The following is a 268,024-nucleotide window of genomic DNA, read 5'->3' as shown; positions in this document are numbered from 1 at the left end:
CCACGTGCCGCGGGGCAGCTAAACCCGTGCGGGACAACTGAGCCCACGCGCCGCAATGAAGACAGGACGCAGCCAAAAATAAAATATTTTTTTAAAAACCACATTCCCACCAGCTTTCAGTGAGGTTTTGCCTGGATGTCCCCACTCGCCCGGGTGAGACCTGCGTCCAGATCAGCTTGCTGTCCGTGACCCAGATTCCCAGAGAGATGAGAAGACGGGCAGCGGGAGCGAGCCACCCAGAGCGCGCAGGGGGCCGGGCTGCTGCCAGGAGGGGCTGGAAGCTCAATCCGACGGCCGCACCGACAGGCGGCTTTCAGCAGTTTGGGGTTCCATTTGTGTTGAATAAGTGATTCCTCCACCTGGTTAAATATGACTTCCTCGTGTGTCCTTTCAAGTTGCTTTTTACAACTACAAGGAAGTGGGAAATTACGGTCTCCTCCGCCCGGCCCACATCTGCATCCGCGTCTCCTACACGCAGAAAAGCAAACCGCGTGCCTGCTTCCCCTGCGCCTGCAGTTACTCTACGTCTTGGAGCTACTTCTGTACCTGTACAGAAAGCTCCTTTATCTTCTCTGTAATAAGCTTTAGAACACGTTTAGATTTATTGAAAAAGTATGAAGAGAAAGTTCTCACAGGCCGGCCAGCAGCCCTCACCCTGCACTGTCCGCTGCACCGTGAGGAGGGACATCTGTCGCTCTCCGGGGCCAATGTTGATATATTTCCGTCACCTGCTGCCCACACGCTTCAGATCGTCCTGCCTTTGACCGGTGCCCCTCCCTCAGCCGCCTTCAGCTCCTCGGGGGACCCTCACAGCCCGTCCCTGACGACGGTCGGGGGTCGGGGGGGCAGCGGCAGAGAGCGTCTCCACTGACCTGGCCGAGGGTGGAGTCGGGCAGGGCAGTAGGAGCGGCCCTTCCACCTCCCAGCAAGGGAGCAGGCGAGCGGCTGCCCTGCTCCGTCTTCCTCCAGCTCTGTCCGGGCTCAGCGCCGGCAGGGGCTTCGGCGGGCACGGCGTGGCCATAGGTCCCCGGGCGAGAGAGGGACACAGGCCAAGCCCCAGGGAAATCGGGCTCCGCTGCCCACAAAAGGTGCGAAGGATGCCGGGCCCTCCGAGAGCCAGCCGTCCACCCCGCTCCGTGCCCGCGGGTCGGGGGCTGCCCACCTGGCGTCTGGGGCCGGTGCCGAGTCCCCCTGACAGGCCAGGCCACAGCCGTCCACGCAGCCAGCGCACGGGGCCTCCCATCTCTCAACTCGGCACGCAAAACCCACTCCAGGGGCCAGCGCCCTCCAGCCCGGCGTGGGCCCGGGCTCAGCACGCGAGCCAGGCGATGACAAAGCCCTGGAGGCGGGAGGCCCGACAACACGGTCTGGTCCACGGCAGCGGTCGGTGGGCCTGGGGGAGAGGGGACGCCGAGCAGAGGGCGCGAATGGGGGCAGGGCCAGGCGTTCCGGGCTCAGGGGCCGATGAGGGAGACAGACAGAGACACAGAGAAAGAGAAAGAGGAGCCCCAAGTGACTCCCAGGGTCCCAGGTCGGCAAGGGGAGGGGCCGGGTGATCCCTGTGGTGACGGACTAGACGCGGGGACCGCAGCGGGAGCGCACGTTTAGCTGAACGTGGCTCCGGAAGGTGGCATGTAGACGCAACCTGCATATGTGCGCGCACACAGGTTACTACACGTGCGGGTTACTACACGCACGTACTTCTTTCAGCACTGGCGCTGGGGACACACGGGTTTGCCTGGCGTGGCTCATCCACGGGACTGTCCAGGGAGGAGGCTGTTGGCCAAAGGCTCCAACAGGCCGGAGCTCGGGTGGCAGGGGCCTCGTGCCCGCAGCACGTGGCTGGTAACCGGAGCCTCCAGAGTCAGCAGGACGGGCATCAGAGCAGGGAGAGAGCAGCGCGGGACCAGCCCCTGGGGAGCCTGCACCGAAGGGCTGGGCGAGGGAGCTGAGGGCCCAGGAGACCCGGGGACACCAGGCCTCTGGAGCCCCGGCAGAGGCTGGTCCCCTCAGTCCCTCGCCGCCTTGGCAGTGGGCTGGGGCAGCCTCCCCTCAAAGGTGGAGGATCCCTCCTGAGGCCCTCGTGCTGCTGCTGAGAGCCACTGAGGGCAGGACAGCAAAGCCCCCCGGCCTTGAGGGGGGCCCGGAATGAACAGACGAGAAGGTACCAGACGGCGGGTGGTGGAGACTGCACAGCGGGGAGTGGGGCGAGGGCAGAGGCTGCTTTGCAGAGGCTTCAGTAAGGAGGCATCTCTCAGGAAGAGGCACGGGCGAGACCTGCAGGAAGTAGAGGGTTGGGGGAGCTCTGGGGCTGGCGGGCCACGAAGAGCGTGAGCAAAGGCCCTGAGGCAGGAGCAGGCCTGGGGTGAGGGGGGGCGGGGCGGGCTGGGCCCACAGGCTGGGATACGAGCTGGGACTTGCCCCCCGAGCACAGCAGAAGCCCCTGACGCTGAGGCAGGTGGCACCATCCCTCCACATGTGGGGAAGGTCGCCCTGGGCCTAGTTTAGGGAACCGCAGGAAGGCAGGGTGGGCACAGAGGACAGCTGGGAGGTGTGTCAGGGTCCTGGGCAGCCGCCCAAACCACCACTAAGCAGGGTTTGAAAACTCAGGAGTTTGTCCGCTCAGTTCTGGGGGCCAGAAGCCCGAGGCCCGGCTGCCACAGGGCTGGGGCTCTGAGGGCAGATGTGCTGCTGCCCGTCCGCTCCTGGCGCTGCCGGCGTCCTGGGCGCTGCTGTGTCCTCGGCTCGTGGCCGCACGGCTTCCGGCTCTGCCACCACCTGCCCATGTGTTTCCCCGCTTCTCACCTCCTCTCCAAGGACCCTGTCACTGGGTTCGGGCCCCACCCGGACAATCCAGGATGGGCTCATCTCCGGCCTCAGCTTTGATTCCATCTGCAGTAACCTCTTTCCAAATAAGCTCATGTTCTCAGGTTCTGGGTGGACGTGAATTTGCGGGGACACCACTTTCCCTGATACAGGGCCTTGGAAGGAAACCCCAGCTGCTGTGCAGGAGCAGGCCTGAGCTCCGAGGAGCACGTGGCTATAGGCTGAGGGCAGTGGGAGCGTCAGACCCTCTTCGTGCGTTCCCAGCCGGCTAGGCTCCTCCCCGCACTATTTAAGAAGCAGCATCCCTCCCCCTCCCTCCCTCTCCCCCTCCCTCCCCCTCCCCCTCCCTCCCCCTCCCTCCCCCTCCCTCCCTCTCCCCCTCCCTCCCCCTCCCTCCCTCTCCCCCTCCCTCCCCCTCCCTCCCTCTCCCCCTCCCTCCCCCTCCCTCCCTCTCCCCCTCCCTCCCCCTCCCTCCCTCTCCCCCTCCCTCCCCCTCCCTCCCCCTCCCCCTCCCTCCCCCTCCCTCCCCCTCCCTCTCCCTCCCTCCCTCTCCCCCTCCCTCCCCCTCCCTCCCTCTCCCCCTCCCTCCCCCTCCCTCCCTCTCCCCCTCCCTCCCCCTCCCTCCCCCTCCCTCCCTCTCCCCCTCCCTCCCCCCGCCCCCGCCCCCTCCCTCTGCCTACCCCTCCCCCACACACGGACAGAGCACAGACCTGACAGCGCCTCCAACACCTCACCAGCCTGCTTAACTTTCCTCGCTCTTTAATGTGTGTTTAATAGGGATGCACGGTGAAGGGCTGTGTCTTGCTGAGTCTAGAAACCTCTTCCTATAAGTCGGGAACCAACTGCACGTGACAAAGCAGCCTGTCACCGTGTGCGTGGCGGCCCTTCCCCTTCTTCGCGCTCTCTGAGATCGTGGTACCGCTGATTCAGTGATGCACAGTAACTTGGCTTCTTCTCAGTTTCACAACCTGCTGACCCCTGCGAGCAGCTGTCCCCTGTGCAGCCGGGGCCGGAAGAGCAGCGGCCACACAGCACAGACGGGGCAGGCGGGTCTGACCTGCCGACCCTTCACCAGCGCGCCTGGAGCAGAGCCCCCAACCCGTCATCCCCGCGTTTCCTTCTCTCCTTTTAAGCAGAGACTCACACACCATGCCATTCACCCCTTTAAAGTGGCTTTTGGTACACTCATAGCACCGTACAAACATCAACCACTATCCAATTCCAGAACATTCCCACCTCCTCAAAATAAACCAACCACCTACTCACTACCAGTCGCCCCCTTCCCCTCCCCCAGCCCCTGGCAGCCACCGCTTTGCTTCCCACCTCTCTGGATTTGCTGGTTCTGGACATTTCCTATAAATGGAATCGTACAGCTCGTGGCCTTGTCTTCCTGTTTCTTTCCACTTACAGTGTGTTTTCCAGGCTCTTCCACGCTGCAACATGCCTCACAACTGCATAGCTTTTCAGGGCCGAATAATACTCCATTGTGTGGGTACACCACATTTGTGTGTCCCTTCTTCACGGGTCAACAACTGCATAGTTTTTCAGGGCCGAACAATACTCCATTGTGTGGACACCACATCTGTGTGTCCCTTCTTCACGGGTCAGTGGCTCTTTGGGCAGCTTCCATTTGGGGCCATTATGAGTAATGCGGCAACGGACACTCACGCACAAGTTTGTCTGCGGACATAGGTTTTCAGCTTTGGTTCTTTTTAAATTGGGAATAGCTACGTCACCTCCAAGTAGGGCAGCCGGAATTCACTGAGTTGGGTCTGTACATCCTTAGATCAGCTCCCAGAGCACAGCGGCCGGACGACAAGCCTGGAAAGGGTGCGGGAACATGCACTGCCGGCCTCTTTCCTGCCAACACCCCTTTCTGGCACCTGCACCCCAATTTTCCTCCGGAAAGCCGCCCCTCCCCGACTTGGCCCACGTGGTAAGGGTGGGGCTGACAGGCCCTCAGCCCAAGACCCAGGCCAGCCAATCAGAACTCACGTCTGCTTGGCCCAGTGATGGGCTCAGAGAAGAGCACAAGACCCAGGTGAGACAATCCAGGACCTTCCCTGAAACGTTAGGAAGGGCCTCCTCGGGACTTCCCTGGCGGTCCAGTGGTCAAGGCTCCGAGCTGCCAGCACAGGGTGTACAGGTTTGAGCCCTGTTTGGGGAGCTAAGATCCTGCGTGCCGCATGGCATGGCCCAGAAAAAGGGAGGCCTCCTCTTCTGGGCAGGGTGGGGGAGCACGCAAGGTCAGCCAAAGGGACGAAGCAGAGTCTGGGCTCAGAGACCCTGGAACCAGCCATGCCTGAAACTAACCTCTAATTTTCCCTCTTAAGCTGGGTTTCTTGAAGGCGCCTGAAATTGTTCCTCCTGCACAGAGACCAATGGGGCCAAGGGGGCCAGAGGCTCGTCCTGGATGGAAGACAACAGGGTACGAGACAGCCTGAGCGCCGGAAAGCATGTCCCACAGACAATCCCAGCAGTTAGAGCATCTTCTCTTCAAATACCAAGAGGTGAATACAAGTATTCTGAACCAGAACTGATTTCTCTTGTAACGCCCTCTCCGGAGGCCGTGGCATGGGGACCCGCCTCCCTTTCAGGCAGGTGCCCCAGAGAGGGAGGGGTGGGGTGCTCCCCGGGGGCACGGGCTGGGCAGAGGGTCCGGCTCCAGGACCAAGAGCTGCACCTGGCAGCTGAGTGGGGCGGGGCCCAGGGGGGCCAGCGACACCCCACCCCGGCCCCCATGGCCACTCGGCCCGCACAACCCCCAGCGCACGTGGTCCCCGCCCTGACGACCTCTCACCTCTGGCTACGACCCCCTCTCCCTCCATCTGGGCGTCTGCTCTGGGCTGAACTGTGTTCCTCCAAAATCTGGGTGTTGCGGTCCTCAAGATGTGACTGTACTTGGAGATGGGGTCTTAAAGGTGATTAAGGTGAAATGAGTCCATAGGGTGAGCCCCGATCCAGCGTGACTGGTGTCCTTATAGGAGGAGGAGATCAGGGCACAGACACGCACAGGGACGGCCACGTGAGGACATGGGAGGACACGGCCATCTACACGCCCAGGAGAGAGGCCTCGGGGGGACCAGCCCTGCGACACCTCCATCTCGGACTTCCCGCCTCCAGGACACAGGACCATAAGTGTCCGGGTGCTTGTTACGGCAGCCCTAGCAGACTCACACGGCATCTAGATACCAGCAAAAACATCCCAAATGTGGCAGGACTAAGCACCTCTCAGCCATCCTGACTACCTCCCACGGCTGCGGCTGTCCGGGCTCGGCCGGGCAGCGCTCCTCAAGGCCTCCCTGCAGCCGCCCCCAGACCATCCGAAGCTTCTTCACCCACAAGCTGGCCCCTGAGCTGGGAAGACGCAAACCGCCGGCTAGAGCCCTGGGGCTTCTGTGCATCCTCTCTCTCTCCCCCTCTCTCCGCCCCCACTGAGATGGCAAGTGTCTTGCACTGAGTGCCGGGGGGTCCAGGGGAGCCCGTGGCCTTTGCTAAGGCAGGCTCAGAAGTGAGCCTGCAGGCCCATCTGTCGATGGAGGTGGACACAAAGGCCAGGGGTGTAGCCCCCGCTGGGGAGCGTAGCCAAGAGTTCAAGGACAAGCTTTTTGTTGTTGTTGTTTTTGGCCACGTTGGGTCTTTGTTGCTGCGCACAGGCTTTCTCTAGTTGTGGCAAGCAGGGGCTTCTCCTGTTGCGGAGCACAGGCTCTAGGCACGCAGGCTTCAGTAGTTGCAGCATGCGGGCTCAGTAGTTGCAGCACGCAGGCGCTAGAGCACGCGGGCTTCAGTAATTGCGGCACATAGGCTCAGTAGTTGCGGCACACGGGCTCTAGAGCGCAGGCTCAGTAGTTGCGGCGCACATGCTTAGTTGCTCCGCGGCATGTGGGATCTTCCCAGACCAGGGCTGGAACCCGTGTCCCCTGCATTGGCAGGCGGATTCTCAACCACTGTGACACCAGGGAAGTCCCAAGGACAAGTTTTAAAACCACCTCCCCCTGTTGGCACTCCAGCCCCATGGCTGAATCTCCAACACACAGAGACTGCCCCGGGGCCTTTGCACGGGCTGGCCCCCTGGCTGACTGCTCTTCCCTCAGGCCTTTGCGAAGCTGACATCTCATCCTCCTGACCCCGCCCGTAAGACGCACAGGAGTTTCCCGTGGCTGCCCTTAACTGTGACCACAAACCTAGTGGTGCGAAGTGAGGCACCTTTGTTCTCCCCCAGTTCTGGAGTCTGGAGGTCTAGAGACAGTTTTGCTGGGCTGAAAGCAAGGTGTGAGCAGGGCTGGCTCCTTCTGGGGCTCCCGGGGAGGCTCTGCTCCTTGCCTCGTCCAGCTGCTAGAAGCACCTGCATCCCTCGGCGCCTGGCTGCATCGCTCCGACCTCTGCTTTCATCACCACGTGGCCTCCTCCCCTGACTCTGAGCCTCCCCCTCCTCCCTCTTTCAAGGGCCCTTGTGAGGACACTGCGACCACCCCCATCTCAACATCTCTAACTTAATCACATCTGCAAGGCTCCCCTTACCACATAAGGGGACACATCGTGGATTCCAGGGATGGGGCCTGGAACCTCTGGGAGCCACTGTTCCACTTTGCACCCGATTCATCTATGCCCACCATGCCAGGTGTCAGCCCCACGAGGGCAGGGATTCAGGCATGTGGCCAGTGCCCCATCGCTCTGCTGGACTGAAGGCCTGGGGCCTGGTCTAAGGGCACCACATCCCCTTGGGGCCCCATCTTGGAGCAGGGACCTCCTTGAGCAAGCTGACCTTTCCCATCCAACACACACATGCACCCTGCTCTTCCCACTGACCTTGAGTTACACAAGTAAACCAGGAATAGCTGCTCCTGGTAAGAATGTAAAACTGTGCTGAGACCCTGAAGGCCTTGGTCCCTTCACATCCTGGTATCTACCTGTTCGTCCTCATCTGGTCCCCTGAGCAGACCAAGCTCAGAAGAGATGACACGTGTGTTTGTACACGGTACACATGGTAAATGTAACTATGTAGTTGTTTTGTGGGGTTTTTCTGCTCTCTGCTTTTTTTCTTGTAATTTTTTTTTCACTCAACAATAGGTCTGAGTAGCGTCATTGGCACACCTGGATCTAGTTCACCCTTTCTCACTCAATGCAGTGTTCCATCTTTGGGGTACGTCCCAGCGCGGTCATCCCAGGGCAGCCACCAGCTTACACAGCAGCTGCGGGTCTTAGAAAAGTGCCCATTTCTGCAGTGGGACATGACCCCACTGCAGCAAACACAGGCCGGCAAACGGGCGCCGCGGGACTCTGCCCGTCACCCTCGTCCTTGAACACAGCCAGCACCAGAGCACACAGTTAGGCAGTTTCTGGGTTTTTTTTTTTTTGGTTAACTATTACATCTCGCATCAGCCGTCTTGTACAAAGATGGGCGTGTTTTTCCAGGGCAGACACCAAGAATGCTGGGCCGTAGAAAGTGTACATTTCAAATTTTAATAGCTGCTCCCTGATGGCCTCCCAGCGAGGCTGCACCAGTGGCACCCCCTCCAGCAGCACCAAAGTCCCCACTTCCCTCCGCGGTGAGTGATGACAGATGACTTTCTCAACGTCGCCCATCTGATGGGTGAAAAGTGGCCTCTCGTCAGCGCTTGTATTTGGGCCACATTCAAATGCCAGCATTCAGGGGCAGGCTCGAGGAGAAAACAGCAGCCGTGGTGCCACACGGCCCCCGCCACGAAGTGACACGTCCCCCGACACCAAGCATCCTCGGTTCCCGCACCGTCCACCAGGCACCGTCTGGACCTACCTAGCGAGAACCGGGTCTGTCTGTCCGCAGCTTCTGATGCTTGTGGCCCTGCCACTGCCACCGCCATGGCTCTTCACTGCCTTCAGGGCCTCCTACAGCTCCTCAGCCAGCGTCCCCTCTCAGGTGCAGGAAGAACTGTTACACCATGGGGTCGACTGCTGCGGTATCTCTTCCGAGCCCCTTGCGCCAGCCCTGGCTGCCACCCACCCTCCTTCACTCTGACGTCAGCATCTCAAAGTTCCTTTAGAAAACGCCTTCCTTCCCATCGTCAGCGCAGCTGGTCCCGCTCGTCCCCCAGCCACATGCTTGGTTAGGGATGGGCACACGGCCCACAGCGTCCAATGAGAGATGGCCGTGGGACTGCGGCCTGAGAGTCGGTCGGCCGGGTTTGCTAATCTGGAAGAATGTCGGGGGCGGCTGCCCACTCTGTCTTTGCTGCCATTTGGAGAGATCTCGCCTGAGGATGAAGCCAACTCAGAGATGGAGAGAGAAACCGTATTCTGATCATGTCCTGGTGCAACTTGATCCAGCCTTGCCTGACGTCAGCCTGCTCTGAAATGGCCTAGTTTAATGAGCCCATAAATTTCCTTTCCCTGACCAGAGCCAGTCTGAGCTAGGCTTTTGCCAGTAGCACTTGAGCAAAGTTGGGGGATGTGCCTGTGAACGGCCATCGTATGCAGGGTCTTCACTGCAAGTGATCTCAGCGGGTCAATATAACGGTCTTCTGAGCAGGCTTGGAGAGTAACAGCAGGGAAGGATGCGCAAGACCCCAGCCACGGGAGGACAGTGGAGAGGAGGCTCTGCCCGAAAACCCAGCCCTCAAACCCACAGCGACCACAGACCCACGGCCCTCGCTGACTCCCAGCTGCGCCCAGACGCCACCAGAGTCAGGGCCGCCGCCCGCGCCCCTCCTAGTCTCTCACCCCACCCCCTCCCGCAGTCCCTCCCGAGCTCCCACCCCCAGCCCCGCTGCAGCCCGGCTCCTCTCACGCCCCCAGCCCCTCCCTGCTCCCACCCCTACCCCGACCCCTCCCACTCTCCCTCCTCAACCGCCATCCGACCCCACCTCCCTTCTACCACGGTGCAAAGGCTCCCCCAGGCGTCCGCCGGGCGCGCTGCGGCTGCCGCTCCGGGTCCCCAGCCCTGACCGTGAAACAGTGCTCGGCGCGCGGGGTCCAAGTACGAGCGGTCGGGCGGGAGGCGAGGTCCGTTCCCCGGGGGCCGGCACAGAGCCCCGGACTGTGCCCCCGTCTGCATGCCTCCGCCGCCCCGGGGCCGTCTGGGGACACTCTGGAAGTGTCTTCCTTCGGGCCACCGCAGCCAAGGTCCCCGTGTGGACTCGCCGGGCGGGGCGTGGGTGAGCTCTGAGCATCCTCCAGGGGGCGCGGGACTCTGGCGGGAGCGGGGCGCGGGCCCTTTAAGGCGGAGGGAGGGAGCGGCGGCGGCGTTCATTAACATATATTAGCATGCCCCGCCCCGCCGCTGGGAGGCGGCGCAGGGCTCGGTCGGGCAGGCAGCCTGGCGCGGGCTCGGGGCGCGCGGGCGCGGGGCGCACGGGCGCGGGGACTGCCACCGCCGCGCCGTCCGCCCTGTGAGCGCGATGCGGCGGCGCCGCGCCACCCGGGGGCCCGGCCCGCCACCTCCCTGGGCCCGGGTCCCGCCGCTGCCGCTGCTTCTGCTCGCGCTGGCCGCCCGTGGGGGCTGCGCTGCACCCGCGCCCCGAGCCGAGGACCTCAGCCTGGGAGTGGTGAGTGCGCGGCCGGGATGCAGGGCTCCCGCGGGCCGGGGAGACCCCATCGGGGCGCCTCGGTGCCTGCGGGAACTCGGACGCCCTGCACCCATTTCCTGGGCAGGAAGGCTGAGGCTGGGTCACAGTCTGAGTGTCTTACGCGCGCGCACCCGGGTCTGGGAAAGAGGCGGCGGGTCCCTCCCGGGCTCCGTGCGCTCAGAGCCCGCCGCAGTCGCCGGAGCCCGCGGAGGTTGGGGGCTCACTGGCCCCAGCCCCGTTACCGGCTCCGTGTAGCCCCAAAGGGGCCCCTGAGGCGGGTGGGACAGCAGTCGCAGCCGCCCAGAGCAGGGCGGTCCCGAGTGCGTTCCCCGTGGGAGTGGCGGGGGGGAGGGGTGCGCGCCCACAACCGAGAAAAAGACAGGGCTGCTGAGTGTGGGCGCCCCGGAAAGTCGGTGGTTTCGAGTTTGCTCCGTTGAGGATGTTGAAGACGTTGGGGAGCAAGGGAGCCGGCCTCCCAGCCCCCCGCTGGGCATGGATCTTGGCCCAAGTCCCTGTCTCCTTCCACCCCCAGGGTGGCCAGCCCTGCCTTGCCACCCTTGTCCCTGTCCTGAGCCTGCTGGAGTCCCCCTCCCATTCCCAGGCTCGGATGTAGCCGTCCCGCCTTCTCCTGCGCCCCTCCCTCAGTATCAGCTGTCCCACTGGCTTGGAAACCATACTGGGGGACTGCGCAGTGTCTTCTTCCCACACCCCTCCCCCTTTCAGCCCGCCAGGCTTGGAGCCTCCTCTTCGGGACCTGGAAGATTTAGATCAGACTTTATGGGTCTCGCCACCCCCGGGCCCCGGGAGGCCAGGCGAGGGCGAGAGCAGGGCGGTGGATGAAGCAGATTCCTTCTGAGGCTTCCGCCCCTGCAGTTGCCCTCACTTGCACAGATGAAGGGACAGGGCCGGGGACCTTGCTCCCTGCCTCTGCCCCCGGCCCACGGCAGTCTCCTAAAGGGGTGCCGATAAGGCTCCTCTCCCAGGCCAGTGGCATTCTCGAGCTCCGGGTGGCTTTCAGGCCAGTGCAGGCGTTTGGGCGGCATCCGCAGCCCCGTGGTTGGCAGGACTCGGCCACCCCCGCCCAGCTGCCGCAACCCCTGCAGCCGCCTGCGGGGGAACGACCACGGTCCTGCTGTCTGCATCCAGACGCCAGAGGGTCCCCAGCGCCGCTTCCTCCCAGCCAAACTGCTCTGAAATCGGGGTGCCTTTGCCCACCTCCTCCGGGCCCTGGGGTGTCTGAGGGCATCAAGTCTCTAGGTCTGGGCTGGGTGGTAGTAGAACCAGGCTCCCACCTTCCAGCTGTGAGGGGCCCCACGGGAGGGTTCCTGGGGGTCGGGCCCGCACGCTCAGGGCGTGGAGCTCCTGGCCCAGCCAAGTGCGTGTGTCTCGCCCAGGGCTGTTCTGAAGTTTCTCGCCGCCCACCCAGAGGAAGCGGGTCAGGTGCACACTCCGGCTCCTGGCTTGCACCGCCATGCCTCCGCCTCTCCCTGCTCCCCTGGGTTCCCCGGCAACGGGGCACTGGGCAGGGGACGTGGCTCCCCAGCCTGGAGCCCCAGAGACAGCAGGGCCCTGGTATACGACCCGGCGCATAAAGAGCAGAGGATGCTGCCCTTGCCCAGAGAGACCCCCGCCCCCCCCAGGGAAGGCCAGGACCCCTCCAGCCTGAGTGAGAGAAACCTTCCTGCCTCCTGCCCCCGACTTGCGGGCCGAGGGCGGTCTCTGGTGGCCTTCGGGGGAATGACACCTCAGCGCATCAGACCCGGAGGTGCCGGAAGGCTGGGAGTACAGCAGGGATTTGCGGGGAGGAGGGAGGACTCCCCTCCACCCAGCTCTGCACGCTGCCCCCAGGGGCCCACTGACTGGATATTCAGATCTAGGGCTGCCAGTGAGGAGAAGGGCCCCTTTGTAAGTGTGACCCAGCTTCTGCCAGACAGAGCCGTGCCCAGCGGGTCTCTTGTGCGCTGGCTGTCCCCGGGAGGGGGCTCCCCAGCCCAGCCCGCCCGAGCCTCAGAGGAGAACAAAGCACCGGATTGAGGCCTGACGCGCCGGTCCAACGGTGGGCTTTCAGGCCTCGGCGAGCGGGACAAAAGAGCCCCGTGCCCTCCTGGGGTTGTCGACTGAGCCGCAAGTCCTTCTGGGCCCGTTTTCATTATTTTATTTCTGAGTAGGTAGTACCCACAGCAGAATATTCAGACCATGCAGAAGGGTCTGCAGGGGCCGTTGTCTCCCTCATTTCCTGAGGATCCTTCCAGAGGTTGTCTGGGCATGTAAAAGGGCATGGGGACCTCGGTCCCTTATTTCTACGGATGACAACCTGCTGCCCACTGCCGCGCGCCCTGCGGTTTTCACTTCCCAGTCTATCCTGGAGAACGGTCCATGTTGGAACGTCTCGGTCCTCCTGGTTCTTTCTTTCCACCCGTCGCATTTCACTGCACGGATGTCACGTCCATTAGCCAGACCCCCGCACGGACGGGCAGGCTGTTCCTAATAGTTCGCCATAGCCAGGAGCTGCCAGGACGCCCGCTTACTGCGACGTGAGTATGTGAGGGACCCATGCTGGGGGAGCCCAGGTGACAGGTATGCACGTAACGTATCGTATGTTGGCAGATTCGCCACCGTCCTCTAAAGTTTGTTCTCAGGTTTCTATCCCAGCAACAAAGTCTGTGAGCTCTTGTGCCTTGTACCACGCGTGCTGGCAGGTCTTTTGATGTCTGACACCCAGACGGTGACAGTGGCTTGTGGCTGAGAGTATGTGAGGGTGGCCGGGAGTAGCGGCCCAGGGGGCTGGGCAGGGGCTGGAGCTCCTGTGAGCACGTATCCCCCTCCAGGGGGTAGGGAGGGGGGTGGCGGGGGTGACCATCACCGTGGCCTCAGCCAGTCGCCTCTGGGTCCCCAGCAAGCGTCTGGCACCTCGGTGCACTCAGGACCCGTATCAGACCTGGCTTGGGGCCGGGAACACCCTCTCGGCTGCAGTCAGGGAACCCAACCGAGGGGACCAGGGATGGTGTCACTGAGCCGCCCAGAGGGGAGCCTCGCCTCCAGGTTCCCCTCCCAGAGCTTAGGACCCAACTGGGCCCCTTCCTGACCCTGGAGGCACGTTGTCAACAAGTGAGTCGTTTCCCAGACACTCATGGCCTAGGGCGTCTGGATGACTGAGAAGTCTTTGTGGTGCTTTCGGGGGCCTGTGGCGTGGGCGGGACCGCCCTGGCCGCCTGTGGTCTGAGCCCCGGGACTGTGGAAGCTGACTAAACAGGCTGGCGAGCAGCCTGGCAGCTGAGGAAATGTCGTTGCTCTTTCAAGGGGCTCCGGGGCCAGCCTCTGCTCACAGCCTGCGATCTGAGCGTTGGGCCTCAGTCTCCTCGTCTGTAAAGTGGGGCCATGAGAGCGGGGCAGTGGGGACGTTCCCTGGGTGATGCCCCTGAATCTCTCACCACAGCGTCTGCAGGCAGTATGCTGCCTTCGTGTTCTGAGGAGGGGGTGTGGGAACAGGGACAAGGGCTTGAGGGCTCACCAGGGTCCTCCCTGATGCAGTGCCTTCCTGGGGGTTTCCGAGGGTGCTTTGCGTGCATGTGGTTTTTGCCTCTCGGTTAATGGTGGCTCGGAGCTTCCAGTGAGATGCTCTGGGTGCAGGGCCTCTGCTGAGCACGGGAGGGGTGACGGGTGCATCTGTCACACGCTAGCCGACAGCCTGCTGTGTCCCTCCCAGGCACTGTCCAGCTCTCAGGAGGGATGGATAGTGGCCTGGGCAGGATGCGGGACCCGCCTGCCCACTCCTCCATCCTCTCTTCCCTCTGTACCCCAGTCCTACCAGTTCCTTTCTGCTCCCTGAACTTCCAAGGCTGGTTCCTGCCCCAGGGCCTTTGCACAAGCTGTTCCCACTGCCATGAATTCTCACCTCGGCTCATCATCTGGCCAGCTCCTTCTCATCTTTCAGGTGCCACCCCCCCGAGCACCCATTTAAGGAGCCCCTCCACCCTGTCTCACTTCCCCTCATAGCACAGCGGTCCTGGGAATAGGCCCTGAAGCCAGATAGCCTGGGTTCCCCTCCCAGCTCTGCACTGTCTGGCTGTGTGACCGTGGGCAAGTGTCCTGACCTCTCTGCACCTGTTTCCTCATCTGTAAAATGGTCATAATAATAGCGCCCACCTGTAAGATCATTTCAGTAGTTCTCTGTTGAGCGCCTACTCTGTGCCAAGCGGGAACTGAACCCCACAGACCCCTGTTCTCACAGCTTTCCCCTGTGGGTGCTGTGAGTAATTGAGCAGCGCTCAATAATCGTTGGCCATTAGGATCACTAATCATTTATCACCTGTGACACTTACCACGTGTTTATCTTTGGCTTTCTGTGCAAGACTGTCCCTCCTGCGTAGACAGCAGGACGGTGTCTCCCCAGACCTTCCCTGTCCCCCCGGCACCTGACACAGGGATCCCTCGGTGAGGGTGTCGGATGGACGGGTGGACCGTCAGAGGAGGTTCTGGGAGCATCCCCCTGGGGAAGATGCTGGGGCAAGGGGTCATCCCAACCGCCAGCAGCCCCTGGAGGAAGACGCACCCTGCCGGGGGGCCACCAACCCCTTTAGCTCTGGGTCTTTAGCGCCCGGACGGCCAAGCGGGTCAGACACAGACTTGAGCCAGAGCTGCGCCCTGGGACCGTGAGCCATTTCCGCAGCTGCACGTGGAGGTGATGGTGACACCGCCCCGTGGGTGCTGAGCAGTGAGTGGGTGAAGGTGCAGAGCCGGCGGCACGCAGTGGGTGCCGAAGGGCCTGTTACTGTTTGGGGGTGGGGGTGGGCGCTCTAAACCACCGCCCGCCCGCCTCCGCTCCCCCAGCGCCGTGACGCTGTCTGCACTGCCCTGGGCCTCCGTTTCCTCAACTGTGCCGTGGGGCTAATGACACCGCTCTCCATACCCGCTCCAGACGAGCCTGGCGGAATCCAGTTAGAGACGGAGGGCAAAGGGGGCGCCGACAGTTCAGCCGCCGTCCCCACTGTCCCGGCCAGACACGGGCCCCTCACGGGGCATCGGCGAGCCGACAGGCGTCCCGGGGTCCCGGTGGCTTCGCTCCGGTCCTGCTCCCACGGCCAGCGCGTGCGGCGAGCCCTCATTTCCCCCCCTGTAAGTGGGGACAGCAGTGGCCAGGCCTGGGGCTGTGGGAGGGACCTGCGGGGGCACTGCACACAGTAAGCACTTCTTGTTTACCGGCACCGGCGCCGTACAGCACGTCGCAGCGCGGCCTTCCCTCGCCCACTGGTCCACCCGTCTGTGGAAGGTTGGTTTGCTGCGCCCCCTGGGAGCCAGCACCGAGGCCGCAGGTGCCTGCACTTGACGGCTGACCTGCTGGGCCGAGGGCCGCTCAAGACGTGAACGCGGGGCCGCTCCGTGGCGGCGATGGCCCACTGGCCTGTGACTGCGGAGGTCAGGAGGGAGTTCTGTGGTGTGTGCGTTAAACATCGTTAAACATCGTTAACGCTGTGAACGAATGCACGTTGTGTCAACCAGCGATAAACGACATAGAGAAAAACAAGACCAGGCGGGGGCTGGGCAGGGCGAATGGGAAAGCCACGGGAGGGATGGTAGGTGACTGCATTTGCGGGAGGGGCCGGCGCCCCACTTCCTGCCAGTGCCTTGGGCAGGACACCCACCTCTCTGGGCCTCGGTTTCCCCATCTGCAGTAATGGCTCAGCTCACGGGGGTCCTTGCGGGGAGGAGGGTGAAAGCATGTCCTTGGCTGTTAGCGATTCTCCAAGGCGGGGCAGCCCCTGCGGGTTTGGGGCTCCCCTCGCTCCCACCCCTCCCCCCTCCCCTCAGCCTTCTGGAAAGTTCACCCTCTGCCCACACAGCCTCGTTGCCCTGGAGACACGGTAGCCGTGGTGACAGTGAAGGGAGGACCAGTGGCTGAGCACAGGAGGGGGCTGGCCCAGGCGACCCACAGGCTCTGCAGGGTATTGGGGGGCAAGGGGCAGGGCCCCCACCCCAGGGGCCGTCCTCATGCGGGCACCACTGCGGTGGGTGCAGGGATCGGGGCTGCGCGGGCTCCAGGGGCAGCCGAGGCAGGGCTTTTGTCAGCCTTCGCCCCATGCAAGGACCCGGCCCTGAGGACGGGCTCTCAGCCTGGTTCCTCTGTGACGTTCCAGCGTGTACGTACTACCAGGAAAAAAGTGAAACCCCGGCCCTTCGGGAGTTTGCTTGTCTCCCCTGAAGAGGGGAACGAGCTGGCAGGGCGAGAGGGAGAGAGAAATAGAGAGAGAAAGGGGCTGTCCAAGACGCCCCCTCCCTCACAGGGCTCTAGGGTGACTGTTCCTTCCCAGCAGGGATGGGGGCTTCTTGTCGGGGACACTTGTGTTTCCACTGAAGGCAGAACAGGATGGCTCAGGCTGGGCTAGGGTCCCCGTGGGTTCTTCAGGCCCCCCGATCCACGCATCACCTGAGGGCCGGTGGCTGCCAGGGGCTCGTCCTGTTGTCAGACACCTCCTGAGGATTTCCCCCAGCGAGCCGTCCAGGAATCGACACAGAAGCCCACCGCCACTGGTGGGGCCACGGGGAGGAGGTGGGCCCGGGGTGTGAAGAGAAGGGACGGGCTTTGCGATGGGGGAGGGAGCTGCGCTGGGGGCAGGTGGGATGTCTGAGCCCAAGCCTGCGGGGAAAGGGGGAGGGAGCCCCTGCCTCCCGCCAGCCCCTCAGATCTGGTCCCTTCTTGTGCTCCTTCGTGCAGCAGGGGCTGCAGGCTGCAGTGCTCAGGGCCCGGGCAGGCGCCAGCAGCTGCCGGCCGCGGTCGGAGCAGAGCTTGTCCCAGGCTGGCGCAGGCCCTCAGCTCTGCCCTTGTTCTGACCTGTAGCTGAAACCTCCTGCTTTTCAATGTTAGCAGACGTTTCCAAACCACCTGAGGTGCTCTTGAGGCCTGAAGCCCAAAGATGCGCTTGGCCTTCGGGCCAGGCTGCCCAGCACCAGCGGGCGCAGCTCCTCTGTGAGCCCCAAGGAGCCCCGCGAGGGCTCAGAGCGGGGCTCTGCTACGATCAGACGCCCAGCTGTTATCCCAGCCTAGAAGGGGACAGCCGGGAGACGGGTGGTCCCCCCAGGCTGTCTCAGCCCCTGCCCACCCAAAGCAACTGGCCTGGGTGGGGAAAGGCGCTTGCCTGGGTGGACCATTACCTGGTAAGGAGAGTGGGGACAGCATCGTCACCCAGCATCATGTACGGTCTGAGGACACCCCGGAGGGATTCCTCGTGGTGCTGGGCGCCTCCAGGCTCTGTAGCTCAGTCCTGCAGTCTTAACAAAGAGCTGCAGAGTGTGTGTGTTTTCTGACTTTCCGAAAGAAAACGGCAGCATCAAAACCTTAAAGCACATGTAAAACTTTCCCCCAAGATGCGTAGCCACAAGCACACATTTTTTAAATAATTTTTGTTGGAGTATAGTTGACTTACAATGTCGCGTTAGTTTCTGTTAGTACAGCAAAGTGGATACAAATACACAGCTGTAACCGGGAATGCTCTCAGACACTGATTAGCCGGGGGACTCAGTAAATCCTGTTGGCGGCTGACGGGGTGCATTTAAATGTGTTTGAAGTGATGTGAAGGGTGGTCCTCCCGAAAGAAGGGTGCTCGGGGTGGCAGAGGCCTCAACAGCACAGAGGGCAGAGCCGGGTCGGGGTGAGCCTGCCCGGCCCTCGTGCTCCCCTCGTCTGGGCACAGGATGTCACCCGTGTGTCCACCGGGAGCGCCCCTTGGTTGCTGTGCACTGTGCTGCCTGGGTCGAGGGGGGTCTCCCGGTCCCCCAGTTCTGTGCATTCTGGGGGTTCCTTCAGGAGTTGGGGAGGAGGTAACGGAACAGAGAGAACCCCAGCAAGGACTCAGTGTTTCCTGGAAAGGAGGGAATCCAGCTAGTCTGCTGCAGGTGTATGCAAATTATATGCAAATCATTGAGGACCCTCCTGGTCAGTTACATTCCCTGGGAATTCCAGGAGGATAGACCCCCTCCCACTGAGCACCCTCTGGGCCCCCTGTGGGGTCAGATCCCTGGGCCGGGGAGTCCTCAGGCAGGGGCTGCAAACTTGCAAGCTTCTGGGGGCCCTGCAGGTAGCATAAATGAATCGAAGATTTTTTACATGTCCACCAAAAAAAAAAAATAGACCTGCAAGTCGGTGCATTTCTTGAAGCCTGGTCTGGGAGGGGATGGAGCTCAGAGAACCTCCCAAACCCTGCCTTCCGCCCACCTGTGGGTCCTCTGAAGCTGGCTGATGAGCCCACCCCTGGCATTGCGTCCATATGGCCGAATGCTTTTTTTTTTAATCCTTTAGGACATTTATTTATTTATTTATTTTGGCTGCGTTGGGTCTTTGTTGCTGCACGCGGGCTTCCTCTAGTTGTAGCGAGGGGGGCTACTCTTCGCTGCAGTGCGCGGGCCTCTCACTGCAGTGGCCTCTCACTGCAGTGGCCTCTCTTGTTGCAGAGCACGGACGGGCTCTAGGTGTGCGGGCTTCAGTAGTTGTGGCACGTGGGCTCAGTAGTTGTGGCTCACAGGCTCTAGAGCGCAGGCTCAGTAGTTGTGGCGCACGGGCTTAGTTGCTCTGCGGCATGTGGGATCTTCCCGGACCGGGGCTCGAACCCGTGTCCCCTGCATCGGCAGGCGGATTCTCAACCACTGCCCCCAGGGAAGCCCGGCTGAGTGCTTTTTATGGGATTGTCACATGGCTTGGGAAGTGGGCATGAGCGCCGTGTGGCAGCTGAAGAAACAGAAGCCCCCCAGGAGGTCCCCACGGATGGCATCAGTGCCTCCCTGTCCCCTGGCCCCCCACAGATGGTAAAGGGGTTCTATGTGTGTCCGTGGTATAAAGGGTTGCCCCCCATTCCTGCTCAGAGGACCCCCACTGGGGCACTTTGCATCAGAGCTGTCCGCTGACAACACACACCTTATATGGAGGGTACCTGTGTCAGGGCTGATGTGAGCATTTCCACGTTCTAACTCTTTATATCCTCACATCCATAGGCGAGGAAACAGCCCAGAGGGGGTGTGACTTGCCTCAGTTGCACAGTGAGGAGGGGGCTGGGTGGGATTTGCACCCAGGCAGCCTCGCTCCTGAGTCTGGGCTCTTAACTACTGTGCACATGCAGCTCATAACCAGATTCCTAAAACCAGATTCTGAGCCCATTGCCCTTCTCAGCACGGGTTTCAGACCTTGGGTCCTAAACTGCTGCCTCACAAGCCAGCTCCGGGCCTGAATTGGGCGCTCACGATGTTAAATAACCTTTTAAAAATCTCACTTCCGGAAGTGTCCCCTGGGCATTTTGCTGCCTCAGGAGGAGTGAGGTGGGGCAGGCTGCCATGAGCAGTCGCACAGGTTGTGCACTGCTCAAACCCACCCATCTAAGGGGCATCAAGTTTATTAAGACACTTAGGCAAGGAAGGAGCATGAGACGCCCTGTGGGCTACTGGGCAGGGGCTGGAGTGTTGATCAGGGCTAGGAGAGGCCTGCCCCTCCCCGCAGTGATGGCCCCAGGCAGGTGGCTCTTCTGTGGGGCTGAGCTCCCCCTCCACCCCTCACTGTACTCTCTGCCCGCAGGAGTGGCTGAGCAGGTTCGGCTACCTGCCCCCAGCAGACCCCGACACAGGGCAGCTGCAGACGCCAGAGGAGCTGTCCAAGGCCATCGTGGCCATGCAGCAGTTCGGAGGCCTGGAGGCCACTGGCGTCCTGGGTCAGTTCTCAGGGTGCAGTGGGAGATGGGTGAGCTGAGCCCAGTTCCTCCTAACTGCCCCCTCCAGCCTGCCCTGCTCTCCTGGGATGGAGGGAGGATTCCCGCCGCATGGGATCCCTCCGTCATCCCCTCCCCGTCCCCGGCCGTGGGCACAGCAGGGGGTGAGTGTGTACCAGCCGCACCCAGACCCCCTTTCCACACTTTCAGTGGGGTCTCAAACTCCATGCCACGGGCCAGGCAGGCCAGCTGTCGGAGTGGGGTCTGGCCACCCATGCCCCAGTTGAGTCGCCCCATTGGGGTGCTAGGCCTGTGCTGTTGAAACTGCCCGCTTTCCAAGAGAAACCAGAAATCTGGGGGGGTTATGTGAGCACCCCACTTTTTACATTTTGGCCACAAATTCCAATTTTGTAAAGACTTTTCGAAGGGCCAGCTGATCAAAACATGTCTGTCCCCGGGCCTCTCGGGAGTAGACACGTGTGTCACACACAGACCCGGTCGGGTGTGTGTCCCGTGAGATGCAGGGAATGTTGGCCGACGGTCCGAGTTGGGACCGTGCCCCCTCCGACTGCTCAGATCCCTGCCGTACGTCAGTGAATGCTTTGAAAGCCCCCACTCCTGGCCTGTGGACGCACCCCTGGCAGGGGGGCCCGACATAGCTGGAGGCCTGGACCTTGTCCCCCCAGACCTGGTGCAGAGCGAGGGGCCGGGACTGGAGCTTGGGGCCAGCTCTCGGGGAGCTGCTGGGAATCCCCGGTTGGGGGTGCGCGTGCGCTGGGCCTGGCTCCTGACCCCCGCCCGCCCGCCCGCCCTGCAGATGAGGCCACCCTGGCACTGATGAGAACCCCGCGCTGTTCCCTCCCTGACCTCCCAGCCGCAGCCCCGGCTCGAAGGACGCGCCAGGCTCCGGCCCCGACCAAGTGGAGGAAGAGGAACCTGTCATGGAGGTGGGCAGGCGGGGCTCCACCGGGCCTGGCCTTTCCGGGGGTCTGGGCGTCGGCCAAAATGAGCACACACAGACCGGGGCTTAAGAGACAGGAATTTATCCTCTCGGTTCTGGAGGCCAGAAACCCGAGGTCCAGGGGCCACAGGTCCCTTGGAGGCTGTGAGGGAGAATCCGGCCCCGCCCCTGTCTGGGTGCCGCCAGCAGCCCTGGGCCCGTGGCTCTGATCCTTGCTTCCGTCTTCACGTGTCCTCCTTCTGCGTCTGTGTCCCCTTCTGTCTGTTGTGAGGACACTCACTGGTTTTAGGGGCCACCCTATTCCAGGATGAGCTCATCTCCATCCCCGCCCCAGTTATGTCTGCAAACCCCATTTCCAAATAAGGGCCCCGGTGCCCCCCACCGACCCGGGGCAAGCTGTTCCAGGGAGCGCACTCCAGCCTGGGGTGGGGGCACTGGGCCTGTCCCTGTGACCGACCCAGCTCTGACCCCGCCTGCCCCAGGGTCCGCACGTTCCCGCGGGACTCGCCCCTGGGCCGCGACACGGTGCGCGCGCTCATGCACTACGCGCTCAAAGTCTGGAGCGACCTCACGCCCCTGAACTTCCACGAGGTGGCCGGCAGTGCTGCCGACATCCAGATCGACTTCTCCACAGCTGACCACAACGACCGCTACCCCTTCGACGGCCCCGGCGGCGCGGTGGCCCACGCCTTCCTCCCGGGCGACCACCACACCGCAGGGGACACCCACTTTGACGATGACGAGGCCTGGACGTTCCGCTCCTCAGGTGCATCCGGGTTGGGGTGGCCCCGGGGACGCCGCATGACCCCCAGCCCCTGACAGAGCCCACGATGGTGTAGGGAGCCACACCAGCCCCCCAGGAAGAGGAAACCGCCACGCGTCCCCTGCCTAAAGCCGTGGGCACCTGTCCAGCTCAGGACAGCTCTGCCTCCAGCCGTCTCTGCACGGGCAACCCACCTGGCGGGCCCGGGCTGGGCTCGCAGGCCTGGGACGTGACTCCGTGAGCCAGGCTTATCCTCCCCCTGGTCCAGCTCCCAAGCGGGAGTGCAAGCTTGGAAGGCCTCCGAGGCCTCGGCACGCCATCACTTCTAAGTCCCATTGGCCAAAGGAGTCACGGGCCCCTAGCTGCAAGGCGGGACGAGGGGCAGAGCCGCGGGGCACAGGCTGCAGGTGCGGGCGGGGGAGACGGGGGCCTCGTGGCGTGAGTCTATATCCCAGGCTGGGGAGCCCATCCCAGCTGGAGGAGCCAGAAGTGGCCCCGTAGAACCTGTGGGTTTTATGCCTCGATGGGAGCCCAGGCCCGTCCTGTGGGGCCTGGAGCATCTATTCAGTGCTGTGGGGTTGAGGGAGCTTACAGTGACCCCTGTAACTTGGGATCCTGACGGCCAGCAAGGCCTGAAATATTTACCACGTGGCCCGTACAGAATAGTTTGCCAACTTTACTGTGAGGGGCACGTGGGAGGTGAGGGGGACCAAGAGACCCCCGGGGCCCGAGAGGCCCCTGTGAACTCCACAGGGCCTCCTAGGGAGCAGACAAGCCCTGAGTGACTCCATAGGACCCGTCTGTCAGGACCGGGGCCTCCTCTGTAACCAGCTTGGCGGACTCATCTCACCTCACCCCACGGGTCCCATCCCCGTGGCCCAGCAGGAGCTGGTGGTGCCTCCCTGGGCTCACTGGCTCCTGTGTCCCCAGATGCCCACGGCATGGACCTGTTCGCAGTGGCTGTCCACGAGTTTGGCCACGCCATCGGGCTGAGCCACGTGGCGGCCACACGCTCCATCATGCAGCCGTACTACCAGGGCCCGGTGGGTGACCCGCTGCGCTACGGGCTCCCCTATGAGGACAGGGTACGCGTCTGGCAGCTGTACGGTGAGTCCCCCCCAGAGCCATCACGGGTCGCCCGGGGATGGGGACAGCGATGCCGGGGACCCCAGAGCACAGAGCCCCACGACAGAAATGCCAGGGACCCCAGAGCACAGAGCCCCACGGCAGAAATGCCGGGGACCCCCGAGCACAGAGCCCCACGGCAGAAATGCCGGGGACCCCCGAGCACAGAGCCCCACGGCAGAAATGCCGGGGACCCCCGAGCACAGAGCCCCACGGCAGAAATGCCGGGGACCCCAGAGCACAGAGCCCCACGGCAGAAATGCCGGGGACCCCAGAGCACAGAGCCCCACGGCAGAAATGCCGGGGACCCCAGAGCACAGAGCCCCACGGCAGAAATGCCGGAGACCACAGAGCACAGAGCCCCACGGCAGAAATGCTGGAGACCACAGAGCACAGAGCCCCATGGCAGAAATGCCGGGGACCCCAGAGCACAGAGCCCCACGAGAGGGCTGGTTCTGTCTTGTCTGCTGCGCGCTCGGCACCTGGGGCCGCCTGGTACACGCTGGCTGCCCCGCGGTGTGTGTGGAATGAATAAGCAGGTGAGTTGTGTCGCCAGGGGTCCCTAGGACCTGGGGCCCCCGCTGCCTTCTCCACGGAGCTCATCTCAGAGCCCCGGGCAAGATCCCACGTCCAATCCCCAGACGGTTTCAGGTTGTGACAGCTGACGTTGATGGTGACCCAGGGCCCATGCAAAGCACCTACATGTATTAAGTCATCCAGTCTTTACAACCTGTGAAGTAGGTACCACATCCCCACTGAGAGACGGGAGCGCTGAGCCAGGACTGACCCAGGGCCAGCTCCGGGCCCCCTTCCGCTGGGGACACATCAGGCAAGGTGGCAGAAGGAGGTCTGTCCTGGGAGCTGCGAGAGCAAGGTGGGGGTGATGAACCTCCCCCAGTCACCCCCCTTCTCCATGCTGGTCTCCCTAACCCCACGCCAGCCTGCCCCTACCCACAGTGGCCAGAGCAGTCCTCTTAAAGCCTGGGACCGGGTGCCTCACCTCGGAGGCCAGCCTCCCCTCATTCCGCATCGCAGCCTCTCCCCGCCGCCTGGACCGCCCCACCCCCGCGTCGCTGTTGCCCCAGCGCTTCCCACCTTCTGACATCTGTGCACGTCCTTTGTTGAAGCACAGTTTACGATTTTTACCCTTTGAAAGCATTTGGTACATTCACAATGTTGTTCAACCGCCGTTTCTCTCCACTTCCAGAACGTTCTCATCCCGCCCCCCTTTCCCCCGCCATCCCACCTCACCCATTAGCAGTCACGTCCCATCCACTCCCCAGCCCCCGGCAAACACTCGTCCCTTTTCTGTGTCTCTGGACTTGCCTCTTCTGGACGTTTCACATAAATGGAATCGTACAATGTGTGGCCTTTTGTGTCCGGCTGCTTTCACGCAGCGTGTGTTTTCCAGGGTCCTCCCCGGCGTAGCGTGCGTCAGTAATTCATTCCTTTTGACAGCCGATCATTTTATTTATCCATTCTTCCGCTGGTGGACATTTGGGTTGTTTCCACCTTTTGGCCATTATGAATAACGCTGCTGTGCACATCCATGTACAGCTTTTTGTCTGAACACCGGTTTTCTGTTATTTGGGGTCTGTGCCCAGGAGTGGAGTTGGGGGGCGGGGGTTGTAAACCCGCCCTTAAGTCAGTGGGGCACCTGCGCCTTCCGCTCACACATCCCGAGGCTCCGGCTCCAGGGACGGAGTCTCCCCTGCCCTGCTCACCGCCGCAGCCCGGCACTCGGCCCGGTCAAGACGCGGTGCCACCCACCCGATGGCCCCGGCTCCGTCCTGGCGGCTCCAGGAAGGGTGGTGGGGTCTGCAGGGCCCAATGCAGCCTCCTTGTCTCCACAGGCGTGCGGGAGTCCGTGTCCCCAACGGCACAGCCAGACGCCCCAGAGCCCGAGGAGCCGCCCCTCCTGCCGGAGCCCCCCGATGATCGCGCTAGCACCCCGTAAGCCGTGGGCCCCTTGTCTCCACTCTGCGGCCAGCACGGCCCCCAGCAGCGGCTCCGTGTCCTGAGCTCGTGGGGCTTCTGGGCCAGCTGAGCCCTGAGTGACAGTTAGTTTCTTTTCTTATGGACAGACAATGGAGGGGACCCCCTGCTCACCCCAGCCCAGACCGTGCAGAGGCCTTGACTTTCAAATGTGATTTCCTCTCACCCTTCATCCCAGTCAGTCGTCGACGGCTGCGTAACAAGCAGCCCTGCCTCGTGGCATGAAACCCCCACTATATCGTGAGGTTCGTGGGTTCTGTGGGTCAGGAACTTGGACAGGGCACGGTCGGGGGTCGAGGGTCGGCTCCACGGTGTTGGGAACACCTGCTGGGGGCTGGGATCGTCTGGGGGCATCTTGCCTCAGGTCTGGTGCCTGGGCTGGGCTGACTCGAAGGCTGGGCTCAGCTGGGCGCTATCTGTGTCCCGTGCCGGAGGCTGGATTCCTGGAGTAGCTGTCCCAAGGGAGCATCCGGAGGGCTGGCAGTGCTGGAGGCCGCGCGGCAGCTGTCCGCCTTTTAAGGCCCAGCTTGGATTCGTCTAGCCCCGTGGTGAAAGCAGTCAGAGCCTGCCTACTCTCACCCCCCCATCCCCCAGTGGAACAAGTGCCACAGAATCTGCAGGGAGGCGTCCCCGTCCACCCCCCCACCTTTGCCCTCACAGCCTGGCATGCCTCCGTGCCACCTTCACGCTCACACAAAACACTAAACACAAAAATACAAACAGAAATCTATGTATTTAGGCTTCCGTGGTTTGGTTTGTTTCGAGGTTTGGTTTTCCAGACGTGGGATGTTTTCATGCTTTTCTCACTCCGCTGTATGTGGTGAATTGCCACTGAGGTCACAGATGTTGCTGTAACTTGTGTTACTGTTGGTCTTCATTGCACTTACTTATTGAATAAGTAACACCTGCCAGCAGTGCGCGATTCCAGGGGCACAAAAAGCAACTCACAGCGAAGTCAGTCCTCGCCGGTGACCTACCAGCCCCTCCCTGGAGCAGACATTTGTGCGTGTGCGTGTCCTTCCAGAGAGATTCCACACGTGTGTAGAAAGCCCAGCGTGTAGATGTACATGCGTGAGCCCAGTGGGATGTCTCCTGTGCTGCTCCGTGCCTCAGCTCTGGCCCCAGGGCCCGTGGAGGCCTCTGTGTCTGTGAAGATGCCTGGCTCTCGGGGCTGAGCTGCACTGCGGTATGCGTGTGCCCTGCCCTGTTTCTAAGTCCTGGATCGGCGGGCATTTAAGCTCCTGACCTTTTGTCGTCACACATGACGTTGCTGTGAGTACTGTCCGTGGACAGGGCTCCAGACTCAGAATCGGGGTCCCAGCACGCACGCTCCGCGCTTCTGTAGAAAGTGCCCAGCTGGCTTCCCGACGCTTCGCTGGCAGCGTGGAGAGCGCCTGCTCGTCCAGTGCGCTCGCTCAGCGATCCGTCTCACATCCTGCACGGCGAGCGTGGGGCTGTTTCACCTGCTTTTCTCTCTTGACTAAACTGCTATGGTCGCTGGGCCTGCAGGCGGTGATGCGGGCGTGCAGGGTCCTTCGGGGATGCTTGTCCCCATGGCCTTGCCCAGCCCAGCTCCCCGGGGCAGCTCCCAGCCCGGCCCTCTCTCTGCCCCCAGGCCCGGGAAGGATGTGCCCCACAGATGCAGCGGCCACTTCGACGCGGTAGCCCAGATCCGAGGCGAGGCCTTCTTCTTCAAAGGTAACCCCCTCGGGTCCAGCGGCCGGCGGACACAGGAGCAGAGCCCACCCTGGGCCCCAGGCCGGCCACCTGCAGCCCCACCCCCTGTGTTCCCCTAGGCAAGTACTTCTGGCGGCTGACCCGGGACCGGCACCTGGTGTCGCTGCAGCCGGCACAGGTGCACCGCTTCTGGCGGGGCCTGCCGCTGCGCCTGGACAGCGTGGATGCCGTGTACGAGCGCACCAGTGACCACAAGATCGTCTTCTTCAAAGGTGGGTGCCCCCCCATCTGGGTGCCTGCCGGGCATCGCTGACCGGGGGCCGCAGCCCGCGCTCCCCAGGACCCCCAAGGCTCGCGTCCACGCAGGAGGCCAGTCCTGTGCTTTGCTCTGTGGGTCCAGAGCTCAGAGCAGAGAGGCTCACGTTCACGTGTGCACTCAACCAGTTTGTAGTTATTGAGCACCTGCTGTGTGCTCTGCACTGTGGCAGGCCTTGCAGGCACACAGTGGGCAAGACACGAAAATCCCTGCCCTCATTCTGGGCCGGGGGACACACGATAAGCACCTGCAGGTAATGAGGGAGTTAACTTCAGGTGGACCTGCGGGACCAGCATACCAGGCCGAGGGAGCTGCCAGTGCAAAGGTCCTGAGGCAGGAACAAGCTTGCTGATTGAAAGAACCTGGAAGAGGGTGATGAGGCTGGATCAGAGTGAAGGGCGACGAGGCGGGGGTGGGAAGTGCAGGTCCTCGCCAGGGGCCGCGGGAAGGAGCTGGATTTAGCCTAAGAGCAGGGGGAGACTGCTCTCCCATCTCAGTCCAGGGTGACAGGTCCACTGGAGGAGGGGTGTCATTTCACCCTCAACAGCCCTGCTCCCGGGCGGAGCTGGGGTGGTGGTTCCTGCCCTTGGGGAGCGTGCTGTCTCTTTGGGGAAAAGGCAAGGTGCCCCGCCTGCAGCAGGAGACTGAGCCCTGCCAGTTCTGTGGGCGCCTCGGGGGCTGTGAGCCTTCCTCAGTCTCACGCACTGCTGTATGTACGTGCAGCTGTGTTTTGGGGGTGCAGGGTCTGTAGCTCCCCAGAGTGAAGCCACCCTGCTGCCCTGACCCAGGCTCTCCAACCTGGCCTCCCTTGTGTGGTGCCTGGGCTCAACCCCTCCACACTCACCCTGACGCGCCCCCTGACAGTGGAATCACCGTCTCCCAGGCTGGATGTCAAGGGCCGGCCACAGTCATGGTGGGGGGGCCTGTCTGGCATCTTCTAAGTAACTTGGATTGTTTCTTAACATTTAAAAATCGGGAGGTCCCCACGAGAAACCACAGCTCCAGACTTGAAATGTGAGACAGTGTGGGCACTTGGGGCCTCTGCGCTCGCCTGGCAGCGTCCGCTGGAGCAGGTCGGGCTGCCCTGTCGACGTCACCCCACGTGTGCCCACTCATGGCCCTTCTCGTTGTGATCGACGGGGCCCTGTCTGCAGCTGTGCCGTCGTTTCCTTCAGTTGTTGCCAGTCTCTGACAGATGATCTTTTAGAAAGTATTGTTAATTGTGCTAAAACACACACACACACACACACACACACACACACTGTAAAAGTTACCGTCTTAACCATTTATAAGTGTAGAGTTCAGGGGCATTAAGTACTTTCACGCTGTGTGCACCCGTCACCACCGTCCATCTCTAAAGCTTTTTCATCTTGTAAAGTTGAAACTGTCCCCATGAAACACTAACTCCCCATCCCCCCCCAGCCCCCGGCACCCACCAGCCTGCTCTCTGTCTCCATGGACTTGCCTGCCCTGGGGACCTCATATCGCGGAAGCACACAGGACTTGTCCTTTTGCGACTGGCTTATTTCACTGAGCATCACGTCCTCAGGGTCATCCCCGGTGCGGCAGGGGTCAGAATTGCCTTCCTTTTTCAAGGCTGAGTCGTGTTCCATTGCGTGGATGGGGCACATTTTACCATCTGTCGGTGGACACTTGGCTTGCTTCCACGTCTTAGCCGTTGTGAATAAGGCTGCCGTGGACATGGGTGTACGGATAGCTCTTTGAGAACTTGCTTTCAGTTCCTTTGTGTATATACCCAGGGGTGGGGTTACTGGGTCCTGGACTATTTTTTTCTCCCACAGCAGCCGCTCCCAGTTTACATTCCCACCAGCGGTGCCCGATTCCCCCCATCCTCACCTACGCTTGCTGTTTTCGGGGGGCAGGTTTGATCGTGCCCGTCCTACTGGGTGTGAGACGGTGTCTCGTTAGGGTTTCGACATGCATTTCCCTGATGATCAGTGATGTTGAGCATCTTCTCGTGTGCTTACTGACCACTTGAATATCTTCCTTGGAGAAATGTCTATTCCAGTCCTTTGTCCAGCCAAAGATCTTTTTAATGTTTTGCTTCTTCTTCATTTGTATCTTCTGTTTTCATTTGTTTCTTTTTTCATTTGTTGTTTTGTTTGTTTCTTTGGCCGCGCCTTGCAGCTTGCAGGGTGAAAGCACAGAGTCCTAACCGCTGGACCGCCAGGGAATTCCCTCATTTGTTTGCGAAATAACAGGGTCGAGTTGTTGCTAAACCGGGCGGGAGTGGGCGACATGACAACACACACCCAAATTTGATCCCCACCCTCCTGCGGCGGAGCAGCTGAGGATGTGTTTCCAGAGCACAGAGTCAAGGACACCCAACAAGGGTCTTAATCACACCATTTCCAAAAGCTTTACGTGCGGATTTGAGGTTCTTGGTGATTCCTTCTGTGTAATCTGACAAGGCTGCACACACGCAGGTCCGGTGGGCCTTCACCCAGCGCCCTTCCTGCTTTGCCCGTGAACGTGCTCAGCCCGCCTCACAGCAGAAGTGGACAAGGCCGCGCTGAGCGAAGTGGCTTCTCGGGGTGGGAGCGGGTAGTCTTGCCCCCTGGCTGTGACGCGGCCGCCTCATCTGGCCCCGCCTCCCCAGGCTGCTGGCACGTGTGGGACCCCTGCCGGGAGCACAGCAGGCGCTCGGTGAACCCTCCTGGGACTTACGCCATGGGCACTGCGCATCGGGGTGCCCGTCTGTGGGAGGAGCAAGGGCTGGGGCCCTCGCCCGGCGGGCTGGGCGAACCCCGGCCCACGGCTCTTTCTCTCGCCCCCAGGAGACAGATACTGGGTGTTTAAGGACAATAACGTGGAGGAAGGACACCCGCGGCCCATCTCGGACTTCGGCCTCCCGCCGGGCGGCGTCGATGCTGCCTTCTCCTGGGCCCACAATGACAAGACTTATTTCTTTAAGGACCAGCTGTACTGGCGCTACGATGAGCACACACGGCGCATGGACCCTGGCCACCCCGCCCAGAGCCCCCCGTGGAGGGGCATCCCCAGCACGCTCGACGATGCCATGCGCTGGTCCGATGGTGAGCCGGACGCGGGGGGAAGGGCGACTCCGGGGCAGCCTCAGCCCCCACACCTGGGGAGCTGGGATCCAGCGGCAGATGCGTGCGTCTGCTCCGCCCCCCCCCCCCCCGGCTGCAGACACCACCGGCCCCCAGAGGGGCCCCTGGGTCGCCCCTTCTGGCTCTTGTTCACCTCTCGGGGTCCTTTCCTCACCCCCGTCACCCCTCCAGCCATAGCAGCCTTGCCTCCTGCTCTCACACACACACCTCAGGGCCTTTGCACCTGCCGTGCGTCCCCCCCCAACACTTTCCCCACCGGCTTCAGGCCTCCGCCCAAACGTCATTGCAGCGCCTCCTGGCTGCAGTGAGAAGTACAGCACCCTCCCACAGGGGCAGCTCCACCCGTACGGGAAGTTTCATTTGTTCTATTTGCAAAGCCATGTCCCCAGTACCTAGAACAGCCTGGCACATAGTAGGCCCTCACTAAATAAATAGTAGGGAAAAAGCAGAGGTCATCTCATCCATCCCCCTGCCTCCAGGCGGCTCCTTGAGCTTTCCCAGGCCTGGAATGCTCTGAGTGCCCACAGATGGGCTCCCCGTAGGCTGAGACCAAGACTCTGACTCTCACCTGAGACATTCTACGTCCGTCCTTCCTACTGGCCCCGCAGCTCTCTGTATCCCGTCCTCCTGCCGTCTACACCGAATCCCGCGTGCTGCAGCGGCCGGAGCTCAGCTGCCTGCCCTCTTCTCCCCCAGGTGCCGCCTACTTCTTCCGCGGCAAGGAGTACTGGAAGGTGCTGGATGGCGAGCTGGAGGTGGCGCCCGGGTACCCGCAGCCCACGGCCCGGGACTGGCTGGTCTGCAGAGACCCGCCCGCTGACCCCGAGGGCGCAGACGGAGAGGCAGGGGCCCACGCCCGGCCGGGGCAGCGCGACCACAGCCGCTCAGAGGACGCCTACGAGGTCTGTTCCTGCACCTCCATCGCCGCCGCAGCACCGCGGGCCGCGGGCCCACTGCTGGCCGCGCTGCTGAGCCTCCTGTGGACAGCGGCCCGGGCCCTGGCGCTGTGACATTCGGCGCTGGCCTGCGACAGGACAGAAGGGGCTGCGGTCCAGAGCCACAAAGTGCAAGGACTGATGCCCGCCCCTCCAGCGCCTGAGCCAAGCGCCCCTGCAGAGCGGACCCCGCCTTGCAGATGGGGACGGCGCCGCCAGCCCCCCAGGCCGAGGCCGCCGGGTGCAGCCCCCCCGACTCGGCAGAGGCCAGCAGAGGGCGCTGCTCCCCGGGCGCGGATGCTGGGGGAGCTCCCGCCTGGCCTGACTGCCCTCTGCCAGCTGGGGAGATTGCGTCACGGCCCGGCCGGGCTGGGGCCGGAAGCCGTCCTTTCAGCGAGCGAGTGACTGAATCCCACGGAGACTGACCGAGGAGCCAGGGGTAGGCTGGGCTGGGGGCGTTACATCGGGTCCGCAGACCCTGGCAAGAGCCGCCCGGAGGCCCACGGGCACCCCCTCCCCGTCCCCTGCCGCAGAGCCGCCCCTGGTGCTTCCGCCCGCCCGTGGGGCTTCCTCTCCTGGTCCCAGTGGGCCTGCCGGCTGCCTTGAGCAGGGCAGCCGCCTCCACGGGCGAGCCCCCAAGCTGGGGCCGTGGTGGGCTTCCCTTGTGACACGTTTCAGACAAACACGATCTCTTCCTGCTTTGTAACGGCTCAGGCTCGGCTCCCTGACGCGCTCAGGCGGTCCGAGCGTGGGCGTCCTCCGGGGCCTGTGCAGCCCTGGCCCCGGACCACCTGCACTCTGGGGTGGGGGGCCTCCAGGGAGGCCTGTGCAGTGGTCACCAACACCTTCCTGCCCAGCGCTTACTTGACGACTCCATGACCCCTGGGTCATTACACCCATTTCACAGATGGACAAACTGAGGCCCAGCTCAGGTAAACGAGCCTCCTGCCCACAGGCAGGGGTCGGGCCGGGTCAGGTGTCAGGACCTGGGGTTCTGGCATGTTCGCCCAACCCTCCCTGATGGAGGTACTGCTCCCTGATGGAGTACGTGCAGGTACTGCTCTCAGTGCGGGACGTGCAGAACAAGACAAGGTTTTGGGTGGGGCACCTGGGACGCTGTCTGCCACCCCGAATGCCCCTGAGGGCCTCCCAACAGGAAGTGCAGGGAGGTGGCTCCGTCCCATTGCTCCTTCTGCTTCTGGCTCCAAGGCCAGGATGGCAGCCACCGCTCTCCCACCCGGAGGGGCAAAGAGTGGGAGCTGTACCCCCTTCACCCGGGAGGGCGACCTTTCCCAGAAGCCCTGGCTGCCTGCCCGCTCTCACTGGCAGGGAGCTATTCATCAGTGCTTCTCCTGGGGGTGCGTGGACATGGGGGTGGGACGGTCCTTGCCCATCCCTGTCGCAGCCATAGGTAGCCCCAAAGGTAGGGTCACCTGGGTTGAGAACCTCTGGTCTAGAGGAATCAGCACCCCTCCCTGGGGCTGGAGCAGGTGAACACCTGCAGCAAAAATGGTGTCGGTTAGAAAGAGGAGAGTAGGTGATGTGAGCATCAGGCCATAAGGGGGTGCGAAGAGCCCCTGCAGGGGCCGCCTTAGAGCCGGGGTTCTCCAGGCGGGGTGCCCAGCCAGCAGCATCGACATCACCCAGAGCCGGTAGAAATGCAGATTCTTGGGCCTGGCCCTGCCTGCTGATCAGAAGGCTGGGGGTGGGGCCGGCCATGTGTTACCCTCCCCCCCTTTCTGCGAGTGTGATACACGGGGAAGTTTGTGAACAGCTGCTTTCCAGGGGGCTCCGGAAAGGCCGCCTGAGCCGGGGAATGAGCTGAAACAGCGAGGAGGAGCTGGTTGTGCAGCGATCTGAGGGAAGAGGCCGGCCGGGGGCGCGGGGGGGCCGGGGCAGGGCAGGCGCACACGTCCTGGGGTGCAATGGGCCTGCCCAGCAGAAGCCCCTGCATCCTGGAGGTTTTCCAGGAGGAGAGCGGGAAGCGCGAGGCCAGCCCACGTGGGGCGTGGGAGGCTGCTGGAAGGCACTGGCACTCGTTCCCTGCATCGTGGGAGTTACCACCACCCCCGCTCTAGGGTGAGGCCCAAACATTCGCATATTCAGGAGAGAGCTCAGGCTCCCGCAGCTGCACACCTCCACCCCTGCCTGATGCCCAGGTAGCAGAGGCAGGCTCAGGGCCCATCCTGGGATGCGTGGATGCCATGGCCAGGCAGGCAGTCTCCAGGCCAGGCCACGTCCCACATCCGTGTGTCCACCATCTGGTCCCTGGGCCCAGGAAGGGTCTCCGCCCGTCTTACCACACCAGATGGACTAAAGGTGCCTCCTGGGGGAACAGGCTACCTCTGCTCATCAAGGACGCCCCCCCCCGGGGTCCCACTTCATTCTCCAGCAGCCTGCGGGGGGGTGGGGGGGCAATCCTAGGCCCTCGTGTATTTGGGGAAACAGCTCAGATAGGGTCCCCAGGTCCCCTGGGCACACAGCTCGTGGGTCAGAGCCGGCAGTGGACCGGGTCTACAAGAACCCAGGCTCTCTCATGGTGGGTGGTGGTCTTACTCTCGTGTTAAAGCCAAAGACCATTTTATCAAACGTTCCCGCTAATTCTGTCTCACATGAAGTAAACAGTAGACACAGAAGTGGCGCCTCTCTGTGTTCAGTCCTAAAGGACAAATTAGCAGTAAAAGTAGTGGCAGCAAGAGCTGCTCCCACCAGGGGCTACGAACCAGGGGTCTGGGCACTGAACAAACCCATGGAAACACTCGGCTTGAGCCCATCTTTTTATAAATACACGTGCTTTCACATTCTGAAATAGTCTCATATATACAGAGAAGATGCAGGTCGAGTACAAGACTTTTTTTTTTTCCTTACCTAAATTATTTGGGAGCACACTGATGACCCCGGACACTTTTCTATATATTTCCTGCAAACTAGGACTTTCTCTCAAGTCTCTGTAAAATCAAGAACTAATAGGACACATCAGACCCCACTTGGTTTCTGCATTTGTCCCAGCAACATCGTTTATTGACAGGACCCAACCCAGCATCACACTCAGCTGTCCTGAGGTTTTATGCTCCCGGAGCCTTGGATGTCCCTTGACCTCCATGACCTTGGGCCTCGTGAAGGTCACAGGCTGGCTGTCCTGTAGACTGTCCCTCAATGCCAGCGGCCTCAAGTGTCCCCATGCTTCCATTCCGGTTCTGCATCTCTGGTAGTAATGTCGCAGAATGATGTTATGCTCACATACAATTTTCAGTTTTAGGTGAGTATTTAAACACCTGGAGCTTTCATGTAAAATTTTGGGTTTTCAGTCAAAAGTCTCTATTTTCACCCCAAGCTGTGCTGGCTCTACTTGGAGAAGCTGTGGTGAGCCTGCAGCCATGGTGACAGACCCAGAGAGATCCCTCAGGAGGTCAGAGGGTTCACACCACACCGGTGAGGGCACAGACCCCAGGCGAGGTCAGCCATGGAGGCCCAGGTGCTGGCTGACCTCAGCATGACTGGGCCTTGCAGGGGAACACTCATGCCTGTGTGCATGGGTGTCAAGTATACAAAACGCATCTCCACAGGGGACCCCTGGACCAGAAGGGCTCTGTTCTAGCTCCCATTTTACAGGTGGGAAAACTGAGGCTCTGGTCTTGGCTCAGGCTGTCATAACAAAAGCCACAGTGCGGGCTTGAACAGCAGTTATTTATTTCTCACAGTCCTGGAGGCTGGACGTCCAAGACCACGGTGACAGCAGTTTGGGTTCCTGGTGAGAGCCTGCTCCGGGCTTGCAGACAGCACCTTCTGGCCGTGTGTTCACATGGCAGAGAGGGCAAGTCTGGTCTCTTCTTCTTATAGGGACACTAAGCCCACCATGAGGGCCCCGTCCTCGTGACCTCCTCTCAGCTTATCACCTCCCAAGGTCTCATTTCCAAGTACCATCACGTCGGGGCTTAGAGCTTCAACATACGACCTTCGGGGGGACACAGACATTCAGCCCGTAACACGCAGGGAGAGGGGCCCCCAGCACCGCAGCTGCCCCTCGCATGGGACCGAGGCCAGACCCAGATTCCAGCCACACCTCATCCCCTCCTGCCACCTTTCCAAGGAGCAAATTATGGGAGGTTAGGAGGCTCTGGGTGACTCACCCTAAAGAATAATCATGATGGTACAGTTACTGGTACTGTTCTGCACTTCACAGACACGAGGGAGGGAATGTGCTTAGTTTCATTTTCCAGAAGAGAAAACTGCGGCTCGGAGAGGAGCAGTGACTTGCTGAAGCTCGGGCACTTGCTGGGCAGGGGAGCTGGGAGTGAACCCGTGACGGTCCTGCTCTGGGGGTCCTCCTCACAGGCTGCCGTGGCCCTCCCTGGGTGGGGAGGGGGTGTGATTATGGGACAGCAGCGCGGGTGCTCCTCGTTGGAATCCCAAGGACGGTGAGCGGGTTTTCCTCCAGGGCTCTGGGGCCAGGCCAGCGCTGGGCCGGTGTCCCTCGCGACTGTGTGCCCGTGGGCCTCCCACCCCAGCTGGGCATTGGGCCCCTGCTGGCTCTGCAGCCCCTGCCCTCTCTGAGTGGACAAAGGGTGACAGGACCCCAGTGCGTCCAGAGAAACGAGAGGAAACCAGAGCAGACGGACCCCAGCACAGCTGCCTGCTCCCCTGCCTCCCCGGGCCCTGGGCAGCTCGAGGCTGCGGCAAGCATTCCCACCTGCCCTCCCCCGTTTCTGGGTTCTCACCCGGGCTGTCGTGGGCTGGCAGCCAGGTGGTGACCAGGGCCGCGTCTTCCTCACCCGCATGGCGGTGACGCTGGCTGTCTCTGGACCTGGGCCTGGGCTTCCTTACCCGGCGGCGGCCAGTGCCAAGGGCAGGAGTCCCAGGACGCTGAGCGGAAGCCACAGGTCACTTCTGCTGGCCTCATGCCCGCCGGCCCCCAGGGAACGGGACAGACCCCACCTCTCAGTGGGTGCCAAGTGTCAGGCCACAGTCTGAGAAACCACGTGAGATCCAAGGATTTTGCTCCTCTTGGGAAACTCAGCTGGCCACGCTGCTCCCGTTCGCATGGGAGAACCGAGGGCCTGAGCCCCCCAGACCTGCTCCTCCGCAGGCGGACAGCAGGCCACCGCGTGGCTCAGGCAGAGACCTCAGCACCCTGCTGTCACCTCCCGCCCGGCTCATCAGCCCCTCTGACCCCCAGGCAAGCCACCATCCGCTCTGCCTCTTAACTGTCCTCGGCATCCGCACTGGCCACTCTCCCATCTGTTCTCCACACAGCAACCACAGGACCCGTGAAAAGCTTCATCAGACCAGATCCCTCTGGTCTCCAAACCCTCCCCTGGATCCCCTGGCCTTGGGAGTGAGTGTGAGGGCACAAAGCCAGTCCTTACCACGGCCTAGATCTGGCCCCTCGTCCCTGTCCTCCATCTCCCCTCCCGCCTTCGCTCCAGCCACCCTGACCCAGCCCCTCCCAGACCACAGCTCCTGCCTCAGGGCCTTTGCACACGCAGGTGCCTCCAGTGTCACCTTTGCAGTAGCGCCTCTCTGACCACCTCCCTGGAACCGCAAACGGCCCTCCTTCCCCATAAACGCACCCGCACCCCTTCCCTCCCTTATTCTCCATGGTACCCACTACCATCTGACCCGCTCTATAGTCAGTTTAGATACTCAGCTTGTATTTTGTCGGCTGTCTTTCCTCTCCACTGGAGTGTAAAGATTTGGCCTATTTTGTTCAATGCTGTGGTTCTGGCTTACTAAATGTTTGCTGAGTGAACAAACGAATGACAGAAATGCCGCGGGTGGACCCAGGCCCCATGCTGGCGGCTGGGCCAGGCCTTCTTCTCCCTGAGCCATCTCAGGACTCCCCTCTTCCTCCTGGCCCAGGAAGCGGCCTTTGGGAGGGCGGCCGCTCAATTTGGGTGAAAACCAGGACTGTCCGGGATGGACCTGGATGACTGGCCCCTCGTTCTAGGCCAGACCAGGAGTGCAGCGCCTGACTCGGGGGTAGACTCCCTGGGACCGAAACAAGCCCCAGTCCCAGAGCCTCTCAGTCACGACTCCCTCCTGGGGCCCGTGGTGTTTGAACCTCTCTCCGCCCAGTGTTGGTTTCAGAGGCGAGAGGTAAGCCTCTTGCGGTCAGCTATCGGGAGGCCCAGGGCTGGTGCAGCAGAGGCCGCCTGGCCGACTGCGGAGAGCACCACGAGGACCTCGAATCAGCACCAGGTGAAGACGCTAGAAGCAGCGTGACGCAGAGCAGACTCAGCAGACAGACGCCGCTCCGCAGCCTCAGGTCTCCCGGCCCTTTGTTTAGTGATAACACATGAGACATGAGTGAGTGATTCCTAAACAATGCGGCCACTCCCTGCCCGGCAGAGCCCTTGTCACAGAGACACAGGGCACAGGACGCAAAGTGCTGACCGAGCCCACAGAGGACACGGGCGGGCCCCCGAGACAGACGGCACTGCGGCACTTACTGTCAGACCCATTTCGCAGTCGCGCCCAGGACCCAACGGGTAAATGTAAGTCGGACGCTCTGCAGGGGCGGGAGTCCAGGTGGGTGCAGGCTGTGGGGAACGTGAGTAAATAGCAAGGAAAATGGGTGGTGACCGCGCGCCGTGAGCGAGGGGCGAGAGTTCTGGCAAGGACGGAGCCCCCAGGGGTCTGCGCGGAACAGCCTGGGCTGAGAGCTGTCTGGGGACCGTCAGAGGGTCATGGAATGTGGAGCTCCCAGGGCCCACCCTCATCACAGTCACCGCCCAGGGAGGTGGCCACCGGCCAGGGTTGCATCACCCCAGCGAGGCCCCAGGTAGCCCCGGGCCACAGCAGCGTGGACCCTGATGCAATCCTCTGCCTGGACTCGTGTGGCCTCGCTGGCCTGCCGGCCTGGACTCTGCCCTTCCGGGGGCCCTGGCCCCCAGCGCAGCCTCCAGCTGCCCCCTGCTCCCAGGTTCCATCTAGAAGCACTTGGAGTTATTGCCTTGCGGTGCCAAGCAAGTCACTAGCGGCCTCCGAGGCTTCCTTTCCCACCTCCCAAGCGGCCCGGGGGCTGGGGAGCCAGGTGCGCGCCTGTCGGGAGCGTGGGTCCCCCAGCCAGACGCCCGTTCACGCCTGCTCTTCTCCTTGACGGTGTGACTCTGACTAATTACTCAGCTGCTTCGTATGTGAATCGGGGATAAGCGCACCTGCCCGGTGGGCCGGATTAAACGAACAGCCACACCCGGAGGAGAGGAACCGGCCGGGGCACAGGTGCAATGCCAGAGCCTGCTAGTGTTATGACCGAATTTCACTGAGCCCTCGATGAACAGTTTTTCACGTGAAGTCAGGATGTGTCTTAAAACTGATGAAGGGTCAAAGTACAGCACAGGGACTTCCCTGGCGGTGCAGTGGTTAAGACTCTGCACTTCCACTGCAGGGGCACGGGTTCGATCCCTGGTCAGGGAACTAAGAGCCCAGGTGCCGCGCGGCGCAGCCCAAAAAAACAAAGGTACAACCCACAACATTGTGTTCTTTCTAGCAGCTCGTAAAGGAATGGGGGTCTTACTATCAGTGGCATTTAGATTTGACTGAACACAGAAGTACTACTAAGCCGGAGAGACAGGGGGTCACAGACTCCACGGAGGGGAAGCGGAGGAAGAGATCTGTGAACCAGGAGTGGGGTTAACAGTGCCTGGGCTCGGGGACCCCAGGAAGGTCCCAGGCTGCACCATGGGCCCCGTAGCCCCTGGACACCTGGCCCCTTTCCTGGGGTCTCAGGGACTCCAAGATGCCAGCAGATGTCATGAGCTCTCATTCCAGAGGCAGAAGAGAGAAGTCAGTGCCGCCATCAGTAAGAGGAGGGTTGTAAGTGGGGATCACAGCGGCCGGGGTGAAGGTGGGCCTGGGGTGCTTTAGACCAGGCGGTCCCGGAGGGCCTCTTGGAGTAGGCGACATTTGAGTGAGACCTCCGTGATGGGAGGGCATGGGGGCGGTGTTCCAGGCAGAGGGAGCAGCCAAAGGCCTCAGGCAGGAGCCAACTTGAGAGGCGGGGGAGACAGAAAGAGGCCAAAGGTCAGGGTAGCTGACCCAGGTCACCCGGCTCCAGTAGGTGGATTTGAAGCCAGGGCCCAGGCACGTCCAGCTGTGCTTACCACGTTATCGTTTATAACGAAGGACAAAGAGGAGGAGAGGGGGCAGCTCTGGGCGTGGGCATTTGGCAGGCAGGCGGCGGCAGGTGGCCGGGAGGGGCAGAGGGTGGCCGGCAGAGGCGCATCTCACATTCAGTCCCGTGCACCTCTGACCGTCCCCGAGGAAGGCAACGCTCAGAGCCAGGTGTCCCAAGGCCAGGTGGCCCTCCAGGCGGAAACAGGCAGCCGGGCATTGGGGGAGGAGCTGGGCGGAAATTCAAGGGTCTGTTTCTTTCTGAGCCCAGGCCCCTCCCTGTAGGATGAGATGCCCAACTGTAGGGGCGCTGGCCACACCGCAGCTCACACCTCAGGTTATTTCGCCTCCCTACTGAAACTGTTGTATTGTTTCTGACAATGTAGATTTTTTTTTTTTTTTGCGGTACGCGGGCCTCCCACTGCCGTTGCCTCTCCCGTTGCAGAGCACAGGCTCCGGACGCGCAGGCTCAGCGGCCATGGCTCACGGGCCCAGCCGCTCCGCGGCATGTGGGATCTTCCCGGACCGGGGCACGAACCCGTGTCCCCTGCATCGACAGGCGGACTCTCAACCACTGCGCCACCAGGGAAGCCCTCTGACAATGTAGATTTGACGTTCTTTTTCACTTATCCATACTTTATTTCAGCTCATACCTTTCTCAACAACTGTATGCTAAAATACACATGACACAAAATTTATCATTAGTGACACTGAGTACACTGCCGGTGCCCCACCCTGCCCTGCACCCAGCCCCCGACCATTTTTATCCACCAGAGGGAATCTCCGTGCCCCCCAGCGGTCACCCCCAGCCCCTCACCAGCCCTCAGCCAACACGAATCTCCTTTAAGTCTGCATTTGCTTATTCCGGGAAGCTCATCTGGGAGGAAACCATACAATCGTCGTCACTTTGCGGCTGGCTGCTTGAATGTAACACGTTTTCAAGGTTCGTTCGTGTCGTAGCGTGAATCGGAGCTCCATTCCTCTTTACGGCTGAATCATGTTCTCTTGTACGGCCGGCCCACATTGGTTTATTCATCCATCCGTGGACGGACATCAGGGTTGGCAACTGTGAATAACGCTGCTATGAACGTGGGCGTGTGTGTTCGCTGAGCCCCGGTTTTAGTCCTCCGGGGAGTAGACACGGAAGGCTAACACAGGCTTTACTGGGGAACCCGAGTGGGCTTCTGAGAGCACTGCAGGGTGCAGATGCTCTGTCACCCAGCCTGGGTCAGGTCTGGAAGAGTAAAACTCCCCATCCTTTCCCACTCCCCTCCACCCAGCTGTTAGGGGAACCACTGACCGAAACCACCGCCCCACCCCCGCCCTGGCCAGACCCAATAGTAACCCCTTGCGTGAGTTACCTTACAACGGGAGGTCCTGGTAAGGAACGTGGAACTCACAAGCTACCACCAACCGGAAGAATTCGGGAAAGGCCCAAAGGAGAGAGGAAACGCCAGTCCGTATGTCCTACCAACCTCCCAGAATCCTTCTCGCTGGAATCCATCCAGGCTGAGCGATGTGTGCGTCACCAGCAAGGACCCTGAGTCAGAGTGATTGGCCAGAGACGACCCGGAAACTAACCCCATCCCCATAAAACCCGAGACTGCGAGCCACGTGGCAGAGCCGTTCTCCTGGGGTCCCTCACCCTGCTGCTCTCCGCCCAGGCGCCCCTTCCCAGCAAAGTCTCCTGCTTCGTCAGCCCGTGTGTCTCCTTGGACAATTCATGTTCGCGTGTTAGACAAGAGCCCACTCTCGGGCCCTGGAAGGGGTCCCCCTTCCTGCAACACAACCGCGACCCGGAAGCTGTGCCCGGGGAAGGGGTGCTGACTGGGTCTGAGCTCTAGGCTGGATCTCAGGAGTTCCAATCCACCAGCTTCCCAGACAGTCCGCTGCTCAAGAGCATAAATGCCTGTGACGGCTTTGCCCGGGGCGTGTGCAAATGTCCTGCACCCTCCATCTCCTGCAGAGGCTCTGCCGTGTCCCTGAGGGCATCTGGATTTGAGACCCGGGGCCTGTCTTGGTCTGGGGAGGGGAAAGGGGTTCCTGCAGAAGACCATCAGGTAGGTCCTGGAGGCTGAGTACCACCTGTTCCAGGTGAGTCCAGGGATGCTCAGGTGTGGACTCTGCAGTGTGGCTGGGCTGGACTGTTTCCTTGGGGTCACCAGCTGTGGCGGCTAGGGGTTGAGGAGTGGGAGAGTCGCCAGGAGCACAGAGCCAAGCAGATACCTGCGGGGACCCTGAGCTAATTACCTACAAAAGCCACGGAGTAGGCAAATTGATTTGGAGCCTATACCAAAGTTTATCATTTATCAAGAAGGGGAACTAGCAGGAGATAAGAGAGTGCCCTTCTGAGAGGGTTTGGGGAACCTGGTTTAGGTATTTGGTACACATGCCTGTTTGATTTCTTGCGGTCCTAAAACCCCCATCAGTCTGTGGACAGTTTGCACCCCCATCAGTCTGCGGACAAAGAATGTCGCCTGCCTTTTCAGTAAACAAGGATGTTGCGGCCACAAAGCCAACAGCCGCTGCAGCTGCACCTATGGTGCACCCTGAGGGGAATTCAGGATGCAGAAAAACAAGATACTGGCCCTAGACTGTTAAGATGCACATCAAAAAAAAAGAGAGAGAGAGAGAGAGAGCACGCTTGCGAGAAGGCGAGAAGGAAGAAAAAAGAGGCACATCAAAGGAATGCTAAACAGGAGATGTGATTTCCAACTCCTAACCCAAAGCACACACGAAGGGGCCATTGAACAGCTGTGGGCTCTCGCCCTGGGCAAGCGGAAGAATGGGGAGGGGGTAGGACTGACTTCCGCCCCTACCCCAAGCTAGAGATGCCTGGTGGCCCAGGCCCCTCAGCTTTGCTCTCCTACCTGGGCAGCGCAGAGCAGAGGTGCCTGAGGTCTCGGGAAGCGTTGCCTGCACGCATATGCATTCAGTAGGCGCTCACCCCCGCGTTCATTCACCGCAGAACTATTTGTGGAGCACCTACTCCGTTCCACGTTCTGTTCCAGGCACAGGGGATGGCAGAGAACTTGAGCCCCAGGGGCAGCCCCTCCTCCACCCTGGGCTGACCTGCTGGGATATGAGCAGCCACTTCACAAAAGAGGCTGGAAGAGTGCAATTTGAGGCAGCAAAGAGATGCTCTCTGAACTGGACACTGTCCAGTAGTGAGTGCTGTCCCGGGCTGGTGTTAGCAGGGAGGACCCATGGGTCAGGGGACTCTGGTGGGTGTGTAGCCCTCTGCAACCCCTCTGGAGCATAAATGGGCATATGATTTTGTGAAGTGGAAGCTCTGCATACTTTGTTACTCTGCAATTCCACCCCTAGGTATGTCCCCCAGAGAAACTCTGGCAGGGGACAGTAGGAGACATGAATGAAAGTGTTTGTAGCAGCCTGTTCCTAACAGCAAAGATCTGGAAACAACCTACGTGTCCATCATCAGAACGGATCATGGTTCTGGGACAGATCTTACAGGGCAGTGTAAGGCGGCCGTGAGGAGAATGGGCTGCTGCTGAACAACACAGAACGGATCTCAGTGACAAAATGTTTAGTGAGAACAGCAAGGTGCAAAGGACTACAAATGCTATTGTTAAAGATAAATCATGATTCAGAGCTATAAAAATGAAGAGGTGTTAAAGATTTTGCTCAAGGAGGGACCCAGGCAGATGTTAGAAACTTCAAAAGAAAATAAAGAGGGGCTTCCCTGGAGTCCAGTGGTTAAGACACCTCGAGCTTCCACTGCAGGGGGCACGGGTTCCGTCTGCCCCTGGTGGCGGGGTGGGGGGGCGGGGAGCTAAGATCCCGCAGGTCCAAAGTTGCGGCCAAAAAGAAAAGAAAGAAAAGAAAGAGATACCTTTATAGATAAGGAGTATTGAAGTGCATATGTAAATGGAGGAAAATCTGTATTTTTCCCCCTGGGGTGGAGGGAAGATAACTGAACCTCTGTGGATAAGAAAGAATTCCCATGTCTGTCAGTTACCTGCCATTTACAATGAGTTGTAAAACAGCTCGGAGACAACGGAAGCCCAAGTCCCCGTAGCCCTGAAGCACCTGAAGCAACACGGTGTGTGGCTGACCCTTGGAATATTCTTCCATTCCTTTGCTTTCAGCCTGCCTGTGTCCTTAAACCTAAAGAGAGCAGCACACAGCGGGCAGCACACAGTTGGCTCTGGGTTTTTAATGGACTCAGCCATTCAGTGACTTTCAGTTAGTTTAATGCATTTGCATTTATCCATTTACATAATTACTGATAGGGAAGGATTTGCTCTTGGCATTTTGTTTATGGCTTTCAGTTCATCTTGTGACCTCTTTTCCTTTACTGGGTTTGTTGATTTTTAAAATATTGATATGCTTTGATTCCTTTCTCTTTCTCTTTTGTGTAACTCTATAGGTAATTTTGTGTGTGTGGTTACTTTGAGACTTACATAAAATATCATAGTTATAAAAGCCAATTTTAAGCTGATAACAACTTATGTTCAGTTGCATACAAGAGCCCTGTAGTTACCTCCCCCCTACACATATTTCTTTTTAATTGAAGTATAGTTGATTTACAATATTATATTAGTTTCAGGTGAACAACATAGTGATTCAATATCTTTATAGATTATACTCTGTTTAAAGTTATAAAATATTGAGTATATTCCCTGTGCTGTACAGTATATCCACGTAGTGTCTTTATTTCATTTGGCGTAGTTTGTGCTTCTCAATCCCCCATCCCAACCTTGCCCCTCCCTGCTTCCCTCTCCTCACTGGTAGCCATTAGTCTGTTCTCTGTAACTGTGTTCCTGTTTTGTTATACTCACCGGTTGGTTTTATCTTTTCGATTCCACATATAAATGATAACATACAGTATTTGTCTTTATCTATTTCACTAAGTATAATACCTTCCAGGTCCATCCATGTGTTGCAAAGAGCAAAATTTCATTCTTTTTTATGGCTGAGTAATATTGCATTTTATATGTGTATATTACATGTTCTTTATCCATTTATTTTAGATCAGCATTTAGGTGGCTTCTGTATCTTGGCTACTGTAGATAATGCTGCTATGAACATTGGGGTGCATGTATCTTTTCAAATTTATGTTTACGTTTTCTTTGGGTATACATCTGGGAGTGGAATTGCTGGATCATACAGTAGTTTTATTTTTAGTTGTTTAAGGAACCACCATAACGTTTTCAGTAGTGGCTGCACTAATTTGCATTCCCACCACACACACACACTTTATGGTATCGTCACAATTTATATCTATTCATACTGTGTACTTTTTAACACATTTATTAGTTATAGTTTAACACTTTTGTCTTGCAACTTTTAAACTAGAATTAAAAGTGATTTACCGCCACCATTACAGTGATATTCTGTATTTGTCTATATATTTACCTTCACCAACAGTTTTCTTATGCTATTGTGTTGTGTTTTTTGTACACTAAGATGTCAGTTTTATAAAGCTTAAAAACAAACAAAACACAATGTCTACATATATGAATATACAAATACATACATACACATATTATATATATATGCTAAGATTGTTTTGCAAAAGCAAGGGAAGGATGTGACCTCATAGGTGAATCTTATGGACATACCTCTTCCTGAATGAAGCCAGACACAGAGACTGAGCTCTGCATGATCCTTTTTTTTTTTTTTTCCGGCCACACCATGCGGCACCCAGGATCTTAATTCCCCGACCATGGATTGAACCCGCGCCCCCTGCAGTGGAAGCTCAGGGTCTCAACCACTGGACCGCCAGGGAAGTCCCTGTATGATCCATTTTTATAATGTTCAAGAACAGGCAACACCAATCTATGGAGAAAGAGGCCAGGGTAGTGGTTCTATTGTCAGGGGTGAAGAAGAGTGCCTGAGAGCTTTCTGGGGCTGCGCAAGAGCTGCATCTCGAGCTGAGCAGTGATTACTCAAGTGCAGACATTTGTAAGATGAATCCACATCCTTAGGGTTAGTCCACTAACTGCGTGTAAGTTACACCTCAATTAAAAGTTAAAGCAAAGGAATAGCAAACACGCAACTCAGGCACCGGCAACCTCTGACTGAGGGGTCGAGTGGACAGGATGGGAAGGAACACGGACAGAAATGGAAATTATCAGGAATGTCGCCCCTCTTTGGCACGGTTTTCAAGGTTGTTCATTCTCTGGTTATGCCTTCCATGTGTGCTACAGATATTATTTTGTATGTATTGAATGGTAACAAAGATTTTCAAAGTAAACATATAGGGATGTCCAATAACAATAACTACTTTTTTATATCTCTTATGCAGTATTTCTTTCCATTTGTCGTGAAAAAATTCAAGCTTAGAAAAGAAAATAGTTCAATGGGCAGCACATACACAGTACCTAAATTTAATTATTGTTAGCATTTTGCCATATTGCTTCACTTATTTTGGGTCTTGCTGAAGTAATTTTAGAGTAAAGTAGACCTCCTTGTTTCATTCCTACTGCATTTTGTAAGAAGTAGACTTGCTTTTTCTGGATCAATTAAGGTGTTACATTTCTTGGAAAACATAATTTGGTTAATCAGGAGCCTTCATTGTCTTAATGCAAAAAAGTTCCAAGTGCAGTGATTTCCAAGGAGCTAAGTTTTGACGTTTGTTCGATAAATGTTTCCAGAGTATCTGGTAAGAGCAAGATACTGTGTATTAGGTGCTGTGAAAGAAATCCAGTTGAGAAAACCATAACCCGAAAAGATACGTGCACCTCAATGTTCACTGCAGCACTATTTACAATAGCCAAGACATGGAAGCAACCTAAATGTCCATCGACAGATGAATGGATAAAGAAGATGTGCTACGTATATACAATGGAATATTACTCAGCCATACAAAAGAATGAAATAATGCCATTTGCAGCAACATGGATGGACCTAGAGATTATCATACTAAGTGAAATAAGTCAGACAAGGAAAAACAAATATCAAGTGATACTACCCATATGTGGAATCTAATTTTAAAAAAAAGAGAAAAGGAAAAAATGAACTTAGTTAAAAAACAGAAACGGAGTTACAGATCTCAAAAACAAACTTACGGTTACCAAAGGGGAAACATGGTTGGGGAGGGATGAATCAGAAGCCTGGGATGAACAGACACACACTACTATACATAAGATAGATAACCAACAAGGACCTACTGTAGAGCACAGAGAACTCTACTCAATATTCTGTGGTGACCTATGAGAAAAGAATCTAAAAAAGAATGAATATGTGTACATGTATAACTGAATCACTTTGCTGTACACCTGACACTAACACAACATTGTCAATCAACTAGACTCCAATAAAATAAAATTTTACAAAAGAAAGAAAGATAGAAATCCAGTGGCATGAGACTTGGTCCTTGCTTTCACAATTTGGAAAGTAAAATAAAATATTTACACATATACCCCCCTCAATTTTTTAAAATAAAGTAACATAATGACATATTACTCCTAAGTACCTTGTATGAGAATACAGATATTTTAATACGTCAATTATACGTCAGTTAAAAAGAAAAGGATCATTTTCCTGCATGACAGCGACAGCACTGTCACACTCCCCAAATGAACAATAATGCCCTGATGTCATCTCCTACGTGACCATATTCAAAGTTGCCCCTTGTCTCCCCAAATACCTTTACAGTGGATTTGTCCAATCAGTCCTGGTCCAGAGCCACGGTTGCGTTTGTGAATCTCTTTAATCTACAGCAGACCCCTATGTTCCCCATGCCCTTAACCTGATGAGCAACGGGCATTAATTGGCCCAAGACAGGTACTTTATTTTTTTTGTTTAATTTTTATTTTATATTGGACTATAGTTGATTTACAAAGTTGTGTGAGTTTCAGGTGTAACTTATGTGGTTACTACAGAATGCTGAGTACCGTTCCCTGTGCTATTCAGCATGTCCTTGTTGGTTATCCATTTTATGTATAGTAGTGTGTATATGTCAATCCCAAACTCCTAATTCACCCCCACTTTTCCCCTTTGGTAACCACAAGATTTTTTTTCTTGAAGTCTGTGAGTCTGTTTCTGTTTTGTAAATAAGTTCATTTGTGTCATTTTTTAGATTCCACATATGTGATGTCATATATAAGTTCATTTGTGTCATTTTTTAGATTCCACATATGTGATGTCATACGATATTTGTCCCAGACAGGTACTTTAGACAAGGCAGACCAGGGTGAAGTGATGGAGACGGAGTGAGGGGGCGTGGCTTTGCTTTAAGTGGTCAGGGACGCTCTGGGAGGAGGGGCCACCTGGGCTGACCCAAGAGCCAGCCGCGCAAAGTTCTAGGGTGAGAGTGTGCCCAGCAGGGGCAAGGCACAGGCTCAGCATGTTTGAGGTGCCGCGTGGAGGCCAGAGTGGGTGGGCAGGCGAGCCGGAGGAAGGGCTGGAGGCGCAGTCAGAGGAGCCGGGGAAGCAGGTCACGAGGAGCAAGCGAGCCAGTGGACGAAGGCTGCCACAGACGTGCCAGCTAGATGACCGCCCGTGTCTGTGAATCACCTGCTGGGCATGTGCGACGTGCTGGGCACTGCACTGAGCGTTTGGTGCGGTCCACCCACCCGATCCCCACGACAGCCCCGTGAGTTCCTGACTATCACTCAGGACCCGCCAGGCTCTGCAGCAGTAACAAACTGCTCCGAAAAGCTCCGCCACTCGAAACCCTGCAGGTTTATGTCTTGCTCCTGCTATGTGGTGATCCATCCCAGTGTTGGTGACGGGCTCCAGAATGAATGTGGGACCGTCTGGCATTGCCATACCAGGGGGAAGCTCAGGAGGGGCCGTTAGGAGCTCCATTCCGGAAGCTTCTACTGACAGCTCATCCGTCAGAACTGACCGCACGGCTGTAACCACAAGAAGGACAGGAAGTTTCTTCCCACCGGGCGCCCAGAAGCTGGGAACCCGGAAATATCCTAGTAGCATTGTGGCCCCATTTTACAGATGAGAAAACTAGTTTAAAAAAGATAAAAGTAAGTTGCCCAAGGCCTCACACCTGGTTACTGGCAAGGCAGGGAGAGCTGGCCTGGACTTGGGCTTTGATGGCAGAGGCATCGGCACAAGGATGCCGATGGGCGTGGTGGCTGTGGCCGTTCCTCCTGCCCCATGACACAGGGCACAAGCGTTTTGCCCGTCTGCCTCCGAAGGCTGGAATCTGCCTCCGGACACTTGCTTCCTAGCCCGGAGGTGCCCCAAGTCCCCAGCGGGCTGTGCAGCTGGTGGTGAGGGCTGGGACCGGGACCCCGGGCCTCCAATTCCCCCCCGAGAGGCATGTCCTGCACACGCTCGGGGCCCCACACCCAGACCAGGCTCTGGGCCCTGGAGGCTGCGTCGCCCGGGGGCCTCTGGCTTTTCCTGGGTTTGGCCCAGCAGAGGCCCTTAGTCCCCAATCCTCCACAGCGGTGAGTTCTATGACCACCTCCGACCCGGGCCCTCCACCCAGCTCCAGTAGCCCCTGCGGGCCTGGCGAAGCCCCAGGTCCCCACCGCCCTGTGACTCCCTTCATTACCGTCCAGTGAGACCCTGTGGAGTGGAATTCTGTCTCCCGTCAGGATATTGACTGATAATGGTCACTTCACCAGGGAGGTCTGGGAGGTTAGGCAGGGACCACTCACACAACAACTTTGACTGAGGGCTGCCTGAGGGCCAGGTACCATCTGAGGTTCTGGAAAATCCCTTCCGTCATGGAGTTCCCGTTCCACTGAGAGACAGACAAGAAACGCCATTAAACGAGGTCTGTTAGAAGGTGCTGGGTTTCCTAGACGGAACAAAAACAGGGAAGGGGCGCGAGTGTGCGGGAAGGGTCATAACTCTAAATAGGGAGGTCGGGACCTGGGGTGGGGGGCAGGCTGGGCGACACGGGTCCCTCCCCGCAGAGCAAACAGCAAGTGCAAAGGCCCTGGGGCAGGGCGATGGGTGCCCTGTGTGTTCAGGGGGAGCACGTGCAAAGGCCCTGGGGCAGGGCGATGGGTGCCCTGTGTGTTCAGGGGGAGCACGGAGGCCAGAAGCGGGAGGCAAGCGTGTCCAGCCTGGAGCGTGAGGACCTGGGCGTCCTTGGAGAGGAGCTGCAGGATCTGGCTTGGACTTTCCAGAGCTGTGAGCCTGCACAGGTGAGAAGAGACTGGTGGACCCCGGCTAGAGGCCGGGGATGCGGCCCAGGAGGGGGATTCTGGCAGAGGCCAGCACCTCCCACCTGGATTAGGTGCTGTACTGGGCTGCATGGTGTCCCCACAATTCATGTCCACCGGGGACCTCAGAATGTGACCTTGGACTTCCCTGGTGGCACAGTGGTTGAGGGTCCACCTGCCAGTGCAAGGGGTGCGGGTTCGATCCCTGGTCCCAGAGGATCCCGCTTGCGGCGGAGCAGCTGGGCCCGTGCGCCAGGGCTGCCGGGCCTGCACTCTGGAGCCCGTGGGCTGCAGCTGGTGAGCCGCCTGCCGCAACTGCTGAGGCCTGTGTGCCTGGAGCCCGAGCTCCGTGGTGGGAGGGGCCCCGCGGTGGGGGGCATGAGCGCCCAGAGGGGATGGGCCCCACCCCCACCCCCGCCCCCGCTCACCGCGGCTGCAGAGCGCCCCCGTGCAGCCAAAAATAAATAAATAAATTAAATAAGTTAGGGCTTCCCTGGTGGCGCAGTGGTTGAGAGTCCGCCTGACGATGCAGGGGACACGGGTTCGTGCCCCGGTCCGGGAAGATCCCACGTGCCGCGGAGCGCCTGGGCCCGTGAGCCATGGCCGCTGAGCCTGCGCGTCCGGAGCCTGTGCTCCGCAACGGGAGAGGCCACAACAGTGAGAGGCCCGCGTACTGCAAAAAAAAAAAAAAAAAAAAGGTCCACTAACTGATGGATTAAAAAAATGTGGTCTAGGGACTTCCCTGGTGGTGCAGTGGTTAAGAATCCGCCTGCCAATGCAAGGGACATGGGTTCAACCCCTGGTCCAGGAAGATCCCACATGCCGCGGAGCAGCTAAGCCTGTGCGCCACAACTAGTGAGCCTGTGCACTAGAGCCCGCGAGCCACAACTACTGAGCCCACGTGCCACAACTACTGAAGCCCGCATGCCTAGAGCCCGTGCTCCACAACAAGAGAAGCCACCGCAATGAGAAGCCTACACACCACAACGAAGAGTAGCCCCCGCTCGCTGCAACTAGAGAAAGCCTGCGCCCAGCAAGGAAGACCCAACACAGACAAAAATCAATCAACAAATATATATTTTTTAATAAATAAATAAAAGTTTTAAAATGTGGTCTATCTGAGCAATGGAGTATCATTCAGCAAGAAGAAGAAATGAAGTACCAATACATGTTACAGCATAGATGAACCTTGAAAACAACATGCTGAGTGAAAGAAGCCAGACACAAACCAGAAAGTAAATAAATAAAGAAGAAATAAAAGAAGAAAAAAAAGAAATAGAAATAAGTCAGACACAAGAGGCCACACATCGTATGATTCCACTCATACAAAATGTTCAGAACGGGCAAATCCAGAGAGACAGACTAGTGGTCACCCGGGGCTGGGGGAGAGGGAGCCTGTCCGTGGGTGTGGGATTTCTTGCTGGGGTGCTGAAAATGTTCTGAGATGCGATGGTGATGATCGCACAGCTCAGCATGCTAAAAATCCGCTGGAGTGTACGCTTTAACATCCTGAATGTTATGGTGTGTGAATTATAATGTAAATTTTTTTTTAAATGAAGACAAATGCAATAGACATTAAAAAAAAAAAGAAAAATGGAGTACTGCCTGACCCGCTTGCCTCCGGGTGCAGAGATTGGAAAAGCAGCCTGGGGTGGGTAGGCATCGAAGGCGCCACCGCTGTGTGCTGCCCGCAAGACAGGCCGACCTGAGTGGATGCTGGTCCACAGCCGGGCTCCAGGACCTGCCAGGGTGTGGCTCTGGGCCAGCCAGGCCCCTCCTTCCTCACCTGTAGAATGGGGAAGGGAATGGTGCCCACCTGGGGCCGAGGGTGAGGAGGCAGTGGGTGGGTTTCCGAGGAGCCCTAAGAGCAGGGCCTGGACGGGGCGCTGTGTTACCCGTCCATCCACAGAGCCCTCGGAGCGCCTGTCCCCAAGCCAGAGCCCCTCGAGATATTTTTTTCTGAGGTGCGATTCACAAAACACAAAATTACCCACCTTAAGGTGAACAATTTAGGGGTGTTTAGCATGTCGACAATGCTGTGCAACCACCACCTCTGATGCAAAACATTGCATCACCCTGAAATACACCCCACCCCCATTAGCAGCCCCTCCCTCTCCCCCCCTCCTCCAGGCCCTGGCAACCGTATCTGTGGCTTCATGTCTTCCAGGTGTTTCATATAGATGGACCACTTGCGATATGGGACCTTAGACTTTCCCTCACTTGAGGCTGCTGGGAGATGAGAAAATAAAAATATGTCTCCACATGGTTATGTGAATTGTCCTTTTCAAAAAAATTCTAAACAAACCCCAGAGGCACTGCTTGGATGAATCTTAGTTCGTGGTGCGCTGTCACCATCAGCTGGACTTATTTATAACATAAAAATGCGTGAGTTCACCAACCCACGCAAGAACTAGAGTATCAGTGATAACTCCCACCCGCCTCTGTGCCCCACACCTTCTCGTCCCTCCCAGGGACCACTGAGTTTTGTGCTGACACCTCACCTTTGTTGGATGGTAGTTGTAACACAAATGAACAATCACCCAGATGTTCATCCCACACGCATCACAATGTCACGTTGCGTTTTAACTGTTTTCAGCTTTGTTGAAAGGGTGTCATGTTATAGGTCATCTTCTGGGACTCATTTTTTCCCACTGCATATTATGTCGGTAAAAAGCATCTTTGTTGTTGCAGGAAGTTGGCATCTGTTCTTTTTTTTCCACTACGGGGCAATATTCCATTGCAGAAACAGATTATAGCAGAGGTTTGGGGAGGGGAGGGTTCAGTATTTTTCCTTTTATAGAGACTACTGCTGTTATAAAAATGAACAAAATGGGGTCATTTGTAGAGACATGGATGGATCTAGAGACTGTCATACAGAGTGAAGTTAAGTCAGAAAGAGAAAAACAAATATCGTATATTAACGCATATATGTGGAACCTAGAAAAATGGTACAGATGAACCGGTTTGCAGGGCAGAAATACAGACACAGATGTAGAGAACAAACGCATGGACACCAAGCAGGGAAAGGGACAGGGGGTGGGGGAGTGGTGTGATGAATTGGGAGATGGGGATTGACATATATACACTAATATGTATAAAATGGATAACTAATAAGAACCTGCTGTATAAAAAAATTAAATTTAAAAATTAAAAAAATTCAAAAAAAAAGGCTACTGCTGTAAACATCATAGGTTGTCCTCTGTGAGCGTGTGTGTGTGTGTGTCTGTGTGTGTGTGTGTGTGTGTCTGTGTGTCCAGGGCACAGGCCTGGAGGGGGCTCAGCAGGGACAGAAACAAGAACAGGCTCCCACAGCAGAGAGGAGAGGAGGGTCTCCGGGGATGGATGGGAAGGTGGATGCCTGGGCTCGCCCAGCCCCTGTGCCCCGTTCATTTGCTCATTCATTCATTCTTTCAACAATAGCGAACTGGGGACTTTCCTGGTGGCGCAGTGGTTAAGACTCTGCGCTCCCAATGCAGGGGGCTGGCGTTCCATCCCTGGTCGGGGAACTAGATCCCACATGCCACAACTAAGAGTTCTCAGGCCACAACTAAGGAGCCCTCGAGCCACAACTAAGACCCAGCACAACCAAATAAATAAATAACAGTAACGAATTGAAGGTTTCCTAAGTCCCTTTTAGGCTAGTAACAAATTCAAGCTCCCTGTTTTGGAGCTTCCACAGAGGTGGAGGGAACTAGAAAATAAATTCACAAGGAGAGTTCCCATAAGGATAAGTGAGAAAGGACATGAAGTGGGGCTGAGGAGTTCTTAATTTTTTTAATCTTAAGCACGTTGGAGAGGGTGAATGGTAAATTTCTGCTGGAGGTGAGAGAAATAAGGTTGTAAGTGTGTCTCCCATCCCCCTTCCCAGACCCCTGACTGTGCTCCTTGGCCCACAGTCCCCTTTGTTAGAGTGCCAGAGGGGCCCGGCTTCTTTGGATGGAACGGCAGTCGGGGAAAGCCTCTGGAGGAGATGGCTGGCTGGAGCCAGCCTTTTGACCAGCTGGTCAGTGCAAAGGCCCTGCAGCTGGGGTAGGTCGAGTGGGGCTGGATGAGGGAGGTGAAGACGGAAGAAGACAGCAATGCCCCGAGCACTGCGCCCACCAGGAGGCCCCAGGCCCCAGGCAGTGGCTTAGACCAGGGCGTGGCCAGGCCTGGAACTGGCAGAGGAGGACAGCAGGTTGTGGGGGGGGTGGAGCATGCACGTCATCGGAAGACACACCTGGCTGCCCCTTGAGACGGGGACTAGAGGGAGGGCAGGACGCCGCGGGATTCTGGAGTTGCGGCCCAGGCGCTTAGAGGAAACCCCAAGTCCTGAGCCTTGCTCCAGGCCTGGCAGGGGCTTCTGCACACCTGACAGGGCTCCTAACTCTCCGTCGTCCATCAGCAGGGTGGCAGTGGTCTGTGTCAGGCTGAGTCACACACCCGGCAGGATGCAAAGGCCTCGGGGCACTCTGCTTTGACTTCTGCAAGAAGCAGCAGCTGCAGGCTCTGAGCCAACTTGATTCTCACTCAGGAGCTGCCGACTTCAAGGGCTGGAGCCCTCTGGGGCTGGGAAAATGCGGGCTAAAGCTCGGCGCCCTGGACCCAGCAGTCACTCACTCCTTCTCCCTCCAGGCCTTCGAGGAGGCTATTGGCACCCGATGTGCCTCCTAGGACCAGAGCCGCCAGCCCCCCGCACGGCCCCCCATGCCGTGGGCACCCTGGGAAGCCCCTCCCCCTCAGCAGTCCCTGCCCCTCCCCCTCCCCTCAGCCCCTGCCAGCCGCCAATCCTCTTTCGGTCTCTGGATTCGCCCGTCTGGATGCTTCATGTAAATGTCTTTGTACAAGATGTGGCCTTTTGCGTCGGGCTTCTTCCACTCGCAGGACGCGTCCTAGGTTCATCCACACTGCAGACTGTGTCAGTGCTTCTTTTTATTTTATTTTATTTTGGCCGTGCCCCGCGGCTTCAGGGATCTTAGTTCCCCGACCAAGGATCAACCCTGTACCCCCTACAGTGGGAGCGCAGAGTCCTAACGGCTGGACCGCCAGGGAATTCCCAGTGTCTCTTTTTAAAATTAACTTTGGGACTTCCCTGGTGGCGCAGTGGTTAAGAACCTGCCTGCCAATGCAGGGGACACAGGTTCGAGCCCTGGTTCGGGAAGACCCCACATGCCACGGAGCAACTAAGCCTGTGAGCCACAACTACTGAGCCTGCGCTCTAGAGCCCACGAGCCACAACTACTGAGCCTGCACTCTAGAGCCTGCGAGCCACAACTACTGAGCCTGCACTCTAGAGCCTGCGAGCCACAACTACTGAGCCCGCGTGCCACAACTACTGAACCCGCACACCTAGAGCCTGTGCTCTGCAACAAGAGAAGCCACCGAAATGAGAAGCCCATGCACCGCAACAAAGAATAGACCCCCACTCGCCGCAACTAGAGAAAGCCCATGAGCAGCAATGAAGATCCAATGCAGCCAAAAATAAAAAATAAATTTATTAAAAAATTAAAAAATAAAATTAACTTTACTGAGGTATTATTCACACACAGTTAAATACTCACATTTCAAGGGTTTTGACAACTGTATAAAGCCATGTATCCACCAGACCCCAATCACCATAGGACACTCGTCCCCTCCAAAGCCCTGCCTGTCCTTTCCCGATCCATCCCCCCAGCCCAGGCAACCAACAAGCGATCCGTCTCTGACGGGTGAATCCCACACAGGATGAATCCCTACAGCAGAGGTCTTCTGGGTCTGGCTTCTCTCGCCTTACGTACAGGGCGTCAAGGTTCGCCGCGCTGCTGCGTGGACAAGATGCTTATTCTCTCCACTCCAGAGGGAGGATATCCCCATTTGTTTCTGCTTTCCCCTGTGATGGACATTTGTTTCCAGCTCTGGGCTACTCTGAATAAAGCTGTAATGAATATTTCCCATCAGGCACCCTGAGTAAACAGCTAGGAGTGGGATTGCTGGGTTGTAAGTTTCTGTTCAGCCATCCTTGCCTGGGGGACACAGGTACAGACCTTCCCTCTGGGCTTGAGGCTGGAAGGGGCTGGCTGCGAGGCCAAGGTGGGTGGCGCCCTGAGGTTACCCGGGACTGAAACCAGCCCGGAGCCCCCTTAGAACCCTGGCTGTCACCATCCCACCCTTCTGGGAGCCAGGAAGCAAATTCCCATCCTGCCCCAAAGTCTGAAGTCCTTGAGATGAGCCTAGGCCCCGAGCAGCTTTGCCTAAAGTCCCCTAGCGGAGGATAAAGATCTTTTCGGGACGAGACCACCAGCTCCCCCTTCAGCAGTGCTCCTCGATGGCTGGAGTTAGCTTGGGACGGGACTGGGAGGTGCTGGTGTTCTAGGGAACTCTCCTTGAGGAAGCTGGCTGTCTCCATTGTTCTAGTTAATCCTCCTTATTATTCCAGGTGAGATGACCTAGGCACAGAGAAGCCAGGTGGCTACCCAGGCTTCCCCGCTGTGCCTAGAGGGGACCCACCCAGACACTCACCCACTCTGCCGTCCAGCCCATGGTTGGGGAGGAGTGTCCTCCCAACACACACACCAGTGGTGCTTCAGTGGCATTTGAGGAGTGGATTCACCTCTGGGCATCGTGGACTGGGGTGATAGAGACAGGAACTCCTAGGTTTTGCTGGTATCCACTACCACTGTTTGGAAGAATGATCCAGAACTTGTAAGTAATGACTTCAGCATGCTCTTCCGTGGTCCAGTTGGAGCATCATTGAAGGACTACTTAATACTTCAAGGCCAGGGTCACCAAACTCATTCTGTAAAGGGCCGCATGGCACATATGGCTTTGCCGGTCGCACGGCCACCTTTGCAGCTACTTAGCTTTCCAGGTGCAGCTTGGAAGCAGCCAGAGACACTAAATAAGCAAGTGGGCGTGGCTGGGTTGCAATAAACTTTATTTACCGAAGTAGGCAGTTCATCTCTAGAATATATAAAGAACTGCAACTCAAACAATCCAATTAGAAACCGGCCAAAGGACGCAGCAGACGTTTCTCCAAAGAAGTTAAACAAATGGACCAGTAAGCAAATAAGATGCTCCGCATCACTAATCATTAAGGAAATGCAAACCAAAGCCACAGTGAGAAACCACAACCACTAGGACGGCTATTTTTGTAAAGCAGAAAATAACAAGTGCTGGTGAAGATGTGGAGAAACTGGGATCGCTGACGGGAATGTCAAATGGTGCAGCTTCTGTGGAAAACAGTAAGGTGGCTCCTCAAAAGATTAAAAATAGAATTACTAGCAGTTCCACTTCAGGATGTATATCCAAAAGAATTGAAGACAGGATCTGGAAGAGGTACTTGTACACTCACGTTCATAGCCGCGTTATCCACAATAGCTAAAATGTGGAAGCAACCCAAGTGTCCTTCAGTGGATGAATGGCTAAACGAAATGTGGCGTATACGTACAATGGAATATTATTCAGCCTTAAAAAGGAAGGAAATTCTGACGCGTGCTACAACACGGATGAAACTTTGGGACATTATATGCTAAGGGAACTGAGGCAGACATTAAAAGACCAATACTGTAGGATTCCACTTTTATGAGGTACCTAGAGCTGTCAGATCCATAGAGACAGAAAGTGGGAGGGTGGGTGCCGGGGTGGAGGGAAGAGGGAGTAGGGTGTTAGAGTTTTTGCAGGGGGATGGCATTAGTGTTTAATGGGGGCAGAGTTTCAGTTTGGGAAAATGGAAAATTTCTGGAGATGATGGTGGTGATAGTTGCACAGCAATACGAATGTATCGTACACCCTGAGGTGTACACTTAAAAATGGTTAAGATGGTAATTTTTAAGGTATGTGTATTCTACAAATATTAAAAAAATAAAAAGAAAGAAAACACTGGGACTTCCCTGGTGGTTTGGTGGTTAAGACTCTGCACTTCCACTGCAGGGGGCACAGGTTCAACTGCTGCTTGGGGAACTAAGATCCCATGTGACGCAGGGCACGGCCAAAAAAAACAAACAAACGAAAAACAACAAAAAAGGAAAAAACCAAGAGGAGGGCTGGATTTGCCCCCTTAGACCATAAGTTTGCTGATCCTTGATGCAGGGGTTCTTCACCCGTGTTTACCTTTCTGTTGACAATTGATTCAAAGCTCTGAGTCTGTGACATTATCTCCATGTTAACTTGTAGGTTTTTGTCAAACAGAAGACAGATGATTTCTCTGAGATAGAAAAGATAATCAAAGGTTAATGTTTTGCCCTGGGAAACAATAACCAGTTTTGAATCGGACTGACCAATCTTACTCTAACATTCTTCTTTTCAAATCCCTATAAATAAACAATCCCTCAAATTCTACCCAGGAACCATCTTTACTGTCTGGCTGGTTCCCTCGTTACTGAGTTAGCTAAACCTCTAGCCCACTTTTTGCTCCATATTCATATGAGAGTTTATTTGTTTTTTAATTTTTCGGCCACACCATGTGGCATGTGGGATCTAAGTTCCCTGACCAGAGATCGAACCCACACCCCCTAGATTGGAAGCACAGAGTCTTAACCACTGGACTGCCAGGCAAGTCCCTGAGAGTTAGTTTTTAACTTCTTGAAAATTACACTGGTGAAGCCTCAATGACACAGGAATGCAGCCCCCTGTCTGTTTTAAGGCACACAAACCACCCCCGACTCCCAGCACCTGTGACAGACATTACTAATCCATCACAGAATTCTCAGAACTCTTAAGTTTAAGACTCTAGGTAGCTGCCACCAGTCCCTTTGAAACGACACCCATTCACCATTCCTTTCATAGAAGGTAGCAGCAGTGCTGGAGGCCTGTCTGGGTGGGCAGGTGGCACCTCCATGGAGGGTGGTGTGTTTTGGCTTGTTGAGTAAGCAAGTCAGGGGTGGTTTTCTTCACCCAACATCCTTTCCACAGGTTTCTTGACTGATTGCTGGGCACTGGGCTGAGCACCAGAGGTCAGAGCTGAACAGGATTTTGTCCTTTCCTCGGGAGGTTTGGAGACCCAGGAGGACAAGGTGCAAGTGCTTGCCGTGGAGAGGTATCACTTCTTAGTTGTATGACCTTGGGCAAGTCACTTCTCTGGGCATCAGTTTCTTCCCCCATTAAATGGGAGTAACCATAGGAATCTACCTCCCAGGGTTGATGTGGGCATAAGAGTTACTTCCTGTAAAGAGAGTTGCCTGCACATAGCAAGGGCAGTCGATTCTCACTGTTCATGGTACTGTGAATGAAGAATGTTTGCTGCCATATCAGTAAACAAAGGATGTTGCAGCCATCCAGCCATCACATTACAGCTGCCCCAACGGTGCATTCTGGGAAGACTCAGGATGAGAAGCAGAGGACACTGGCCCCGGATAGCTGAGGTGCATATCAGAGGAATGATTTCAATGAGCCCAGACTTTGCATCTTCCCATACATAGCGAAGCGCTAAATTCCTTAACTTGTGATGTCTGGTTTTCCTTATTTAACAGTAATCTTTCAATGTTCCGACTACCTGGTCTTAGTTTCAAAAACTCCTATAGATCCTGGCTCCCCGCCCCTTGCCCATTTGGGACAGTCTCTCAGAGTTTCTGAGATGCTGTGTCCCAGCCTTAAGTCCTTAGTTTTGTCCATCGAATAAAGCATAACTCTGAACTTTTAGGTTGTGCATTTTTTTCAGTCGACAGTACTCATGCTCTATAACGTTGCCACAAGCACAGGATTAGCGGATTCTGAACCTGCTCTGGGAAAAATACATTTAGGTTCCTGCCACCCTCTGGTCACAACACTTTTGTCAACCGTTCAATACATCACTGTGTGTTTATGTGTGTTTCTGTTTAAAAGACATCTTATTTCATATATGCTGTTGATTCATTACCATTGTTTACTTTTGAACAGCGAAATCGCCAACAAAAAGCACAAAGATCCGAAGAATGTTGTGGGGCTCCAAGGACAAAGGACGGCCCTGCTTGAAAAGGTGTCAGCCTCACAGCCCCTACAGGACTCTTACTCACCCGCCCCACCCTGTTGCCATGGTTACAAAATTCCTGAGCCCACCTGGGCGACACTCATCTGAGCAACAGGGACCTGTCCCAAATAAGCAAAGGCATCTGCCCTGTCCCACTGCCACCCTACAGAAGGAAGGTGTATGTGCCTCGGCCAATCAGTAAACGAGATTTTCACCTCAGACCATTCCTTTGTTTCCTGGCTATAAAAACTGATCAATAGCACATGCTCAGGCTCGACTCTCCCAGACTGCTAGGACGTTGGCCCGCTGTTCTGGCAGCGACCCTTCCCTCCAATAAATTCTACCTTCTTTACGTTCTGCCCTGTGTCTGGAAATTCTTTTCCGGCCCGCGTTCGGACCGCGACAGATGTGGCCCTAAATGGCCCACAGGACCCTCGTTTGCGGTACGAGAGCTGCTGATGCGAGGCAGTGGCCTCCCTCACCCTCAGCTGGGAAAGGGGGCCTGGGGCAACAAACACTTTGCCCACAGAAGCATTTGAGTACTGATTTGGGGGTTACGTGAAACACTTAGCGAATAGGCAAATTCGCGGATATGGAATCTGAGTCACAAGGATGGAGTTGGCACAGACCATGGTGGGCGTGTCACACAGAGGAGGGTGGCAGCCTGAGCAACTGAGCTGGGCCCAAGGCCAGGGGAATCGAGCATACCTCGCCTCCCTTCCCTTCCACTGTCGAGGGCCCAGAAACCTTTTCCAAACGCACATCCCGTCTCATCTGCCCCCTTCCTAACTTCTGCCCTGTCACTTCCCAAGTTTAGGGCGAATATCTCCTTCCCAGGGTGTGCTGGGATCCTGGAGGCATGTCTCCGGGGGATCCCACTGTCTGCCCTGCCCGTTCTCTGCACTTTCCTGGGTTGAAAATTTACAACTGTCTGTGCAATCATTGCCCGTCTTGTCCCCCGACCCCAACCACTAGACAGGAAGGTCTTGAAGGAGGGGATTCTGTGTTTTTCTTCTGTGGCAACTCTGGGTGTTGAGAAAACAGTCATTGGATGAAGTGAGGGGATGGATGAGGACCTGAGGGCAGGCTACAACTGACCACATGGCACTGCAAGACCTTGTCTTTGGAAAACAAAGTTGTGGCCCAGGAGACCCATTGTCCCTTCCAGCTTTGATGGTCTCTGGCCCCAGTCCGGGGTGTGGAGTGCCTGGGAGCCTGTCCCTCAGAAGTGTGTTCCCACAGGCTGGTGCAACCTTCCAGGGCTATTACTGAAGACTGGGAGTGGCAGGGAGGGTTGTTTAGAATTCTGCATTTGCAAAAGCAATAATGGGAGGTTATGGGAGCAATTCACACTCAAGGTGTAAAGTGAAAAGGACCGGCTCTTCCCAAAGCAACCACTGTTAACAGTTTCTCCTGTGAGAGAATCCGGGCTCTTTCTCTTGCTGGCTGTGTGACTTTTTGGACGCGCAGGCCCAGCGGGCATGGCTCACGGGCCCAGCCACTCCGCGGCACGTGGGATCTTCCCGGACCGGGGCACAAACCCATGTCCCCTGCATCGGCAGGCAGACTCTCAACCACTGCGCCACCAGGGAAGCCCTGGCTGTGTGACTTTTTTACCTAACTTCTCTGGGCCTCAATTTTCTCATCTGTAAAATAGGGATATAATAGCAAGTACTTCATGGGATCATTGTGAGGAATAAATTAAAATATGGAAAGACTACTGCCTGGTACATGGTAAGCAATGGGTTAGCTGTTATAGTTACCCAATGTACTATATATGCATACATAGTATAGTATTAGGGACCCTATATCTGTATATACATACATAAAACTATATACACATGTAGGTATGGTATACACACATCTCTCTCCAGTGACTTTCTTTATTTTTTAATTAATTAATTAATTTATTTATTTTTGGCTGCACTGGATCTTCGTTGCTGTGCGCGGCCTTTCTCTAGTTGCGGCGAGTGGGGGCTACTCTTCGTTGCGGTGCGCAGGTTTCTCATTGTGGTGGCTTCTCTTGTTGCGGAGTATGGGCTCTAGGCGCGTGGGCTTCAGTAGTTGTGGCTCGTGGGCTCTAGAGTGCAGGCTCAGTACTTGTGGTGCATGGGCTTAGTTGCTCTGACGCATATGGGATCTTCCGGGACCAGGGTTTGAATCCGTGTTCCCTGCATTGGCAGGCGGATTCTCAACCACTGCACCACCAGGGAAGTCCCTTGGAGCACTTTTTATCTGAGCATCTCTGCCTCTAAGAATCTGCTGTGTATTATTCCATAGAAAGGATGCACCAGGATTTACCTAACCTTAGGACTTGTGGGCTATTTCTTAGGTTTGGTGCAGTTTGGGGGACAGTTTGTAACTATCGAGCGCAATTTTAAATGCATAACCTGCAACGCAGTCGTTCCCTTTCTAGGAACTTATTCTATCCAATCTCCAGCCCTGGGGTACACAGGCCACGTCCCAGGTATTAATGGCGGCTATGGCACATGTGCGCCCCCCAGATGCGCAGACAAGGGATGTAGTGTAAGGCTGCAGCAGAACTGGTTGGAGGCCGACCGTTGGCTCATGCCCAGGCTTGCAGCTCCCCTGTCATTCCCAAGGAGGCGGGCCTGCTACTGACCCCGCCCCAACCATCTGGTCCCGCCCCAACAGGCCCCGCCCCACCGCCAGCGCCACCACCCACTGAGCGCGGCCGCCCGGCAGGCCCCGCCCCGCCCCAGCCAGGCTAGCCCCCAGGCTCCGCCCCGCCCGGCACTCTGTGCGCTTGCGCCGGCGTCTCAGGCTCCCGGGCCCGGCGGCCGCGGCTCTTTTGTCTCCGGGCCGGAGCCCGAGCTGGATCCTGAGCTAGGGTCGGAGCCCAGGTCAAGAGTGGGTTGGAGTCGGATCGCGTCCTTAGCCCGGGCTACCCGATGGGGCGCGCCCCCTGCCCACCGCCCCCGGCCCGTGCCGTCGCCTGAGCCCCGGCCTGCCTGGCCCGGCCCGCGCCATGGAGTCCGGCCGCGGCGGCCTGGAGACCGTGGGCAAGTTCGAGTTCTCGCGCAAGGACCTGATTGGGCATGGCGCCTTCGCCGTGGTCTTCAAGGGGCGCCACCGCGAGGTGAGGGGCCGGCCGGCCCGGACAGAGCGCCGGCGAGGGCGGCCCCCCCGCCCCGGGGTCCCTCTCCCCATCCCCCGCTCCAGGGACCCCCCCCGTCATCCCCACCGCCGGCCACCCCCATCCCCACCTCCACACCCCAGAGGCCCCCTCATCCTGCCGGGAACCCCACATGAACACAGCCGGGCGCCCCTCGTCTCACCCCACAGCCCCGGGACCCCACGTCCCCCTCACATGCACTCCTGACCCCCTCATCTCCAGGGACCTGCTGGGCGCTTGGCCTGGGCAAGGCCTTCAAGGCGTTCCCGGGTTCCCCGCCCCTGAGGGACACCCGCGCTTGGTTTTCAGAAACACGACCTGGAGGTCGCTGTCAAGTGCATTAACAAGAAGAACCTGGCCAAGTCGCAGACTCTCCTGGGGAAGGAGATCAAGATCCTCAAGGTGAGCTGGCCTCAGCAGCAGGGGGAGCGGGTGATGGGCGAGGGCGCTCCGCTCACAGGAAACCTGGCTTTCTGTCCTAGGAATTGAAACATGAAAACATCGTGGCGTTGTATGACTTCCAGGTAAGGCTGCCGGCGCCGTCTTGGTGGGGACGGGCTGTGCTCCCCTCCGCCCCCGCCCCCACCGGCCCCAGTACAGCCTCAGGCCCCGCTGACTTAAGTCCCAGTCCAGCCAAGTGCTGGAGACCCTGGCCAGGAGTGGACTCTTCCAGGCTAGCGTCTCGTACTGGGGGAAGGAGCTGGGCACCCCCATGTGTGGATGGGCGTCGGAGGCCTGCTGGGACCTTGGAGACCCCACCCTCAGCCCAGTTCTTGGGCCTGGGTTTCTTCTGGGCGTGTTGGGAGAGCTCCCACCTTCCCCCGCCACCTGAGTGCCAGGGGCGCCAGCACAGCTCCACCGAGGGAGGTCTGGCTACAGCGTGGCCCTCGGGGGTGTCTGGCCCAGCGGCCGCGACGGTGAGTCCTGTCCCCAGCGCAGGCTCAGGGCAGCCCTGCCGGCCTGGACCACCTGTCTGGGCCAGCGGATTGTTTGTTGACATTACCCCAGCGGCCTGGCATTGGCCACTGTCTCCCTGTGTCAGACTGGGGGAGGGGCGGGGCTAAGGGAGATTCCTTCTTGCCGGCAGCTGGGGCCAGCCACCCGGGCAGGAGGGAGGCGGGTGCCCGGCTGATGAGGCCATCTCAGGCCTAGCTGGCCCAGAAGACCGCGGCCTGTTTCCCCCAGTGACCCCGGGCCCCCAGGCCTGGCGGTGGGGGGGGCCCGGCCTCGGCCCAGGTCTGGGACCCTGGAGACCCAGTTTGGGGACCAGGAACCTGAGGCAGCAGATCTGAGGGCCAAAGTGCTGACTAATGGTTTTGAAACCTGTTTACTGAGGCCACGGGACCAGCCCCTGGCTGAGGGGAAGTTCCCAGCCTGGCTGTCTGTGTTTTGGTGGCCTCCTCCCTCCTTCCCTGTCCTCTCCCTCCCGCTTCAGAGCGGGGCTGCGGCCTTGGGGGCTGTGGCATGACATGAGGTGACTTGGGGAGGGCCCAGGTCCAATGTGACAGCGACAGGAAGTGCCTGGAAGCTGTGTTCTGGGGCCAAGAGGGCGGCCCCCTTCCCCCTCCTCCTCTCCCACCCTTCCCTGTCCCCTGCCCCCGCCTCTGCGCGCCCTCCTTCCCATCCTGGCTGGGCCACACACCTGGTTGTGGGCAGTGCCACTTCCTCCAGGGCTTGCAGTGCTGTGGCTTCCCTTGTGCAGAGGAAGTGCTTAAGGCCAGCCAGCCTCTCCCTTGCAGGCCCCCCCCGCGGGGGGCCCTGTGCTCTCAGCCTTTGGGGTGTGGGGTGGCTCCCCAAGTCCTTACACACTTGTCTGAGACACACATGGGACCCAGGAAATCATGGCTTTTAAAAACAGTTAATGATTTGGCTTAAAAAAAAAAAATGAAGAAACAGTACAAAAGGGACGTGGAAAAAGGTGACCCTACCATCCCTGGCCCAATGAGCCCCATCTCCCCCAGAAGGTCTCTCTGGGGACAGTGACACATCCTCACGTACCTCTTTGCTGCCACACCATCTACAGTTCTGCTGTGGCATTTTTCACTTAAGTGTGTGTCTTTGAGAAGGTCTGTGTCACTCCACATTAACTCAGTCCATATGTGAGAAGTGACACCCCTCTCCTCCCAAGAAAATTATCCCCCATTCTTTCTGCAAGGTTCAGAGTCCAGACTCTGAAGCGAGGTGACCTAGTTCCAGTCCTGGCTCTGCCACTTAAACGAGCTGTGTGTCCTGGAACAAGTGTCTTAATCCGTCTGTGCGTCCATGTCTTTCTCTGTAAAACAGAGAGTCTGGAGTTGTTTGGTTGAAACTGGGCCTAGTAAGCACTGTGTGTGCTGGCGTCGCTACGACTGTGACTGTGGTGTTACTTGCAGCTGTGTGGTGTTCCGTGGCCCTATATTCCACAGTTGACCTCACCTGTCCCCCACTGGTGGGACATGGGGTTATTCTGGGATTCTGACATGTCAGCAGTGTGGCGGCAACTCTCCTGGGTTCACCTTTGCCATGACTGTGTGTCCACAGGGTGGATTCCTAGAAATAAGAGGATGTGTATTTTAGTTTGGAACAGTTGCCAGATCGTGGTCCATAGAGGATGGACCGTGCGCACAGCAGTGCTGCTGGCAGGAGCGCCTGTCTCCCCACATCCTTGCCAGGAGGTCGGTTATCAGACTTCCATCTTGGCCTGCCTGAGAGGTGGAAAATGACATCTCTTATGGTTCTGTTGTTCACTTTGGGGGGAGGCTCAGCATCGCTCTGTGTGCACGTGAACACCAGGAATGCCTCCTACCCAGGGATGTGCTCCTGTGGGTCTTGTGATTACCGAGGTTGGACGGCACTGTGGTTAACAGCATGGGCCCTGCGCCCTCCTGCCTTTCTGAGCCCAACTCACCCATTTACTTACCTGTGTGACCTTGGGCAGGTTACTCAGCCTCCTGGTGCCTCAGTGTTACCCAGAAAATGGGAGATGATAACAGTACATCTATGTCGTACGGTGGTTGTGATGACAGCTTGAGTCTATGTATGTTAAGTGTTTAGATCTGTACTTGTTAGTAAGTGCTATATAAATATTGGTTGGTGGGAACTCTTTATATATTAAGGAAAGCCCTTCCATGATAGGTTGCAAATATTCCTCCTCAGGTTGCTTCTTGTCTGTTGAGGTGGTTTTGTTTTGTGGCCATACGGAACAGTGACCGTTGTCAGGCTGCTGTGCATGCGTGGGGGAGGCCTCTGGGGTGGTGCTCTGCTCTGTGGCCCACAGACATGTGGGCAGGCAGCGGGAGCCCCTGGCCTTTCCTTTCCTTGAGGGGCAGACGGCTGGCTCTGGGTCTTGCCCTCGCCTGCTGGGCTGTGGTTGGGTGTGCTCTTTCTGGGGAGAGTGGCCATCACAGGGGTCAGGGGACATCCCTGCCCAGCGTGCGCCCTGGGACGGGGGCCTTCCTGAGAGCAGCACGCCGTCCAGCTGGTTCCCACAGCTGGGTGACTCACTTCCCGGCCTGGCTGACAGAGCCACCCTTAGTGACTTTGGGTGGGTGGACACCTCAGTCAAGGGGAGAGGTCTGCCTTGCTGTGGGGTCATTCAGGACAGTGCCACCCTTTGGCCTTGCTTTTTCGTGACCCAGGCGGGCTTGGTGGGTCCGGGCAGGGACACGTCGATTCTGTGTTTTCCATTCTGGAAGTGTCCCCTGCTTCTCCCGAGTCAGGGGCAGGCCCGGAGTGTGGGAAAAAGGGGGCTGGGGAGGGCAGCTGGCCTCCCCCCGGCTCCCCGGCCCCCAGGAGCCACAGGCACACAATGGAAGCTGAAGGAGGCTCCCTGAGGAAGGGTGGGCTTCCTCCTCAGGGTGGGGCTGGGCATCCCTTCCCGTCTGGGCGCTGTCCAGGAGAGCCCAGCCTGGGGGCGGGGAGTGCCGCGGCTCCCATGGGCGGGTGGCTGTGCTCCGGCCCTGGCTGTGGCTTTTGCCTCCTTCTGGAGCCAGGACGGCCCACTCCAAGGGGTTAACTAGGCCAGTGCCCGCCCGCCCACCTGCCCACCAGCCCACCAGGCCCAGCCCAGGATCACCAGACAGAGCAGGCTCGGCCAGCCTGGGAGCTGGGATCCTCTTAAGCAAAGCACCTTAGCACCCTGTGGAGGCAGGGCGGCCTCCTGCGTGCCCGGGCGCCCGTGCCAGGCTGCTTGGGACACCTGACCCCGACACCCGGGCCGGCCCGGTCCCCAGGGCCTGTGGGCGCGCCACTGAGAGACGGAGAGGGTGCCGCTTCATCCCGCCTTCAGGGCCTCGCCTGTCCTCTCGAGGTGTGCAGGTCAGCGTTCACGGCCCCCGTCCTTGGGGGCCGCACGCACGGTGGAGCGGCCAGGACTCTGGTGCCCGGATGCCAGGCAGAATCACAGGGCCTGTCTGTGCCCGTTTCCTCCCCTTAAGTCGGCTGGGACGTCAATGGGACCTGCCCGCTCCTCAGGTTGCGCCGGGGGGACTGGTGGGATGGGGGTGGCCCCGCTGTGCTCCCTGCAGGCTGGAGGCCCGGTGGGCCGGCGCCTCGGCCATGTTGGTGGTTTTGCGTTAAGAACATGATGGACTCCTGGGGCCAAGAGCGCGGCCAGAAGCTCCCTCATCCGCCTCCCCCAGGAGGGGAGCCCTCTGGCACGGCGGCCGCCACAGCCCCAGGAAGCAGTCCTGGTCCTTTCGAGTGTCCAGGCCGAGTCTGGACCGACCCCAAAGGAGGCGGCCTGCTGTCTGCAGTCCGCTTGGTCCCCCAGCCTGGGGGAGCTCGTGGAGACCAAATTTAGCTCAGGCGGAGGAGGGCCGAGGCGTGACCTCTCCAGGTCTCGGGTGGGCAGCAGGCTGCCAGGGGCAGCCCAGCAGTGCCACCGAGGCCGTGCTGACGGCCGCCCCGGGGAGCCTGGAGAGCCGGCTTCCTCAGGGGGGCCCAGGCACGCAGCCGTCCCGGAGACCGCCACACTGGGGGCGCTGCAGGCGTGGCCGAGGCTCGTGCCGGCCCATGGGGTTGGCGCCTCACAAGCTGATGCTGCGGGCGGGGAAGGGGCCTTCCGAAGCCAGGGCAGTGGGGAACCCCGAATCCCACGTGGTGAGGGGAGGTGGGCACGACTCCCCCGGCCTAGCCCTGCTGTGCTCTCCCCCTCAGGCCCTGAACCTCTGGGCTCTGTGCACAGTAGGGCCTGCGGGCAACACGCTCGGTCTCTGCTGGGTGACCCGCGGGGTGAAGGGACAGAGATCGGGGGAGAAGAGGGGCCCCAGAGCCCCTGGTCTTTGCTCACTGAGAGCTCGCCGAGGGCACCAGGAAGGCTTCAGGGAGGTCTCGGGGGTCCAGGGTGTCAGGCAGCGGGGAGGGCTAGGAGCCCTGAGCCAGTGGGCGGCGGGCCCCGTGGGGTGGCCCCGCGGGAAGGAGGGCGTCTGGCCTGGTGTTTGGAAGCGCCCCCAGCTGGAGCGGGTTTCGGGGTCCTGTGCGGGGGTCCCGTGGGTTCCTGGGCACAAAGGGCAGTGTGCTGTCACTGATGCACAGGCACCTCCTTTCTGGGGCAGGAGGTCGTGGGGTCCAGGCTGCGCAGGACTCACCTCCCAGCTGGCAGGCCCCTTGTCCCACCCAGCCACGGTTCTGCCAGCCCTGGGTGGCTGCCCGGGGACCCTCGGGGGCGTGGAGGCTGCACCTGTCTCCTGTCCTTGTCATCCGGCCCTGCCCGTCCTGGCTCGGTCGGTCATCGGAGGCTTTCCTGGGGAGCAGGGGTCCTGTCGGGAGGACAGCCGAGAGCTGGGGGTGCCTGGGCCCCGCCCTGCGCTGCCCCTCTAGCGGTGTGGCACCTCTGGGCCACTCAAGACAAGGCTGCTCCCTGGCGGGTGAATTCGGGAGCCTGTTAAGCATGTCCCCAGAGGTGGCCGTGGTCAGGGTGACGGCAGGTGAGGGAACAGGTGGCCTGGGTGTCACGGGGAGTGGCTGTTCTATCTCCTGGGTTAGTTCTGGGTCCTCATCTCTGGCCCCTCGGCCCGGGAGCCTCCGGCTCTGCACCCGGCTCTCAGAGCCTCCCTCTGTTGGGATCTCCCTCCTCCTGGTACCCCTCTGTCCCCATTGCCAACCCCGCCGGGGTTGGTCGCAGTCGTGGGTGCGGCGTGACCGGGGACTTTCTCCCTGCATTATCTCTCCCCACAGCTGGCCTGGGAGGGCGGGGCCTGCGTGCTGGGCTGAGGCAGCTCCCACCTCTCTCCTGGGTGGGGGGGGGCGGGGGTGGGAGGGAGGGCCTGCTTTGGTGGGCGGAGCCCGCCCCCTCCCAGAGGAGCCCGGCTGGGCACTTGGGAAGGCTTCTGCATCCCTGCGGACACGCCGCTGAGTGAGGGCCTGGGGAAGCAGGGTGGGGCACGCGGCCCAGCCAGCCCCCGGAGCTGTCAGTGTCCACCTCTCAGCCCTGCTCCCCGGGGCGTCCCTGTCCCGGACGCACAGCCCCTCTGTTGGGGGAGCTCTGGAGGCATGGGGGCTTCTCTTTTGTTTTGGATATAAATGTATCTTTTTTATTTACTTTTTTTGGCTGTGTTGGGTCTTCATTGCCGCACGCGGGCTTCTCACTGTGGTGGCTTCTCTTGTTGCGGAGCACGGGCTCTAGGCGTGCAGGCTTCGGAGGTAGCTGTGGCGCGTGGGCTCAGTAGTTGTGGCTCACGGGCTCAGTTGCTCTGTGGCATGTGGGATCTTCCCGGACCAGGGCTTGAACCCGTGTCCCCTGCATTGGCAGGTGGATTCTCAACCACTGCGCCACCAGGGCAGTCCCGTAGGGGTCTTCTCTTGTTTCAGGGGGCTGATATTTACACCTGGGGTGTCACCCAGTGGCTTTGTGTTCTACTGGTGTGGGTCTGAGCCCAGGCCCAACCTCCTGGGGGTAGGGTGACTGATCAGGGGTCCTCTGTCCTGCCAGGTCGGGGTGGTGGCCCGCTGCTGGGGATCAAGTCTGTCTGGGCCTCGGGTGCCCTCCCCCAAAGGCCGCTGAGAAATGACCCTCCTGCAGCCACCTCCCTCCTCCACCCAGGCTTCCCTCGGGGCTCCCCGCATGCCTTGAGAGCTCCGGGGCCAGCGCACGCACTTGCCCCCTTGCCCCTGGGGGTTAGAAGCTGGAGCTGCCCGTGAGCAGCGGGTGGGGAATGGGGACTCGGTGCGTTCTGGGCGGCGGGGAGGGGCTGTTCCCGGTCCGCAGGGCCCAGCAGTGTACTGGTGCTGAAGGGGCTTGGGGACTTGCTCCTGGCTGGCAGGGCCCCTCCGTTAGGGAAGACCCCTCCTGGGAAGGAGGGGAGGGGACTGTCTGCAGGAGAGCAGAGCGGTCAGGACCCCGCCTGCCTGGCTGACTTGGCTTCACTGGGCTCAGTTTCCTCATCTGTGACCTGGGGATCTCAGGGGCCCCTCCTAGACGGACGCCAGGGCCGTGAGTGCGGGAAGGCGTCTGTGCGCTGGCCTGAGCAACGGGCTCCGCAGTCTTGCTGTCGTGGACCGAGCTGTGGATGCTGGTGGCAGCCCGAGGCCATGGGTGGCCAAGGGCTGAGCCGGAAGCTGGCCGGCAGTGGGCTGGCGGCGCCAACCTATAATGCTGCCGGCATCTTTGGTTCCAGAGCCAGGAGCAGTTTCCGCGGCCTGAGAGTCAGGCCCTCACACCCTCGCTGTGTCCCTTCTTGGGGGCCTGGGTCCCCCACTAAGTGCTTCTACGTGGCCAGGACTCAGCACTCATAGAAGAGCAAGCGGAGCCCTGTCAGAACCTCCGGGCCAGGGCTGACCCTGACCCTGATGGAGACCTGGGCTGCTGAGGGCTGCCCCCGGGAGGCGGGGTCCTTGCTCCACCCCTGACACCTCTCCTGGGTCCTCAGCCCCTTCCCCAGACTTGACAGATGGAGTGATCTGATTGGCTGCTTCTCTGGTCACTCAAGCCCACTTGGCTCTCAGACCTCCTCATCTCCTGGCCACTAACGAACTGGCTAAGCCCTGGCATGACAGGCCCCAGGGCTGCCCGGCCAGCCAGCGTCCACGCTCAGTGGCCTCTCCTGCCTGAGCCCAGGCAGTGTGTTGCGGGCAGCTGCAGGTGCCGGGTGCCTGGGTCACGCTGGGGCCAAGCCAGTCTTCCCAGACGGCTGCCAGACTGGGGGGCGGGGCGTGCCGCTGCCCACCCCTCACTGCCTCTTCTGTGTCCTGCAGGAAATGGCCAATTCCGTCTACCTGGTCATGGAGGTGAGTCCTGGAGGCCAGCTGTGAGGACGGGGAGGCTGGGCCCTCTCGGCTCTCAGGCCCCTTGTCACCTTGCGGTGAGAAGTTGTTTTCATGTCCGTGGGCTTCGGGCCGCCTCACCGGCGAGCACCCCCATTGACCTCCTCAAGCACGGATTGCGGGGGACGCCTGCCCAGGCTGGAGACGGCACCGAGTGCCCAGGGAGCAGCGCCCAGGGGTGGGGTGGTGGGAGACCCGGGCACAGCGGGCGGGGTGCCCTGGCCGCTGACCGAGGCGTGTGGCGGTCTCTTGCAGTACTGTAACGGCGGCGATCTGGCCGATTACCTGCACAGTGAGTGGACACCTGCGGCGGGACGGGCTGCCCGCGAGGCTCACCTGACCCGTTCTGAGAGGGGGCCTGGCCTGAACGAGCTCTCCTGGGCCTGATGGTGATGGCGGAGGCTCCCATCCCCCTGGCGCCTGCTGGGAAAGATGCAAGGGGGAGCGGAGCCCCGCTGGGGACACGTGCTGCGTCAGAGCCACGAGGGATGGCTTCTCAGGGCAGACGTGGTCTGCAAGGTCACTCTTGAGCGGGGCCCCGTGCGGCCCGCTGTGGATGTGGTGCCCGGCAGGGTCCCGGTCGCCGGTCGGCTGCTCTGCGGGGGCCAGACCTGTCCTGGGCCCCAGTGGGGTCCGGCTCTCCTCAGGGGGCGGGCCTTCGCAGGGTCCTGGCGCGGGTGGGGGACCACCGTTGAGGCCGGGCCTGGGGCTCATCGCACAGCCGCTGGCCGTGGTGCATGCCCTGGGCAGCGGGTAAAGGGAGCTGCTGAGAAGCGGCCCTCAGCTGAGAAGGGGCGGGGTGTGCTGGGCAGCACCGCGGGGCTCGCAGGCTGGGAGCGGACACGGGGCAGCTCAGGGTCAGACGGCGTGGCCGACGGGCCTGGAGGCCGCAGGGAGGGGCGCGGGAGCCATGCGGGGCGGGAGGCCGCTGGCCCGGGGCGCCCGGGCGAGCTGCGCCCCACGGAGCCCGTCTCCCCTCAGCCATGCGGACGCTGAGCGAGGACACCATCCGGCTCTTCCTGCAGCAGATCGCCGGTGCCGTGCGGCTACTGCACAGTAAGGGCATCATCCACCGGGACCTGAAGCCCCAGAACCTCCTGCTGTCCAACCCTGGTGGGCGCCGTGCCACCCCCAGCAACATCCGGGTCAAGATCGGTGAGGTGGCGGCCGGGGCCCGGGGAGACCGGCGGAGGCCTGGGGGCCGCGGCCACCCCTCTCACGCCTCTCCTTGCCTGCAGCCGACTTCGGCTTTGCCCGGTACCTGCAGAGCAACATGATGGCGGCCACGCTCTGCGGCTCCCCCATGTACATGGTAGGTGGCCTGTTGGAAGGGGGGTCCGCGGTGGGGTTCCCTCCCGTGTCCACCCTGTGGCCTCACTTTGGGTGGCAGCCGTCGTGGCTGTACCATTTCCCGCCACATCTGTGGCGTTCGGCTGGCGTGTGTTATGATTGGCTGGCACCTGGCTGGAGCCAGACTGCGCCGCGCGCTCAGCGTCCGTCCTTGCCGTCGCGCCGACGCACTGTACCCGCAGGCCCCCGAGGTCATCATGTCCCAGCACTACGACGGGAAGGCGGACCTGTGGAGCATTGGCACCATCGTGTACCAGTGCCTGACAGGGAAGGCGCCCTTCCAGGTGAGGCCCCGGCAGGGGGTGTGGCGCGCTCAGCCCTGCAGCCTCCCCTTGCCGGCATGCCGTGGCTGCCCAGCTCCCCCCGTGCAGTCACTTCAGGGCCGAGGCCGGAGCCTCCACTGGCTCTGGGGTGTACCTGTGCGTGTCCACATGTGTGTCTGAACCAAGTTTCGTGGCCTCCCTCCTGCCCATTCCAGGGCTGGCGTGACCCACCAGATTGGTACGAGGACCCCAAGCTCTGGGGTACACCCTGCATTTGGAAGGCAGTGGCGTGCCGTGTGCTGGACCCCAAAGGGTCCAGGGCCCCGAGCCCGTGTCGCAGGCCCTTGCGTCCCGTGCTGGCCTCGTGGGCTGACCCGGCAGCTCTCCGCTGTCGCCAGCTTGCCCCAAAGCGCCCTCTGCCTGCCCGGTGACCTAGGCTGCCCCCATCCCCGCTCCCCGTACCTCCCTGCCTGCCGTTTCCTGCACGTGAGCAAGCGACTAGCGGAGGGCCGTCCCCCGCTGGCATGTTGGCCTTGGGAAGGCAGGGGCTGTCTTGCTCTCGGCTGTACCCCCCGAGCCTTGAACAGTGCCTGGCACACAGCAGTGCTGAGCGCGTGACACGTGAACAGGCGTGTGGGCGGGGCCCACTTGGGGGGCGAGCTTGTTCTGGGGCCCTTTGCTGGGGTGGGGTGCACGGACCACATTTTAATTTTAAGAAGCACATGACCGGTCACACCAGATACCCAGGATGCACCCGCACCAGGTGGGAAGGGGGCCCAGCCAGCATCCTTGCTCTGGGCCCCCCTGGCCCCCCTGTGTGGTCCCCGTGGTTCCACAGCCTGGCGGGGGGGGAGGGGGCCCCCTTCCTTGGAAGCATGCGAGGGCGCTCAGTGTTTGGACAGACAGGCTGGCCGTGCTGGACCAGGGGCCTCTCGGGAGACAGAGGCTCTGAGCGGCTAGTGGCTGAGAGCAGCAGGGATACTCACGCCTGGCCCCCTGGCCCTCACTTCCAGGCCAGCAGCCCCCAGGACCTCCGCCTCTTCTATGAGAAGAACAAGACGCTGGTCCCCCCGTGAGTGCCCCTCCCGCCAGACACAGACACCCCGCCCCCCCGCCCCTGGGCAGGCTGCCCTGTCAACGTCGTGCCCTGTGCCCCCAGCATCCCCCGGGAGACCTCGGCCCCGCTGAGACAGCTGCTCCTGTCTCTGCTTCAGCGCAACCACAGAGACCGCATGGACTTCGGTGAGCACCCCCTGGCTGGCCCGCCACCTCGCCCGACAGGCCTGGGGGGTCAGGGCCCTCGGGCTTGCGCCCCTGCCCCCCACGTCCTGCACACCCCACTCCCAGGGGCCCTGTGGCGGCAGTGAGTGGCTTTTCCCGGGGCCCGCAGCTCCTTTCCCAGCAGCGGAGATAAATCCCCAGTTTTGCAATGGGCAGCACTGCTGGGAAAACCGTGGGCAGGGTGGCTGGATCCGGGCCTGGGCCGCGCTGGGGGCACCAGCTGGGACTCTGCCTCCCTCCGTTGCTGGAGTGCGGCAGCGGGGACAGGGCCCCGGGGACGGTGGGGCCTGGCCTCACCCCTCCTGAGCCCGGGCCCATCCCTCTCCTGCAGATGAGTTTTTCCATCACCCCTTCCTTGACTCCAGTGCCGCTGTGAAGAAGTGTGAGTCCCCTGAGGGTCTCGGCACTCCCGTGCCCCCCCCTTCTCCCTGTGGGCTGCCAGCCCCACCCCGGGAGGTTGGGGGCTACCAGCTCCTCAGCCCTCCTCCAGCCTGTGGTCCCCAGGGGCCCCAGAGGCCAGGGGGTGGGCTCGAGCTCAGCTGACTTGGTGCAGTGGGATTGGAGAGGTGAGGGCAGGCCCTCGCACAGGTCCCCTCCCGGTCCCTGGGTTCCTCTGGGGCGGGGCGGGTCCCGAGCCGGCAGCTGTGCTCGGCGTGGGGTTGACATGGGCAGGGTGGGAGCGGAGCATCCCATGCTGACGGGTGCTGATCCGCGCCCTCTGCCAGCCCCGCCCGTGCCCGTGCCCTCGTACCCAAGCTCGGGGTCCGGCAGCAGCTCCAGCAGCAGCTCCACCTCACACCTGGCCTCCCCACCGGTGAGTCACGCGCAGGGCGGCGGGCGGCGGGCTCCTGTCGCCTCGGCTTCGGGGCGTGCGGGCGTCCGCAGGAACCTCGTCGGGCTCCCGCCCCGCCCCAGCTCGCGCCTTCTGCTGTGTCGTCTGGTCTCATCACACCAGACTTAGAAACGTTCTGCTTGTGAATGTGGCGGAGTTAGAAGCGGGTGGAGGCCTGTTTCAGGGTCCCTGTGTCCCGTCGGTCTCTTCAGCACCGTGTCAGCTCCGCGCCTGCATGTGCACGGGCGCGCGGGTGGCCACGGGTGGGGGCCCCGTGTCCTGGGAGCCCACCCGCCCCGCAGCCCACGTCCCCAGCACAGGGCTGGGGTGAGGTCTGCCGAGGTTGTGCTCGGGGGCGGGGGCACTGGGGCTTGAACCTCCCTTGGGCCGTCTGTCTGTCCGTCCGTCTTGCCAGGCGGGGGCCAGGGCCAGGCTCGCTCACGCCCGAAGGTGGACCTTCCAGACGCCCCACCTCCCGAGCGCTGTGCAGGGCCACGGGGGGCAGGGGGGGAGTCGCTTGACATGGGGCCTCTGGAGCCTTTGGGGGCCAAGCGGTTCCTCATGCTGGGCAGCAGGGGGCTCCGTGAGGTGACTGCTCCTGTGGGGAGGTCACCGGAGAAGCAGCGGCCTGGGGGAGGAGAACGTGCAGAGCCTCTGCCTCGTCCCCATGGTCCCCTTCACCCAGGCCCTGGGGCCGGGTCTCAGCGGCCTCCCCTCTGACCCCCAGTCCCTGGGGGAGATGCAGCAGCAGCTCCAGAAGACCCTGACCTCCCCGGCCGAGGCCGCCGGCTTCCTGCAGGGCTCCCGGGACTCGGGCGGCAGCAGCAAGGACTCGTCCTGTGACACTGATGACTTCGTCATGGTCCCGGCCCAGTTTCCAGGTCAGGGGGCCACCAGGCAGGGGTGGGCAGGGAGATCGCTGCAGACATGCCAGACGGAACCCCTAAGAAGGGGCTTCTGGAAGTTTCTACTCCAGATCAGCCTGGCCAGAGAGTCAGAGCTGAGTCCTGCCTGCCGCGGAGCGTCTGGGGCGCCTGCTCCGAGGGGGGAGCTGCTGCCCCCGCCCACCCTGCAGAGCCCTGTTCTCGGGCCCTCAGTTCCCCTCGCGACCCCGGCTGCTGGTACTTCCCTCACGGCCTTGGCTGCCCTGAGACTCCCGGGCCGGGGCCGCGTGGGAGCGGGCCCAGGTGTCCGACGGGCCACCCTGAGCCTGTCGGCTTGGCTTCGCAGGGGAGGAGAGGCCCTGTACCCAGCCACCGGCAGCTCAAGGAGGGCAGCGGGAAGGTGGGGACCCAGCGGTCCTGGAGGAGGAGTGAGGCCCAGATTGGGAGGTGTGGACACCCAGCCTGGGGTTCGCTGAAGGCTGGTGTGTGGGGAGGGTACCAGCGTCTCCGAGTGCTGTGAGGTCCAGACAGGCAAAGGGGGGTGTCAGCGCGAGCGACAGGAGCGGGGACGGGAGAGTGCTGGGCTCGCCGTGGCCTGGGCCCGCCCAGGAAGAGGTGCCTGGGCCCAGCCTCACCCGTGTCCCATCCACAGGTGACCTGGTGGCCGAGGCGGTCGGTGCCAAGCCGCCACCGGACAGCCTGATGTGCAGCGGGTAAGCCCCCAGCCCGAGACCCGCCGGCTCTGCGGGGAGGGCGACGCCTGCTCTCAGGCTGTCCCCTGACCTGCCTGGGCCAGACAGTTTGGGAAGTGCCGAGTCTGCTGTGCCCAGTGCAGGACGGAGTCCCAAGGAGGGGCCAGGGTCTGCGCTGGTTTGGCCTGAATGTGAGGCCCTGCCGTCCGCCCTGTCCCCGCCAGGAGCTCGCTGGCGGCCTCTGCTGGCCTGGAGAGCCGCGGCCGGACCCCGTCTCCTTCCCCGCCCTGCAGCAGCTCCCTCAGCCCCTCAGGGTAAGCGGGGCCCGGGGCACAGGCAGCATCACAGCGCCCCAGCCCCAGTCGTATCCTGCAGGAAGCGGTTGTGTCCAGAGGCCCTGCCTTCATTCAGCCCCGGCAGGGTGCCAGGGCCCTGTGGGTGGTCCGGCAGAAGGAAGGGATTGTGGTGGAAGGGATGCAGGGTGGGCTTGGGGCCCAGGGGTGGTTACCGGAACCACCAGAGACCAGTGTCGTCGCTCCCTCCGCCCCTCCCGAGCTTGTGGGGCGAAGCGGGCAGTGACTCCCAGTGCCAGCAGGAGCTGGCCCAACCTCGCTACTGGCTGGTCCCAGCCAGAAGCCACCTGGGTGCAGAGAGTGGGGGGCATGGGGTACCAGGGAAGCAGTGCTGGCCGTGTGCAGAAACAAGGAAGCAGGTGGCCCGGAGTGGCCTCTGCCCCGGGATGTTAGGGCCTGGGGTTCAGCCCAGCGCCCCAGCCGTGGTGACCCCAACCTCTCTCCCCACACAGCCGGGCCGGGGCATCCTCCAGCAGCAGGTGCGGGGCCTCGGCCCCCATCCCAGTCCCCACTCAGGTGCATAACTACCAGCGCATTGAGCAGAGCCTTCAGTCGCCCACCCAGTACCAAGCGGCGCGGTGAGTGCACGGGCCCCCGTGGCCAGGCACATCCTAGAGGACTGTAGTGAGGGCCCCACGCAGCCCACTTGGATGGTGCGGGGCCATCTCACACGCATGGCTGTGCAGGCTGCACGCTGCGCGACCGTCAGCGCCACCGCCCTGTGGACATGCTGGCACTCAAGCTGTACCGTGATGGCTTTCTGGTAGATGTCAGTGAAGTGTCTTGTGTCCACAAAACTGACTTCGATTTTTGTAAGTTTCGGAAGAGGAGAGGGCACCTTTTTTTGTAATTCACAGAAACCCCTGTGGGTTGGGGGCTGCCCTGGCAGGGACTGGCGGCTCCCACCGGGTTGTGGCTGCTGGTGAGGCCCGTTACTTGAACAGAGGGGGACAGACACGTGGCATGCTGGTGGCCCTGGCCGGGCGTGGCTGGGGCCCTCACACCCTGTGCCTGCTTGCGTCCGCAGGTCCTCTGCCATCCGCAGGTCAGGCAGCACCAGCCCGCTGGGCTTTGCACGGGCCAGCCTGTCACCCCCGTCTCACGCCGAGCACGGAGCTGCCCTGTCCAGGAAGTTCTCCCTGGGTGGGGGCCGGCCCTACACGCCGTCTCCCCAGGGTAAGCCTGCACGCCACTGGTGGACCCAGCTTCGGAGCTGGGACTGGGAGTCTCCACGCGGGGGGCGGGGGAGGGACTCACTCTCTGTCCCACATTGACCTTGGCAACCCCTCTTGCCCCCAAGTCGGAACCATCCCCGAGCGGCCAGGCTGGAGCGGGGTGCCCTCCCCCCAAGCAGCCGAGATGCGGGGTGGCAGGTCCCCTCGTCCAGGTAGGTGCAGCTCCGGCCCAGTGGGTGTGCAGGTGGAGCTGGGGAGGGGCGGAGGAGCTGGGCTGACCTCCCTGGGCTGGTCTGTCGCTCCTTGGGATAGTGGCCGTTTTCCTGGTTCACAACCGTCATTTCTTACGCGTTAAAAGAAGGCAGGAAACTCTGTGAGACTATTTAAACAAGCTTAAGCCTTCAGCTTATGGAGGCCCACTGTGGGGCTCAGATCCCACCCCGACCCCGCCATGCTGTGTGACCTCACGCAGGTGTCTCAGCTCCTCTGTGCCTGTTTCCTCAGGTGCGCAGTGGAGCGTAGGGAATCCTGAGCAGGCGTGGGGGTCTCTGTACACTGTCCTGGTTGGTCGTGTGGGCAGGTCCAGGCAGTCCTCGGGACAGCTGTGATTGGGCCCGTCCTGTCCCGCCCTAGGCTCCTCCGCACCTGAGCACTCTCCCCACAGCGCCGGGCTGGGCTGCCGCCTGCACAGTGCCCCGAACCTGTCCGACCTGCGTGTGGTGCGTCCCAAGCTGCCCAAGCCCCCCACGGACCCGCTGGGCGTGGCGTTCGGCCACCCGCAAGCCAGTCCCCCGCAGCCCTCCCATGGGCTGCAGTCCTGCCGGCCCCTGCGCGGCTCGCCCAAGCTGCCCGACTTCCTGCAGCGGAACCCCCTGCCCCCTATTCTGGGCTCCCCGACCAAGGTAACAGGGCCGCGGGCCTCCAGGGGGGTGGGTGGGAGTGGCTCTGTATGTGCTCAGGCCGCCGGGCTTTGTGTCTGGCGGGATTCCCACAGGACCTGAGGGGCCCCGGAAGCCAGAGGCAGGGCTGGTGTGCTCCAGCATAGCAGTGCCTGCCCTCTGTGCTGAGACCTCTTGCACTGGCTGGTGGCTGGATCCGTGTCTCCCCGTTCACGTGTGGGGTGGCCACGTCCCCGTGACGAAGACTGGCTCCCAAAGCCAAAACACCTGCTCTCTGGCCCTTGACCGGAAGCGTCCCGACCCTGGCCCAGCATCCAGAGCCCCAGAGAACCCAGGCTGCCACCATGGGCACATTACTTAGCTCATCGCTTGCCTCAGTCTTCCTGTCTGTGAAATGGGGCCAGAACCTGCAGCTACCTCGTGGTGTCTCTGTGCGGGCATAGGTGCACACGTGCATGGCCTGTGTTGGACGCGTGCGTCTGCGTGTGTCACTGTCCTCCAGCACAGGGTGGAGTCAGCCTTCACACCTTTCCTGTGAAGACCTGGGTCGTGGAAGTTTGGGGTTTTGCGGCATGGGGCCCTGCAGGCTCAGACCAGCGCTGCTGACCCCGTTGAGATGTTAATGTCACCATGGCGGGTCGTTCTCAGCACTTAACCTGCCCCTCCTAGGCCGTGCCCGCGTTCGACTTCACCAAGACCCCCAGCTCCCAGAACTTGCTGACTCTCCTGGCCCGGCAGGGCGTGGTGATGACGCCGCCTCGGAACCGGACGCTGCCCGACCTCTCCGAGGCGGGGCCCTTCCAGGGGCAGCAGCTGGGCCCCGGCCTGCGGCCCACCGAGGACGCCAAGGGCTCCTTTGGCAGGTGAGTGGGTGGGGACTCCCCCGACGTGGCCTGCGGGAGGAGAGGCCCAGCCCTGCCTGCTGTCTGCGGGCACCTCACTCCCTCTTCAACCCCTTCTGAGCCTCAGTTTGTGCGTCTGTTCAATGGGTGACAGTAACTGCCCGGGGTGGGTGGGAGGACCGGGTGGCCAGCACAGTCGGGACGGGCTGGGCATGCTGACCAGGCTGCGGGGCCCCCAGACCCTGCCTGGGGGGGCCGGGGGGCCGGCCCTGGGCAGCGGGTGGCCTGGTGCCTGGGTCTCTGGATCCCCTGGGTGGCGCAGGGCACGTATTCACCACCCTTCACCCTGCAGGTCCCTCAGCGCCGGCCGCCTCACGGATCTGCTCCTTAAGGCTGCCTTTGGGACGCAGGCCCCTGACTCAGGCAGCGTGGACAGCCTGCAGGAAAAGCCCATGGAGACCGGTGCGTGGGGTCCGCCAGAGAGCATTCTGGGGAGTGGGGGCGCCCGCGGCGGGAAGACCCTGAGCCCCTCCTCTTGCCCTCTCAGGGCCGTCTGCTGGCTTCGGAGGGAACCTGCACCCGGGAGCCCGTGCGGGGGGCGCCGGCAGCCCTTCCCCCGTGGTGTTCACGGTGGGCTCGCCCCCCGGCGGGACCACGCCGCCCCAGGGCCCCCGTGCCACCGTGTTCTCAGGTGAGGACCGTTGCTGGCCTCGCGGCTGCGGCGGATCAGCGGCCCACACCGTCCGTCGGGAAGCGGGAGGGGCCCTCGCTGTAGAGTCAGGAGCTGAGCCAGGCGCTACTCTCACGCGAGGCCCTGGGAGGGTCCTCCTTGGAGGCTCGGGGGCACGGCTCCCACAGCCAGGCCCCTGAAGCCCCGGCCCTGGACTCCGGGGTGCCCCTGCAGTGGGCGGGGGCCCGGGAGGGGTGAGGCCTCCGCTGGGGCGCCTGCTCGCAGAGGGGCAGGAGTGGAGCGGGTGGGGACCGGCTCTGTGTCAGAGTGGCGGAGGCCTGATGGGGAGGGCGGCCGGCCCTCTCCCCACAGGGGGCCCCTCCAGCCCCCTCGGCTCGGCAGGCTCCTCCTCCGCCCGTCACCTGGCGCCCGGGGCCTACGGCGAGGCCCCCCTCGAGGTACCCGCCCCCGGCCACTGCCGCAGCTTTGCCGACCCCGTTGCCGCCAACCTGGAGGGGGCTGTGACCTTCGAGGCCCCCGACCTGCCCGAGGAGACCCTCATGGAGGTGAGGGCCGGGCGGGGGCAGGCGCCTGGCCCAGCGTGGCGTCCGGGCAGGGCTGGTGGCGGTGCCGAGGAGCGTCCCTCAGTGGCCCCGTCTCCCCAGCAAGAGCACACGGAGATCCTGCACAGCCTGCGCTTCACGCTCGACTTTGTCCAGCACGTCCTGGAGATCGCGGCCCTGAAGGGCAGTGCCAGCGAGGCGGCCGGGGGGCCTGAGTACCAGCTGCAGGAGAGCGTGGTGGCCGACCAGATCAGCCTGCTGAGCCGCGAGTGGAGGTGCGTGTGCCCAGCGGGGCCCCGCGGGGAGGCAGCGGGGGTGCGGCCTCCGCCCCTGACGCGTCCTTGCCGCCCTCCAGCTTCGCGGAGCAGCTGGTGCTCTACCTGAAGGCGGCCGAGCTCCTCTCCTCGGGCCTGCAGACCGCCATCGACCAGATCCGGGCCGGCAAGCTCTGCCTGTCGTCCACCGTGAAGCAGGGTGAGGGCAGCCTTGGCCGGTGGCGGCGGCGGCAGCAGCAGCAGCGTTCGGGGCATGAGACCCTGAGGGAGTCGGGGCGGGAGGGATAGCTATCTCTGGGAGAAGGTCAGCGAGGAAGAGGTGACGAGGGAGGCCTTCCTGAGGAGGTTCCCTGGTGCAGGCCCAGCCCGGGGAGGGATAGTGGGGGTGGGGGGCAGGTGCAAAGGCCCTGCGGCAGGGCCCCCATGGGCCTGGGGCGGGAAGGTGCAGCGTGAGTTGCTGAGCAGAGCACCTAGGAGGTGGGGTCGGACAGCGCCCCGGGGACGGAGTGAGGGGCTTTTGCCCGCTGGTCGCGTGGGTTCCCTTGCTGGGGGCCGGCCTGAGCTGCCGGGGCGCCTCCCACAGTGGTGCGGAAGCTGAACGAGCTGTACAAGACGAGTGTGGTGTCCTGCCAAGGCCTGAGCCTGCGGCTGCAGCGCTTCTTCCTAGACAAGCAGCGGCTCCTAGACCGCATCCAGAGCGTCGCCGCCGAGAAGCTCATCTTTAGCCACGCGGTGCAGACGGTACGCCGGGCGGGGCCACGTGGGGCCGGGCGGGGAGAGCGGGCTGAGGGGCCGGCAGGGGTGGGTTGACGGCCACAGCTCCGCCGGATTTCTGGGGCATCACTCCCGGGGTGGGAAGTTCCACTACGCTGTCCCCTCAGCCAGCAAATGTCACCCGGGCCCCTCCAGCCCTGGTGGGGAGCCGGGAGCTCACCTGGGCTTCCGCCTCGCTGTGAGGCTCCACGGCCCAGACGTGTCCCTCCCTGAAACTCAGGTTCCTTACCTGGAAAATGGGGAACCTGGTTTTCAAGGCTCTTAGCAGGTGAGTTGGTTCCTTCTTCTCTAGAGGGAACCAACGCAGGCAGCCCAGCTGGGAGCTGTGGCGTGAAGGCAGGAGGGGCTGGGAGGGGCCCTGCCCAGTGCTCTGCGTCTGTCGCTTTGGGGTCCTTGTGCCCAAAAAGCGCTGCTTCTGAGGCAGTGCCTGTTTTCGAGAAAATTCACTCGTGCAGTAAAAACACAGCCCGAAGAGACGTTCGGGAACAGTCGGCCTCCTCGTCCCCGAGCTCCCCTCCCCCAGGGGTGACCATCACTGACATGACCGGGACCGAGGGAGTGCTCTGCCCGGTGCGGGTGGCCGGTCGCCTGCCCTGTAACCCCGGCTGCCTGCGCGTGACCCGGCGGCGCCCACAGCGTGCTGCCCCGTGGCTCGTGCGGCCGTCAGCCCTGGGTCCCCCGTCTCTGTGGAAGGCAGCTGGGCCCAGCCTCCGCCCTCACCCGGCAGGTGCAGTCGGCCGCCCTGGACGAGATGTTCCACCGCCGGGAGGACTGTGTCCAGCGCTACCACAAGGCCCTGCTGCTCATGGAGGGACTGCAGCAGATCCTCTCGGACCAGGCAGACGTGGAGAACATCGCCAAGTGTCAGTGTCCGCTGGGCCCCTGGGAGCGGGGGCGGGAGGGGGCAGCCGCTGCCCGCTCACCGTGGTGCCCGCCCCCCCTCCCTCCCTCGCTCCAGGCAAGCTGTGCATCGAGCGGAGACTCTCGGCCCTGCTGACCGGCATCTGTGCCTGACCTCCTGGAGGCCCGGCCCACGGTGCCCAAGGGGCCTGGACCTTCACTGCCGATCCATGGGGTGGGGAGCAGCTGGCCGGACTCGAAGGGACAAGCCCACGGCCGTGACACCACTCGCTGGTGCTGGGGAAAGGACCGTGGCTCCCCACCCAGCGTCCGGAGCCAGGCCTCAGGCTGCGTCTCTGTCTCCTGGGCTCCGCGGCCGTGGACTTCAGGGCGCTGGAGGCCCCGCACAGAACCTCGACGTAGGCCAGTCCCCTGGCCTGGCTGACGGGCAGAACTCCCCGCCCAGCCGGCGATCTGAACTGCTCTCCCGGCTGCCTCGATGGCAGGTGGGGATGCGTGGGCAGCCCCCGCCCCGCCCAGACCCCAGGGCTGTCTCGCTGAGGACAAGCAGAGGCCCTGAGACCGTGATGCCCACTCAAGCCAAAGCCGCCAGGCCTGCCCAGCGGATCCACCCAGCAAAAGGTGTGTCCTCCTGGCTCCCACCCCTCCCTCCCCCGAGACCACCACCCAGCTTTGTGATCACCCAGCACTTTATGCAGGCGGACTGGACCCGGCTGTTGCACCACCAGGCACGTGTGCACACCCGTAATCACACGTCCGTGTGCAGACAGCTCCGCGAGCGCGTGTGCTGTGCCTGCGCCCGGGTTGCTCTCGAGGCGAAGCCGCCGTCTTATTTAAATGTTCTTTTAGGGACGGACAGTACGAAGCACCGAGCTTCCAAAACCCAGCACAGACGCTGTTGCCGTCTTTCACACTTAACTCCTAAGATGTGTCTTATCTTCTGCAGCTCTTTTTCATTTTTCTTTTTTTTTAAAAGAAGAAAACTCGTATGAGTTGACGTTTTGTTCCTAAAGGACGGGGGCAGGATCGGGGCAGCCTCGGCAGCGATGCTGAGACCCCGGGGGCCGGTGGCGCTGGGCGCGTGTGGTCTGCGCGTGGCCGTCCGCCCTCCCGCCTGTAGGGCGGCCCTACCCCTGCCCTTGCTCCCTGCCTGAAGACCGCGGGCAGCTGAGGACTGCTTTTGTGCGTAAACCTACCTGTCTAGCTCTCACAGGAGGTTTTGATGTCAAGCCCTCTGTCCCCTCACCAGGTCCTGGCTGCCGTGGGGGGTCGGCGGGGAGGCCACCTTCCAGGCTCGGGGGGGTCCCTTTTCTGGTCTGCCCGGCTCTGCCTAGCTCCTCTCGAACGTGTCCTCAAGGATGCAGAGGGAGCCGCCCCAGCCCAGCACCCCCGGTGCTGAGGTTTCACCACAGGCCCGGGCAAGGACCCCACGCGTTTCTCTCTTGCGATACTTGAAATCTTGCCTCTGTGCTTGGACCCAGAAGAAGAGCAGCCCTGGGACTCGTTTCTGTCTCCTCACCGGTGGCTTGAGCTTCTCCTCCTGCGCAGAAAATGTCCGTATTTATTGCTTTACGGTTGGCTGAAACCGGGGCCTCTGGGGGGCCGGCGCTGTGGGAGGGGCCCCTTGGGCTCTGTCCGCGGGTGACCTCCGGGCTGCGGGGTGAGCGCCGCCCACCCAGCCTGTCCTCCACAGCACAGCTCTCCACCCTTGGTCTACCTTACAAGACGTTTGTGTCACCCGCCCCCACCCCCACCCCCACCCCTTGCGTTAAGTTGTGTAACATCAATTTAAGGAAATAAACCTCTGGAGTTGTTGGGCTGCTGTTGCTGATGGTTTGTCACGGCCTACCCTTCTCCCGTCACCTCCTTTCTCGGACTACACGCCCCGCCCCCCCATGTCCTGCAGCAGCAGCTGGAGTTTGGAGGTCAGGTTCGGGGCAAGGCTGGGAGCTCAGTCCTCCAGGGGTTCACCGGGTGCCAGACCTTGACAGCAGCCGCGTCACTTCCGTCCCCACCCACGGCGCAGGAGGGCCCCCGCTCCGCCTCTGGGTGGGTGTGAGAGGCTGTGGTTTTGGTGTGCGCGCCCCCGACGGCTAGTGACCTCAAGTGTCTCTCCATGTGTCTGTCAGCAATTTCTAGGTCATTTTTGGAGAAATATCCATTCATGTCCTTTGCCCGTTTTTGAATCGGATGCTTTCTCTTTTTGTTGTTGAGTGGTAAGGTTTCCATATTTTAGACTATGTGTTGTTTTTTATTTATCTGTTTTTAAGGTTTTTTTCTTATAAATTTATTTATTTTTATTTTTCTGGCTGCATCGGGTCTTCGTTGCTGTGCGCGGGCTTTCTCTAGTTGCGGCGAGCAGGGGCTACTCTTCATTGCGGTGCGCGGGCTTCTCATTGCGCTGGCTTCTCTTGTGGAGCACAGGCTCTAGGCTCGCAGGGTCAGTAGTTGTGGCACGCGTGCTCAGTACTTGTGGCTTGCGGGCTCTAGACCACAGGCTCAGTAGTTGTGGCTCACGGGCTCTAGAGCGCACGCTCAGTAGTTGTGGCACACGGGCTTAGTTGCTCCGTGGCGTGTGGGATCTTCCCGGACCAGGGCTCAAACCTGTGTCCCCTGCATTGGCAGGCGGATTCTCAACCACTGCGCCACCAGGGAAGCCCTACATATTGTTTTAATAGGCTAAAAGTATCTCATTAAGTTACCAGAAAGGCTAACCGCAATGTGAAACGAAAGTTCGCGGAGGGGTAGTGATAGAGGAAGTGGAAGGTGGGGCCTCAAAAGGCTAGGTCCCAGCAGGGCTGCTCCAGTCTGGCTTCCTGGAGTGCGTGCTCCGGGCTCTGCAGACAGGAAGGGCCGTGCCTGGTGGAGATGCAGCCCCTTCCGCTCTGTGGGGCTCCCGGTATGTTGCACAAAGAAATGCCGAAAGAGGATTAAGACAACCGTGGCATTTTGTTGTCAAATTAATAGACTTCATTTCTTACAGTAGTTTTAGGTTTACAGAAAAATTGTGCAGAAAGTACAGAGAGTTCCCAAATACTCCCTCTCCCCCTGCCACCCACTTTACTTCTCCTGTTAACACCTTGCATGGGTGGGATTCATCTGTTACAACTGATAAACCTACACTGACACGTCAGCATCACCCAGAGTCCATGTTTACGTTGTGATTCGCTCTTGGTGCCCGTGCTGTGGGTTTGGACGCACACATGATGACCTGTACCATTTCAGTGTCATGCAGAGTCGTTTCACTGCCCTGAATATCCTCTGTGCTCTGTGTTCCCTCCCCTGACTTTAACCCCTGTCCCTTTACTGTCTCCATAGCTTCGCCTCTTCCACGATGCTGGAATCACACAGTGTAGCCTTTTCAGGTTGACTTCTTCTGGGTCTTTCCATGGCTCGATGGCTCATTTCTTTTCAATGCTGAATGATACTCCCCTGTCTGGGGGTACTGAGTTTATGTATCCATTTTCCTACTGAAGGATATCCTCTTGCTCCCCAGTCTTGGTATTCATGGGTAGCGCTGCTGTAAACACCCTGTGTAGGAGCCTGACAGTAAGGAGGGCCCAGGAGGGCTGGCTGGGCCGGGGGTGCAGCGGGCACACGGGAGGGACCGGCTCCCCACTTCCTGCGGGGCTCACGTTGCCCTGCGCGCTCCTGGCACGCTCACAGGGGGCCTTCGGCCAGGAGGTCCGGCTCAGGTGCCTGCCCCACTTCTAACTGCCCCCTGGGCACCTGTCCCAGCCTCACAGGCCTCAGTTTGTTCTCCGTAGATCAGAGTCCGGCTCGGTGCCACCATGGCCAGTTTGCAGGGAGGCCCCTCGGTGGTCTTTTCCTCTCATTCTCTCACCTGACACAGGACCTCAGAGCACGGCCCCAAGCTTCCACCCTCCCCACCTGCTGGCCCGCGGCACAGCCTGGGGTCTTGGGCCTGCCCCGGAGACTGCCCTCACCCGGCTTGGGTTTCTGTTCAAGCACCGGGAGCTTCCTGGTTCACACGGGCAGGGGGAGATGGACTGCTTCCCGGGGCACAACCTGAAGTCCCATCACCCAGTCTCAACTGCCTTCCTCGGCGGCTCTAGTTCCAGCCTCACAGTTGCCCAGGTCGTGCGCTTACACGGATGGTTCAGCCTGGGCCCCGTGTCCACCTCCATGTGCCAGAGCGGGTCCAGGCCTCCAGAGCTGCAGAGGCCGAGGGCGGGGAAGGAGTGTCCCCCGACAAAGGAGTCTCTATGGTAAGGGGTGCTCTGTGATGGTAGGTACTGTGTGACGGGGTGCTCTGCGTGAAGGTGGGTGCTCTGCGTGAAGGTGGGTGCTCTGCGTGAAGGTGCCCCGATGCTTCCTAAGACTGCTCAGCCACCTGAGTTCCCCAGACCACATGTGACCTTGGCCTTTCCTCATGCCTGGAGCCCTGGGGCAGCTCTTTCTTCCCTTCCTCAGAGGGGTGGGCTGTCCTGGGGGATCGTTTAGCACGGGCGAGCTGTGCCCTTCCGCCTGCCTGAGCTCTTTTCCGACTAGGAGCCCGAGTAGAATTTGGTCCAGGAGAGGATCCACGTCAGCAGCCGCTGCTCCACTTCGTTGCTCGTGGATTCGCTCGTTCTGCACATTTCACGTACAGGTGACCTGTGAGCAACGTGGTGGTTCGGGGCCCAGACGCCCCCCACACGCAGTCGAGAATCCACAGATAACTTGACAGCTGGCTCTCCATGTCCGCGGTTGCGCACCCGTGGATTCAGCCACTGGCAGCCCCGCTAGTCCTGCGCTTTGTATTTAGTGACACGAGTTCTGTACAGGGGGAGCCGCGCGGTCAACCCTGCGCTGCTCAAGGGTCAGCTGCGCATGGAAGCATACACGCACGACGTGGCCTTCTGCGCCTGGCTTCTCCACTGAATGTGTTTTCAAGGTTCACCCCCAGCCGTAGCATGCGTCAGTACTTCTGAGTCGTTTTCACATAGTGTTTAACACTTGATCACACACACGCTTGCTGTTGGTCTGTCATTGTCTGTCCCCACTAGCGTGGAAGCTTCCCGAGGGCACGGGTTCTGCTCCTAGTCTGTTCGCAGCCTCTGCAGGGGCTGGGAACCTAGTAGGTGCTCGGAAAATAGCTACTTACCGAGTGGCCGTCTCAGGGAGGTCTGAGTCCCGTGCCGCCAGCCGCACTTCCTTCCACCTTCTGCGGGCTGTCGCTCGCTCCCGCCAGCTGAGGTGACATCTGTGCCGCCTCCCAAACCCCATGTGTGGACGAGTTTCCCATCTGTCTTCTACCAGCTTCCAGGAGGTCCTCACTCCCTGGAGCTCTCACACAGGCGGCTCCAGCATGACCCAGTCTCTCCCTGGCATTTGGGCCCCTCTCCGTGCCTCAGCTTCCTCATCTATAAAATGGGGACAAGAGAACCTTCCTCAAGGCTTCATGAGGATTGAATAAGCTAACAGGCATCGAGCCACTAGAGCAGCACCTGGCACTGGCACATGGCAAGTGTTTTCTTACGAGAGGTTTGTGGGAAGGCGCTGGTCTGCACACTGTTGAAAGACAGGCTGTCATTCCAGAAGCCGGGACTGGTGCTGTGTGGCTTCCGGCCATGGGCTCAGCCTCTCTGTCCCTCGGGTTCCTCTTCAGTAACGTGCTTGCTCTTACGGTGCTTGCTCCCTAAGGCGGGCGAAAGGCCTGAATGAGCTGACACTTGTAACGCGGAACAGAGCCTGGAAGCGTAGTTGTTAGGACGATTTGTTCGCCCTAAGAGGGCGCATCCACATCGGCCTCAAACCACCCCCGAGTTGGCAGCGGGGAACCGGGCTCCCGGCGCCAGGCCCCGCCCTCCCCGCCCCGAAGCCCCGCTCAGTCCCGCCCCTGACACCAAGCTCCGCCCCAAGCCGCCTCGGCCCGCCTCGCCCAGAAGTACTTTTGTCCACGTCCGGCTGCCGTCCGGCCGCGCGCTCCGCTTCCGCCTTCGCCCACGTGGTTCGGCTCCGGCTCAGTCCGCCGCTCCGTGAGTGGGGCCGGGTCGGGGCGCGCCCCACTAGTCCCGGCGTGGGTGGCCGGGGTCTCCCCGATTCCCGAGGGAGAGCCGGCTGGGCGAGGCGAGAGGACGAGGGGGGAGCAGGAGGGACTGGGGAGGTCAGAGGTCAGCCTGGGGGTCAGGGACGACTTAGGTTATCCGCGGGCGGGGCTGGAGCGTGAGAGGGTCCCGGGAAGGTTAGAGTTCTCAAGGGGTGGGGCTGGAGCGTGGCCGTGGTCGGAGTTAAGGAGGGGCGGGCTGGTGTGTAGGGGCCCCGGGGAGGTTAGGGGTCTAGAGGACCCGGGTGGGTGCGTACCGGGGGAGGTCAGGGGTCGGGCGCGTGCCCCCCCGCCCCTCCCGGGCCTGCATGGGGCTCCCCAGCCTGCGGGCGGCGGCCTGGGCCCTGAGGAGAGCCTGCGGACCGTGGACCCCGCGCCTGGGACCGCGCCTCCTCTGGTAATGACAGTGCACTTGTCCGTGACCCCAGGGTAGCACGCTGACCCCCACTGAGCCCGACTGCATGCCCGGCGAGCACCAGCCCTCATCGCATAAAGTGCTGTCACTGCTCCATTTCTTGGACAGTGAAACCGAGGCCAAGTTGGTGGTTGGGCAAGATCTACAGTTAGCGCCCAGCTGGGATTTGGACTCGGTGGTCAGCCCAGGGTGTTTACTGGACCATGCTGCCACCGTCAGTCTTTCACTGGGCCGCTTCCTTCTGTGTTTTGCTCACACCCCACCCCCCCTCGTGTCTTTTCAGTTTGCCCCCCATGGCAGGGAATGGGAAGGCCCCCGTGCCCGTGGGGACCAAGCAGGAGCAGGACAGGAAGGTCCGGCGTGGCTGGCAGGGCGCGGCCAGGATCTGGGAGGAGACAGAGCAGCAGGCGAAAAGGCTCAGGAGCAGCGAGGGTGGAGGGCAGCACAGGAAGCTGCCCAAGCGCAAGGTCGTGCTGCTCGTGGCCTATTCCGGGAAGGGCTACCACGGCATGCAGGTGAGGGCGCCCGCGGGCTGGGCCGCTGTGCTTGGGGCAGGGACCTCGCAGCGACGGTTACCCAGTGAGCCATCTTGGGAAGTGGCAGAAAGAGGGCTCTCATTCTCACCTCCTTTATCGTGTGGGTCCCATCAGGCAAGATTTAGATTCAGATCGAAGCAGCTTTGAGCCCTGTTTCATCCATGCATTGCTTGGGTGCTTGCGGGGGGCGGGGGGGGGAGGTGTTCATGGGTCTCCCAGGGTAGTTAAAGGCCCAGACCTGCCGATGACCAGAGGCGGCAAGTGACGAGAACTCTCAGTCCGTCGTTTCCTCATCTCTCTGATCACAGTGCTGACTTTACAGGGCAGGAAGAGTCATTAGGCTGACCGATACCGCACACTAGAACTGGGACAGCGCCAGGGATGCTCAGAAGAGGCAGCTGTTACTCTTTGTTAGACACGTGAAGGTGACGGTTGTGGGTACGCAGGCACGTGAGAGCTCCCTGCCCAGCCCAGCCCCGTGACCCTTTCCTGAAAGGCACAAGAGCCCCGGCGCCCCGGCAGATGCACGTAGAGCTTCTTCTCGTCCCTTGTGGTCAGCGGTGTGGCTCTTACACTTCGGTGCCTCGTTCTTTAAACTTCTTGGAGGAATTCACTGCTGTGTAGAGTATCTCACTGAAGCGGAAGTTTAGGAAAACAGTGCCCAACCTTACCAGGTGCTGTGGTCACCTTTACTGTAAATAATAGTAGTAATGAGATACTTTGTATCCTATTTTAGTATTTTTCATTAAGTATAGGGTTGCACCCGTGAAACCAATTTGATGACCTTTGGTGACCACGGTGGATTGTGAAATGGTGGAAGCAGTGCTTCGGTCTCACGTAGTGGAACAAATAAACCACCTGCGCTGCTCTTCGCCGATGTTTAAATGCTTTTTTGTTTGAGGGTGACTGATTACGTGTGTTGTTGCCTTATGCGCTGTCTTGAGAATTTTGCCTGTGTCTCATCATCTTCCGTTTGCCTCAGTGTCCCCATTAGGGGAATGGAGGGGGGGTAGAGAGTGACGGTAGCTCACAGGGTGACAGAAGGACACAGCGGGATGTGGGGAAGGGTGGTTATCCCCGTTTCTTAATATCCATTCCGATCGCTGGAGGAGCATTTATAGCTTCTTGCTGAGTAAAGGGATTGGACTTAAGCTGCAGTGGGGACCGTGAGGTAGACTTTGGGAAGGACCTGCCCACTGTGGTGCGTCTTGGCGACGTGCTTGTCGCCCTGTGTCCCTTGCTTTGCAAAGATTTTCTTTGACGTCAGGGTGGTGATCTCACTGATGTCGCAGGGTCCTGCAGGCCCTGGACTGTGATTACACTACATCTGCACCCACTAGGTGCTGGCAGCACCGTGGGGTGGCGTCCTCCTCCAGCAGGGGCGCCTGCCTCCCTGTAGTGATGCAGGAGGGCCTGCTCCCTGCTGTGGTGAGGGAGGGGAGGCCCTGGGGTGATGAGGGAGGGGAGTCCCTCTTGGCCGGGTGCAACAGACAGATGGGTCTCCAGCAGGAGGGTGCTGGTCTCACATCTGACAGGTAGGGGGAAATGATGTCTTAGGTGATGCCCAGTGTCAGCTGCCCAGGGTGGGAAGTTTCTAGACTGTGGGTACCCACAGGTGGCTTTCCTGCTTCCCGTGGGTCGGGGGACGAGCTGCAGTGTCTCTCCACGCCAACAGGTGCGGTCCCCACCTGCCGGGTGCGGGCACAACGCACATGCCCCTACCTGGATCAGCCACGGCCCAGGGCCCCTACTGTGGTAGTGATTGAGTGAAAAACAAGTTTTCTTCTTCTCTTTTCCTCAGAGGAATGTTGGGTCCTCGAAATTCAAGACCATCGAAGATGACCTGGTGTCTGCCCTGGTCCGGTCGGGTTGTATTCCGGAGAATCACGGGGAGGACATGCGGAAGATGTCCTTCCAGCGCTGCGCCCGGACGGACAAGGTAGGTGCTGTCCCCACATCCCCTGCGGGTGCAGGCAGCACCGAAGCCGCCGGTCTGTGGCTTGTGTTTGCCCTCATCCCACTTTCCATCTTAGCACCTTTATCTCTCAAGATTCTCTTGGTTACAATTGACAGATGCACAGCTCAGACTAGTGTAAGTGGAAAGAAAGTTGTTGCCTCGTGTGGCCAAGAAACTGCGGCATTTCTGGCCCAGGTGTGGCTGGACCTAGGTGCTCAGGGCCACAAGGTCTGGCATCCTCTCTGTCTGTGCTTTCTCCTCTGTCGCTCCTGTGGGTGGCGTGGTGGCCACAACATCTGCCTTAGATCCATCCATCTCAGGCTCGCGATACAAGTAGGACCGCGTGGCCGCAGAGGCCCACCATGCGTGTGATGTTAAACTTCCTAGGAGCCACAGCCAAAAGGGAAAAGGAAACAGGTGACGCTGGGTTTTGTTATCAATTTTATTTAACTTAGTGTGTCCAAGGTAGTCGCCTTTCAACGTGTAATCAACATAAAAAGCGATGAACGGGAAATAGTTTCCATTGTGCGTGTGTGAGCGCCAAGTCTTTGGAACCCCGCGGGAGTCGCACGCTCAGGAGTCTCGGGTGGCCGTGACCCAGCACTGTCCATTCATGCTCAAGAGATTGAGTCCTGCTGTCTGGTTGGCTCTCCCACCGTCCCAGGCCAGTCGCTGGCTGGTCCCACCCTGGCACATTGCCAGGTGTGGGGCTGGTGCGAGCAGGGGCTCCCCACAAAGGAGTGGAGGGTGTCGCCGAGGCAGGTGGGACAACCAGCCACGGAGAACGTGAAGCTCTCCCCCAGGAGAGAGAAAACCCAAAGTGCCCGTGCACCTGTGAGCCTGCTCTCTCAGACCCGGGCCCTGAATCATCTCTCTGGCCACCTAAGGTCACTGGGAGTCTGTGGTACGCGTAGCTTTTTGCAGGTCAGGGTCCTGGGAATCTGAATAACGTTGAGTTTCAAAGGTGCAGCGTCCCCTGGGATCCACAGGCCCAGGCCAGAACCCCGGAGCCAGAGCTACCGCACAGACAGCTAAGAACAAAAACAGGCGCCTGGCAGTCTCGTGGGTGATCCAGTCACATGTTAGCTGCTCCAGGTAAAGAGTACCGGGGCTCTCCGTGGTGTTTGTTTTCTGTTTAACTTTCCCACTTACAGCTCTCTGGTTGTTTTCAAGGCAGAAGAAAAGTAAACATTTGCCTGAGCTAATGAAGACAGCATTTCCAAATATAGGGCTAGCATTTATTTCAGTTTTCACTGTTATTAGAGATGGTTTTATTCGAATATGTTTTCCTTCTTACATTTTGGGAAATCTAGAAAACCTTTGATACTAACATCCCCCTGGATGAACAAATGATGATATTTTGTTAGTTTTTGTTTCATATTAAAAAAAAAAGTTTCAAGGAGCTGTCATTCACTCCCACACATTTTGCCCATTTAAAGGGTACATTCATTGATTCTAGTCCTTTCTCACAGTTGTGCAGCCATTACCACAGCCCAGCTTAGAACATTTTCATCGTCCCCAGAGCTTCCCTGCACCCTTTAGTCATCACCCACTCTCCACTGGCACATCCAGAAAATTCTCCCTTCAGCGTGTAATCAGGGCTTTCCTGGTGGCACAGTGGTTAGGGATCCACCTGCCAGGGTAGGGGCCACGGGTTCGAGCCCTGGTCCGGGAGGATCCCGCATGACGCGGAGCAGCTAGGCCCGTGAGCCACAACTACTGAACCCCGCGCGCCTAGAGAGCCCATGTTCTGCAACAGGAGAAGCCACTGCAATGAGAAGCCCGCGCACCGCAACAAAGAGTAGCCCCTGCTCGCTGCAACTCGAGAAAGCCCGTGCACAGCAACAAAGACCCAATGCAGCCAAAAATTTAAAAAAAACCAGAAAAACGTGTAATCAATATAAAAAGATTAGCAATGAGATGTATTTCCATTCCTTTTTCGTGTACTGAGACTTTGAGACCTCATTTCAGAACAGCCATTTTATGCCCTCAGTAGCCACTCGTGGCCAGATGCCTCTGTGTTGGAGGGTGTCTGCCTGGTGAACAGTGGATTCGGCCTGTGTTCCATCTCGCCAGTTTATTTTTTGTCTTTCTTCTTTTTTACAAATATCTCTCCAACTTTTTATTTGGAAAAACTTCAGACCTCCGAAAGTCCCAGGAACAATGCATGAGCACCCTTGGTCTTCCCCTAAACTCGGCAGTGTTAAACTTTTGCCATATTTGTTTTCCTTTTTGTGCCTTTGAATGGAACCATTTGAGAGGAAGTTGCAGACGTCATCACCCTTCACCCCAAAATATGTCGTGTGAGCAGTGGCATCCTCTGGCAACTGCTTGGTGTCGCTGTCACCCTTGGGAAATTTAACACTGGTACACCGTTTCTTGTTGATCCTGTGTCTAACCCAGGGTTGATGGTTCATTCAGTTGTCATGTCTTTTGAGTTTCCTTCATTTTTTTTTTAAATTAAAAAAATGTTTTTTCTATTTCTTTTATTATTTCTTTTATTTATTTATTTTTTTGGTTGTGTTGGGTCTTCGTTGCTGCACGCAGGCTTTCTTTAGTTGTGGTGCACGGGCTTCTCATTGCGGTGGCTTCTCTAGTTGCAGAGCACGGGCTTTAGGTGCACAGGCTTCAGTAGTTGTGGCACGCAGGCTCAGTAGTTGTGGCACGCGGGCTCAGTAGTTGTGGCTCACAGGCTCTAGAGAGCAGGCTCAGTAGTTGTGGTGCACGGGCTTAGTTGCTCCGCGGCATGTGGGATCTTCCCGGACCAGGGCTCGAACCTGTGTCCCCTGCATTGGCAGGCGGACTCTCAACCACTGCGCCACCAGGGAAGCCCTTGAGTTTCCTTTAAAATGGTCTCGTCACCTCCTTTCTGTCCTTCCTGATGTGATGTTTTGGATGGTCCAGGCCAGTTATTTTGACGAATGTCCTCAATCTGTATTTGTCTGATTGTTCTCATGACTCGATACAGAGTAAAGAAATTTTTCGGCAGGAGTGTTACACGGTACTCTGTCTTCTTTGCTTACATTTAAAAAAATCTTTTTAGAAAGTATGATTGTAGCAAACAGAAAGGTGCATACAGTGTCAGTATAAAGTGAAACGGGTGATTCTTTGGTGAGCGCCCGGATAATCTCCACTCAGGTCCACACGTGGGTCTCTGCCCGCGTCCCAGGAGCCCCCTCCTCGTCCACCTTCCGAATCACACCGCTCCCCTCCCCCAGACCTTACTGCCGTATTGCCTTTTATGAAAACTTGCTTTTAGGAAAAAGGTGTAACATACAAATGGTGAACTGTGCTCTTCTTGAGTGCGGCGCTTGCTCGGTTTACCTGTGTCACTAGCACCCCATCCCCACAGGATACCTGCTGCTGTGACTTAGATGGTGACCTTGCTCAGCTCCAGTGTTCTGTCATCTAAGTTGCACTTTCTTTTTCCCTAAGTCCTTGAGGGTCACATCCAGGGTGGGACTTTATCTCCTATCTGCAGGATTTCATGTATTCGTTCCCGTGTTTCTTTGGGCTCTGAAGTTCACTTGTAATATTTTATAAGTTATGTGGCACTCACTCCCTTGGTATATAGAGCACTGTTCTTGTATCTGGTTATTCCCTTCAGATGCACTTCTGAAAGCAGAATTCCTCCACGGACAGATGTAGCGTGCATGTGGTCCTTCTGCTGAAGAGACCAGCTTGCAGTGTCGGTGCTCCAAGTGCAAGGCCCAGCTGGCCCTCCCATGTCTGCTTCCTTTGCAGGGTGTGTCTGCGGCCGGCCAGGTTGTGTCCCTGAAGGTGTGGCTGATTGACGACCTTTTAGAAAAGATTAACAGCCACCTTCCGTCTCACATTCGGATACTGGGTAAGCCTTGCAGCGCTGGGCTGCACACTGGGTGGTGGCCAGTCTCACAGGGACACGAAATTTCTTCTTTCACCGAATTTCTCTGTTGCGGAGCTAAGATAACAGAGTGGTCGCTTAGCAGTTGGAAGGAGTGGTTGTGAGTCAGCTGTAAGGAAGGGTTCAGTATTCCCACCTCCTTCAGAAAGGGACACAGCCAGACAGACAGACTTGGAAAGGCCCTCAGTGCAGCATCTTGGTGCTACATGTGCCTTGTTTTAACCAAATGCTTGGATATGAAAGTCCAGATTTGATAAAATTAAAACAGGGGCTATGACTCCCTATGGTAACAGGCCTGATAACGGGATTTGCAGTCTGACCCTCTCTGCCTTTTAAGTGGCATATATGTGCCATTGATAATTAATGTGGTACTGGGGTGGCTGGGGGTAGCTCTGCTTGCCTTCTGTTTCTCTCTGTCCCATTTGTTTCCCTCTTCTTTTTCTCCCTTCTTTTGGATTAATTGATGTTTCTTATCATTGCATTTCATTATCACCTTGGTTAGCTAATGCGATGACTCGCTATGGTTTTTTTTTAGTGATCGCTTTGCCGGCCCTTAAAGCAAGGGCTGGCAGAGGCTTTCTGTAGAGGGCCAGGTAGTAAACTGTCTGAGGCTTTGTGGCCACACAGATCACTGTCTCTGTTGCATATTCTTCTCCTTTGTTTCTTCTTTTAACCACCCTTTCAGCCTTAGCTCAGAAGTTGTACAGGAGCGGCCATGGTTTTAGCCACTGTTTGCCAGCCCCGGGGTCAAAGCATCCATGGGCCAGTGACCACAGCTGCCTTCACGTGAAGCCAGCCCACCTTGCACGCACCTCACACCTGCAGCCACGCACTTGCACCTGTCCTGCTGTCGTGACGTGTATTTCAGGTCTGCCTGTGTCATCACCCGCACACTACAGTGTCAGTTTTTCTTTAACCAGAGAATTAAAAACACTTCTAAATGCTTTTTAAAGTTGAAGTATAATCGGCGTATGGTAAACTGCAGAGTTCATTATACAGTTAAAACGTTGTGATGTGTGTGCATACCTGTGAAACCAGCCCACTTGAGAGAGTCACCCTCTGTCACCCCCAGAAGATTGTGACCCTCCCCACGCCCCTCCCACCCCATGCCTCACCAGGCGACCACTGATCTGCTCTCCTTCATTATAGACTGCTTCGTAGTTCTAGAGTTTTATGTCAATAGCATCGTAGGGAATGGCTTCTTGCACGGAGCCTCTGGTTAAAGATTCCTGCACGTTGTCAGGTGCATCCGGTTTGTTCCTTTCCATTGCTGCGTGGTTTCCAGTTGTTTATCCAGTTACCTGGTGGGGAGCACTGCGGGTGTCTCCAGTTTGGGGCTGTTATAGAAAGACACTGCCATGAACGTTGGGTACAAGTATAAATAGGGATCTCAGCACAAAGTCACAACCCTTGTTTTTGGTTACTTTGCCCACTATTGAATTTAGTTTCTAAATTTTTATTTGTTTATTTATTTGCTGCACCGCACGGCACGCGGGACCTCATTCCCCGGCCAGGGATGGGACCCGCGCCTCCTGCAGTGGCAGCGCAGAGTCCTGGCCGCTGCGCCGCCGGGAAGGCTCTGCATTTATTATTGGCATGGCATGGTTTTATTCTTATTGTCCTGTGGTCCTTCTCTGCCTGGTGAGGATAATTCCCTCCTGAAGACCTTCTCTGGGAGCCAGTCCTCTTAAAGCCCCATGTGATGCCTCTTAACATTCACTCCACGGGAACGTTCTCATGTATGCCACAGGTTGTTCCCCACTTTCGCTAAAATAATGCCAGACCCTACACAATTCGCAGCCGTTAGCACTGCTTACGTAACATGACCTAGCAAGGCTGTGTTTCCCTCGTTAGCAGCCCAGCCACGTGGTCGGCTGCCAGCCCCTTTCAGCCTTTTCTTGGCAGTTATATTCCGCACGACAGAAATTAGGTGCACAGAGCATACCTGCGATGCTGTGTCGCTGAAATTGGATTCTTAAAGCAAGACAAAACACAACAATAAGATTACCCCAAATCAGACACGACAGCGGAGACAGAAGACGGGAAGGGCGGCGCAGACGCAGCCTTGAACTGGCAGCCCCGGGCGGTGTCATCAGTCCTTGTAACATGAAGCCAAAGCTGGCCTTTAAGTCACAGCCTCCTTGTGAGGCTGAGTCCTCGCGACCCGGTCTGGGCTTAGCGTGAGGACAGCCGCGCAGCACGGAGCACCCAGGGCCCCAAAGCGCTTCGTGCTCCCCAGTTCCCAGAAGCCGCCCCCCCCAACGGTTGTGATTCTTTCAGAAGTTTTCTCTGCAAATACAGACATAATCCGTGTGCCTGTATTTTTCTCACAAAGAAACGCACACGTAGTGCTTCGCTGTGCTCCCCTCTCCCTGAGCGGTTAGGAAGCCTGTTGGGAGCCCTGGCCGGGCACAGCGAGCGTTCGGCGCTGCAGCCCCCGGTCCTTGGCACGGGCGCCGGGGCTGCGGGGCTGCTTTCGGCTCGTTCTGCAAACGTCTAAGAGCCGCTGATCGTTTCCCCGTTGCTGGACTTTTTAAGTTGTTTCCAGTTTCTTTTGCTGTCTGAACACATTGCTGTCCCTGGCCTCACCTGCAGGATGGCGTGTGATCCAAGGCTTCTGGGTCGGGGTCACCGGCTGGTGCTTTAGTCCGCATGGGTCCCCCGGGATCCTGAGGCGAGAGCAGGGTGTCCCGCACCTTGGCCGACCCCGGGGTTTGTTTGATAGGGTTTAGCTGAGGGTTTAGCGCACGGAGCCGGGGCCCCCTCGGGCTCGTCCGGGTTCGGCAGGTAAGGTGCCGGCGCTCAGACCTGCTCAGGGTGTCGTCAGTCTGTCCTCATCGCCTCCTCTGCCCCCAGGACTGAAGAGGGTCACGGGCGGCTTCAACTCCAAGAACAAGTGCGACGCCAGGACCTACTTCTACATGCTGCCCACGTTCGCCTTTGCCCACAAGGACCACGACGCGCAGGACGAGACGTACCGGCTGCACGCAGAGACGCTGGGGCATGTGAACCGGCTCCTGGCCTGCTACAGGGGCACCCACAACTTCCACAACTTCACCTCGCAGAAGGGGCCCCGCGAGCCCAGCGCCCGGCGCTACATCCTCGACATGTTCTGCGAGGAGCCCTTCGTGCGCGAAGGCATGGAGTTCGCGGTGATCAAGGTCAAGGGCCAGAGCTTCATGACGCACCAGATCAGGAAGATGGTGGGGCTGGTGGTGGCCATCGTCAAGGGCTACGCGCCCGAGAGCGTGCTGGAGCGCTGCTGGGGGGAGGCCAAGGTGGACGTGCCCAAGGCACCGGGGCTCGGCCTGGTCCTGGAGCGGGTGCACTTCGAGAAGTACAACCAGCGCTTCGGCCACGACGGGCTGCACGAGCCGCTGGACTGGGCGCGGGAAGAGGCTGACGTCACGGCCTTCAAGGAGCAGCACATCTACCCCACGATCATCGGCACCGAGCGCCACGAGAGGTCCATGGCCCAGTGGCTGAGCACCCTGCCCATGCATGACTTCAGCGCCACTGCCCACGCAGCCGCCGGCCCGGGCGCCAAGGTGGGGCTGGGGCCACGGGGGCTGGGGGTCAGGGGAACCGTGGGGCTGGCGCTGGCCCTTCCAGGAGCTCAGCCAAGCACTTGTCCACATCTGTCACTGTCCGTGGCTAAGCTTCAACCCACTCTGCCCCCTGTCATTGTACCCATTGTACAGATGAGCAAGCTGAGGCACCGAGAGGCCTGTCGCTGCCCCGGGGCCACAACAGTGGGAGGAGCAGGGCCAGGGCATAGGACCTGGTGGCCAGCCGCCCTGCTCCGCGCTTAGTGACGCTGGGGAGGGACATGCTCAGTGGCCGTCGTCCCGTGTGTGGGACGGAGGTGCCGCTGGGACGTCCTCCTCTGGCTCATGCTGCTGGTCAGTTGGCACGTACCTGGCTCCAGAACATGGGCTCGCTTGGCAGGCGCCAGGGACGCTGAGCGGCCAAGCGTCGTTCTCCTCGCCCTCTGGGCGGTGTTCCTGTCCGGGCCCGGGTGGTCTCCTCCGCCTGGGAGGGGACGCAGGCTGTGCTTTCGGCCTCACTGTCCCGGAGCCCTGCTGTCCAATACCGCCCGGGGACCTGGCTCAAAGTGTGATTCATCTGTGAGTTAACTGCCAACCTTATGTTAGAAGGAGAGCATCCACGATTGGAGGTGCTGGAGCTAAAAGTGAACATTTTACTCTAGTTCTCGATTCTCTACCCTGGGGCGAGGGAGGTCCCCAAAGCCCATGTTCGCTCATGGTGTCCCAGCAGGCTGTCAAAGGGTGAGATTCCCACCTGGAGCTCTGGGAGATTTCTTCCCATTGTCTAGATATCTAGAAAAACACTGTCTTCCCTCCCCAGCTGGGCTTGTAAACCCATGTGCATACAGGTAAGGGGGCCAGGTGTAAGAAAGGCAGGGGTTGCAGGTCAGATGGTGAATTCCAAGCAGCGTCGGGGAGGAGACGGGACTTGGTGGAGACTGTGGGAAACGGCAGAGCTCTCATTCCACCGGAAGGGCCCCTGCAGCTCAGCGCCAGCCAGGGGAGGGTGGCCCTGAGTGTTGTCGGAGCTTGCCTTTTCTCAGGAGAAACTGGGATTGCAGACGTGTATGTGAAATAGTCCACTCTTTAAATGGTGGTGGTTATCAATTTTCCCAGCACTGTGAGGCCAGATGGAGCACGTGTACAGATGGGACCTGGGGGCCAGGCTTGCTCTCTGCTTGATTCCCACAGACAGAGAGAGGCCTCTGACCGTCTGCCGTCTCTATATAGCGCCGAGGGGCTTGTACTTGACCAGCTTTGCAGTAGATCAGTTTTATGTCCCCAAGGTCACTGAAGCCTCTGGGAGCTGGAGGAGCCCAATGAAGACCCCCTCTGGTCCCCAGCCCTTGGCTTTGCCCGTTCAAGACAGGTTCTTGAATCAGTGAAGAGGAAGACGGGTGAGGCTGAGCCTCGCCCTGGGCAGCCCCTGTGCAGGAGAGGGCCCCCGCCGGGCGGAGCGCTCCCCACAGTCATTCCCTGTCTGCTCTCGCTCTGCAGGTCTCCCGCCCCCTGGAAGGCAGTGATGGGGACAGTGACTGAGCTGGCCCACGACACCGCACGCCGGGACCCGCCAGCCTGCTGCTGGCGGCATGCCTCGCCCAGACGGGACGGCCCGCGCGCGGCCTCCCCAGCTCAGGATCCTGAGAGCTGCGTCATTCTGAGTTTCCGTCACAGGGAGAACCTGCCGCGAGTCTATTTTCAGCTCACGCGTTGACTACACACAACTCAGCACGTAAAGACACTATTTTTTTAAAGAAGCGATTTTCTTATTAAATAAGTACAAACCTTGCTTAGTCACTTCTTTTACCTTTTTCTCGGTCTTTTCCACGGGTCTTTCACCGAGAGAGGTGCAAGGAGCACCGTGCGCTGTGTCAACAGCAGACCGGAGCGGTGGGAACGGGTGACCTGGTGGGGGCGCGTGGCTGGGCGAAGGCTGGAGCCGGCGGGACAGTGGGCGGCTCCTGGCAGGACTGGCTGCCCGGCTGTCAGGGTGGGGCTCGGCGGCCCGGCGAGCGGCGCAGACCAGAACAGGACAGGGGGGCCGTCGGGCCAGGGGTAGCAGTCCCCAGCGCTGGAGGACACGGGCTCCTTCTGGGTGTCCACCTGGCCCCCTGCGGCACGCAGCTTTCATCCTGGTCCGTGCATCCCTGGCGCCGCCTGTATTCCGGGCGGGAGGGAGGAGGGAGGGCAGAAGGAAGGGGCACATCGTTGACTGTCCCGTAGCGAGCCCTCCTGGACGTCCCGCCAGCGACTTCATCCCCTCGCTGGCCAGAGGTGTGTCACGTGGTCACGTCCAGCTGCAAGGGGGGCAGGGAAATGCTTTTATTAAGTGGCGCCCTGCGGAGAAGAGGACGCTCTGTTACCAAGGAAGTCGGCAAGTCTGCTGCAGGAGACGCGTGGTGTGTGTGCACGTGGGACGCACGCGTGCACGTGCTGTGTGCCCACGTGGACGCACGTGTGGTGTGTGAGCAGTTTGTGCACGTGTATTTGTGATGTGATCGTAGGTGATGTGTCTGCATGGGTACGTGTGCACGTGTGATGTGCAAATGCCGTGTGGTGGGTTGCACACGTGTGTACAACGTGGCTGGGCAAATCCCCTCGAGGGAGCACTGTCTTTCCGAGAACAGGGCGGGTGGGGCGAGTAGAATCGGCAAGACTGGCAGTGCCGTGGGGGAGAGACCAAGTGAGGTGTGCCTTTGGGTCCGAGAAACCTTGCCGAGCGGCTGCCGCTGCCGGGTGGCCTGCGGCTGGGACAGGAGGCAGGGTTCGAGGCTGACCTGGGCTTTGGGTTTCAGGAATTGAGGAGCTAGCTGGGCCATTAACAGGTGGCGTGATTGGGAACAGGAGGGGCTTGCAGGAGAAATCCTGGGGCTTGACTTTAAGCATGTTAATTTTACCTGTGATAGGGCTTTTAAAGTCACTTCCCAGGGCAGAAAGTAACCTAAGCACTGCTGGGATCGTGGGGCTCTCCCCATGGAAGGTTACGTGGTCTTGGTTTCAGGGTCAAATTGTAGACAATTCCCAAGTGTGACTCCAGGCAATTAGTGAGTGAGTCTTGTTTTGTTTTTTAGCAAAGAACAAACTCCTTTCTTTAAAAAAAAAAAATTAATTTTGTTTGTTTATTTTTTTGGCTGCATCGGGTCTTAGTTGCGGCACACGGGATCTTCGTTGAGGCACGTGGGATCTTTCCTTGCAGAGCGCTGGCTTCTCTCTAGTTGCGGGGCGCGGGTTTTCTCTCTAGTTGAGGCGCGTGAGCTCAGTAGTTGTGGTGTGAGGGCTTAGTTGCCCTGCAGCCTGTGGGATCTTAGTTCCCCGACCAGGGATCAAACCCACGACCCCTGCATTGGAAGGCAGATTCTTTACCACTGGACCACCAGGGAAGTCCCTGGGTGACTCATTTAAATCACCTTGGAGGATCCATGGGTGTGTGATATTTTAAAATATGTACTTGGAGGGAATTCCCTGGTGGTCCAGTGGTTAGGACTGCACACTTCCACTGCAGGGGGCGTGGGTTGGATCCCTGGTCGGGGAACTAAGATCCTGCATGCTGCACGGCACGGCCAAAAAAATAAATAAAATAAAATGTGTACTTGGAAAAACAGAGTACAGAAAAACAGAAGTTGCCCTCCCTCCCTAATTCCCAGTATCTCTCCATAGGCCCCTACTCGTTTTTCTTGTGACTTCCAGAGGTCTCTGTGCATATATGAGCGTGTTTGACCCTTGTCTTCACACAGACGGTGGCGGTCTTTGCCATCACAAAAGTCTGTGTCGTTCTTGCTGGTGGCCCACAGTGTACGCAGTCCATACCACTCAGCCTGCTGGTGGACATGTGTCCAGCCTGTGATTTTGCACACAACGACCAGCCCTATACATCCTTGTCCACGTGTGAGCATCCCGAGATGCTGACTCGGTGGTCTGGCGGGTTTCTAATGCCTACCTAATTCTGACAGCCCCTGTCCGCCGTAGAAGCGTTTCCTTGCATCCCTGCCAGTATCATATGACTATGCCTAGTCCCCCACTCTCCACAACATCAGGGAGCAAACCTGATCTTGGGGCCGGCCTTCTTCTGGGTCTCGTGCCCCTTCCCTGAGTGGGGAAGCACACTCAGGAAAAAGTTAGAGTCAGGGGCCTGCATAGTCGGGGTCTCAGCTGTCAGCAACTGAGACTCAGTCTGGCTGATTTAAACAGAAGAGCAGGGCTCCCCTGGTGGCGCAGCGGTTAAGAATCCACCTGCCAATGCAGGGCACACGGGTTCGAGCCCTGGTCTGGGAAGATCTCACATGCTGCGGAGCAACTAAGCCCGTGCGCCGCAACTACTGAAGCCTGTGCTCTAGAGCCCGTGCTGCGCAACAAGAGAAGCCACCATAATGAGAAGCCCACACACCTCAACGAAGAGTAGCCCCTGCTCAAACGAAGACCCAACACAGCCAAAAATAAATAAATAAAATAAAAAACAAAAACAGAAAAGCTCTGTATCCCCCCGATGCCGGAGGGCAAGCAGACACAGCCAAAAATAAATAAATAAAATAAATTAAAAAACAAAAACAGAAAAGCTCTGTATCCCCCCGATGCTGGAGGGCAAGCAGAGCCTGAGTTGGTACCTCTTTCCCCGGCCCCAGCCCTCCTGGCTGAGGGACGAGCTTGGCGGCCCATCATGCCAGCCTTCCCCGGCTGCCCCGCAGATTCCCACATCGGCCAGCATGTAAGATGTGCACAGGAATCAACCATCCAAGAAAACAGTGGGAAAATCATTTAAGCGTTTTTTTTTTTAATTGAAGTGTAGTTGGTTTACAATATTCTATAAGTTGCAGGTATACAATATAGCGGTTCACAGTTTTTAAAGCTTACATCTAAGCAGTTTTGATCTGTGTGTATTGAAGCTGCAGTTTGAGAGGGTCTAAGAGGGAAAACGTTACAGGCTGCTTCTGGAAACGGAAGCCACTCTGCAGATTGAGTTGGGCAGACGTTTTCCACAGGACATGTGGGGCTTGTGCATTGTTGGAGGGGCCTAATAACCTGGTTTGGACTGGGTCTCCTGGAATGACTCCCAAAACAAGACAGAACTGACCCCCCGCAAGGCACCTCCAGTTGCTGATGCTGCCTCTGGAGCCGAGAGGGATGGGAGGCCCCAGGACCCCCAATAGCCCCACACTTGGAGATGCGTTCTGGCAGGCCCAGAGCTGCGTCCAGGGTCAGGGATTCCGGTCAAGAAGCCACCCACCACCGGACCTCCCTTACAGGAGAGACTCAAATTTGTCAACTCATATCCGTCAGCAAGCGCAGCCAGGAGCAGCAGGAAGGAGGGCACCTCCCCGCCACCCCCAGTCACGCAGAGGCAGCAAGCAGGAGGGGCCCACGTCTTGGCTGGGGCTCGGGCCTCCAAGGAGTCTGGCAGGTGTAGTTTTTAACTTTCCAACGTTGCTAAGTAGGAGGGTGGAGTGAAGATTGAAAGGGCCTCCCTACCAGTACTTAGAAACATGAAATCACTCCCCTCTTTCATCCAACTAATTTGATCCCTTTCATGTCCCTCTCCTGTCTCCCTTTTACAGTCAAGTTTTACTTTCTCTTTAGAATTTTTTGTGTGTTTATATCAGAGAGGATACTTGCATCTGCATTTTGCTGAGCAGTTGATCACTTTAGCCTGCATTTTTTTTAAGATGGATTTCTGATTGAGATATAATTCACGTACCACGAAACTCATCCTTTCAAAGTGCACAATGCAGCGGTGTTTAGTAAATTCACAAAGTTGTGCAACCACCAGCACTACCTAATTTCACCTTTTTCATCAACCTTGAAAGGAAACCCTGCATCCAGCTGCTGTCCCAGTCCCCTCCCTCCAGCCCCTGGAAACCAGCATCTACTTTCCATCTCTGTGGATTTGCCTGTTCTGTACGTTTGATATAAATGGGATCATGAGATACGTGGCCTTCTGTGTCTGGCTTCTTTCACTTAGTGTAGTGTTTTTTTCAAGGTTCATCTGTGCTGTAGCCGGTGTCAATATTTCACCCTCCTTTTTCTGCTGAATAATACTCCATTCTATGGCTCCGCCACATTTTGTTTATTCATCAGTTGATGGACGTTTGGGTTGTTTATATTTCTTGGGAATTATGAGTAATGCTGCTAAGAACATTTTCATACACACTTCCATGTGGCTGTGTGTTTTTAATTCTCTTGGGTATATACTTAGGAGTGGAATTCCCGGGTCATATGTTAACTCCTAACAACTCTTTTGTGGAACTGCCAAACCATTTTTTTCAAGAGGCTGCATCACTTAATTCCCACCAGCAGTGTATGAGGTTTCCAATTTCGCCATAGGCTTGTGCACTTCTTGTTACCTTTTTTTTTTTTTTTTTGGCTTGAAACAACGCAGATTTATTATCTTAGAGTCATGCAGGCCAGAAGTCCAAAATGGGTCTCATGCGGCTAAAATCATGGTGCTGGCAGGAGGCTCCAGGGGAGAATTCATCTCCTTGTCCTTTTCAGCTTCTGCGCACATTCCTTGCCTCACAGCCCACAGCCAGCAGTCGTACCTGTCCAGCCTCTTGCTTCTCTCATCTCCTCTCCTACTTCTTCTGGAGTCAAATCTCCCTCTACCTCCCACTTGTGATTACATTCGGGGCTCACACGGGCTCATTCAGAGCTATCCAAGATAAACATGCAGTTACCTTTTTTTTTTTTTAAACAATATCTTTTTAAAATTTAATTTATTTATTTTTGGCTGCCTCGGATCTGCGTTGCTGCACGCGGGCTTTCTCTAGTTTTGGCGAGCTGGGGCTACTCTTTTTTTTGCGGTTCGCGGGCCTCTCACTGCTGTGTCCTCTCCCGTTGCGGAGCATAGGCTCCGGACGCGCAGGCTCAGCGGCCATGGCTCACGGGCCCAGCCGCTCTGGGGCATGTGGGATCTTCCCGGACCGGGGCACGAACCCGTGTCCCCTGCAGGCAGGCGAACTCTCAACCACTGCACCACCAGGGAAGCCCCCCTTTGCCCATTTTAAAATTATTAGCCTTTTAACTCTTCAGTTGCAAGTTCTTTATTCTGGATACAAGTCCCTTATCAGGTATATGATTTGCAGCTATTTTCTCTCATTCTCTGGGTTGTCTTTTCTTAGTGATGTCATCTGAAGCACAAGTTTTTAATTTTGATGATGTCCAACCTATTTTTTATGTTGTTACTTCTGTTTTTGGTGTCATAAGAAACCACTGCCTAATCCAAGAACCTGAAGATTTGCATCTGTTTCCTTCTGCGAGTTCTGTAATTTTAGCACTTACATTTAGGCCTTTGATCCATTTTGAGTTCACTTTTGCATATAGTGTGAGGCTGTGGTCCAACTCCATTCTTTATGAAAGCAGCTCCTTTGCCCCTTTCTTGTTTGCCCATTTCTGTTCCCCTCTAACCTTAAAAGAACCTAATTATAGAAATGAGACCACTAGGCAATTTAACCTAATTCCTGACTGATGCTCTCCTGAATGCACACATGCCTTGCCTAACCTGTTGATTCTTTCCCTAGATTAAAAGAAGTCAGAATGAAGAATTAAGCAGTTAAAAAATGACCAGCTCTCTGCCCCCAGCAGCCCCCTTAGCAATCCTGCAGGCAGATCACTGAGGCAAGATAACATCTGAAGAGTCAGGCAGTGTGCACGCAATGGAGAAGGACGCAGAACCCACCCTCCTGCCTCGATGACTGCCTGAGATTCTCCCCCCTTTTTCCCTTTAAAAACTGTCATGGCTGAGCAGAATCCTCGGAGTTGATCTCTGGACGCGAGTCCACCTCCTCCCCAGACTGCCGGCTTTTCTGATTAAAGCACCTTTCCTTTCTCCTGACTCTTGCTTCCCGTTTATTGGCTTTGAGCAGCGAGCAGCCGAAGCTGAGCTGGGGAACAGCTACCAGTGGACACCCCGTCTCCCCGCACGGTTTGTCTGGTTCTGAGGGGTGACTTCCTCGGCTCCCGCCCCCTTTCTGCGCCGCCTCCTCACTCCGCCCTCCGGCTGACCCTTCCTCGGGCTCGGCCAGCCCGCCTGCCCGCCCCTCGTCCCGCCCACAGCGCCGGCAGCCGACCCCGCCCCCCCGGGATGGGCGGCCCCGGGGGCTTCCGAGACCTCCTCCGGAGGCCCCAGCCGGCGCGCAATAGGCGCTGCGGCGGGAGGAGCGAGCGCACACCCGCTCCCTCGTCCTCGCAGCGCCCCCAGGGCAACCTCCGCTCTCCACAAACCCGGCGCCCGCTCCGCCGCCGGCCCATCGGCCCGCGCCCTCGCCTTGCCGGTCTAGCCCTCACCGCCGTCTCCACTCCTCCCGCTCCGCCGACGTCACGCCAGGCGCCAACGCGCAGCTGCGAGCGCGGGGCGCGCGTCCCTTCCGGCTCGCCGTAGCAGGCGCGCCGCCGCTTCCTCCGGCCGGGCCCCGGATGTGTCGAGCGGAACGGTGCCTCTGGGCCCGGTCCCCAGCCCCAGCCCGACGTGGAGGAGCGCGGCCCAGACCCGGGGTAGGTGTGGGCGCGGCGGGGACAACGGGCCGGGGGTCTTATGGCCTGCGCCCCGGCCTCGGTTCCCCCTGGAGCCGCGGGGGCCCGGGGCTCCGGGGAGGGAGGCCCCGCGCGGCGCTGGCTGTGGGACGGGACGGGCTCGGCGCCGGGACCGGTCGGCCGTGAGGCGGGCCGGCGGCGGCCGGGGGCGCTGCGGGCCCGCTGCGGGCCGGCCCGTTCCTCCCGGTGAGTGGGCCGTGGGGCCGCGGGGCGCCTCGCATTGTTTTCTGTGCGTGAGATTCAAGTCAGGTCTGTTGCTTTCTTTTGGTCTCGTGGTCCGGGTTCGATGCCCGACCCTCTCCGCAGCATGGGGATGGCGCGGCTTTGCTTCTTCGCGCGAGGTGTCCCGCGCAGGTGTGGGCAAAGGTGCTGAGGGAGAGTGACTTGTCAGACGCGTCGGCCAGGGAGCCCTGCGGCGCCGCGGCGTGCGGCCGCCTCCAGCCCCCCTCCCTCGCCCACTTGCAGCTCTCAGCTGGCTAAGGCTTGTCGCCCCCGGGGTCTTCGCGTTGCCCGCACCCTCCGCCCGGAACACCTTCCCGCAGAGATCTGCCGCCCACATCTCTGCTCAGACGCCACCGCCTCAGTCGGAGAAGAATAACCTCGCAGCGGGCTAGTAGTGATTATCCCGGGCGTTATGGATGAGTTTTATTCTCTTCGCTTATTTGTATTTTCTGGTGAATTTTTTTTTTTTTTACCTGATATGTGCAATAAAATGGTTTTTGTAATTTTTTTTTAGCGGAACCAATGAAATATAAATATGCTTTCTGAATGGTTGGAAAAAAATACATCTTAAAACTCTAAATCATTCTACCACCCAAAGATAAGCACACTTAGCAGTTTCTTTGTGGCCCCTTGTTCTATGCGTGTAATTTTTTTTTAATAATGGGGATTGTACAGTGTAGTTCTATGTGCTTTTAAAAACATGTAGTTAGCATGATCAGGTGCCATGAAGTCCTCTACAGCAGTTGCTGTTAGTGGAGTAGTATTAGTGAACCGTCATCTACTTAATTTCTTGTGTTGGATCCCCTCTTTCTTGCCTATCCCAGGCCGTGGCTTTAATATCCTTGTGTTGCCTTCAGTTTATCTTCTTTTCAGAGTATTCTCATCAACGTACAGCCCCTCCCTCCAGCTACCGTTACCCTTTCTAGGGCTTAGCTTCCTTTTATACCAGAATTAGGAAGAATCGCGAGCTCCCTATCACTACTTCCTCTTCTCATTTCTCTTGAACGTTGGTTCAAGCTAAGCTTTTGGTCCCACCTCGCCTCTGAAACAGCTCCTCTTGGGGTTAGGTGACACCATATTGCCAAGTCCCCCTGTTGGCCGCCTTTGACTGGGCCTCCCATGGCTTCCTTGAATCGCTGTGCCCTGGTGGCACTGGGACACAACTCTGTTGATTGTCCTTTTACCTTGATGGTTGCTCTCCTCAGCCTCCTTGCTGGTTCCTTCTCATCTCCCTAACTTACACAAATTATAAGGCCTCGAGGTGGTCCTCTCACCTCCTCTCTGGTCTGTACACTGGGTGATCTCATCCCGTGTCACGACTGGGTCACTTGTCAACACATCCTGAATGTGTTTCTCCTGGCAGGATCTTCCAAACAGCCACTTTTACATGTGTGAAACCTGCTTATACACTGCTGCATCTCAGTCAGAGGCAGCGCCATTCTTCCTGTTGCTCAGGACAGAGCTCCTTGTGTGGTCTCTGCGTTCCTTCCACGTTCCAAATTTGATTGGTCGGCACTTTAAAAATTGATCTCAAACCTGACTGCTTCTCACTGCCTTCTTGGCTACAGCTGTCATTTAAGCCCCCCGGGTCATCTCGCCTGGGTTATTCCAATGACCTCCTCCCTGCTCACCTGAGCTGAGCTGCTCTGCAGTTGACTCTGAGCACAGATTCGGGTGATGCACTGCTTTGTTCAGAGCCCTCCATCGTTTCTCATCTCCCTCAGAAAAAAAGCCAAAGTCCTTAAGGCAGTTTATGAGGCCCCTTGTGCCCAGGTCCCTGCTGCCCCTGTGACGTCATGTCCTGACCCCACTCGTTGTCACCTGGCTCCTGCCACACCCAGCTCAGGCCTGGGCACACTTCGGCTCTGCCTGAAACGTCAGGTCCCCACGTGCCACGGGTCTGCCTCTCACTGAGTTCTCTTTTCAGCAGTTCTCTCCTCAGAGAGGCTGCTGGATAACCCAGCGCCTTGCCCACTCGCCCGCGTGCTCCATCCCTTACCCTGAGCTGCGCCACTGCACTGATGGTCTGGCACTCACCGCTTTGTGCGTTGGGGCAGGAGCTATGCTTTGTTCGCTGTCATACACACAGTGCTTCAAATCGTGTCTGATGGCGTACGTGCTTAATAAACATTTGTTGAGTAAATAAGTTAATGAACACATTCCTTTCTAAAGCAGGTGGATTTGGTAGGGACCTAGGCATGCAAGCGTAATTAGAAATTGTAGGGGTTGCTGAGGAATAGACTTCGCATGCTCTCAGAGGAGGGAAATTGGCTTTTCTAGTAGAGACTTAATGCACGAGGTGAGGTTTGGATTTCGTAGGTAGAAATGAAGAGAATTGAATTTGACTCCTGCAGTTGGAGATGGGAGCTCCGGAGGCCATTGAAGGAAGGGTTCAGCTGCTGGATCTTGCATTCAGGGGGCCCTGGGTGAAGTTAGACGTCCTGCACAGGCAGCGTGGTGTCCTTCAAGTGGACCATTCACCGGGGCCGTCCGTCTTATGTCTTGAATTCTCTCGTTGGCATTCTCTCTGCACTGCTACCCGCACCCCCAGGGTCCCGCGTTCCCAGTGTGGCGGCAGTGAGCGCCTGCAGGGCGAGCAGCTGACTGCGGCTGCGGCCTCACATCTTGCTCTGGGGCTGCCTCTGCTCCTCAGCCCCCTGTACAGGGACTACGCACCGCTGCCTTTCAGAGTCAAGACCCTGGCCCTTAGACTTTTCTTCTGCGTAGAGCATCCTTTGGGCCTGTTATCTCAGCCCCACCCCTTCTGTGTTTTTTTTTGCTTTGTTCTAACCAACAGAAATTTTTATCCTGTTTAGGCGCACTATTGTAGAAATAAATTTAAAAAATCATTTATGTTCTGAGTGGAAGGGAAGGTCTTTGCATATCCTCACTTTGCTGTTTTACTTAGCTTTTTTTTTTTTTTAAATGTACGTTTGATAGTATTCACTTTTTGGAGTAGAATTCAGAGAATTTTGACAGATGTGTAATTTCCATGACAATTGGGATACAAAACAATTCCTTCCCTCCCAGCAGTTGCCTTGTGCTGCCACTCTGTAGTGAACTCTTTCCCCAGCCCTCGGCAGCCTCTGACCCGTGAGTGTGTGTTTTCTGTGTTTTTCAGGATGTCAGCTACAGGAACTCACACAGCGTGGAGCCTTTTGAGTCTGGCTTCTTCCACTGAGCGTAATGCCTTTGAGATTCATCCAGGTTGCTGCGTGTACCAAGAATGTCCCTTTTTGTGGAGTAGTAGGTCCACAGTGTGGATGGACCGCGGTTATCCATTCACTCGTTGAAGGACATTGGGATTCTTGCCAGCCTTTTAATACAAGTAATGAATGAACAGTTTACATTGCATTACAGTCAGACAGTACAGAAGCACCCCAAGCATGACGAGGTTCCTCTTTGCTCTTTCTCCTCATTCTTGACTTCCCCAGACTGACTGATTTGGTATCCATTTCTTTATTTACTTTTAAATTAAAAAAAAAAATTTTTTTTTTTTTTGGCCATGCCACGTGGCTTGCAGGATGTTAAGTTTCCCGACCAGGGATTGAACCCAGACCCTCAGCAGTGAAAGCACCGAATCCTAACCTGTGGACCACCGGGGAATTCCCCGGTATCCATTTCTTTTCAAAGTGTATTCTTGTAAACAGCATATAGTTGAGTCTTATTTTCTTAATCTAGATTGTGACTTTAAGATTTTTATTTGATATTTGGTCTATTTAATTTTTTTAATATAAATTTATTTTACTTATTTTTGGCCGCGTTGGGTCTTCATTGCTGCACGCGGGCTTTCTCTAGTTGCGGCGAGGGGGGGCTACTCTTGGATGTGATGCGAGGGCTTCTCATTGCGGTGGCTTCTCTTGTTGCGGAGCACGGGCTCTAGGTGCGCAGGCTTCGGTAGTTGTGGCTCACGGGCTCTAGAGTGCAGGCTTAGTAGTTGTGGCGCACGGGCTTAGTTGCTACACGGCATGTGGGATCTTCGTTCCCAGACCAGGGCTCGAACCCCGGGTCCCCTGCATAGGCAGGCGGTTTCTTAACCACTGTGCCACCAGGGAAGCCTCTGTTTAACTTTTAAATAAACACTTTGGAATAACTTTAGATGTACAGAAAATTTGCAAAAATAGGTTTCTTTCTATATATTAGAAGCTACATTCTCTGTGAGGGTGATATCTCCCACAAGAGGATCAGAATTGGTTCTTGAGAGGAAGGTGAGAAAAAATTAGGTATGACAGTGGTTTGTGGCATCCCAAAGAGTCATAGTACTTCCCAGATATACAGCATAGCTATGGTTTACAACTTCACGGGGGACGGTCGGGAGAGAAATGCCTAAATAGGCTTCCTAGGGGGACAATGGGGAAAAAAAGGTTGAGAAATAGCAGCAGAATAATGAATTGGGCGTTTGTAGCTTTATTAGCTGGTGTTTAAGGAAGCACTTCTTCAGTTTGTCTTGAATGTTCCTCTCAAGCTAAGATAGATCCCACCTGGCATAGTACAGGGGGCGCTGGCCCATCGGGTTAAGGACCCACCACCAACACCATGATTTTAATCAGAAGGGACGCTGGGGACATGAAGTCTGGGCTTCCGTTTGCACTGCAGCCCCAGAGAGGTCAGGCCTGTGTAGTAGCACATGGTGTAGTGCACCCTTAAAACCGAGTTTTAAAACTCAGTTTAGTCCATTTTATATCTTTTGGAACTTAGGTATTTTAGGAACTACTATGGAACCTTCATAACCTGCTCTGAGGTGGGAGAAGAATGAGTGTTTTGTTAGCCAATAGGACTTTTGTTAAGTGGCATCTGGTGTTACCATCTTAATAGATGCTAACATTTTACTATGAAAAATTTCAAAGATACACAAAGATTGAAAGAATTTTATAGTAAACACCTAGATACCCACCACCTAGTTTTCTATTATTAACATTTTACTGACCTGCTTTATCACACATCCATCTATCCATCCATCTTTTAAAAATTTGGGGGAGCAATTCAAGATGAGTGAAAGCATTGTTTTTAATGTGTTTAATTTAAGCCTCTTTTTTACTCCCTCTCGCAGAGGTAGTTGGTCCATTTTGGGGGTGTCTATCAAGTTACTTAGGGCCGCACAAAGACAACTTATATAAAAAGCTCTTGAATACAGGTTACCAGGGAGTGGAGGGCAGAGAGCATTCTCCACAGAGGGGAGTTCTGGAGGGCGGCGGTGCTTTTTCAGGGAAAGAGGGAGGGTTCACGTGGCTGCACGTGGGGTGTCTGGGGGTGAAGGTCCTTGTGGTGTAGATGCCACCGCTCTGCTGATGGGAGTCAGTCTCCATCCCCGCCTGGGCTCCCCCTGAATCGCTTTCTCACAAAACTGAGATGTGGTGGTGGTGCCTGGAGGCCGCGGACCTCAGACTCCCCCGGCCGACGCTGCCTGCGTTTCAGCCCCGCAGAGGCCTGCTCCGTGTGGTGACGCGGCCCCCACGGTGCCCTGAGTGGCGTCCTTCACCCTGGCCTTTCTTAACCCGCCTGTGCCTGTTACTAGGCCTCCAGTCTTAACTCTGCAGGTTTTCTAGAGTGTCAGTGTGTGTGCAGCAGCGTCTCTGCTTGAGGAGAGCCTCAGGTTGAAAGGAGAAGCTTTACTTAGTCTTGGATTTGTTTGTAGTCCCATCGCTGACTTGACTTTGAGATACAAATGGTGTTAAACGATGGCATGAGTTTATTTATTTCAAAGATGGAGATGAAACCGCTGAGAACCACTGTCCTAAAATCTCCTAACCTTTCTCTCTGTCTTCCGTCACCACCCCGGGCAAGGCTGTGTACATTGCTGCTTGTTCTGCAGAGCTCTCTGCCCCTAGTTTTCCTCCATTCTGCCAGGATGTCATTGTTTTTAGGCCATTTCAGGAGACAGGAAATGTGTTTTAAGGAAAAACCATGAGTTGATACTGACTCCCTCTTCTCATCCAGCATCATGGAGTTGATCCGTGCCTTCCTTCCCCGTTCCATTGGTGATTATTTTGTCCTTTCCAGAGTTAGATTTGCTTCTGTTTGCGTTCAGTTTTAGGGAGCTCTTCATCCCTATTGATTTAATTTTGCTTTTTGAACGTGTAACACTTTAACATGATTCTAAAAGTCAAAATGATATGGGATGGGGTACTCAGAAGCGCCCCTTCCTCCACTGTCCTGCCAGTCTGCTTGCACCCACCCCCTTCATTTCTGGCTTATTCTTCCTGAGTTCCTTTTTTGCAAAAGTAAGCAGGTGTTTATGGGGTGTTATTGCTTCCAGACTCTTTAGTGGACATAACTAGGAAATATATTTTTTAAGAAAGAAATATATATATAGATATGTATGTATCTGCTTATTTTTATTGGAATATAATTAACATACAACATTATATTAGTTTTAGGTGTCCATCATAATGATTTGACATTTGTGTACATTGCAAAATGGTCACCACATTAAGTCTAGTTACCATCTGTCGTCATACAGAGTTACAATTTTTTTTTTTCTTGTGATGAGAATTTTCAAGATTTACTCTCTCGGGGCTTCCCTGGTGGCACAGTGGTTAAGAAACCGCCTGCCAGTTCAGGGGACATGGGTTTGAGCCTTGGTCCGGGAAGATCACACATGCCGCGGAGCAGCTGAGCCCGTGCGCCACAGCTACTGAGCCTGCGCTCTAGAGCCCGTGAGCCACAACTACTGAAGCCCACGTGCCTAGAGCCTGTGCTCCGCAACAAGAGAGGCCACCCCGACCAGAAGCCCGCGCACCACAACGAAGAGCAGCGTCTGCTCGCCGCAACTAGAGCAAAGCCCATGCGCAGCAGCAAAGACCCAACGCAGCCAAAAATAAATAAATAAAATTAAAGAAAATAAAGATTTACTCTCAGCAATTTTTGAATATGCAGCACAATATTACTGACTACAGTTCCCAAGCTCTACCTCCCCAGGACTTATTTATCTTACAGCTGGAAGTTTGTACCTTTTGATCCCCTTTAACCCACTTCGCCTACCACCCAACCCCCACTGCAACCACCAACTTGTTCTCTGTATCTGTGAGTTTTGTTTAGATTTCACATACAAGTGAAATCATACAGTATTTATCTTTCTTTGTCTGACTTATTTCACTTAACATAATACCCTCAGGTTCCATCCATGTTGTTGCAAATGGCAGGATTTCATTCTTTTTTATGGCTGAGTAATATTCCATTGTATATCTCTCCATATCTGTCTCTCTATGTAGCTCACATCTTCTTTATCCATTCATTTATTGATGGGCACTTAGGTTGCTTCTCTGTCTTGGCTATCGTAAATAATGGTGCATATGAACATAGGGGTACCTATAACTTTTCAAATTAGTGTTTTTGTTTTCTTCAGATACAGTGGAATGGCTGGTAATAGAATTGTCATATGGTAGTTCTGTTTTTAATTTTTTTTGAGGAAGCTCCATACTGTTTTCCATAGTGGCTGCACCAGTTTACCGTCCCACTAACAGTGCCTGAGGGTTCCCTTTTCTCCGCATCTTTGCCAACATTTGTCATTTGTGGTCTTTTTGATAATAGGTGTGAGGTGATACCTCGTGGTTTCGATTTGCCTTTCCGGTGTGAAGTGGTATCTCGTGGTTTTGATTTGCATTTGCCTGATGATTAGTGATGTTGAGCATCTTTTCATGTTTCTTCTTTGGAAAAATGTCTATTCGGATCCTCTGTCCATTTTTCAATTGGATTTTTTTTTTTTTGTTATTGAGCTGCATGAGTTCTTTATATATTTTGGATGTTAACCCCTTATCAGATATATGATTTGCAAATATCTTCTTCTATTCTTCCTATAAAAAGATTGCCTTTTTATTTTGTTGACGGTTTTCTTTGTTGCACAGAGCTTTTAAGTTTGATGTCTCCCATTTGTTTATTTTTGCTTTTGTTGCCATTGCCTTTGGAGTCAGATCCAAAAAAAAAAAAAAAAGTCTCCAAGAGAGATGTCAAGAAGCTTAACCACCTGTGTTTTCTTCTAGGAGTTTTATGGTCTCTGGTCATACATTCAAGTCATTAATCCATTTTGAGTTAATTTTTGTGTATGGTGTAAGATAGTGGTCCAGTTTTATTTTTTTGCATGTGGCTGTTCAGTTTTCCCAACACCATTTATTGAAGAGACTGTTTCTTTCCCATTGTATTTTCTTACCTCCTTTGTCATAAATTAATTGACCATATATGTGTGGGTTTATTTTTGGACCTTCCGTTCTGTTCCATTGATCTGTGGGTTTGTTTTTATGCCAATACCATACTGTTGTGACTACTAAAACTCTGTAATATAGTTTGAAATCAGGGAGCTTGATGCCTCTAGCGTTGTTCTTCTTTCTCAAGAGTACTTTGGCTTTTCATGATCTTTTGTGGTTCCATACAAATTTTTAGATTGTTTGTTCTATTTCTGTGAAAAACACCTTTGGGAGTTTGATAGGGATTGCGTTGAATCTGTAGATTGCTTTAGGTAGTATGGACATTTTAACAATGTTAATCCTAATCTGAGAGCACAGGATATCTTTCCATTTACTTGTGTCATCTTCAGTTTCTTTCATCAGTGTCTTACAGTTCTTAGTGTACAGGTCTTTTACCTCCTTGGCCAGAAAATTCCTAAGTATTTTATTCTTTTTGATGCAATTGTAAATGGGTGTTTTTCTTAACTTCTCTAATAATTCTTAGTATATGAAAATGTAACAGATTTTTGCTTATTGATTCTGTATCCTGCAACTTTACTGAATTCATTTATTAACTGTAACAGGTTTTTGGTGGAGTCTTGAGGGTTTTCTGTACATCATATCGTGTCATCTGCAGATGGTGACAGTTTTACTTCTTTCTGATCTTGGATGCCCTTTTATTCCTTTTCCCTGTCTAATTGTTCTGGCTAGGGCCTCCAAAAGTGTGTCGAATAAAAATGGCAAGAGGGGGCACCCTTGTCTTGTCCTGATATGAGAGGAAGTGCTTTCAGCTTCTCACTGTCGAGTATGATGTAGCTATGGGCTTGTCATATGTGGTCTTTATTACGTTGAGGTATGTTCCCTCTGTACCCACTTTGTTAAGAGTTTTTATTCTAAATGGATGTTGAGTTTTGTCAAATGCTTTCTCCGCTCTATTGAGATGATCATGTGATTTTTATCCTTCCTTTTGTTAATGTGGTGCAACACGTTGATTGATTTGCTCATGTTGAACCATCCTGCATCTCTGGAATAAGTCCCAGTTGATCACGGTGTATTATCCTTTCAATGTATTGTTGAATTCAGTTTGCTAATATTTTGTTGAGGATTTTTGCATCTGTGTTCATCAGGGATGTTAACCTGTAATTTCTCTTTTGGTGGTGTCCTCGTCTGGTTTTCGTATCGGTAATGCTGGCCTCGTAAAATGAATTTGGGAGCGTTGCCTCCTTTTCATTTTTTGGAAGAGTTTGAGAAGGATAGGCATTAAATCGTTTTTGAATGTTTGGTAGAATTCATCAGTGATGCCATCTGGTCCTGGACTTTTGTTTGTTGGAATGTATCTGTTTATTTATTTATTTTTGGCTATGTTGGGTCTTCGTCGCTGCATGCGGACTTTCTCTAGTTGCAGTGAGTGGGAGCTACTCTTCGTTGCAGTGCGCGGGCTTCTCATTGTGGTGGCTTCTCTTGTTGTGGAGCACGGGCTCTGGGCGTGTGGGCTTCAGTAGTTGTGGCTCGCGGGCTCTAGAGCGCAGGCTCAGTAGTTGTGGTGCACGGGCTTAGTTGCTCTGTGGCATGTGGGATCTTCCCGGAGCAGGGCTCGAACCCGTGTCCCTGCATTCTTTTTTTTTTACAAAAATAAACAGGGCTTCCTTGGTGGTGCAGTGGTTAAGAATCCGCCTGCCAATGCAGGGGGTGTGGGTTCGATTCCTGGTCCAGGAAGGTCCCACATGCCATGGAGCAACTAAGCCCGTGCACCACAACTACTAAGCCTGTGCTCTAGAGCCTGCGAGCCACAGCTTCCGAGCCTGTGTACCACAACTACTGAAGCCCACATGCTCTAGGGCCCCCATGCTGCAGCTACTGAGCCCGCGTGCTGCAAATATTGAAGCCCGCACGCCTAGAGCCCATGCTCTACAACAGGAGAAGCCACTGCAGTGAGAAACCCGTGCACCGCAATGAAGAGTAGCCCCTGCTCACTGCAACTAGAGAAAGCCTGGGTGCAGCAATGAAGACCCAACACAGCCAAATAAAAATAAAAATAAATGAATGAATGAGTGCAGGAAAGGTATGTCTCTGTCCTTCCATTAATTAGTCCATCTGTCTGTCTTTCTTTTCCCCTTTCTTATACAAAGTTATTTCCCCATATATAGTCTTTTTACACTTTGTTTATTTGATTTAGCAGTATACGTTCTGGAAATTGCTTTATACCAGTTCATGGAAATCTTCCTCATTCTTTTGTACAGCTACGTAGTACTTCATTAAGTGAATGTACTGTAATATAGTCAACCAGTCTCTGAAATATTATGGCTGTGCAGTTTATTTCCGGTATTTTGCGTTTGCGAATAATGCTGTAGTGAATAAACATTGTGCTTGTGTGTTTTCATTTTGGAGGTGGTTATTCACGGTGAATGTGTAGTGGGATGCTGGGTTGAAGAGTAAGAGCATGTGTAGTTTCTTCTTCTTTTTGGCTGTGCTGGGTCTTCCTTGCGGTGTACAGGCTCTTCGTTGTGGTGCGTGGGCGTCACTAGTTGTGGCGTGTGGGCTCAGTAGTTGTGGCATGAGGGCTTAGTTGCTCCACGGCATGTGGGATCTTAATTCCCCGACCAGGAATCAAACCCGCGTCCCCTGCATTGGAAGGCAGATTCTTAACCAGTGGACCACGAGGGAAGTCCTGAGCATGTGTAGTTTTGGGTAAATGGTGCCAGGTCCCCTTGTAGGGTTGTACAGCTTAACATCCCACAGCAGAGTTGAGAGGGCCTGGTTCCCACAGTCTCACCAACAGAGTGTGTTGTCTGGCTTTTGAATTTTGTTAGGCTGATAGATGAGAAATGATATTTCAGCTTAGCTTTAATTCATATTTCTTTCATTATGAGTGATGGATTTACAAGTGAGTGTGCTTGAAAAATTCAGCCTCAAGTCTTACCTTGGAGTTTTACTTTGTTTTACTGATTTTTGCAATAGAAAATCCCATTTCATAAATACAGGCTAGGCGTGAGTGAAATGAATCAGGCGTTTGGTTCGTTACATGTGAGCAACCTTGTAGAGAGAGTCATAGTGTTTTGGTGGGTTTTGATGTTAGTCAAGAAGGCCAAGCCTGGGTTCTGGTTGATGCTGGTAATTGTGTTAGGAAGTTGTGGAGCTGGCTTTATTTCTGGCAGGCCAGGCCTTCTCTGGTTTCTGCCTCTGCATATCTTCATGGCCTGTGAGGGGCTCTTTGATGCAGACGCTGCGCTTTGGATGTGGGCTTCCTCCCGTTCAGAAATGGCCCTCTTGATGGTGCAGTATAGAAATGCTTCCCCACTCTAACAGCAGTGCTCCCTGGGTGGTGAGCGGTGCCTGGCCCTTGGCTGTGGTGTGGGAGGCGCGTCGACTGTGGCGATGAGCGCAGTGAGCCTGGCGGCCTGGGGCTTCTGCTCAGCTCCCGCTTCTTGTTGCCGGCTGGGATGTGGCCCAGTGTGGCCAGTACTTGGATATTTCTAATGAATGAAGCTGACAACTTGCGTTTTTTATGTGAAATCTCCTGGTATAAAAATATCAATTGAAATGAATCCAAACAGCAGATGACATCATACAGACTAAAACCGTGTCTTTGGTCTGCATAGAGCCAGGGCGGCCATGATTGCCAGCATCTCCTGCCGAGCGACTTGGGGACTCCCCACCCAGTGTGGCGTAATGGCCCTCTGAGCCCTGGCTCTGTCTGTCTCCTCGGCCTTGGTCTTCAGCACGCTAGTATTCTAGCACTTTCCCCTCCTCTGCTTTTCCCATGCTCACTCGTTTACTCACCAAGCACCTACCGGGTGTCTCTCATATGCCAGGCTCTGTTCTGGGTGCTGGTGGTTCATCAGTGAGCCCAGTCAGACAGCCTCCCTTACACGACACGCTGTTATGCTTGGCCAAAGACGTTTCTTTTAACGTGTACAGAGAGAGCTAGAAATATGTACACGCCCATATATGTGTTGTCGTGTCGAGAGTTTAAAAACGTGTATACGTATAATATATATGCTACACGTATGTTTGGCTTTACTCCAGTTATATAATTTAAGTACGTACAAGCGTTTCCTCATTCTTTTAGTGGCTGCCTCTAAAGGGTGGTTATACCAGATTTTGTTAAAAGTTCCCTATAGGTGAGCATTTACATTGTTTCAAATTTGACATTATAAATAATATTATAATGAACACCTTTGGACAACTGTATATTTGTGTGAATAGATCCCTAGAGGTGGAGTTCCTTGATCAGTGTACATTAAAATTGTGATAGGTAATGCCGCGTTACCCTCCAGAAAGCTATAGCTGTGCTTTACTTCCCTCATTTGTGTATGGCGGGTTCGCCATTTCCTAGCAGCCTTACTAAACCTGAATATTACCAGTCTTTTGATCTTCACTAACCTGTCAAACAACAAATAATTGTCTCACTTTATTTCATATTTTGTCATTAATGAGGTTAAGCATTTTTGATGTTTATGTGTCATCTGAATTTCTTGTAGGATTTCTGGTTTAGCCTCTTTTCTTAGGTTGTTTGACTCTTCTTGATTTGTGGGAATTCTTAAGGATGGATAACCTTTTGTCATATAGGCTTCAAATTTTTTTTTTTTTTTTGCGGTATACGGGCCTCTCACTGTTGTGGCCTCTCCCGCTGCGGAGCAGAGGCTCCGGACGCGCAGGCCCAGCGGCCATGGCTCACGGGCCCAGCCGCTCCGTGGCACACGGGATCCTCCCGGACCGGGGCACGAACCCGCGTCCCCTGCATCGGCAGGCGGACTCTCAGCCACTGCGCCGCCAGGGGAGCCCATAGGCTTCAAGTATTTTTAATCAATCTCACTTCTTTATTGTAATGTTCTTCTTTAGTAAGGTTGTCAGTTGTTAATGCTTTTTAAAAATAAATATTGTTTCTAGGTTTCACGCCATGTTTAGGAAACTCTTCATTACTGCAGGATTATAAAGATATTCTCATATGTTTCAAAATATTTTTATGGTTTGATTTTACCCCCTTGAGTAATTTTTGTGAATGGTGTGAGGTGCAGGGGTGGGCGGGGCTCAGGGGGTGGATCTGACTTTTATTTTTCTAAATGGATCGATCTAAGAAAGTTTGGATTTTAATTCTCTAGCTTCAGGACTTCTCTGGCTGTCCAGTGGTTGAGACTCCACGCTTCCACTGCAGGGTGTGCAGGTTCGATCCCTGGTCAGGGAACTAAGATCCCACGTGCCTCAAAGAGCAGCCAAAATATAAATAAAAAAATAAATAAGTGATAAAAAAATAATTCTTTAGCCTTCCAGAAAGCTGTTGTGAACTTTAGTAATGCTCTAAAAAGACTTCTTATTTTAAACATCTCGACAACAGTCAGAGAGGTTTAAAAATAGCATCTGTCTGTGAGAGGCCTTTTTCTCTGTGGTCTGCAGCTCTTGGTGAGGCATGGATTTGTGGGCCCCACGAAACCCTGAGAGGCTCACCGGGTGGACCATTGCTGGAGGTGGCAGGGAGGCAGGGACAGATATGTCAGCGGGGTCTTGTGTCTTAAGGCAGAGAACTGCGGGAGTTTGTGCGATAGGCTGGAGTGGAGGGTGTGGCGTCTCTTCTATTGCAAAGTGTTTTCTTTTTTTTTTTAAATTGAAGTATAGTTGATTACAATATTGTGTTAGTTCCAGGTGTACTAATGATTTGACATGTGCGCACATTATGAAACGGTCACCGTGATGAGTCTAGTAGCCATCTGTCCCCGTACAAAGTGTTGTTACGGTGTCACTGACCATATTCCTTATGCTGCACCTTACATCACATGACTGACTTCTATAACTGGAGGCTTGTACCACTTAATACCCTTCACCCATTTCACCCACCTCTCATCCCCTCCCTTCTGGCAGCCACCTGTTTGCTCTCTGTATCTGTGAGTCTGCTTTCATGTGTTGTTTTCTTTATGTGCTGGATCAGCCAAGATGTGCCTGGCTCTTGCAGCCGGCAGGTGCGCCCCGGGCGCTGCTGGCATCCAGCACAGGGCGGAGTGCCCGCCACGTGTTCCCTGCAGTTAGCTTGTTGTTGTGCTCCCTCGGGGCCTCATCCCTGTGCTCCTGTGAACTGCCAAGCAGGACCGAGTCAGTGTGGCAAACAGCATGCCCCTGTCTTTGCCAAAGTGTGTCACGTGACCGCCGAGTCCAGGGCTGGGAAATGCACACCCGTGTTGTGACTGGCGGGAGAATCGGAGTGTGTGGTGAAGAGCACTGATGACTGTGGCACAAGCCAGTTAAGGACAAACTTGGAAAGCATAGAAAGGCAGCAGGGAAAAATCAAAGTGTACTCTGTCACATAGTCAGTATTAATACTGTTTTGCATAGATGTATCAAAGTTTATTGATGTTTATGGTTGGGCATGCCATCTTTCTGCTACAAATAACATTTCAGTCAGCATCCTTGTATATTGAACACAGCTCTGATCTTTTTTCTTAGGCTGATCTAGGAGTCGGATTATTGGGTCAGAAGACGTGAATGTGCTGTAAGATTCTTGTACCTACTGCCAAATTGCTCTCTGGAGTTTCCACTTGAAAATATTCCCAGACACTATTTGTGGCTTCTGTCCTCCCTTCACTCCCATCGTGTTCTGTCTGTTCCTTCTGCCCTGAGTTCATGCTCGTGCGTTCAAGCCCTGATCCACCCTCCTCCTCGTTCCCTTCTCCTCACTCTCCGTCCAGCCCGGGAGCTGTTGTTGATGTAGCAGAACTACCCAAAGCGGGAGCCTGGCCTGAGGGCCGGATCCGTCTGGGGGGATGACAGGGCTGAGAGGGAGACGGGTTTGGGAAGGGAGCAGGGCTCATGACCTGAGCTCCCTGCTCGTTGAAGGGGAAGAAGAGGCTTCCCAATCCCTAGCTGCCTGGACTCTGGGAGCCCCGAAAGAGAAGCTGGGGAGGGAGGCCCTGGGGGGCTGGGAGCATGTCCAGGCCTCAGCGGGGGGTGAGGGGGTGGGAGCAGCTGCTATGGGGACCCAGTTTCTTGAGCCCTTCCCCCCTCACTCTTTCCAGTTCTGACCTGGGGACCCCTGCCTACACCAAGGATGGGGCCCAGGTAGGTGTTTCTTAGGGTGGCCTCTTCCCGGCACCAGATGTGCCCCCTGTGTGATGTCAGCATTGCCCTGAGTGAGCAGCCGCCGCACAGACGGCGCCAGCCCCGCGTGGCCCCAGTGGGCGCTGCGCGCAGTGGTCTGAGGGCTTGTCCCCGCTCCTCGCAGGTTGCGGCGGTGCGCTGACGCGGCCCGCTGATCTCGGCCTGGTCCTGGGCAGTGTCCTCCTCAAATCGTGAGCCAAACAGCCCGCTGCGGCTGCTGGCGGGCCTTACAGTTAGGGACATCGCCGCCACCAATTCAGGAGATGGTGGCTTTGCTTTCCACCGGGGTACCTGTACCATGTTCCGGGGGATGCTGTTTTAGATAAGTGGTTTCTTTACATCATAGTTGATTGGGTTTGTTTCTCCAACCTGACCGTAAGCTCACTGAAGTCAGGAACCTTTTTAAAAAGTCAAGGTGTAGTTTACAGTTCTTTGAATTTGAACGAACACACTCATTCTTGTAACCATCGTCCCAAATCAAGTGTAGAACCAGTTCCACACCCCCAAGTTCCCACCTGCAGCCTGGCAGCGTCTGTCTAATCTGTCTCTGTGGTTTTGCCTGTTCCAGAATGTCTTGTCGTGTCAGTGGCCTGCAGTCCGTGGTCCTTGCGTCTGGCTGTGCTCCTTGGCGTCCTCGTGGTGTGGGTGTGTCTGTAGCTCGGCCTTTACGTTGCTGAGGCAGCCGCGTTGTGTGGCTCTTCCAGGTGTTTTATTCCTTCGCCAGGTGAAGGTCAGTATTTATGTGTCCATATGTCTCAGTAGATAGTTTTTTAATAAATATTTTTATGCATAATTTAAAAAAATTGGTAGGTGAATTTCCTTAGCAATTCCCAGAGGTTGGATTAGTAGGTCAAAGGTAATGGGGCCTGCTTCCCCACCGTTGTCGGCCACCCTGTTAGGCACGTTCTGAGCTCTGAGCCCTCAGAGATCTGCGCTGTCTCCCTCCACATTTTTTCAAGAGGTCAGTCATCACAACGTATTCCCCCCCCGCCCCATTCTTTACCTTCCCCCTGGTTTTGTAAATTATTATATGTGACAGAGTTTCTTTCTGGCCTTTGTTCTCTCTTATCATCTTTGGTATTCTGGGAATGTATTTTAAGGAAATAATCTGAAATATGTCCTAATGTGTTTGTTTATTCTTTTTATTCTATTTTTGTGTTTGTTCTACACTAATCTTCCTCATAATGCTTGTTTAAAAAGATCAGGAACAAAAGCTCTTTTTTAAAACTTGATTGATTGATTGATTGATTGATTGGGCTGTGCCGGGTCTTAGTTGCGGCATGCATGCGGGATCCAGTTCCCTGACCAGAGATCGAACCCAGGCCCCCTGCATTGGGAGCACAGAGTCTTAACCACTGGACCACGATGGAAGTCCCAAAAGCTTGTCTTGAAAGCAATAAGCATGCCTCAGAGTCCCCCGCCCTTGAGTGTCCCACAGCTCACAGTCCCGCCCACATCTGCTGGGCTGTCTGCTGGGGGCGAGGGTGGGAGAGGGCTCCTGGGATGATAATTAAGGCTGTGGTCCCGATTTCCCGTTTGGATGTGTTGGCTGCAGCTTGCCCATGGTCTTTAGACTCCATCTTCAGAGACGGTCATCAGAGCAGAGAGTGCCTTCTCCTGCTAGTCTAAGCACGCACTGGTCTTTATGTTTCCCAGCCTTCACTTGTGCACCCGTGAGTTCTGTAGCTCTTGATTTCATACACATGTGTGTTTCAGCCAGGGGCCTGGGACTGTGGCAGCATTCATACAAATGTGTATTTTCACTTTTTAAGTCTTGTAACTTTCGGTTTATAATGTTTTTCATCCCTTGTCCGTTTTCTCCGTGAAATAACAGTGATGCCCTGAAGACAAAAGGATGCTCCTGCTTGTCTTGCGGGGAGGGCTGGAGGGAACACCAAGAAATGGGGAGCTAGGTGTGTCAGCAAAGACTTGAGAATTGTAATCGGGGGGAGGGTATTTCTGACCCAGCCAGTGGGGAGCAGACAGGCTGCGGCTGTCGTCCTGTTCCCAGCGGGGTCGCCCCCTTGCAGACAGCAAGGCTCCAGCCCAGGCTCCAGCCCAGTGTGACTCCAGCCACAGTGCGCCCTTGTGGGCGGCCTCCCTGCCTCACCTCGGAATTAGCCTCCTCCCGCTAGTCCTCTGCTTCCTCCCGTCCTTTCTCAGCGTCCTGTCCCCTCTCCCGCCCCCTTCCCTAGTCCGCGGCCCTCAGCACTCTTGGGGCCATGAGCCCCTTTAAAGCCATGTCCCAGCTCCCAGAGAGTTGGCGGACCCCTGACGGGGACTCTCCCGTCCTGGCTGCTCCCTTCTCTCCTGAGGTTTTCTTCTGGAAACACCCACCACCCCCAGGTGAGCTCGTAGAGAGGGCTGAGGTGCGAGGCTGGCACCAGGCCTGGGCCTCTCCCCCAGGAGCGCAGAGGGGCTCTGTGTGTTCACACTCAAGTAACCCGGGGGTGTTTGCAGGGGCGTCGCACAGATGCTCATGAGAACTGCCAGCTGGTGAGGGGCGGTTCTCTTCTGATGACATGCGATGGTGGCATGTGTGGGAGCCACTGGCGGCCTCCTGGGCACCGTTCCTCCACTGGGAGAGATGGGCAGACTGCCCCAGCACGTGGCGGCACGGAGCAGGGCCACCGGACGAGGAATAGCCTCCCAGGAAGAAACATGCCTGTCACGAGCGCCAGCACCAGGTTCATATCCCGCTGGCCTTGAGCAAGTGGTTGCCAGTTAGCTTCCTCGGGAGCTGGTTGGGACCACCCACCTGCTCCTGCCAGGCCATGTCCTGGCCCCAGGCACAGCAGTGACCCAGAAGGCCCTGTCCCTCCTCTGTGCTGAAGGAGATGGTCTCCAGTGCCATCTCGTCGGGGCTCGATGACAGTAAGACAGTGGTTTGTATCAGATGCTGGTGGGAACATCCCTCCAGAGCATCTGTCCGGTGCTGCTAAATGGTACTCAGAATAAGTAGTGATCAGATGGTTATATTTGCCTCTAAGTAACTTGATTTTAACTGTGTTTTTTCAGCAGAGCATTAAGTTGGATAAAAAAGGAGGGCGATCATGCACCATGGCAGCGGCCCTCAGAACGTCCAGCACCAGCTGCAGAGGTCCAGGGCCTTCGCTGGCAGCGAAGGAGAAGAGCAGCAGGCCCGTCCCAACCCCCCGCAGTCCCCCGCCACGCCCTTTGCGCCGGCGGCGAGCCCGTCCGCGCCCCAGTCCCCCGGTTACCAAGTTCAGCAGCTGATGAACCGCAGCCCCGTGGCCGGGCAGAGCGTGAACATCGCCCTTCAGAATGTGGGGCCGGTGGTGGGAGGGAACCCCCAGATCACGCTGGCCCCCCTGCCGCTGCCCAGCCCCACTTCTCCGGGATTCCAGTTCAGTGCACAGCAGAGGCGGTTTGAGCATGGGTCTCCATCGTACATCCAGGTCACCTCGCCGCTGTCCCAGCAGGTGCAGACTCAGAGCCCCACCCAGCCCAGCCCCGGGCCGGGACCGGGCCTGCAGAGCGTGCGGGCGGGAGCCCCTGGCCCTGGCCTGGGCCTATGCAGCAGCAGTCCCACCGGGGGCTTCGTGGACGCCAGTGTGCTGGTGAGACAGATCAGCCTGAGCCCGTCCAGTGGCGGCCACTTCGTGTTCCAGGAGGGCTCGGGCCTGGCGCAGATGGCCCCGGGCGCCCAGGTTCAGCTGCAGCACACGGGGGCGCCCATCACGGTCAGAGAACGGAGACTCTCGCAGCCCCACGCGCAGTCGGGGGGCACCGTCCACCACCTGGGACCTCAGAGCCCCGCGGCCGCAGGCGGGGCCGGCCTGCAGCCCCTGGCCAGCCCTGGCCACATCACCACGACGAGCCTGCCGCCCCAGATCAGCAGCATCATCCAGGGGCAGCTGATCCAGCAGCAGCAGGTGCTGCAGGGGCCTCCGCTGACCAGGCCTCTGCTCCCTGGGGTCGGGGGGACTTCGGCGTTTGGGATGACGTCCCCACCGCCCCCCACCAGCCCTTCCAGGACCGCAGCGCCCCCGGGCCTCTCCAGCCTTCCTGTCCCGTCTGCGGGGAGCGCGGGGATAAGAAAGGCTCCCAGGAAATTGGAAGAGATCCCCGCGGCCTCCCAGGAGCTGGCTCAGATGCGGAAGCAGTGCCTGGACTACCACTTCAGGGAGATGGAGGCTCTGAAGGCGGCCTTCAAGGAGTACTTGGTCGAGCTGTTCTTCTTGCAGCACCTTCAGGGAAACATGATGGATTTCCTAGCTTTCAAGAAGAAGCATTATGCCCCGTTACAAGCTTACCTTAGGCAGAATGATTTGGACCTGGAGGAGGAGGACGAGGACGAGGACGAGGAGAAGTCTGAGGTCATCAACGACGAGGTGAGGGGCGGCGCCCAGTCACCAGCAGGCCGGGCTGCTTGGCTGTGCGTGCAGGCAGCCGTGAATTGCACGTGATCTGTGAGCCTGGGGTGTTCATGAGATGCAGTTCATAAGGATTTGATCCAGGAGCAAATGGAAGATGCATTTGCTTTTTCCTTCATGGAAGGAAAGAGCTGCTCTAGTTAGGAGGACGGTGCAGAGTGGTGCTGTGAGTATTGCCGGTGCGTTTAGAACAGGGATGCTTCCCCGGTTTGGGGAGCCAACCTGGCCTGACCCAGCGTTCCCCTGTGCTCTGCTGGGTGTGTGGAGGTTGGCCAGCCCCGAAGGGCCTGCAGAAGCCAGGGGTGTGGACACCTTCCCGCTGGTTCCCCAGGTGTCACATTTTACTTACGCAGGTTCACCCATTGGGATTCTCAACACCATGAATGTCATTTTCAAAGAAGGGATTTGAATCACTAGGTTGTTACAGTATATCAGTTATGATTTAAATCACTAGGTACATTTATAAGGTATCTTCATGATTAAAATATGGTTATTATGGCAAAGCAACTGAGAATTTTTTCAATTTTTAGATGTAGTCTTAGATTTGAGATCACATATTTAACTCACGCTGTTGCACATAGCTACTGAGTGGTATTTAAGATAGAATCTTTTTTAGATAGTGAACTTTTTGGGTACCTGGAATGGGTGCTTAATAAATAACCCCAATTGGGATTCTCAGTACCTTAGTGATCCCTAAGGTCCCTTATTGGTACTTCCTAGAGAAGGAAGCTGAGCAGACAGGGCGACAGTGAGGTGCAGCGTGATGCACTGGATTTGTGCCTCTGTGTTGTGACTGTACACTATGTTGGTGGAGCTCATTTTGTTTTTTGATACAGCTAAAACAGTGTAAATCTCTGTCAGTTCTTCTGCAAAGAAATCAGCCTTTGATGAACAAAAGCTGGCCTCTTTGCTCATCTCCTCGTTGATATTTATTATGTGTGGCTTTGCCATTTGGTGTTTTCTTTAACACCCTTTCCAGGATGAACCATTTTTATTTTCTAAAAGGTTTATATGATTTTTTTTTTTTTTTTTGAGGATTTCACCTCTGTTGCCATGAAATAGTGAAATTCAGTTCTCTTTTATGTTTGTACACCAATGTTGTCTGTAGGCTCAATCCCCCTTATCTGTCATTGCCATTCTGACCTGCACGTAGTAGGCCAGGGTGTAAACTGCCTATGAGGTTGTCAGGGCTTTGCTACTTGAAGACTGTCCGCCATTACCATTTTTAAAGTTTGAAGTTGCAGAATCTAAGGACATTGCACTTGTGACTTAAATTGGAGTTTCTGCAAGATTTGCAGTTGAGTTAGGGTATTATAAATCTGTCACAAATCAGTTCAGTGTCCTTTTACAGGATTTGATGCAAAAAAATTCCATTTTTAAACACCAGACATCAGTGAGCTATCAGCAATAAAATTCTAACAAAATTTTGAGCAGTCTTAAAAATTATGTTGCCTTTTTTTCTCAAAATATTTCCTCTCAGGTAAAGGTTGTGACAGGAAAGGATGGGCAGACTGGTACTCCTGTTGCTATAGCAACCCAGCTTCCTCCAAATGTTTCTGCTGCTTTTTCATCCCAGCAGCAACCATTTCAGGTACTTTTCGATGGTTCTAAAATGTAGTCTCATCCGAAACTTTTCCTTCATCCAGATATTTTAACCTTCAATTTACTATTTGCTCTTCAGCATTTTTTTCCAGAGCCCATTCCTTATTTTAAAAAAGTAAAAAAGCCTTCCTGCATATAAAATTATACAACTAAATTGCATGAGTAAATGACAACACAGACCTTAATGCATTATTTTTTGTGTGTATTGACCTGTAACGCAGTAGTAGCTTCAGCATGCATGTCATCTAATACCTACAGTCCTGTTGAATGTATGCTCAGGATTCCTTGTGTGCTGTGTTTTAAATGTTGGTTCTTTCTTGTGTCTTCTATCTGTATTTTTGAGAACAGTGCAAACAGAAGAAAAAAAAAGAAGATTACACAGATGATAACTTGATATTTTCTGTAGCTAGAAGAAACACTGAAATGAAACACACTTCTAAAATACCAGGACCTTAGGCTTCTAAATGGATGTTAATTGAATGCAAACTGATTATTTTTTGAAAATTAAATCACTCAGTGTTACATTAATAAATGCCAAGAACCTAAAAGTACAGGTCAGATTCTAGTCATTTTGGAATAGATTGTGCTAGGTTCTGAAAGCAGTTGAATCTTGTGGTGATAATGTTTTTAAAATTTTCTTAATTTTTAATTTTGGTATAATTTCAAACATATATAAAAGTTGCAATAACAGTACAAAGACCTCCCGTTATATCCTCTACCCAAATTCACCACTTGTTAACTTTTTGCCCCATTTGCATTATTTTTATTCTCTCTCTCTTTCATATGTACACACATACACATTTCCCCCAAACTATTTGAGAGTACATTGCAGACATCATATCACACTTGCATCCCTAAGTCCTTCTTCATATGGTATCAGGTACGAGTGTTACCTGACCTAACCGTGGTATAACAATCAATTCTGGAAATTTTACAGTAACTTTTACTATGACTAAGCCACAGCTCACGTGCAAATTTTGTCTCTTGTTCCGGTGACATGCTTTGTATAGTTGTTTTTCTCCCAGTCTGGGATCACCCGTTGTGTTTAGTTGCCATGCCTCTCTGGTCTTCTTTAATCTGGGCAAGCTCCTCGCTCTTTCATGCCTTCACATTTTTGAGAAGTGTAGGTCAGTTATTTTGTAGAATGTCGTTTGACATGGGCCACTAATTCTGTTATCTATTGGCGAGTCCTGCTGGAGTCAGCTGTCACGTTAAAGACTGCAAAGTGGATTTTCTAACTCCATTATTCCTTCTGCATTCATTAGCTGGCATTCTGCTGTAATGATGAACTTTCTTTTTTCTTCCATTACGTATATTCACATACAGATTCTTATTTCATTTTCATATGTCATTAACGGTATTTATTTATTTAAATTTATTTAATTCAGTGAAGTTTATTCTTTTTGGTCTGTAGTTCTGTGAGTTTTGTTAAATGCCTAGAGTTGTGTAACCACCACCACCCAAGAGACAGAGGAGTTCTGTCATCCCCCCAGATGTTCCACATGCCACATCTCTGTCGTCAAATTTTCTCCCTCCCTTAACCTTTGTTCTCTGTCTATGATTTTGCCTTTTCCAGAATAAAATATAAATGGAATTATACATGCAGTGTATGCATGCTGCCTTTGCAGTCTGGCTTCTTTCCGTCAGCGTAATTAATGCACCTGACATTCGTCCACGTTGTTGAATTTGCCAGTTGTTCCCTTTGTTTGCTGAGCGGTATTCCACTATATGAGTGTTCCCCAGTTTGTTGAGCCATTCACCCTTTGAAGGATGTTGGGTTGTTTCCAGTTGTTGGCATACCTAGGAGACAGGTTTCTGGGCTGTTATTAAGAGTGCATTCAGTTTCACATGCGACTGCCAAACTTTGCACAGTGGCTGTTCCGTTTCACATTCCCACCAGCGGTGACTGAGAGTTCCTTTTGTTCTGCGTCCTCCCCACTACTTGTTCTTGTCAGTTTTCTTCTGTAGTTATTCTAATACGTATGCAGTGGTTTTAACTTGTATATCTCTAAAGACTAATGATGTTGAACAACTTTTCTTTTTCATGCGTTCATTTCCATTTATATATCTTCTTCGGTGAAGTATCTGTTCATTTCCTTCACCATTTTTTTCCCAGTGAGTCATTTGCTTTATTGTTGCATTTGAGAATTCTTTATATAATTTGGATATAAGCTTTTTGTCAGATATAAATTTGCAAATATTTTTCTGTCATTCTGTGCCGTATCTTTTTCTTCTTTTATATCATTTTTTACAGAGCAGAAGTTCTGAATTTTGATGTGGTCTCTTTTATCATTTTTTTTCGTTTATGGATTGTGATTTTGATGTATAAGAACTCTTCACTCAACCCAAGGTCACAAAAATTTCCTCTAGTTTTTTTTTTTAGAAGTTGTGTAGTTTTATGTTTTACATTTAGGTCTGTGATCCTTTTTTTTTTTTTTTTTTTCGATACGCGGGCCTCTCACTGTGGTGGCCCCTCCCGTTGCAGAGCACAGGCTCCGGGTGCGCAGGCCCAACGGCCATGGCTCACGGGCCCAGCCACTCCGCGGCATGTGGGATCTTCCCAGACCGGGGCACAAACCCGTATCCCCTGCATCGGCAGGCAGACTCTCAACCACTGCACCACCAGGGAAGCCCGTGTGATCCATTTTGAGTAAAGTATTGTATAACATGCAAGCATCGGTAGAAGTTTATTTCTTTGTATATCGACAGCCAGTTAGTTGAGCAGTGTTTCTTAAAAAGACTGTCTTGTATCTGCTGAATTGATTTTGCATCTTTGCCAGAAATCAGTTGATCCTGTCCGTATGGGTCTGTTTCTAGGCTCTCTTCTCTTCCATTGATCTCTGTGTCTATCTTTTTGCTTAATGCCACACTGTCTTTACTACTGTATCTTTGTAGTAAGTCCTGAAATCAGTTAGTGTGAGTTCTTCAACTCTGTTCTTTTTCAGAATTGTTTTGGTCATTCTGGTTCCTTTCACTTTTCATATACATTTTAGAATCAGCTTGTCGATATCCATAGAACATCCTGCTAGGATTTTTTTTTTTTTTTTTTTTTTTTGCGGTACGCGGGCCTCTCACTGTTGTGGCCTCTCCTGTTGCGGAGCACAGGCTCCGGACGCGCAGGCTCAGTGGCCATGGCTCACGGGCCCAGCCGCTCCGCGGCATGTAGGATCCTCCCGGACCGGGGCACGAACCTGCGTCCCCCGCATAGGCAGGCAGACTCTCAACCACTGCGCCACCAGGGAAGCCCCCTGCTAGGATTTTGATTGAGATTGGATTGACTCTATTGACCTGTTTGGGGTGAAGTAATATCTTGAGTCTTCCAGGCCAGGAATATGGTATGTTCTCCATTTATTTTTGTCTTCTTTGATTTCTTTCATCAGTATTTTGTAGTTTTCAGCATGCAAATTCTATGTATGTTTTGTTAGACTTATACCCAGCTATTCCAATTTTTCTGTGGTGCTATAGATGGTACTTAAATTTAAAAATTTTTTTCTAGTTGTTGATTGCAAGTATATAGGAATACACTTGATTATGCAACCTTGCTAAACTCATTTATTAGTTTTAGGAGCTTTTTTGTAGATTCCATGGGATTTTCTACCTAGAGAATCATGTCTGCAAAGAAAGCAAAATTTATATTTTCTTCTATCTGTATGCCTTTTATTTCTTTTTCTTGCCTTATTTGCACTGGCAATGGCATGGACTGGCATGGACTTGCACTGTGATGCTGAATAGGAGTGATAAGAACAGACAATTCTTACCTTCTGGATCTTAAGGGGAAGCATTTAGTCTTTCACCATATGGAGTATGATGTTAGCTGTAGACTTTGTAGCTGTCCTTTATCAGGTTAAGGAAATTCCTTTATTCCTAGTATTTATCATGAATGGATGTTGGATTTTGTCAAATACTATTTGCTGCATCTATTCACATAATCATGTGATTTTTCTTTTTTGGTCTGTAAAAGTGGTGAATTATATCATATTAAGGTATAATTTGTAGGCAGGGACTGCACAGATCTTAAATGTTAGAATTTGTTGAGTTTGACAAGTGCCCGTGTAACCCATACACGTGTCAGGGCGTCCACTTCCACCAAGTCTCCTTGTGCCCTGCCAGCCATCCGCTACCCAGCCCCCCCGCCCCAGTTTATTACTATTTATTCTATTACTGTTTATTTTGATGTTCAAAGTATCTGTAATTTGACCAGTGGGAGCCCTTTCAAGCGGGCTCTAGTATACTTTTGACACATCCCTGGCACTGTCCAAGTACTTCCTTACATTCTGGCTCAAAATGTTTAAAGTTTATCTCGCACATGCCTTGATTCACTCCAGGAATCAGTCATTTCTCCAAGGAACTGTGTTCTTTTTGGTGGGGAATAATAATTTGAACCCAATATTTAGGTGTTCTTGTAATGAATTTGATACAACTGAAGATAAAATTTCTTGAATTGGAAATTGTCAGAAAGTTTATTAGTGGGACAAATTTCCTGTTAGTGCTTAGAGGAATGTAATACATCAGTGCGTTTATAGACCACATTGATAAATATTTGCATAAGAACCGTGGGACAGTGGTTGGCAGGGAGTGCCTGTAAACTTAGGTTGCGTGGTCTCCACAGTGACACAAATTAAACCCTCTGATTTACTGTCATACTCACCAGATTGCCAGAAATTAAATTGGACAGAATCTGTTGATTTAGGTCTATGAGATTCTTACCCACTGTTGATTGGGAGTGTAGCATGGAAACATTTCACATGATCTGGAAAAGGTGAGTGTGGGTAGGCCCTTTTGATCCAAACAGCATGCTGTAAAGGTATTCTTGTGTTTGTGTGCCAGAAAACACATCTAATAATGGTCCCAGCAGCATCGTTTCTTCTAATAGCCCCAAACTGGAAAGATACATAATGTCCGTCAGCAGTAGAACAGGTCAGTGGGTCATGCACATTCATATAGAGGAATGCTAATAGTAATCGGTAGTGAAAAGGAGTGAGTCGGTGTGGGCGGGTCTCAGCAGCGCCCTGTGGAACAGAAGGAGTTACGGGAGAGCCCAGCTGCAGCGTTCCTTCAGGTAAAGTTCACTAGGAAGCAAAACCAAACACAGCGTAGCGTGGAGCTAAGCCTGTAGGTGGTGGCACCAGGGGAGAATGTTCACGCACAGTTCAGGTGGGGAGGGGGATGCCTTCATAGTGCGTGGGGTCTCCGGGGCGTGCGTAACAGCTTATTCTTAAGCCTCGGGATGAGTACACGGGTGATTGCTTTATCATTACTTTTTAAACTTATAAGTTTTTCTAATTCTCAGCATTTTATTATGAAAAATTTCAGACAGGAAAGCTAAACAGTGTTCAGTGAACACTCACATCCCACTGTTTAAATTCTGTGATTATGCACAAATAAGTGAAATTCACATAACCATTTTTATATTAACCGCATAATATTCAGTGGCATTTAGTACATTCACAGTGTTAAGCAACCACTGTTATGTATATCAATTTCTAAAATATCTTTATTGTCTTAAAAGAAAACCCCGTACCCAAAAAGCAGTCACTCCCCAGTACCTGCTCCTCCAGCCACTGGCAGCCACCAGTCGGCATCGTCTCCATAGATTGACCTAGTGTGGAGTCGTGCAATATTTTGTGTCTGGTTTCTTTCACTTAACATGATGTTTTCAAGGTTCACCCACATTGTAGCATGCCTCGGCACTCCATAACTTTTTATGGCAGAGTGTGTACCCATTGTACGGGTGTGCTACATTTTGCTTATCCACTCTTGATGAATCTTCGGACTGTCTGCAGCTCTTGGCTGTTGCGAAGAGTCCACTATGAATATTTAGTAGCTACCCCATTTTACATCCCATCAGCAATATACAGAGCTTCCGATATTTGTATATCCTTGCCAACTCTTTTTTTCCTGTTAAAAGAAATTCTGGCCATCCTAGTGAGTGTGAAGTGGTGTCTCATTGTGTTTTCTTTTGCATTTCTCTTATGATGAGTGATGGTGGGCATCTTAATGTGCTTGTTGGTCATTTGTATATCTTCTCTGGAGAAAAACCTATTCAAGTTTTGAAAAAATTTTTTTAAAAAAATTCTATGATTAATTTTACTATGCTTTTAAAAATCACATTATTTAATGTTATAAATATTTAAGAGACCTAAAAGAGGAAAACCAAGGAATCTCCATTTTGAATTATAGATCTTTGTCGCAAATACTAGTGGATGTCTAAGGAGACAAGAAAATGGAGAGTCTGTCAGGAAAGAATTGAAATGAAAAAACATACCTTTTGTTTTCTTCGGAAAAAAAAAATCTCAGTATGAGTTTTATTATTTACAACCAGTTGTAGAATTTTTATATTGACCAATGAAACTCTAGAAATAAATTCAGAATTCCTTGTATTACATACACAGTATATTAATTTCTGTCTGCTTCCAAAAGACTTTGAGGTAGTATTTTTTTCTTTCTTCTTTTTTTTTTTTTGGCCGCGCTTGTGGGATCTTAGTTCCCCGACCAGGGATTGAACCCCGGGCCCATGGCTGAGTCCTAGCCACTGGACTGCCAGGGAATTCCCCAAAATAGTTTTTATTACAGTTATTTAGATCTTAAAAAATCCTAAGTGGAGATTATTTTTCAGTGATTATAGCATTAAAGGGAATGAATAATTACAGTTCTGTAACCCTACCCCAACTATTGATTTTTTTTTTTTTTTTGCCATTTAAAAAAATATATTGAAATTTAGTTGATTTACAATGCTGTGTTAGTTTCAGGTGTACAGTAAAGTGGTTCAGTTATACACACGTATATAAATATATGTATATTTTTTTAACATTTTCTTCCATTATAGGTTATTACAAGATATTGAGTATAGTTTCCAGTGCTATGCAGTAGGTCCTTGTTGGTTATCTATTTTATATATAGTAGTGTGTATATTTTAACCTTAAGCTCCTGATTTATCCCCCAACTACTGATTTTTTTATTCTTTTAAAATTTTATTTATTTATTTTTAGCTGCATTGGGTCTTCGTTGCCATGCGCGGGGGCTGCTCTTCGTTGCGGTGCGTGGGCTTCTCATTGCGGTGGCTTCTCTTGTTGCGGAGCACGGGCTCTAGGCGCACAGGCTTCAGTAGTTGTGGCACGCAGGCTCAGTAGTTGTGGCTTGTGGGCTCTATAGAGTGCAGGCTCAGTAGTTGTGGCGCATGGGCTTAGTTGCTCCTCAACATGTGGGATCTTCCCGGACCAGGGTTCAAACCCGTGTCCCCTGCATTGGCAGGTGGATTCTTAACCACTGTGCCACCAGGGAAGCCCCTTAGTTTTTTATTTTAATGAAGTTCAATTTATCAGTTTTTTCACATGGATATCCAGTCTTCTAGCATCATTTGGTTGAAAAGACTTTTCATTCCATTTGGGTTGCTTTGGTGTCTTTAGGAACTGGCAAGGTTGTGTGAGTCTGAGTCTCCCTCTGGGCTCTCTGCTCAGCTGTTTTTATCTGTCGTCCATCCTTGAGCAGCACTGTGCCATCTGCTGAGTCTTGAAGTCCAGGCTTCCTCTTGTTCTTCCCTCAAGAATCTGTTTTCAATTCACCAACCTCTGTGTCCCCACCCTACTCTTCAGCCTATCCAATGAATTTTTTAACTTTCAGACACTTTTTCTGTTCTAGGTCTTTATTTGGTTCTCTTTCTTTTTAAAAAAAATTTATTTTTTTACTGAAGTATAGTTGATTTACAGTGTTTCTGGTGTACAGCGAAGTGATATATATATTCTTTTTCAGATTGGTTCTGTTTTTTAATCGTTTCTTTTTTTCTGTCAGGATTTCCTCTCGTCTTTCATTACAACATACCTTTATGTCCTTGGGCGTCCTTATTAAACCTACCGTAAAATCCCTGCTGCTACTTCCAGAATGTGAGGCGTCTGGGGGTTGGTGTCCATTGATTGTTTTGAGTATGGCTTGTGTTTTCTTGTCTCTGTGCTTTGGAGTAATTTTTTTTAAATATATATATTTTTAACATCTTTATTGGAGTATAATTGCTTTACAATGTTGTGTTAGTTTCTGCTGTATAACAAAGTGAATCAGCTATATGTATACATATATTCCCCATATCCCCTCCCTCTTGCGTCTCCCTCCCACCCTTCCTATCCCACCCCTCTAGGTGGTCACAAAGCCCCGAGCTGATCTCCCTGTGCTATGCGGCTGCTTCCCACTAGCTATCTGTTTTACGTTTGGTAGTGTATATATGTCCATGCCACTCTCTCACTTCGTCCCAGCTTACCCTTCCCCCTCCCCGTGTCCTCAAGTCCATTTTCTATGTCTGCGTCTTTATTCCTGTCCTGCCCTTAGGTTCTTCAGAACCATTTTTTTAGATTCCATATATATGTGTTAGCCTACTGTATTTGTTTTTCTCTTTCTGACTTACTTTGCTCTGTATGACGGATTCTAGGTCCATCCACCTCACTACGAATAGTTCAATTTCATTTCTTTTTATGGCTGTGTAATATTCCATTGTATATATATGCCACATCTTCTTTATCCATTCATCTGTCGATGGACACTTAGGTTGCTTCCATGTCCCGGCTATTGTAAATAGAGCTGCAGTGAACATTTTGGTACATGACTCTTTTTGAATTATGGTTTTCTCAGGGTATATGCCCAGGAGTGGGATTGCTGCTGGGTCGTATGGTAGTTCTAGTTTTAGTTTTTTAAAGAACTTCCATACTGTTCTCCATAGTGGCTGTATCAATTTACATTCCCACCAACAGTGCAAGAGGGTTCCCTTTTCTCCACACCCTCTCCAGCATTTATTGTTTGTAGATTTTTCGATGATGGCCATTCTGACCGGTGTGAGGTGATACCTCGTAGTTTTTTGCTTTTTTGTTTTATAAATTTATTTATTTGTTTTTATTTTTGGCTCCATTGGGTCTTCGTTGCTTTGTGCGGGCTTTGTCTAGTTGCTGCAAGTGGGGGCTGCTCTTTGTTGTGGTGCGTGGGCTTCTCATTGCGGTGGTTTCTCTAGTAGCGAAGCATGGGCTCTAGGCACGCAGGCTTCAGTAGTTGTGGCACGTGGGCTTGGTAGTTGCGGCTTGCGGGCTCTTGAGCGCAGGCTCGGTAGTTGTGGCGCATGGGCTTAGTTGCTCCGCAGTATGTGGGATCTTCACGGGCCAGGGCTCAAACCCACGTCCCCTGCCTTAGCAGGCACATTCTTCACCACTGCGCCACCAGGGAAGCCCCCTCATTGCAGTTTTGATTTGCATTTCTCTAATGATTAGTGATGTTGAGCATCCTTTCATGTGTTTGTTGGCAGTCTGTATATCTTCTTCGGAGAAATATCTGTTTAGGTCTTCTGCTCATTTTTGGATTGGGTTGTTTGTTTTTTTTGATATTGAGCTGCATGAGCTGCTTGTATATTTTGGAGATTAATCTTTTGTTAGTTGCTTCGTTTGCAAATATTTTCTCCCATTCTGAGGGTTGTCTTTTCGTCTTTTTTATGGTTTCCTTTGCTGTGCAAAAGCTTTCAAGTTTCATTAGGTCCCATTTGTTTATTTTTGTTTTTATTTCCATTTCTCTAGGAGGTGGATCAAAAAGGATCTTGATGTGATTTATGTCATAGCGTGTTCTACCTATGTTTTCCTCTAAGAGTTTTATAGTGTCTGTCCTTACATTTGGGTCTTTAATCCATTTTGAGGTTTTTCTGTGTGTATGTTGTCAGGGAGTGTTCTAATTTCATTCTTTTACATGTAGCTGTCCAGTTTTCCCAGCACCACTTCTGTCTTTTCTCCATTGTATATTCTTGCCTCCTTTATCAAAGATAAGGTGACCATATGTGCGTGGGTTTATGTCTGGGCTTTCTATCCTGTTCTATTGATCTATAGATTCTGTTTTTGTGCCAGTACCATACTGTCTTTTTTTTTTTTTTTTAAATAAATTTATTTATTTTGGGCTGTGTTGGGTCTTGGTTTCTGTGTGAGGGCTTTCTCTAGTTGCGGCGAGTGGGGGCCACTCTTCATCGCGGTGTGCAGGCCTCTCACTGTTGCGGCCTCTCTTGTTGCAGAGCACAGGTCCCAGACGTGCAGGCTCAGTAGTTGTGGCTCATGGTCCTAGTTGCTCCACGGCATGTGGGATCTTCCCAGACTAGGGCTTGAACCCATGTCCCCTGCATTGGCAGGCAAATTCTCAACCACTGTGCCACCAGGGAAGTCTTGATTGCTGTAGCTTTGTAGTATAGTCTGAGGTCAGGGAGCCTGATTCCTCCAGCTCCATTTTTCTTTCTCAAGATTGCTTTGGGTATTCGGGGTCTTTTGTGTTTCCATACAAATTGTGAAATTTTTTGTTCTAGTTCTGTGAAAAATGCCATTGGTAGTTTGATAGGGATTACATTGAATCTGTAGATTGCTTTGGGTAGTAGAGTCATTTTCACAATGTCGATTTTTCCAATCCAGGAACGTGGTATATCTCTCCATCCGTTTGTATCATCTTCAGTTTCTTTCATCAGTGTCTTATAGTTTTCTTCATACAGGTCTTTTGTCTCCTTAGGTAGGTTTATTCCTTGGTATTTTATTCTTTTTGTTGCAATGGTAAATGGGAGTATTTCCTTAATTTCTCTTTCAAATTTTTCATCATTAGTGTATAGGAATGCAAGAGATTTCTGTACATTAATTTTGTATCCTGCTACTTTACCAAATTCATTGATGAGCTCTAGTAATTTTCTGGTAGCATCTTTAGGATTCTCTATGTATAGTATCATGTCATCTGCAAACAGTGACAGTTTTACTTCTTTTCCGATTTGGATTCCTTTTATTTCTTTTTCTTCTCTGATTGCTGTGGCTAAAACTTCCAAAACTATCTTCAATAATAGTGGTGAGAGTGGCCAACCTTGTCTTGTTCCTCATGTTAGAGGAAATGCTTTCAGTTTTTCACCATTGAGGACGATGTTGGCTGTGGATTTGTCACATATGGCTTTATTATGTTGAGGTAAGTTCCCTCTGTGCCTGCCTTCTGGAGGGTTTTTATCAGAATTGGGTGTTGAGTTTTGTCAAAAGCTTTTTCTATTGAGATGATCATATGGTTTTTATCCTTCAATTTGTTAATATGGTGTATCATGTTGATTGATTTTGAATTGGGTTTTGGGTATCGTGAATGATAGGTTGCAGAGACCCTGAGATCTGTTATATCCTTCTGAGGAGTTCTGCTGGTTTGCTTTCACATCTAGTTAATGTGATTGGATTGAAACTGTAGACTCTGCCTCCTGAGATCTGTGTGGTTATGCTGGCCTGTGCTTGGCGTCTTGGCATGTGGGTGGTCAGGAGGCAACCAGAAAAAAGGGGAGCTTGGGGCCCATCTCCGCTGCCTCCTGTGGCGATTCTCCCTTACCTGTCTCCGCTCTGGTCTCCTACTCTCCATCCTAGTAGTCTTCAAGCCAGTGAGACCCTCCCTGTCTGGGTCTGAGACTGGGGCCTGCCCTTGTGCCAAATGCCGTAAACCCAGAAGCGTCCCCTAGTTTCATTCCCTCCTTGCAAGTATCGAGTCCCATGCTGTATTTGCCCACCTTTTCACATTTTTAATATTTCTTTTAGAGTTTGTATTTATCTTGAATGTGTTTAGTCCAACAGGAAGTACTTGGCCATTACTGGACACAGAACCCTGTATCAATTTCTTTTATTAAAAAAAAACACAAAACCTTTTTTTGATTACAGAAGTAATACATGTTCATTGTAAAACATTTAGAAAATTTAGAAAAGTGCACACACACACAGATTATAAATTGATTGTAATCTTGTCCCCAGAGACAACCACTGTTCACATATTGTCTGTTTTTTAAATCATTCTTTTCTCTTCTCCCTCCTTCCCTCTCTTCCTTCCGCCCCCATCTTTGTTAAATGTAAACAGGGCGTGCTTACTTTCCCTTTTCCTTACTCTGGGGCCTTGCCCCATGTGAGGCAAAACCTGCAGCATGGCTGGTCCTGGCAGTGTAGTGTCCCTTCCTAGGGATGCTGGGGTCAGTAGCCACTCTCCTGGTCCTGGCAGTGCAGTGTCCCTTCCTAGGGATGCTGGGGTCAGTAGCCACTCTCACAGGCAGTTTCTTCGTTCGGACACTTGTAACTTTTGCATTTAAAATGCCTCGCTGAGTAGAGTGGATATAATTGAATTATTAAAAAAGTTAGCAACTGTTAAACATCGTGCTTAGCCTTTGGTAGCCCTTCAGGGGTAGTGCAGAGGTGTCAAAGGCGCAGGGCGCCCGGAGTCAGCTAGTTTCTGTCTTTGCCGGTAGCTTTTCACTTGAACATTTTAAATAACCTGTATGTATTTCACACAGTTATATATCAAGTAGGGTGCTAACTGCAGTACCATTTTGAAGTCAATTAGATAGTGCTTAATTGGAGTTTTAGCGCCATTTTCCAGTAGGAAGACAATTTCAGTCTTCTTATCATTCAGCTTTTGTGATTTTGGCGGGCTGAGCGACGCCAGGCAGTGTGACTGGTCAGGAGGCTAAGTTGTAGTCCTTGCCGAGACTGAGGTTTCCTGCGTTAGCTTCTGCTGTCATTGTGTGTGCAAAGCCAGCTCGTTTCTGAAGGACTCTAGATTTGCATTGAACTGAAATTCCATTTAAAACCAGAATGCAAATCCTTTTTTATCCTCCAGAGGTAAGTTAGAACTTTAAATTATTTATTGTAATACATCGGGTAGATGACATTTCTCTTCTTAAAAAGAAGGGAAGTCAGTGTTTGGGATAATTATGATAGTTTTAGTTTACATTCATTCTTGTAATGCATTTAAATTATGAAAATCTCAGTTTTTCCTTTTTTTTTTTTTTTCCAGCAACAAGCCCTTGCAGGGACCCTTGTGGCAGGGGCTGGCAGTGTGATCGAAACGGACCCCTTTAAGAGGCAGCAGGCGGGACCTCCGGCAGGTATGTCACGGAGCACAGGCTGAAGGGCCCCCCGGAGCCAGTTAGCGTCTTAGTTTGGGAATTCCAGTGTAGTGGCCACCTGTTTCTAAAGCATGGCCCCTAAGGAACTTAGTTTTGGTTAGTTTCTACTTTGAAAGTTAATTTTTCTTTTGTGGTAATCAGCTAAACAAAATGTTTATGTGCATGTTTATGTGTGCTGAAGTTAGAAACTTGTCAGTTGAGTAGGTGTATTCCAGTTTGGTTTCTGTGTGCATTTGTAGGCTGTTTAGCCCTCATGACATGATGAAGTGTAAAGCCATCTGCCTTTTCAAATTGTCACTCATTTTACAAACTGAATTTTTTCTCCAAGTTAGGAACTTAATACACATTTTGTGTAAAAGATTCAAACAGTTTAGAAGGGTGTAGTTTAAGTCTGTCTCTGGTTTGGTATTCCTTCCCCATTCCCTAGCCACAGAGCTGGCTATGTTTGTTCAGTTTCACAGACAAGCATTGCTACAGGTGTGTCATTCTGAAAAAGTGCAAATGTGATCCTATATATATACACTGTTATGTCTTTAATATGAATTGACTAGGCCATCTTCCCCAGTCGTGGACCTCATTCTTTTTGATAGCTGCAAAATACTGCGCCCACTGCATGGGTGCTTCCTTCTTTAGGCATCAGACCCGTGTTAGCATTCATTTGTTAGCATCACCTTTTTTCTGTTGTAATCAAAACCTGATTGAACATTTAGTTTCACAGTTTTTTCTATACATGTCTGTCCATGTATCTAAAAGCAGCGCTCCAAGAGTGAAATTGCTAGATCAAAATGTGTGCATAGTTAAGTATTAGTGAGGCTAAGTTGCCCTCCAAAAGGGTAGGGTCAGCTTTTGCTCCCGTCAGCAATTTCTGGTTCTCTCAAATTTTGGCCATTTTATTAAGTATCTTTTAATCTTTGTCGATCCAATGGGTAAAAAATAAAATCTTTGTTTTGATAATGGATTTCTTTAATTTTGATGCGGTTTCAGTTACCTCTTCATGTTTTTAACCATTTGTGAATGTGTTCCTCTGCTCGTTGTTTGTGTTCTTTGCCCATTTTGTCTTTCTGGTTGTTGATCCTTTTCATATTAATTTGTAAGAGCTTTATGAATGTTGCCCGTTGTGTATGTTGCAGATAATTGTCTCTTAGGTTGACGCTTGTCCTTTGCCTTTTTTATGATGCTTTTCCTTATATTTACAAATTTTTAACGGAAAGAAATTATATTTATCAACCCTATCTTTTATGGCTTCTGCATTTTGGTTCATGCATAGAAAGGCCTCTCTGTTCAAAGATGATAAAAACACTTACACATGTTTTTTCTACTACTTTTGTGGTTTTATTTTTACATCAAACTGCACCTTTTCTGAAAATTATTCTAGAGCAGTCTAAGAGACCTCGACTCGAAGTGGGTCACCAAGGGGTAGTTTTCCAGCACCCAGGGGTGAATACAGGAGTTCCTCTCCAGCAGTTAATGCCGACAGTTCAAGGTAAGACCCAGCGCCAGAACTAGCTCTCTTAGCTCAGAAAGAGGGAGTGCAGAGAGGGCTTAAGGAAGCAGCAGCAGACTAAAACGTGTGCAGTCCAGGTAGCATATCTGAGGTGGTTTCTGCCATCGGGACGTTCCTCTGAGTCCCACTTCACACAGTATGAAGAAACCACTGGAGACCAGCTCTTGTCACTTTAGCGGAGCCGCACGTCCCACTGTCCTCAGCTTCTCTCCGGTTTTCCCTCCTGTGTTTTCTCTGACTTGCTGCTGTGGTAGGGACCCTGCGGTTATCCCGTGCCTGCTCTGCTTGATGCTAACGCGCAAAGGCCGAGGCCTTTCTTTCCTTTGTTGTGTGCTCATTTATCACGTTAGACCTAATACACAGAGATCTCCCACCAGGTAAACCTCCCGTTTGAGTGTGTGTGTTGCGAGCGCAGGGTCTGAGGCAGCCCTGGCCGGTGGAGTCCGAGCCCGGGAGTCAGGGCCGCTGGGTCTGCCCTCTGTTGCAGGGGGAATGCCACCCGCGCCGCAGGCTGCTCAGCTCGCCGGCCAGAAGCAGAGCCAGCAGCGGTACGACCCCTCCACGGGGCCCCCGGTGCAGAACGCCGCCAGCCTGCACACGCCGCCGCCGCAGCTGCCCGCCAGGCTGCCCCCGGCCGGCCTCCCCGCCGCGCCCCTGCCGCCGGCGCTGCAGTTCCCCCCGCAGCCGCAGACGGCGGAGCCGCAGACCCCGCTCCCGGTGCCGGTGAAGACGCAGCCGCCAAACGCCCCCGCCCCGGCGCCCCCGCCTGGACAGCTCCCCGCGGCCCTCCACGTCCCGGTGCCCGCGAAGGCGCAGATGCAGGCCCCTCCGCTCCCGTCCCAGCCGCAGGTACTCCGGGCCCCTGCTGTTCCCCGAGCTAGAGGTGGAAGAAGAGACAGGCTGTGTGCTGGACGGGATGGCGCCCAGCTGGGTAACTCCTTCTCTCCCAGTGCTTCGCTCTCCACCGTGCAACAGTCAGTTCAGTAGCTGCAACGTAAATTTACTGTGCAGTTGTAGTTATTGTTGTTAAAATGTCAGAAAACGACACGATTCTGAGTGCTGCTCTCGGCACAGGGAGCCACGCACAGGGCACGGTGGCCCTGGTCCCACCTGATGTGCCGAGTAACGCGAGATCATAGGAGCGAAGGCCTGGGGGCGGTGGGGCTCCTATGAGCCTGACCGTCTGCCAGGCTCTGTCCACGGTGCCTCCCCCGGACACTCCACTCCACCAGCGTGGGTGAGGCTGCTTTCCAGGCTTGATACACGTTTCCAGGGTTTATAATGCCCCTCCTCGTCCACAAATTAACTTCACCCAGACGTCTTTTTGAACGTGTACTGTAGACCACGTGGGGCCCCTGAGGAGCAGTGCGTTTGTGAAGCATGGGTCTGGGGCACCAAAGGGGCCAGAGGCAGTGTTTTCAGAGGCTTGTCTCAGCAGCGTGTGGTCAGCCGCTTAGGAAAACCTCCCCTTCCTTTCCCCTCTCCCTCGTTAACAAGGAGATTTCCTAGCTGGGCTCGGAGTTCGAGTTCTTCTGGTGATTGTAGAAGTTTGCTTTCATGTAAGGATGTTACCTTTCACTCACCGCCTGCCAGGTGCAAGGCGCGGTGATGGGCACTTCCGGGCCATTATTTGCTCTCCTCTACCTGGCAGCCCTCTGTGGTAGAATCTTTATCACGCCCGTTAGCTATGGAAAGACTGAGGCCAGAGAGGCCAGATAACTTGGCACGGTTGGTCAGCCAGTGCTGGAGGGGCTGTGGCTGGCCCCCTGGGTTGATTCTGGAGCCTTTTGTGCGCCTTGGGAAGGAGTACCCCCTCCCCCACCAGGGCGCTGAGCTTCTTGGGCCTCCGCAGGCTTGAGGGTTCCATGGACGTGAGGCTCTCTGTTTTGAATACTGTCATTGAGGCTGGTACCGACCTCACGCAGCACTGACGTTTTTCTTGGGTTTCTTTCCCGCCCTTTTTGTCAACGGTGTGAGCTGTGGGATGTGATTTTAGAAGAAGCTCCTTACAGAAGCCGTGGAATTCTGTTCCTTCCAGATTGGGCGGGGCCGGCAGTCTTCTTCTGTAAAGGGCCACAGAGAGGGAGTGTAATGGTATTTCAGGGTTTGCAGGCCGTGTGCTTCCTGTTGAGTTGCTCAGCTCCGCCGCTGAAGCTGAGAGCAGCGCCAGGGCCCACAGATGAGCGGCCGTGGCCTGTGGAACTCTCCCAAAGTGTGTGGCCGGCCACAGTTTACCGACCGCTGAGGTGGAGGAAATCTCCTTAGAGGTGGGCGGAGAAGCTGTGCGCCGTGAGGGGCCCGGCCTTGGCCGCGGTGTCTCGTCCGCACCGCGGGTTATAAACGTGCCGCGTGCGCGTCGCTCTGTCCTCAGGCCTCCTCTGTCCCCCCGCTTCCTCGCAGCTGGAACTCCCGTGTGAATCTAAGCTCCCCTTGGGCCAGGGAGGGCTGGGCGGAGGGGCTCCTCAGTTTTACAAGCTCGGCTCTCGGGACGGCACGGAGGAGGGTTTCTAACCTTACAGCTTGCCCACCGCGAGGGGGCCCCGTGGAATTTGTCTTTGCCCTTCAGAGAACAGGTGCACGGTGAGCATTTGGTACTTCTCAGTTAAGAAGTTTCTACAATTAAAAATTCTAAAAAATTACTTGAAAAAGCAAAAAAAAAAAAAACAAACCCGACGTAAGACCATATGTGAAGGCACCGTTTACAGGGAGCTCTGATGTGGCTTTGTGGACTAACAGGGCTTCTTCTCTTCTGTAGACACGGTTAGTCTGCGTGGCCCTGTGGTCCGCAATAGGCCCACTGGTCAGTCTGCGCTGCTGGGGAGAGGGAGGGGCATTGCACAGGGGCCTCCAGCCAGCCTGTGGGTTCCGGGCACGGCGCTGAGCCCTGTTTTCCCTGCCAGACGGCGGCGCCACCCAGACCGCCCATGGACCCCGCCCAGCCCTGCCCGCGGCCGCTGCCCTCCGCCTCCTCTGCCTCGACCGTTGTCCCCGCCAGTGGCTCAGGCCCGGGGCCTTCGCCTGCCCGGGCCTCCCCGGTGAACAGACCCTCCCCGGCAGCCAAGTCGCTGTCTCCGGTCATCGCCCGCTCCCCAGGGGCAGCCGTGTCAGCGCCCCCGAAACCACAGAGCCCCGCTCAGAATGCCGCCGCGCCCCACGACGGTTCTCAGGACAAGCTGGCAGAACAGATAGCGCTGGTAAGTGCGCCTGAAGAAGCTCTTGAAGGTGCTCAAGAAGAGCTCACCGTATACTCCAGCCTGTGGAACGCGTGTGCTTTCACTTTCTAAGGGGGCAGTAGTATAAGACGGAACACCTGGCAGTAAGGTTTGTGATCTGGAGAAACCAAGATTAAAACCGCGTAGTTGGCCCTGTCCTGCCGGAGGGGCAGCTAGACTGGTGTGGAGAAGGTCTTTTCTGTGCTGGTGTCAGCAGTCGGGGGGCGGGGGGTGTGGGGTGCAGGCTGAGAGCTCAGAGCCCTCGGGAGGCGGCCCAGGCCAGTGCAGCTCACGGCCTGCACCTAGCGAGCGTTTGCTGTTTGTTGGGCGACTGAGCAGTTATTTGTAAGTGCTCCGCCGTGAGCGCTGGCCTGGGAGCTCTGTCCTGGGTTTCCAGGATGAGGCTCCCGGGGGTTGCACGCCCTTGCCTCTGCCCTCTCGTAGAGCTTTGTTCAGCAACTCTTCTTTGTTGCTGAGACCTCCACGTAGCAGGGTCGCACTGACTGGGGTGTGCGTCGGTGGCTTGCACTTAAACTGTGCCGGACGTCTTCCACCCCGTGCTCCTTGCAGGAGAACCAGATCCATCAGCGGATAGCAGATTTAAGGAAAGAAGGCCTGTGGTCCCTCAGACGGCTGCCCAAGCTGCAGGAGGCCCCGCGCTCCAAATCGCACTGGGACTACCTGCTGGAGGAGATGCAGTGGATGGCCACAGACTTCGCCCAGGAGAGGAGGTGGAAGGTGGCCGCTGCCAAGAAGGTGGGTTTGAGACACAGGCCACCGCGGTGCCCAGGGGTCATCAAGCAGCACCAGGGGCTTAAGTGTGCGGACGGAGGTCTCCCAGCCCCACTTTCTAAACGGTTTTTCTTCTTAAATATTTGTTTGGCTATGTTGGCTCTCTAGTTGTGGCACACAGGCTCCAGAGCGCATGGGCTCTGTAGTTGGCGGCGCGTGGGCTCTCTAGTTGAGGTGCGCAGGCTTAGTTCCCCCGCGGCATGTGGGATCTTAGTTCCCCAACCAGGGATCGAACCTGCGTCCCCTGCGTTGGAAGGCGGATTCTTAAGCACTGGACCCCCAGGGAAGTCCCTCTAAAGAGTTGCTGGACTTACGACGTATCTGAAGAATGTTTTGCTGCTATTTAGAAAGTAACTGCTGCGTTGCTTCATTTCTGAGGGCTGTCCCCAGTGCTCTAGCGTGGACTGCTGGGAACAGACACGGCCCTTCTGCTGCAGTTCTGACCTGGGATTTGGGTTCTTTTTCTGGCCAGTTTTGCCCGGCAGTTGGCATGAGGATGCCTGCAGCCCCCCAGATCCAGGCTGAGAGTAGGAAGGGGGAAGAGGCCAGGTGGCTGGCCGGCAGCTCGGGCACTCATCCCGGCCCTCTGGCTCCCCGCAGCCTGCCTGCTCTGTGTTGCCTGGTCTTCCGGTCCAGCTTCTCTGCAGTTCTGGCTCAGAATTTATTACCTTCTCTCTGCTCCCAAAGTAGGCACCCAGCCCGGGGTAGGACCTCTAGGAGATGCTACTGCTAAAGCTGGCAGTGTGGAAAGTGACAGATTTCTAGGGCTCTTGGGTCCCAGAGTGTAGAGCAGCTGCCCTTGCGCACGTGTACAAAGCTCCAGGCCCAGCTGCTTCTTCCTCCCTCACTGTGTGTCTTTATTCCTCGGGACCTGGATGCTGCCTTCATATCTCCTATACCCTCAGGACTGGGGATTGATCCTGTGTGCCTGGCCTGTCCACCTCCCTCCTCTGAATTCTCCCCCTTGCTTTCCCCCCGTAGTTTTGGTAGAGAGAAGCCGAGACCAAGGGGGTAACAGCAGGGTCTGAGTGTAAAGGGTCTTTAATCAGATTCATGTGTATTTAAGAAAAAAACCAGATCGCTCCTTAAACATTTCCTTTTTCACGAAAGTTGATGGTCCTGAGCATGTGGACGCAGGGCTGGACAGGGCAGTGGCCGGGGCCAAGGGGCAGGGATGGACGCCGAGCGGTGGGACTGAGAGGCAGCTGAGCCGGGGGCCGCGGCTGCGCGCTGTGCTGCCCCTCCTCGCGCCGTCCCTCTACCCCCGGGAGCCGGCGGCTTTGTGCGAGGGGTGCGCGCTGACCAGCACAAGGCCCTGGGAGTCCTGTGCTGGGCGGCCGCCTCGGGGGCATCCCAGAGCTGAGGGGCTGGCAGCTCCGCTGCACTCGGGACTCAGGATGTGTCCCTTTCTGAGTTACTTCTCTGCACCTTTTGGAGGTACAGCTGGTGAAGAGGTAAAGAGTAGAAATTCTGGAAAGCGGTTTTAAAGCAAAAGCCTTAAAAAATGTGAATTATCCCAACCCAACTTTTTTAATCCTAGGAGTTAAATTTGGCTGCATCCACGCAGTGGAAATGATACGTATTAAAAATGATTTTGATCTGTGTTGATTGATGGAAAGACGTTACTCATATTAAAGGGGGGAAAGGACGATTGTAGCACAGTATGATATTCCATTTTGGAGAAAAATATGTGTATTTGTTAAAATAACACTTGTAGGAAAGCCAGGCAGACCGTTGGTGGTGGTTTGCTCTGGGATCAGCATTTCTCCCGCGTGCCCGTAGAGCAGGTGAGGGTGTGTCTCTCTGTGGATTATATGTAGTTACGGGCCGAGAAGATGTTAAAGAAACGTTATGTATCTTTTTTCTGATAGCATGACACAGCGCACAACGTAAAATTCTTGGACTTTCATTTACTAGCTTGTCAGAACTGTAGTGCGTCATCACGAAGAGAAGCAGCTTCGGGAGGAGCGGGGAAGGAGAGAAGAACAGAACCGATTGAGACGAATAGCTGCGTCAACTGCTAGAGAAATAGAATATTTTTGGTCAAATATTGAACAGGTAAATTCTGAGATTTTGATGCGCTCCTGGGAGCACAGACTGTGTCGGGGTTGCTGAGGCGGCCTTCTGAGCCCAGCCTGCCTGTGCCGTGGGGAAATCCCACAGGCGGAGCCTGTGGCGTCGTTTGGAAAGGCGGGTGCCCGCACTTCCTGGGCACCTCTGGGCTGTTGGCTCATCAGGAGACCTGGTTCTGCCTCTGTGTTTCTCCTTGTGCATCGAAATCCCCATCAGCCGTGGCCTGCGCGCTCTCTGGTGTCTGGGAGCCTTCCTGAGGGGCCCTTCCGGTAGTTCTGTTTAGTATTGGCGCAGGTCACTAAAAGCTGCTTAGTTCCAGAGTGGCTTGCTCTGTCTCTCGCTTCCTTTTCGTAAAAATTCTCTTCTTACCGTCTGACAGAATTTGGGCAGGATGCAGTTGACACAAAATAATGAAAGAGTACCAAACTGAACATTTCTCTTTGGACAGCGTGGGGGGTTAGGGTTGCCAACCCTACGTGCAGCTGAAAATCTGCACACAGCTCGTCATCTGCCCGCTGCATCTGCGGTTCCATGGCTGCGGCTGTAGCTAGCCGCAGACCGTGCAGCTCTGTAGGGTTTACTACCGGAAAAAATCTGAGTACCAGTGGACCTGCACAGTTCAAATCCACGTTGTCCAAGGGTCAGCTCTAATCTGAAATGGGCTTGGGGCAGCTGTGCTTTTGGCCGACGTGTGCGAGTTTTAATGTTTTCATATATAGAACTTGTGTTTCTTAGTAACGCGCTTATTTATTTAACTCTTTGCATTTAGGTTGTGGAAATAAAACTACAAGTAGAATTAGAAGAAAAAAGGAAAAAGGCTTTAAATTTCCAGAAAGTCTCCCGGAAAGGTATGATTACTTTTTAAAAAGCCTTCCCCTTTTGCGGGCTGTGTTTGCTCGATTTTCTGCTCACCGTCGCCTTGTGACATCGTGGCTTCCCGTGGAGCCTCCCCGGTGAGGCTGTTTACTCAGCAGCCTGGTCCTGGCATTTCAGTTCTTCTGAGATTCGCTAGTATGAATCAATAAGCCCCAGGGTGACCAACTTTGGGGGGCTCTCAGGATTGAGGTTCTGAGCCTGTCCCCTGTGTCCCCAGAGAGTGAGATGAACTCCCCCGGCTTTGCCCCCCGCCCCACCGCGGTCCCCGTGTCTAGGCATCGTGCTGCTCCCACGGCGCTCAGCAGTAGCTACCCCATCACTGGAAACCTGGGGAGGGGGCGGGGAGGATTCCTCCCTTTTACTGATGAGGAAACTGAGGTGAAGGAGGTGGTCCCTGTTGAGAGTCACGGAGCTCTAAGATTATGCAAGTCATGAGCGAGAAGCTTTGCCAGGTTGGAGACTCTAGGTTCCTGCTGAAGCCGAGAGCGGGCGTGGCGGTGTGGCTGTGCCGCCCTGCGTCGCAGAGGGGAGGTGGGACCCGCCTTGCTGTCCTCTGCTCTCCTTGGGGGGCGGGCACAGGTGCCCATGGTCGTGTGAGGAGCATCACCTCCTCCACTGCCTTAGTGAAAGCGAATCGCGTTACCTGTCTCTTTAGGTAAAGAGTCGAGACCTACAGGGCTTGATGCGTTACGGGAAAGCTTTGTGGTGAGTTCGGGACTGTCGCGTCACTGTGCGAGGGGGTGTCTGTCTGCAGGAAGTCGTAGGCATGAATAGCGTTCTCTCGCTGGAGAGCAGTCCCCCTTGGGCCTACAGCTGGTTCTTTCCAGCTTCAGGCTCACCTGGGTGTTAACCTTGGTGGTTTGCGGAGAGCAGGCGTCTTGCTTCCCCGCAGCCTCCTCCCCACCTTTGTGGTGTCTGCTGTGGACACGCCTGGCACGGCCTCCCAGGTCCTCCCGGTTGCATGTTGACTACAGTTCTGCTCTGGGTTCTCATTCTGTGTTTTCAGATCTCACGCTTATGATTTGTGTTCTGTGTCACAGGATTCGGGGATACCTGGAAGAAAAAGAAAAGCAAGCACATCTTTAACCGATGATGAAGGTCTGTCCCCCTGGTGCTTTGGCTGTCTGCAGGGCTCTCTGAACGCGCAGCTGGAGAGCTCACTCGGTGCTGCCGGGGCGTCGAGGACCGCCTGGACCGTGAGAGTCCGGTGGCTCAGTGGCTTATGCTCTTGGGGGCCGGGGGCCTTGGTGGATGGTGGGGTTTTGCAGTGGAGAGACGAGGAGTTGGATTGTGGAGGAGGGAAGGTGTCGGACCGTGTGCGTGCGTGCGCACGCGTGTGCCTTTCGTCGGTAGGGAGGAGAGGCAGTGCGTGTTGGGGGCAGGAGTCAGCGGGAGGGAAGGCGTGCCATGGTGAGGACTCAGCTCAGATGGAGAGGTGGCCCGAGGGCGGGTGGGACTCTTAGCCACCAGGAGCCGGCTGTGGGGTTGCAGGGCTGGAGGTGCCGGACAGGAGCTGAGCTCGAGGAATCCTCAGCTGGGCAGGGGCTGGGGCCTCTGAAATGGGCGATGATGAATTCATAGTGACACCGAACAACGTGCTTGTGGGTCTTTCTGTAGTGGGCTCTGCAGGTGGACAGGAAGTTCCACATCACTCCCTGTTTGGGCCTGGGTAGGATGTGATGAAAACCGGCCTCTATTTCACACTGTGAAATGGAAGAGAAAGTATAAAGTATGGTCCCTTGTTTTTTGCTTACTTAATAAACTATCACTTCCAGATTTAACCTGAGAAATTAGGACTTAGTTTTCACTTCTCTGATGGCTGTGCATGACAGTTTTGGAGCCTTGTAGCGTTTCTTGAGTAATTGCGAGGAAGATGCCGTGGGGTCTCTCGCTGACATTTGATGGTGGCCATTCCAGTGGAAGACGAGGAGGAGACGATTGCAGAGGAAGAGGCGCTGGAGGGGGCTGCGGACCACCAGGCGGAGCTGTTGGAGTTAGCCAGAGAAGGTGGGCTCCGAGCGGCTTCCTGCGATGCTCTATTAAACATTTATTGAAACACACACGTAAGGTATGAAAACCGCAATAGGTTGCATGCGGTGTAAGCGGCCACGCCACCCAGTGTAGGAGAGAGCGCCATTCTGCCTCTGCCCTTGTCCCAGCGGGTGACTGCGGCCTGGATCTTGGCGTTTATCATTCCTTCCACTCAGTTTCCCCTTCCCCCTGCGTGAATCCTGAACGTACCGCTTTGTTTGGGTCTTAGAACTTGGTATAAACGGAATCACTCTGGAGGCTCACCCGCTGGCCTTTCTCAGTTCCGTTTCCGAGTTTCGTCCTCGTGGAGGTGTGTTGCTACAGAATCAGTGCCCACGGCTGAATGGTGGTCTGTGTGTGCATGTGTCACGGGTTAGCGGTTGTGCTGTTGGTGGGCAGTTCGGTGGTTTCCCTGCATTCGCCCTCACAGGCGGCGCTGCCTGCAGCACTCTTGTGTGTCCTGTGCACACATGCTTGAGCGTCTGTGCTCAGAGCAGGGGGGCCGGCTTGCAGGGCGTGCACACACGAGGCGGCGCTCCGCCGTGGTTGGAGTGCTGGGCCGGGCCCTGCGTCCCAGGAGCGCCTGGTGGTGTCTGCCTGTGGTGGGGGAGTGTGACCCACGAGGCGCAGCGTCTTCTCACAGCTGTCCTCGCCCCCTTGGTTTTGGGTTTTCTTTTCTGTACTGACTCTGGGTGTTCTTCCTGTGTTCTGGACACGTTTCCTTGTCAGTGACGTGTGTCCTAGTAACCTTTTTCCAGTCTGGGGTGGGTCTTCCTTCTCTTTATGGTGCCTTTTGAGGAACAGGTGTTCTTAATTTTAGTGTAGTTGAGTTTGTCCGTGTTGTTTAAAAGAAATTTTTTTAACCTCAGGATCAAAAGGATGTCTTTGTGCATTGTCTAAAAATTTTTGTTTTACGCTCGTATCAGTGTTTGTAATCCACCAAGAATCACTTTTGTCTCTAGTGTGAAATAAGAGTGCAGTTTCTTCTTTTTTCCCCAAATGGTTCACTAACTCTCCCCGTGCCATTTGAAAAGGGCATCGTTCCTCAGTGATGCTCAGTGCCGGCTCACGTGTTAGTCACATTTTCCTGAGACGCACGGCTCTTTCTGGGACCTTCATTGTTTTACTGGTCAGTTTGTACCAATACCACACTCCCTTGATTACTCTAGCTTTGTAATAATTCTTGAGGCGTAGCTAGGTCAGTCCTTCTGCCTTATTCTTTTTTAGGAGAGCTTTGACTAATTTGGGTCTATTTCAGATGCAGCTCAGAATCAGTTTATCAAGTTTCAGAGAAAAACTGCTTGGGGATTTTGATTCAAATGTGGTTGAATTAGTGGGTGTTTGGTGAGAATTGCATCTCTATGAAGAGCTTTTCCAACCTATGATCAAGGTAGCCTCTCGGTTTACTTAGATCTCCTTCAATCGCTTCCGCTAACATTTTATGGTTGCGTATTTTTATTAGATTTATTTCTAGGTGCATTATATTTTTTGAAGTTTCAATCAGTGGTTTTTTTTTCAGATTACGTTTTAATTTGTTGCTGGTCTGTAGAAATGCAGTTGATTTTTATTTACTGATCTTAAATCCAGCAGCTGTGCTAAATTCTCACATTACTTCATCTCTGAAGAATAACAGTGTTTTCTCTATAACCCTGGTCCTTCTATTACCGTTCCTTGCAATGAAGTGTAGAAATAGAGGTGCTGATGGTGGGCACCGTCGGCTTGTTCTTTTGTTTCTGGCTGCACCACACAGCTTGTGGGATCTTTAGTTCCCCGACCAGGGATTGCACCCGGGCCCTCAGCAGTGAAAGCATGTGGAGTCCTAACCGCTGGACCGCCAGGGCACTTCCCGGCCTTCGGCTCGTTCTTGATTTGAGAGGGACATTTTCACCCGGCAAGGCAGCAGCTTGTGGCGGTTGGTCGCGACTGCTTGGCTCAAATCCAGTGTTCTGTTTTCTCTTCTCTTAGCCTTTGAGCTACACCTCGTCTTGCATTCTTGTTGCAGGCCTTTCTGATTCTTGTGTGCATCCCTGACTTGGTAGAGTCTGTGTTAACTTGGAGCTGCTCTACCCCTTCCTGTAGGGCAGGAATTGGGAGCAGCCCGGCCGGGTGCTTCTGGCTCGGGTCTCACGGAGATGCGGCCGCCAGCAGGCCCAACCTCCGGTCCACCCCTGCTGGCCCCCTAGCTGGCCGGGTGGATGGTTGTTGGCAGGCGAGCCCAGTCCCCCTACACGGGGACTTCTCTGGGTGGCTGTTCGAGCGTCCTCAGGATGGGGTGGCACGGTGGCTGGTGTCCCCACAGCAGGCAATCGCCCTGGTTATCCCTGGCCACTCAGGGGAACTGACCAGGCTGTGACCGCAGGGAGCCGTGTCACCGGGGCACATCTTCGTCCATTCACTGGGGTGCCTCTTCCTGGTCGGGTCTCCTCTCGTGCCCCTCATGAACCTTTCAGCACTTTCTTTATGTAGATGTTGTGAATTTTTTAAAACCTAAATTCTAAGTATTTAAATACTTTCTGTCTAAAGAAGTACAGAAATACTTTCTGTCTAAATAGAATCTTCTTTCCCATTATATCTTCAAACTAGTTCATATGTGTGAAGGCTGTTGATTCCTGTGAGTTGTTTGTTCCAAGACACCTTACGAATTATCTTATTCTTGAGGTAGTTTTTCAGTTGTTTCTGCTGTTTTTCTTTTTTTCCTACTTTGATAGTCATTATATGATGTATATGTACATTTCTCTGCATTTTGTTATGAAAACATGCAAACAGAAAAGTTGAAGAACCTTATTACGAACGCCCATACACCCGCCACCTCCCTTCCACAATTGGTCTTCGCTTTATCACGTGTCTACCTATCAGCCCCATGTGACGAATAGTTTAAATCATGAGCAAGTGAAGTCACTGGATTATAAGTCTTAAACGAAGAGAGCCCTTAATACTGTTCTTTTGGGGTACTTCTCTGTGGCGTTTGTTACTTTGACCACAGATTTTAGTGACATACGGTGTACGTGCAGAAAGGCTCATGTATCACAGGTACACAGCTCACAGCGTTCGTTGCCTTGTTGTATATAACACCCAGTGGAACTGTGTTTGAATACCAACCTGGGTCCAAGTTTCCGATTACTCCCCTGGACAGACCCATGGAGTGGGAAATAGTGACGTCAGAGGGCATGAAATTTAAAGCTCTTCAGCTTTTCACACTGGTTTCCAGAGAAGTTAAGCCTGTTCGTACCATCACCCGCCGTGGTGAGACTGTTCGATTCATTATGCTCATCCAGCATTACGGTTGTAAGGTGGTTGCCATGCAGTGGGGGATGCACTGCGCACTGGTTTCTGGAGGTGCTCAGTTAAAGAGATGCTTCACGAGCCCTTTAGAGTGTTTTGTGTGTGAGACAGCTCCATGTCCCTCGCCCACTGGGCTTCCGTGTGGTGGGCTGTTTGATCAGTTAGGGTGAGCTCTTTATACAAAAAGTCTATAGCAATATTTTATCATCTTTTTTGAACATTGTTTTATTTTTACTTTGCTTGATGTTTCGCATGTTTATGTCTCATCTCCTCTGATTATTTCTATCGTGGTATTTTTATATTTTCATTTATTAATCTGTAGATTTTACTGTACATTTATTAAGATTATTTCAGGAATGTTTGTTCCTTTATGAATAAAAGTTGAGTTTCTTCATTTCAAAGATTCTCATCTTTATAAAGAAAAGGTCGTATATCTTGTATCAGTAACGGGCAATCATTATTAGTTTTTGGAAAAAGATAAATGTGCTTTTAGAAAATACATACAGTTTCCAAGGAATTAATTTAAAGCTAGGAAAAGGAATATACGTTTGGCCCCTGAACAACACGGGTGTGAACTGCACAGGTCCACTTACTTACACGTGGAGTTTTTCCAATAGTAAACACTCCAGTGGTGCACGATCCACGGCTGGTCGGGTGTGGAGGAACCTCGCACAAGGAGAGCAGACTAGTTACGCTCGGGTTTTCCACTGCAGGGTCGGCAACGCTGACCCCTGAGTTGTTCAAGGTCAACTGTATATGAAAGGGCCCTTCTCCTGACTGTGTTTTCTTCCCTGCTGACACTATTGGTGTAAAATAATCTTTCTTCCTACAATCCTTTCCAGCTGAATTGCCCTTAATTGATTTGATGAAGTTGTATGAAGGTGCCTTTCTGCCGAATTTCCAGTGGCCCCAACCTAAACCTGACAGTGAAGAGACAAGTGAAGACGAAGGTCTGTTTTAACATCTTTGAAGAATTCAGCTTTGAAAACAAAAGCCAAAATACTTAACAGAGGAAGGGTGCTTAGAACAGAGTTTAAGAATTACCTTCACTCCTTTCAGTCTGATAAAAAGTTGAAAATATATTTAATATGAAAGTTTATATTAATAGTTTCATTAAATTCTGTGCTTTTTATTTTTATTGGTTAACTTGGCATAATTATCAGAGCACCTGGTCAAGTTGTGAACAGTGTAGAAATACTCTTCTCCAGATGTATACACATCTTACGGGCCTAGGTTTTATCATTTATCCAGGCTGTGCTGTGTTTGTTTAATTTAACACACCCAGTTTAAGGACTTTACTTGACTTTCATTGGAGTTCCAAGGAGGTACACAGACTACGCCCGGAAGAGTCCACGTGTTGTTTTCATCCCCCCTGTTCTGGTCCGTAGACGTGGCTGCCTGCGGGGGGTAGCAAGGGAGGGGCCCAGAAGATTCTGCGGGGAGGCCAGGGCTTGCCGGACCCCACGCTGCAGCAGGACTCCAGGGGGGGCTGGTGGCCCCCTTGCTTGCCCAGACTAGGATGCTTCTGATCCTTCCATTCTTGGTGGTGGAGGGCAGTCACTAAACCCTTAGATGGCTGTAAATCTCTGGGTGATACTAGCTCCTGATGCTGCACAGACATTTTCCAACTTCACCCAAGGGCCTTCCAGAGCGGTCCTACAAACTCCATAAGAGTTTGTACCTGTTTATCTGGATACATTGTTAACTATCTAAAGTGGATTAAAAACTTGCTGCTCAATTCTGTCTTTGAAGTGTTTGGGTTCTAGCAACTCCTTTTCTTTTTTCTCTTCTCTCTCTTTTTTTTGTCATGTTAAGTGGCCTCATAATACTATCACAGCCTCTCAAACCTCACAAATCCCGTTTTTCCATTGATCACAGACATGGAAGACTGCTCGGGTGACCGGGAGAGCCGGAAGGGTGTGGTTCTCATCGACTCGCTGTTCATCATGGACCAGTTTAAAGCCACAGAGAGAGTGGTTGTCGGGAAGCCTCACACAAAGGACATCGCGGAAGTGACCGCTGTGGCCGAAGCCATCCTGCCCAAGGGCAGTGCTCGGATCAGCACCGCGGTGAGCCACTGCGCCCTGTGTGAGGGGGTGTCTCTGTTAAGGGGAAAAGCTACCTCCTTCCAAACGAGCTCTTTATCCCAACGGCAGAAGTTGTCAGGAAAAACAATTAAGGATCTTTCTTTTCCTGTTATCTGTAAATCATCTTTGTGGCTTTCCAGTAGGCTTATCATATGAGTGATCTGACAACAGTTGTAATTGTTGTTCTGAGATGTGCCTGTTGGGCCCGTCTGCCCCTGCAGGTGAAGTTGAACGCTCCGGCTCTTCTGTACGGCACCCTCAGAGATTACCAGAAGATTGGCCTGGACTGGCTGGCCAAGCTCTACCGGAAGAACCTCAATGGCGTATTGGCAGATGAAGCTGGGCTTGGTAAAACAGTGCAGATCATTGCTTTTTTTGCCCACCTAGCCTGTAATGAAGGTAAGAGCTTGTTGTTTTTTGAACAGTTCGTATTTGCTGAAACTGAACCATAGGCAGTGCATCTGGCGTGAGGGTGGGGAGAGGCCTTTATTCTCTGCTCCTTTGTTCCGTGCTCTGGTCCAGACTCAGAGAACTGGGCTCAGAGGCACTCATCACTGGAACAAACAAAGCACTCGTTCACAACAAACACTAGATCGAGTAACTCACCATTTTTCAAAGTCTAACGTAATATAAGACCCATCAGGCTGTGTGACTGGGGCTTTGTGACTTCCAGGCCGCAGGGCCTCTGCGCTACTTCACGTTGGCATGAGTCCTCGTGGCCGGGCTCTCCCCTTGGGCTGCCCGTGGGCTGACGGGTGCGCGTCCCCCGTGGCGTGATTGGTCGCCCTGCCGAGGCCCATCGGCGCCTTCCCTGTGCTGTGGCGCAGGCCCTCCTGTCTCTCTGCTGGATCCCGCCACCCGTGGAGCCTTGTGAGGGCTCGGCGTCTGTGCAGCAGCAGAGGGATGGGGTGCCCGCACTCCGCGGCAGGCTGTGCCCTCGCCCCGGACGTCTGCCTCCTCACCCCTCGGCTCTTCCAGCTCGCACAGACGTTCAGCCTTCGGCCCCCGTTCACTGCCCTCCGCTTGGCTGTGGGCCTGGCGCCCGCCTGCTCCCCGCCTGTGCTGTGGGGCTGTGGACGAGCCTGTGTGCGTGTCTCTTAACACGGGACAGGGGCTTATAGGCTTCCTCCCGCAAGGGAAGTGTCCCGTAGCACCGGGGGTAGGGGAGCAGGAACCTCGCGTTCCAGCACGTAGCCAGCTCCTGAGGAAGCACAGGCCTCCACCTTCATCTCCGTGTCACAGCTTCAGTAGCGGGGGGGGCCCCTCGAGTTTAGGGGGAGTCGGCACCCTGAGTCGGCTGGACGGAGATTCCTTCAGCCCTGGGATCGTTTCTTCCTCCCCGGCCCCTCTAAATTCCTTCCCAGTTACCTTAGCGTCTTTAGTAAATAACTCTTCTTTGCCCTTGGTTTTGAAAGCTTACTTGATCTTACCTCTAGTACAAATGGATCAACTTTGAGGCCTTATTTCCTTGTGCTAATATGTTTGTTTTTGACCCAGTACCACAAAGTGTACGATGTAGTACTTTAAAATGAGTTTTATATATATAGTTATCTCAAGATAGAAGAGCTACCTTGTCTTACTATTGTATTGTTTAGTTGAAAAAAGCGTTCATTATTGTATTTATAATAGTAAGAACTTGGAAGCAGTGTACACTTTCAAAAGGAGGGGATTTTATTTCATCGGTTGGACAAACAAATGGATCAGTTATTCATTCCATAGGTGCTGACCCAGCACCTACCTGGTCCCAGGCACTGTTGTAGGCACCGGGGGTGCAGCTGTGAGCAGAACAAAGCCCCCCCCCACCCGTGAGGCTCACAGCAGGCACAGTGAATAAGGATTCCACACATGGGAAGCAGCACGTTGCCATTGTGTATGACGTGCTCGGCACAGCCCGTGAGCAGAGGCCTGAGAAAGCCGTGGCCACCAGGATCGAGGGGCTTGGGGACATGGGGTGGTGGGTGCAGAGGCTGAAGGGGTTGCCGTCGTGTCTACGGGACAGTGCTGAGGCTGGTGCGGAGGCCAGAGGGTGCAGAGCCAGGAAGGCCGCCGGCCGGCCAGGTGAGGGCCTTGCAGGCTGCGCAGGCTCTGGCTCTTCCTGGTTAGAGGTCTGTGTTAGTGCGGGTGTCGGAGGGGTCACTGGACCTCCTTGGTGCTGGGAACAGACTCAGAGGGCCAGCTGTTGGGAAGCTTGCCGCCCTGGGGGAGAGGCGGGGGCCTGAAGGGAGGGCAGGCAGGCGTGTGCCGCCCACTCCGCTTCCGCACAGGACAGGCCGAGTGGGGCCTGCCTGGGACCTGGCTCCCCTGCCTGCCCCCGCCCCCTGGAGCCCAGTGTCCTTGGCCTCCTCCTCACTGTGGGACCGTAAAGCTGGAGTTCACCGGTTCCTCAAGAGCAGAGGGCTCACTCCAAGAGACTCTGAGCGAGGGGGTTCTGGTAAATTCACAGTTGGAATCCCTCACAAACTCACCACTTTTTTCTTTCTAAAGTAAAACAGCCAACAGTCTGTAGCTGTCCACCTGCTTCCATCCCCAGTGGTGACCCCCCGGGGCAGTCTGCTGTGTGTCCTGCCTTGCTTCGCCCAAGTGTCAACAGACATGCTCACAAACACATATATAGACACTTGTCCCTCCTCTCCAGAAATGGAACCATGTGCTAAATGCTGGTGAAACAAACAAACAAACAAACAAACTTGCTTTTCACTGGAGGGGGAAGGCACCTGGGATTGATTTACATTTCCCTACTCACGAGGTCATGCCCTGCAGAGAGTGTATCGTCTGCTTGTATGTTTCCCTTTGTGAAATTTCTTTTTTCTTTTTCTTTTTTTTTTTTTGGCTGCACCGCGCAGCTTGTGGGATCTTGGTTCCCTGACCAGGGATCGAACCCAGGCCCTCCGCAGTGGAGGCACGGAGTCCTGACCACTGGACCGCTAGGGAAGTCCCATCCTTTGTAGAATTTCTGTTCACTTCCTTGTTCGTTTTCCTCTTAGGTGGTTTTATTTTAATTGAAGTATAGTTGATTTATATTATTGTGTTAGTTCCAGGTGTACAGCAAAGTGATTCAGTGTTATATATATATATTTTCAGGTTATTTTCCATTATAGGTTATTACAAGATATTGAATATAGTTCCCTGTGCTATAGTAAATCCTTACTGCTTGTCGATTTTTTTTTTCCTTAAATTTATTTTTGGCTGCATTGGGTCTTCATTGCCGCATGCGGGCTTTTCTCTAGTTGCGGTGAGCGAGGGCCACTCATTGCTGCGGTGCGCAGGCCTCTCATTGCAGTGGCCTCTCGCGTTGCAGAGCACGGGCTCCAGGCGTGCAGGCTTCAGTAGTTGTGGCTCGCGGGCTCTAGAGCACAGACCCGGCAGCTGTGACGCATGGGCTTAGTTTCTCTGCGGCATGTAGGATCCTCCCAGACCAGGGCTCGAACCCGCGTCCCCTGCATTGGCAGGCAGACTCTCAACCACTGTGCCACCAGGGAAGCCCTGCTTATCGATTTTATGTATAGTAGTTTGTATGTTAATCCCATACTCCTAATTTCCCTTTGGTAACCATAAGTTGTTATTTTTTTTTCTGTGTCTGTGAATCTTTTTTGTTTTGTAAATGGGTTCAGTTGTATTATTTTTTAGATTCCACATATAAGTGTTAACATAATATCTGTCTTTCGCTGACTTACTTCACTCAGTATGATAATCTCTGGGTCCACCCATGTTGCTGCAAATGGCATTATTTCATTCTTTTTTATGGCTGAGTAGTATTTGTGTGTGTGTGTGTGTGTACACCACATCTTCTTTATCCATTCCTCTGTTGATGGACATTCAGGTTGTTTCCATGTCTTGGCTATTGTGAATAGTGCTGCTGTGACCCTTGGGTGCATGTACCTTTTCTAATTAGAGTTTTCTCAGGATATGTGCCCAGGGGCGGGACTGCTGGATCATATGGCAACTCTCATTTTAGTTTTTGAGGAACCTCCATACTGTTCTCCATAGTGGCTGCACCAACTTACATTCCCACCAACAACGTAGGAGGGTTCCCTTCTCTCCACACCCTCTGCAGCGTTTACTGCTTGTAGACTTTTTGACGGTGGCCGTTCTGACCGGTATGAGGTGATATCTCACTGTAGTTTTGATCTGCATTTCTCTGATAATTAGCGATGTTGAGCATCTTTTCATGTGCCTCTTAGCCATCTGTGTCTTTTGGAGCAATGTCTGTTTAGGTCTTCTGCCCATTTTTTGATTGAGGTGTTTGTCTTTTCAATATTGAGTTTTATGAGCTGTTTGTATGTTTTGGATGTTACACCCTTGCCAACTGTATCGTTTGCAGATGTTTTCTCCCGTTTTGGGTGGTTCTTTTCAAGGATCAGTAGTAATGACACTTGGCTTATGAGCAGTAATGGCTCTAGATGTGTGTGTTGCAGGTATTTTTTCCAAGCCTGCCATTTCTGACTTTTAACTTGGTTTATGTTTATTTGTAGCACAGAAGTTGACATTTATGTGTGTATTGCCCAGAAATTTAAGAAACGCTTAGTTTTCCAAAGAATGCAGTTGAAACCGTGTGCTTTGGGCTGGGTTGGGATGGGTTTGGGTGTGTTCTGACTGGCGGCTGGGGACCGTGACGAGTGTGAGTGTTGGACCAGCGCCTGTAGCATGGGGCTGCCAGCGGGCCGTGCCGGCCGCGGGGCTCGAGGCTGAGGGTCTTCCTTTCTGAGCATTGTTCACTGTAGATGGGAGTCCTTCCCCTGCTTACATTAAGGGGTCATGTTTGAATCCACTCTCATTTTACTGGCTGCTCACTCATTCGGTTCCTCTCTGTTGAGTGCGTCCTGCCTTGGCCCTGGGAGCCGGGCAGCGGCCCGTCCTGACGGTGGCGGCTGCGCTGTAGGGCGGGCAGGGACCCCCCGCGTCCCAGGGATGTCTGCTCTAGTCGCACCCTGGCCTCACCGCACACCTGCTGACCGGGCACAGCGCCGAGGACTTGCCCCAGACAGATGGTTTTTGTTACAGAGGGCATTTGTATGTCTCCTGTGTAGGCAACTGGGGCCCTCATCTTGTCGTTGTGAGGGGCTGTAACATCCTCAAGTGGGAGCTCGAACTGAAGCGCTGGTGTCCGGGGCTCAAAACGCTCTTGTATGTTGGCAGCCATAGAGAACTCAAGGCAAAGAGACAGGTATGTTAGTTTAAACTTGAAATAGAACTAAACAGAAAACATCTTACTTTCTATAGAAGACACATTTCAAAGTGTCCACGCCTGCTTGTTAGCGTAATTACTGTCAATCACTCGTTTATGAGATACGAGACCTTCTGGTTGTCTGGGCTTAGAGCCCCCTTGAAGCATAGACTACACTCAGGAAACAGGCCTCCATGCAGGGCTCGTGTTCACCTCCCAGGAAGCGAGGGAGCTTCCCCCAGAGCTCGGATGGTCTCTGGAGGTGCTGTCATCCTTTTATTAAACTGTAGACCTGTTGGTTATCACAGGCAGAAATAAGAAAGTGTGATGCATCCTGAGTTCTGAATTACAGATCTGTAAAATCATTGCCATGGATGTGTTTATTAGGGATATTTGTGACAAACAGATGAGCTTCTGAAATAAACGTGGACTCTTACTTTTCTGTTTTCTGCCCAGTAGTTCCTAGCACTAGATTCTAGGTAGAAGTATGTTACAGGTCACAGGTTTTCATCGGAGAGAACATTTTGGCTTATGGTTAGACTCTGCTGTGTTGAGTAATATTTACTTAAAAAGCGGGTACTTTGAGGGGTCTTTTCTTTTTTCCTCTCTCTTTTTTTTTTTTTAACTCTCTGGTAATTAATTTGCTTTTTAATATCTTGGAATGTAGTCAGATGCAGCATAGATGCTCACATTTCCTATCATCTTCTGAATACGTGTTCCATCACTAAGATGATAGACTATGAAAGCGAGCCCCATTTCTGGATGCTGTGTGCTGATCTGTTTTCCAAAAGCGATTGTTAATGCCTCCAGAGCAGTTTCTTAATTTGTCCACACAAGTGCTTAGCCTCCTAAAGAAAAAGATCATAAAAACATAAACAGCTGTTTTCTGTGTGATGAGCGAGCAGGTTACCAAGGAAAAGGAGGGGTGACGGCGGTGGGGCAGGTTAGGTGGGTAGTGAGCGCGCACGGAAGTCCTCTCCAGGCCGCTTGTTCCTGCACAGACAGTGAGGCCTGGCTTTTGTGCTGCAGGGGTGGACAGAGCCCAACCGCATCAACGTCTGCATCACGTCCTACAAGCAGTTCTTCAAGGGCTACGCGTCCTTCACACGGGTGCGCTGGAAGTGCCTGGTCATCGACGAGATGCAGCGTGTGAAGGGCATGACCGAGAGGCACTGGGAGGCCGTGTTCACCCTGCAGAGGTCTGGCCACCCCTCTCCGCGTGCTGTGTGCTGGGTATTGTTGATGTAAAGGTTCTTTGGAGGGACTGTAGGAAACTGCAGCCTCCCAGAATGGCCTTTCAGCTTCAAGGGCTCCCCTCACTGAAGGCGCTCATTTAATTCAGTCCGTTCCTCAAGACGTGTGTGTGTGTGTGTCTGTGTGTGTGTGTGCGCGTGTGTGTGTCTGTGTCTCTGTGTGTGTGTGTCTGTCTGTGTGTGCGTGTGTCTGTGTGCGTGTCTGTATGTGTGTCTGTGTGTGTCTGTGTGTGTGTCTGTGTCTCTGTGTGTGCGTGTGTCTGTGTGTGTGCGTGCGTGTGTGCGTGTCTGTGGGTGTGTCTCTGTGGGTGTGTCTCTGTGTGTGTGTGTCTGTGTGTGTGTTAGCTCCCGAGGATCGTTGTCCCTTTCCTTGAATGTCTCCCGAGACAGGCTCTGCGCCCAGCTTGACGTTTCAGGTGTCGTCTCCCGTTGTGTGTTCAGCCAGCAGCGACTGCTGCTCATCGACGCCCCGCTGCACAACACCTTCCTGGAGCTGTGGACCATGGTGCACTTCCTCATCCCGGGCATCTCCAGGCCGTACCTGCACTTGCCCCTGAAAGCCCCCAGCGAGGAGAATCAGGACTACTACCACAAAGTGGTCATCCGGCTGCACCGGGTATGCGGCCGCCGCTGCGGGTCCCTGCTTGACGAGCACCCCTGGCTTAGCGTGCATGGGCCACGAATCCATTTTAGCAAAGGAGAACTTTCTTTTTTCAGGTGACACAGCCCTTTATTTTGCGGAGAACTAAGAGAGATGTGGAGAAGCAGCTAACGAAGAAATACGAGCACGTCCTGAAGTGCCGCCTCTCCAATCGACAGAAGGCCTTGTATGAGGACGTCATCCTGCAGCCGGGGTGAGCTCAGGGCTGCGCACTCCTGGCCACCTTCCTGGGGAAGAGCGGGCCCCTCTGGCCTTCCAGAAGGCTCCTCCTCGGCGGTGGGCCTCTGCAGCTGGAGGCCATGCGCACGCCCGGCCCTGGCAGCTCCGCTCCTCTCAGGCTGGCAGGCTGCCCCTCCCTGGTCCCGTCAGAGGCCATGCCCAGAGCCGGCCCAGGAGGAGTACAGCGTCGCAAGCCGCTCGGTGCCGCACTGCACTGGAGGTTCATGCAGGAGGCCGTGCTGATTGAGTGGCTCGTCCGTTCACAGCCGCGTGTAGGATGTGAGACCGAGGCCCGTGTGCCGTGTGGTCAGGCGCAGATGGTGCTCCAGGGCCACACCGGGTGGCCACGGGCACCTCTGTATGGACCCTAGAAGGGTGGGGCCCCGTCCTGTCCATGATCCTTCCCGTGACCTGTTTGGCTCTTTGTCATTGGTCGCGAGCGTTGTGTGCTTAAGTGCGTAACGTGGTCCGGATAGCGTCCACGGCAGCAGGTGTGCAGGAGAGGGTTTTGCTGTTAATGCCTGCTTGTGTCATAGGCTTCTTTTTAGACAGCTTTAGGACGGAGTGTAAGTAGCCAGTCCTTGGCAACCAGCGTCATGCTGCGGCAGGCCGTTGACCATCTCAGTCAGGCATAGGAGCTGTGGAGACCCCACCCCTGACAACACGTGCAGTGACAGCTCCTGCTTCCTGGACACTGGGAGCAGACAGCCCGCGGCACGGCTGGCGCCTGCTGGCGGTCAGCTGTCTCAGCCCGTGCTGATCCGGAGAGAATCTCAGCGTGCGCAGAGGGCGGGTCCTGGACCAGCAGGCATCCCTTCACCAGACAGACAGAGCCCCGGCGTCCTCGGGACGCCTGCCGTGTCGCTCTTTGGTGGCGTGCCGTGGGACGTCGCTTCGGTTGCGCTTGGCAGTGACGACCTTGGTCCCGCTTGTCGAGTGTGGGATGCTCTCTGTGTGCCCATAGGGGAGGCCCCTGCATCCGGGAAGCACTGGGCCAGCAGAGCCTAGGTTGTCCTGTGCCGCAAGGTCCCGATGGAGCGGCGGGGAGATTCCCTGTCTTAGGTCCCTGCACCTCTTTCTCTCGGGCCTGTTGGTCAAGTCAAGGGGGGCCATGAGCAGGCCTGTGCTGACCCCACGGCGGCTCCCGGGTGTGCCCTGCACGCCTCGGTGCGTGTTGACGCGATGGCCTCGGGGTCCTCGGACGGGCTCTGAACGTCGCTCCCGGTCAGCGCCTTCCTGCCCTCTGCGTGGCGACCGTGTCACACGTTTCTACCGCCTTCCCAGAGAGCCCTGCGGGCCCGCCTGTGGTGGCGCCACCTCCTCCTGGTTTCTGTTACAGCCCTTCCGGCAGCTCTGAGCTCAGCCCTCAGGAGCCTCCATGTGCAGTTTTCTTGGTCTTGTGCTTTCTCTCCTGTCTCATCCGGACACATATCGCTGGCCTCTGAACGGCCGCCCTCCCCTCTCCCCTTCTGCTCTCTGGCACCGCCTGTGCGCCGTCCACGTCCCCGACCCCACCCTGCTCCACCCCTGCGCCCACGCGCTCCGTCCTGGCGGGAGCTGCCTGGGCCGCCGGGCTGACCGCGTCCTCCTGTGGCGCCTTGAGCTGTCCCCAAGCACCGCAGATCCCATGTGTGCGGGACTGGCTTCCCCAGACGTGCCTCTCCGCTAGGCTTGCGTGACTCAGGACGCTGTGCTCCACCGTCCAGGCCGTCCTCCCGTCCTGCCGTCCCCTCTGCTCCCCCTCTGCTCCCCCTCTGCTCGCGAGTCCCTGCCCGCCCCGCTCCACGGCTCCTTCCTGCCTCGCCCGCTGGGCGCGCTGTGCTCTGCGGCCGCCCTTGGGGGCCCCCAGCCTGGAGGTCTCAGCTGGCCTCCATGCAGTCCCCGCACAGTGGCCCCCGTGGCGCCGGTGCGGTGTCAGGCCTGTGGGTCTCCTCCTTCGCCGGACCACCCCGTCCAGTCACTCCTACCCCTGCCCCTCGAGGGCCTTCTCCCCCAGGCCGGGTGTTCTCACCCCGCCACTGCCTGCCGGCGCCCGTCATGGCTGCCGTGGAGAATGGCGTCGTCCCTGTCGCGGGAGGCAAGGAGGGCTGTTCCCGTCTGCCGCGCGCCCTGGCTCTCCGGCTGCCCATTCTGTGTCACGGCGGTGGTGAGCGAGTCTGAGAACCCTCACCGCACAGAGGTGGGTCCGGATGTCGTTGCCGTGCGAGCCAGGTCTGGGGAGAGCGCGCCGACTGCGTGTCTGTGGAGCCCGGCCGGCACGTGCTCGCAGCCAAGGCAGTGCTTGTGTCTCTCCCCACGCACAGGACGCAGGAAGCTCTGAAGAGCGGGCGCTTTGTGGACGTGCTGAGCATCCTCCTGCGGCTGCAGCGGATCTGCAACCACCCCGGGCTGGTGGCGCCCCGGCTCCCGGAGTCCTCCTACACGGCGGGGCCGCTGCAGTGCCGCTCGGCCTCGCTCATCCTGAAGGCGCTTGACCGAGACTTCTGGAAGGTACGCAGAGGGTGCGGGCGGCTCTGCCTGAGGTCTGTCCTGGGTGCTTCCGGAACGTCGGTCTCCACTAACTTGCGTCCTGCGTTTCGCCATCGCCTGATGCTGGGCAGCATCGAGTGGCGGCGTGATGGGCCTTCCCCTCGACCTAGAACCCGCTTTGGAATGGGCCCCGAGGGGTGAGCCCACAGTGTGAAGGAGCAGGGAGGGTTTTCCTCGCCTGACCGTTGGCCCCTGAGAAAGGCAGAGCGTGTGGAGGAGAGCAGGGCTCGGAACTGCGGGACCGCGGGGGTGTCCTCACACGCGCGCGCGTGGTCTGAGGCCTGCGGGGGCCTTTCTGTTAAAATGTTAGTAACTGTCCCTAGGTGGGGAAACTCGGTTATTTTTTGACCAAAAAAATAGAGTCGTATACCTTTCTGTGTTTGAATTTTGGGGTAATTTTGGAAAGTTTTTCCAGAACCAAAATTTTTAAAACAAAAGAGATTGGGTTAGGTTGGGTGATTCTGAGCGCAAGTGTGCTGGGCTCGTGGCTCTCAGCAGGGCAGGGCCGAGCCCTCAGGGGCCGTCGTTCGTGCTCTGGCTTCCACGCAGGAGGCCGAGAGCTTGCCCAGGCCAGCCGGCCGCTGGCAGGCTGGTGCCTGAGTTCCCCTCGGCTGTCTCTACCCCAGAGGACCAGGGGCCGAGGTCTCACAAATGTGGAGAAACAGGAACCAGCTCTGTGGCTTCCACAGGCTTGTGCAGGTTCGGGGTGTGGACAGGACAGGGGCCCTGGGGCCAGATTGCAGGGGCTCACGTCCCGGCTCTGCCCCACGAGGAGTGCGGCCTCGGGTGGTCAGTCTGCCCCGGTTTCCTCACCACACCGGGAAGTCGTGAGGAGTCGGTCAGTTAATGTACGTGATGGTCTGAGGAAGGGCCTGGTTGGTAAGCAGTAGTATGTGGTGAGTTACGTGATGAATGTGATTCCTACCACTATGCCTACTACTCTTTTATTGGAGTGTAGTTGATTTATAGTATTACTTTTAGGTAGGGATGAGTTTTTCGTTGAGTTAAAGAAAAATTGAGCCACGGAGGATAAAGTTGTGTCAGAAGCAGGCTACCTCAAGATGCCACTGGGGCGGGGAGGTGTTTCATGGATAGTAGTTTTTATGTTGTGTTTTCATTTGAAAAACAGTTTTATTGAGGTAGCTCATTATCGTAAAACTCACTGTTCTGAAGCATACAGTTTGTTGGTTTGAGTATATTCACAGAGTTGTGTAACAGCCATCACCACTAATACTAGAACATTTCATTACCCCAAAGAGAAAATCCACACGCACTGTCATTCCCATTCCCCCTCCCCTTCCCAGCCCTGGCAGCCACTTACCTGCATCTGTCTCTGTGGATTCACCAGGTCCAGATATTTTCTATCAGTGGCTCACTTTACTTGAGCATAATATTTTCAGAGTTCATCCACGTTGCAGCCTGTGTCAGAATCTCCTTCCTCCGTTGTCTGGATGGACTGCAGTATGTTCATCCGTCCACGAGCTGATGGGCACTTGGGTGGTTTCCACTTTTTGGCCACTGTGAGTGCACATTCATGTGCAAGTTTTGCGTGGGCGTGGGGCTTCCTTCTTGTGGGGCTCCTCTTGGGCACATGTCTGACGGGCGAGGAGTTGCAGGGTCACGTGTAGAGTCCATGTTTAACCTTTTGATCAACTGCCTTGCATGGTGGCTGCCAGGTTTCCCATCCCCACCAGGGTGTGAGGGGGTGGGGGCATTCACGTCTCCACATCCTTGCCCACACCTGCTGTCCATCCTCTTTGATTCCCGCCATCCTGGTGGGGGTGAGAACGTCTGAGAGAAGCACAGGTGGAGTGAACATCCCCAGGGCTCCGGACATAGCGACGTGCCACATGCCCGCTGCACCTGCACCAGCACGCTAGGGTCTCTCCCTCAGCCTCCCCAACGAGGCCGAGCATCTCCGTCCGTTTAGACGAGCGTTTTCCAGGCTCGTCCCTCTCTGCTGAGTCTAGTCTGTCTCTTAAGTGCCACCCTCTCCTTTCCCACTGCCACTCGGGATGACCACGTGCCATCACTCCCACCTTTCTTTAAGTTGGGGAACTGAGCACACCGAGGTCCGGCGGGTGCCTCTCAGCAATACGGCTGCTCGGGGCCTGGCCTTCCCGGTTTGGAATCGACCTGGATTCCTAGTCAGCTGTTTTCTTCCTGCCTCCTGTAGCAAAATTGTTTTCTTTTTCTCCTTAGGAAACCGACCTTTCTATATTTGATCTTATTGGCTTAGAAAATAAAATGACTCGCCACGAGTCAGAACTGCTGGGTAAGAAGAAGGTGACGCGGAAACTCTTTGAGGAGCTGTTCACCGCGCCGCCACCATCGGGCAGGCCAGCGGCCGTCAGACTGAAGCCCAGCAGGTGTGTGGTGTGGTGTGGAGCGTCACTTCCTGCTCACCAGCCGGCTCTGGCTGGGTCCTGGCTGGTTGTGTGTCGTGGGGTCTGGGTGGCATCCCCTCTTCTCCTGCTGAAAGGGACCCCGGCCCCGCAGCCTCTCGGGCAGACCTGGGACCACCAGGTTGGAGCTCCACACGAGAACTGGGGCTACAGCCTGTGAAAAGAAAGGCTAATCATCTAATTTGGCTATCTGCTTCTCCTGGAAATTACCCAGATGTCCTTGGATCCTGGGATAAGCAGTAGGGGTGTGCAGGGCGTAGGAGAGGCTCTTTTCATCATCTTGAAGAAGCGTTGGCCTTTGGGAGGGCTCTGCCTGGGGAGGTGGTCAGGGGCGGGGTGGTCAGGCTGCCTCTGACCTGGTGCGGGTATGGTGGCAACCGTCAGGGCAGGGGGGCACTGCGGGGGGGCGGGCTTGGGACCCTGAGGTCTGGCAGAGGCTCCACCCCTGACTGCGGCATCAAGGGCCTCCAGGGACATGATACAGGTGCCACGAGACTGGGAGGAGCGGTGCGCGCAGATGGAGGAACTCGAAACACGTGATTCAAGACAGGCCACACCCGTGCAGCCGGATTTGTGCACAACTCTGTGCTCCAGCTAAAAACAAAGGAAAAGCAGACAGGTGTTCTCGAGAGAAATGGGCCAGCTCTGCAGATGGCAGCCATTTCTGTTGCCTTTTCTCTGTGTGACCTCCCTGGCGACTTGGATCCGACCACCCTCGCCTCAGCTGCCTGGCCCACACTCACAGGAGCCTGCAGCCCTCAGTTAAACACGTGGCCAGGGCAACGAAGCCGCAGTCCTCGGGGCTGGCCCGGCCTCGTGTAGTGGCTTTCTGCTGGCTGCTCATTGCACGGGGGTTTTGGTATAGAAGTCCTGCCATCATGGTTTTCCAGGTTAAAGAAATAGGAGGAGCATGTTGCTTGTGATAAAATCGGACGAAGCAGCCATGGTGTGGATCCCCCTTCACAGTTTTACCCACTGGTGCCTGTGGGGTGCCTTTACCATTTCTGCTGATTCTCTCCATTTCCTGTACTGCCTTGTTACCTAGTTGTGCAAGTTGACTTTTCACCCCACTTTACTCTTATTCAGAAGAGTAGTAGAATGGACTTTACGTGTTAGAAGCAGTTTTTCTAGTCCACGTTCACGGGAACTTAATCACATTCACCCCTGCATCGCCCAAGCGTTGGGGTAGATGTACCATTTTTAGGTACTAAGCACCTCCCTCAGCGTCCCTGGTGAGCGCTGCTTCTTAGCACAGCATTTAGAAATCCCCCCACCCCTCTTTAAACTGCACTCAGGGTGTGGGAACCCCACTGCCCGCGGGGCAGCCCTGTATCCCCGGGGCCCGTCCAAGAGGCCACGCCTGCCGCGTCTCAGCAGTGCTCGTGTCTTCCTGCCCGCGCTCGGGCGTCCAGGTTGTTTCAGCCCGTGCAATACGGCCAGAAGCCCGAGGGCCGCACCGTGGCTTTCCCCAGCACACACCCGCCCCGGACGGCCACGCCCACAGCCACTGCCACGCCGCAGGGCCACGTTCGAGGACGGCCGCCCATCGCCACGTTCTCTGCAAATCCGGATGCAAAAGGTATGCCTCTCGTGGGGGTGTGCTCGGCACCGCAGAGGGTTTTTGTGGAAGAAGTTCTTCGTGCTTCCCTGGCCCCATGGGGACGTGTGACCACCCCTCTAGCGGGAGTGGGACCGTGCACCCTGGCTCTGCCCAGGAGACCATGTGTAGTTCTCACGTGAGTTTTACGCTTTTTTTTTATGTCTTTGAACTGTATAAGATAGCCCCTTCTTAGTCGAGTTACTGTTGATGTGATGGGGAAGAGGTACCTCGGCAGAAACGTTCTCTTTTATGTCGGGAAACGCGTGTCGAAGTCATTTATGAAACTTCTGAGGAAGTCTGCTTTTGTGTTCTGTGCCACCGCTTCAATGTAACCTGATTGTTACTTGAAGAAGGATAGGGTTAAATGGCAGAAAAGGTAATAAAAATTGTCTTCTAACCCTGATCCACGGGGTCCTCAATGTCAAGTCCCCTGTGTTTTTCTGAGATCTTCATAAATGCCAGAGCTGCTTGTTGCAAGAGCTCTTCGTGCAGCTGGGGACGCCAGCACTGCCTGACCTCCGTGCGTGGTTAAGATGTGGTTCTCACGGACATGCCCGAAGGGGCCGGCTTGTGACACTCCCGTTTACTCCAGAAATGCACCGTGTCGTGGACTGGTGGACTCGAAGTGAAAATATCGATAGTTAACGACGGATAAAAAATTAGATTTCTCTCATCCTGTAGACCACCCACCCCCTTTTTAGAGAGGGCGTCTCCTTTGAGAGGCGGTATGAAGTAATGTTTGTTTTATTTCTTTAAAATTCGGGTTTAATACTGCATTTTCTGAAGAACCTCTAACAGCTTTGCACAAACCAACCTTATCGATTGCAGCGCCAGCAACCCCGTTTCAGACCTCTCAGGCCTCCACCGGTGCTCCGAGACACCAGCCCGCCTCGACCTTCAGCACAGCACCTAGCCCAGCCCATCCTGTGAAACTGCGGGCTCAAACCACTGCCCCGGCCTCCACCCCGGGCCCGCCCCAGCCCCAGCCCCAGGCCCCCTCGCACCCGGCCGGGCAGAGCGCGCTGCCTCAGGGGCTGGTGCTCACCTCGCAGGCCCAGGCGCGCCTGCCTAGTAAGTGGCTTCGCCTCTCCTGGGTCTGCCACCTCTTTGTACAAGGACATTGCGTTCACACGAGCGGCGTGTGAAGGGCCTTGCTGTCCACTCCCTTTGTCTCCCCGACCCCGTGTCCGGTGCTGCCTTTCGCCACGCTGTCCTTTCCAGCCCTAAATCTGCAGAGGGAGGGCTCCGCTCAGGGCCTTTCTCTGTCCTTCCTTCTGACCCCGTCCGTCAGCTCTGCTTCTCCCCCGTGCTCGTGCTCGGCCCGGTGGCCGAGGATGGTACTTCTCCTCTGTGAGCCACGGGTTTGTCCCGCCAGCCTCCAGGGCCCCTCGGAGAGCAAAGGGCAATAAAACGAAAGCCTTGTGAACTAGGCTTCGACTTCCTTTTAGTCTCTTGCTTATTACCAAATTTAAATCTGGAATGAGTATTGCTCAAGTGAGACATTTTGTAATAACTCACTGAAACATCGCAACCTTCTTACATTTTTTAAATAGAACTTTTTATTGTGACCAGCGCGATTAGGGTACTACCTCTGTCCACCCTGCTGTTGGAAGTTCCCTGGTGGAAACTGTCCTGGGCCACACCTTTTCTCACATGCCACCTGGAGCACTTTATCGGTTGCCACAAGTTGTGTTGAGGCCTCTCTGGAGAGACAGGAGAGAGAGAAGTAGTGTCATGAGGAGACACCGGGTTCAGGCTGGTTTTCTCTTGTGATGAGCCTGTCTTCCGTGCCAGCAGATGCGAAGCACTTATCCTGGTTCTTTGCCCAGGGGAGGACAGCCCTTGCATACATTGCGCTTTTTCTTTCTTTTGGGCCCGGGGTAGGAGTCCCGGGGGTGTACCCAGGAGCCGTGCTTGGGGGGCGCAGGGTCAGGCCGCCTTTCATGCCTCCACTTCTGGACTGAGGAGGGCTTGTGGGAGAGTCGTAGTTCTGTGCACAGATCTCTGCATCTCTTTTTCCGTTTTCCCTTCCTGTTTATGGTTTCTGTGGGCAAGATATCCTTGGATGTTTTCCTCGTCTTTTGCTAACTATTCTCTTTATAGCATCACTACTAATTCTGGCCTGAATTTTCATGGGAGGAACATCTAGACTCGAATATCAACCATTGGGTTTTAAAAAAAAAAAAAGCCTTTAAAGCTATTATTGAATTACAGTTTGAAGGTGGTACCTTTTTGAGTGAGGTGCATATGACTCCATCTGAGTTCTGTTTTTAAGAAAAAAAAAATGCTTTAAGCAGTGTTAAATCTTCCATTTTTTCACAGTTAAAATTCTAGACTGAATCCTACGATCTAGTTCAAATTAGTGTGAAGCACTGTATCATGAAGTGTGATGTATTTATGTACTTAAATACAGTCCCACATTTTGAAAAGGTTACGAGTATAATTGAAGCTAGTTCTCTATTTTATATCTGTAGTGATAAAATCTTGTTTATCTCTGTGAGCTAAATCAGACATGTACTTTCTCACATTCTGAAAGGATTCTGAAGTTGAGAGGTTGATATGAGAGTTTCAAAGTGTATGACCAATACATTTCCGCTACTTCTGATGTTTGCTACTTTTTTATCGCCTGGAAAGAAAAGCAAAATGTTCCTTAAGGGCTTGGTTAATTATATTAGTATCTGATACTCTAAAATTTCTACCAGTTATGATGAAGTTAACCATTAAAATCTGGTGTTAATTTTAATTGTTTTTTTTTTCTATTAAAATATTTTCTGAAAGTGTTAGAAATACCCAATAAATGTTTCTGTGACACTTCAGTTTGCTACAGACGATCATTCTCTGTGACAAGTGATCGTCAGTATAGCAATCGAAAACTCTTCCCAAGAGTTTTCTTTCTCGTCTCCTCTGCGTCTCCGCAGGTGGGGAGGTGGTCAAAATAGCCCAGCTGGCTTCCCTCGCGGGCCCGCCGAGCCGAGTCGCCCAGCCGGAGAGCCCCGTGACGCTTCAGTTCCAGGGCAACAAGTTCACCTTGTCGCATAGCCAGCTGCGGCAGCTGACAGCCGGCCAGCCCCTGCAGCTCCAAGGTAGGGTTCGCTGACGGGCGGTGACCCACGAAGGCTTTAAGCCGGGGCGTCCCGGCAGCTCCCCACTGCAGCTGTGACTTTGGCCCCCTTAAGCACAGGTGCTTCACCTGTAAATGGCCTTAATGAGTCTCACCTCGTTGGCGTTCAGAGGACTTGGGAGATAGCGGGTACATCACCTGGTGGCCTGGACCCTGACACACGTTAAATAGAGGATAGTCGTTTCTAAATAAAATCTGCCCTTTGAGTAAAGTTTCCTATTTTAAAAATCAAAATAGAAATATTTACTCCTTTCAAATTTCATTGTGAGGTAAATTGTCCTAAAAGTGCCAAAGGTCCAGCAATTTATGTAGGAGAAATTATTTTCTTTTATGTACAGGTTTTAAAACTTCCAGACCAAAGCCCTCCCAGGCCTGTGGCTGAGAGCACTGTGTTCGTGTAGTAACTGCTTCTCGGAGGAAACGAGGGGATGCACTTTAGTTCATGTTAACCCTCAGCGACTCAGCTGGAGGGTAGGACCCAGAGGGGGGATCCGGCCACCTCCCCAGGCAGCCTCCCCCGACGCGTCGTCGTTCACGGCTCTCATCGGGGCGGAAGGTTCAGTTGTCAGCCAGGTCTGGGATGCTCTGTGTGGACGCTGGGGACACGCACCTCAGCAGAGCAGAGGCCCCCAGAAACGCGCCACAAAGAAACGGGTTCATTTGGTTTCATTCCATATTTCTCTGGTTTTTTGACCAAAGGGGCGAGGTCATCTCTTAAAATTTCTGGTGAACTCTAGTTTTTGTAGAGGACGATTCCGGAGCAAAAGATGCCAGGAGACTTAATCACAGAGAGGTTGAAATGGCAGGCTCCTGGAACAGTGGCGATAGAGCCACAGCATTTGGGCTAAAAAAAACCGAGTGTTTTGGTATTTCTTCACCCAGCTTGTCTGGTTGGCAGGCGCACCCAGTATGTGATCTGGGAGCTGGGACCTTCCAACCCGTGACTGCCTCAGGCCTCGAGCAGACGTGACAGATGCTGAGCGGGTACTCGCTGCATTACCCGAAAGCAGTCGGGCATCGCAGGGAGTAGAGGCGCTTTTCCTTGACGTTAAGCCAAGTGACTTGGATCCTTGGCATTTTCATTCATTGTGGATGAAATAGTTTCATTTTTCTCCAAGTAACTGAACTTGGCATTGCCTCATTGCAGGAAATTTGATTTTGGATTTTCGGTTTATTGCCTTGTTCTTGTACCTCAGGAAGTGGGTGTAGCCTGGGGGTTGAAGGCACACTTGGCTCGTGACTGACCCCCATGCATGTGTGATTGCAGGCAGCGTCCTCCAGATTGTGTCCGCGCCCGGGCAGTCCTACCTGCGGCCTCCAGGCCCCGTGGTGATGCAGACGGTGTCTCAGGCGGGGGCCCTGAATGCCCTGGGAAGCAAGCCCCCAGCCGGCGGCCCAAGCCCCGCACCCATGACCCCTCCAGGTAGAGTGCTGTGAGCCGGAAGGAGGCTTGGTTTTGAAACTTCTTTTCTTCCTTCCTTCCTTCCTTCCTTCCTTCCTTCCTTCCTTCCTTCCTTCCTTCCCCTTCCTTTCTTTCTTTCCTTTCTTCCTTTCTTCCCTTCTTCCTTCCTTCCTTCCTTTCTTTCTTCCTTTCTTTCCTTCTTTCCTATCTTTCTATAAATTTATTTATTTATCTCCGTTGCGGTGCACGGGCTTTTCGTTGCAGTGGCTCCTCTTTCTGCAGAGCACAGGCTCTAGGCACGTGGGGTCAGTCGTTGTGGCTCGCGGGCTCTAGAGCACAGGCTTAGTAGTTGTGGCGCGCGGGCTTAGTTGCTCCGTGGCATGTGGGATCTTCCCGGGCCAGGGCTCGAACCCGTGTCCCCTGCATTGGCAGGCGGATTCTTAACCACTGCGCCACCAGGGAAGTCCATGAAACTTCTTTCTGACTTCCTTTGCTTCTGAGGCAAGTGTGGGGCGTGGATGATTTCTGTGATGCCTCAGAACCCGTAGTCCCAGTTGTGGCCACCTCTGATTTCCATAGATGGCCCGTGTCAGCTTGGTTTCTTTTCTTTCTCTTTTGCTCCCAAAGGTAACGGTCGAGCCTCACCACCCTCACTCAGCCTTTAGATGTTTGATTTGGTTTTGCTCTGACAAGAAACTTGGAATCATGAGAAATTTTGCTTGTTAATGTTACAGATACACTTAGGGCACGTGCTAGAAGTTCTTGGACAGGTAACGGAGCAGGGTTTGGACCTGGACCTGTCTGCGGCCAGTGTGCCTCCTTGCCTGTTCCGCAGCCTCCTTCCCGCCAGGGTCCCCTGCTCTCCAGACACACCCACACTGCAAACATCGGGCACGGGCACTTGGGTCAGGTTGATGTATGCAAGCGGCAGGGACCTCTCTCAAGTGGAATCCCTGGTCACTGCCCAGCCCCAGACCCTGGGTCGTCTGTGGTGCCGTTGGGGTGGGGCCTCTGCACCCCGTCCCCACTGGGCTCTGTCAGTGAGTGGGTGCTGGAGGGACCATGAGGCTGGCAGCATCGCCTGGCGGCCGCTTTACCTCCCAGCCAGGCCGTGCAGCTCTACTCGGTTGGTCTGTTCTTCAGGCTTTCTTCCTGCTTCCTGGAACCAGCTGTGCCAGCACCCTCCCCGGAGGGCGCTCAGTCCTGCTCTGCGGGCCCCAGCTTCCCGACCTGACACCAGTCTGGCCGCTGGGTTCTAGTCACCTCGACCCTTCTCTGTCGCTCCCCGCAAGTGGCCCCTTCTCGGTCCTCAGCCGCCTCTTCCGCAGGCCCTTGCGGAGGAGCCTCTGTCAGACAGGCAGTGTGGCGTGGCTGACGGGAGCAGGCCGCGTGGGGCCCAGGCATCCCTCTGTCCCAGGCACGCAGGTCAATGCTGCCGAGATGCCAAGGGCAGTGGAGCGCTGGGCCCGCGTGGCTGCTGCTTGGCGCAGTGACGGGAGTGACCGCGGGTCTGAGGTCACGCCGGGCGCTGCCAAAGGAAGGAGGCAGATCGCGGCGCTCAGCTCAGACCCTGGCCAGAGAGCGGGAGAGCACTTACTGGTGGTTGTGAACGGTTGACCCACTCCGGAAACGTGCTAGTGGAAGCTGACGATGTTCCGGAGAGCGTTGCCGGTAGTTTTGTATGCCAACCCTTCGTTTTTGCCTTTGTAGTGGGTGTGCCCAGCCGACTGGCAGTCAGTCCCCTGGCCGCAGGAGAACCTGGAGTGGCCTCCAAGCCAGCCTCTCCCGTCGCCGGGCCGACGCAGGTACGGGGCAGCAGACCCCCGCACGCGGTGCCCGCGCCACCCCTGCATGCGCGGAAGTCGCTCTCGGGAGCTGCTTGTCACTCGGGAGGGTTGTGATACTTAACCGCTTCTGCGAGGCGGCATCAGTTTATCTGCTGCTAAAAACGCGCTGTCTCTCTAAATTAGAGAATTTTGATCTCAAAGACGCTTTTCCTACTGAAAGGAATGGAACCAGGCTTTAGGGCTGCAAAAACGCCCTTTCACAGTTGTTTGTATTGTTCTACTGGTCTTCCAGGCATCAGAAACGCTCACTGTGCCTCAAGAAGTACTTTACACGTTGGCAGAGAAAACGGCGCCCATTTGCTCTGCTCTCTTTTCTGTCACTGTCTCCCGTGGAGCCAGGGCCCGCACGTCTAAGCGTGCTCTGCGGCCGGTCACCGTGCGTGAGGGACCCATGGGGCTTGGTGAGGCCGGGAACTGGCCGTGCTGTTTCTCAGTAACCGTTTTCATCTCTGTTTTTGATGAAGGAGGAAAAGACCAGACTTTTGAAAGAGCGGCTGGACCAGATTTATTTTGTCAACGAACGGCGCTGCTGCCGCACCCCTGTCTACGGCAGAGACCTGTTGGGGGTTTGTTCCCTGCCTGGCAGAGGGCAGTTGCCTTGGCTCGGGGCTCCTGATGGAGGTCATGGGAAGGGGGCTGGGCCCACGAGCCGGTACACGTCACCCTCGACAACTCACAGGGACCTGATTTTGACCCTGACTCAACGTCAGGAATCCCTCCAGGACGTCATGGACAGGTATGGTAGCATGCTGTAAGCGTTCTTTACTCAGTCGCTGTGTCGCACCCAAGCAGCTTTTGTTGTTCCGTGGACGCTGATCTCATCCCTCTAAGTTTCTCCCCGGGTTGTCCCTTGGAGTCTGTCCGAAATCTGTTTCAGAGTCTTCAGCTTTGGCACCAGATGGCCTCTCCACCCTCTGGGAGCCTGTGTGCCCCTCCCTGCGGATCAGTTCTGTACCCCACGGGCCTGGGCCTGGGTGCAGAGCACAGCACCGTGCTCATTCAGGGCTGGGGGCCAGACCATTGTGTTGTAGACCGCTTTCTCCATTTTGCTCTTTTAAAATAATATTTTAGGGACTTCCCTGGCGGCGCAGTGGTTAAGAATCCGCCTGCCAATTCAGGGGACACGGGTTCGGGCCCTGGTCCGGGAAGATCCCACATGCCGCAGAGCTACTGAGCCTGTGCTCTAGAGCCCGCGAGCCACAACTACTGAGCCCGCGTGCCACAACTACTGAGCCCGCGTGCCACAACTACTGAAGCCTGCACGCCTACAGCCCGTGCTCTGCAACAAGAGAAGCCACCGCAATGAGAAGCCTGCACACCGCAACAAAGAGTAGCCCCCGCTTTCCACAACTAGAGAAAGCCCGCATGCAGCAACGAAGACCCAATGCAGCCAAAAAAAAAGAAAAAAAAATTATTATTATTATTTTTAAATTTACTTATTTATTTATTTTTGGCTTCTCATTTATTTTGGTGCGCAGGCTTCTCAGTGCGGTGGCTTCTCTTGTTGTAGACCATGGGCTCTAGGTGTGCAGGCTTCAGTAGTTGGGGCTCGCGGGCTCTAGAGCACAGGCTCAGTTGCAGCGCACGGGCTTAGTTGTTCTGCGGCATGTGAGATCTTCCTGGACCAGGGCTCGAACCTGTGTCCCTTAGCATTGGCAGGTGGGTTCTTAACCACCGCGCCACCAGGGAAGCGCAATAACAATATTTTATTAAGAAACCACAGGAATGATTTACCGTTGCATGATGAGAAACATGTGTTTAAGAGTCCAGGGGTTAAGATTCCACGCTTCCGCTGCTGGGGACGTGGGTTTGATCCATGGTCGGGGAAGTTTTTCATGCCGCCCAGTAAGGCCAAGAAAAGAGAGAGAGAGAGAAAGAGAAGCCCAGGTGCTGTTGGGGCCCACCGGCGAATCAGCCCCTCCCCCGCCAGACCTGGGCCCTGGTCTCTGCCCCACGTAGTGTCAGGCCCTGCTTGCAGCTTCATTCACTGCTTTGGCCTGATTTTGAGTTTCAGCCTGAGGGTATTTCCTCTCCCTTCTGTTTTGTGTGCCCGGGCTCAGCTTTCAGGGTGTGCCCTCTTTAGGCCTCTGGAAACCATGGAACTGGGCGCGGCCTCCGCGAGGAGCTCTTCCCTGCTTCACTGTGTAGGGAGGTTGCCGCCCTCCGCGCACTTGTCTTGCTTCGGATGCTGACTTGTCTTTCTTTCCTCCTTTTCCTCTGACGTTACAGATGACTTTTTTTTTTTTTTAACATCTTTATTGGGGTATAATTGCTTTACAAGGGTGTGTTAGTTTCTGCTTTATAACAAAGTGAATCAGTTATACACATACATATGTTCCCATATCTCTTCCCTCTTGCATCTCCCTCCCTCCCACCCTCCCTATCCCACCCCTCCAGGCTGTCACAAAGCACCGAGCCAATCTCCCTGTGCCATGCGGCTACTTCCCACTAGCTATCTACCTTACTACGTTTGTTAGTGTGTATATGTCCATGACTCTCTCTCGCCCTGTCACAGCTCACCCTTCCCCCTCCCCATAACCTCAAGTCCGTTCTCTAGGAGGTCTGCGTCTTTATTCCTGCCTTACCCCTAGGTTCTTCATGACATTTTTTTTTCTTAAATTCCACATATATGTGTTAGCATACGGTATTTGTCTTTTTCTTTCTGACTTACTTCACTCTGTATGACAGACTCTAGGTCTATCCACCTCATTACAAATAGCTCAATTTCGTTTCTTTTTATGGCTGAGTAATATTCCATTGTATGTATGTGCCACATCTTCTTTATCCATTCATCCGATGATGGGCATTTAGGTTGTTTCCATCTCCGGGCTACTATCAAACTCTTAGAGGAAAACATAGGCAGAACACTCTATGACATAAATCACAGCAAGATCCTTTCTGACCCACCTCCTAGAGTAATGGAAATAAAAACAAAAATAAACAAATGGGACCTAATGAAACTTCAAAGCTTTTGCACAGCAAAGGAAACCATAAACAAGACCAAAAGACAACCCTCAGAATGGGAGAAAATATTTGCAGATGACTTTTTAAGACAGAGGCTGTTTGTTAGAGCAGTCTCGGGTTCACAGCAAAATCGAGGGGAAGGCGCGCAGGGCTCCCGCCTTCCGCCAGCTGCCCCCACCGTCAGCACCCCGCGCCGGAGTAGCGCGCTCCTTACAACCCACGCGCCTCCGGTGATTCTTCATCAGCGCCCAGGGTCCGCGGTGCACGGGGGGCTGTGCTTTTGGCCTTGGGTGTTCTGTGGGCTCGCACAAGTGTATAGTGACGCGCACCCGCCATTAGAGGATCGTGCAGAGTAGCTTCACTGCCCTGAAACCCCGCTGTGCTCTGCTCATTCATCCCTCCCCCCCCAGCCCCGCCCGAAACCCTGGCAACCACTTATCTTTTCACTGTCTCCATAGTTTTGCTTTTCCAGAATGTCAGATAGTTGGAACATAGAGTAGGCAGCCTTTTCAGATGGCTTCTTTCACGTAGGAATGTGCACCTAAGGTTTCTCCTTGTCTCTTCATGGCTTGATAGCTCATTTCCTTTTAGCCCTGAATAATATTCCATTGTCTGGAAGCACCACAGTTTGCTTAAATACGTTCACCTACTGAAGGACAACGTGGTTGCTTCTAAGATTTGGCAATTATGAATAAAGCTGCTATAAACACCGATGTGTAGGTTTTTGTGTGGACATGGTTTTTAATTCATTTGCGTGAATACCAAGGAGCGTGATTACCAGATCACACGGTAAGAGAATGTTTAGTTTTGTTAGAAACCGCCACACTGCCTTCCAAAGTGGCTGCAGCATCCTGCGCTCCCAGCAGCACTGACGAGAGTTCCTGTTGCTCCACAGCCTCGCCAGCGACTGCTGTTGTCAGTGGTCTGGATTTTGGCTGTTTTAATAGATGTGTAGTGGTATCTCATTGTTTTAATTTGCATTTCCCTGATGGTATGTACGTTGAGCATCTTTTCATATCCGTATTTGTCATCTGTATACCTTTGGTAACATGTCTCCTAAGGTCTTTGGCCCATCTTTAAAACAGGTTGCTTGTTTTTTTATTGTTGCATTTTAAGACTTCTTTGTGTATTTTGGATAACAGTTCTTTTTTTTTTTTTAATAATATTTATTTATTTTGGCTGCGTTGGGTCTTCATTGCTGGGCGCGGGCTTTCTCTCGTTGCGGCAAGCAGGGGCTACTCTGTCGCGGCGCGCAGGCTTCTCGTTGCGGTGGCTTCTCTTGTTGCAGAGCATAGGCTCTAGGCGCGTGGGCTTCAGTAGTTGTGGCACACGGGCTCAGTAGTTGTGGCTCACAGGCTCTAGAGTGCAGGCTCAGTAGTCGTGGCGCACGGGCTTAGTTGCTCTGCGGCATGTGGGATCTTCCCAGACCAGGGCTCAGACCTGTGTACCCTGCATTGGCAGGCGGATTCTTAACCACTGCACCACCAGGGAAGCCTTCTAGCACTATTTGTTGACAAGACTGTCTTTGCTCCCTTGTGTTACCTTTGTTCCTTTGCCAAAAGTCAATTGACTGCAATTATGAGAGTCTCTTTCTGGGTTTTCTGTTCTGTTCCATTGATCTGTTTGCTTGTTCTTTTGCCGGTACCATGCTGTTGATCACTGTAGCTTTCTGGTAGTCTTGAAGTCAGGTAGTGCCAGTCCTCCAACTTTTTCTTATTCAGTATCGTGTTGGCTCTTCCGGGCAGTTGCTTCTCCATGTAAACTTTAGATTCAGTCGGTTGGTATCTACAGAATAGCTGGCTGGGATTGCATTGAACGTCTAGATCAAGTCGGGAAGAACTGACATCTCGACAGTATTGGATCTTCCTGTCCATGAACATGGAATATTTCTCCATTTATTTAGTGCTTCTTTGATTTCATTGATCAGAGCTTTGGTCATAAGTGGTTTTGTAGTTTGCATGCAGTTGGTAGCAAGTCATCATGCAAGCCCGGCTTGTGCTGAGTCCCAGAATGAGGGCTTTTCTGGAGCAGGTGGTGTCTGCAGGTTGGAGGTGGGTGTCAGGTTGGCTGTCATGGCTCATCTGAGTCGTCATGGTGCTGCTCTCTGCGGGGCCCCTCCTCCCAAGTCTGGCTCCCTTTCTGGTGGCACGGTGGCTGTAGCAGCTTCAGGACTCACATCCTCCCCCAGACCGTCCAGGCGACAGAGTGCCTGCATTCCGGAATTCCCATCCAAAGACAGCAGGCTGCCTCTGCACCCATCCCTCTGCCCTGGGGGTACCCTGCGCTGTTCATTTTGATCTGGGTAGCCCTCACTGGCCGGGACTGGTTGGGACCCGCCCCCGTGGTTGCTGTGATAGTGTGGTCCAGCAGCCCGGTGACTGGAGCTAGGCGCTCTGGCTGCCCTGGTGACTCCCGACTGCCAGGTGGTTCTGCCCTCTTCCTTCTCAAGCCTTCGCTGCCTGAGACAGAGGGGCCGCTCGGCGGAGACACCCCAGGTGCGCCACCTGTGACACACGTGCTGTCTGCTTCTCAGGGTGGTGTGTGTGATCCCGCCGGTGGTGGCCGCGCCCCCGTGCTTGTGGGTGGCGAGGCCGCCCTCCCGCTACAGCCACAAGATGAGGCTCTTCAGACACTACCTGCGGGAGCACACGGCGCCCTTCGCCCAGCAGCTGCAGCGGGTGACAGCTCTGCGCTCCCTGCGGTTTCCCGAGCTGAGACTGGTCCAGTTTGACTCAGGTACGAGGCGCCCCGTCTGTACTGCTGCCTGTGTCGGATGCACTTGCTTTGGAGTATGAGATGCTGTGGTGTTACTCACTGCGCAGGAAAGCTGGAAGCGTTGGCCGTCTTACTTCAGAAGTTGAAATCTGAAGGGCGTCGCGTGCTGGTCTTATCGCAGATGGTGCTCATGTTAGACATTCTAGAAACGTTCTTGAACTTCCATTATCTCACCTATGTAAGAATTGACGAAAACGCCAACAGTGAACAACGGCAGGTAGGAAAGAAACCATTTCTTTTGTTACCGTTTATGACTCATTTGGGTTAACTTTGATCGCCAGCTTCTAACCTGGTTTCTCAGAGCTGTGCAAACTCAGTGTTGTCATGCTTTCTAAACAAGGGAAGAACTTCTTAGTGTCTTTGGACTTTAGCTCCATCCTTTGATATTTTTTCCTAAGTCCTGTTATTTGGGAAGTGCAGTCGGCTAGATGTCTCAGAATCAAAACTGGTGACCTGCAGTCCTTACAGGGAGGAGATGGGTGTCCTTCGGGAGGCAGCCACATGAAAACAGGGAAGTTCTGCGGACTGATCTACAGTTAAAGAATTACAGGTTAAAATAACATGCCCGTTCTTTACCTGTCAGGTTAGCTAAGGGTAGCTGGATTCCATCAGGCACAGTGAGAGCAGCTTTCTCGTGCGCTGCTGGTGGGGCGCAAATTAGCACAACTTTCTAGAAGGCGAGCTGACAGTGTGGGCTGTGAGCCTGAAAAAGGATGTGCGCCTGACCTGCCAATTCTGCGTCTAGGGCTCTCTCCTTTAGCAGCACTCAGGGGTGCACATGCACAGTTGCTGATGGTGGAAATGTTTGTGATAAGCCCCAGTGGGGAGCAAAGTCCCAGTCCAGGAGTAGGAGAATGGGTCAGTAGTGGTCTGCGTGCCACAGGGCTTGGCCCTGTCCCGAGTGTCCCACAGCGTGAACTAGGAAGCCATCTTCAGCAGCGTTTCAGAACAGGTTTTAGTATCAAGGCAGAGCATTCCCGAGTGCAGACAAGCTGCTGGCCTGTATATCACATTACCCACTTCACGCCGTCCAGCACAGGCAGCCCTCCCCATGCTGAGAAGGCCTGGAAGGAGGTACACCACGGTCTTAGTGACAAGTTCTGTCCGGAGTGATGTAACAAATTATATAGAGAATTTCCTGAAGGAAGAGGGCAGGTCACACCTGCTAAGGTCTGTTTGGGCGCTGAAGTCATTGCAGGAGAGAAGTCGTGGGAATGAGGCCATTTCAGCCGGCGGCCCTGCGGGAGTGGGGAGGCCGGCGGCTGCTCCCTCAGCCTTACTCCAGGGGCTTTTGCTGTAAAGCGCCTGGCATTGCCGGAGGGTACACGAAAGAGCACGCATCCCTCCCCAGGGAGACTGCTGTCCTGTGGGGCCCACTCGTGGAGCTGACAGCACAGGTCGGGTGGGGTCGGACACTTTCCTTTCTGTACCTGCTGACTGGCGATGCTTAAACAGGGTAGAGGTGTCGGCAACCAGTAAGCGAGAGATGCGACACGTGCCCAGAAGAGCCACAATAAAATGCTAAGGTCCGGTGTAATTGGAACACGGACCTCGCGTCAAAAGAAACACAAACCGAACAGTTTTGTTACGGAATAATTTCTAACTGATAAGTACCAGAACACGTCAGAGGTTGCCTGTTGTTTGGCAGGGATGGTAACTCGGGGTTTCATTTCGCCTCAGGACCTGATGAGGAGTTTCAACCGGGACCGGCGGGTCTTCTGTGCCCTCCTTTCCACACACAGCCGCGCCACGGGCGTGAGCCTGGTGGAGGCGGACGCGGTGGTGTTCTACGACCACGACCTCAACCCGGTGATGGACGCCAAGGCCCAGGAGTGGTGCGACCGGATCGGGCGGCGCAAGGACGTGCACATATACAGGTGAGGCAGGCGGCTGGGCCGGGGGCTGCAGCGTACTGCAGAAGCTTCTCCCACGTTCTGTTTACTTTCCTTCAGGCAGGCTCGTGTTCCTGCTGTCCTGTGTGTTCTTTCTTTATACTCAGCATCTGCCTGGGGCGTAACTGAGTTTGTTTGCAGCGGTGACTGGGTTGTGCTGCTGAGACATAACTGCTGTCCTTCCGACGTGTACTTGTATTTCTCCTGGAGTCCCTGACCCTTAAGAGGGTGCTTCATGTTCTAGGTTGTTTCAAGTATTTTCAGATATAAATTATCATAACTTAACAGTTAGCAATTTGTAAATTCCCTATTGAAAGCATTTAAATCTTACAAGCGGCCAACCACACGCAGTTGAGGAAAGCAGAGAAGCCTCTGCCATTGGTTTTGAGTTCTGGGAGTGTCGACTGGGAGAGCACAGCAGCACTCGGCCCCCGCTGGCTGCCCGTCTGGTGCCCGAGTGTGCCAGGCACGTGCCGCCCCCCTTCCCCTGCGCTCCTGCCACCTCTGGGGTCAGCACCGAGGGTGCAGTCCCTGGCGGCCAGCCTGGGACGGGGACCCCAGCCCACGTGTGTAACCCTCGCCGTTTTCATCAAGACGTCGTCATCCATGCACTGTGTTTAAATAGCTTTAATTTTTTCCTGATTATAAATGTATTACTTGTTCATTGAAAAGAAAAAGAAAAAAAAAAAGGAAAGCACATGGAGAAAATCAGTATCCTGCCCAGACGGCAGTCAGTAGCATTTTGGTGTGTGTCTTTCCAGACATTTCCCTGGTTTTTTTTAGATGGCTCATGCCAGCAGTCAGTCTTACTGCGTAATCCTGTTTTCTTTTAACAGTATATTGTGAGTGTATTTCTGTGTTAATAAACATAAATTTGATACATTGTTTATATAAATGGATAACGTTTCATTGTGTAATCCCTTCCTTATCATTGGCCCTTTAGCAGTTACTAGCTAGAAACGGGGGAAAACGTTTTATTCTCAGGAGACACAATCTGTAAACTCTTAGGAATGACCTTAGCAGTAAAGGTGCTGGATGTGTAGGAAGTAGAGTATAAAATCGTGGAAGGGCATAAGCTGAGAGATGTCACCAGCGGGAGGATGTGCTCTGTTCTTAGACGGGAAGACCTGGTTCGTAAAATTGTGAAGTCTCCCCAAAGCGATAGTAAAAGTTTTAACATCATTTTTTAGTGAAAGCGCTGATCATGGGTGTGGGAATGGTTACTGCAGCTTTCTGGGGGCACAAAGCGGGAGCCAGGGGACACGCATCCTTGGGCTGCAGCCACTGGACACGGGTTCATTTGGGGGTGCAGTGCAGAGAGGTGCACAGTGATGCGGGGGCGCCCGCCCGCCACCGTCAGCACTGAAGGAGACGGGGCTCGAGGGTCCGGAGGCCCCCGGGGGCCTTTCCAGGTGGAGGCCGGTGGGGGACATGGATGGCCAGCGTGGGTGGCATGCGGGCCTCCGGGGCCCGCCCTCCTGCCGTGTGGGAGGCGGGACAGGCATGGTCACCTCTGGGCTCCACACGAAGGAAGGAACCAGCGCAGAGTGGGGCTGACAAGCCGTGCCACGCAGGTGCTGTTCTGCCGGGTGGTCCAGGTACCGTGGCACTCGTGCCGTCCTCAGCTCCCGGGGACTTAGCTGTCGCATGTGTATTTGGTTTGTAGGCTCGTGAGTGGCAATTCCATTGAGGAGAAATTGTTGAAAAATGGAACCAAAGATTTGATCCGAGAAGTGGCTGCTCAGGGAAACGACTACTCCATGGCGTTCCTCACGCAGGTACCGTCGTGCACGAGGAGGCCTGGGGCCGGGGGGGCGGGGTTGCCACACAGTGACGGGAACCGGGCGGGTGTAACGATTGAGGGGGGTGGCTGCTGGCGGTTTTCCACGCGCGGAGGCCTCAAGCTCAGTGGTCCTCATTTCTGTGTCAGCGGACGATCCAGGAGCTGTTTGAGGTTTATCCACCCGTGGATGACACTGGCTTCCCAGTGAAAGCCGAGGAGTTTGTCGTCCTTTCTCAGGAACCTTCTGTCACAGAAACCATCGCACCCAAAATTGCCAGGCCTTTCATAGAGGTGAGGGTGGCCGGCGCCGGCCTGGCGGCGTCGGGTCTGGGGCTTTGGGTCTGCCCTCCGCTCCTGCGGCACTGCTGCCGCCCCCTCCCCAGGCTCCAGTCGCTCGAGCCTGGCCTGTCAGCCCCTCCCTCCCTGCTTTTGGTTTGGGGGATTTTAGTTGTAAAAAGAGGTGAAGGACGCGCGAGAGAGCGGTGTGGGCCTCGCTGCCCACCCTGCCACCGTCGCCGTTTTCACCCACGCTTCTCGGGCCACCCCTCGCCCTCCTGTGTGACTTTGTGCCCCGACCCCTCCACCCTGCTGTGTCAGCACCTCTGTCACAGCGTTGCTGGGGAGGATGCCCCGCTCTGCAGGGAGCCCTGGCGTGAGTGTGAGATACACGTCCCACTCTGAGGACAGAACCAAAAAGAATAGCAGCTGTCTCACCCAGCCTCCCTGCGTTGGTCACCCGCTGAGATGACAATGCCTTGGATTCTAACTGAAATCTCGCCTTCTGCGTTTCCGGCCCGGACCCTTGAGGTCGCAGACTGCGCGCTTGGCTCGCGCGCTGCTGCTTTGGGGCAGTGCTGCTGTGCAGACCTGGCACACGCTTGCCTGTCAGGCCCCTTGCTTCCCTCCCCGAGACCCTGCTCCCGTCCTGCCTCCTGGGGGCCTTTGACTGCAGGACACCTCCTCTCCTGTTTTTGAAACTTGACTATCCAGTGATTGAGAAGTAGTAAATGCGTGTGGTAAAAAACCTTCAGGAATTTATAATGAAAAGTAAGTGTCCTGCACCAGGCCCTCACTTCCCTCTCAGAGACCACCACTGTCAGCTGTCTTTCACATTTTCTTCCAGGAGTTGTCTGTGTATAATGTCACTTGCACAGAAGTACCTTACAGCTGTTTCGGTATCAGGAGGGACAGATAGATGTACCGTTTTCTTTTAAAAATTGGTGATACGTGCACCAGGTTTTTTTTAAAAAAAAAACGTCAAACAGCATGATCTAAACCTCATAACGGAAATGATTGTAGAAACCTCACAACAGAAATGATAGTAGGGAAACAGTAGGTTACCTGTCCTGGAGGTGACCACTCAACCATTGTTAAAAGTCTTATGGGGGTCCCTGGTGGCACAGTGTCCAAGAACTCGCCTGCCAGTGTGGGGGACTCGGGTTCCAGCCCTGGTCCGGGAGGATCCCACGTGCCGTGGAGCAGCTGAGCCTGTGCACCGCAACTACTGAGCCCACGTGCCACAACTGCTGAGCCCACGTGCCACTACTGAAGCCTGTGAGCCACAACTGCTGAGCCTGCGTGCCTCAACTACTGAAGCCTGCGCGCCTAGAACCTGTGCTCCACAACAAGAGGAGCCACTGCAGTGAGAAGCCTGCACACCACAACGAAGAGTAGCCCTCACTCGCCGCAACTAGAGAAAGCCCGCGCGCAGCAACGAAGACCAAAAACGCAGCCAAAAATAAATAAATAATAAATAAATTTTAAAAGTATATATCGTACATGGATCCTGGAAGAAACGTGAGGCCTGAAGGCATGTGTGTTTGAGGAATGTGAGTGTGTTACACACCCTTGCTGTTGTTTCTCAGTGCATCTCTGAGATGTCGGCACAGTGTGGTGTTTCAGCACACAGATTCTTTGAAACGTTCTGGCTGAACATCCTACTGTGAGTTGGGCGCTGTTGTAGGCAGAAGGGGTATAGAGTTGAGAGAAAGAACTCTCGTCCTCCACAAAGCTTCTATTCTAGTGACAGGAGAGATGACCCACCATCACCCTGCGGAGATGGTGCGCCATGCGGTGTCCAGGAGGAGTGTTAGGGGTGGAGGGGCAGCACCTCCGGGTCCGGACAGTAGGGGCCAGGTGCGGCTGGGGGACGAGGGCGATGGAGACGGGCTGCCCGCGGACATGTGGGTTGGGAGCATCGCCTGGCTGTATGCTGACCCTGGACTGGGGCCGGTTCAGAGGTGCAGGCGTGGGGGGCAGTGTGGGCGCATCCCTGCTTGCAGTGCAGTTTGCTCCTGGCTGGTGAGCTTTGCATTCACTGGCAGCGTGGGTGCTTGTTGATGAAGTGCTCGTCCGCGTCTTTTTCCTATTTTTTTTTTAACTGGATTCTTTTTTTTCCTTAATGGCTTCTTGGCTTTTTTTCTGTATTCTGGATGCGAGGCTTTTGTGGGATACATGGAAAATGTCTTCTCCCAGCCTGTGGTTTGCCTTTTTTAATGCTGTCTTTCAGCAAGCAGCAATTCTTGGTCCTAATGCCACCCAGCAGACCATCTTTATCACATGGTTGGTGCTTTTGCGTTCTAAGAGAGGTTCTTCTCTATTTTCTTCTGCGTGTTTCAGTGTTTTGTGCTTCATACTTAGACGTACGGTCTGTCTGGAAATACTTTCTGGGTATCGTGTGAGGAAGGGTTACATTTTAAACTCTGCAGATGTTGCCCAGTGCCCTGGAAAGAGGTACCCGTCTTAACTGACATCCTCTCAGCTGCATGGTCCCCCCAGCCCCGGCCCCGACGTGAGCGTGTGCGTCTGCATTTGCCAGCCTGGCTGTCGGGTGTCGGGAGAGGCACATGCAGCATCTGCTAGTCTAATGGGCGTTTCTTGAACTGTGGTGACACTGACCCTTACGTGTCTGTCGCCGTCTGCAGCATGTTTTCTGGGGGCTTGGTTTCTGTCTTCACCACAGACCACGGCCTGTATCTCGTGCACGACGAAGAATTGTTCTCATGGTCAGGACCGGGGCAGGGTGGTGGGTGGCGGGTGTGAGATGCAGCCAGACGCCCCATCCTGCTCGGTTCTCTGAGTCTGGGGGCCGGGCTGTGCGTGTCAGCCTGTGTGCCTGTGGCTCTTCTCGAGGGCGTGCCCGTTTTCCCTGTGCCCGCGGCGCCGCCGTCTCAGGCGTACGAGGGGGGCCGAGGAGAGCAGGCATCACCGTGGGAGGCTTGGTGTACAGTGTGGGCACGTGGGCAGCTGTGTGGGCTGTACCCCTCAACTGAAGTGTTGAGAGCGCATCCGAGTCACGTCCACTAAGGGCGCACTTCCTGCAGGCCCTCAAGAGCATCGAGTGTCTGGAGGAGGACGCACACGAGTCAGCAGAGGAGTTGGCGCCCGGGTCTCGGTGCCCCGACGGTTCCCGGTGGGGCGAGGAGCCCTCGCCACTGGAGGAGTTAGCGGACTTCATGGGACAGGTTTGGCATTTTCTACTTCATTTGCTTCTCTGCACCTAAATACTTTAAACATGTGACCCTTCTGGGAGATATTTCTTGTTCATCTTGACCAAGAACAGTCGCTGTTTTGATTCAAGTGTTGGTGGGGGGTCATAAGAGGAACTAAGTCCTTGTGAACTTGCTGTTAACCGTATTCAAAAAATACATCTTGAAACAGCTCACACCAATTGAAAAGTATGCTTTGAATTACCTGGAATTATTCCATACTTCCACTGATCAAGAAAAGGAGAGAAATAGCGAGGTAAGAGAATGAACTTCTGACCATCTTAACACGTGAGAATCTCAGATTCTTCAGGGTTAAACTGGGTTGGAACTAAGTGTGACTTGCCTAGAATTAAAGGAATAAACCCAGACCCACCTGTGTACAAACTGATCGGAAGGGAGAAGCCTCAGGAACCTGCAGGTGCAGTTTTCCTCGGTTCTGAAGCAGCTTGGGGCTCCAAAGAGGGTCATGTATTGGGAACAAAGAGAAGGGCCCGGGCCGGGAGCACAGGGGCGGGGCAGGGCAGGGCTGGGGGGCGCAGGGGGCGTGGGCGGCAATGGGAACGACCGCTGTCTCTCCAGGGCGCCGTGCTGGCCGCCGTGGGCGAGTGGGAGGCCCGGCACGCGCGGGCACTGCGGGAGCGCGAGGCCCGGGCACGGCGCGAGCCCGAGCAGCAGCTGCTCACCTACACCCGGGAGGACGCCTGCCGCGCGGTACGTGTGCCCGAGGGCTCCCCTTACCCGCGCGGGCGTGCCCCGCCGCGCTGCCCGCCGGCCGGGGCGCAGACGCACCGCGGGGCTTCTCGACAGCCACGCTGCGAGCTTGTTTCCAAGACTTGACCGGCGTGAAGGTGGATGCTGGGTGGCTGCAGCTTGAAGCCAGGGCTGGGTGGACCTGAAAAGCTCCCCTTCTCCTGTAGGAGTTCGTGTATGAGGGCGCCGACGGGCAGACGGAGGTCATGCCGGTGAGTGCCCGCCTCCCCGTGTCCCTGGGCTCACCTCCCGCCTCCCGCCCTGTCGGGCGGCTGCTCCTGGGGCCACACGGCTCAGGGCTCTCCCTTCCACACGCAGCTTTGGACGCCACCCACGCCCCCCCAGGACGACAACGACATCTACATCGACTCAGTCATGTGTCTCATGTACGAAACCACTCCCATCCCGGAGTCCAAGCTGCCGCCCGTGTACGTGAGGAAGGAGCGCCGGAGACACAAGACGGACCCGTCAGGTGGGTTCCCGTGGCGGGAGAGGGTTCGGCGCTCCCGGTGGCCTCGGTAATCCTCCTCCGCGGCCCTGCTGCCCCCCTTCCCCGCCGACCTGCTGGCTGAAGCAGCCTGTCCGTGCAGCCGCGGGCAGGAAGAAGAAGCAGCGTCACGGGGAGGCCGTGGTGCCCCCGCGGTCGCTGTTCGACCGCGCGACGCCCGGCATGTTGAAGATCCGCCGAGAGGGGAAGGAGCAGAAGAAGAACATCCTGTTGAAGCAGCAGACGCAGTTCGCCAAGCCTCTGCCCACCTTTGCCAAACCAGCCGCCGAGTCTGGCCCCGACAACCCGGAGTGGCTCATCAGCGAGGACTGGGCGCTGCTGCAGGTGAGGCCGGCCGCGTCCTCAGGGCCCTTCGGAGGGCGGGGAAGCCGCTGACGCGCGCGCAGCACCTTGACCCGCGGCGCCTGACCTTGGTCCTCCAGGCCGTGAAGCAGCTGCTCGAGCTGCCGCTCAACCTCACAGTCGTGTCCCCGGCCCACACGCCCAACTGGGACCTCGTCAGCGACGTCGTGAACTCCTGCAGCCGCATCTACCGCTCCTCCAAGCAGTGCCGGAACCGCTACGAGAACGTGCTCATCCCAAGGGAAGAGGGGAAGGTGAGGCCCCCTTCCTGCGGGGCACGCGGCTCGGCGAGGGGGAGGGAGGGGCATGGGTGCTGGGCGTGGCCCTGAGCTGGGGCAGACACAGTCCCAGTCCCCGTTCCCGCCGGCCGGAGTCCCTGCGCCGAGATCTTGCCCGACAGAGAGCAGCCGCGCTGCTGCGTCATTTGGAAGATTCTGTGTGCTGCCTGTGGCCCAGCGCCGTCCTAGCGCTTCGTCCCCCCTCCCGGGTTGGGTGTGTAGACGGGCATGGCTCTGTGCTGTTAGCTTCATCGAAGGAGGGCCCGTCGGTGCCTCCCGCTTCGTGCATCACTGTGCTTTCCCGGGGCCTTGGCCACTGCAGCGGCTTGACAGGCGCTAGACGCTCTGGTCCCAGCCGCGGGCATCAGAGACTCTGAGTGCAGAACAGCCGAGTACGTGGTGTCTGTCATCAGGAGGCCACCTGTGGCCCCTCGAGTCCGCCTGGCTGCTGAGGAGGTCTCCAGGGCGCTGCCTTTTCTTGTCTCCCTTGAGCTGCATTTGTCTCTTTCCATTTCTCCATCTGCTCTGTCCCCGCCTTGCTGCCTCTCAGCTCCTCGCCTGTCCTCAGGAGGGTGTCTGTGGCCTCCATGCAGAAAGCCTCGGCACGCGGCGTCGGGCTGGCGTGTGCCTGTGGCCGGCGCCCAGTCATAGAGCGGGAGCGATGACCGCGTCTCCCGCCTGGGACGGGCCAGGGCATGCGTGGCAGCGGCAGACATCCTGGGCTTTGATGAAGTTTGCTCCTGGGTTCCTAATTCATGGAAGTTACTTATTTTGTTTCTATAAGCACGCTTTAACGAATCTTGGTTTCCATTTTTCTAAAAACAGTTGTCTCCAAACTGGGGGACAGCCGCCGCTTGGTGCCCCGGGGCCGACCAGGGTGAAGGCGCGCTGGCTGCGGGCCGCTGTCTGTGTCAGCCTGGCCACTCGGCCTCACTGCTGTCTGCCGAGCTGGCGGCGGGACGGGCGGGAAGGCGTAGCCCAGGCCGGGGAGTGTGTTTGTGGTCGGTGGACGACGGCCACCATGTCGTTGCTGATCCATCTGTGTTGAGTCTCAGAGAGAAGGGTGGGAAGAAGGGACTCATTGTTTAAGCCGGGGATTGCACGTTAGACCTCCCAGTCAGGGGCCCTGTTCGCAGGGTCGGCGTCTGACCCTGCTGTGTCCGCCCCACCCTGTTTCAGAGTAAGAACAACCGTCCTCTGCGCACGGGCCAGATGTACGCTCAGGACGAGAACGCCACGCACACCCAGCTGTACACGAGCCACTTTGACCTGATGAAGATGACGGCGGGCAAGAGGAGCCCCCCCATCAAGCCTCTGTACGCGCCCGCGCCCCTGCGCCGGCTCCGTGGGGTCGGGGCTCCGTGTGTCCTTGGCCTTCCCTTCCTTCTTCAGTGCATTGTCCTCTCTTCAGTAATCCTCTCTCTGTGTGTTACAGGCTTGGCATGAATCCCTTTCAGAAAAACCCCAAGCACGCTTCCGTGTTGGCAGAAAGGTATTTCTGTATGTGTGACACAGTTTTCATCGTTTGAAGTGATTTCATTTTAATGTTTTCTTAAACCCTACAAGTTCAGTGAATTGTTGTGCGAATGGCGTGTCCAGGCATCAGCTGGGGGTGGTGTCGAGGTGAGGCGGGCCGGGCACACTCGTGTCCCCGTTCACGTGATGGGGTGTCCTGCCTGCAGTCTGACAGTGTCACAGCGGCTGTGCCACCTCTCAGCTGGCATACGTCTGCTTGGCCCTGCCCTAGAAATGTACCCAGTTGACCGGGGTTGGGGGTGGGGGTGAGTGTTCTTTTTATTTATTTATTTATAGCTCCGTTGGATATTTGTTGCTGCGCGTGGGCTTTCTCTAGCTGCGGTGCGTGGGCTTCTCGTTGCGGTGGTTTCTCTTGTTGTGGAGCACGGGCTCTAGGCGCATGGGCTTCTGTAGTTGCAACATGCAGGCTCAGCAGTTGTGGCTCGCGGGCTCTAGAGCACAGGTTCAGCAGTTGTGGCGCACGGGCTTAGTTGCTCCACGGCATGTGGGATCTTCCCGGACCAGGGCTCGAACCCGTGTCCCCTGCGTTGGCAGGCGGATTCTCAACCACTGCGCCACCAGGGAAGACCTGGGGTGAGTGTTCTTGCCTTGAAATTTTGCAAAGGAAGAAAAATGACTGGGTAGATGGGTAGAGAGATGGGTAGGTGTGAGAGAGCGGACAGAGGGAAAGAGAACTGTACGGTCTGAGTTGCTCGGCACGTGGGCGTTTGCTATAAAATCCCTGCAACTTCCTGCATGTTTGCCTCTTTCTAATAAAATATCGGGAAAAAACACATGTTCAGACGGAGCCCAGTTGCTCCTCTGGCTCAAGCCTTCCTCGTCACCAGGTAGGTTTTGCAGATACCACCTGACACGGGCCTGTGCCTGCTGAGGGCCCCCCGGCCACACCAAGGACCAAGGCCTGCGCTGCCCTCCCGCTCCGTGCACCCCAGCCTCCACAGCCTGCTCCTCCGCCTGGCGGCTGGCTCGGCCTTGCGGGTCGCTCCATCTGGGACCATCTGTCTGGACCCGTCGGCCCCCTGCCAGGCCCTCCCTCACACGTCATCTTCTCCTCGTTGGTACTCGCGCCCCAGCCCCTCTCTGTGTTTCTTCCTGGAGTGGATCGTCTTTGCGTTTTTACTTGACTCCTTCAGCATCTCGCATGAGCTCCGTGGACGTAGGGGTTCTAGAGGCTAGAGGCGCAGAGCACATGTTCCGTATGTGTGTATTGATCGAATTGATGATGATTTCATTAATTGGTTTTCTTAACAAGAAAAACAGGCCGGGCCCGGGTTCAGCAGTGAACGAGGCGGGCCCAGTCCTGCCCTCCTGTTTCTCTCGCACAAGACACAGACTCTGAGTAATCCTTACGGAGGGCGAGGATTCATCCTGAAGGGGAACAGAACCTAGCCTGGCTGAGCTGGGGAGAAGGGACACTTGTTCCTCTGAGTGAGGGCCGGCGGGTGGGAAGGCACGGAGGGCAGGGTGGGCGAATAGAAGGCTGGCCTGCAGGATGCGAGGGAGGAGGTCTGGGGATGGTGCCCCCGCGGCGGGGAGCAGGGCAGTGCACGGGTGGCCCGCAGTTTGGGCGGAAGCAGGGGTGGCGTGAGGCCGATCGGAGTGAGCTGGAGGGCGGCTGCACGGTGAACGCAGACCTGGAGGGCGTCTCGGTGGCTCAGTTTTGTTTTTGTGTGTCTGGCGCCGGTGGGAGAGGTTGGCGGACAGGATGAGGGTGGAGCCGGGCTGGCCTTGGCCACGTGCAGGCCAGGTGCGCCGAGGGGTTGTCTCTAGGTAGTGGCCAGGGTCAGGGTCTGTAAGCAGTGGGAGGCCAGGCCGTGTGTCCCGGGAGGGAGCTGGATGTGGAGCAGGGACCGCTGCGGCGGCTGGACCGTCGCCACGCCCAGCGGTTGAATTCCCCCCAGTGGTGGAGGCCTGGGGCAGGCGGAGTGGGGAGTGCGCTGAGGCTGTGGCTTTACCACCAGGCGTGATGGAGAGACACGGGGTGAGGGGGGCCAGCATGCGAATATGGGGGCGGCAGGGTGGGTTGCAGGAGTTCCTCGAGGGGTCGGGGGACTGAGTGGACTGACGTGGGTGAGGTCAGAGAATGGGAGAGGATGCACTGCGTGAGCTAGGGCACATGACGCGGGAGGGCTGGTGTCCAGAGGGGCCAGACAGGCGCAGCAGCGGCACCTGCGCCGCCCCGAAATGCAGAGGCGGCACACGAGGGCAGAGCCAGCCTCCCTGCGGCAGGACTCAAGGCTGGTAGGTGACCGTCAGCCCAGGAGCCCCTGGAAGCAAGGGTTCTGTGAGAGGCTGCGGAGGGCTGTGGGCCGCTCACGGCACTGGGCGGGTGGCCGGCTGCTCTCCGCGGGGCGAGGGCTGGCGCTCAGTGCAGGCGGGGGCAGGCCTGGCTTTGGGGGCGGGGACGTTGGTTTGCAGTGAGGGGCACGGCGCCGAGGGGCTTTATTGCCCCACGTGTTCGGGGACACGTGGTATCCAGGCGCCGTGCCGAGTGCCGCTGCTGCAGGGGACCGGGCCCGGGCCCACCTCTGGCAGGTGGTCCTTGTTGCGAGGGAGTGGGAGCCACCGTTGTCTGGGGCAGACTGGCAGCCTCTCCTGTCCAGGGCCGAGCCGCTCGGGCCCCGGCCTTGGCGTCCCGGCCCTCGGCGTCGTGGGAAGTAAGGACTTTGGATTTCTAGCGCATTTGTCTACTTAGAACTCACAGTTTATTTCGCGTTTTTCCCTTGTCTTTAGTGGAATCAACTACGACAAACCCCTGCCTCCTATTCAGGTCGCATCCCTCCGGGCGGAGCGCATCGCCAAGGAAAAAAAGGTGTGTGTGGTACGGCGGGGCGGCGGGAGGGCCACGAGAGGGGGCCACGGGTCCCCCCCACCCCCGGGCCAGCTCCTCCACACGGCTCCATTCCCTCTTGCCCCGTAGGCGCTGGCCGACCAGCAGAAGGCGCAGCAGCCGCCTGTGGCACAGCCGCCGCCACCACCGCCGCCGCCGCAGCCGCAGCCACCGCCACCGCAGCAGCCGCCCCCACCGCTGCCCCAGCCCCCGTCCGCCGGCAGCCAGCAGCCTGCGGGGCCGCCTGCCGTCCAGCCCCAGGCCCAGGCGCAGCCCCCGGCACAGCCCACGCCGCCCCCACCGAAGGCGCCCCCTGCGATCACGACGGTGGGCAGCGCTGCAGTGCTGGTGAGAAGGCACACAGAGTGGTCAGCTCCAGCGCGCCCCTGTCCAGGGTCCTGTGGCTTCCAGCCCGCGGACCTTCCTCCCAGAGGAAGTAGGAGGCCAGCCCAGTCTCCCCCGGTCTCCCCCTCAAGGAAGCGCATGCCTCACCCCGTCTCTCCGGTGCTGGGTCCGCTCCGCCCTCTGGGCTGGGTTAACTGGGCAGCGAGGTGGGAGACGAGGCCGTTCTTCTAGGTGGAGGTGAGCGGGAGGTGTGGAATTAGGGTTTCGTGAAGCGTGAAGAGGTCGCCCTCTCTTGTCCCTACAGACTCGAAGAGCAGGTACTGTTAGTGCAGACTTCCCTCTCCCCACCCTGCCCCACTCCCCCCAGAGCTGTGCACACGCGTGTGCATCTTCAGTGACCGTGAGAGGGAGGTGGTGAAGTGCATGAGGAGAGAAAGGCAACGGGTCGATCTTACGCACCCTGCGCTGTCGCCGCTGTGCCCTGCCGCGCTCCCTCTCTGTGTGCGCCTGGTGACACGTTAGAGTCCCACGTGGGGAAGCGCTGCTGCCCGGCGCGGGACGGTCTTGTTGTACGGGGTCATTTCCCCCCCGTGTTCTTTGTTACATTTGCCGCAGTGGCGTTCGATGTGCACTTGGCAGCTCCGTCCTCCGTTGTTCAGAAAACTAAGCACCTGCCTGGTGTGAGGGCTGCTCCCTGCCCAGGAGAACAGTGGTGGGTGGTCAGGAAGAGACCTTCTGCAGGGCTGACCCCTGGGCTGTGGCCAAGTGACATTAGTCAGTCAGAAAAGAATGGAAAACAGCCAGCACAGGGGCCCTGAACTTGGCAGACGTGGGGCTCAGAAGGGTCAGTGTGGCCGGAGCCTGGTGACCGAGGGACAGACTCAGCACGGTGGGAGGAGGTGGGGGGAGGGGGCTGAAGTCAGCCATGCGGGCCGAGTAACCGTGACCAAGGGTTTGGGTTTGATCCTGATGAGGGGGAAGGCTTTGGAGTGTTTACGCAGGGCAGAGCTTGACCTGAAATTCAAATGGTTTTCTTTTTTCAGCAGGCAGGAGCCATCAAGACATCCGTCACAGGGACAAGCATGCCCGCGGGTAAGAAGTCTCACGGGCGAGGTGCCGCGATTGGAGGTGAGTTCTTTCCTGCTCTCCTACCTCGTGTCCTCTCCCCGCAGGCACAGTGAGCGGAAATGTGATCGTGAACACCATCGCCGGCGTCCCCGCTGCCACCTTCCAGTCCATTAACAAGCGCCTCGCTTCACCCGTGGCACCTGGAGCCTTGACTGTGAGTTGTCCCTGATCCTGGGTGCTTTTGGTGGCATGCATGACCCAGGACGCTGCAGTAGCTGTTGCCTTCTTAAAAAAAATTCTATTCCATTGGTACAGAAAGTCCTGATCTAGTTTGCGTTTCATAAAATACTGAGGACATTGAGGGGTGCAGAGGATGGTTTCCACGTGTGCTTTCTGGGAGAGAGTGTGTTGAAATCCCCCACCGTGGTTCCAGGAGGAGGGAGGGGGTGCAAGGGCACGTCTCCAACTCCACGGACAGGGTGCCCACATGCCGTAGCGGCAGGTTTGCCCGTGTGTGTGGACATGGCGCTGTTGCACAACGGGGCACAAGGCGGGGCAGTGTGTTTATGGGTGTCTAGGCCCATGCGTGGGAAGCAGGAAGGGGCCAGATGTGGGCAGAGGGAGAGACGCAGAGCCACAAGACCTCTGAGCATGTAACCAGAAGGAGACAGGGCGCTCACCTGGACGCACCTGCCGTCTGTGGTGTCACCGTAGAAAACAAAAATAAATGACGGAAATAAAGGAGTTTACATTTACATCCTGAGTTGCAGTTTAGTCACAGATCTAAAGACAACATGTGCCCTGAGTGAGAAGCTGCTTCAAAGTCAGCAGTGCTTTGGCAAATAGAGTGATGTCCCTGTTGGGTTCTGAGGAATGTGTTTCCTATGAAGGTGGTGTTGGTAGTGAACTAGACAGTGTGGTGTTGGGAAAAGGATGGACACATAGATCCATGGAGTAGGATAGAGAGTCCAGAAATAGACCCACATGTACATAGTTGATTAATTTTTACTAAGAGTGCCGGGCGGGACTCTTAGTGCAGGGAGGGACTTCCTTGGTGGTGCAGTGGTTAAGAATCCGCCTGCCAATGCAGGGGACACTGGTTCAAGCCCTGGTCCGGAAAGATCCCACATGCCGCAGAGCAACTAAGCCCGTGCGCCACAACTACTGAGCCTGTGCTCTAGAGCCCGTGAGCCACAACTACTGAGCCCACGTGCCACAGCTACTGAGCCTGCGCCCCTAGAGCCCGTGCTCCCCAACAAGAGAAGCCACCGCAATGAGAAGCCTGCGCACCGCAACGAAGAGTAGTAGTCCCCGCTCACCGCAACTAGAGAAAGCCCGCACGCAGCAACGAAGACCCAACGCAGCCATTAATTAATTAATTAATTAAAAATAGAGAAGAGAACCCTTTAAAAAAAAAGAGGGGCTTCCCTGGTGGCGCAGTGGTTAAGAATCTGCCTGCCAATGCAGGGGACACAGGTTTGAGCCCTGGTCCGGGAAGATCCCACGTGCCGCGGAGCAACTAAGCCCGTGCACCACAATTACCGAGCCAGCTCTCTAGAGCCCGTGAGCCACAACTACTGAAGCCCGCACGCCTAGAGCCCATGCTCCGCAAGAGAAGCCACCGCAATAAGAGGCCTGCGCACCGCGACTAGAGAAAGCCCGCGCACAGCAGTGAAGACCTAACGCAGCCAGAAATAAATAAAATTTTAAAAGAAAAAAAAGAGTGCCGAGGGATTTCAGTGGAGAAAGGGCAGTCTTTTCAACAAATGGTGCTGGAGGAACTGGGGAAACGTTCAAAGCCGAATGAACTTTGAACTGTTACTAATACTGTATATGAAAAGTCACTCAAAGTGGATCATGGGCCCAGATGTAAAACCCAAAACTATAAAATTTCTAGAAAAAAACATAGAACATCTTTGCTTGGTTTTAGGCAAAGATTTCCTAGGATCCCAAAAGCCTACAAATTATGAAAAAAAATAAATGAGGCTTCATCAAATCAAGAACTTCTGTTCTTTGGAAGATACTGTTAATAAAATGAAAAGCAAGGCATGGAAAATATTTGAAGAACATATCTGGTAAAAGACTGGTACTTAGATTATACAGAGATTTTTTCAATCAATAATAAGAAAACAAACAACTTTTAAAAGTGGACAAAAAATTTTTTTTTAATGGACAAAAGATTTGAGCAGTTACTTCACCATGGAAGATACATATGGAGATATATATATATATATATATATATACACACACACACCATATGGATAGCAAATAAATAGGAAAAGATGTTCAACATTGTTAGTCATTAGGGAGATGTAAATTAAAGCTACAGTGATCTGCTACTGCTACACATCTCTGAGAATGGCTTTAAGAAAAGAAAAACCTGGCAGTATCAAATGCTGGTGAGGATGCAGAGCAGCTGGAATCCTCATTGCTGATGGGAATGCAGAACCTTAGCAGTCAGTCTGGAAGACAGTTTATTTCTTACAAAATTAAACGTACACCTACTCTCCAGCCTATCAGTTCCACTCCTAGGTTTTCTCCCAAGAGAAATGAAAACACGTCTGCACAAAAACACCTGAGCGTGAATGTGTTTAGTGGCTGTGTTCATAATTACGACGTAAGGGAACAGCCCAAATGTCCTTGAGCAGAAGGGAAGATGGTGCACCCGGCCCATCTGGCACTGCCCAGCGGGGCAGGAGACTGCTGGCACGTGCGGCTGCACGGCAGATCTCAGTGGCATTGTGCTGGCTGATAGGAGTTTTGAAAGCCTTCGTGTGTGTGTGATTCCATTTAAACCACATGGAAAAGGCAAGGCTTTACGGACGGAAAACAGAATATGTTCTGTATCTATCTGGTGGCTACTCGGCCTCATACATTTATAAAAATTCACAGAACTGTATTCCTGAAACAGGTGAATTTTACTGTACGTGAGTTACACCTCAGTAAATTGGGTTTAAAAAATTAGAATACTCTAAGCAGTAGAGTGACTATGAAAACAGTTTTTCTAGAATGTGACTGTGGATTATTTCATTCATTTTTCTTTCTACTTTGTAGTAAACCACTTTACACTCAGCCAGTTCACTGAATACAGAAGCTGTTAGTTAGCCTGTGGCATTAGGATCATTTCCTATGACCAGTGTCACTACTTCCGTGAGGGTGGCAAGCCCAGATCATTGCACTTGGTATTTTATTTTGAAAAGACCTATTTCTGTAGTCATATTTTTAAAAGATAAAGCAATTTATCCACAATGTATTTTTTGAACAGCTCTTAACAGGCAAGATTCTCTCCCTGGTGATGTGGGGCTAGAAGTAGGACTCAAACACACGGCTCGCTTTCATGGGGTTCTTACAGTCAATCCTGTGGCCGCACCTAAAAGAGGTACAGGTAACAGGGAGGTTTTCTGGAGAAGGGAGCATTGGGCTTCCACAGAATAGGAAGATGTCATCCACCAAAATGGCTCTTTGGAAGGCAGGGCAAGTCGTACAAGCAAAGGTTCAGTGGTGGGAAAGTGAATGGTGTATACTGGGCACAGCAAGCGGTTCTGTTTGGACGGAGCACAAGATGCATTAGCAGAGCAGCGGTGGTTCCCACAACCTCTCACAGGTTCTTGAGCGGCTGCGCGTGCTTGGTCTTGTGTGACGGTGAGCCTGGGCTGTCATGGTGTTTGGATTTCAGGCTGAAGAATGTGGGTTCCATTCACCAGGCGATGGGGAGCCCTTGAAAATGTTTGAGCAGAGGTGTGTTTTAGGGAAATTCATGTGATGTTTTATGTGTAGAGTAGATCATTGCAGAAAAGGTTAGAGAGGAAGCTATTTCAGTAGTGCGGGAAAGGACTTCTGTTTCTGGTGATAAGGTGAGTTGAGTTATTTATACCACTCTCCTAATGAAAAGAACTGAAATTATTGGATAAAATTTTTAAGTATCCTCTTCAAAATTTCAAGGAGCTGACAAAAGAGTAAATAATTATTGGGCCAAAATCTAAGGGAAGAGGCAACCCAGAGAGATACACAGGGTGCCCTTGTGTCCGCCTTGGAGTACACTTCACCTTCTCAGACAGGGGGACGCCCCGTTCAAGCCCAAGGCTCGACTCACCCAGGTGGAGAGTCTAAAAGGAGGCATTGATGCCTTGAGACAGGCCCCCAAATGGCTAAGTCCTTAGGGCAGGGTGAACCGGAAGTAAAATCCATCATGCTGAGCAGAGGGTGGGGCGGGGGCTCTTCCTGTGGAGCTCTAGCCCCAAGTCAGCTGTCAGTTTGCAGCTCACGTTGATGGCTCCCCAGAAGGGCTCCCAAAGCCCCTCAAATCATGTGACGTAGACCTGGATGAGCAGTGTTCCTGGGTAAGTGGCCAGAATCGAATGCAGATTCTCTGGAGGAATGTGCCTTCAACCTGGACTTCTTAGAATGTCCACAGTGATTTCCAGGTATAATGAGCCGCATATAATAGAAGATAACCAAACACACGGAAAGAAGGCACCATGAGTGAGAACCAACAGAAGCAACAGACACTGGGCAGATCCTTAAAGACTTGAGATGGTGGGGGTTAGCAGGCATAGATGATAAAACGGTTATACTTTCTATTTTAAAGAAATAAAAGAGAAGCTTGCGAATGTCTGTAAAAACCAGGAAACTATACTTAAAAGAATATAGAGAACTTTAAGAAATGAAAAGTATGGTTACCAGTATTGGAAAATAAATGTCTTATAATCGGGCTTAATATCACTTTCCACACAGCTGAAGAGAGAGTTAGTGAACTGGAAGATAAATCAGAAGAAGTTATCCCGAATGCAGCACAGGGAGACAGCAGATGGAAGTACGGAAGAGAATTTAAAGCCACGGAAGATTGAGTGAGAGGATGTAATCAGAGGTTAATCAGAGTTCCAGACAGAGAGAAAGTTGAGCAGAGATAGTATGTGAAGATGTAAGAGTTTCCCAGAACTGATTGATGACACTGATCCGTATACCTTGGTCAGGGATGATGAAAGGGACTCCACGCTTACATAATGCCAACGACAAGGAGGTCTTCAAAGCAGCCTGAAAAAGTCAGGTTGCCTTCAGAGGTACAGCTGCTTACTTCTCAACGGTGGTAATGAAGCCAGGAACCAGCTCCTGGAATGGAATGGCGTCTTCATTGTAGTCGGAGAGTATAACTGCCAGCCCTGAAAATACCTTGAAGAACAACCATTTCCAAACAAAGCCTAAGAGAATTCCCTATAGATCTCGCCTACATGAACTAATTGAGGTGCAAACGGACTTTGCGAACAGCAGTAACTTACTGTAGGGTCAACAAAGGCAGACGTGACATACACAATGCAATGACGTGAGCAGGGCTAGGGATGTTGAAACATTCCAGAATCCCTTTATTGTTCAGGAAAAGTGTGAAATTATGGATTAGACTTTTGTAAGTTCTTGATACAATTTTTAGACAAGCCACCAGAAGAATAAGAATAGAGTATAACTTCCAAGCTTTGGGAGGGGAAAGTGGGATGAGAAGAAAGTAATGTGCAGGAAGGCAAGAAAGATGATTAAAAGAAATACGGAACAGGTGAGTTGAATAGAAAGCACAGAATAAGATACTGGATTTGGATTCAAATAGGTAATGAAGTGTAAGATTAGGGACAAACTAAACAGGAAAACATAATGACCGTCTGCACCAAGGGGGCCAGCAGGGGCCAGCGCCACATTTCAGGGTGCTTTCAGAGGCGGACTCGGTGGAGCTGGGCCCAGTCCGCTGAGGGGCTGCGGCGGCCGTGGCGCCAAGGGACGAGGACACAGCGAGGCCAAGTCGAGACGCCGCGCGGGTCCAGGGCTGCAGCCTCCGCAGCTGCCTGGGGATGGCCGTGGGGGGTTAGGGGCCTGTATGTTTCCGGGGGATGAACACGGGCATCTAGATGGTTCCTGGGACCAAAAGGTCTTTTGAGCGAGGACAGCGGGACGGGGACAGGCAGTGTTTTAGACTGGGGGCGGCAGCGTCGTGATCTTTCCTTCTGCGAGCGACCCATCCACGCTAGCCCTAGGCACAGGCTTTGAGTTCACAAGGGAAACAGTCTCTTAGCAATCTGTCAAAAGGCCAGAATCTGGAATGTGCTTCGTTTTCTAGGATTTAGCGTTTGATGCCCTTTTCTCTTCACCCGACGGCTATAAGGAGTCTTGAATGTTGTGCAGCAGCCTGACGCTTTTCTTCTCTTCGCCTTTTCCAGACCTCGGGAGGCTCTGCTCCTGCCCAGGTGGTCCACACCCAGCCTCGAGCAGTTGGGTCCCCCGCCACGGCCACGTCCGACATGGTGTCCCTGGCACCGACTCAGGGTGTTCGAGCGGTCACCTCAGTGACGGCCTCGGCTGTGGTCACTACCAGCCTGACCCCGGTGCAGACCCCGACCCGGTCTTTGGTGACTCAAGTGTCCCAAGGTAAAGGCAGGGTTGGTTTCCTGTGTGGCCTGTCCCGCTCTTCAGGCCCCTCAGGGCTCAGGCTTGCACACGTGTGCGGGGCCGCAGTCTCACCAGATGACCTCTTCAGCCACAGGGGTCCAGCTTCCGGGGAAAACCATCACTCCCGCGCACTTCCAGCTCCTGCGGCAGCAGCAACAGCAGCAGCAGGCCTCGCAGGTGCAGGTCCCGCAGATCCAGGGCCAGGCCCAGGCGCCGGCGCAGATCAAGGCGGTGGGCAAGTTGACTCCGGTGAGCGTCCTCTAGAAAACCGAACACACACACTGTGTGATGATGCCTTGGTGTGTCATGTGATTCAGAGTGTGTTTTGCACAGTCCGCCATCGTCTTTATGTGGGAAGTGTGTTTGTGTTGTCTTTAGAAATCACTTTGCACACAGGGCCGCTTCCATGATCACGCGACCAGCTTGTTCACAGCTCTCTGAGGCCTTAATCCCCATTTCCGGATGGATCTTCCCACTCGCTTGCTTGTGCTCTGTGCTCAGGCTCTGTGCTCTTTTCCCAACCTGAGAAAATGTCAGTGAAAAGTATTCCTCGACAGCTTTAAGAGACGAGGTGGTGGAGCTTGGCTTCCTGAGGAGTAGCTCGTGTGCGGTGTCGTTTCTCTCATGTGGGTGCTGATGCCCCTGAATCTTGCCAGTCTGTGCACGACCTGTGCTGTTACATAAGTAAGCACGTTCATTTTAAAAGGAAATGCTATATTCCTGCCACAAGTGGAAAAGCATTAGTACTCAACACAGAAAGTAACCAGAAAAACGTTCTGAAGATGGTACTTCAGAATTCCAGCTCGCTGTCGGGCCTGCCACAGTAAGTACCTGACCTCGGGCCTGCCCCTTGCGGGTGACAGAGGGGACGAGGGCGCTGGAGGGCGGTGAGGACGTGCGAGCACCAGCTGAGACTTCTTCGTCCCGGAGGCACCCGAATGTGCGCCAGGGAAACGAGGCGTTCCGTCCTCCATCACACCGGCCACAGCTCAGGGGCGCAAGGCCACACGTGGCTGAGCCCGCCACATTGGACAGCCCAGCTCCAGAACGTGTCCGTCACCGCCGAAGCTGGCGACCAGCAGACAGCGCTGAGTTAGGGTCCTCCCGCCCCACGGCCTTTCCTCCCCCCCCCCCAACGCTCCTCGCGCTCTAAGGCGGCGGGGACTTCAGTTGCCCCTGCTCCCCTCTTGCAGCTGCTCAGAGCCCCACGCACCGGCTCGCTTGCCTGGTCCTGTTACTCCCTTCCCTTCCCTCTCCTAAACCAGTGGCAAAGTCCTTTTCTTTTTCAGCACCTTGAACGAGATCGGAGGGTCGTGAATAACTCAATATAAATTTCCTTAAAACATTTTTATCCCCTAAAATATTTCCTGAGCTGTCTTTATCTTGATATTTTGACTTCTTTTAAAGACATGGGTTTATTTACCAATTAAACTTTCATTTGGAGACAGTTGGAGTACAAAATTTAGAGCTCGTGCTTACCTTACGGTACCTTGTAGAACTTCAAGAGCGACTACAATTTTAAGACTTAACGATTTGGGGTGGCACCACAGATTCGAATCGCCTTTGCTTGTAAGCGATAAGAACCCAGGAATTTTGCTGTGCATTTGCTAATCTGTGAGAATCACTGTTGCTAGTTTTCATCAGTGGTAAAGGGAACATTTAAAAAATGTTGGCAAGGCCTGGAGGATGGTTTGCATACTGCACGTCAGCAACTGTTTACTTCGACATTGAACGGGTAGTAGAACAGTAACTTAAAACCAAGATATATACGAAATGGAATGCAGTTGACGTTGATGAAAAGATTACTTTATCTGGGTTTTAGGAACACCTGATCAAAATGCAGAAGCAGAAACTGCAGCTGCCCCAGCAGGCGCCCCCAGCACAGGCCCCGCCGGGGCCCCCGCAGCCAACGGCACAAGTGCAGGTGCAGCCCCCGCAGCCCACGCAGCAGCAGAGCCCCCAGCTCACCACGGTCACGGCCCCGAGGCCCGGCGCCCTGCTCACGGGCACCACCGTGGCCAACCTCCAGGTGGCCCGGCTCGTAAGTTCCGGTCGATACGCTTGTTTTTCCAGAGCAGCGTCTTCTTACGTTTTAACTGAACCGTTGTTGCTCGCTCAGGCCCTTGCAGGTATTGTGGCGGAGTGACAAGTAAAGGCACGGTCGTTCCCCCAGGAACTTAAGTTCTCCTCGGAGAGGGTGAAACAGCACGTGGGAGACATTTACACAGTCACGCTTTCCAGAATGTCGGTGTCGCAGAGCTTATGGTGGCCTGAGAGGCTGGGGGTGGGGTGGGGAGCGAGCCCGACCACGGAGGGAGAGCAGGCTTTACGTGGGGGGGGGCGACGGGAGGGCGAGGTGTGGCCCCTGGAAGGTGTCCCGGTGCTGCTGGGGCAGAGGCCAGGCACGAGGCCCGTGTGGTCAGAGCAGAGGGGAGGTGGAGGGGCGAGTGAGGCCCCAGAGCCAGACTCGGGTCGCGGTGCTCTGCAGGCCCAGAGAGGCATCGAAGGTTTCTGAAGGAGGGGACGATGGTGTGGTGAAGGGGGTGTCTGGGAACGCCAGCTACATTCGGCACGTGTCGAGGGGGTGTCCTGGAGCCCAGATGCTGCACATCAGGCAGACCAGTGCCCAGCGCGGGCGGCTCCCTTTCTGGCACTGGCGACGGCTAGCATTAGGGCTCCTGCTCTGGGTCAGGTGCCGCCGTAGGCTCTCCGCCTGTCACCTGATTGGTGCTGAGGCAGGAGTGGGTGCTGTGATGCTAGCTCCATTTTGCAGGTGCAGAAACCAAGGCATACACCTTCAGAACTTACCCAGATCTTACAGCTTGTCACCCACAGCACAGCTGTGATCCGGGGCTCTGGGGGCCCAGGCTCTGCTTCCCGCGTGCTTCACTTCACTTTTAAGTCTGTAAGAGAGGGGATAGAAGTGGATAAAAACTGTGAAAGCAAGCTTGGTGTTACCTGTGTTCACAAGAAAATGCCAGTTCAAACGAGCCGAGTGGTAATCGCGCATGACGGCCCGCCTCAGGCAGCCCAGGCCTCGGGCGGAGGGCTTGCCAGCAGGAGCCGGCTCCCCCGGAGGGGGTGGTAGTCAGTTGAGCTAAGAAACATGCCCGTTACTTTACCCAGTGATCCTGTTTCTGCTGTATCCTAAAGAAGTGATAGAACCAGTACAAAGTAGTAAACGTACAGACTTGCACCAGGAGTGTTAGGGGACCTGAATCTCCGTTACTGGGGAGCTGACTACATAGACTGTACAGCGTGCGCACAGCGGGGTCGTGCACAGCTTTGGAAAAGGGGTTGTAGAAGGAGGAGAGCTTACAGATACCTAGAACTCATCCCACTTTACACACTTTCCTGGCAGGCCGCACAGATAAGGACAAGGTCTGGGGGGCTGGGTGTCGTTTCCACATTCACATGTGGGCACCTTAGGGCTATGGCTGATTTTTACTTCCTCGTATTTTCTTAGGTAGTCTGAGTTTTTGTATGTATAAAAACGGATCTATTTCCATTTTCCTTTTAAAAAATATAACTTAAGGAAAAAAGTGCTTGGTAGCCGAGTGATAAGCAAGTCGCAGGAGGTGGAGACCGAGAGTGGCCCTTGGTGGGAGGCCGAGGTCGTAATTTCGGGCTGATCTTCCGTGGCCGCTGAGGGATAGGAGACGAGCGTAGGAAGTGTGGCAGGAGTGGGGTGCTGTCAGGCTCTGAGATGCAGGAGGCAGAGACGCTCGCTGTGGGACAGGAGCGCATCTGAGCAGCAGTGCGCCCGGGCGTCCGAGGGCCGCCGAGCCCCGCTCCCTGTGTCCGCTGGTGACGGTCAGGGCACATAGGCGGCCCAAAGTGAGCTGTTTTCCATTAGCTGACCGCCACGCAGCACCTTTGTGAATGTGTCAGTTTCTCACCACCTGACCGCTGGTGGGGAAATGTCTGCAGACGTGTGGAATGCTGAATGTCTCTGGACTCTCCCATTGTTTTCACTGTCTAGACCCGGGTCCCCACTTCACAGCTGCAGGCTCAAGGGCAGATGCAGGCCCCGGCGCCCCAGCCGGCCCAGGTGGCACTGGCGAAGCCCCCGGTGGTGTCGGTGCCCGCAGCCGTGGTCTCCTCGCCGGGCGTCACGACGCTGCCCATGAACGTTGCTGGAATCAGTGTGGCCATCGGGCAGCCGCAGAAAGCCGCAGGTGCCTGTCTCATGCCACCCCTCGGCCCCCGCCGCTCCGCGTCCAGCCTTGAGTGGGGCTGACGAGCCTTTTCTAGTTAGTAGCTGTGGCCCGCAGCCATCTTGGGTGTGTCACGGTGTATTTTAGCAGAAGTGTCCCTCGATTTAACCGTTCACGTTCTTAACTTGCCCACCCTTTGTCCAAATGTCGTTGTGGACCTGGAAACATTTTAAGTAGATGTAAGGCGGGCTTTATTCAGCTTAGCACCATTTCAGCGTGTAGTTTTCTGTACAGAGATCACTGAAGCTGAACTCACTGTGAGCCCTGAGACCTTGTCCCTACTTGGCGCTTGTGATTCAATGACCTGACCTGTGTTCTCAGGGCAGACTGTCGTGGCCCAGCCTGTGCACGTCCAGCAGCTGCTGAAGCTGAAGCAGCAGGCCGTCCAGCAGCAGAAGGCCATCCAGCCGCAAGCCGCCCCAGGCCCGGCCGCCGTCCAGCAGAAGGTACCGGGCTCCCACTTGACCCCTCTTCACGTGAGCCAGGCCCCGCTGCCAAGCGTGGGATGCACGGAGACGGATAGGGTTCCGAGCCAGCCCTGCGTGGCTGCCTGGCCTCCACGCACCGGAGACCCCATGGTTGTGGCCTTGGGCTGTACGTAGGACGGCCTTGGGGCTGGCCCTGGAGGGAGGGCGTGGTTCATGAGAGGGGGAGCCCCCATGTCCTGCCGGCTCGTGGGGGCAACTGTGAAGGACGCAGGCTGTGGAACTGCATGACTGGGAGGGGCCGGGAGGACTCGGGGAAGCACGTGTAGCTCCTGGTGTGCGACCCGTCCGGGTGCACAGGAGCCAGCTGTGTGTGTGCGTGTGTACGTGTGTGTGCATGTGTGTGTGTACGTGTGTACACACGCGCCATCAGCGGATGGACGGAGGGAGGGGAGAGAGGGGCAGGGGTACTGTGAGAGGAGTGCTGTCAGCGACCCTCTGACTCAGAAGGCTGGGAGGCAGCTCTGAGCTGATTGAGGCCCCAGGGGCGAGTCCTCCTCAGAGGCGGGGGTTCGGGGCTGCGCTGGCAAGCAGGAGCGGAGTGCAAGGCGCTCTGCTCCCCAGGGCTTCTGCCTCATCTGCTGCTGGTGGCGCAAAGCCCGACGCACAGATGATGGCGTCTGGGCTCTTGACCTTCCTGTTGCATCTGTGCTGTTTTCTGAACCGGAGCGAGCCAGCGCCCTGTCCCCATGTGCTGAGGGCTCTGCAGGCGGCTGGTGCCCCTTTCCAGAAACTGACAGACGCGCAGAGACGTGAAGTGACTTCTGGGGTGGGGCGTGCCGGGCTGGGAGGCACTGTGACAGGACGGAGACCGGGCTGGGTCATCGCGGGGGCTTAGCCAGCGTCTGAAAGAGAGAAGGAGAAGGGCTTTAGCCAAAGTGCCAGTCGGTATGTTCACGTAACTTGAAAGAAGACTTCTGAGACGTTAAAAGTGTCCATAGCTGTGGCTTTGTAAACCGAATATATGGGCCACATACACGCATGGCTTTCTGAATAGTATTTAAACGCTCCTGGCAGGGAAAATGGAAAATTAGACTAAATGTGTAAAGATTGTGCGTACAGGTTTGTTTCTGTTTGTGCTAAATAGTTTTGAGTATGGGCCAAATTCTTAAAGTTAGATTTGGGAAACGGTGTGTGTTTTCTGTATTGTCAAGTTCGCTCACTTACATGATGAGCAGACGTGGCACCAGGTGCCTCAGAGGATGGGAGATGAAGCCCAGCCTGGGCCATGAGGGGACCTCCCAGCAGGGGAGGAGATGACCCAGGACCGGGCCCCCCGGGGGGGCAGCAGCAAGAACACAGGGCAGCGGGCGGGCAGGGCCAGGAGCCGGGGTGGTCACGCTGCGGGCGTCTGGGGGGCTCTGAGAAGGGGACGCAGAGCCTTGCCTGCTCTAACCCTGGGCGGCCTCTCTTTCCTCAGATCACAGCGCAGCAGATTGCCGCTCAGGGCCAGCCACAGAAGGTCACCTACGCCACCCAGCCAGCCCTTAAAACCCAGTTTCTCACCACGCCCATCTCCCAGGCCCAGAAACTGGCTGGGACCCAGCAGGTGCAGACCCAGATCCAGGTGAGCAGCGGGGAGCCCGAGGGCTGGGAACAGACGCAGCGGGCGCTCGGAGGTAGAGCAGGGGGGCGCCACCAACCAGCGCCCCATGGAGAGGGTCGTGGGGCCCTGCAGCGTGGCCTGGGGACTGTGCTCAGGTCCTGCTGCGGTGGCAGCCTTTGTGCTGGTGAGGCTCCTGCAGGGGTCGTGGTCGTCCCTCTGCTGCCGCCGGCTGCCCGGCACTGGCCAGCCCAGCATTGCACGTCTCCTGGGTCCCGGCACACGCGTGACGCCCGGGACGGGGTGCGGGGCCGTGGGCACGCCCACCCATCGAGCTCCTGTGGTCCCTCAGCCTCGGCCCGTGCCGGCCTGCCGTCTGCCTTCCTCTGGCAGCGGTGCGAATCTGCTGACCGTCGGGGCCCCTCCCTTGGGACGAGCCTGTTCGGGGGCTTCCCGGTGGGGCTGTACGTCCCGGGTGTCTGCCTTTGGGTCTGTGTGTCACACTTCTCCCAGCTTGTGCCTTACCTGCTCACTCACTTTACGAACGGAGCTTCTGGATTTGAGTGTATTGGAATTTATCAATCTTTTTGTGTCTGAATAGTGCCTTTTGCGCTTTGCTTAAGAAATCCTTCCCAGAGGTCGTGGTGCTGTTTCCTAGGTCATTTCTAAAAACTTGATAATTTTTTTGTTCACATTTATGTCTTTAACCTTCCTGGAATTGGTTTTTGGAGATGATCCAAAAATAGGGGTTCAGTTTAATTTTTCCACGTGAACACAACGCCCTGTTACTTTCACACTACTCATTCGGGAGTCCCTTCTCTCCCCCGACCCACCGTGTGACCAGGCACGCGTGACGTGCGGTTCCTCGGGGGCTTCTCTGAGCACCGTGGTCTCGGCCCCTGTGAGCCCACACTGCCCGCTTTTCGCCACTCTGCTGCACGATGATTCTCGGCATCCACCTCCTGCTGTCGGGAGCATCCTGCTTTCCCGCTCTCTGCACTTCCGTATCGATTTTGAGTCAGCTTATTTAGTATACGCACCGTGGTCAAAACTGATGGCGTTTTTGTTAGAACCGCATTGACTCTGTAGGTCAGTTTGGGGGAGAGTGGGCATCTCTACAGTCTTGACTTCAGATTCACCAACATGGTACATCATTTGCTGTTTAAATCTTCTTTAACGCCCTTTAAGTAAGTTTTCTGATTTTTTTTCCATAAAGATCTTATTGCGTGTATTAGATTTATTCCTAAGTGACGGGCGTTTTCTGATACTCTGCTCTAAGTTCCCTCTTTTTGTCTGTGTCTGTAGGACACTGTATGTGGACTTTTGAATCCCACAGCCTCAATCTGTTCTAGTTGGTTTGCGTTTCCCTTGTGTCGATCACATCACCTGTGAGTCCTGGCGGCTGGCATCTTCCCCTTCGTCCTTCTGTTTCTTATTCCCGCCTCGTCGTGCTGGCGATGCCCGCAAGGCAGTGTGACAGGTGCAGACAGGAAGCTCGGCCACGTGGCTCTCCTCGTGGTCGTTCTGCGGGTTGGGTTTTTAAAATCACCCTTCAGCACAGTAAGAAAAGTCTCTTCTTTATCTAGATTGCTACAACTTTTTGTTCCTTTGGTTGTGGTGTTTTGTTTCTTTACAAACCCTCTGTCTGCACCCCTCCCCTCGTGGTCCCTCCAGTCTCGAGGCTTTGAGCCCATCTGTGTGCCCATGAGTCCAGATTCGCATCTGCGGCCAGCTCTCATCTCGCCCAGGGTTTTAATCCTGGCTGCCTTTGGACGGGCCCCTGGAGGTGTGTGCCTCTGGTACCTTAGCCCCTCCTCCTCCAGCTCTGGGACAGCAGTTCTGTCTTCCCTGACCTTCAGCCTTTCCTGGGCCAAACCCTCCGCTGCTCTTCACGCTCCAGACCCGGCCCAGCACGGATCCTGCAGTGAAGTGCGCTGAGACGTGCTTTGTGGCGGCGTGGGGTCCCTTGGTCACCTCTAGGTCAGGTTTATCCGGGGTGTTGTGCCTGCTAGTCGGCTTCTTCTGTCAGTTATGAGAGGGGTGAGTTAAAATCTCCCATTCTGGGACTCCCCTGGCGCTCCAGTGGTTGGGACTCCGTGCTTCCACTGCAGGGGGCGCGGCTTCCATCCCTGGTCGGGGAACTGAGGATGCCACATGCCGCCTGGCACAGCCCAAAAAATGGAGGAAAAAACCCCCTCCCATTCTGGTTATGGGTTTATCTGTTTTTCCTTATATTCCTTTCTACTTTTGCTTTTTATATTAGGTGCTCTGTTGTTAGCTGCACATAAATTAAAATTTTAACTTTTATTATTTTGAAATACTGTTTCGGTGTGGCAGCCTGTTGTGCCTCATACCGAGAACTCTACCCATATGTCACAGAAACAGTCGCTGGACGCCGCCTCACTGTCATTGTCCCGCGTCTCAGTTTTGGTCCTTCAGCTGTGACACATTCACTCCCTTTATGGTGAGGCCTGGGAGGAACGGCTTTTAGCTTCCATTTTGTTTGCATTTTCAACTTGTTCTGTTTTCTCTTTCCAGCCTTACTTGCCTTCTCTTATTCCATTTATGTATTTATTTTTTGTCATTCTGGGTTTTTTTCCTCCTCTGACTCGTTTGAAAATTACATGTTTTTTTTCTGTTCTCTAAGTGGTTATCCTAAAATCTCCATGTGCAGATTTACCTTGTCAGAGTATAGCACAAACCACCGTCTCTGCTCTGCTCTCGAGCACGGGTCTGTCAACACCGTTGCTCCCTGGCCCTCTCAACTCACATGCTGCTGCAGTCATGCAGTTTCCTTCTATCCTGTTTCATTTTCACTTTTCATGTAAAATTCCTTTTCTTCTGCTTGAAGTACACCCTTTGGAGTTTCCCATATTGTTTGAAGATGCCTGTATTTCACTCTTGTTCCTGAAGGATGCTTCTGCGTTGTATGGAATTCTAGATGGACATTCATTTTCTCAGCACATTAACAGTACTCCCTGGCTCCTGGTCTTTTGTTGTTGAGGAGAAGTCAGATGTCTGTCCAGCGGGTCGCTGCTTCGATGGGAACCTGTCTTTTTTCCCTCTGTTTCCTTTTGAGATCTTTTCTTTGTCTTTGGCGTTTTATAAATGCTGTGACGATCTAGCTTGGAATTTGCTGGTCGTCTGGAATCTGGGCATTGATCTCTCTTGTCAGTTTAGGAAATGACCAGCCGCCGTTTCTTTAGGTGCCGCCTCTACCCCATTTCCTGCCCTCCGTGTCTCTTCAGTCTCTGTGCTTTCCTTCCATTGTCTCTCTGTGCTGCATTCTGAGTAATGACCTCTAACCTGTCTCCCATTTCACTGAGCTTTCCTTTCATTAGGTCTAATCTGCTGTTAAGCTTGTCCATTGAATTTTAATTTTGGTGATTATAAGTATTTTATTCTTCGAAGTTCTGTTTTTGTCTCAAACCTGCTTGGTCTTTGTAGTTTCTTGTTCCCATACGTGTTTTCAGGCTGCACAGGACGGCACACTGTTTTGTGCGTGCCTGATAATTCCTCTATTTGAAGTCCGTGTGCGTCTGATTTTACTTGTTTCTGCTGTTCTTGCTTCAGGAACTGTGGAGTTTTTGTCATTATAGGAGTTGTCTTCTTGTGAGCCAGTTTCCCTTGAAGTTCTGTTGGTTGGAAGGCTTTGAGGTCTGGGTTGAAGGTGGGTTCTTCCTTGTGCTGGGCTCCCATGGGTGCCTCCAGGACCACATCAGCTGTGGCTTGAGGGTTTGGTCTGCCAGCCTGTGTCTCCCGCTCCCCTGCCTAGCACCGAGGCCTAAGGCAGGCGGCTTCCTCACAGACCCTTTGAGTGCCAGGATCGCAGCTGCGGGGGGCATCGGGCAGCCCTCTTGTTATCTCCTCCTGAGAGTGGGTTTGGACTTGGTCTCTTTGCTGCACCCGGGAGGCCATGAAAACCCAGTGCAAGGCTTCCCCTGCAGCACGTGGTCTCGGGCACGAGCTGCTGTAGCGCCTTCTCATGGCTCGGGGTCCCCCATTTGCTTAAGTTTTGGCACTGGGAGCTCTGGACTTCCTGCAAGTTTATCGATGCGTTTTAAGACGTCACCTTGGTGTTATGCATGGCACCTCTTCAGCATTTTCGTGGCTGCGGATCTGAGCTGTGGCCCGTGCGCTGCGGTAGCTGACCAAACGTCTCTCCCGTCAGAGGAAGCGCACAGGCTCACTCAGGGGTTCCTTTGATGTCAGTGAGTGCGGTTCACAGTTTTTGATTCAAGTTACAGTAAACTAGTAAATGCCTTCTGATTCATTTTAATTTCCGTGAGAACTCGTATTTACTTGGTAGCTTGTCATTTGCAAGTACATCATATAATTTCACATTTCCTCCAGGATTATCTTGGGCAAGACTTATTTTCATCCCTGTTCCGCCAGTTAGAGACCTGAGGGGGCTTTCCATGGCCCCCAGCAGCTACCCACTCGGGAGCTGCTTCTGTGAACCGGTGTCCCCGAAGCCCTGAGTAGACACAAGTGGCCTGAATTGTCTTATTACAGCAGGACAGCAAGATAGGCAGGTTTACAAAAAGTGACCATTGGGTGGAAGGTTTTGTTTTGTAGGGGAAGATATCAATCATGATGAAGAAGAAAGTAGAAAAATGGTGAAGTGACCACTTTAGAGTTTGGGCGTAGATGTCTCTGGACTAGGGCTGAACCTGGGTGTTGGTCCGGGTGCCCTGACAATGGGGGCGCCCATTGTGGAGTGGCGCCCAGGCACTCTGTCTTCCATGTAACTCTCTCATATAGACTTGGAGCGATTTTTATAAAAGAAAAATGTGACTGTCTGAAATATGAGACCGATAATAAGCTTCAAATTACATGTGATTACCGATTAGGAAGGCAGTCGTTACTCAGTGCAAAGGTGAAATAACTGGTTCTCTCGGGGTTCCAGGGGAGCCCACTTTTGAGACCTGCTATTTTGTGTCGTCTGACCACCGTCTTTTTTTTTTTGTTTTTTGTTTTTTGCATTAAGAACTGAGAAGGAGAGAGGGCAAGAAATCTCTTTTGCGCACACGTTCATTTGGCGTCTCCGTTTGGCTTTTTTGTTTTGTCCAAGGTTGCGAAACTCCCTCAAGTCGTCCAGCAGCAGACACCCGTGGCCAGCATCCAGCAGGTTGCCTCTGCTTCCCAACAGGTAGGACTGGAGACCCGCAGCTGTCGGGGGTTCCCACGAAGAGAGTTCTTGCTTTTCATCCGAGGAAACAGAATTTTAATTCCTAGAGAACGGCTTGTGATCTTCATAATACAGAAAAGAAAATTAACTTTGGAGAAAACACTTGATATCCTGAGACTAGCAGGAAAAAAACCCTGAACAAATGTGTTTGGACTCAGTGTCACATGTGCTGAGGGGGCTCATTTCTGGGCTCCTTCGTTCAGCCAGTAAACCTTAGGTGCATCCTGCCAGCTGAAGCCACCGCACCTTCCTTTTAGGGAAACGAAGAAAGAAAACAGAATCCGTTCGTATCGACCTTGGGTCTTAGAGTAGAAATACTACTGGGGACAGCCAGGACTTACCTTCCCAACAGAGCCTAGCTTTCGGTTCTTACCGGCTTTTTACTGCTAAAAATGTGGCCGTATAAAAGCAGTGCTTTAAAATAATTGTAGTTGGTTCAGAATCACACTGGCATGTAGGTGTCAAGAAACCAGATAGTATTAGGAGCTGGACACCAGCAGCACCAGTCCCCGGCCATCCTTTCCCCAGAGGCGTCCGCTTGCAGCCTAAAAGCAGCAGTAGTTTGGTTTTCTATTTTTGTTTGGTTAGAAACCAGAGGTCCTATTTTGATAGGTCAGGTGGTTTTTACATTTCACGGAAGCATTCGCGCTAGTCATGTTTCTAACCCCCACCCCCAAGGACGTCTAAGTTTTCATGTCACCTGATCTGCGTTTTCTAGGAGATGTGTTTCTGTTTTGGTTCAGGCTTCCCCACAGACTGTGACCCTCACCCAGGCGACAGCGGCCGGGCAGCAGGTCCAGGTGATCCCCGCAGTGACAGCGACAGCACAGGTAGTCCAGCAGAAGCTCATGCAGCAGCAAGTCGTGACCACGGCGGCGGCCCAGCTGCAGACCCCCGGTGTTCCCAACCCAGCCCAGGTGCCGGCCAGCTCCGACAGCCCGAACCAGCAGCCCAAGCTCCAGATGAGAGTCCCCGCCGTCAGGTTAAAGACGCCCACCAAGCCTCCGTGCCCCTAGTCGGGAGCGCGGCGCGGCCCCAGGCGGGCCGCCCGTGCCTGCCACCGCCCCGCCCAGATGGGGTGGACTTATTTACTGAGCCCCAGGACAGTGCCCTGCAGGGCGTCCAGTGCCTGGAGCGGCGACCCTCAGCGAGCGCCCCCGTCACGTGTTATGTGGCTGACTGAGAAAGCGGCAGTGGCAGTGTTTCCTCGATGCTTTTACCTTTTAGTTTCTCCTCCAGGGCAGTACTGCTGGGTCTTGAAAGCCATTTAGAATTTCTCTGTTAGTGTACAGTGTTTTTTGCACATCACAAGTAGCCATTTGGAAGGTGCAGTGAGTCATAAAATAGACCTTGTGGAGCTAAAATGTGGTCTGACAGCATCTGTCTCTGCCTGGTTCTTTATTCCTAACTGAAAGCACGTTATGGTCCTTCGAGAGGAGAAAGACTGTCTGATATCAAAGGTAGGTCATCTCAGATCAGGGAAAACCAACGTGGTTTCTCCCCTCCCTCCTAAAATGTGACTTGTTTGGACTCTTAAAGGAGACGTTTAGTACTGACATGCATTGAAGCACATTCGTGACGCGTTCCCAGCTTGTGTTGAAGGGGAATGGTCTGTGACTGCATTTTCATTGCAAAGAGCATCGCACGGCTTCCCTCAGAGTGGCCGGTTTCCACGTCAAAGGAACGCTTGGGGCTGCTCCCCACCCCAGCACATCCACGATAGTTTCCCGGGTTTCGGATAAACTTGTAAGTGGACTTAGGCTACTGAAGCAGCGCCAGCAAACCTTGTGGGGCTCCTGTCTGGGAATATGGTTCGGGGCCCAGAGTGCTGTGCAAGTGTTGTCACGTTGCAGACGGCACTGCTGAGTGCTCGGCGAGGCCCTTGCAAGGGGGCGGCCTGCCATCGCCCCTTTGCTTTCGTGCCCAGCCCAGGCGTGACGTGCAGAGGTGAGAAGCCTCCTTGTGCGTGTGCTGTGTGTATGCACCTACAAGTATTACCCACAGAAATGGGTGTGGTAAGCTCTTCATACTAGACTGCCATGTCTCGTATGTGAGCATGTCGCCCACTTGGGGTTCTGCGTAAAGCAGGGAGCCATCCAGGCTCTTTGGGGTGGGGGGCCCGTGGTTGAGGGGCAAAGAGGAGGCCCTGGATTTGCTATTTTTATTTTTTTTTACTGTGGCAACTGCAAAGGGCTTGATTGGCTGACGATGTCTGCTTACCTGGAGGTGTCCACCCAAGCAAAAGGCGCGTGTCTGATGACACCCTCTCCGCTCCGTCTCTGTGCCTCTTCTACAGTTCTGGTCCAGGACATCAGGTTGTGTTAGGTCTGTGTGTACTTAGGAACAGTTCCGGCATACTGAGAGATTTTAAATTTGTAATCAGTCTGTCTCCTCCCCCTTTATATCACTTTATATGACACAAAGGAAAGTGTCCTGTCCCGAGTTCTTTTGTTTCCCATCAATATATGTGGACACTAATACGGCGATTGATACCTTAGTGAAGCCAACCAGGCAGCTCATTTTTGAGTTCTTGGTGAGAAATTTGGAAAAAAGTAAAGACCAGTTGTTCAAAGTGGACAGGATTTAACGTTCTAGTTACTTGAACACTATAATTTGCCTTCTGACTTGTTCATTGTGGGTTCAGCATGTGCCGTAATGAGGGAGTGCGGCTGCACGAGGCTTCTGTGCTTCGTATCTGGGTACTGAGGAGAGTTCCTACTTTTTTTTTTTAAATCCTCAAATGTGCAGAACTAAAAAGGAATTCTCCTTTTCAGCTTATTTTAACTTGTGAAGCCTGTTGGTTTTGTTCTTACCCTTCTTGGGGTGTGGACAGTCTCTGTAGATGATGGTGAAGTGTTGAGTGTTTAGAATATCCTAGACATAGCTGCCTGAGTAGAAGTCCTCTATTAATCTAGAACACTAGAAGAGAATTTAGAAAAATCTCTCAAAAGCTTTCTAAGAGAACAGAACTAGGGTCTGAATATTTGCAGTGTGGGACTCCTGCCCTGTCTTACCATGTGAGTGAAAGAAGTGTGTTTTCTTCAGCGATTCCCTGTTGCAAAATATGGGACAGAAAATAGCGTTACTGGTATCAGTCGATTTAGTAACATCTGGATGTCAGCACTCACCTCCTAGTCTTCCACAGCCATTTAGGTAAAGGGTCCGGTGTATTGTTTTCTTCGCTTTCTGTTTTAAAGGTTAAAGTTTCCATATTTCAGAGTAAGTGTGAGTTTAGGACGATGTTTTCCAGGCTTCCTCAGATTGTTACTGTTGTCAGAATCCCACATTACCTTGTAGAACAGGGTTCCCACCCAATGCATGGTAAGGATTGAGAGAAATCTTCAGAACATAAAATATAAAGACAGCAGGCAAAAACACCGTCAAACTGGAATGGGCCACCATGGAAAAAGCAGTCACCCAGGTTTTCTTTAATTCAGAGACATTTGTTCCAGGGAGGCTGGGTGGTGGTTGGAGGATCCGGGGGCGGGGGAAGTAGGAGGCTGGAGTCAGCCTCCTGAGGCAGAGGCTTTCCCTTTTGCCACCTTCAGGACTATTTGTTAACTGTTGTAACCAGATAGCTGTTGTGTTTTGAAATTTAAAGGAAGAAGACCGAAATTGTAAATACTTTGTAAACAGTCATTTGTACTTGAATAGTAGGGTTTTAAAGGGCACTGATATCCCACCAAACAAAAGGTATAATAAATTGACCTTTTTATATGCTTTTTTGTTTTGTCTTTCATAGAAAGCTACTGTTCAGGTTAAAATAAGATACCAGTCGTATTCATTTCATTTGTGTGAAGAGAAAACAAGACACAGGGAAACCAAGTTAGTGTTGCGAACGGAGGTTTTCTTCTCCTCGCTCCTCCCCCAGACGGTAGCCAGAACTAGAAGGGATGGAGTTTCTCAGTGAAATCACCATTTCTCTCCGCAGAGACCATGTCCACCTGGCCACTGCGTTCCAAAGCCACACGAGGAGGAAGGACCCGGTGCGTTTATTTTTCTTCGTAATGTTCTTGTTCTCCAGTGCTACCTTGTACTAGACAGCAGCACTTCCTCAGCTGCTCTGTGCTTCTGTCCCTGTGCAGTGAGTATTTACTGAAGCATAATACATGCCAACTTTATCACTAATGGTGGAAGTTTTTTTAAAAAAGCAACACTTGGCTCTTCAAGAAAATCAAAACTAATGAGAGATAGATGGGTAAATTATTGGTTTATTCAGCTGATGCTTACTGAGTGCATACTGTGTGTCTAGGCCCTGGAGCGATAGCTACGAGCAAAGTAGAAAAGGAGGTTACGTTCTAGTAGTCCAGACAGATGATAAAATGATTCAGAACGGCGTAAGCACCATGAAGAAACAGGGACAAGGTCACGGCCGGCGATCTGGACTTCATGCTAAGCAGAAGCCTGGAAGACAGCTTGACTTACAAGTCTGAAAGCTCACTGTGTCTGCAGGGGAGGTGGTGGTTGAAGGTAGCCAGAGTGAAACCAGGGACAGACCCGCTGGACCATCTCCCTGGTCACAAACAAGGGAAAAAACCATCCTTGTGGGTCTTCAGATCCCAGCTCAACAGCCTTAGGAGGCATTTTCTGACTGCCGCCCCCTAACTTAAAATGGGCACTCAACCTCCACCTCCTTTTCTCAGCCGCTCGGCCCTACTTCCTCTAACCGGGCATCCATTTGCCGATGTGTGCCCCCTTCTCCCTAGACCGCAGGTCCTGCCAGGGCAAGGACGGGACGTGCCTGGTCAACGCAACAGGCAGTTAAGTGTGCGAGGAGGCGGTGGGTGGGCAGCGGAGGAGCGGACGGACGGGTGGACGGAAGGCTGCAGGCGAACGGTAGGAACGAACGGAGGCCGGCGCGCACGTGACCGCGGGCGAAGGAAGCCGCGGGAGTACGCGGGCGCGGCCCGGGGGCCTCGCGTGCAGTTCCCGCCTCAGCTGCCGCTGCTTCCCGTCCTCCCGCCCTCGCCCCGCCTGCCCACGCCGATTGGCCGGCGCCGCGCCTGCGCACTGGGTCCAAGCCGGCCGCCGGCTTGCGTCGGGTCGGGTCGGGTCGGGTGGCCCGGGCCCGCCCTCGGCTGCCGCCGCTCTTGTCCCCGCCGGCACTCTCCGCCGCGTCGCCCGGCAGACGCGGTGAGGGCCCGCAGCCTGTCCGCGCCGGGGCGGGGCGGGCGCTCAGGGCCGCGCGGCTCTCCTTCGGCCTCCCCGCCCGCCCGGTGCCCCAGCGTTCCCCCGTCCACCTCCCCCTCGACGACCCCGTGACCCTCGCCGCTGACCCCCGCCCCGCCGGCCCCGGGAGGCCGCTGTCCGCGGTGCTGACGCCGCCGGCGCCGCGTGTCTGGAGGGGCCGCTGGTCGGGGTGTCCCCGCCGCACACCCGGGAGGCAGAGTGGAGTCCGGGCTGCGGCGTCTCCTCGGCCGGCCCCGCCGGGGCGCCTGTCGGGAGAGGCGCCTCGCCACCCCTGCTCACGGAGGCCTTTCCCACGACGGAGAGCGAGAACGGAGCTCAGCTTTGCCTTCAAGCCCGAAGACCGCGCGGCCTAGCAGACACTTCACAACCCGGCCCCAGAGCTGAGGGAGGATCCCTTCCTCGCCGAAAACTGCTTTGGCTACGCGCAGCTCGCAGCTCGCGCGCGAAGCCCCAGCTCCCAGGTCTGTTCCCGGGCTTCACGGGGCCGCCGTCCGCCAATGACACGTGAGAACGTGGAGCACCTCTCAGCCCACGTGACTGCCTTCCAGTTGTGGTGTTGGGTCTTGATGATTACTGGGTGCTCCGTGCGCTGAGTGGGGATGCCCAACGCCTACAGAGTGACACAGAGGTATTGCGCACGCATTTCTGTAACCTTTTGCCAAGCAGATGGACAGGATGTTCGTTTATTTATAAAAGTGTTTTCTTAATGTTCACATCAAGAGAGCAAGAGAAATACGACTTTCTCCTTTAAAGGTTGTCAGCTAAACCAGCTCCTGCAAAAGTGGAAACGAAGCCCAAAAAGGCGGCAGGAAAGAATAAATCTTCAGACAAAAAAAGGTGCAAACAAAAGGGAAAAGGGGAGCGAAGGGAAAACAGGCTGAAGCAGCTAACCAAGAGACTAAAGGTGTACCTGCAGAAAATGGAGAAACTAAAAACGAGGAGAGCCCAGCTTCTGTTGACGCAGGAGAGAGAGGAGCCAAGTCTGATTAGTATCACACACCTGGTCCTGTCAGTGGTCCCTGTCTCTCTTCCTGCACGATCCAACTATTTAGTAAATGACAGTTTTTTAGGAGCTCTAGAAACATTTTTAAAAAGGAGGGAATCCCCCCTCATCCCATTTTTTAAGTGTAAAAAATAATTTTTTTTTTTGAAGAGGTGAAATCATTGGCTGGTTATTTATTTTTTGGTACAACCAGAAAATAGTGGGATATTGAATACGGGAGGCTTTGACTGTCTTGGGTGTCAGCTTAACATTCCATAGATGGGGGTAGCTTTTATATCCTGTAATACAAAGCATTTACTACATGGCATTTGGAGTCAGGTGTGCATTTAATGTCTTGAACACTTTTTTTTTTTGGTAATTTTTATTAGAGTACAGTTGCTTTACAATATTGTGTTAGTTTATACTGTACAGCAAAGTGAATCAGCTATACATATTCATACATCCCCTCTTTTTTGGATTTCCTTCTAAGTTAGGTCACCACAGAGCACTGAGTAGAGTTCCCTGTGCTCTACAATAGGTGCTCATTAGTTATCTATTTTATACGTAGTATCACTAGTGTATGTGTGTCAACCCCAATCTCCCAATTCATCCCATCCCCCTGACCCCCAACACTTTAAAGTACTTCTCGTCCCATGTTGTTTTTGGTAGAATTTTTCCTGAAGCAAACCACTCATTCCTTGATCTTGGCTCTCCTGGTCAGAATTCTGTGTGCTCCGTAACATCTTTGGTCGTGGTAGTACAGTTCTAGTAACTTTGTTAATGTGCTGTGAACGATTGACAATTTGAGTGTGTACAGTATATGATATTAAATTGTGAATTAGTGGGACTTATGACGGAACAGCATATCAATATTTGAAGATATTGGTACTTGCTATCCTGTTAAGGAAAATTTGCCTCCAAATATTAAGCTGGAAAGTCAGTGGAATAACTGTTCAGAAAAGAATCACAACTACATGATTTTTTCGATTTTTGGTACGTATGTTAAGAATTGTGTGCAGGGACTGCCCTGGTGGCGCAGTGGTTAAGAATCCGCCTGCCAATGCAGGGGACACGGGTTCGAGCCCTGGTCCAGGAAGAAACCACATGCCGCAGAGCAACTAAGCCCGTGTGCCACAACTACTGAGCCTGCGCTCTAGAGCCCGCGAGCCACAACTACTGAGCCCGCGTGCCGCAGCTACTGAAGCCCATGCACCTAGATCCCATGCTCCGCAACAAAAGAAGGCAACACAGTGAGAAGCCCACGCACCACAATGAAGAGTGGCTCCCGCTCGCCACAACTAGAGAAAGCCCACACGCAGCGACGAAGACCCAACGCAGCCAAAAATAAATAAATAAAATTTTTTTAAATGATTTGAAAACATTTTTTTCCTTCAAACTGAGTTTGAGAATTCTTCTGGATAGAAATTCTATATCGGATCATGTGGTCTGAACAACTTTTAACTGTTTCCCCTGAATTTATATGATGTATTGTGATGGAAAAAAATGAGATCTGAGCATCTTATAAAATACGTTTGTCTATAAAATACACGTACTTTATACAAACATATTTGGAAATAGGGAATCACCTGTATCCTGGGCTCTAGTTCCAAGTTGTGATGGAGTGGAGGGGCTGAAGACACCCACTGCCTCTTGGCTCGGGCAGGGTGTTCCCCTCTCATCCTCAGTTCCCTTGGTGTCAAATAGGAAGATGGTGGAATTGGTCTGGTGGTGTTCTCATGAATAATCACTGAGTGAGGGATGGGAAGCCATTAGCACATGTCTGAGCCCAGGGGACTGGCCTTGGAAAATGTTAGCCTGGTTGGAGGAACCCTCAACTCCAGGCCTCAAGGAACTCCAGCCAGCAGCCCCCAGAATGTATGCTCATGACAGAAAATCACAGCATACACAGTGAAGAGGCCTCAGGAGTGAGGGTCTGACTCACACCTGTAGAGACGTTAAGATGCCAGAATTGCTGGATCTAGAATAAGAAATGCAAAATGTATTTCATATGGTTAAAGAAACAAAGGAGGAAATAACAAGCATGGAGGAGAAACAAGGGGTCACCAGAGAGCAAGCAGATAAAAAAAAAAAATGAACCAAATAGTTCTTCTAGAAATTAAACATAAAACAATTGAAATTTAAAACTTAGTGGAAGTAGTCTCAATCCCTACCTCACACCATGTGCAAAAATTAACGCAGAATGGATCAGAGACCTAAATGTGGAACTCACAGTTCTGAAACACAGGAAAAAATCTTTGTAGCCTTGGGTTAAATTAAGATTTCTTAGCTACAACACCCAAAGCACAAATCTATAAAAGAATAAAAATGAAAAGTGGAACTTTATTAAAATTAAAAACATTTTGCCATGTGAAGAACATTATTGAGGTAATGAAGAGCCACTGGGAGAAAACATTTGCAAAAGACGCAGCCAATGAAGCACTTGTAATAGGATATATAAATAAAAGAAAAAACGCATTTCCTTTACTCACGACACTTCTGACACCAGCTGCATGGGGGTCTCCCACACCAAGCAGTTCTCCAGGTCTCCGTGACATGGACCGGCTGTCCTACAAGAGCCCATTCTGACGCTGACTGCCCGAGGCTAGCACAGAGCCTGCAGGCTAAGGACCCAGCCCCACAGACGACCCCCTTCAGATGCCAGTTACAAGTGCCAGGTTGTCACCTGTCCTTTTGACCAACTGGCTATAAATTGGAGGATTCCACAGCCCCTCCTTGGGTTGGATCGTTCGCTAGGACGGCTCACAGAACTCAGGAAAAGTTTACTTACGAGGTTAGTGGTTTATGATAAAAGGATATAACTCAGGAACAGCCAGATGGAAGAGATTCACAGGGCAAAGTGTGGGGAATGGAAGTGGAGCTTCCTTGACCTCTCTGGGCACCACTCTCCCAGAATCCTCTCGTGTTCACCAACCTGGAAGCTCCCCCGAACCTGTCCTCCTGGGGTTTTGTGGAGGCTCCGTTACATGGGCCGGATTGATGATTACCTCAGTGTCTACCCCTTCTCTGCTCCCCAGAGGATGGTGTGTGTGTGTGTGCGGTGAGGCTGAAGGTTCCAAGCTTCTGATCATAGTTTGGTCTTTCTGGTGACCAACCCCCAGCCAGGAGCCCACCAAGTCACCTCATTGGAACAAAAGACCTCCTGGCACCCCTGCCACTCAGTGGATTCCAAGGGTTCTAGGAGCTGGGGGCAGAGACCAATATACAACATATATGTCTTATCATTTCACAGTAAAGAATTGTCAGAGGGCTTCCCTGGTGGCACAGTGGTTAAGAATCCGCCTGCCAATGCAGGGGACACGGGTTCGATCCCTGGTCCAAGAAGATCCCACATGCCGCAGAGCAACTAAGCCCGCCTGCGCTCTACAGCCCATGAGCCACAACTACCGAGCCTGCGTGCCTAGAGCCTGTGCTCCGCAACAAGAGAAGCCACCACAATGAGAAGCCCACGCACTGCAACAAAGAGTAATCCCCACTCAACGCAACTAGAGAAAGCCCACGCGCAGCAACAGAGACCCAACGCAGCCCAAAATGAAAATAAATAAATTTATTTTTTTAAAAAATTGTCAGAACTCCATAACAAGAAAATAACTCATTTTTGGAACTTCCCTGGTGGCGAAGTGGTTAAGACTCTGCACTCCCAATGCAGGCGGCCCGGGTTCAATCCCTGGTCAGGGAACTAGATCCCACATGCATGCCTCAACTTAGAGTTTGCGTGCCACAACTAAGGAGCTGGCGAACTGCAACTAAGGAGCCCATGAGCTGCAACTAAGGAACCCACCTACTGCAAGTAAGGCGTGGTGCAACCAAATATTTTTTTTACAAAAGAAAGACTCATTTTTAAAAGTGGACAAAAGATTTGAACAAACACTTCACCAAATAAGCTCTAAGAATGGCAAATAAGCACATGAAAAGATGTCAGTATCCTTTCATTAGGGAAATACAAATTAAAACCACAAGGAGATACAAGGACACACCAGCTAAAAAACGAGGACCTGGGCTAGTGAGGGTGAGGAGTGGCCTGCTCCCGTGCCTTGCCGGTGGGCGGCGCCCAAGAGCCAAGCCCCGTTGCAAACAGCTCGGCAGTTTCTTATGTATTTTACTTAAACAATCATTTACTCTCTGACCCAGCAATCTCACTTCTCACAGTTTACACAGAAGTGAAAACACACATCCACATGATAACCTGTATGCAAATGTTTATAGCAGCTTTATTCGTAATCTCCCCAAACTGGAAGCAGCCCAGTCATTCAACTGCCAGATGGAGAAGCAAACCATGGCCCCTCCGGACGATGACGTGGCACTCAGGTAGCAGGACCAGGCTGCTGGTGCTCAGACGGCAGGGGGGAAACTCGACTGTACTGTGCAAAAGAGGCCAGACACAAAAGGCTACGTACTCTATGATTTCACTTATATGACATCCTGGAGTCGGCAAAACGATAGGGTCAGACTATAGCTCAGAGGTCTCAGGGGTGGGATGGGGGCGGGGGGGGGGGGGAAGGACTGACTTCAAAAGAGCCATTGGGGATTTGGGGGGTGATGGAAATGTCCTGTTCTCGATTGCGTTGGTGGTTACATGACCACAGGCCTTTGTCAACACTCATAAAACCATACATCAAAAAGGGTGATTTTGGGGACTTCCCTGGTGGCATGGTGGTTAAGAATCCGCCTGCCAATGCAGGAGACACGGGTTCGAACCCTGGTCTGGGAAGATCCCACATGCCGTGGAGCAACTAAGCCCGTGCGCCACAACTACTGAGCCCGCGTGCCACAACTACCGAGCTCACGTGCTGCAACTACTGAAGCCTGCGCACCTAGAGCCCGTGCTCTGCAACAAGAGAAGCCACCACAATGAGAAGCCCGCGCAGCAACAAAGACCCAGTGCAGCCAGAAAAAAGGGGGGGGGGGATTTTTACTCAATGCAAATTCTTTATTAAATTTTTTTTTTTAATTTAGAACATTTTGAATTTTATTTTTTGGCCAAGCTGTGTGGCACGTGGAATCTTAGTTCTCCAACCATGGATCGAACTCGTGTCCCCTGCAGTGGAAGCGTGGAGTCCTAACCACTGGGCTGCCAGAGAGGTCCCCTGTATGCAAATTCTACTGCAGTTTTTAAAAACTTCATGGGAGAGTAAACAGTACATTTGAGAATTAGTGACAGAGAGATCTGGAGAAAATCAACCTACTGCAACACGAAGAACAGGAAGGAAGAAAGATGCGTGGAGAGACAGATGGCAGAGGGGTGAGAGGTCTAACGTCGGAGTTGAGCTCCAGAAGAGAATGCGAGACAGGTAATACCCGAGGACGATTGGCTTACGGTGCCAATCCAGAGATTCAGGAAAGCCAGAAGGTCTCAAACAGGATAAAGAAAAGATTCCCCGCAGACACATTTAGGCCAACGGTAAACTCGGGAGGCAAGGAGAGGTCACAGGAGTGGAGGGAACACACAGATCACCTGCAGAAGGACAGTTAGACCGATGGCTAACTTCTCAGTGGTAACTACAGAAACCGGAGAGTTCTTCCGAGGGTTGGGATAAACAGAGGCTCCGTGGGGTGCCGCGCGGATGGCTTCACGGGAGCCGCTTCTTTAGGGTGTCCCTCCACCCACCATGCCCACTCGCGTGGGCACAAGTCTGAGGACAGGACGCTCTCAGGAAGGCTGGGGGCGGGGATGCAGCGGCTTCCAGGTGGCAGCTTCTGCTTTGTGTCTCCGCACGACCTGGAGGACCCATCCTTCCAACTGAGAGCACTGGACGTAGATTTTGGCAACAGACCTCACAGAGCTCAGAAAGGGACCAAAGGATCGAGTGACGTTTCGACAACAAAGCTCTCTGGTGCCATCGGCTTATTTATGGGAATGGGGTTTTTTCAGTGTTTTGATTTATAAATTGGAAAAATAAGAATAGAGTTGACGCTGAGCCTTGTGGGCATAGGAACTAACTGAAGAAAACAGATTAGCCCTCTCCATCTATTAAATTTTACTTTTTATGTTTAGTAATTATTTACCATAACTGTAACACACTTGTCATTTTGATTACTTGCATACCAATAATAATCGTACCGATTTCTCAATCCAGAAGATTATTATTATTATTTTGCGGTACGCGGGCCTCTCACTGTCGTGGCCTCTCTCGTTGCGGAGCACAGGCTCCGGACGCGCAGGCTCAGCGGCCAGAAGATTATTATTTTTGAACACTTAGAGCCTTGTGGTCAATTCTGGAGCACATTTCTATTGCAGGGACGCATGATCGGGGGTCTATAAAATAATTCCAAGCATAAAATACATTAGATCTGTGGGGGCAATGGAGCGGGAATAGGGATTCACAGAGAGGAGTGTGGGGTGATGGGCAGCATCCAGTCGTAGACGGAGTATTGGATGGTACCTGACAGTCCCCTTATTTGCCTTTTCATGGCTCTGTCGTGATGCTCTGGGGGTGCGGGTTCGCAGACACGGCACACGTGTCCAGAGCTGCGGCTGTGGCCTCGCCACCCGCCTCCTCTGTCTCTTGTACCAGAAGGCGTCGATGTGCCCGGGGGAGGAGAAGCTGGCAGGCCACAGCACCCCTTTGCACACTTGCCAGGGAACGCTCCCAGGAGCACCGGTGGGCACAGTCTAGACTGCTCTTCAGCAGGAGGGAGCCTTCGCTGCACCAGAGAGCGGCACCTCCCCTCCAGCCTTCTGAGAGGCAGCACCTGGGGCCTTCCTGGGTGACGAGACCTGCAGGTGCCTCGCTCCCCATCCTTGCCCCGCGTGCCCAGGGGGGCGAGGGCAGCAGAATGGTTGCACCAAGGCCACGCTGTCATCTGCGTGCCTTGGTGCTCGTGGGCCGGCCTGGCCGAGGGGTCCCCCCAGGAGGGCCGAACAGCCATCCCAGGGCCGTCGGACGACCAGCACAGCTGCTGGACCGGTGGGTCCCGTCCCGGCCCTGCTCAGTCCTAACCCTGATCAGTTCTAACCCTCGGGGGATGCAGTTCCGGGGTCTGAGGTCCCCCTGGAGCCTTTGTGAGCTCAGTTCCTGCCAGCACAGAGCATCTGTGCCCACCCTGCTGTGTGTGCGGTGGCAGCAGGAATGCCTGCGAGGCTGGTCTGCCACGTTCGCGCCCCCTTCACTCTCTGCTTCTTATTTCTCCCAGTTTTATTGAGATATCATTGACGTACAGCACTGTATACGTCTAAGGTGTGCAGCATAATGACCTGACTTACACATCATGGAGTGATTATCACAGTAAGTTTAACGAACGTCCGCCATCTCACACAGATAGAACATTAAATAGAAAAAAAATGTTTTCCTTGTGGTGAGAACTCAGGATTTACTCTTAACAGCTCTCATACACGTCATGTGTAACCTACAGCAGTGTTATATTTGTCATGTTGTACATTACATTCCTAATACTTATTTATCTAATAAAGGGAAGTTTGTACCTTTCGACCATCTCACCCAATCCCCCTGCTTCTGGTAATGACAAACCTGATCTCTCTCTGAGTTTGTTCTGCAGTATGAATGATTGGCTTAGATGCTGTTAACTCCTGCTACTTTGCTTTTCTCTGAAGTCGTCTTGTTTTCCAGATAAATGCCCAGCAAGTCGCTGTTGAAACCCAACAGCAAAGTGACCTGCACACCGCAGCCTGCCTTGAAGACACCACTACCGCCCGTCTCCCAGATGCCCAAGGCCCCAGAGACCCAGCAGGTGCAGGGGAGGCCCTGTATCTCCAAGTTCAAAGTGAAGGACGAAAGCAGGCAATGTCGTTTCCACCTGGTGGTCACTTTGCTACTCCTGGGCCCCCCCTCCCGGAAGTGAGGGGCAGGAAGGCTCGGGACAGGCCACAGCCGAGGTGCTTCTGCTCAGTCTCCCGCGGCAGCGGCAGCGCCTGCGGTGCCCCCATGAGTGGCTGCATGCTCCCAGCCCCCAGCCTCCACTTCAACCTCTTCCCGGAACCCGTGGGCAGGCTCGGGGCCTCCGCACACGCTGCAGCTTCTCTCCTGTCCCCACGCGCCCGGCCACTCCGCAATGCTCAGTAAAGGTGACATCGGAATTCTTTGTTCTGCTGGCAATTATCAATATTACGAAACTTCTAAAAGCTCAGCCGTTGTCTTCAGTCACCTGCCTGGGCCTCTTCCCGTCTTCTGACACAAGCGTGACTGAATGTAAAAGAAAAGGCAGGCTGAGGAGGCAATCTGGTATTTCCAGCAATCCTATCACCCAGGGGCACGTGTGTTCACTATTTTTTTTAATTTTATTTATTTATTTAAAAAAATTAATTTACTTACTTATTTTTGGCTGCATTGGGTCTTCATTGCTGCACGGGGGCATTCTCTAGTTGCGACAAGCGGGGGCTACTCTTCGTTGCGGTGCGCGGGCTTCTCATTGCGGTGGCTTCTCTTGTTGCGGAGCACGGGCTCTAGGCACACAGGATTCGGTAGTTGTGGCTCGCGGGCTCTAGAGCACAGGCTCAGCAGTTGTGGCACACAGGCTCAGTAGTTGTGGCTCGTGGGCTCTAGAGCACAGGCTCAGTAGTTGTGGCTCGTGGGCTCTAGAATGCAGGCTCGGTAGTTGTGGCACCCGGGCTTTGTTGCTCTGCGGCATGTGGGATCTTCCCGGACCAGGGTTTGAACCTGTGTCCCCTGCATTGGCGGGCAGATTCCTAACCACTGCGTCACCAGGGAAGAAGTCCGTATGTGTTTTTAAACAGATGCTTTATTGAGATACAATCCACAGACTGGGAAGCCGCCTCTCAGAGGCTGTGCATGGCTGTGCCGCCCCCCGGGTCCCGTGCGAAGCCTGGACTGAAATGTGAGCGGGTTCGGTATGCAGGGTGCGTTTACAGCCCCGAGGGGTCCGGGCTGGTGCGACCCGAGTCCTGGTCCGCGTGCTCTCCCGTAAGCTGCCCACTCTGCCCCATGACGTCCACTCGGGCGACAGCGAGCACACGGGACGCCAGGACTCATGGTGGTGATTCTGCCAACACAAGGAGCTGCGGTTCATTCCCATTAAGGCTCTGTCAACACGTGACTCTTGGAAACGAAGCTTTCTCAGAGACGGCGGTCAGTGCTCTGAAGCCTGTTTCCTGGACACTCGTCTCACACACGCGATGACTAATCGTGAAGTACAGCCACGATGACCTCGCAGCGCATCCTCCGGTCTCTGTGACGCCTTGCGGGGAACGGCTACTTAGCAGCCGGCCGTTCACCCCAACAGCGAGGGACTCAGGGCCACCTCTCCCACGCAGGGTGGTGGCTTACGCTGTTAGAAGAACTGAATTCCTGAAGGTACCTCAAGGCTGATCCCCAATTTACAGCCTAACGCGTGGCAGACGCCACCCCGTCAGCTCCGGGGGAGTGTAAACAGTTTCACTGGAGACTTGCTTCCAGAAAGACCACCCGACAGGGGGCTGACCTTGTGCCCCCTGGAAGGTCTCAGGCCTGGGCCGGAGCCTTGTGTCCAGGGCAGCAGCGTGCTTGGGGACCGAGGCTCGCTCAGCTGAGGAACCCCCGTCTCCTGCTCGTGCGTCCAGCAACCGGTGCTCGGGATGTTTCCAGAAAGGAGGCGGCTCCCCCACCACGAGGGCAGAGCCCCGGCCTAGGCTGCCTTCTGCCTCTGCTCCTCCTGCGGGGGTGGCGGGGGTGGCAGTTGGCAGGGGTTGGCAGGCGCCACCCGCCGCTCACTCCTTGCGGCCGGCCCCGCCCTCCACCCCCGAGGGCAGAGACACCCCATCCCCATGCCCGCTCGGAAAGCCAGTTCGGTGCCGGACCCCTCCGGGCCGTGGGGCCCCCTGCCGTCTCCTCCCTCCACCTCGGCTGTCCCAAGACGAGCCCCCGTGGCGCCTCACCCTGACGGCCCTCTCCAGCTGGGACAGGGCCTCCTGGTACCGTGGGACCAGCGGCTGCAGGAGCTCACTGGGGGCGTCGTGCCGCTCCAGCCTGGGCACCCCGCCTTCCCTGAGCATCCGGACGAACCTCCTCTCCTGCGGGGAAGGAGCACGTGAGGGGAAGAGGCTCCCGCCCCGCCCGGGCCCCACCTCGGGCTGAGACCCCCAGGCTGACCTGCACCTCGAGGAGCAGCGTGAAGGCCTGTCCGGATTTTCCGGCGCGGGCGGTTCTTCCAACCCTGAAACGGAGCACAGCCTCCTCCAGAGCTGTGGCCCCCAGCCCCTGAGGGCTGTTGGGACCAGGCTTTCTCCACAAGCCACCCCCTCCCCAGACCCAAGGCCAGTCCCGCACCGGTGCACGTAGGTCCGCAGGTACTGGGGGGCGTCGTAGTTCACCACCAGCTGCACGCCCTGCACGTCGATGCCGCGGGCCGTGGCGTCGGTGCTGATGAGGCTGGCAGGACACAAGGGGCCACGGGCCCTGCCTGAGGCCGGGAGCAGGGACACACGCCCCTTCCCGCCCTGCTGGGGACCCCGCCACGGAGCTGGGGAGGGCCCGAGGCGCCCTTCAGGAACCCAGGCTGACGCCGGAGCGAGCGCCCTCCCCAGAGCAGGACCCCGGCCTGTCTTCCCAGGTACTCACAGCTGGATCTTCCCCTGCTGAAAGCGCTTCAAGATCAGCTTCCTAGCGCCAGGCCCGTAGCGGGAGGAGAAGTCGGCCACGCGCACGCCCCCGAAAGCCTGGACTAGCAGGAACAGCCTGGGCGGGAGAGGCCAGAGCCGGGTGGGCTGGGGGAACCACCTCCTCTCCCCTCCAGTCCCTGCACCACGCGGGCCTCACCTGTGGGAGTTCTCACGGGAGTTGGTGAAACACAGAACCCTTGAGAGGTTCATCTCCAGGATCAAGTGCAGGACGACCAACGGCTTGAGACGGAGGCTGCAGGGCACGTAGCGATGCTGCGGGGGACGGCGTGAGGTTGGCCACAGCCCGGTGCCTAGACGCGCCCCCTCCCCCCTCCAAGTGCCCTGCTCACCGTGAGCCCCGCAGGGAAGGTATACTTCCCGCCCAAGTCCCCGGCCACGTCCACGTCAGGGTCTCTGAGGCCCCCGTGCACCGACCCCGTGGAAAAGAGCCGGGGCCGGTAGAGGCCGAGCTGCTGCAGCTTTTCGGGGTTCTGGGTCAGAGTGGCTGAGAAGAGTAGTTTCTGCAGTGGCATCTGGGGGCAGCAGACGCTGGAAAGGGAGGGCACGCTGGGAAAGCAGCACCCCAGCCTGGTGGGAGAGCGTCTCAGATGGGGGACAGCGGAGGGGACCAGCTCAGGGCGGCCCCACTGGGCGCAGAGCAGAGTGCAGGGCCTGGTACCTGGCTGCAGTCACAGCCCGGGGCTGTGTTCTCTGGAGCAGAGCAAAGGGATCCCTACTGCCCTCACTGGGAAAGGCCGCGGCCACCACCCGCGGCAGCCAGGCCTGGTGCATGCTGTCTATCACGCGGTCGGCCTCATCGATGACCTGCGGGGTGGGGGGGCCGTGGTCAGCTTCGGGTCTGGGCCCGGGCCTCCCTCCACGTGGGCCACCTACCAGGAAGCGGAGATGCTGGAGACTGAATCCTGGGGTCTGCTCGACGTGGTCTACCAGGCGGCCAGGGGTGGCCACCACGATGTCTGCCAGGCAGCGGAAGCCGTCTGCTCTGTAGAGCGGAGAGTGGCTCAGGAGGGCCGCCCTGCACTGACCACCCCCCCGACGTGGGGACCCTGTGGACGGCAGCGCTCTGCTCCCCGGGGCCAGATGGCTACGATGCGGCTGCAGAGCGAGCCCACCTCTCGGAGGAGCCCACAGACCGGAGGAACCTACGTGTCCTGCACGAGACTCTCCTGCTCCTTGGCCAGCGACTTCTGCCCGGTGACCAGGGCGACCCGAAGAGGAGTGGCATCTGTGTAGACGCTGAACACTTTGCTCACCTGGAGGAAAAGCAGCCATGAACAGCGCGACCCGAGGCCCCGCGCCGCAGTGACGAAGCCCTCGGCTCTGACCTCCAGGCATGGGCCCACGTACCTGCTGGGCCAGCTCCTTGGTCGGCAGCACAACCAGGGCCCGAACCTGGCACACGGCTCGCCGTAGCAGGGCCTGCGGGGTAGACAGCCGCCGCGTCAGCCCGCCCCCCGCGTCCGCCCGCGCCCGCGTCAGCCGCTCCTGCCTGCAGACCCGCCTGGAGGGCGAGGGCTCTCTGCGCTCACCTGCACCACGGGGATGACGAAGGCCAGTGTCTTCCCACTGCCCGTTGGGGCAGACACACAGAGGTCGCTAGGCCGGTAGCCGCCTCTGCTTACCAGAAACCCGTTGGCTGCGCTCTCCAGGAGAGCGGGAATCACTGCTGCCTGCACTGGACAAGGAACGGCGAGACGCACGTCACATCGGTGCAGGGACACCCAGTACCAGCACAGGCACCAGAGACGGCCGCCTCCCTGTCTGTGACCTCTGGGCTGGGCTCTCGCTCAAGGTCCGCACCAGAGCCTCCCGGAGTGCTGAGAGGCTGGAGGTGCCGAGGCCAGGACCACACCTGCCACCGGACGTGTGCACAGGCTGCCTGTGTGGACAGCTGCTGAGCGAGGGCCTTGCCCGGTTCTGGGAGAAGATGCTCTGGAAGGAAACCCTGCTCCCACCGCCACCCCACCCCACCTGCGCAGGGCAGGGGCACCTGGAAAGTAGGACGAGATGCCCTGAGCCCGCAGCCTCTTCCGCAGGTCCGGGTGGACTTCCGGGATATCCTCAATAGGCACCAGGCCTTCGGTGACACTCTTTCCAACGCAGCTTGGCTCAGCCAGCCATGTTGGCAGGAAAGGCTGGACCTATCACAGAGGAAAAGAGAAAGAGATGCGGTGAACGCTCCCAAACCCGCCAGGCCAGCAGAGCAGGGCCCCATGAGCCAAGCGCTCAAGACACTCAGGCTGAAGAGGCCGCAGGAAAGAGACAAGCTTTCTAGCTTCTCCTAGACCGCCCACGTCTCACTCTCCGTGAAGCCTTTAAAAGGCGTGAAAAATACATACCAGAAAGCGCCACTCCCTGAGCCAGACCACCCAGGGGCACCTTCGCACCTAGTAACACCCGTGCCCCAATGACATCTGTGCTCCGGACTACACCCGTAAGGTGCCCGTGACCTGTTTGCTATCACTGGCTCTGCACCAACCGTACAAACCCTCTGTCGTTTTACACAACAAACTCATTGCTACCTCAGGGCCTTTGCCCCAACTCGGCCCTCTCCCTGGCACACACCCCCCTGCCCCCACCACACCTTAACCAGGCTGATCCCTGTCTTCTGATTCCAACTCAAAGTGGATCTCCCCAAGGGCACTCTGCCCAGCCTCTCTTATTCTTCATGATGACGATCACGCTCCAGACATCCTTTAACTCACGTATTCGACTACTGAAATCTTATGCTGACATAAATCTGCTACTCGCCCAGGAACCTGGTAGGCCTGGTAGGATCTCCCATTTTGTTCGCTAGATCGGTGAGCACAGTGGAAGCTCCTTAAATGTACACCAAGGAAGCGAAGCTGTTTAGAGAGATCTCTGTGACAGCAGCACGGAAACCAAGTCAACCCGCGGGTTTCGGAAAAGAAAGAGAACTCTTACAATTGAAAGTAGAAGTGCCGAGTTTGCACAGGATTCAAACCGTAAACGAGGATGCTAAGACATCAGCAGTCGGCCGGCTCAGGTGTTCACTCACCGAACACAAACCATACACCCATCAGGCGAAAGCACCGTCCTCCAAGCCGTCCCACGAACACAAGCCGCGGTAACGACAGCCACCCCAGCGCTGCAGCCTCCCCCCCGGGCCGCTCACCTTTGGCGCCTTGCTCCTCCCGAAGCCCCCGAGCACCAGGGCGTGGGCTGGGGGACCAGAAGCCTCTTCGGGGGGCGGTCCGCCCTGGCCCTCCGGCGACCCCGCGGCTTCGGCGCCCACGCTGTTCCCCGCCGGCGCCTCCTCGCTGCTCTCTGCGCGGCAGAAACGGGGGCGGGGCGGCGCGTCAGCCCCACGCGGTCCCGAGTCCCAGGGCCCCGCCCCGCGAGGTCCTACCTGCGCCCGCGTCCTCATCCTCGTCGTCCGCCTTCCGCCGCTTGCGGGGAGGTGCGTGCGGGCTCCGCGGCGCCCCGCCGCTCTTGCGCCTCCGCGTTCTGCGCGGCCGCCGTCGCCGCTTCCCCGCCGCCTGAGCGGTCTGCGCGGCCTCCGCGGGCTCCGAGGGTTCTTGCTGCGGCGGCTGCTTCTGCAGCTCCCGCTCTCGGGCCCGGCACCGCAGCCGCTCCAGCAGCGCGCGAGCCCGGCCGTCCGCCTCGGCCTCCGCCCCGGCCGCCTCGGGGCCCGCGTACCGCGCAACGTGGAAGAGCGCCATGCCACCCGCCGCGCGCCAGTCCGGCCCGACGCGCCACGATGACGAGGGGGCGGGGCGCGACGTCATCAGGCGCCGGCGGTGACGTCAGTGGCGCGCCGGGAGGCGGAGCCGGTGGGCGGCTGAATTGGTCTCTGCCGCGTGGGGTGGCGGCATGGAAGGGGAAGCCGGCCCTGGGGGCGCGCGCCGGGCGCTGGGCCGCCTGGTGGAGGCGGTGCTGGCAAACCGAGGCAAGGCCAACGCCGTGTTCGACATCCTGGCCGTGCTGCAGGTGGGGGCCCGTGGGGAGCGGCGGGGGTCGCGGCCGGGTCCCGGGGTTGGAGACCAGAATGGGGGCCTTCTCGGGCTCTGACGAGGTGGGGCTTGGGTTCGGAATGCGGCAGCTAATTGCAAAGCGGAGTTCAAGACTTTTCTGGGGGTATTCTCCAGTCTCGCAGGGCTCCCAGGTTGGAGGGTCGGGTGCGGGGTTTGGCAGAGGTGGGATGGGAGGGTCACGCGGGCTCAGGGGTGGGGTGGGGTGGGGCTGGGGTCCTGGTCGGGAAAGGGGGCAGGGGCCACAGCTTCAGGCGGGGCACCCCGCGACCGGCATCTCCCCGCAGTCTGAGGACCAGGAGGAGGTCCACGAAGCGGTGCGTGCATGCAGCCGACTTTTCGGGGCCCTGCTGGCCCGCGGAGAGCTGTTTGTGGGCCAGCTGCCCTCTGAGGAGATGGTCATGGCAGGTCAGTGTCCAGGAGGGCCTGGTCTCTGACAAGGTTAGAGGGGGATCTTGCTAACATGGGATGAGCCCCCCCCCCGCCCCAGAACTCCATCATAGGCCATGCGGGTCGGTGGGATCGGGAGATTGTGTTTGGGGGAAGGGGTGGGTAATAGGGGCGTTGAAGCCAGGTGTAAGTAAAGGTTGGGTGGGGTAGAACTGTTGGTCCTGTTTTGCGCCTCTTGTGGGATTTGATGATGCGTATAGTTGACTGTTAATTCCATGGAGGCTTAGAGTTCTGTGGCTCAGGCCTTGGCGCGTCTGGGTCTTGGGGTGAAAGGAGAGAGGATCCTGCCTGGGGGAACGTGCTGGTCCTGCCCCAGGTCTGGAACCACAGTGACTCGTTTTTCACTCATTCCTCGGCTGGGCTGAGTAGAGAGCAGGGGGAGGGTGGGGCTGGGTCCCGTCTGGCGTGTGCGGGCGTCGGTGTGGGCTGACCGCCCTGCCCCACCTGCAGGGTCCCGGGGGGCCACTCGCAAGTACAGGGTGTGGATGCGGCACCGGTACCACAGCTGCTGCAACCGCCTGGGGGAGCTCTTGGCTCGCTCCTCCTTTCGGATCAAGGTGAGTCTGGGCCGCTAGCCTTGCTTGCCCGCGCAGGGGTCTGCGAGGGGTCTGGGGCCGTGGCTGCAGGTGCCGGTCCAGGTGAGGGTGCTGTCTCCTTCTGTGGCTGGTTCCTCTGGGTGTGGCTGCGTCCGTCCTGTCTCCTGATTCTCACAGGAGCTTTATCTTGCGGGTGTTCAGGCCTGAGGGCCGGGGGAGCTCTGTGGGCCTGTCTGCAGGGGTGACGTATGGCGGGCGCCTCGCGGTCCCTTTGCCACCCCTCCTAGGAGCTGGCCCTCAGCACCCTCATGAAGTTCGTGCAGCTGGAGGGCGAACACCCCCTGGAGAAGCCCAAGTGGGAAGGCAACTATCTGTTCCCCTACCAGCTCTTCAAGGTGAGGCCCAGGCTGCCCGCTTGCGGGTCTCCCCGGCTGCCTGTGGGTTGTGGGGTTTGGGGGGCCTCTGGAAGCCCTCCCCAGACTCTGCTATGTGAGCTCCACACCTGGGCCGCCTGTCCTGGGGGTCAGAGAGGTGCTCACCACCTTGTTCCCCCTCCCCTGCAGTCGGTGGTAGGAGGCCTGCTCTCTCCAGAAGAGGACCGCTCCCTGTTGCTCTGTCAGTTCCGGGAGTACCTGGAACACGACGACATCCGCTACCACACGATGCAGGCCGCGGCGGACGCTGTGGCCCGGGCCACTGATGGGCGCCCTGAGGTGAGCCGCCTGGGTCCGGGGAGGATGGGGCCAGGGGGGTGACGGGCACACGGCGTCCAGGTGCTCAGGCCAGGTCTGCGGCAGGTGCCCCTCGCTTTTTGGAACAACGCCTTCACGCTGCTGTCCTCCGTGAGCCTGCCCCGCCAGGAGAGCGCCCCCCCCAGCTTCTACGTGAAGCACGCGGGTAAGCGCTGGGGCTGGGAGGGCGGGAGGGCAGGGCCCCGGCCTTCTCCCATGTCAGGTGATCCCTCGCTTTATCTGCAGAGCTCTCGGACAAGTGGAAGGTCGTTCATCTGAGGGTGAGACGCTCTGGGTGGGTGGTGGTTTCCCTGGGAATCCCCCGGTCCTGGGCTAGCGCCCCCTTCCTGGCCTTGTCAGCCACCGGGGTCACAGGAGGCCCCGAGGGCCCAGGCACGGTTCCCGGAGGTCAGAGGCGGCCTGCCCAGACCTCTCTGGGGCTGAGTGTCACTGCCAGGGCGGCTGTGAACACAGGGCCTGTGGCCGAGAGGGAGGTGTTCTCTCGCTGGGGTTTCTTAGTTCCTGGCTCCGTAGCGGAGGCAGGAGGAGAGTGGGCACGACTGGGAGCGTGGGCACGCCCACCCTGCCGCCTCCCCACAGGAGCACAGGAAGGCCTTCCAGCAGATGTGGCTCGGCTTCCTCAAGCACCAGGTAGGGGTGGGGGAGGGACCCCGGGGCTGGGCTCCAGCAGGTGGGGCGGGCCGCACCGACCTGACTGCTGCTTCCGGCAGCTGCCTCTCCGCATCTGCAAGAAGGTGCTGGTGATCATGCATGACTCCATCCTGCCTCACCTGGCGCAGCCCAGCCTCATGATCGACTTCCTCGCCCGCGCCTGTGACGTCGGTGAGCAGGGAGCGCCTGGTGGGCCCCGGAACCGGGAGCAGCGGGACCAGGGCGGCGGCGGTGGGGGGGGGCTCTGCAGCCCCGGGCCAGGCAGCCGGCGGGGGTGTGCCGTCAGGTTGGGCTCCACGGCTGCGCGTCTGTCTGCAGGTGGAGCCGTCAGCCTCCTGGCTTTGAACGGACTTTTCATCCTCATTCATAAGCACAACCTGTGAGTGTTCGCCTCGGGGTCTGAGGGCTTTTCAGCTCTGCCCGTTCATCCGTGACGTTCATCTGTGACCCCGACCGGGATTCCTGATCTGTTCTGTTTGTGGCTCTGCCCCGACACGTGCTCCGTCACTCACCTCCCCCGCCAGGGAGTACCCTGACTTCTACCGGAAGCTGTATGGCTTGCTCGACCCGTCTGTCTTCCACGTCAAGTACCGGGCGCGCTTCTTCCACCTGGCTGACCTCTTCCTGTCGTCCTCGTGAGTGGGGGCGGGGCTGGGGACACCTGGCCTGGCTCAGAGCCGCATTGCTGCCTGGGCCCCGCCCATCCCTGTGGGGCTGCGGGCCCGCAGGCCAGGACGGGAGCTGGGGGCTGGCACGGAGGGGTGGAGTCTTACGCCTCCCCCCCCCCCCCCCCCCCCCCCGCCCCCAGGCATCTGCCTGCCTACCTGGTGGCTGCCTTCACCAAGCGCCTGGCCCGCCTGGCCCTGACAGCGCCCCCCGAGGCTCTACTCACGGTCCTGCCCTTTATCTGCAACCTGCTGCGCAGACACCCAGCCTGCCGCGTCCTCGTGCACCGCCCCAGGGGCCCTGGTGAGTGTGGCCGGAGCCCCTGGGAGGCCTGGCCAAGAGGCCAGCACGTGGGTGCAGGTGGCAGACTGGAGCCTGGGTCTCGTTCCTAGAGCTGGACGCCGACCCCTATGACCCCCAAGAGGAGGACCCTGCCCGGAGCCGAGCCCTGGAGAGCTCCCTGTGGGAGCTGCAGGTGAGGGCGCCCTGCCTGCCGGTCACTCCCTGGGCTTCCTGGAGCCGCCCCACCTGGGCGCTCCCCCTCGGCCTCCCACCCAGCCCCACCTGCACGCCCCTGCCAGCATCTCTTCCAGGTCCCCAAGGATCCCACCTTGCCTTGTCACTTCGCTCACCCAGGGGAGCCTTTGCCTCCGTCTGTCCTGCCCCTGGCCTGCGGAGGTGGTGGGATGGTCCCCTGCTCAGTGCGTCCTGTGCCCCTCGCTTTGCCCACGAGGGGCGGTGACATCCCACGTGCCTCTCCAGGCCCTCCAGCAGCATTACCACCCCGAGGTGTCCAAGGCCGCCAGCGCCATTAACCAGGCACTGTCCGAAGCCGAGGTCAGCATCGCGCCGCTTCTGGAGCTCACCGCCTTCCAGGTGAGGCTGTGAGGCGGGCCGGGCGCTGGGCAGTGAGGGCCGTGCAGCACGGGGCGCCTGACCGGCCGCCTGTCCCCGCCCCGCAGATATTCGAGCAGGACCTGCAGAAAAAAGGGCCCGAGCCAGTGCCATTGGAGTTCATCCCGGCCCAGGGCCTGCTGGGCCGGCGGGGTGACCTCTGTGCCCAGCACTTCACGCTGAGCTGACCCTGCGCGCCCCGCTGCCCCCGACAGATGGTCTTGTGGGAAAGCTGCTGGGGGGTGCTGGTGGGCGGGGGTCTCGGGAGGTGCAGGTCCTTCACCTGTGCCCCTGGGGCTGGGGTCAGAGTGCCGTCCACCTGCCGCCCCTCCACCCGCCTACCCTGCTGGCCTCACCGGAGGGTGCTGCTCGGGGCCCTCCCTTCCCTGCGGCCTGGTGGGGAGGGGCGAGGTGGGGTATGGGGGGCGCTGCAGGGCAGCCCCTGCTTCCAGGGCCTCAAGTTACAAGCGCGCCGGGTCGTGGCTTTTGTCGCCCCCGCGATTCCCCCCCAAGACGCGCCAGGCTCTCTGCATCGCTGTGCTTCCTGACACGGGGCGGCCGTGAGAGCCTGTCTGCTGCAGTTAGACTGTGACGTGGGAGTGACGGGGTGGCTCTGTGCCCCGGTCAGTCTCGGCGGGGAGCACAGAGAGGGGCACGAGCTCTCTGTGCCTGGCCAGGCCCTACTGAGGTCACCTTTGTCCCCAGAAGCACAGTGAGTCCGGGGGTGAGCATCTGCCCCATCGAGGGGTTACAGGCGGGGCTGGTTCATTCCTCCATCCCCTGAGCGGAGTGGGCCAGCAGCCCGATTGTTTCCACGGTTATCTTTTAGAGGTTTCTTTTGTGCCAAAGGTGGCGGGTTTTCCGGCTCTGGTAGTGACCCCGTTTCCTTTAAAAAACCCACTTGGTCCGGCACACGCCTGGAGCCGGCCCACGGTTGGCAGGGGCTGGTGGGGGCACGGGGTGGGGCAGCCCACAGGGAGATAAGACACCTCGCTGCCCTCCGCCTCCTGTGCCCCACTCCTGGCCCCGCCCTGCCCCTCCCCCCGGGGAGCAGGGTGGGAGCTCGTGGTGGGCACCCTGGAGTCACAGCAGGGAAGGGTTCCGCCAGTCTGGTGTCCAGGTACCCCCCACCGGCCCGGGGTCCCAGTGCACCCTGCTGGTAGCAGCACACCACGTGGCCCCGGTGCCCTTCACCCGTCTTCCCACGTCTGTTACTGAGCTGGAAACCGCCTTGTCCCTGGGGCGCAGGGCTTGCCTGGAGCGGGGGGCGGGGGTGGGCGGTCTTGAGAGAGCCGGGCCGTCTGGCACCAGGAGTGTCCAGTGGGCCAGAGGCCGCCGTGCCTTGTGTGGGGATGCCAGGGGGCAGTGCTGGACGGCCTGAGGCCTCCCGCTTTTCTTGAAAAATGCCACTGTGTAAAAAAATTTACAAACTACAAAACACTTGAACGGTCTCTCTTGGTCTTGTCTGCATTCGGCGTCCTGCGCTCCCGTAGGTCCTGGCTGTGACCCGTAGCCGCGCTGGTGCCCGGGCAGCTGCACTCTGCCGTGTTTGCCCTCCGGCAGGTCCCCATTTCCTGTCCTCTGGCCCTGGTTGTCCGTGGGGGAAGAGGGGTGAGAGTGCCCCTCCCAGCAGCTGTGAGGTTGGCTGGGAGGCCGCGTGGTGGGTTGGAGGTAAGAACTGAACGGGGGGACTGGGGCCACCGCTGGGGCTCTGCCTGTCCTTCAGGAGCCCGAGGGGTGGCCGGGACAGCCTCCGGGGCACATGGGGCTGACTGCAGGGCTCCTGGCTCCAGGGGAGGTACAAGCTCAGACTTTCAAGGGCTTTGGAACCACCTGGGATCAAGGAAGATGTCTACGTGGGCGGGCGGAGGGAGGGAAGGGCCTCGGGCAGGTGTACCTGAGGGCGGAGAACATAGCGGCTCCCTGGTCTGTACCAGGAGACCATCCTGAGCCGCTTGTGAGCAACCCACCTCTGAGCCCAGAGACAAGAATGCAGGCGCTTAGAAAGAGTAAACGTTTGTATGTTTAAAAAGAAGAAAAGACAGGCACCAGCGAACCCACGGCTGGCAGCCTCAGCCCGCCAGCGGCTCCCTGGGAGGAGGACGAAGGGGAAGCCGCTGCCTTTCCTTAACTACAGCCCCGCCCCGGGTTGTCTGGCCTTTGTAAGTTACAAAGCGGCACGCGCCTAACTAGGAGCTCAAGTGAAAGGGCAGCGTGTGGGGAGATGAGGAAGCCTGCTCGCTCCCCAGCCCCGTAACCCACCCTCTCCTCTGCTGCCACTTCGCCCGCACAGACCCTCATGCTTCCCGCGCCGGGGGAGAGGCCAGGTGCACCTGCCCAAAGCCTCCCTCCACCTGCCCACGTAGACGTTTTGTTTGTGGCGCTGGGGACGCTGTTGTTTCCTAGGTCCAGTTTTTACAAATTGCTTAAAAAAAGATTTCAGACACAATGAATACCTTTTTAGCTTAAGTATGCCCCGTTTGATATTTGAGATGCACTAAATTTTAAAAGTTAAAGTGAAATCCACAAAACATCAAACTAACCACTGTCAAATGCGTGATTCAGGGACTTCCCTGGTGGCACAGTGGTTAAGAATCCACCTGCCACGCAGGGGACACGGGTTCGAGCCCTGGTCTGGGAAGGTCCCACATGCCACAGAGCAACTAAGCCCGTGCGCCACAACTACTGAGCCTGTGCTCTAGAGCCCGCGATCCACAGCTACTGAGCCCGTGCACCACAACTACTGAGGCTGCACTCCAGAGCCCGCGAGCCACAACTACCGAAGCCCGTGTGCCTAGAGCCTGTGCTTTGCAACAAGAGAAGCCACTGCAATGAAGACCAGTGCAGCCAAAAATAGATAAAATAAATTTATAAAAATGCATGAGTCAGTGGCATTTGTGCATCCATGATATGTGACCGTTGCCTGTGTATAGTTCTAGAACTTCCTGTCGCCCGTGAATGGTGTGTATCCTGACCTCTCCTGTTTCAAGAGGAGGCCCATGTCCATGGGAAGGTGTCTGGAGGCCAGAAGTCCCCACAGGCATGCTCGGGGCCCCATGGAGTGGGCTCTGCCGTCTTCTCCCTCCAAGGCCAGGTGGCCACTCGGAGCTGGGTCAGCCCCAGGCCTCCAGCAGGAATCGGAAACCTGAGTGGACGCGCAGAGCCAGGACCCTCGGGCGGCAGCACCTGGGCTAGGGTCTATAGGAGGGAGGTCCATGCATTCTGGACTGCCAGCCTGCCATGCCCGCCCCCGGGAGTCTGGCATCTGGTGGGGGATTTAACCTGGTTGAAATTGAGGGCTGGCCTTTGTCCGGCTCCAGGAGGGACCCGAGGCCCCGGGCGTCCTGATGGGAGTGCCGTCTGTGGGGCCGCGGCCCGTCAGAGTCCCCGATGGGGGTCACGGCGGGGCTTTGGGCTGAGTGGCATCCGCTCCCCCTCCGGAGGGGCTGGACACTGGGGGCAGCCACGTGGGTCCCACAGCCCCGGTAAAATCGGGACGCTGAGGCGGGGAGCCCCTGGCTGGCAGCACCCCGTGCGTGTGCTGTCACACGTCAGGGCCCACGGGGAAGACACCGGACGCTTGTGGTCGGGGATCTCCGGGGTCTGTCCTGCGCCTTCCCTTGGCCGGGGTACTTCACGCCCCCTCGCTGCAGTGAACCAGGACCGTGAGCACAGAGCCCTGAGGGGGCTCGGGTAGTCCTCCCGGGGGGTTGTCCAACCCGAGGGGATCTCAGGGGCCTTGGACTTGTAGTTGGTGTCAGGGTGGGGATGGTCTTGAGTGCCTGATGTTGGAGGGCCCCTGAGAAAGAGAGTCCCTGCACCTGCCACCCCGCCAAGCAGTAAGGGGGTTGATACCCCGCTATGAGGAGGGTCCGGGGCAGGCCGGGAGGCACCTCCAGAGTAGAAAGGTTGGCGGACGGTCTTGGACGGGGCGTCCAGGATCGCCAGGGGCAGCAGGGCAGGCGGGAGCCTCACGGAGGGGAAGAGGGTCTCTTGGGGTGCCAGTGAGGACAGGTAGTACCTTGCGTGCCAGGGGGCCGCCGAGTCCTTCCCAAGTGCCTTGAGTCCAGGCTCCTCGCAAGGAGCCCCGCCGTGGGTGTGCCTGCCCAGACGGCCCGGGCCCTGCCTCCCTGCCTCATTCGCTCAGGGTGACGGTGGTTTCCCTGCTGCCCATCTCAGGGCAGCCTGCCCTCCTCCTGACTCAAACGCTGCTTCTCTGTTCCCGGCACATACACCTGTCCCGACCCCACCGGGGAAAGGGGGGACCCTGAGCAGCAGAGACCTCATTTCTGCCGCATCCGGAGCCGGAGCTTGAAGTAGAGTTTCAACCCCGCGGCAGAAACACAGGGACGCGCTGTTTCCTGCACGACCCGTGGTCCTGCCTCTCGAGTTACTGAGACCCAGTGAGCCAGGGACATGGGGGACCCCTTCCTGCATCTGCGGCGGGCCCCCGCTGACTACCCCGCTGCACGATGCCACGGCTCCAGGGCTGTCGGGTCCAGGGTTTCAGAAAAGCTTGGAGGGAGGGCGGGGGTGGCCCGATGTTGGGGGGGCGCTGCCTGCTGTGTGCCCGGGGCGCCGTCCCCTGGTCCTGCTGCACAAACAGGCCAGCCCTGTCTGTCCCTCTGTCCCTCTGTCTCCCTGTCTGTCTCTCTGTCTCCCTCCAGGAGACGAATGGGGCTGTTGGATGATTAAGTCACAGTCACACGCGTAATGAGGAACGTATCACGAGACGCGGAGAACACTCTCCAGCGATAGGAGTGCTCAAGCATTTAACGGGCATGTAGCAAGTAAGCTGCAGAGAACCGGATGTCCGAGGGGTGCCTCCTGAAACAGCCAGGGCGGAGACCTTGGGGAATGTGCGCCCCCACCAGGGCTTTCCCGCTGGGCTGGGGGCACGGGGTGGGGGGCAGCAGCTGGCCCCTAGCACTGAGCCGCCCTCCTCCGTGGGGCATCCTCCGTTAATGGAAGCCTCCCGGGGCCCCACCCCTGCTCCCAGCTGATCACGGCCTGGTGAGGTCACGGCCTCAGTGCCCACCGGCTGGTGCCCCGCTCTGTGCTCAGGAAAGTTGCCCAGCCCCTCCAGGCCTCGGTCCTCTCATCCACAAAGTGGGCGGTTCCAGGGGCTGTGGCTGCGTAGGAAATCGGTCCAAAACTTAGAGGCATGAAACCACTACAACGTCGATCTCGCTCCTGAGCCTGCAGCCTGCACAGGGCTTGCGGGGGGACAGCTGGTCTCTGCTCTCCTCGGCAGGAGCTGGGGCGGCTGGGACGTCGGGGCTGAGCTCCCTGAGGTCTGGGCTGTTCTAGGTCAGAGCCGGAGCCATTGAGGTCGTTGAGTACGGCGTGTCGAGGTCAGAGGAGGCCTGGACCACTGGCATTGCTTGAGGCTTAAAGGCCTGCCGAGACAGATGTGCTAAAATAGGGCAAAATGTTTCTTCTCCACACAGTTCATTTGTGCTCATTATAAAGACCTCAGTTACTATAGAGATGGATGTCGGTGGGAAGGGAAAGCCGCACATGGAGGACCTGTGAGGCTCTGCAGTGATCAAGGAGATTCCCAGGAGACTGCTCTGGGAGATGGGCACTGCCCGGGGGGGCAGCCACGAGGCTCTGGAAAGCCCAGAGGGTGGCCAGGGGCAGCAGCTCACCTCTGCTGTAGAAAGCCACCAGGACAGCGCGGACGTGAACGCTGTGTGCCTATAAAACTCTCTACAAAGTCGGGGTCAGATCCGGCCTGCGGGCCACAGCTTGCCCACCCCTGGTCTAGCGACCTTCCTGGTCTGTCTGTCTGTCTCTGGGTCTTCTTTGGTGGACATGACCAAGAGCTATGCAAACAGTTCTTGTCCACGGAATGAACTTGGTCTGTAGAAGGGACGGTGGTGTCCCCCCCGCAGGTGGAAGGGGGCAGCTTTGCATCAGTTTGGGGGATTCACTTCAGTTCTCCCGGTAGGCCTGCTCTCGGGTCCCCCCAGGAACAGTTTGAAGTTTTATCAGCTGTTTCATTAGTTAACGGTTAAATCGACTCTCTGATACGCGTCCATTTGTATCTGTAGGTGAGTTATGCTTTCTCCCTTTTACAGAAACTGACCATTAATAGTCCCCGGGATTGGGCTTCCCTGGTGGTGCAGTGGTTAAGAATCCACCTGCCAGTGCAGGGGACACAGGTTCGAGCCCTGGACCGGGAAGATCCCACGTGCCGCGGAGCAACTAAGCCCGTGCACCACAACTACTGAGCCTGTGCTCTAGAGCCCATGAGCCACAACTACCAAGTCCACATGCCACAACTACTGAGCCCGCGCGCCTAGAGCCCGTGCTCCGCAACAAGAGAAGCCACCGCAATGAGAAGCCCACGCACTGCAACAAAGAGTAGCCCCCGCTCGCTGCAACTAGAGAAAGCCCACGTGCAGCAGCGAAGACCCGATGCAGCCAAAAATAAATAAATAAATAAATTTAAATCTATTTAGAAAACAGTCCCCGGGACCCCAGTCCCAGACACAACCGTGGTTGCCAGCTTGGTGCATATCTGCCCTCTCCCCAGCATCCCTTTAATGAAAAATCCCAGCATCACATCACAGGGCTCGTGCGCCCCAGCCACCCGTCTGCCTCGGAAACATGACGACACAGTGTGTGCATGTGGCATTCTCGCTGACTGGCCGCCCCGGATGTCCCCTGAGCTGCGATGTATTGAATTGTCATCGAATGTCTGTCATTGAAGTATTGATTCCCACTTTCTTTTTTTTTTTTTTTTTTTTTTTTTTTTTTTTGCGGTACGCGGGCCTCTCACTGTTGCGGCGTCTCCCGTTGCGGAGCACAGGCTCCGGATGCGCAGGCTCAGCGGCCATGGCTCACGGGCCCAGCCGCTCCACGGCATGTGGAATCTTCCCGGACCGGGGCACGAACCCGTGTCCCCTGCATCGGCAGGCGGACTCTCAACCACTGTGCCACCAGGGAAGCCCCCCCCTTTCTTTTCTGACCCGTGAGGAATTTGTTTGAATTTCTGAGAGGCCGTTACTAATTTCTAGGGTTACTGGACACAACAGATTCCTGGGAAGTGGATTAAATATTAAACGTGTGGTCAGGTGTTCTCCCGGGAGAATGTGACAGTGTCTGTGCTGTGACACCTTCTGTATCCCTCCCTCTGCATCCTCGCCACCCCAGAAGCTGCAGAGGCTGCCGCTGAACCAGTCTCAGTTGGGGGGCAGAGGGGAGGGATGGTCCCGAGTGGCAGGGCCTCTCCTTGGCGCCCACCCCCATTTAGCGGAGGCAGACAGGTGAGCATTTGCCTGGAAATCTGGGTCCCTTGCCAGAAGAAGGAGCCCCTGGCCCTGCTCCCCGCGCTGTGGCCCGTTCTCTGCCTGGCCTGTCTCTCGGGCAAAGCACTTCAGCGCTGCTCCCTTCCCCGCATGATGCCGGCTGGGATCTGGAGGCCCATCGCAAGCTGTGTGATGGGGCCTCCAGGAGAGCCTCCCCAGGCAGGGTGCAGCCCTGACAGTCTCTGGGACGATGTGTGCATTTCCCCGCAGGCCTCCTGTCCCTCCCCTTACTGTTCCTGTGAAACAAACCGCCCCAAACTCGGTGGCAAGAAGCAGCATTTTACTATGTTCCCAAGTTCTCTGGGTCAGGAATTCAGAGGCAGGGCCCCCTGGGATGGCTCACGTCGCTCCACAGTGTCTGGGGCCCCAGCGGGCCGCTGGGGGCCTGGCAGTGATTCGAGGGCAGGGCCGGGTCCTTTGGAGGCAGCTGGACTCCCAGGGCTGGTTCTGTGGCTCTGGGGGCCTCGGGCCTGTGGATTCCACGGAGCGGCCAGGGCTCTGAGAGCAGGTGGACGCTGCGTGGCCTTTAATGACCCTGCTTCAGAAGTCACCCAGGGCCACCGGCTGTGCTCCCAGCCTCGAGGGAGGGAACACGGACCTCACCTCTGAACTGGAAGGCTGTCAAACCGCGGAGCCTCCGCTGGCCCCGGGCTGGGGGGAGGGAAGGTCCTTCCTCTTCAGGCATGGGGAGGAGGTTGTGCATGGAGGGAGACGCTGACCTGGCTCTACCACTGTGGGCAAGTGACGTGGCCTGGCTAGGCCTCAGGGTCCCCACCTGTAAAGTGGTAACAAGAACACACGTCCCGTGGGGAATGACGAGGGGTACATGGAGAATTGGGGGAATTAGTGTCCTGGGGCCACGTAACAAACACCACAAACTCCAAGGCTTAAAACAAGAGTAATTGGGATTCCCTGGTGGTCCAGTGGTTAAGAATCCACCTTCCAAGGCAGGGGACGTGGGTTCAATCCCTAGTGAGGGAACTAAGTTGCCGCAGGACAGCTAAGCCCGCACGCCGCAGCTCTTGAGCCCATGCACTCTGGAGCACCACAACGAGAGAGAGCAGCCTGCGCACCGCCACTAAGATCCCGCTGCAGAGGCTTGTGGGAGGTGCCCCCTCCCTTTCTGACCCGCAAGAAGCCTTCCTGCGCATGTGCAGACAGGGCAGTTTCCCTGACCTCGGGAGGGGTCGTCTTATCTGTTTATTCCAGCAGAGCTCAGCTTCTGCCACCAGCTTTGTCCTTGGAGCGTCTGGGTGAGAACAGAGCTCAGTGGTCCTCCACTGGGTGAACCCAGCTGTCCAGCGCGGGGCCCGTCCATCTCCTGCGTCACCCTGAGGCTCTAGGGGAGGAGCCTCCCTGCTTCCCCTGCCTCCCCTGCCTCCTCAGCCTCTGGTGCTGCCGGTGCCCCTGGTGTCCTGGGCTGGTAGCCGGCCTCTCCATCCTCGGCCAGCGCAAGGGTGACGGTGGGGCAGGATGCTGGGCCGCAGGGACACGCTTTCAGACATCTGGGCTTTGCGGCACTGGGTAAATTCTTACACGTCCAAGAAGCGATGAGGTTATGTGTTGGTTGTTGTTGAGGGACTGGGAGCTGGGGGCCTGCTGAGTGTTCCAGACAAAGGGATGGATGAGTGAAATGTGGTGGGCACAGTGGCGGGGACCAGACACGCATACAGCAACGTGGAAACATGATGACAGGCAGGGTTTGATGAGAAAAAGGAGGGGAAACAGATTGAGATGTGGAAACACAATACCACTGGCGTGACTCGAAAACACACACAAAACAATCCTACACGTTTTGCAAGGATACGTGTCTATTTAAAGATAAATATCAGACCTGCTGGAGAGGGGGCACCTGGGGAGGGGGCACCTGGGGAGGGGGCACCTGGAGGGGGGCACCTGGAGAGGGGGCACCTGGAGGGGGGCACCTGGAGAGGGGGCACCTGGGGAGGGGGCACCTGGAGGGGGCACCTGGAGGGGGGCATCTGGAGAGGGGACACCTGGGGAGGGGGCACCTGGGGAGGGGGCACCTGGAGGGGGGCACCTGGAGGGGGGCACCTGGAGAGGGGACACCTGGGGAGGGGGCACCTGGAGAGGGGGCACCTGGGGAGGGGGCACCTGGAGAGGGGGCACCTGGGGAGGGGGCACCTGGAGGGGGGCACCTGGAGGGGGGCATCTGGAGAGGGGGCATCTGGGGAGGGGGCACCTGGAGGGGGGCACCTGGAGGGGGGCATCTGGAGAGGGGGCACCTGGGGAGGGGGCACCTGGGGAGGGGGACACCTGGGGAGGGTGGCACCTGGGGAGGGGGCACCTGGGGAGGGGGACACCTGGAGAGGGGGCACCTGGGGAGGAGGTGGGGGGGGAGGTGCAGAAGAGTGAAGTCAACAGAAGTTGCCCAGACCATGATGACGCGTCTCACAGTGAACATCTGATAAACACCTTTGCGCTCGTGGTAATGAGGCCCCAGTAACACGAGGAGTGTCTTCCTGGGCTCGAGGCCACACCCGAGCTTCTCAGGGAGCGGGGACCGCTTCCCACCCCTGGTTCTCAAAGTGGGGTCCCTGGAGCCGTGCCAGCAGCACCTGGGAACTTGCTAGAAACGCCAATTATTAGTATTAGTACGAGTACTTTAAAGCACTTTTTATTGTGATAAGAACTCTGAACGTGAGAGCTATACTCTTCACACGTGTCTTCAGTGCTGAGGAGTCTGGTCAAGCAACCTCTGTCCACTTTTCTGTTTAACTTTGTTGGTTTGTAGATGTTCTTTACACACATTTTGGCTGTGGTTCTTCGTTATATGTATTAAAATATCTTTTGCCCTAAAAACCAAGAAAAGAAATGCAAATTCTGGCCTCGCGTGGCTTGGAAGCTCCAAGGGTGGGGTGGCCTCATTCTCACACAGGCCCCCAGCGCGAGCAGCAGTGGTTTAGAGGCGCCAGCGTGCTGGGGGCCCCCGCCCCGGGCTAGCAGGGGGCCTCTGGGCGCCGCCATGGGGCCTGTCTCGGGTGGCACCTGAAGTTGCGGTGCAGAGTCTGTTAAGAGGCATCGCTTTGCCTACTGGCTGCAGTGGGGCAGACGTAGACCTGCTCTTACTGTAAGAAGCACAGCGTTTCCTAAAGCCCTTACGCTTCCCTTGCGGGGTGGACCCGGAATTAAATGAGAGCACGTCCTGAGGGGGCTGCGGACGGAGAGGACTGGACACGTCTGGCTGCAGGTGGGGGGCGGACAGCCGAGTGGTAAGGGTGGGGTCAGGGCCCCCGAGCCAGACCCGAGGCTTTCAGGTCTGCCTTTGAGGAGCAAGGTGGGCTCTCGGGTCTGGAGGGTCCTGCTGCCCGTCTCCCCTGGCAGGGGCGTGGCTCTCCCAGAGGGTGTCGTCGCTCCCTCCCGCAGGCCTGAGCTTTCCTGGGATGAGTTGGGCCCTGCACGGAACTGCAGGTGGGCGCCAGTCAGGGACCCAGGATGGGTTGCCTGGACCCCTGCCCAGCAGGCGGCCCGGCTGATGCACAGCTGCCCATGGGCCCAAAGGTGGCTTTTGAGGTCCCTTCAGCCCAGCAGAGACCCCTGGGCCCTCACTCAACTCATCCGTGATTTAAGAGAGAATCGTTTCGGGACTTCTCTGGGGGTCCAGTGGTTAAGACTCTGTGCTCCCAATGCAGGGGGCCAGGGTTCTGTCCCCAGTCAGGGAACTAGATCCCACATGCCTGCCGCAGCTAAAGGATCCTGCACGTGGCAACGCAGATCCTGCATGCCGCAAGTAAGACGCAGCACGGCCAAATAATATAAATAAATATTTTTTAAAAACACAAAGAAATAATCAGTTCTTGACATAGAATATTATCCTATTATAGAATAACTATAGAAATTATAATTATAACTAAGTATAACTCAATTATTTTAAATAAGTAACATAGTTATTAATTATATTACTATATAATCATTAATTATAACTATATAATTAATAGATACTAATTATTATAAATTGTATAGTTTTAGTTGTAATCACTATGTAATTAATAATAAATCATTATTTAAATAATTTCTATTATACTAACAATTAAATGAAATTATTAATATAATCACTATAGATATTAATTATAACCACAATTATAATTATGAGAAGCGGCAGAATATTATTTTCTTGTTATAGATAGAGCAGAAAAGCAAATCTAAGACGTGACTCTCTCCTTCAACTCGCCTCTGTACTCCTCGTGGGTCCCACTTGCAGCCTGTGCCTCTCGCAGGGGCTGAGCCAGCCTGACCCCGGCTCTGGGCCTCCCGTCCACAGGGAGCCTGCCAGCCCAGCTGGTGCAGAGGGCTCGCACAGGGCCCCTGTCCCCCGCCTTCAGGAGGCCCCTCCGCCGGCCTGGGTGTCCTGGCTTTGCCTGATGACCCGGGCGTCCCACCCAGGCTGAGAACAGACGCCTGTCCCCAGCAGACGTCCCCGGAGATGTAAGGTTTATCCCCTCAGCACTTCTCATTTGTTTCTCCATAACATTAATTTCTCCGTCCCCAGGAGCTCTCTCTCACCATCCGGGAGGGCTCCTCTGGGCAGAGTGTGTGTCGGACGAAGCGATCTCTGCAGCTTCTGCGTCGCCCCACTTCCCTCCTCGGGCCCGCCGGCTCAGGGTTGCCAGCGCCTCGAGCAGCCCTCTTGTCTCAGGGGCTGGGGCTGGGGGGCTCCGAGGAGAACACCACCATGTGTCTGGGCCTTCCCGCCCTCGGCCCCCTCTGCCCGCTTTCAGCAGGGAATCGGGTGTCCAAACGCTGATCAGGACGTGTCTCTTGTCGTCCTGGAAGTGTGGGCTCTAAGGAAGCTCAGCTTGACCCCTGAGATGGCTGGTTTTAGGTGTCCCCTCAGCCGGGCCACAGGGACGCCCAGAGAGCTGGTAACGTGTTATTTCTGGGAGGGCCTGTGAGGGTGTTCCCTTGAATCAGTGGATAAAGAGATCCACCTTCTCCAGTGGCGGGGGCGCATCATCCAGTCCACAGAAGGGCTGAGTAGAGCAAAAAGGGAGAACAAGGGCTAATTTGCTTTTTCTGCATGAGCTGGGACAGCCATGTTCTCCCGCCCCCTGCCAGTGGCTCCGCCGACTTCAGTTCAGCCTCGGGACTTGGACTGAACGACACGTGCTTTCCTAGGCCTCCAGCTTGCAGGTCCTGGGACGCCTCAGCTTCCATTGTGCCAGTCCCTCATAAGTCTCTTCTATCTGCTTATCCATCTATCTATCGTCTATTCATCCATCTATCTATCTATCTATCATCTATCTACCTACCATCTATCTATCATCTATCTATCTATCATCTATCTACCTACCATCTATCTATCATCTATCTATCTATCTATCTATCATCTATCTATCATCTATCTACCTACCATCTATCATCTATCTATCTATCATCTATCTATCATCTATCTACCTACCATCTATCTATCTATCATCTATCTACCTACCATCTAGCTATCATCTATCTATCATCTATCTATCTATCTATCATCTATCTACCTACCATCTATCTATCATCTATCTATCTATCATCTATCTACCTACCATCTATCTATCATCTATCTATCTATCATCTATCTACCTACCATCTATCTATCTATCATCTATCTACCTACCATCTATCTATCATCTATCTATCATCTATCTATCTATCATCTATCTACCTACCATCTATCTATCATCTATCTATCTATCATCTATCTACCTACCATCTATCTATCATCTATCTATCTATCTATCTATCTATCATCTATCTATCATCTATCTATCTATCTATCTATCATCTATCTATCTATCATCTATCTACCTACCATCTATCTATCTATCTACCTACCATCTATCTATCATCTATCTATCTATCATCTATCTATCTATCTATCTATCATCTATCTACCTACCATCTATCTATCATCTATCTATCATCTATCTACCTACCATCTATCTATCATCTATCTACCTACCATCTATCTATCATCTATCTATCTATCATCTATCTACCTACCATCTATCTATCTATCTATCATCTATCTACCTACCATCTATCTATCATCTATCTATCTATCATCTATCTACCTACCGTCTATCATCTATCTATCTATCATCTGTCTACCTACCATCTATCTATTATCTATCTAATCTATCTCCCCATTTATCATCTGTCTATCCTCCACCCATCCATCCATCCATCCATCGTATTGGTTCGACTTCTCTGGAGAGCCCTGACTATTACAACTGCTTGTCGGCAGTGTGACTTCAGGCAATTTACCGAGCCTCTCTCTACTGCACTTTCCCTGTCTGCAAGATGGGAGTTAATATGGCATCTCCCTCACAGGCTCTTTGTGAAGATGAAAGAACCAAGGTATGAAAGTGCTGTGCACAGCGAGAGCTCCCAGGTGCCCCCTGTGAGCACTGCCGTCGCTATCTGCTCTCCGTTCCCACACGTGTGCAAGTTTCCATCCTCCACGGAGGCATCTAAGAGACGTGACTCCATCTTCCTTGAACCTACATCCTATTGCCAGCTTTCATCTCGTCAGAGGTTGACCAGGTGGGGACCCTGGGCCCATAGTACCAGCGTCCACTGAGAACTTGTCAGAAGTGCAAATTCCCAGGGCCGCCCAGATCTGCTGAGTCAGAGGCTCTGGGAGTGGCCTCACGTCTGCTTTCAGGAGCCCGCCAGGGGTATGGGGCTTGATCGAGCGTCAGGCCTCATGTGAGAGTGCACCCTCAGCTCGGGGTGTCAGGACTGGAGAACGCCAGGGGACAGATGACATCGCTGGCCCCTCGTGGGAAGACTGTCCCTTCCACGACACTGACCAGGAGGCTGGCCAGCAGAAAATGGTCAGAGATAGAGCAGGACATCGTGGGGCCAGGCCCCAAGGGGAGCCTGTGTGTGTCCAAGCTGTCCCTGCGTCCCTGATTCTCTCAGCGTCTGTAGGGTTGGTAGTGGTGTCCTGGCTGCATTCCTGATTCTGGTGATTGTCTTCCACCTTTTCTTTCCGTCATTCTCACTAGAGGTTTGTCCACTTCACTGATCTCTTCCCGGAACCAGCACCGTGACGGTCTGTCCTGATCTCTTCCCGGAACCAGCACCGTGACGGTCTGTCCTGATCTCTTCCCGGAACCAGCACCGTGACGGTCTGTCCTAATCTCTTCCGGGAACCAGCACCGTGACGTCCCGTCTTCCTTTTTCGGGGTCACTGACTTCTGCTGTTTATTCTCTCTGCTGCCGGCTTGCTTCTTGGGCTGGAAGCCTGGATGATAGATCTGATATGTTTCTCTTTCCTGTGAGCGTTGGGGGCTGCACGTCCTAAATGCCCCCCACATTTGATGTTTCATTTCCGTCTCCATCGGGGGGATCCCACTTCCTGCTGGCCTCAGTGCAGAGGGCCCTGGCAGGAGCAGGTGGGGGCAGAGGGCCTGGCTCCCCACGTGGCCTCCGCTGACCCTACGGTCAGGCCCTGGCCAGCGTGCGTGGGCGTGAGGCCCAGACCTTGCACGGCATTTGGGTAGAGGAGAGCAGTCGGGTTTGGGAGTCTTCTGTCCTGCTAGCTGCCCCTTTCCTGGTCCTTTGGCAAAGAGCAGGCTTTGTTGCTGGGGGCATTGTGGTTTCTGAGTCGCTGGCTTCTGAGGCTCCCAGTCAGTGTGGGTTGACGCGGCAGGAAGAAAGACACTCCTGTCACCGAGCAGGACCCTGTGAGGCCTTCCCAGAATAGACCCTACCCGTGTCCTCCGCCTGCCCGCGGTCTGTAGAAAAGACTTTAGTCAAAGAACAAATTTAATCAGAGAAGTGAGAAAATGCAGAAAGAAAGGAAAACAGTCAAGTGAGACAAAATAATAATATTTTCAGCCATTAAACAAAGCCAAGGACCTTTAGTTCCTCCTCAAGGGCTGTAGATACTATGCTGAGCCGTGTCCTTGAGCTGCTCTGCAGATACTGAGACCCCCACCAGGTGGGAGAAGTTAACTGTCTGCTGCCCACAAGCACACAGACCCCAGACAGGCTGGAACCTGAAGGTCAATGGTGCCGACCCCCGATTACCTCACCACCAGCCAATCAGAAGAAGGTCCATGGGCTGACCACGCCCTCCTCTTTGAACCATTGCTATAAAACTCCTCACGACCCCCTCCAGGTCGGGACACACAGTCTCTAGGGCAGGAGCCCGCCGTGGCCCCCTTTGCCTGGCAAAGCAATAAAGCTATTTCTTTTCTCCTTCACCCGGAAGTCTGTCTCCGCGTTTCTATTCGGCACCGGTGCCCGGACGCCGAGTTTCAGCAGCGCTCCTCACCTGTCACTCCTCAGGCCCGAGGCCCGAAGCCAGCCTGCCCTTCTCTGCACCTGCCAGGGTCTCTCTCCGGAATGTCCTGAGCTTCTGGCTGCACTTGTGGGAGGAGGGGCGCACGAGGGGCCGCCAGGCCGCCGTGTGGTCCTGATGGTGGGCGCGGGGCCTTCCCTCCTGCAGCCCCACAGCCCTGCCCAGAAACAGGAGCGAGCCCGCCGCGAGGTTGTTCCTGTTTCTGTGGGCACCCCGCACTGGACACCCCGTGAAGGTGGGGTCTGAGGTCAGAAAGGACACCTGGAGCCCACTCAACTGTAATCTGCAGGGAGAAAACAACACTGGCTTTGTTATTCATCCCGTGGAAGCTCGCGGCCAGGCTGAGCTGCGCCGAGATGAGTGATGTTTGCAGGGCGAGAACACGATTGCCCGTCACTGAGTCGATCACCCCGTCCGTCTGCATTAGCCCAGAGAAGCCATTTGATTTAATTTAAAATGTCTATCGGGCGCTTAAAAGAACAACAAGGAATAACAAACAAGGCATCTCCTCTTATTTATCCCTGAGCGGTTACCCCTGCGGCTTACCAAGGCTGTCAGTTTAATTGACTTTGGCCTGGGAAGCAGTTCTCATCAAGAAGAGGGGGCAGCGCTGCTGTACCAGGCGCTGCAGGTCCCTGTCCGTTCACGCGGCTGTGGCTCTTCTGGGGCCCAGCGGTTCGGGGGGCTCACGCCCATTGGCGCTATCTCCAGCGCACAGCCCTTGGCCGCCCTCTGCTCAGACGCCGAGCGCCGGCGCTGGTCCCGCCTCCTGCTTCCCGGAGCCCAACGCACGTGAGGGCATCCGAGCCTGACTGCGCCGCCCGGGTCCGGGCGCCCGAGGAACGGAACTTGGCTGCTCTAAACACCTCTGTGTGCCGGAGGCCCCTCCTCGGAGGGGGGACACGCATCGCAGCCAGTTCGAGGGGCTCTTCATCCCCTTCCCCCGGGCCCGAGTCCCTATGGCCGCACAGGGCGTGACAGGAGCCAGACGAGGGCCAGCCCGTCGCGGGAGGTGACAGTGCCAGCACGCGGCAGCCGTTCCCAGGGCCTGTGACCGTGCGGGGGAGAAACCACGTCTTCGTCCTCGCTAACTTCTAAATGGAAAGCAGTGTTTCCTACAGTTCTAAACACGCTCCATTCTCATCACCTGCAGGAGTCCCGCGCTATGAACGCGGAATTAGTGGTTACCAAACCTGCTCCAGGGAAAATGCGGGGTTAGTCAGGGTCCTGTGAGCCTCTGGGCACGATATTTTGTCAACCGATCAATAGACGACGTTATTCGATGTGTTTCTGTTTAAAGACACCTCATTTAATCTACGTTGTTCACTCATAGTGTGGACCTCGGGCCCACGGGCTGTGGTCACGCCGGAGCCGAGCCCGTCTCGCACGCGTCTTTCTTGTCCTCAGGACACTGGATGGTGCTTCCGCTCTGAACTTGGCGCCATTTTAAACAGCAAAACCACCGACAAACACAACAATGCAAAAAACCCTAAACAGATGCAAAGGGCACTTGCTCACAGCCCCAGAGCTGACACGAGACAGCGTCACCTGGCTCCGCCCCCACCGGGAACACACGTGTCGGGCCAGTTGCGTGTCTCCCGCTCTGCCACGTTCTCAGCACCCACGAAAGCACCCAACTCTTGATGTTGGTGTTACAGGGAGACTTAACAGGCGGGTACATCACAAGTACAGAATCTGTGAATGACACGGGTGGCTGCACGACGGCAAACCTCGGTTTTATTAGGAGCATGTGGATGGCGATGTCGTCAGTGGAAATCTCAGAGTTTCAATTTGCATCGTTGCCGTCGCTGAAGAAATCTCCCGCCTCATCACGGCTGGGATCCTGAGACGCCCTCACACCTGCGGCCGCAGCTTCGTACCTGAAGCTCAGCTAAAGCAGCCGATTCTGTCACACTTGTGTTTGTTTGTATTATTATTATTATTTTTGCGGTACGCGGGCCTCCCACTGCCGCAGCCTCTCCCGTTGCGGAGCACAGGCTCTGGACGCGCAGGCTCAGCGGCCATGGCTCACGGGCCCAGCCGCTCCACGGCACGTGGGATCTTCCCGGACCGGGGCACGAACCCGTGTCCCCTGCATCGGCAGGCGGACTCCCAACCACTGCGCCACCAGGGAAGCCCTTGCGTTTGCTTTTAATACTTTGCCAGCTGGCTGGCTCCCAGCAGAACTGGTCTCCTCTATAATCTCACGTCTTTTGTCAGCCCGGGGGGCCTCATCCTCGTGCAGCCTCCACGTGGACACATCCTCGGCCACCAGGCCTGGGAGATCTGACTTCTGCTCTGCAGCCCCTGGAGGCGGTGGACGCGTGCTGGTCCAGCCGCCCGAGATGCCGGCGGGGAGTGGGGAGCGTCCGGGATACAAAGACGTCAGCTGAGCGCCCAGGCTGCGGGTCCCGGCTCTGTCCTTTAGGTGCCATGGGTGGCAAGCACGGTGCCGCACGCATCTCTGAGACGGGAGTTATGGCTAAAGGAGTGTATCTGTGTCTGGGCGACCGCACCAAGTGACCACAGACATCCTGGCTTAAAACAGCAGAACTCTGGGACCCAGGTATCGGCCGGGCTGCTTCCTCGTGGTGTCAGAGGGAGGCACTGGTCCAGGCCTCTCTCCCTCTCCAGGTGCTGCCGGCATGCTTGGCCTCCCGGCCGTGTGGCTGCGTCACTCCAATCTCTGGCTCTGTCTTTACATGGCCGCGTTCTCTGTGTCTAATCTCTTCTTCTAAGGACCCTGTCATTGGATTAGGGCCCACCTACTCCTGGCTGAGCTCTTCCTAATCAATTACCTCCACGAAGACCCTAGTCCCAAATAAGGTCACCTTCTGAGGTTCCAGGTGGACGCCATCTCGGGGGCACTGCCGATCCCAGCATAGGAAGTGACCTCCTCCCTGGCCTGCCCACGTCCCAGGAAGGCATCGCTGTCGCCTACGTTGCCCAGGGCGCGCCGGCGGCTGTGGAGCTTCCCTCTGCACCCCGTGGGCCCCTGCGGGCTTGGGCCCAACTCTGTGCCCCTTTGATGCTTCTGTAGTGTGTATTTTCTGAGCCAAATTCGACTCGGGAGCTGGTGGTGGCCCCCCTTCTGTCCCTGTGCTGCCCCTGCCAGGACGGCTTCCATCCTCGACCCACTGCACAGGGCAGGGGACCCGGGGCGCTCCTGAGGGTCTGGACACGCCACGGGCTTGGGACCCTTGGGCAAAGGAGAGCCAAGCCCGAGAGTCAGGGTGAGTCCCAGTCCCCAAGGACGGTTTCTGGCTTTGGTCTGGCGGTGACTCCCTCCAGTCTGTAGGAGGCTCCTGGAAGGGAGGGGAGCCGGGCTCCAGGGTGGGCGTCCACGGGGCCTCCCGCCTCACATGGCCCCCCGCAGGCTCACTGCAACCCCCAGCTCAGCTCAGCCCTTCTACCCGGGGAGCCGAGCTTCCAGTGTCCACCCACCTGACCCGGCTTCTTGTCACTGGGCTGAGATGTGGCCCCCGGCCCGGCCCCTCTGTTTCTCGCTCTGCCGGGGGTCTCGCCTCCCTGGGGCCAGACGGTGCTGTTGGTCTCCAAGGCCGGCGCTCCAGGCCTCCTCCCGTTCTGCCAGGACAGCCCGTCTGCTCGAGGCCCAGGCTCGGCAGCGTCGGGGCGTGTACCTCACGCAGGCCCGGGGGAGGACAGCCCTCAGGATGGGTGAGCCGGGGGTTGGGGGCGCTTGTCCGCCATCGTTACCTCTGAGAGCGCACCTGGCCTCTGTGCCCCCCAGGCACGGGGCCAGCCTGCCAGGCTGCTCTGTCTTCCATAGACGTGTGGACCGTGTCCCCCTCCCCACTGCCGCCCCAAGACGTGTTTAGCTTCTCATCACTGACGCCTGCTTTCGCAGCGTCCTCGTGACCTTAAGTGGAAATGGGGCCGTCCGGGGAGGGTCTTCATCCACGGGTGGTGTCTCAGGAGCCGGGAAAAGGGGCACAGACCCACGCCGGGGGTGGGGGGGCGCTATCCTGAAGGCCTGGGCAGCCTGGTGGGCGGGGTCCCGGTGGGGGCACCTGGGATGTGCCTCCTGACGCCCTCGGCCCCCCTGGGAGTGACGGTGGTTGGCAGTCAGCGCTGTGGTCCCGTTTTATGCCCCCCTCCAGGCCTCGGGGCTGGCAGGGTTCTCTCAGGCTCTGCTCCCCCGTGCCCAAGGCAGCACGATTCTTTACTGTCCAGGAGACCTACCTTGTGTCTTTGGGGGTCCCAGCTGCACAGGGTGCCAGGAGACCCCGGTCCCTGAGCCTACTGGTGGCTCTGAGTAGCCCCTTTCTCTGCAGGGGCCCCCATGCTTTCTCAAAGCTGTTGGAGGACATTTCCTGGGCTCTGGGGGTCTTTTCTCCGCCATCCGCTCGGAGCCCCAGGACAAACAGCGTCCCTGGCTGTCCCCGCCTGCCCGGGAGAGGCAGGGCGGGGAGCCTCTGCCTGAAATGGTCCGTGGGCTTGGGGCAGTTGATGTCCTCATTTTTAATCCTCTGCTGCCCGACGCAGAAGACATTTGTCAAAGACAGTTTATCGACTTTGCTCCTGCTGTCGCTGTGCAGGGATATCGTCTTCCTTTAAGCGACGCTGGTGGGAGATCCACCCCGCGCTGCGGCTGGAAGCAGCAGCAGTTTGAAGCAGAAGTGGGTGTGACGGTCTGGGTCCAGGAAGGGGAGGATGTTCCCTTTTCCAAGCCTCAGGGATGCTCTAGGGTCCCCTCCCAGGCAAACGGCAAGGCTTCCGGATGCTGTGATGGGGATGACGGGGGCAGCGTCCTGGTCATCCGGTAGGGGAGAGCCATGGATCAGCTGGGGGCCACACGGTAAAGCCACTCTGACGGGGATTCTTTTAGTTCCTTTTGGAGGCTTTGGTGACTCCAGAACACAGCAGCTCTTTGGGCTTAAAATAACAGAGACCCACGGAGCAGTGGGGCTTCGCCCGAGGCCAGCGCACGAGGGGCTAACGCAGGGCCTGCCAGCGGGCCACCAGCCGTGCTCGGGGCAGAGATCCACAGAGCAGCGGGGCTTCGCCCGAGGCCAGCGCACGAGGGGCTAACGCAGGGCCTGCCAGCGGGCCACCAGCCGTGCTCGGGGCAGAGATCCACGGAGCAGCGGGGCTTCGCCCGAGGCCAGCGCACGAGGGGCTAACGCAGGGCCTGCCAGCGGGCCACCAGCCGTGCTCGGGGCAGAGATCCACGGAGCAGCGGGGCTTCGCCTGAGGCCAGCGCACGAGGGGCTAACGCAGAGCCTGCCAGCGGGCCACCAGCCGTGCTCGGGGCAGAGATCCACGGAGCAGCGGGGCTTCGCCCGAGGCCAGCGCACGAGGGGCTAACGCAGGGCCTGCCAGCGGGCCACCAGCCGTGCTCGGGGCAGAGATCCACGGAGCAGCGGGGCTTCGCCCGAGGCCAGCGCACGAGGGGCTAACGCAGGGCCTGCCAGCGGGCCACCAGCTGTGCTCGGGGCAGAGATCCACGGAGCAGCGGGGCTTCGCCCGAGGCCAGCACAGGAGGGGCTAACGCAGGGCCTGCCAGCGGGCCACCAGCCGTGCTCGGGGCAGAGATCCACGGAGCAGCGGGGCTTCGCCCGAGGCCAGCGCAGGAGGGGCTAACGCAGGGCCTGCCAGCGGGCCACCAGCCGTGCTCGGGGCTGCAGGCTCCTAAAATCTCAGCCACATCTCAAGCGAGCTCCAGGCTCTCGTCATGAGTAAAGTTCTTTGCACACCTTTGTTGAGAGCGTGCTCGTAATTCACCTCTCCGGGGAGGCCCTGGAGAGGCAGGGCTGGGACCCTCTCCCCGACTCTGGGGGCCCTGCCATGGGGCTGGGGGCTCCTGGCATCTTTGCTTCCCTGGCGTTCACTCCCCAAGGTTCCCCACTCCCAGCCAGTGCTCTCAGAACACCCTCGTTGAATAAGTGAGCGAGTGAATAAATGAATGAATGGCCCAGGCAAGAGGTATTTCCCTCCAGTCACCATTGAAAGGGGGTCTCAGGACAGGCTCCGGGGGGCGGCGGGCGTGTGGCTGGACCGACCACACGATTTGCCCAGCTCCTCGTCCAAATATGATTAGGGACCTCAGGTAAATATTAAATGCAGCTGGGGTCCTTCTGAGCAGGGAGGGGGGCACTGTGGGGATGCCAGGGGGCACCGTGCTGACCCTTAGTGAGTGTGTCTGGGGGTGAGGTCTATCCCCGAGAGAACGCCTGGGAGGCTGAGAGCACAGCGATGGGCCCTCTGTGCCTGTGGTTGGACCAGGGACCCCAGGACGGGGTAGGTGCTGGGGGGCCCCTCGTCCCCTTTCTTCTTCCAGGCCAGGCCCTCCCTCGGGGCTGCACAAGGGCTGCACTCATGCCAGGAGCTCTGTGTGCGGTGCTTTTCTCCAAACGGTGATGGGCAGTGTTTTATGAAGCTCTTCTATTGTCTGGCAGTCCTTTCAGGTCTCCTCTCACGCCATCTACGGGCACACAAGCTCTGGCTCTCCCCTGCGACGTGCTTTCTTCATTGGTCTCAGTATCTAAGCTGCCCTGCTGTGGGCTGAAATGTGTCCCCCCAAAACCATGAAGCCCTAACCCCCAGGACCTCAGGCTGTGACCTTATCTGGAGACGAAATCTTCACCGAGGTGATTGAGTTAAAATGAGGCCCTTAAGGTGTGGGCCCTGATCCAACAGGACTGATGTCCTTATAAAAGGGGAAATTTGGACTCAAGACACGCGCACAGGGAGAACATCACGTGCAGCAGAGGTAGGGATGGGCTGATGCTTCTACAAGCCGAGGGGTGCTGCCAGCGGACGGCCAGGACCTGGGGGAGGGGCAGGGACAGACCCCCTCGCATGGCCTCAGGAGGCGCACCTTGATCTCAGACTTCCAGCTTCCAGAACTGGAGACATGCGTGTCTGTTGCTGGAGGTGCCGACTTCGTGGCACTTTGTCTGGCGGCCCCAGCAAACGGGCTCTCCTTCCCCAGGGCCTCCTTGTCTCCGAGGCCTCTACACTGGAGCCCTTCCTGGCTTCTCCTCCCTGGCCACACTCACTCCTCGGTGATCTCACCTAGTCTGATGTCTTGAAGCAGCCCTGATCCCAGCCCAGACCTCTCCCCCAGGCTCAGACTCCATCGGCGCCCTCGGTGAGCTGTCCGAGGGGCACCGGCCCCCATGCACCTGTGCCCTTCCCCCACCTTCCCCTTCCCCAGACCCCCGTCTTGGTTGATGGCAACTCCGCCCATCCTGAGCCCAGATATCTGAATTGGAGGAGAGGCCGCTTCTCCTCTCTCACCCCCTCGTCTGGTCCTCACGGTCTCCGCCGCCACAGACAGTGACGCTGCCCCGCCCGACCTCCGATGACCCCACATCCCAGCTGGAGGCACTCCCCGAGGGTCTGCAAGGCCTACACGCTGCCCTGCTCTGACCACCTCCACTCCTCTGCCCTCGCCTGCCCCAGCCCAGGGCACTTGCTCGCTGGTTGCTGCTGCCCCAGGGCATTTGCACAGGCTGTCCTCTCTGGTCTTTGCTCAAGCGGCACCTTCTCCTGGGGTTTCCCCTGATGTCTCTCTAAGGGTTGCACACCAGCCTCTCCCTCTTCTGTGGTGCTTTGCTTCTCTCCTCAGCACTTACCACCACCCAACACGCAGTTTACCTGTTGCTTATCCTCGTCTGACCTGCTCTGTAAAGCGTGGAGTTGAGAACAGGAGCTCGCCACCGTCCTCACAACACAGATACATAAACGCAAATAATCTCAACTAGAGTAAATCACCAGGAAGTGGTGAGCTTTGAGTATTTATTACCTTTGCTTTTAGTATAATTGAATTGTAAGTGCAAGCAGTTTATTTTTAGCAATAGCTCTGGTTCACAACTGGTGCACAAAATTCCTGAAAATTTCAAAACTGGCTCTTGCCATCTGGAGTGGTCCAGCTTCAGGTGCTGCTGTGGGGGACACAGCAGGCCTGATTTCATCGTGGGTGCCTCTCAGCCCGGGCCCCGCAAGGGGGGAGGGCGTCCTGGGCCCTCTGCAGGGCAGGGGGACCCTCTGGCCCGGCTTCAACCCGTCCGAGTCAGGAGTCCGGTCCAGCTGAGACGAGCTGTGGCCGCCACCCCCGGGGTCTGCGCTCAGACCCGCCTCCTGCTCTATGGCTCTCCCTGCAAAGCAGAGCGTTCTGTGTCCCACGTTTCTTGTCCTTCGGCTCCAGGTGGCGTCAGCCGAAAGGATATGTTGGGAAATTGGGGGGTGGGGAGAAACCAGGGTGTTTCCCTCTCCACCTTTCGCTTTAGGGCTCTTTCTGGAAGCGCCGTGTCTCGTCCATCCGTCCTTCTGGCTGTGGCTCCTTGCTGTAGTTACACCACCCCCTCCAGGTCCCTTCAGCCAACGGAAGATGAGCCTCTGGGATGCCTCAGCCCTTCCGTAACTTGTGTGATCAATCCCTGGTCTCAAATTCCCTTTGTCTGGCGGATGGGTTGCAGGCTGGTACAGTAGGGGTGGCCTCAGCCATGGGCCAGCGGTTGGAAAACAAGACAAAGAAGAAACACTGTCCCTAAGGTAAAGGAAGTATGAACAGGAGGGCCAAATGGTTTAGGGGGCCGGGATGGCTTCAGTACCGTCCGTGGATGGCGTTAGTGGTTACTCTGAACCCAGGATTACAGAGGCGGGGGTCAATGAATCTGCATGTCACCATGAATTAGAAAGCTCTGTGAACTTGGCCCCAGACAGAGGCACTCCTGGGGTGCAGGCAGGGGTCTCGACCAGCAGGGACATCCCACCAGCCGTGGCCAAGTGTCGACCACAAAACTGCAGGGACCGCTCCCAGGGGCACCACCAAGTGGCTGCCCCACACACAGCAGCATGGAAACCGTGGTCCACCTTCAACTCTCTTTCCAGCTGACGTTTGGGTGGGGACTCTGCATGGAGTTACCCCCAGGATTCTTGGGCGGTTCTTCTAGAAAAGGGCGATCTTCATGAGGGATACACCTGCTCATGAGGCAGGTAAGGACTGCAGGGAACAGCCATAAGCGTGCTCCAGGGCCATGTATTAGGAGGAAGGCCACTCGGGTCCGATAGACGGCTGCCTCCCGCTAGGAGACCGTGGACGGCGCTGGGCTGACTGACAGTCCCGCTGCCCGTGGACCCAGCTCAGCACCTTTGTCCTCACGTGTCCTGGTGCCAGACAGGACCCTGACAGAACGCTCAGGTTTTCAAAACACGGGAACTCACCCCCTTCGAGGGGGTGAGAGGTTTGTCAAGACCTTGAGAAGCAAGTTTCCAAGTGTCAGCATTTCATGGGATCCTGTGTGGGCTGCAAACCGGCCGACTCTGACGGGAGTGTCAATTTGCCCAATGAACTGTAACACAGGTGAGGTTTAGAAGTTCGAGCCTGTGATATTTCCTATTTTAAACCACAGGCAATGCACTCTGCGTGCTAATGGCCGCTACCTGTCATAATTTCACTTAAGAAACTTCTGTATTCCTGCAGACCAGTCCTTGGCTAGAGACTGGCTTTTAAGGCTTCACTCACGGCCAGTTTTATTGCCTCCATCATCGTCTTAAATTTTGGGGAAAATCTGGAATAGAGAGAGGGTTTGGGGGACTTGGGTTAGAGCTGGTGGAATTCTCTGCTGAGAATGGAGAAATTGGGACACTTCAGAGCTCTCCCAGCAGCAGGAAGCAAGGAATTGGAGGAATGGGGTCAGGATCCCCAAGGAAGGAGAAGCAGAAGAGGGTGCCCGGTGGGCAGGGCACGGGGGGAGGGGCACGTGCCACTGGGCTCGGGATGGAGGACAGTGAAGTGTAGATTCATTACTTCACCCCAGGGCAGGGGGGCCATGGATGCATCACCAACACGCCCCCTCAGACTCCGAGGGAAGGCCAGAGCCCTCACTCTCCCCAGAGACCCAGAGTTCGCTTCTGTAACTGAGCAGAACCCTGTGTGGCCTTCTTGGGACAGACCCCCTGCCCCTGCCATGGCCTCCGCCTCCCTCTTGTGTGCAGAAAAACTTAGCCTCCTAGGCCTTCCCCAAGTTTCAAAGAATAAATTTAATCAGAGAAATGAGAAAATGCAAAAAGAAAGGAAAATAGTCAAGCAAGGCTATAATAGTTTAGTCATTAAACAAAGTCAAGGACCTTTAGTTCCTCCTCAAGGGCTGTAGATACTATGCTGAGCCGTGTCCTTGAGCTGTTTTGCGGATACCGAGACCCCCACCAGGTGGAGGAAGTTAACTCTATGCTGCCCACAAGCACGTAGACCCCAGACCGGCAGGAACCAGAAAGTTGATGGTGTTGACTCCCGATTACCTCACCACCAACCAATCAGAAGAAGGTCCACAAGGTGGCCATGCACCTGGAAACCTCCTCCCTCACCCCGTCTCTTCCTTCCCCTGAAGCCCTCAGGGAGTGCGGGGCTTTTGAGCACTATCTACCCGGACTCCTTGCTCGCTCCCCGCAGGAAGCGCTGCCCTCCCCTTCACCACAAACCCGCGTCGGCAGATCAGCTCTGCTGTGCGCAGGCGGCCGGACCCAAGTTTGGTTCAGAAACACTTCTGCTTCTTTCATATCTTCCAGGAAAACTTTCATCTCTTCTTTGGGGAAAATTCCCCCACGAGAGATAAGATCCCTGGCACTACCAGAAGGGACTTTTCCTCTCCCAGAAAGAGGCACTATGGGATTAATGACTGAGAGGCAGGGAGCAAGAGGGGGGAGCCCGGGAGGTGTGGGGGATGCACTGGCTCCCCGTCTTCTGGAAGGATGGGTTGCCTGGCCACAGCACAGTGAGAACAGGTAGGATCTTCAAGCCCCCCAGCTTGAAGCCCTGATGTCTGGAAACCCTGCCAGCCTGCTTTCCGGGTTACTCTATACGAATGGGGAGAAACTCGGAAGTTACTGATGGTGCTCACAATTTCTGTCCCTGGGAGACCACCAAAGGGGCCAGGAGACCCTGTGCATGGGGTGGGGGGAGCTAGGTGGGTTGGCTTTCGGGAGCTTGGCATCCCATCTACTGTTCATTTCCATGGCTGGGTGAGCCAAGCCCTGGGGCCCCTCACCGTGGCACAGCTGAGGCCTTCCACCATCAGACAGGAGGCAGGAGGAAGCAGCTAGGATTGGGAAGAAGCTAGCTTGGCACTGGACCTGATGGGGGAAAGGGACAGGCAGAACTTTTTGTCCTGCAATTTTTTTTTTTTTTTTTTTTTTGCGGTATGCGGGCTTCTCACTGTCGTGGCCTCTCCCATTGTGGAGCACAGGCTCCGGACGCGCAGGCTCAGTGGCCGTGGCTCCCGGGCCCAGCCGCTCCGCGGCATGTGGGATCTTCCTGGACCGGGGCACGAACCCGTGTCCCCTGTATCGGCAGGCAGACTCTCAACCACTGAGCCACCAGGGAAGCCCTGTCCTGCAATTTTAAGTGCAATCTTGAGAGGACCTCCTGGAGGCTCTGGGACAGCCCTGCTGGGGGTGTGCTGCTTCTCAGCTCCAGCCCTGGAGTGTGAAAGCCGCTGTGGACAGTACATAAACCGAGGGGTGTGGCCGTGTGCCAATAAAACTTTATTTATAAAAATAGGCGAGGGGCCGTGGGTCATCGTTTGCTGACCCCTGCCTTAGAGCAACACAAGAGGTGCCTGGCCCCGGGTGAGCCGCTAGAACAGGGTTCCTCCCTGGACGGCCGACCAGCTCTGGCTCCTGTGGGCGAGACATCAGGTCTGTACGGTTTAATCACTCTTTACTGGACTGAAGCAGTCACATCAGTCTCCTTGCACAAGCACTGCCGGGGGTTGTCTTTGAGGCCACGGCAGCTGCTGTCCCCATCCCCCCTCACCAGCCAGGGAGAGCCTAG

General features: G+C 55.6%; 6 protein-coding genes across 9 annotated transcripts; 5 read left to right on the top strand and 1 right to left on the bottom strand.

Annotated features, from left to right (window-relative positions):
• The first annotated feature begins 20,004 nt into the window (after positions 1 to 20,004).
• Positions 20,005 to 31,442, top strand: MMP17 (matrix metallopeptidase 17). Its single transcript, XM_082667681.1, has 9 exons — positions 20,005 to 20,059; positions 20,874 to 21,003; positions 21,500 to 21,783; positions 22,711 to 22,887; positions 24,759 to 24,858; positions 26,516 to 26,598; positions 26,697 to 26,849; positions 29,692 to 29,949; positions 30,685 to 31,442. The coding sequence occupies exons 1-9, from the start codon at positions 20,020 to 20,022 to the stop codon at positions 30,996 to 30,998; spliced, it is 1,539 nt and encodes a 512-aa protein (XP_082523807.1). The 5' UTR covers positions 20,005 to 20,019; the 3' UTR covers positions 30,999 to 31,442.
• Positions 31,443 to 61,854: 30,412 nt separating this feature from the next.
• On the top strand, positions 61,855 to 83,894 carry ULK1 (unc-51 like autophagy activating kinase 1). Of its 3 annotated transcripts, XM_082667588.1 has the most exons (28): positions 61,855 to 62,142; positions 62,488 to 62,580; positions 62,661 to 62,702; positions 70,351 to 70,383; positions 70,675 to 70,711; positions 71,401 to 71,574; positions 71,658 to 71,731; positions 71,952 to 72,053; positions 73,046 to 73,104; positions 73,192 to 73,274; positions 73,645 to 73,695; positions 74,039 to 74,127; positions 74,873 to 75,026; positions 75,682 to 75,742; positions 75,946 to 76,035; positions 76,527 to 76,652; positions 77,102 to 77,250; positions 77,375 to 77,461; positions 77,883 to 78,151; positions 78,818 to 79,011; positions 79,343 to 79,452; positions 79,538 to 79,681; positions 80,033 to 80,226; positions 80,326 to 80,498; positions 80,579 to 80,697; positions 81,082 to 81,239; positions 82,000 to 82,135; positions 82,231 to 83,894. In XM_082667588.1, the coding sequence occupies exons 1-28, from the start codon at positions 62,032 to 62,034 to the stop codon at positions 82,284 to 82,286; spliced, it is 3,168 nt and encodes a 1,055-aa protein (XP_082523714.1). In that variant the 5' UTR covers positions 61,855 to 62,031; the 3' UTR covers positions 82,287 to 83,894. The 3 variants fall into 3 exon arrangements, with proteins under 3 accessions (XP_082523714.1, XP_082523716.1, XP_082523715.1); XM_082667590.1 differs by lacking the exon at positions 75,946 to 76,035; XM_082667589.1 differs by lacking the exon at positions 77,375 to 77,461.
• A 4,159-nt stretch (positions 83,895 to 88,053) lies between these two features.
• On the top strand, positions 88,054 to 100,275 carry PUS1 (pseudouridine synthase 1). Of its 2 annotated transcripts, none has more exons than XM_082668206.1 (6): positions 88,054 to 88,114; positions 88,881 to 89,112; positions 90,935 to 91,072; positions 94,835 to 94,937; positions 97,830 to 98,521; positions 100,019 to 100,275. In XM_082668206.1, the coding sequence occupies exons 2-6, from the start codon at positions 88,891 to 88,893 to the stop codon at positions 100,058 to 100,060; spliced, it is 1,197 nt and encodes a 398-aa protein (XP_082524332.1). In that variant the 5' UTR covers positions 88,054 to 88,114; positions 88,881 to 88,890; the 3' UTR covers positions 100,061 to 100,275. The 2 variants fall into 2 exon arrangements, with proteins under 2 accessions (XP_082524332.1, XP_082524331.1); XM_082668205.1 differs by having other exon boundaries at positions 88,080 to 88,579.
• A 6,615-nt stretch (positions 100,276 to 106,890) lies between these two features.
• On the top strand, positions 106,891 to 217,266 carry EP400 (E1A binding protein p400). Its single transcript, XM_082667747.1, has 53 exons — positions 106,891 to 107,002; positions 125,527 to 126,863; positions 141,297 to 141,387; positions 142,784 to 142,891; positions 143,400 to 143,761; positions 145,813 to 146,106; positions 146,695 to 146,880; positions 148,834 to 148,974; positions 149,759 to 149,837; positions 150,521 to 150,570; positions 150,906 to 150,963; positions 151,783 to 151,872; positions 156,021 to 156,128; positions 157,057 to 157,247; positions 157,487 to 157,664; positions 162,293 to 162,429; positions 163,459 to 163,628; positions 164,124 to 164,298; positions 164,400 to 164,536; positions 166,866 to 167,052; positions 169,294 to 169,460; positions 170,909 to 171,075; positions 171,925 to 172,167; positions 174,015 to 174,179; positions 175,485 to 175,640; positions 177,330 to 177,424; positions 177,931 to 178,202; positions 182,964 to 183,166; positions 183,253 to 183,422; positions 184,886 to 185,082; positions 186,764 to 186,875; positions 187,028 to 187,171; positions 190,204 to 190,344; positions 190,541 to 190,624; positions 190,948 to 191,079; positions 191,286 to 191,330; positions 191,437 to 191,590; positions 191,709 to 191,950; positions 192,049 to 192,222; positions 193,426 to 193,562; positions 193,682 to 193,738; positions 196,516 to 196,594; positions 196,703 to 196,960; positions 198,004 to 198,049; positions 198,130 to 198,239; positions 204,226 to 204,433; positions 204,543 to 204,703; positions 206,277 to 206,495; positions 208,437 to 208,632; positions 208,993 to 209,117; positions 210,577 to 210,723; positions 215,774 to 215,851; positions 216,634 to 217,266. Exons 2-53 carry the CDS (start codon positions 125,562 to 125,564, stop codon positions 216,904 to 216,906), a joined length of 9,201 nt encoding a protein of 3,066 aa, XP_082523873.1. The 5' UTR covers positions 106,891 to 107,002; positions 125,527 to 125,561; the 3' UTR covers positions 216,907 to 217,266.
• An 11,701-nt stretch (positions 217,267 to 228,967) lies between these two features.
• Positions 228,968 to 236,336, bottom strand: DDX51 (DEAD-box helicase 51; the record flags this gene model as incomplete). Its single annotated transcript, XM_082667498.1, has 16 exons — positions 228,968 to 230,221; positions 230,351 to 231,686; positions 231,910 to 232,044; positions 232,124 to 232,187; positions 232,301 to 232,402; positions 232,592 to 232,708; positions 232,790 to 232,905; positions 232,983 to 233,181; positions 233,312 to 233,457; positions 233,527 to 233,635; positions 233,800 to 233,906; positions 234,001 to 234,072; positions 234,183 to 234,328; positions 234,644 to 234,794; positions 235,790 to 235,941; positions 236,024 to 236,336. The coding sequence occupies 15 exons, from the start codon at positions 236,334 to 236,336 to the stop codon at positions 231,660 to 231,662; spliced, it is 1,956 nt and encodes a 651-aa protein (XP_082523624.1). The 3' UTR covers positions 228,968 to 230,221; positions 230,351 to 231,659.
• A 130-nt stretch (positions 236,337 to 236,466) lies between these two features.
• NOC4L (nucleolar complex associated 4 homolog) lies at positions 236,467 to 241,965 on the top strand. The gene is made up of 15 exons (XM_082667177.1): positions 236,467 to 236,604; positions 236,933 to 237,053; positions 237,546 to 237,652; positions 237,919 to 238,026; positions 238,195 to 238,344; positions 238,429 to 238,528; positions 238,609 to 238,643; positions 238,963 to 239,013; positions 239,094 to 239,205; positions 239,353 to 239,413; positions 239,559 to 239,669; positions 239,843 to 240,003; positions 240,093 to 240,175; positions 240,463 to 240,576; positions 240,663 to 241,965. Exons 1-15 carry the CDS (start codon positions 236,488 to 236,490, stop codon positions 240,780 to 240,782), a joined length of 1,551 nt encoding a protein of 516 aa, XP_082523303.1. The 5' UTR covers positions 236,467 to 236,487; the 3' UTR covers positions 240,783 to 241,965.
• Positions 241,966 to 268,024: the final 26,059 nt, after the last annotated feature.

The sequence above is a fragment of the Grampus griseus genome (assembly GCF_964374135.1).
Source record: "Grampus griseus genome assembly, chromosome: 12".
NCBI classification, from domain to species: domain Eukaryota; kingdom Metazoa; phylum Chordata; class Mammalia; order Artiodactyla; family Delphinidae; genus Grampus; species Grampus griseus.
Note: the sequence above shows the minus strand (reverse complement) of the source record. Positions and strands in the feature narration are given on the sequence as shown.

Bases quoted from the DNA above. Each gene is read 5' to 3' on its own strand.
- MMP17 (XM_082667681.1), top strand. From the start codon at position 20,020: ATGCAGCAGTTCGGAGGCCTGGAGGCCACTGGCGTCCTGG. The intron at 21,784-22,710 runs GTGCATCCGGGT...CTGTGTCCCCAG, and splicing joins CTGGACGTTCCGCTCCTCAG to ATGCCCACGGCATGGACCTG. The intron at 22,888-24,758 runs GTGAGTCCCCCC...TTGTCTCCACAG, and splicing joins ACGCGTCTGGCAGCTGTACG to GCGTGCGGGAGTCCGTGTCC.
- ULK1 (XM_082667588.1), top strand. From the start codon at position 62,032: ATGGAGTCCGGCCGCGGCGGCCTGGAGACCGTGGGCAAGTTCGAGTTC. The intron at 70,384-70,674 runs GTGAGTCCTGGA...GGTCTCTTGCAG, and splicing joins CCGTCTACCTGGTCATGGAG to TACTGTAACGGCGGCGATCT. The intron at 82,136-82,230 runs GTCAGTGTCCGC...CCCTCGCTCCAG, and splicing joins CGTGGAGAACATCGCCAAGT to GCAAGCTGTGCATCGAGCGG.
- PUS1 (XM_082668205.1), top strand. From the start codon at position 88,491: ATGGGGCTCCCCAGCCTGCGGGCGGCGGCCTGGGCCCTGAGGAGAGCC. The intron at 91,073-94,834 runs GTAGGTGCTGTC...CTTCCTTTGCAG, and splicing joins GCTGCGCCCGGACGGACAAG to GGTGTGTCTGCGGCCGGCCA. The intron at 94,938-97,829 runs GTAAGCCTTGCA...CTCTGCCCCCAG, and splicing joins GTCTCACATTCGGATACTGG to GACTGAAGAGGGTCACGGGC.
- EP400 (XM_082667747.1), top strand. From the start codon at position 125,562: ATGCACCATGGCAGCGGCCCTCAGAACGTCCAGCACCAGCTGCAGAGG. The intron at 178,203-182,963 runs GTATGGTAGCAT...TCTGCTTCTCAG, and splicing joins CTCCAGGACGTCATGGACAG to GGTGGTGTGTGTGATCCCGC. The intron at 198,240-204,225 runs GTGAGTTGTCCC...CGCCTTTTCCAG, and splicing joins TGGCACCTGGAGCCTTGACT to ACCTCGGGAGGCTCTGCTCC.
- NOC4L (XM_082667177.1), top strand. From the start codon at position 236,488: ATGGAAGGGGAAGCCGGCCCTGGGGGCGCGCGCCGGGCGCTGGGCCGC. The intron at 239,206-239,352 runs GTGAGCAGGGAG...GTCTGTCTGCAG, and splicing joins CGCCCGCGCCTGTGACGTCG to GTGGAGCCGTCAGCCTCCTG. The intron at 240,176-240,462 runs GTGAGGGCGCCC...GTGCCTCTCCAG, and splicing joins GCTCCCTGTGGGAGCTGCAG to GCCCTCCAGCAGCATTACCA.